The sequence below is a fragment of the Camelus ferus genome, chromosome 9 (genome assembly GCF_009834535.1).
Source record: "Camelus ferus isolate YT-003-E chromosome 9, BCGSAC_Cfer_1.0, whole genome shotgun sequence".
NCBI lineage: Eukaryota > Metazoa > Chordata > Mammalia > Artiodactyla > Camelidae > Camelus > Camelus ferus.
Window position 1 is genome coordinate 51,194,782 of NC_045704.1, and position 288,358 is coordinate 51,483,139.

General features: G+C 42.0%; 2 protein-coding genes and 1 long non-coding RNA gene across 11 annotated transcripts; 2 read left to right on the plus strand and 1 right to left on the minus strand.

Annotated features, from left to right (window-relative positions):
- Positions 1 to 1,434: 1,434 nt before the first annotated feature.
- Positions 1,435 to 190,777, minus strand: ADAMTS18 (ADAM metallopeptidase with thrombospondin type 1 motif 18). Of its 7 annotated transcripts, XM_032486789.1 has the most exons (24): positions 190,650 to 190,777; positions 153,840 to 153,987; positions 137,720 to 137,822; positions 134,502 to 134,621; positions 74,492 to 74,724; positions 72,083 to 72,276; positions 71,750 to 71,833; positions 70,101 to 70,260; positions 67,449 to 67,554; positions 64,181 to 64,318; positions 61,920 to 62,073; positions 54,009 to 54,104; positions 49,834 to 49,982; positions 43,703 to 43,875; positions 40,921 to 41,051; positions 39,986 to 40,109; positions 39,013 to 39,257; positions 24,820 to 24,961; positions 22,414 to 22,540; positions 19,153 to 19,357; positions 17,355 to 17,540; positions 16,063 to 16,275; positions 8,913 to 9,060; positions 1,435 to 3,449 (listed from the first exon to the last, which is right to left on the minus strand). In XM_032486789.1, the coding sequence occupies exons 4-24, from the start codon at positions 134,606 to 134,608 to the stop codon at positions 3,334 to 3,336; spliced, it is 3,231 nt and encodes a 1,076-aa protein (XP_032342680.1). In that variant the 5' UTR covers positions 134,609 to 134,621; positions 137,720 to 137,822; positions 153,840 to 153,987; positions 190,650 to 190,777; the 3' UTR covers positions 1,435 to 3,333. The 7 variants fall into 7 exon arrangements, with proteins under 7 accessions (XP_032342680.1, XP_032342678.1, XP_032342676.1 ...); XM_032486787.1 differs by lacking the exons at positions 153,840 to 153,987; positions 190,650 to 190,777 and adding an exon at positions 137,919 to 138,045 and having other exon boundaries at positions 74,496 to 74,778; positions 134,502 to 134,818; XM_032486785.1 differs by lacking the exons at positions 153,840 to 153,987; positions 190,650 to 190,777 and having other exon boundaries at positions 74,496 to 74,724; positions 134,502 to 134,818; positions 137,720 to 138,026.
- Positions 137,742 to 143,316, plus strand: LOC116665819 (translation initiation factor IF-2-like). 3 transcript variants are annotated; one of them, XR_004322528.1, is made up of 2 exons: positions 137,742 to 137,836; positions 143,204 to 143,316. XR_004322528.1 is itself a non-coding variant. In XM_032486815.1 (2 exons), exons 1-2 carry the CDS (start codon positions 138,007 to 138,009, stop codon positions 143,231 to 143,233), a joined length of 351 nt encoding a protein of 116 aa, XP_032342706.1. In that variant the 5' UTR covers positions 138,005 to 138,006; the 3' UTR covers positions 143,234 to 143,314. The 3 variants fall into 3 exon arrangements, 1 of the variants encoding a protein (XP_032342706.1); XM_032486815.1 differs by lacking the exon at positions 137,742 to 137,836 and adding an exon at positions 138,005 to 138,327 and having other exon boundaries at positions 143,204 to 143,314; XR_004322527.1 differs by lacking the exon at positions 137,742 to 137,836 and adding an exon at positions 139,826 to 139,962 and having other exon boundaries at positions 143,204 to 143,295.
- On the plus strand, positions 161,537 to 172,694 carry LOC116665821. Its single transcript, XR_004322530.1, has 3 exons — positions 161,537 to 161,687; positions 169,501 to 169,506; positions 172,684 to 172,694. It is a non-coding gene; the product is annotated as an uncharacterized LOC116665821 (long non-coding RNA).
- Positions 190,778 to 288,358: the final 97,581 nt, after the last annotated feature.

Genomic DNA, 288,358 nt, shown 5'->3' on the forward strand with positions numbered 1-288,358 from the left:
TGCTGCTGTGAGTTCATCCTTCCCTACAGTTAGCATGTGAAACCGATGCCAAGAGCAGTGCTCATCATCCTAATGGACCTGGCGTTGCAGGCTCCCCACGCTGAGGTCCTATTGCTCAGGAAACACCACCATCCCAGAGAGAAGCAGTTATTAGGGAATAAAGACACTTGGTTATGCAGCAAGTCTTTAAGTATCCTTTATTGAAAAGATAGGCTAAATGGGACTGTATGACCTCCCATCCCCGATTCCCCATCTTAAGTCATCCCAGCTCCGCCCATAATTCTTCACTGTTAAGTCATTTATTGCCAAACCCTGCAGGGCCACAGAGAGGTCTAAGGCCTCGATGGCACGTGCTCGCGCGCTCTCTCTCTCTTTCTCTCAAATCTTTCCCAGAGTGATGCAACACAGTGACAAGCCAATACCCCTTTAAGTCCGACAGACCTGGCTTTGAGTCCTGACCCATCACTCCATGACCATGTGCCTTTGGGCCAGATATGTGATCTCTCTGAATCCCAGAGCCCTCATCTGCAAAGGGAAGATGATAGTGAACTGGGCTGTGAACTGGGCCAGGGGCTGTTCCTGCTGGAGGAAGAGAGTGTCTTCCTAACTAGGATTAAATGAGATAATACATAAAAGAGGCTTAGTACAGTACCTGGCACCCACCAAACACTAGTATAGGTTGCTCTTACTAATATTTTACTACCAAAAGGTAGAAAGGTACCTTTTATTCCCCCCATCTATTCCATTTTTCATTATTAACCATAATTTCTTTTTTTGTTATGGTTGCCAAATAGCAATGATTCACTTAAAAATCCTCTTAAATATATTTTAAAGATATCTATGCATAAATTATATTTATACACATATAAGAGTGTGTATATAAATATATACACTTGTGTGTGTGTGTGTGTGTGTGTATCTCACATATGCAGGGGAAAATCCTTATATTCATGTCATTTGGATTGACTTTGCCCAATAGTTCTTCTTTTCCTCTGACGATTGAAAATTTGGAAAACCTGAGAGCAATTTGCTTTTTAATTTATTACTTAGGGTTTTTTTTTCCTTCCTCCCTCCTCTCCTTCTTTCTGCAAAAGGATCTTCAAGGAGAAAAAAAAGAGAAGACCAACTATGTATATGGTAGGTTTATCTAACTAACTTGGATGATTTCCATAAATAAATGATTACGTGACCATTAGAGTAGAAAAAAAATAACTCATTGTCTCCATCAGATGGGAAATGTCATCTATTTCATCTCAGCATTTGATGGTTTCTAATTTTCTCATACACAAAGAAGAAAAAGTATTAATACTGCCCCCCCAACCTTTTCACAACTTTCTGAGAAATCACTCTCTCAGATTCTTAATCAACATTTATACAGTTAAATCATCTTGGAAATAACTGGCTTCTTGCTAATTTATCCAAGAACTTAACAAGTTTCAAAGACAAAGAAACAGAACACTTTATTATAAAACTTATAAAATAATTAAATATTACACATATATTTTTGACTTTTCTCTATAACCCAGGGTTTTATCCAACATTTTTCCTCAGAATTAATATCACTTACTCAGAGAAGCAAGTGAGAACACATAGGAATAGGCTATTAATTAATAAATTAATTTGTCCATAAAATAATAAAATGATAATTATATAAAGAAACAAAGAACTTGCAGTTTTTCAGAGGGCACGGGGTGGAACTATTTTTTTAATGATAAAATGGCCACTACTCTAGGCCACACCATGTAGATTGAGAGACTATTCTCACCATTATTTCTCTGAGATTCCAGAATGCATGATATTAATTAGAATGGAACAAAGGATGCTCTAAATTTAACAAACCACTGTCTAGTTGGTTGTGCTGAGCTGGCAAATCCCTGTTTGAATTGAGACTTCTTAAAGCAACAAAATTGGGTTACATTCATCAAAGAAATTGAGGAACAGAGCAGGATTATGTAAGTATGCCCTTTATAACCACAGCTCAAAAAATTACAGAAGGACACAGTCTTGTAAGTTACTTTGGTTTTGGCAAAACAGTGTGGTATTTTTCCAATTGAGAACAATTTTAAGCTCATTAAGTACCTACCAACAGCAGGCTTCTGAAGACTGAAAATATCATCTGAAAGATTATAAAATACTCTTATTTGTTGAAGGCTCTTGGCATATTATGATTTATTAATATTCACATAGCGAGAAGACAGATGGATTTTCCTCTTGCCACTGTGACTTTTTCCTTGTTAACTAAATCCAAGGGCAAATTTAAACATGTCAGTTGGTAGGAAAAAACCACAAGAGGCCTTTAATTTTCCAAGCATCTCTGATATTATGTAGGGCGCATTGCACAAATAGTGGTCTCCTCTCCTTCAAAGCAGGGCTATTTTGTTATTTAGCTCCTTTTATGTTTTTAGCAGAAATGAACACCTCACCGATTCTGATTCCCGAGGAGCAGACGTGAGGCTCCTGGTTACCAGTTCGGCTAGCACCAAGAATGACGAGGTTGATAGTGTGTAGGGCAACAAAATTTGCCTTTTATATGAGTTTTGTGGGCTTTTTTTTTTTTTTTCAGAGTGTGTATGTCAATTAAATGGAGATCTTAACTGGTCCATGTTGCCCTGTTTTGAAAATATTCCTTGGAACACTTTTCAAGTTGTGAATTTTAGTCTTGGAGACTCTATAAGCAGAACATATTTTAAACAAAATAACAAAACAACAACACACACACACCAAATAAACAGAACACAGAGCTTGCCAGACCAGCAGCAAGCGCAATCACGAGCACCATGTGGCGTCTGTGTAACTCCTGGTTTGGGGTGTCCACGGCTGCAGTCAAACTGAGCTCCAAGGAACAGTTAGGTAGCGTGTTCCGTCCAAACTTGATTGCTCCAAGTCTCAGTCTTTGACTTGAAGTCTTCAAGAACCTTTTCAAAACAGATGTCTTTGTCATTGAACCCTCTGAAGTTCATGGTGGGTGGGGTGGGGGTCTGTCCCCAGGTTGATGAGAGTCTCACTTTGTCAAAATTAAAATTTGTTCTATCTCATTGGGGGGTCATACTTCTTCTGTGTAACAGTGCAAATCAAAGCTGTTCTGTTTTTGTTTCTTTCTGTGTCTTTTGTAAGTCAGATTGGTCATCACTTGCCATCTTCAAGTGCTTCCGAGTACCATGTGCTTTAGGGAACTGAATAAGGAGCATGTCTGTTCTTGAGAGCGGGTTCCCCCAACGCTGCGGTCAGCTCACAAGTGGTTTGCGGTGTTCAGCTTGTGATGGAAAGCTGCCTGGTCTCTCCCAAGGATGAGAGGTAAGACCCCGGCCCTTTGGGGCTACAAGGGCACCAACATCAGCTCTTCCTCGTGCATGACTTGCAGCACTGTTTACCGTAAAATTTGTGGTTGCAGACACCGTGCTGAGGAACGAGATGACACCAGCCAAAGAAATCTACACAGGATGGGTCCTCTAAGATGAGAAAACACAGTTAGCATGTTAGGATAGGTTCTGGGCCTTTTGCTTAAGGCGAGGGTCTACAGAACAAAGACGTTGGGTTGACTTGCCTTGTGCCTCTGAGTGGCTTTTACCATTTTACATTATGACTCTGGTAGGGGAGTGGGGGGAGCAGGATTGAGACACCTCCAGGGACTGTAACCACTAACCAAATGTGAACGGGTGCGGGGAAAATGGATGTTTAGAAAATTAATCCTGATCCTCCCAAGTCACCCAGGAGCTACCACTTTGCCTCCCAGGAAGTATCCTAGAGCAGAGCATAGGGGTCCCCTGAGGGTCTCGTCAAACCACGGGTTCTGCTTCAGAAGCTCTAGGGTGAGGACTGAGATTTATTCTTCCAGCAAGCACCCCAGGGCTCCTGCTGCTGGTCCAGGCGTGTTACTCTGGGGAGCAATGAACCTAATTTATTGGGAGTCAGGACCTGGATTTAAGGCCCAGCTGCAACATTCTGTGTGGTTTCAGTAAATCTCATGGTCAATTTGCAAATAAGTGAATTTAAGTCAGCACCAGTCCTTTCTAACTTCTTTAGCTGTTTAAAGGTAACAGATGTGAGTATCTATTGGAAGCAGAACACTGAGCATCAGGATTTCTTACCCAGAAGGGCCTCAGGAGATACAGCAATGCATGAAGGTGTATGTCGGGTTTTCTCTATAAAAACATACATGCATGTTTTCTGAGTAAGGGCCCCGTCACTGTACTGGATTCTCAAGGATTTTGGACTTCACAAATATTTAGGATCTATGCTATATGTAAGTAAGTATTCTCATTCATAGCTAGGATTTTTTCCCTTTTTCTATGCAAGCCTTAGGTCGCTTTTACCCTCAACTAGTCCACAAACACAGTGCCCACGGGCACCCAATGACATCCCTTCTGAATTCACCCTTCAGTGGCTCCCCCTGTGCCCATGGCTGTGGCCTGCAAGGCTCTCAGCTCTACCCCACAGTTCCTTCCTGAAGCCTGGGTTCTTCTGCCTAAAGCCTCCTTTCACACACACAAATTTCACCCCACCCCAGCTCACAAAAGCCCCAGTGATGCTTTTAAAACAGAGGCCCATTCATGTCATGTCTCTGCCCCTACGTCTCCCACCAGGTCCCATCCACCTAGGGTGAAAGTCCTTACAATGGCTGATGAGGCCCAGGAGCTGGGTCACTTCCCCTTCATGTTCCTTAACTCTCTGCTCAAAGGTCACTTAGCAGTAAGGCCTTCTCTGACTCCTCTATATAAATGCTTGACCTCCCAGGAAGGACTCCCTCTCTTGCTTAATTTGTCTACACTGGACTTACTGGCACTCATCGTATTAGATGTTGACTTACTGTCTGGCTTCTCTCTAATCTACAAAATCTTTGAGCAGAGATTTTATCTACTTTTTTTTCATTGCTTTGTTCCTCAATACCTAGCGCCTGCCACAAAGTAGCTACTCAAGAAGTATTTGTTGAAAAGATAAATTCCCTGTACCCATCATGGCTGAAACAACCCATTCAAACCATACTACATCTCAACTTGGGTGTAAGGATGAAATGGAGTTGCTCTTTTCTTTCCAGTAAATCCTGGGTATTATTTTGGGGGTAAAGTCTAGAGAACTGACTGCCAGGTTGGTAAAGGGTATGAAAGGAAAAAGAATCTAGAATAACTATATGATTTTGACCCAAGCCTGCAGAAGAATGGAATCACGTTTACTGGACTGGGGACCTCTCTAGGCATAGAGGTGAGGTACCAGGAGACTGGCTTAGGATATGCTGTTAGAGATAGAAGCTAGACATGAGATGAAAACCCTGTTTGCCTGTATGCCTATACGTCTTCCAGTTCTATTACTTTAATATACACTTGTACAATGTCTTGTACCGCAAGCAATTAGCGTGTAACTGAGTCAACCTGAATGTACGTCTGCATCAGTATCTAGATTGTAGAGGTTATCCTACTGATGCAGCAGAAACACTGGAGGATAAAAACAGACCACTGAAACCATGGTCCTCACTGCACTGTTTATCAGCAATTACCCCTCTTGAGATAAGAATCTGATTTCAGCAGCTGTCTGCAGCTTGTGCTGTAAGCTGAACGTAAGTCAGGATGCAGACGTGAGATGTTTCACCAGGCTGTCAGTCTAGGTGCTGTGTTTGGTTATAGTTACAATGATGATTACTAGTACCTGGTTATTTGAGGTTCTGTTATGAGTCAGGTATTTTATTTATACTATTGGGGATGCCCTTGGAGTGAGCTTCACATCTTACATGCAAACAACTGAAAAACATTATTGGCTCAGTCTTTGAAAGGCATCCAGCATCCAGCTGTCTCCACTACTGCCACTGCCTCAGCGGAATCTCGTGCCCTCGCTGGACTGCTGGAGCTGCCTCCTGGCAGAGTAGACAAGTCCTCATTCTGTCCCAGGTCCCCTGCCCTCTTCTCAGCATCACTGCCAGTGATCCTCCCATGAGTCAGATCATACTGTGCCTCTGGCTCCAGGTTCTCTGTTACCTTCCATCTCACCCAGAGCTACATCCCAGTGACTGACAAGACCTCCAGGACCACTTTTAGCTCATCACCTAACTCCTCTTCACTGTATCCAACCTACTGAGCTGTCTTGCTCTCTTGCCTTGATCAGATTCACATATTCCTGCCCCAGGGCCTTTGCATTTGCTGTTCCTTCTGCCACGAACACTCTCCTCTTAGATACATACATAGCTCACCTCCCTCTATGTCATCTTTAAGTCTCTGTATAAATATCACATCATCAAAGTGGCCTTGCCTGACTATTCTATCTAACCTGGTATTCCCACCTCTTCCTCACCCCCAGTTATTTTCTTTCCATGTACTCTTCTTCAGTTTTACTTTCTGCTACTTTGTCATCTGACATTGTGTATTTATTGGTTGGTTTGTTGTCTGTTTCCAGACATAAGGGTGAAACTTTGGAGACAGAACCATGAAAAAAATGGACAATCAGACACCAGAACAGTCTCTGGTTCTCAGTAAGCACTAAACTGGTAAGTGTTGAGGTAATTCGGTTCTTATTTAACTCTGAATAATCTTTTAAGGTAAGCATGATTTCTCTATTTTATACTTAGCTTAGAAAGTTTAAAAGCTTGCCTGTGTTCACACATTAAGTGGCAGAATGTGGACTTAAATCCATTTTTATGACTTTAGAGTCCTTCCTCCTTCCAATGTACAAGGCTGCCCCCCCATCCCCTTCCCGACCAGCAGGGGTGAGGTTCCTCAAGGAGCAGCTTGTTAGGACTGTGTGTATAGTCACCTCCAACTTCATCCCGCTAGTCTGCAGTCCAGGCATCTTCCAGACTCTGTTATCAGTTATGGGGTTGTGACTGACAAGGGCTGCCCTCTTTTCTGAATAAGGTTTACACACAAAATGCATGTAATACCCAGTCCTAGGGATGGTCCCCAAAGTGGAGATCCAGTGAAGCCATCTCGGTAAAGCATCCCACAGTGATGGTGGTATAGAGTGAATGCCCTAGGCAGGCACACTGATGGGAGTGTCGGGGACAGCACACCCGCTTGGCTGTGCTGGAAGACAGGATGTTGCCCATCTGGGCAGAACCATCTTCTCTACGGTCCAGTCTGAGTTACTGCAATGCCCTCACAGTGTCTAGCAGAGTGCCTGGCCCATCGCGGGGGTCTCAGAGATTTGAAGAATTGAAATTTACTCCTTGCATCACCACGGGTGTGCTTATTGCCTATTTGTATTTCCTGAGAACCCTCAGCCAGAAAATACAGTCAGCTCACTTCCACCAGGGGGCATCCTGCCGGTGACATAGGAGGGAAGACTGCCACGCAGCAGTGTGCGCGGGCCAGCCTCCCTAGCTTTGGGATGGGAAAGGGAGAACTGAGAGGAAATCTCAGACTTCATGAAACTCTAGGCCAAATGTTTGACCAGAAGGTAATACCTGGGCTTTATTCCTCTTTGTAAAAGGAGACGTGACTCAGTTAAGAGGCAGGGAGAGAAGTCCCTCTTCTAAAAAGCCTTTCCCCACGTCCTGCTCTCTCCCGCCACCCCTGCAAATCAGAAGTGACCGCCGTTCCAACACTGGTGACACTTCACCTCTTCTATTTGCTGCTGTGTCTTCCTCCTCCTTTGAGACACTGAGCTCCCTGAAGCTTAAGAACAGGGCTCTGCCTTATTCTTTTGTCCCTAGGAGAATGCTAAAAAGAGCAGTACTTAACCCACAGTGTTTCACTGATTCATACACTCCTGCATTTGTTCACTTAACATGTTGAGCAGCTGCTGTGCACCAGGTGTGGTGCAGCTGCTGGGTGCACAAAATAATAAACAGCAGCCATGGCCGCCCTCACGTGCCTCCTGGCACCACCTCACACTCGTGCCCAGGAAATGGGCACTGCTGAGCGGTCCTCGTGATTGGCCACTGGCCTTTATCTGTGGCCTTCCACACTAAGTCTTTTTGTGCGTTCATCTGTGGCCATCTGACTAAAGGGTGGAAATTTTAAAAATCACCGATGGTGAGGAGAGGAGGCGGCGGTCTGGGAGTACGTGCCCACTTGCTTCCTCCCCTGTAAGATTTTGCTGAGAAAGGCTGCCAGCATTGCCGCAGAGGTGACCTGGCTGACCAGCTGCTAGATTACTAGTTGTCTTAACCTGTGCAAACCTCAAAAAAGAAAGAAGGAAAAGCAGAGGAGAGAAAACGGATGCCTGGAGCTAAGGCTATAACGAGATACACAACATCAGTTTAGAGATGGGAAGTGACTTGGACCGTGGGCAGCACGTGAGTCACAGGCCTAGGCCTGATTCACCATAAATTGGAAGTTTTTGAAAAGCTGGGATTGGATAAAAAGAAAACTCAGCAGGTACATGATGGAAAATGATTCTCTGGCACAAGAAATATTTCCTGGTGTTCATCAGATCACTTTAAAATAAATCAGATTAGGTTCACTCCGATAATTGAGTTTCCCACCAGCACTCACTGCACTTCATTTGAACTAACCTGAACTAGGAGCGCACTTAAGGTGCGGTCCCAGGGCAACGCGCACTCACTGTGACTGTAATTTATCTGTCACCTCAATTAAAATGTGAGCTCTTTGAGGGCAATTCTTGTTTACTCTTACATTCCCACAGACTAGCTTAATCTCTGGCACATGGGGGTAACTTTGTTTGACTTAAATTTAATTTAAAACAAGGGTCTTGCAAGATTACCATCTCCCCCTTTCAAAGTAAGAATTAATGGCTAAACAGCCTTATTGTAGAATTAAATGTTGATGAATATCCATGCAAACAAGATCATTTTGAGCAGGAACTGCCCTGGATTTGTGCCTATACTGCTCCAAGGAGCACTGTTCACATAGACTGATGTGAATGGCGCCCCCTAGAGTTGTGCAATGCATAAGCTGCACAATCCAATCGGGAGGTTAATGAAAAACAGAAGAGCAGTAAAACTGCTGGCGCGTGGGGCCCTTTACCTCTCTTTTCAGGAGCTGGACAAAAGTTTGTGTTACAGGCCCGGAGCACTGGAGGTTTCTGACGGAGCAAACAACTTGAGGAAGGTCGGCCCTGCTGAACACAGTGGACTGATCGGGTCTGGACACCTCCTCCACAGGTCACCGTGCACTGCAGAAGAGGGAAACGAGGAAGGAGTGAGCAACACTCAGCTGGATGGTGTCCTTTCTGCTGTCAGTGACATCAGATGAAAGGAATCCCATGCTTCGTGACTTTTCCAAGATAACTGTCGATAAAACAGGGCTTGTCCAGAGCCAGGCACACATGCTTGCAGGCCACTGAGTCTCTCCTAACATGTGGGAGCCATCTGATCTGATTAGAAGGGTCTTAAGCAAATGCAATCTATCTCCCCAAAAGTTTGTGTCTCCCAGTTAAGTGACTGATAAAGAAGAGAGCTTCCAGAAATTCAGAAGCTGCCATAAGAATGCAGAAACACATACAGACACATCTAGGCAATTCATCACAGTATTTAAAGAACTCCAGGCAATCTCTGCAGATGCAGGAGTGAAGGGGATAGTTCAAAACTTGGACAGCAAAAGAAATGATACTCCAAGGCAGCTTTGGAATCATGCCCTCGGTGCCCAGCCAAATTCTGGTTTAGCATGGTGGACATGGTGCTTCCTAGAAGTCAATTATTTCACTGTCCAGCTAAATTTTAAAAAAGATGACTAACAAAGACTGTCAACTGATTTCTTCCAGACACACATATCAAGATATTTCCTAATGAAAGGATAAACAAGAAAATATCATAGAAAAGATAGCCCTTTAAATTGATTTTTGTATGTGTTTCACTTTAAAAAGTTCACTGCCTTATCCTTATTTTTCTTGTTTTATTGTGGACAGGGGAGGACACCACCACCTGGACTGGAATTTGGGAGGAAAAATACACTGCGCTGAAAAAGAGTGTGAGTTTTGCAGTTAGCCCAAATACAAATATAGCTGCATGATTGTTATCCAATCATCTAAACCAAAGGTTGGCAAACTGTTTCTGTAAATAGCAAGATAGTAAGTATTTTTATTGGGGTATAGTTGATTTATAATATTATATAAGTCTCAGGTGTACAACATAGTGATTCAAAATTTTTACAGATTATATTCCATTTATAGTATTATAAAATATTAGTTATATCGCCTGTGCTGTATGATATATCCTTGTAGTTTATTTATTTTATATATAGTTGTATGTACCTCTTAATGCCCCCTCTCCTTTTCCTACTGGTAACTACTAGTTTGTTCTCTATAATTTTTGTATTCCACATATAAGTGGTAACATACAACATTTATCTTTCTCTGTCTGACTTATTTTACTATGCATAATATCCTCCAGGTCCATTGATGTTGTTGCACATGGCAAAATTCCACTTTTTATGGCTGAGTAGTGTTCCACTGTATATATGTATCACATCTTCTTTATTCAGGCACCTGTTGAAGGACACTTAGGTTGCTTCCATATCTTGGCTATTGTAAATAATGCCCCTATAAACACTGGGTTGCATTTATCTTTTCAAATTAGTGTTTTTATGTTTTTTGGATATATACCCAGGAGTGGCCTTGCTGGGTCATAAAGTAATTCTAGTTTTAGTTTTTTGAGGGGCTTCCATACTGTTCCCCACAGGGTCTGCACCAATTTACATTCCCACCAACAGTGTACAGGGGTACCCTTTTCTCCATTTCCTCACCAATACTTGCTATCTGTGGTATTTTCAGTGATAGCCATACTGAGAGGTAGGAGCTGATACTGTGGTTTTGATTTCTCTGATGATTAGTGATGCTGAGCATCTTTTCATGGTCTTTTTGCTCATGTGTATGTCTTTGGAAAAATGTCTATTCAGTTCTACTGCCCATTTTTTGACTGGGTTGTTTGTCTTTTGATATTGAGTTATATGAGCTGTTTATGTATTTTGGATATTATCCCCTTATCAGTCGTATTATTTGCAAATATTTTCTCCCATTCAGTAGGCTGTCTTTTCATTTTGTCAGTGGTTTCATTTGCTGTGAAAAATCTTTTAAGTTTAATGAGATCCAATTCATTTAGTTTTGCTTTAGTTTCCTTTGCCTTAGAAGGCAGATCCAGAAAAAGTATTGCTACAATTTATGTTAAAGTATGTGCTACATAAGTTTTCTTCTAGGAGTTTTGTGGGTTTTGGTCTTACATTTAGGTCGTGACTCCATTTTGAATTTATTTTTGTATGTGGTGTGAGAAAATGTTCTAATTTCATTTTTTTTACATAGAGCTATTTTGTTTTCCCAGTACCACTTATTTAAGAGACTATTTTCTCCACTGTATATTCTTGCCTCTGTCATAGACTAATTGACCATAAGTGCATGGGATTAATTCTGGACTCTATTCTGTTCCATTGATCTATGTGTCTGTTTCTGTGCCAGTACCACACTGTTGTTAGCTTTGTAGAATAGTCTCAAGTCAGGGAGCATGACCTTCAACTCTTTTCTTCTTTCTTAAGATTGTTTTAGCTATTTGGGGTCTTTTGTGTTTCCATACAAATTTTAAGACTATTTGTTCTAGTTCTGCGAAAAATGGTATTGGTATTTTGATAGGGATTGCAGTGAATCTGTAAATTGTTTTGGGTAGTATGGCCATTTTACCAATATCAGTTCTTCCAATCCATGAACACAGTGTATCTTTTCACCGGTGTTGTCTTCAATTTCTTTCCTCGGTGTCTTACAGTTTTCCAAGTATAGGTCTTCTACCTCCATTCTATGTCTTTTGTTTTTAATTTAATTTTTGGGAGGAGGAAGTAATTAGATTTATTTTTATTATTACTTTTAATGGAGGTACAGGGGATTGAACCCAGGACCTCATGCATGCTAAGCATGCACTTTACCACTGAGCTATACCCTCCGCCCCCATGTCTTTTGATTGGCGCATTTAGTCTATCTACATTTAAATTAATTATGAATAGGTATGTACTTACTGCCATTTTAAAAATTGTTTTTGTAGTTTTTTGTTTCTTTTCATTCTCTTCCCTGTGATTTGATGATTACCTACAGTGTTATGTTTAAATTCCTTTCTCTTTTTTGCATGGATCTATTATAGATTTTTAGCATATATAGGATTTTTTAAGTTGCTACTCTCAATTTTAATGGCATTTTATAATCCTGCATTTTTACTTCCCCCCAAGTTTTTGAAATCGTATTTTATATCTGTTTTGTGTATCCCTTAATTGCTTATTGTGGCTATAGCTGATTTTACTGCTTGAGTCTTTTAACTTTGTTAGCTTTGTATATGATTGATTTATTACTTTTACTGAATATTTGCCTTTACCTGTATAATTTTTTCCTTTCATATTTTTCAGTTTTTCTATTTGTGGCCTTTTCTTTTTCACTTAGAGAAGTCCCTTTAATATTTCTCATAAATCTGGCTTGATGGTACTGAACTCTTAGTTTCTGCTTGTCTTTAAAACTTTTTCTTTCTCTGTCAAATCTGAATGAGAGCCTTGCTGGGTAGAGTATTCTTGGGTGTAGGTTTTTCCCTTTCATCACCATGACACTTCCTTCTGACCAGCAGAGTTTCTGCTGAGAGGCCAGCTGAGAGTGCCTTTGTATGAAACCTGGTGCTCTTCCCTTGTTGCTTTTAATATTCTCTTATCTTTAATTTTTGTCATTTAATTACAGTGTGTCTTGGTGTGGTCCTCTCTGGGTTGATCCTGTTTGGGACTCTCTGTGCTTCCTGGACTTGGATGTCTTCTCCTGGGACCCCTATAATGTGAATGTTAGTATGCTGATGTTAATCCAAGGGTCTCTTAAACTGTCTTCATCTCTTCTTCTTCTTTTTTCCTTTTCCAGTTTCAGTGTTTTCCACTACTGTTGTCTTCCGGCCCATTGATCCATTCCTCTGTATCAGTCTACTGTTGACCCCTTCTAGCAAGCTTATTTTTCAATTGAAGTACAGCTGATGTACAATATTATATAAGGTGTACAACATAGTGATTCACCATTCCTTCTAGCGTATTCTTCAGTTCAGTGATTGTATTCATCATCTGTTTGGTGGTTCTTCATAAAAACCTTCTAACTTCTTGCTCTGTGTGTCCATTCTTCTCCCAAGTTTTCTGATCATCTTTACAGTCATTACCTCATGCCTGTCTCCACTTCAATTACTTCTTCTGGAGTTTTATCTTGTACCTTTGTTTGGAACATGTTCCTCTGTTACCTCATTTTGCTTAATTTGCTGTATGTATTTCCAGGTATCTCAAGGGCTGGTTACATTTCCTGGCCTTGCAAAAGTGGCCTTTTGTAGGTGACATCTTATGTGTCCCAGCAGCGCACTGCCCTCTGCTCCTCAGAGCTATATGCTCTAGGACTTCCTCCTGTGAGGGCTGCTGGGGGGGGGGGGTCCTTCTGTTGTGATAGCTGGCTACTGTGGGTGCTCTGACAGGTGCAGCTGGCCTCTGGTTCAGTTGGCTGCCAGGCCCTCCCTCGTGCAGAGGCTGCTGGCCACTTGTTGATGGGTCTGGGTCAGGGTCAGAAGGTGGCTAGCTGGGGGACCCTAGGACTAGCGCTGGCTTGCTGGTGGGTAGGATCAGAGTCCAAGAGATCCCAGGGCTGATGCCCACCTACCAGTGCACGCAGCCAGGTCCTGGCCCAGGGGCAGGCAGAGTCGGGTCTGGCTGTAGGTCCCAGAAGTCCCAGAGGTGTCAGACCACTGGTAGGTGGGCTGGATCCTGACCTGGAAGGCTGCAGGGCTGCGGTTGTCCTGAGGCTGGTATCCACATTCTGGTGCCCGAGGGTAAAGCAGGATCACTTACAGAGGATTCTGAGGCCGGTGCCTGCCGGTCCTGGGATCTGCGGGTTCAGAGCTCTACTGCCCGTGCACTGGTGCAGGGGGCATTGTCCCCACCCAGTTAGTTACTTGGCCTGCCATTCCTAGTACTGGTGCCTTCAGGCTGCTGGGCAGGGCTGGGTTGCTAGGCTAATGAGCTAGAGGAAGTACTCCAAAGTGGCACTTGCCAGTACCAGTGTCCCTGTGGTAGAATGAGCTCCCCAAAGTGGCTGCCACCAGTGGCTATGTCCCCAGGGTGAGCTCTGTTGCCTCCTTTAACTCTAGGAGACTGTCTAGGTCTCACCCAGGCTCCTTTCAAATTACTGCTTCTTCCCTGGGTCTCAGAGCTTGTGAGATTTTGTGCACAGCCTTTGAAAGTGGTGTCTGTTTTCCCACAGCCCTTTGAAACTCCTGAAAGTAAGCTCCACGGGCCTTCAAAGCCAAATATTCTGAAGGCTCGTCTTCATGGCACAGGACCCTGATGGGGGGGCTCGGACCCCTTGCTCCTTGGGGAGAAGCTATGCAGCTGTAATTACTCTCCCATTTCTGAATGGCCCACCCAGGGGTGTTCCATAACTCCGCCACTCCTACGTGGCACGTTGTGGTTCCTTCTTTTTATCTTTAGTTGTAGATGATCTTTTCTGGTAGGTTACGGTCTTTGTTAGTCATCAACAGTGGTCGTGTACATGGTGTAACTGTGGTGTGCGCATGAGAGGAGGTGAGCTCGCACCCCGCCATCTGGGGAACTCGCCTCTCACCATAGTAAATATGCTAGGCTTGATGGGCCTTGGGATCTGGTCGCAGTTCCTCACCTCTGCCTTTGCAGCACTCAAGCAGTCATGGACAGCACAGAAACAAATGAGCATGGCTGTGTCCTAATAAAAGTTTGTTCACAAAAAAACAGGCAGCAGTTGGAGGAGATTTGGCCCACTAGAAATTACTTGCTGGTCCCTGATCCAAAGAATCTTACATAAATCAATTTTCAGATCTGTTAAGTGAGTAAAATAATAATAATTAAAAAAAACCTCCATAGCAATGGGCATAGCACCTACTATAGTGCTGAGCCAACTAGAGATATGCAGTCATTCCAGTTCCTCCATGTTTTAGTTCCCAGAGCCTCCCCAAGACACACACACATACTTATTATACATTTGTGTTCACACCCCAGCCCGCCCAGCCGTGTTTCACGGTGAGGTGGGCAGCACCTCTCAAGCCAGGAGAGTTCTTTGAAGAGCTCTGCAACACCTCGTGGTTGGAGCACTAAGAGGACCGAAACAGCTTCTGATTTCTGAGGATGTACTGTTATCTGAGACTTAGCATCACACACCAATCTTAGCCTGTTAAGAACCAAACCAATGTGTCTACAGGGTCCTCTCCATCTTTTGAAACAGTGTCCCTAACATCTGAGTTTAAAAGCTCGGTATCCGTGGCTGAATTGCTTACCTCTCTGAGCTTTAACCTGCCTCATCCCCAAAATAGCGACAGTAATACTCACTAATAAGAGCGTTTCCAGGGTGAAATGAGGGGATAGAGGATGAACGTGGAGTACGTAGCATAGTACATAGTAATGGTTTGACAAATGTTAGCTATTATATTCTTCAGAAACGGGACGTAAAAACCAAACACACAGAAAACAAACTATGGTTACCAAAGGGGAAAGGGTGGGGAAGGGATAAATTAGGAGTTTGGGATTAACAGATGCTCACTACTGTATATAAAATAGGTAAACAACAAGGACCTACTGTATAGCACAGGGACCTACATATTCAATATAATAACATTTAATGGAAAAGAACCTGAAAAAAATATATGTACAACTGCATGGCGTTGCTGTACACCTGAAACTAACGTAAATCAACTACACTTCAATAGAAGTAAAATTTTTAAAAATTTAAAAAATAAAATGGAAACAGTAAAAAAGAAAAGACAATGAGTAAAGACTCTGAGCAGCATTTCTAACATACAGAAGATGCCAGTGGTGGGTTTAATAGCAACGACTGTGAACGTTAGTACTACCTGACAGCCTGTGACTGAGTGTGTTCCATTGTCTTATTTACTTATGGAAAAGAAAACAAAAAAACAACAACAAAAACCCCACTAGCTCTGCAAGGTATTATCATCTCAGGTTTTTGGATGTGAAAATGGAGGCTCCCAGATGATGTAACCTGCCCAGGGCCACGCAGGTGGTGGAGCTGGCCGAGGGCAGGCCCTTTGCTTGCTACGTTTGGACAGCTAACAGCAGCAGTTGTGAACGGCCTCTCCTTTGTTTTGTTTTTTTTTTTTTTTTTTGGCTCTCACTTAAGTATAACCTCCAACCCCCGTCTGTGTGCGCTCACCTGTTGCCATGGCAACGAATACCACCCGGCCGCCATATTGTACGCGGGTCGGGCTGGACACGCCCCTCGGTTGCAGGTCTCTTCCAAGTCCAGGTTTGGTTTCTTAATGTTGCGGCACCTTCGCTCAGGAAAAGTTATCAGCTTGCCCTGGAAGGCCTTCTCGCTGCATTTCATTTCCCTCTTCCTCACGCCCAAACCACAGGTCGAGGAGCACTAGGGGCCAAGAAAGAAGGCATCAGCAAGCACTTTGCACCGTTCTGACGGAAGGATGTACCACCCAGTGAATTTAGAGGGAGGGGACAACGGCAGGTCAACCACAGGCACAGAAGGATCCTGAAAATACAGCACCGTCCCTTGTGCTACAGGTAAGGAAACCAAAGGCCAGAGAATTGGAGTCACTTTCCCAAAGTCACAAAGCTCACCGGCACCATAAAACAAAAGGAGGCCCCGCCTAGCAGGACCACCAGATGCCACGTGGATGTGAGTGAGACACAGTCGGAGAGAAAGTCAAGACCAACAGACGATGTGATCTGCATCTCTGTGTAGTGTTTGTTTGAATGTCCACATTTGGGTTCAACAGCTGTGGGTCCAGTCTACCTGAAGCCTCGGGAGCTGGGAGTCTGTGCCAAGGAGGCAGGGCCACTGAGTGGGAGGAAACACTGCATAACCTACAGTTGTCCTTCATTTTTACCCTGCCTCTCTCTGGGGCTGAGATAAAACGTGTTGCTGTGATACGGCAGGAAAAACAAAAAGAGAAAGAGGACAGAGGCTGATGAAATAAGTATATGAAAACCTGTTCTGGTTTTAAGTATTTTGAAGAGTATTATGGGATACTACGTGGGGCCTGGATGAACAGAAGCAATCAGTAGGCACTGGCGTCAGTGTAACTTGTCATGATGAAGGATGACACTGAGCTTCGTCGTTGCAGCAGCTCTCTGAGGGAGATGCAAGGTCAGTTCCATTGTACCAATGCGGAAAGCGAGGCTTAGCCTAAGGTCACACACATAACGCTGAAGGCTGCGTTCAAAGTGGCTAAGTCTGATTCCAGCCCAAGCCTTTAGCCATTGGGTTATAATGTCTCTTAAGGAAAGTGAGGCGAGAGAGGTGGACGTATTGCCCTGTCAGTGCGATGAGTACTTATCAGTATCTGATGAAGAAGTCAGGAGGGGAAGCGTGCATAAAGAGTAGGCAGCTAGGATGAGTGTGGAACAAGAAAGGAGCGTTGAGCGCCGCGATGCTGGTGGGTGATTTGAGCATTTCCAAAAAACCCAGTGGTAAATCTAAACTCGTACCTCACTCCACGAGGAGACGACCCACTGGAGCCGGCTGTTCTTGGGGCATCGCCCCAGGACGCAGCCCTCCTGCGATTCTGGTCTCGGGGTGCTGGCGCACAGGCTCTCCGGGACGCCCTCTGCTGCGGCAGTGCTTTTACACAGGACGTCACGTTTCCTCACCCCTCGCCCACAGGTTTTAGAGCACTTGAGATTAAAAAAAAAAGTCATTTACACGCTAGTCTCAAAGGGCTGTCTTCAAGGTGAATGACGTGTTTGCAAAGCTATTTTTAAGCACTAGAACCAAATGCTCAATGAAAGCCCTCGCAGCCAGCAGGAGAAAGTGTTCCTCCATCCAGAGACCCTAAGTGCGGACGGCCGTTCTCTTCCTACATTCTCAATGCTTGGGGGCCGCTGCGTTGCCCCAGGTCTGAAGATGGGTTTTTTTTTTCTAACAGAAATTTACTAAACTAGCTACTCTGTCTTGCACCAGAACTGTGAATAATGGCAAATAATGTCCTTGCTTTCAGATTTTTGGTTCAAAACCTGCCCAAGATCACTTTGAAGACTTTGGCTCTAGGCTGGGATTGGCCCACCACACACATTTGACTTAAACGGCCCTTTGAAGTCTCCTCTTATAAATTTTAACTCCTGATTGCAAAGAAAGAGGCCAGCCTGAACACCGTACACTACTTAGACTTACCCTCCATTATAAATGAATATATCCCTTCATTTTAAGGTACACCTAAGCATACTCAAAGCTATTCTTGTCCACTTTTAGAACCTTATTCCTCTATCAGGTACAGTTGTAACATTTTCTTTAAATCCCATAATATCCTATAATTGAAAAACAAACAAAAGCCTTATTCTGAGCACTGTTGGCGACGGAGCAGTGAGTGCAGTGCTGAACTTTATCAGAAATCAGTGCTTTCCAGGAGACGAGGTGCCCTATGGGGAAACTTGGTAGAAATGTGGTCAGGGGCTGCTACCTGGCTTCATATTTCAGGTGATGAAACCTCTGTGTTCTTTTGTTTGCTTTTTTTCTTTTTAATTAACCCCTAAAATGGGCTTGCCATCCATAGCTTAGCAGAGGCTGGGCTCTCACCCACAAGGATGCCGTGTACCAGGGTTCTCACACATTTTGGACCAGATAATTTTTTGGAGCTGGACTTTTTAAAAATAGTATCTTGTGCATTGTAGGATGTTTATTTCTACCAACGGGTTCCAGAAGCACCATCCTCCTAACTTGTGATCATCAAAAATGGCTTCCTTGCCAAACCGCCCCCAGTGGAGAGCCTCTGAGCTGTGAGCGGCAGGCGGTTCTAGGACGCTTCCTGCTTCTTGAGTTTGTACCTTTCATTGGGAGTTTGTGGCCAGAGCCAACTTTACGGCCAACTCCTCCTGGAATTCCTCTAACTGCACCTCTTCACTGAAGCAAGAGTTCAGTATCCTTTCTATGCCTCATTCTTGGTATTTGCCATTTGCTTTGGTGAATTCAGTAGCCAGTTTCACCTGCCAATCCTCCAACACTCAACTCCTGTCTCTCTGTCCTCCCTAGTCCAGCCTCAATGGCCTCCACACTCTAATTTCTTGACTTCAAAGGATTCTAAGCTGTTGTACAGGGGTTCACATTTCAGGCTGCGCAAGCATCACTAAAAATGCTAATTAAAACGCCCCATCACATTAACCCAGAGTGATTCCCAAGAAGGGGTGAACAGCTGAGGGCCTCTTGGGGGAGCAAAGGACACCACCTATATTTTTGTCACCTTCCTTTTCCATGGGGAATGAGACCAATGACTCACAAGTCTTTCCCACTTACCTGAGACCAGGGCCCAAGGCTCCATTCTGGAGGGCAGGCGTGGTTGTTGCAGACTTGAACCTGAGTGGGTGTGCTCACCGGGCAGAGAGAATGTAACACGGCTTCCTCCTTTTGGAAGGGCTTCTTCTGGACACACTGGATCTTCCGGCTCTGCTGGCCCCCTGCACAGGACCTGCTGCACACCGTCCACTCGCCTGGCTTCCAGCTTCCAGTGAAAGACAAAAATCACTTTCAATGAACCTGGGACTTTGAAGCATCACTTCCAAAGCGGTTACTGTGAAAGGTGAACCACCTGATGAAAGCCTTCAATCCACTGTAGAACCAATCAGGGTGACTCATACTGATTGTCCTTTTGTAGATTCTGAAGCCTACACCTAGGTGGTCCATCTGTAGGGAATCACATTTAATCGTCACATAGTTCTGGGGAAAAATACATTCCCACCCTCTCTGTAGGGGAATAAACACGTGCCATTTGGAAATCTGAGCAATTCATTCATTCAGCCAGATTTACTAGGATCTTTACCCTGTGCCAGCGACTCTCCTGAGCATTAGGGTTGGAAAAAGTGAATGAAGCAATGTTCTTCCTAATAAGGAGCCTATGGAAGAGGTGGATATGCAAAGAAAGACGGTATTTTATAACTGCAAAGTACAATAACAAGATTAATGAAACATCACTGAGGGAGGGAGGGAGAAAGAGGGGCACATTCAGAGAGGGTCTTACAAAGAATACTTCTAAGTGGGCAGTTCCCCTCAATGCTTTTTCTGGTTAGCCTTAAAATTTACTGATATTAGAGCTAGAACCCTGAGTTCTTTAAAGATTTCAAGGTCACTTTTTTCACAGCTCTCCGAGAGCTGGTGTTTAGTGAAGAGTGATCAAGTGTAACTATAAATCGTTTCCAACAACTGCTTTTACTTAATTAAAATTCTATGATTTGAAAGCTGCATATAACAAAGATCCACCAGACATGATCACAATACATTTCAGTCCAAGCAGCCATGTCAAAAACTGATCTTGGTTTATAAATATTCTAAGGATCATTTTAAGATGTAAAATATCACTAAGACCAAATGTGTTTCTGTTGCACTTTTGCATTTTTGCACTTTCCTAGTCCTTTTTTTCACTGGTTTCCCCGTAAGCCTGATGCATGAGGTTAAAGACCTTTCCTTTAGCCCAGAGAACTGAGTAATGAATTGTAGGATTACATGTGTTCTAAAACCTTGCATGTCCGTGTTATCTTATTTAAAGAAAAGATGACATCAAATAAAATAATTTCTCATATTTGTACAAGATGAAAACATGTATGTTATTATGAAATTACGAGTTTCAACATTAGCCTATAAAGATGGCATTTTTATCTACTAAATTCAAGTTTCTTTTCTTTATGTGGCAAATATGATGAATCTGTATAAGTGCTAGGGAAAGCATAACACAGGTAGACTTTCTGTGTGACATGCATGGTTCTCCACACTCAGGCCCCAGGGTCGCCGTCCATCCAGCCTCCTTCCCCATCCACCCCCACCTCAGATGCCTCCATGGTCCATTTGCTCCCTCATTGCTTTTTACACACAGCATTTTTATAGCACGTATCTCACTGCATCTCAGTTATTTCTTGACACGTCCACCTCTTCCATTCGATGGTGGGTTCACTCATGGCAGGAACTATAAGTTATTCATCTCCACCTCCCAGGTCTGAGCTCAGGACGTGGCGTCCGGTGAGGGCACATAACACGGTCATTACATGGGAAAATAACGGAGTTAGGTCAGATGCATACCTTTGCCCTTAGAACTCTAATCGGCTAACTCCCTATTTCTGGTATATCCCTGGAGAAGAACAGTCCCTGCATTATTCAGCAGGAAATACTGAGATAAATAAGAGGGTGGCAAAAAGGGGAAAGAAGCAAAAGATCCTGCCATCAGCACTCCAACCCTGCAGAGCCAAGGAGCTGTTGCGTTTTTAAATTGCCGGCAAACTTGTTACTGCACAGATCATTTCTATGTAGTCATCAGGGAAGATCCAGGAGTGAAGCAGGGCCAATGCCCTCTCCCTCTTCATGGATGTACATATGAATGGGGTCCCTGTCTTTGCTTGGCCGAGCTAACCAACGATGGAAAAGAGGCTTAACGTAAGACGGTATCAGCTTGCCATTCACATGTACTGACAATCCCCACACGTACACACACACACACACACACCATCTAAAGGAGAAATTACTCCACGAGGGTCAATAACACTGTCTGGTGATCAGGTCTTAGAGCCATGGGATATTTTTAGAACCAGACATTTCTTAGCAAAAGGCAGAAATCCCTGGAAGCCCCCCAAGTTTCTTTCTCCTTTTTGTGTTCAGGATCCAGCTGGTTCCAAATTCTAAGAGGAAAAACTGGGTTGACAGTTGGGCACAGGGGATCGGTGGGTAGCTGCTGCCCCAGACAATTACGATAAACATACTATTTACAAGGAAAAAAATGCGTAGCTCTATAAAAGATGGTGCAATATTATCACATCACCACAAAGCAAACACTACTTATTAAGATGATCTGAAACATTAGTGAACACAACATTTCTTTAGAAGAAACTCTGTCAGCTCTATAAATACATTTGGCAGAAGACAAGTCCCACAAGAAGAGACTTCATTTGGCTGGGAAGATTACTTAAAATTAGTGTTCAAACAATAGCGTGGCTAAAAAGCAATCCAAAAGCAAACCCACTGAACTCCTCCTAGGGTCTCCTCATCAAAAATGGGGTTACCACTTGGCCTCTACTCCGTTCTTTTTCCTTGGGTCTTGCTACTGTGTAATCTGCACTTGGGGTTTCATGGGTTGCATGGTATTATGACTTTTAAATTCTTGGATGACTACATAAAAGCATACAACCACATAGAAATTTAATGACTATAGGATTCTGTGTTATTCAAATATGTTTGATTCAGTTCAGAGAAAAGGAGTCTCTAGGCAAAGGTTAAAAAAAAAAAGACGACTTCATGCCTTTTTTTTTTTTTTAACCCCAAGGTTAGGTTGGCAAGCCAGAGTTGGAGTGTGTGAAGCAAATTTGCATTAAAATATGTAACTTGAAAAAATTATATATTTTAACCACAACTATCGTCTTCTTTCTTCTCTTGCCTTTTTTGTGGGGTGGGAGTCATTCTATCTACCAGAATCATTTTTGATCAGAAGCATTGACAGTAGCTTTAATGATCTCATACCAACAATAAAGGCACATATGAGTACAAATGCAACCAGAAAGACATTTCCAGGTGACTTACTAGGCAGGGCAGGAGAAAGCATTGCATATTTTGGGTTCAGCTGCTGGCTTGGCTCTTGCATTGCAGAATGAGGAATTGACTTGAGTGTTCTGATCTCGTAAACAAATGGCCTTGACACTTATGTAACCTAATTAAGACATCAAAAGTTATAAAGTGAACATTACAAGTAACCAGTTCAGTTTAGCTTCCCAGTTTAACTTTGGATTTACCAGGGTCGTGGTATTTTACTGAAGATACGGAATCCAAATATTGTGTTAAAAAACGCCTCCTTTTGATAAAAATCGACAACTCACATGAATCCCCCACCCACCTACCCCGAGATAATAGTGTTCGTATTTTGGTACTTTTTAACATGTAACTTTTTAGTTTTCAAGACTGCTATGAATTCTAGAACCAAACAGTGATAAAGGCAACTTTTTGAAAACAGGGCAGCCGTCCAGGGAAACCCCCCACAAGAACTAACTCACATCACCCATATCTAATGGAATATGTTCTTCAGAGAAATCACTGGGGAATCATTTGTGAAAACTATAAGATTCTGCTTTTTCATGAAGCATCTTCTACTTCTGTCAGAGTATGGTGCATATATAAACGAGAATTGAACTCACTGAATGTGTATTCATACCTGTCTGCTAGGACTGTGTTTTTTCTGTTTAGTGGCACCCCACTGCCTTGCTTTCAGTGTTTATGTCAGGACTTCACATCAGAGCCATGCATGTGTATGTGTGTATGTGTGTGTGTGTGTGTGTGTGTGTGTGTGTGTGTGTGTGTGTGAGAGAGACAGAGAGAGACAGAGAGAGGGAGAGGTAAACTATTGCTCAGTTCCCCACATAGGAACACTATCTCCTCTTTCAACTGTGCTTTTATTTCCATGGACTTTTCCTTAAAACAGAAACTGAGCAACAATGAAAAGTCACTCCTGCTAGAATGATTAAATTGAAGTGGGTTTACTTTCAGGAGGATTTGATCAAAAACACTGGGATTCCCTAGAGTTAAGAGTTCGCTTCTGGAGAAATTATTCATTTGGACTCTTCTTCTCCTATGCCTCGGACACACCGTGGTCTGGGAGTCACATGAAGGGACTGCAAACTCAAGGCAAGGGAGAATCCCAGAATGCACTTGTCCAACATCTTCCCCCTGGCTGCATTTATTCCCTGTAAATGGAAAATGAATTGAATCTCTCTCCTTCCCAAGGAACTGTGCTCTCCTTGAAATAACAGGAAGTTATTGCAAACTATCTCCAAGAGCATTTGATATATGAACAACTGCTCATATTCAAAGACTACGTGAAAAGAGCACAAAGATGTGTCTATAGCAATGGTTTCTGTTAGCCGAAAAAAAATACAAAAGCAGTATGTGTGGCACGTGTCTGAGTCTGTCAAACACATATTTTTATGTCTGCATAAGAAAAAGACTAGAATGATAAAGACCAAAGTATTAACATTGGCTATTGCTGATTAAAGGACTCTGGGAGATTATTTTTCTTCTTTATAGCATATTGCCTTTAAAATGCTTATGAATAAAAATATATTCCCTTTTAATTACTTAATATACACATATTTTAAAAAAAGAAGCATTTCCTCCTATTTTGTTACCTAGCATGGGCAGCTGAAGAACAGGTCTTACAGACTGAAGAATTTCTTCATTTTCTATATTTCTGCTCTGTTTCTGGTTCCAAGATGCCCCATTTTGCTCAGTGGGATAGATACAGTATGAGGACCGATTGTGACCAGGTGCTCTGGGCATAAGGAAATGAGTGGCCAACCTTCATGCTTTGGTTTCATGGACTTATTTATGGACTTTCATTCTTCCCAAAGGGGCAAGTGTGACTTACGCACATATGTGTGATATTTTTGGATCTAAATAAAAGACCTTCCTTCCAAAGGTTATTTCTCAGATTTAAACCACTTCCCTGCAGATAAAGACTTTGCTGACCTCACTGCAAGGAGATGGAATGACACCGTCTCCATGTGTCAGATCGCTGTCTTAAGTCTGCCTTGCACGTGTCCTTACTGCCTTGCCCCTCCCTCCTCTAAATCCCCTGGGTAGTTTACAACAACAAAAAGTCAGAACAGAAAGAATCTAAACTGTAAGCAGAAAAATAAATACATAAATATCTTTATATTAAAAAATAAATATATATATATGTTGCTTTTTCCCCTGTAAGTTTCAGCTGCATAACTTTTGAATCCTGGTTGTAGCTGACTTGAGTTTTTTGAGAGTTGGTTCCTTTCTATATAGGAAAATCCCCGAAGAGTACAAATAATATTTGCTTTTTTTACAGTGATGGTTCCCATAAAGATAGTTCTTTTGTTGCTTATTTAAACCATACAATTTAAAGAGACCTGGAGTGGAGGAACCTGTTTTAGGAAGAGACTTGGAAGACGGAATTAGGAAATAGACTACCTCCACCACAGGAGACGGAGCAATCTGACTGCACTGTGCTCCAGGCGTGGATGTGTCTTTTTGAGGCTGGCTGAGTTCCGTTTGTGACCTTGGGAAGTGCATACTTCCAAGCTATCCCCGGATTTTTGCCTTGCATCAGAATCTGGACAGTGGAAGATACAAATCAGAGATCAAGATAACAGGTCAGACCCTGGAATTCCAGAAATCTCACTGAACATCTTCAAGATATTTATATGACATTTTGACCTTAAAGTTGGTCCACAACATTGTTCCTAAGTATGTTTTATATTGATTTTAAGTTTTCCCATGATACTTTAAAATGTGGATGGCCGTATCATCAAAACTGTGATTTAGACTGATCATAGGGAAAACATATTTACTCTAAGCCCCCAATACCCTCAATTCTAGGTATACCCAATTAATAAAGCAAAAATATTTATTTTTACATTCTGTTGAAGGAAAGGTTATATCATGTGGTCTCAACCTTCACATTAAACTTGGAAGCCTAGCATGGAACTAACACACAGTGGTGCCCCACAGATGACGACTGAAACTAAATCTACGTATATACATTTTTACGATATATCCTGGGCTACAACTTAAAAATCCCTCCCCTGATGCTAGCAGGTGGTGGGCACGAGGGATGCACTCATAAAACCTTAGAATACCTTATTTAGAGCCGCCTACCATCAACTTTAGAATCAGGCAGATTTCCAATAGAATTTCCAATGAGAATTTGCCGAAGAGTCTGTGTTAATTGTGCACCAGAATGAGCAGTTAAGACAAAAAGAATGATGATCAGAAATAGGGGTTGGTAATATATAGACTAGAATGGATTTGACCTCAAAAGGGCAAGGACTTGGGATAAATCTGATCCTATCAGGTCTGACTGACTACTAAATTAAGAGCAATCATTTACTGGCACCTCCCAAGTGCCAGACACTCTGCTGGGCTTTTTCTATACATTATCTGAAAACAGTCTTCTAACAACTCTATAATGTAGCTATTATTTCATTGGGAAAAAAAAAAAAAAACCTGAGAAGAAAACCTTGAGTAAGATCACACAGGTGACTGAATTTAGGACCTCCAACAAAAGGTGTCTCGGGACAGTAGCACCCTTTCCCTTGTTTTTGGTGGGGGTAAACACGCATTATTTGCCCCCTTCCTGATCCTCTCTTTTCTTAAGTACTCCTTTTTTTTTTACTTTCAAGCTCAAAGCATGAATATAAATAGCTGGGTTTCTCCAACCCCATGAGTCTTGTGGAAAATTTGTTACCACCAGAACTGGGCACTCATGCCCAAGAAGCAAGCAGATTTCCAGTTAAAAATAGGAACCCCTGGCTCTATCTCTGTCTGGTGGGATCCCACCTCAATTAAAGTTGGGTGGGTGGCAGCAGTTCAAGGACCTCCATTATTCCAGACCACTCCTTAGGGTGCTACTGAATGGTTTCCACTTTGCTATTAGTTTAAATGTCTCCAGAAATATCATGGCTTACTCTGAAGATTCCATGGTGTAGGCACCATTTGTCATACGACAAAACAAATCATGGTGCTTCCCAGAAACAACCAAAATGTTAATAGATGGGCCTTCGTTCCCCTCTCACCCTGATCCAAAACAAAAACAAAACACAATAGGTGGTACCATTAAAATTGACAAATGCCAAATCTTCATCAGTCACCAATGAAATCCTTCTCAAAATCAAGGTCCTAGGAGTCTTCGAGTCCTGAAGATCTTTCTATTCGTTTTCTTTTTTTTTTGCAGCTAAGTCACACAACTGTTCTTGGAATAACATATTCAATTATAACATCTCATATATTTTGAATAAAAAGTATGCTTGCCTTATTTGAGGTTTTTGCAGCATTTCTGTTAATGTCTTCATGTGAAATTATGTAAACACAGACCCTTGGGAGTTTTATTCACAATCAAGCTAGAATTTTGAGAGATTTACATTCAGAAGATCATACTGATGGCTCAGAGACATTTCAACTCAACTTCTTCAGTTAAAGCAGCATCTCAAGTGTAACACTTCCGGTTGCTGTTTCCTTTGTGCAATAGTAACAAGGAGATCTTGCAGGGGAGACAATAATGCAGTATATCACACACGTATGCGTGGCAGCACTATAGGTGAAATGCGTTAAGAGTTATAGGGCGCTGAGGCTGAAGAGCGGGATGATATCACAGTACAGCGGAGTTTATCACATGCGCACGTAAGACAGACAGATTCAAGTGCAGGTGCCATAGAGAAAGAGATCCACTCACTTAACTCCACTTCCTAGGACCACCCCATTCAAACTAGATCCTGACTTGTACTGCCACAGGGTAAAAGGATCCCCAATGGAAATGCAAAGAAAGTAAAAACTAACATTAGTTCTTGCCTTTTGAGTGTCTGGTGATTTAAGAGTGGTTTAACACACTTTCAATGAGCATGTAAAATACATTCTACTTTCACCTTTTAGACAGATTCTAGAACCTAAGCCATACGTGACATATGGTTTCACTGTAAAACATTTTAAAATTTTGCTGTGAACAGCAGGATGCATTTAAGAGGGGAAAAAAAAAGACTGAAGATCAACGTGTCATCACTGTGAAACAAAGACAAGCAAGATGTCAAACATACCGCTCCATCTCACGTCCCATTTCACCATTACCCTTTACAGCAAAAATCCCTCTAAGAGTTGCCTTTTCTCTGGGTCTCCACACGCTTCCTCGTTCGCACCTTGTCCTTTTCTCTCAGGCATCTCTGCCCAACACATCACTGGAACTACTCTTTCAAGGGCACCTTGTCCTTGCCAGCAGTCTATGGCCTTGTCTTAACCAGTCAGCAGCAGTGGACAGACTTGACTGCTTCCTCCTTTCCGGCCTCACCGATCTTCATGCTGGTTTCTTTTGCTGAATCCTCCTTATTTCCTAATGATTCAATGTCAATGTGACCGCCAACCTCTTAACCTCTTCTCCTGTTTATCTGTTCTCACTCCTCTCCATGATCTCCTCCAGCCCTGTGGTTTTGAGTGCAACCTCCATGCTGACCACTCCCCAGCTCATAGCTCTACACCAATGCTTTCCAACACTTTCTGCGATGATGAAGATCCCTATAAACCTATGTTGTCCCCGGGGCAGCCACAACCACACGCGGCTGTTGAGCCCCAGTATACTAGTGTGACTGAGGAAGAAAACTTTGTATTTAATTTAAATCTCTCTAAATCCAAACTTAAATAATCACACATGAACAGTGGCTACCATATTGGGCAGCACACCTATAGATGAAACCCATCCCCTGACTTCCATATTCACATATTTAACTGCCTACTGAGCACCCCTACTTTAACGTCTAAAAGGTACTATCGATGTCCAACATTGAACTCATGATTTCCCTCCCTGTCCCTTGAAAGGCTGTTCTTCCCAGTCTCTTAAAATGGCAACCGAACCCTTCTAACTGTTCAGGTCAAAATAAAAGGCTGGAGGCAACCTGGTCTCCTCTCTTCTCCCCACACCCCACAGCTAATCAACCAGGAAATGGTATGATCTTTACTTTCAATATTACTCAAATCTGACCCTGTCTTACTCTGTCTATTGCTACTGCTGCTTCCTAGTCCAAGCCAGCACCATCTCTTCTGATGCTCACGGCTCTCTAGGGATGAGGAAAAGCCGTATCTCTAGCAGAGGAGATGCGCCAAGTCCACACACAAAAACACTACAGTGACAGCTACTTAAGAGGTTAGAAGCAAAGTGCCATATAACCTGCAAAGGGGCATCAAATGCTGCTATGAACTTGGGGGCGGACAATCACTTGACTACCTAAGGAAGCTCTGTAGCTGTTACTTCATAAAGTATTTTGGTGGTGATTTCCACAAAGAAGCCACAAAAGAACAAAAGAGAATTTGCTTTCTTTTGAGGATCTCTATTCCCCCGCAAAGGCACAAGCTGTTATATCCAGTTTTCCACCTTCCTTTCCTCAAAGTTGAAATAAACATATGTAAAGATCGTCTGAAAAATAAAACATTTGAAATAAAAAATAATTTAAAAAAGAAGCTTACTTATGCAGCCAAATTAAGGAGAGAAATAACTCCCAAAATTTACTACAAATGTTCACAAAATTATGCAACTTTAAATTACTAACTCATACATAGTAGCTGGTTATTACTGTTTTAATGAATGGCTGATAGAACATATTGTTTATATTTTGTTTGTTGGGCATATTAATAAATTCACTGAATGCATAAGTGAATAAGACTCAACTTCCTTCTTTAACACTTTTATTGTGGTAGGGTCCCTGTACAGTAAACTACACATATTTCAGATATGCAATTTGATGAATTTTGATAGACGTATACACCCATGAAACCACCACCACAATCAAGGTGGCCAACATTTCCATCACTCCCCAAGAGGTAAAAAATCTTGAACTCTTGGTTTATCCCTTCCCACCCTCTTTACCCGCTGGTAACCATAAGTTTGTTCTCTATGTTTGTGAAGACTCTCAACTTAAAAAAATAATCAAAAGGACTTGACTTGGCCACAATGTCTGTCTATCTGCAAGTTCACAGGAGAGTGGCCTGTGTCATCGTGTAAGCTAAAAGACAGTATTTGTATAAACCAGCAGAAAGCTGACATTATAATTTATTCTAACATCAGCTCATAAAGGCCTCTAAAAGATAGTAATTATTTAAACAAGTAGACACCAAGATCAAGTGTCTAAAAGATGAGTATTTGCCAATTATATTATTTGCTTCTCAATGATAATTAAGGCATCTCTACCCTTTACTTTACCCTTTATGAGGAACAGACTAGACTGACCAAGAATGGAATACACAACAGTCATCTTATCTTTTACTGTTTGATGCCTGCAACAGCCAATCCTTCTGAAACAGATTGTCTAACAGAATCTCTGGGAGCCCCTCCTTCACCCTATTCTAAAAAAAAAAAAAAAAAAAAAAAAAAAAAAAAAGACCGGACTTTGTTAAAACAAAACAAAACAAAACAAAAACCAATCTTCCTCCCAGGAATGGCTACATAATTTGATGGGCCACATGCAAAATGAAAAGGCAAGGCCCCTTGTTTCAAAAAATGATTAAGAATTTCAAATTGGCGACAACAGGGCATTAAACCAAACACATGGCCCTTCTGAGCATAAGGTCCCCTGTGACAGTGCAGGTTCCACACCCATGAAGCCAGCTCTGCCCCACCTTCAGGCTGAGGTTTCCTCACCTGCATTGGTTTTAAGGCACAATTAAACATGTTCTCAATTCTAAATGGCCCTGTGGTCTAACAATGACTTGGCCCACCCTTCTTAGCTGGAGACCATCAGCACTAATTTGGCAGCCTTGTCTATTCCTCAGTACCTCAGTAGGACAGGACCATCAACTTGAACACAGTCTGTCCCACCCCAGGCTCAGAAGCAGGAGGACCTTGGGATGAGGTGTGATAACCACACAGCTAAGACTGTAACTGCTTCTGCGGATGCCGAGGAACGAACACGTCCGAGACAACACGTCATTTGAAAAGGATCATTCCAATCACTCACATCTATTTTAAAACATTTTCAATGACCCTGTCAAGAGCAGTCGGTAACTCTTCTCAGCACCAGTGGAGAACACAAAGGCCCTCCCCCGACCCCCCAGCAGGGCACAACATCGTAACAACGCCCCACGCCGCCCGTCGGACTGTATAGCCAAGTTGTGAAACGCACAAATTTGGAAAGACCGCCAGCAATTCAGTCTACTTAACTGGACTTAGTCCAGAGAATTTTCCAGCCAACTGGCATTGGGTCTCTAATTTACAGCTGGCAAGCAACCTACTTTAAATGCTCCCAGGTCCTCAGTAGAACTGTTTAATGTCTACCTTTAACACACAAACCACCTGACTTCAGACACAACACTCAGCAGCTCTGACCGCAGGGTGCAGAGTTATAAAATTTACAGCTCCTTAAGTTGGAAAATCATTGACAGGGCTGGACTCTACCAACTGCCCTCTGAAGGAAGGGAGACACACGTTCTGCTCGGGACCACACCAAGTTAAAACAAAAGACACACTGAGTAATCTTCAGTAAACAGTTTTCTTTCTTTTGCTCCCCTGTTTAATTTTTAATGTGAAAACTATAAATGCCTTCAACCAGCTTTGTCTTTGTTTCCTTATTTAAGGTCTTTTGTTTTTCTTTTAAAGCCATCCTCATTCTCCCATGGAAACTAAAGCATTATGGATAGATTTTAAAGATCAGTATTTTACTTAATACATGCTTGGAAGCTTGTTTCTTGTCTTCAATAATGCATTTGATTGCTTTAAAAAATAGCAATACTTATTGTGCTTATTGTATGCCAGGCAAAGCACTGTACTAGCACGATCTCATTTACAGTTGATAACAATATTATGAGGAAGGCACAGTGCCATTACTGTACCAGTACTGTAGATGAATGCACCGATGCGCAAGGTCACGTAGCTAGTGAGCAGCAACACTGGGAGCTCAACTCTGATACTGTCCAGCTCCAGAACCTGACATCTTAACTCTCTCGAAACTGTACCACCAGCTGTGAAATGCCATTCTGATTTAAAATTCTAAAAACTGGATGAACTGTTGAAAACATGCTGTTGCTGGGATTCAATAGCATGTTGTAATAGTCACATCGTGCTACTGGGTTCCAACTTGAAAATGTTTCTTGAACATCTGACTTAAGGGTATGTGATTTTTAATCTCCTCAATCTATTTTCCCCTCTGTGTATTTAAATGTTTGATTTAATCATTGTTTCAACAATCAAAACACAACCTGCTCTACAGACTGGCCTTCTCTGATACAGGTGAATTTTGCCACACATTACATGTTGACTAAGTCAGGGAAGGGACAGTTTTGTGGTGCAAATTCACGTTTTTGTATGTTCCTGGGATTTTTGGAAGCCCTGTGATGTGAAAACTCAGCCGATTGTTTTTGTTTCAAGCTTCAAAGCCTGAAGACCATGACCAGGTATCACCACTGCTATTAGGTGTGAGTGAGGTGGATTTGACAAGACGCAGCGCCACAAAGACCCTGATCGGGGCCTTGGAACTGCATCTGTTAGGCAGCTTCAAAGGTGTGGGCCGACACGGTGAACCCTGACTACAGTTCTAATTCAACTCGTCAACATTCCGCAGAGTTTAGTGAAGAGAAATAGTGTTCTCCGACCTGTCACAGAAGTATTTGCCATGAATTAACTGGAGGCCCGCACTTCAAATAGCAAACAGCCATCTCCAGACAAATGATGTGGCTTCGCAGAAGCACATCTGAATCGTCCTCTGGAGTCTGGAGTTCGCTCTCATCTGTTCTGAATTAATTCTCCATTACTTCTTTGCCTCTTTTGTGTTTCGTGTCTTCACTCAGCCCATGCTCCTTGGCCCATCTCCTTTCCCTGATGCTGATCTTATCTCAAGGCACATCTTGACTCATTTCAGCCCCTTCCCCCCGGGGAGTACTCAGACAGCAGGGTCTCGCGGAAGGAGCGAAATGAGACGGTAACTCTCTGTCAGGGATGCTCATACACTGTCAGCTCTCTGATCAATGTGCCGGTCCACCTGGTCCCCTGCCGCCCCATCATGTCCTTTTGCCAAAGCGTGGAGGAAGCTGTTTATTACAGTCATTTTCTTGAGATGTCTTTTTCTGTGTTGAAACTGGCCTGCGGTTAACCTATTTCTCACTTACTGTCATTACCAAGGCTGCTGTAGCTTTCAGCTGCACGATTCTTCCATGGCACACTAGTCCCTGGAAATGAGCATGCAAAGGGTTAAATACTCCTTTTTGCCTCTTAATAGAAAGAGAGAAAAAAAAAACCTTAACATAAAGGAGAGCTTTTATTTTTAAGACCTTAAAAAGAAGGAAGGCTATAAAAACACAGGTGATCCTATTTCAGTCTTAGACTAGCAGCCTGTGTTATCATGTCATCCTGAATCACTGTTTATCAGAGGGAGGTGAAGTTACTTTATAATGAAACACTCATGATGAATTTCCTCACCTACTCTCCAAATGCATGACAGCTTGATGGAAAATATGACTCATTCATCGTTGTGTGAGTGAGAGAGACAGAGATAGAGACAGAGACAGAGAATGAAGGAGAGGAAGAAGAAAAGGGAGGGGTGGAGGGAGTTTACGGGGATTTTATACGGGGCAGAGCTTTTCTGTATGATCTCACCTCTTTCTTTTTTCTCTTCCGTTTCCTTACTTGTTGTGCTGACACTTTCGATGTCGAGCTCTGCCCTTGTGCCTTGCACCGCTCGGTTCCTCTGTCCTTGTTTCTGGCTTCTCTCTTCTTGCTGGGCTGCTCTGTCTTTGTCTGCTGGTCTACCTCCATCTCCCCCCTCTCCTCTTCACTCACTTCTCAAGGATGTATCATCTCTAAGTGGTGTCAACACCTTTGCTAATCATGAAAAAAAAAAGAATTTTTTGTGTTTTTAATTCTTATTGCCAAGACTCTCTAGAATTATGTATTACACATGCCTTTTGCATTGTACTTACACAAAGAACAAAACCAGTAACCTTCTGTTACCTATATCTCAATCTCAAAATGGAAAGACATTTCTTCTGCCATGCTCAAAAAGCCCCACCTATCTATGTCTACTTCAGATTAAATGATTCTTTTTCAACAAAGTCATGTGGAAACTTCAACCCTGATCTTCCGTTTTCACACTGCTAACACTTCAAAATTTAACTCAAGACACACACACAATTTAACTATATGAGGTGCAGAAGCAACACAGATTTAGTTTTTCTTGTGCTCCTAAACCCAGTGAAATAAATATACATAACATCCTGAAGACTATTGAAATAGAAGCTGACTTTTCAATCTTTCCAATGACTAATAAGCACGCTACTTCAGTGAGAAATTCCTTAGACTGGATGCCAGGCTCATGTCGTGGGAGATAAGCTGAAATCAAGAAATACGTGGAAAATTATCTAGTTTATAATAACTGTGTCTGTAGTGATCTCAGAAAGTGTACGGCTGCCAGATCAATATTGATTTCTTTTTGTGCTGGGGTGTGCATGTGCATGAGTGGGTTTTCCCTGGGTGATGTAGAAATCCAATCCAGAGTCATGAACACCAGCTCTGTGTTTCCAAGTCCTTTACATGTGTATGTATGTACGTTACTTCAAAATAACAAGATGATTGATGGGCTTAAATAATGCCTAAAAAATTTAAGACCTCAGACAATCATATAAATCCTTGATTACCCTTAGGAATTTCCCTTGGCCACCGAGGAAATCACCAGGGCCAGCTCGGTTTAAACTGACATCCACCTGTTGCTAATGTTGGACCACGTCGAGTTCAGGTTCCAAGGAGAAGGCGGGTTTGTACCAGAGGCTGCATTTGAAAATTGGGTGGGCATGTGACTCAGTGATAAAAATGAAAGTCTGTTTTCCATTTAGTTTAAACTAAGCTTCCCTATGAAGACATTCTATAAAGTCTTAACATATACAAATAACCAGAAACAGAAGACACTTTTATTTGGTGTCAGGCCACGCACTGATTTCTTGGGGTTAACTGACAGCAGCCCATTTTTTCCCAGGACTGCACTACCCCCACCTTGCACTAGAAAACACCCAGAAAGAAGTGAAAAGATCTGGTAAATCCACCACCCTGGGAGGGCAAGTTGCTGTTCTCCCAGATTAAAGCAAGTCAACTGTGAGCTAACTGGTCAGCAAGTTCTTCTGTGTAAATTATTCACTCTGGGAAAGGCAAGCCTTGTAGAAAGTACACTGATTCCTCAAATGCAATTTAGGAGATCAAATTTCACTACTTTAAATGCCTTTCACTGTACTTAAACTTTTGACTGTGCAGCTCTAAGATTAGTCCTAAAAGATGGTGAAATCCAGTGGTTTTTCAGATGGGTACCACAGAAGTCTCAGCCCTTCAGAAAACTTCAGATTGCGGCTGTGGCTGGGGACAGAAAGGCAGAAATGGTAGGAGAAGCTGGCCTCTGGGCCCATCACTCCTGACTTTGATAAGAGAAAGTCCCTTTCACTCGATTCATTTATTGTCTTGAGGAGTGCTTTTTCAACTTGGAAAGAAGATTCTATTCTTTAGCTCAGTGTTACAGGATATAGTAGAAGATACCAGTTTAGCCTGGGGAAATCACTTCCCGAACGTGAAGACTGGGACCCAGACAGTGTAAGCATCTCACGCTAAGTGACGTGGTGGTATCTAAGCAACTCGCATCACCAACTACTGATACTGGTGCTTTCTGTTCTAAGCCATGTTGCTTCCAAAAAGAATGGGATCCACGTTCCAAAACTCACTCTTTATGCTCCCTGAGGACCTGAGACCATAATGTTTTGGCAACATGATTTATGTCCTAACCAGCCCTGTATCTCCAATGTCCATATAGGGCTGGGCATTGAATGGGTTTTGTTTTCAACAAAAGTTTAATTCTTTTTTATCTGATAAACAGAGGACTATTGCTTTGAAGGTAGCTACCTAAATCAATACATGCCAAGGTAGTTGAAGATAGAATGGGCTAAGATACTGGGAGGATCTGATTAATATAAATGAATGAGCTATAAAGAGGGACATTATCCTGACAAGGCCAGCCTCATAGGTTTTGGCAAACATACCCTTACTGCTGGATTTTACACTCTAATCAGAGCTTAGTGAGCATGCAGTAATTTTAAGTGCGCCACGAGAGAAAAGTGCCTTCTTCCACAGACTTACACTTTCTGGGGACAGAACAGCATTTTCCATTTTAGTAGATTCCCACACTTAAAAGATTTCAGCATCCCGCAGGGTCGTAAAATACATGCAACACTGCATATTGGAGTGAACATATTTTTGGCTCCAAAAGCATTCATTCTGGTTCAATTCATAGTTGTATGGAAAGGCGAATGAACTTTATTTAACTTCCTTTAAAGGATATAGCCATGGATTACTTGGAGACTGATATATAGCCTAGTTTTAGAAAATGTAATTTATTGCTTATTGTGATTTTAAATTTTTAAAATTACCTGTGTTCTTTTGATTTCAGAGAGGCATGAGCATGTGATAAAAACTGACCTGAAATTTGACGATGTTCTCCTGAGGGCAGTAAAGTATAATTTAAATATTAAAGTCATTAATCCAAATTCTTTTAAAAGATAAAACAGACATAATACTAGGTTACTGGATTTGATTTTTTAAAAATTTCCTAACGTCATGGCAAGTTTTGAATGAAACCATAACTCCTTTAAAAAATACAAGCAAGGCATGTCCACTTAACCATACAAATTTCCCTCTAGATTATTTTCAGACAAGTCACATTCCTAGGATATTAATTTAAGCTTTCGTTGAATCTATAAGGAGAATGTGTACATAAGGTAAGACTTTGTAGAAACAACAGCTAAGCAAGTACGACCTTACTCCTCTCTGGTGAAACTACAATTTAGTATTAATAAAGATATTATTATAGTTCTTATCCCATCTATATAGTAAAAATTGTTTAAAAACTACATAACCAATTGAACCTGAGGAAGACTTTAAGTTTTTATAATTTTATTTAGAGCTATCCACATTTCTCCTTACATTCTGACTGTGTTTTTTCAAGGAGCTGCCTGTATTTGCAAGGAGATAGATGATGAACCTGACCAATTTTGGAAAACTCCAGCACCAATTGAAGCCATCCTTCCATTTCTCAAAAGTAGCCCCGAATTATCAGGAAAATGTTTGGACCGGGTGAACACTCCAAAGATACAGTTTTAGTCAGCACTCAGTAATACAGATGAGTGAGGTAAAGAGTTATGCTTAAACTAAGCAAAGCACAAATAAAAATTTTCAGCTTGAGGCTGGCATCACGTTCAGTGACAACATGCCACTATCTGGTTAATTTCATCAACACAGACGATCACTGGGGATATTTCAGGTTCTAAAGATGAAAGTCAGAAGGGACTCTGTTACTTGGCTTTGCACTTTCCATCCCTTCTTGTCTTATTCTTTGCTGTAGTTTTCCTGCAGATAATGTCTGTTTCACAGCAAACCTTAAATGACAAACAGAACTGTAAAAACCTACCAGGCTCTGTGTTTATGAACAAAACTGGAGCAAGAAATAACAACAGAATGGTTGCTTGGGAAACCCATCCTTCTCCTCAGGAATGATCTGGACTTGGTCCTGGCTGCCCACGGCAGAAGCCGTGAGAGGCACCCACCTTCCGACTTGGTTATTTTCTAGCCACAGACCTTGGCTTGTGTACATTTGCTCAGCGATGGATCAGAGGTCTCTTGGCAAAACTAATGAAGCCGTGTTGCTCTAAAACCGACACTTTGCAAGCTAAATATACATCTCTAAAGAAAATATATCTTTTTGAAAGAAAGGAAAAAGCCGTTTGCTGCTCAGATGTTTCATAGAAAAGAAACAGAATAAACATACACATCTAAAAAATTAGGACTGAATAAAAAATCCAGAGATCTGGACAAAAACTAACCAGAGAGTTCAATTCCCACACCTTAGATTTAATTAGAGTGCAATTTCAGGGGCTGTATTCATTGTGGAGCTCTGAACTACCTGAACTTTGGGGTCCCTACTCTCATCTTCTGAAATCAAAGACCAGAGAGGGCTGGAAGTATGTTTGCTAATGACGGCTTCTCTCAGAGTAAATGTTGAGAAATCTTTGCAGGATCTTCAATCAGACAGAGAGAGGTGATAGGACCTAGTATCTCAAGTTCACAAGATCATGAGATGATAACTCACAGTCAAGACCCAAGGCCAGCGTTGCCAACCCAAATATCTACTAAGGCTAAAAAGTTCCTTTTCATAAAAGATGCCAAAATCTCTATTTTTATAAGAAATCACCTGATATTAAACCATTGATTCTTTTTTTTTTTAATTAAGAATATCTGGAAGCAGGATTTGGCCTGTGATCACGTTTACTAACTATGGTCTGAGGTTTAAATTTTTAAAAATACATCTGTGATATGCTCAGAGGCAAAAGGATGATAATGGTTACAAACATGTTGTGCCAAGTACTCTGTAAGCACTGAACTTATCTTACAGGCTTCTTACAAGAGCCCTAAGAGGTAGCTAGTATTGTTTGCTCATTTTCACAAATGTGGACACTAAGTGACACACAGGTTGAGATACTTGCCCAAGTTATACAACTAGTTCCGAGTCTGTACTCTTCACCGAACTGTGGTACAACATCTGACTTAGAATCTCAAGTTACATGCAGTCATATTTTCAAATTACCCTCTTCTATTCATCTTCCTTAGTAAGTGTTTAAGGAGAGTACCTGAAATAACACTACCACTAATCCTGCTACTACTGCTAACAGCGGAATTAAGCTCCTGTGTCCTCGATTCCCAGTAAGACGGGACTGGATGCCGAGATCACAGTCCTAGATAGAAAAGATCTGGATTCGAGTTCTACTCTGCTTTTTTCCTAGCTTCGTGAGTTATGCAAGTCTTTTAACACTTCTTCCCACTTCATTGCCTGTTTTTCTGGCAAGTCAGTGAGGTTAGGCTTTCTCCTCCGATCATGCAGGTAAGAAACTGAAGCTCAATGCAACTGACATCAGTGCCTGGTTGCACCAGTCCTCAGTACGTGGGGGCCAGTGGCTCCTCCGTGACCTCATGCAGATCACGTGCCTCTGAAAGCAAATGATCAACCCCATTTTACACGCTGGAAAGAGCAAACTCAGAGACCTCATGAGGACCAAAGAAAATGTCCCATGATAACTGTCTTAGAGTCATTTGCAGATACACTGACTGTTCGACTGTTTTCATTATCCTTATTATTAGCCTTTTTTTTTTCTTTTCTCACCTCGAAGGAAAGAACCATCCACCAAAGGAAGGGGGTTTGCTATGATGAAACTTTCCTGACACTCAAGCAAGTGTTTTCTCCTACATCCCTCTGCCTCCTAGGCCAGTGGGTCTACGTGATGAATATCTTCAGTGGACAATCCAAACGGCAGACAGAGACAAACTGGAAAAATGTAAAATGTATTCCTCCTACATTCCTATGCATTCAGGACAGCCATGTACCAGTGAGAGGTCAGCATTGAACGTGAAAATAAACACATTCTCTTGGACACCCATTGGGTTTCTGCCCTCTTCCCCCAAAGGGAGGTGCTGTCTTTTTCCCTTTGTACTTTGAAATTTAACCTATCAGGAAACAAATATGAACTAGAAGGACTGGAGTTAAGTAGCTCAAATTGGGGTCATCACTCTAAATTCAGCAAGAGGCACCAAGAACTGAAGAAACAGAAGGGACTTACTTCAAAGACCAGCGTCTCATTGGTGGGTCCCGGCGCGGACAGGCGTTCGGGGCGGTTGAAGGCGCGCTGGTACTCAAACACGGTCCCTGCGAAGGCGAACTCCCCTGGCCAGTCAATGCTCCAGCCCCCCGTGAGGTAATACTTTTGCCCGAGGCTTCGGACGGCGAGGTAACTGGAGGACAGCTGCAGTTCCTGGACTTCGATGCTGTGAGCACCCGCTGGGATGGTGACAACCGGATAATATTCTAAATGGAAACAATAGGACATTTCTGTTGTCCACACCACGCCTTGGAGACAGGCTCAGAGACAGGTAGTGTCTATTTTTAAAGAGTGGAGTTTTGAATCATGAACTCATATTTATTTCTATTCTTATGAAGTAAAAACAATCAATGATTTCATTTTTCAAGAGTTAGGAACACCACAGAGAGAAAATGTCTGTACTTTTCTCAAGCACATGTGTGTGGACAGGAAACACTCTCTCCTTTCTGGAACAACAAAAGCTACGACACTCAAGAATGCTTTTTATTTTTAATCTATTTGGAAGAAACCTGGAGTTATCTATCCTCAACAGCGATATGCAGAAGGCTGGGCTTAAAGTTCAATTCTACTCAAGATGGTTAGATAATCACTTCAAATACTCATCCAATGTTGAGCGGGGACCACCAAAGTTCCATAATACGTTCTTTGTTTAACAACTGCATGTGAGGCACATGGCAGACCGGTCAGTGTACTCACACTGTTCAGTGCAAAGGCGTTCACGGAACACATCTCTGGGATGCATGTATTGGTGCAACTGTTCACACTAAAAACCCATCTATCCTCCCATGCTCTCACATAAGCATCAAAAGCCATCACCTTCTGTGCGTCAGGGGAGCTAGTAAAGGGCACAGCTGTGCTTAGCACGACTCAAACTTGTTCAGCAGCAAAGGGTGTGTCCCGCTAGTGCCAGCAATGAACTTGCAGTATCTCTTACCGTTTGCTTTATGCTGGTTGAGGTACAGGCCTTTATAAAACTTGCAAGTTGAATTATCACCTTTGCAAACACCACATGCATCCGCAACTGCTTTAGAGCCAAGTTCATGATCACATCCCACTGGCTATGACAAAAAAAAAAAAAGGTGAGAAAATCAAAGATCAGAGAAGTGGGCAGCTTAGAATAACCAAGAGGTACACGGTTTCCCGTATTTATAGAACATTAGGAAGGTAGGGCAACTTTATGGTTAAAAGCAGAGTCTCGAGTCTGACTGACAAGGGGTTCAAATCGTTCCTCTGCCATGACTAGACGTATGATTAGGTAACTCACATAACTTATCCAAGGCTTAGAGCTTTCATCTGTAAAACTGGAATGAAAAGTGACTGTTGCTACTAATGGCAGGTGGACTTATTCAGGCGAGCTCTACCACTGAAACATAAAAATGTTGGACCACATACACACACACACACAACCTTAAAAGATCAGAGCTCACAACCAAATTAAAACAAAAGAGAAAGGGGATACCCAAAGAGAAAGAAAAACTAATCTGAAATAAACAGAAGTGCTATTTCCAAACACACTGCTGAGATTCTAGTCATGTAGTGAATGTACTTAATGAGCACGCAAGAAAAGCTTACTGCTACTATTATTTACATTTCTTATTTAATGTTTACAACCACTATGTAAAGTAGGATACATTGTCATTGCCGTATGTAGAAGCAGAGTGAAAGAGAAACTGAAACACTGGATGGGGGTCATGCAGAAACTAAGAGGGAGTTTGCAGACAGGGCTCACATCCAACTTGAAAATGGCACCCTTCTCCCCTACACCACCTGCATTCCTCCAGACCCAGGAATCTCTTGTAACATTTCTCACACTTGATATGAAGCAACACAAGCATGACTGTACATCCTGAAGCAGAAATGTTCTCTTACTTCACAAATCCCATCAATACAAACATCATTTTTGCTGGGGGAGCACGGAGTTCCGTCTTTCACCTTGCTGGACATGGCAAAAAAGAACTCAAAGTTCTCAGCCTTGCAGTACAGTTTGCATCGATCTTCCTCTAGAAGCAAAGAGATCAAAAGAGGACACGGTCAGGAGGAAACCATAGGAAAATGACATGACCACCAAAAGGATGAGTTATATTTCTCTAGAAAGCTATTGTGATCAAGATGGACAATGTGATGTACAGTCTTCTGTGTGGGTGGGTGTGCCTGGATGCGGACAAGTGCATATGTGTGTGGTTTTTAAAACTATGAATTCCTTTTAGCAATCCATATAAAATCTGCTTTAACATGAATACCTCAGAATTTTATTTATCTAATCCTTAGCAATAGCCACAATACACATGATTGGTGGATTGTGTGGCTACCTTCCTTGGATAATAAATATTTAAGGCTTCACAGGCCCTAAGATTAGCCATTAACACGATGTAAATGAAGGCATATTCCTGAATCCCAATAAAACTTTATTCTTAAAAAACGGGGCAGATTTGATCCAAAGGTCATAGTTTCCTCTGACTTAGGACATGGATTACTTTAGATATTTATTCAGGTCTGTTAAGAGGGAAAATTTTAGGCACTTTGGAAAAAAGGCATATGGTCAATAATGTTTATAAAACATACAGAAAAGAATCATATCATGAAGAGGGAGTGAATAAAATAAACATTGAGGCTAAAAATGTAACTGCTACTGACCATTAGGTCCCTGAGAAGTTTCTGGTATCACAGGCAAAAATAAAGACGTATCATCTTTACAGAGCTCTTGTTATCAGAAAGGAGTTATTATGCCAATTTCTTAAATAGAAAGAGTTCTGTTTTGGCCAGGAATTCCAGATGACGTTTCCCACATGAGACCTGACATCCCTGACAACAGTCTTATGATAAACATGTAAACAGCTTGCAAATGGTTGTGCTTCATTGAACGTCCCAATAAAAAAAGACAAAGGCCAAAATAGGAGAGAAGTGCAATTATTAGTTCAAACAAGCAGCCATGTGGATGGAGTCCATTTTTCTCTCATCCAGGAATTTCTTCTAACAACACTTTTATTTCACACCTCCTACTCTGTGCATGTGAGATTATGGAGCTGGAAGACAGACCCTCTCTTTCCTCCACCATTCCCAGGAATTAACAAGTTCTAGAAAGTTCTGTTTTTCCAGTATAGGTTCCTGGGAAAGTTTAGGAACTAGTATGTTAGAAATACAGAAGAAGTTGGGGGGCGGGTAGGGATAATTCAGAAGTTTGGGATTAACAGATACACCACTATATACAAAACAGATAAACAACAAGGACCTCCTGTATAGCATGGGGAACTACACTCAGTATCTTACAAGAACCTATAATGAAAAAGAATCTGAAAAAGAATATATATACGTGTGTGTGATTTGCCTCCATGATTATTTCTTTAGTATAATGAACTAAAAGTATCTTCACCGCAGCAACACTTGGCAGAAAATAAACAAATGCCTAAAAGACCAGAGGAACAATTGGATAACTTGCAGTCCATTTATGCACATCATGTAATACTATGTAGCTATTAATTGAGCGTTGGGTCCTATTTTAATTCTGCTCTTGGAAGAAATTTTAAGTAAATCGAAACCTTCTTCTGTTAAATCTCTCTTTGAATTTTTGAAGGTAACTCGTTTCTTTCCTATAGTAAACATCTGTCAGTCCTTCATTGCTTCCTCCTAAGACACAGATTTCAGAATTTTCATGTCTGCTCGATCTATGCTTTTCGACAAACAGCTTTTGGACCCAGAACCAGATCCACGCTCCTGTGGTTGCTGGGCTGGCGCTGAACAAATTTGCACTATCACCTCCTTTGCTTCGGAGATGCTACTTACTATAATGATGTCTCTGAAGACATGAGCTCCTTTATGGTCAATGATAATACAGGTTCATTTTTAGCATTTGCACAGGAACAGCCCTCAGCCGTCTTTCCCATGAATTATCACTGAGTCCCCTCCCATTCTACTCATGCACAGTTGGGATTCACCTGTGTCCCCTTTTCCAAGGGAAGATGGGTGAGTTCTGATAAAGCATGTGAATGGAAATGATGGAAAGAAAACACCCAGAACAGTGACAGCTTCTTCTGCACAGGTAACAGAAAGTACATTAAAGTGTGTACTTGTACTCTGTGCATATTGTAACTAAAATAAATGTTTTGATGCTGAGGCAAAATAAAAACAAACGCATGTAAAAGATAAAATATAAGCCATTAAAGTTATACTAAGTACCAAGAACCTAGTATTGAGACATTTTTTATTCATAGGATGTGTGTGTGTGAACACGGCTTTCCCGTGTTTGTAATTATCTACCATGTCAGTTACCGACTATGGCGTCTCTACGGGGCATACACGGTTTCATGAGTTTTTAGTCTGGACAATTCATACCAATTTCAATTATCATCCCTGGGAGACTTAATTGCTGAAATGTCAAAGGTAAGTTTAGAAACGTAAGTACATTCCAAACACATGAATGCTTCAGCTTAAAGATGTGGGAGGCAAAGGGCGTCTTGTGAAAAAAAAAAAAAGTGTGGAAAAATAAACAAAACCCATGGAACTGAATGAAAAACGGGGCCAGGACAGGTCTTGGGAATGAAAGGTAAACACTGAAACTCTTTTATATAGGCAGCAATTTTTTTTCTGTGTTGTTCACTCACATTACTGTTCACGTAGAGACATATTTGTTTGAGGTTCAGAGAGACCAAATTACCTTCCACTTTTGTATAGGGTTTCCACTGGTAGAACCATCCACGGAAAGGTTTGCTGTTATATTCTGCACACTGCTGGGCTCGAAAATCCAAGCTATTTTCGTTACAAGGGTTAATATTGCACAGCTGATATACACGGCTAGAACCAGGACAGAACTTGCCACCATACTGAGGTCTAAAAATAAAATCAAAGAACACGAATACTAGCAATCAAAGACTCACAAGTAGTCACAGGCAATATTATAAGAAAAGGCAATCAAAATGGTCATTGTCACAGTGTATGCAGCGAATACAGTCTATTATAAGAATGGAAATATGTAGCATATAACATGGTGCAACCCTTCTTGCACCCATGGCAGACATAACTAATCAATCCAGGAGTTTTTCTTTTCTCTCTTCTCTCAACATAACCCTTGAACAGCCACTATCACTGCTCATTAGTTGCCTTGTTAGATCAAACTCATTTGCCGTCTCTGATTCAGTTTTAACATTCCAGTGATTTCCAGAAAGACCAATAAAAGCATATTCTTGACACTCATCATTATCATCTCACGTGTTAGGGAATCTGTAATTACACCTAAATGTTCCTGTTAATGTAGATGTGTGCTTGTGTGCTGCACTTGCAAACACACATGCCCCTTTTGTTGGCATCAGCACTCTTCAAATGCACACCCAACTTCCTCTCCAGCTTGCTTCCCATCCCTGAACACTCTCTTCATCTTCCTACAGTTTGCAATGCACCTGCCATTACATAGAAGGTCAGTCAGGACACTGAAGACACCACTTGTCCTATTTTCTAATCCAGCCATGTCCGTCACTGAGCTGATATTTTGATGATTGTTAAACTCATGTGTGCTTTATCCTAATGGATTCCAAATTCTGAGAAAAAAAAAAAGATATCGCCTTGTTTTCATCTGCATAATCACTTTTTAACGTTGCAGGTGGCCTGCTCCTTTCCTGCCAAGCACAATGGGAAGTGGATTTCCAGAGGAGGGACTCTCATTATAACATAAATAATGATGATCTGATGGCAAGCTCTTTAAGACCGTGCTAGGAAGACTGCAAAAACCAGAAAGCAGAATAAAAGAAAAAAGGAGCATCCACCACACTAAAAGCTACAATCATGTCTGACTCAGCTGACTCCAGGCACAGAGCAATTGCTTCTTTTCGTTCCTACTTTTTTGTAGTTTTCTTCCAAGGCTAAAACCCAACTATAGATCATCTCCTACAAAAGCTCAATGCAAACATGTAACACGAAAGAAGGCTCCAAGTTCATAAATTTATGTGATTAAAATTCCTTGTCTCTGTAGGAAGCACAAGAATGCTATAAAACACCCCTGGATTTGCTTTGACATATTTTATCAAATCCTCCTATAACTGCGTGCTAAAATGGATTCAACAGAAACGGGAAATGTCGCCCCACCAGCATGAGATTTTTATGCTATTTCAAAACATTCTGGAGCAACTACTAAAACATTCAGCAGTCACTGCACTAGATCGAATCCCAGAAGACTTCTTAAATCATTAGCTGAAAGGCATTTAGAAAAAACTTCAAGTGTCATGTGACAGCCTTCCTCTATTGCTGGTCACCTTTACAAGGCTTAATTAAAACTTTCTCAGTGTAAGAATTTCTTGTCTGAGATTTTACAAATAAGCTTCATTTTGAGATTTTACAAATAAGCCACATACATTACTTCTTCAACTCAGAAACTGTAACATGGAGAAGACCTCAAAGGTTATACAGCCAGCCCCTCATTATAGAGATGAAGTAGAAAACGGCTGGTCGGGCTTCTAGAACTTGCTGAGTGAAGGTCACGGCCGGAAAGAGACAGAACAGAATTCAAATTCAACCTCAGACCTTTGGACTCTCCTGGGTGCTGTTTCGCCTCTGCTCTACTTGCATTTATGTAAGTTAAGAAAGAAGGACCAGGCAAGGAGAAGATGAAGAGGGAGCAGTGATGCCCGGAAGTTAGACGCTGGCCTTTGATGGTGGAGCAGCTCTCAATGTAAACATTCTCTGCCTCTCCCAGCTCATCTTTAGGCAATTTTAGTTAACCTCCTAATCTGTAAAATGAGGACAGCTGTGATGATTGCCGGAGAGAATGTTTGTAATGAACTGAGAGCAGAGTCTAGAGCAGAGCTGGCACAAATAAATGGTAACTATTTTAAAACGCTTTCTGCTTTTAGTGACTGGCAAGAATTTTGACTTGGCCATCAAACCCTCAAATACAGATACTTTTTTTTTTCCTGCAGCTTAAGAGAAAACTCTACCATGGTGTCCCTTGCAAATAGTAAGTCTTTTATGATTAAAAACAATAATATAAACAGTCAGAAAACAGTATCTAGGCAAAACATGACTTTGTCTTTATATTAAACTACTACAAAGTATACCCATACTTGCTTCTGCGGAATTTATCAAGTCCTGACTACACGTGGCTATAATGTTGGCTGGCTGATCACTAAATCAGTTGAGAAGCTCTGCTTAACAAATATGTATATATACATACATACACCTATCCACACACATATATTTTTATATATACATATATATTTACATACAGATAATTTATACATATGTGTGTGTGTGTGTGTGTGTATTCATGTGTGTGTGTGTGTGTATGTATTCCTGGACCCCTCCATAGACTTTCTCAGTAAGAGTATCAAGGAATATCAAGAAATCGGTGTTTTTTTTTTAATTTTAAGAAATCCATGTTTTTTTAAAGCACACTTGGTGATTCTAATAAACAGCTGAGCCTGGAAACCACGGGTGGAAAACCAGCCAGAGATTTGGTTCAATGATCATTCTAGAGCTAGAGCTATGACTCTAGTTGGCATATGATTCTTTCTCAGACTCATGCTTTAGGAAAATTCTAGAATGCCTCAGCATGTTTACCTATCACTATTTTAATCGTCACTATTAATTTCCTTAAACAGGGTTTAGAGGGGTTTCAATAGGCTCTCTTACACGGAACCAGAAGAAAATAGCAAAGGACAGTGGGATCTTGGTCTGATGCTCCCATCGCCGGCTCAGTGACCCGTGCAAGGGCTTCTACTCTGAAAGGGACCCTCTGCCTCCCCTGGTTGCCCACTTGCAGAATTACTGGATCAAACAACAGGTTTCAACTCCTGTATCTGTTCTGGCCTGATTGGAGGCACATGCCTGCAGCAGTGATTTGAGAAGGTTCCGATCAATTAGGAAGGTCTTCTGCAGACCTGAGACATCAAGGAAGGGCCAGATGTGTCTGGTATCGGCCATTCCAGAACCAGGTAACCTTTCAATTCTTTTGAAGCTGAAAAGTTTGATACATCCATGCATCAGCCAGAAATAGTTCATTTTCTTTTTTTAATGAAATGAAATAGGTTCTGGGAAAACCATCATTATGTGAACAGAAAAGCTCACGTTGCGTTTCACGTGAAACAATGAAAATGCTCAGGCTGAGTGATCTGAACAGACCAAATGTTTAAACTGAAGAAAGGACAGAAATTAGGAACTTGAAACAGGGAGAAAAAAACAGCCTTACTACAACAATGGGAAATAAGAATGGAGAACAAGGGATTCAATTGTCGTGAGACAGCCGTTGGTTTACTTGCTTTACTTGTGACTTGGTGCATAATTAAAGCCAGCAGAGTCCTGATGAGCCTGAATCTTGTTTCAAATGATAAAACTGCACCAAGTGGAAGCTCTCGAGTGATTAATTCTTTATTAGGCATCTCCAAAATTACAGTATGATATTTCCACGAACAATGCCCTATTATGATGAGAGTTCTCAATCCCACAGATACAAGCGAGGTTTTAATTTAAACCTCAGGGGTGCCATTCATGCACTTGACCAGCAGAGCTATTAAATTAGGTAATCTATTTCTTTCCTGGGAAAATACCGTGATTGTAAAATGTTGCGATATATGAAAACCAGATCTGTGAAACACGCTGCAAAAATGCAAAGTAGTGTGATGATTCTAGCAACTCTATCCAAGACATGGATGACATTCAAAGTCTGGGGAGGGTGGCTTTAATAATCTCGTATAAACTGTACGTGCATGACAAACCTCCCTGCCTAGTTATTGGGTCTGACTGGAGCAGTGCATCTCAACTGGGCATGACTTCGCTCCCCACAGGATATTTGGCCACATCTGGAGATTTTGTCGCTGTCACAGTTTCGAGGTTGGGGGCAGGGAGAGACATCCTACTCGCATCTGGTGGGTAGAGGCCAGAGGTGTTACTACACACCCTGCCGTGTGCAGAACAAACCTTGCCCCCGGTAAAACAATTTCAGCCTAAAATGCCAAAGCTGAGAAATCCCACATCAGCCTGGGATATTCTAAAGAGGACCCAAACAAACCATGGTGAAAGCATCTCAAATCCTTCCTTGTATTTTGGAACAAAGTGGCCTCTGGATCCAGCTCAGATGCTGACTCCGATGAAGTACCATTTGTCTTAAAAATTTCCTTCTTGCTCTAGTTTCATTACTTATTTAAATCCTCAATCCACCAAACCTCTACGCAGTGCTTACAACATGCCAGGCACTTTTTAAAAGCGTTTTACAAATACCAGCTCGGGTGAGGTAGGAACCATCATCACCCCATTTTTACAAACGAGGGACCTAGAGCAGGCAGAATAAGTCATCTATGGCCACCCAGGTAGGAAGGGGCGGGCCAGGAGGCAAACCCAGGTACTGGGCTTCAGAGTCTGTGTTCCGAATCTCCGTGCTATGCCACTACTTATATGCTGAAAAACTAAATTCACTATTTTTTAAACAACAAGGACCTACTGTATAGCCCAGGGAACAATATTCAATTTCTTGTAATAACATATAATTGAAGAGAATCCAAAAAAATATATATGTATATGTATAACCGAATTGCCTTGCTATACACTTGAAACTAACATCGTAAATCAACTCCAGTTCAATAAAAAAAAACTGTAAAAATAAAACTAAATCTACTATTTTCACAAGCTTCCATCACCTTCTCACTCCATGGCTTTCTCTGAAGTCCAGTTTCATCAATAAAGCCTCTCCCTACTCCTTCTAAGGGCTGACCCTCTGTTACCTGCATTCCTGGTGAGTTTAGGATGAAGATAATGAAAACCACATGGACCCCTGAACCTTTCGGTGAATGCCCACTGGATGCTCCCCAGGGGGTGAGGCATTCTACAGACACAACTTCTCATCCCCTCAAACTATCCAAGGTGGGATTATCTCCATTTTATGCATAAACCCAACCTCCAAGTTCAAGTGACCTTCCCAAAGCCACACAGTTAATTAATGGCAGACCCAGGACTTAGAGTCGTAACTTTCTATCTCCCAGGTCTGGGCTCTTTCAACATCACACATGTCTCATGTGGGGATCAGAGGGAGAGAAAAGTGACACAAAACCACCCTCATTTTCACAGAGCGCAGGCAGCAGCTCAGAATCCCAGTATGACTAGACCAGACGGTGCCCACAGATGCCCATAAGTGAGTTTCAACTCAGAGACATTTTGATTAGTCCTCACAGTGTTTCCTTCCTTCCTTCCTTCCTTCCTTCCTTCCTTCCTTCCTTCCTTCCTTCCTTCCTTCCTTCCTTCCTTTCTCCCTCCTTCCCTCCCTCCCTTCCTTTCTTTCTTTTTAAGAAAATTGAATTTGTTGTCACTATTTTAAAAATTGGGATATTTCACACACAGCATTTTTTCGGATTTCTGGTTTCTCTTGAAAAGTCAGGCAGATCTGTCAACACATGTGGATGCACATTCCTGCAAGGCAAAAATCAGCATACTTTCTCCAGTTCATCAGTTTGAAACACACACACACGGTCCACCAGCCATGCATCCCTGCTCTATAATATCCCAGGTGCGTGGCTGGGTGACTGTGTAGCTCTCATTTAGATGCAGAAAGTAGTTGACACCATTACTGGAGTCCTGATCGTCAGAATCACACAGAGAATAACTCATTTGCTGTTCCGAAGTTTGACCCCCTCCCTCGTCCTGTGCATGTAGCATTTACATGCAAACAGTAAAACACTTATTAAGTGTTATTAGCCAGATAGCAGAAAACTACGCTTGAAAACGGGCGTGAGCAAAACAGAGCAAATGTGCAGTACGTCATAGGCTGAAGGGTCACGCCTTACACGTGCTGACCTTTCATCAGAGCCTTACTTGGGGTTATTGCAGTGTCTCTCTTGGTACCTGACACCTCCACCGCACGTTCGAGAACACTCTGACCACTTGGACCAGGCGGACCACTGGCCATGGATGGGCCGCGGCCCATGCTCCCCAAACTTGACACACTGGCCTTGCCGACACCACTGCAAAAAAAAAAAAAAAGTGACATGTTCCCGTCAAGAGTCCATCTGGGAAAGCAGGAGGAGGTTGCGAACACCTGCAGGGTAACAGGAAAAACAAGTCTGGTGGCAGACGGGAGGGCTCAGATGCGGTGAGAGAATTCTCATCTTTGCCGGCTGCGCTGGAACACGGGGTGCCCCATGTGCATTTTGAAAGGCTGACATCTAGAGAAAAGGGGCATCTGTCACTGGCCGGTTGAGTATTACAGGGTTTGTGAGCTGTCCAGGTGACGGTGTTCAGATATGGTTCCACCCAACAGAGAGAGGCAGTGCAAACAGAACGACCACAGAGCCTTCCCTGACCTTTGGAAACAACGCTGCTTAGAGAACACTTGGACTCATTCCTTCCAGAGAAACCAGTTTTTCAGATGCGAACACAGAATGTATCACCCTGGATGATTATCACATCAGAAGAACAGATCTAATTCTGCATACATTTTTATTCCAAACCATCCCCATCGAGCATTTCTTATGACACTGAGTAGCTTTCAGGCTATGCACATTGCTCTTACAGGTCACACCCTTTGCCCTTCTGCCCATGTGAAAGGTCCCTACGGGGGACCCTCTGATGACTTTGAGCTGAGCGTCCTTTCTGAGTTAGCTGTGAGTCTCTCCTGTGCTGGTGCTCTGTTCAAGCCCAGGCCAGAGCTGTTTTCTGTGCCAACCTTTCCACTTGAATTCTCCTCTGCAATCCAGTCCAGCTCTGCTGGTCACCTCTGTCCTTGGGGGTTGCCTTCACTGCTGGGAGTGGGTTTTTTTTTTTTTCCTGCAGGTGCTTTTATGATGAGCAAGTTCTGCATGATTTAGCCTAACTGCACACTTTCCTAAAAGCCTCTGCAATTCAATCCAAAGGGTTGGGGTTTGGACCGAGCCAGGTTCTGCGGAGGAGTTGGGGTTTGGTTACAGAATTGCGGGGAGGCTGTGTCGCTTTCAAATCTCTACTTTTCCCCTGTGACAGACTTGGCTTTGTGGCTGTTTCTCGTGAGGCTTGGTTGCTAGTGCACTTTGTCTAGGTCAAGTTCTTGCTTCCTTTCTTCAAAGTTTTGCCATGTGCTGATTAATTCTTCTGTTTTCCATTTTTCTTTTCCCTGGATTAACTGCCACTTCAGAGTTCACATGCAGTCGTATAACATTGTGGGGAACTTTGAGGTGGGCATGCAATAGGTCATTTGAGGATTTTGTCAGTCATGAGCACGAATCTGCATCTTCCCCATCAGGAACGGCTGGGTCTCTCCTGGACTGAGCTCAGTGGCTGTCACAAAATCAACAACAATATAAGCAGATACAGTTTTAAGTTGCGTCTAGGTGTCAAAAACAAAATGGGCTGGAGGATGGGGGAAGACTTCATACACACTACCTACCTAGAACCCTCACAAAGCACCTAGCAGTTCATAACTATTTTCTGAAGGAGAGAAATTTAGCAAAGAAATGCTACCCAGCTAACTACCCAATGAGCTGAGACTGGATTTAAACTCAGTAGCCTAAGCTCCTGAGCAGGACACGTAGACTTCTTACCGTGGAGGCAAATTACTCACTGTGCATCTTAACTCTAATTTCTTTCTTTAGAAATACAGCTTTTAGGTCTGTTCCAATCCTTCAATTAATTTGCCTTCCTTTTATTACAGTATTGATCCTAGTATTAAGCTGCTGAGAGATTGTTTCCTCTGGCTTTTTCAATCAGCAGAGAAACCAGGAACATACAGAAATACATACACGCACAATCTGCACATCCATGTAAAACTCTACATATAAAATGTCATGTATGTATATATAAACATGTATAGTTATGTGGAGCTATCCATATATATTTCTATCACTGCTTTTAATTTCAAATTACATTTGCCCATGTTTGGGGCAAGTATCTTTTATGATAGACACAGCAAGCACAAAACTTTCTTTCCTTGGATACATCATCTAGATAAAACGATGTGACTTTCACATCCTCGCAATTCACCCAGGATTCATGGCACAAATATCCCTGAAGGACCAGGGAGGATTCAGGTGGGTTTCAGTCATATAGAAAGAAACAAACAAAATATGGCATGACCGCTACTCTGCAAGACAGTCCAGGTAAAGATAAGTAAGATGCGTTGTTGGCCTCATGAAGTTTATGGTCTAATAAGTAGCCAATTCCATCCCCAAGGGAAGGAAGACTCTGAGAACCATACATACGAGTGCAGGGTAATCACACTGGACTGATGATGGGTCAAAGCTATTGGAATGTTTTCTCCTAACGATGACTTGACACTTGAGGGCTTTCCCCCAGCGTATATAACCGTGGTCTGGTATTTTAAAATAGGGAGATGGGGTGAGTGGTATTAGGACCTCTGTCTTCTCATTTCTGGCCTGATTTGCCTCATGCTGTATTAACTGAAGTCTAATCCAGAGGAATTTTAGTCCCTGCAGAGCTAGATCCCTGGTGTATTTATATAATGAACCTTAGACCTGTACCATTTATCACATTTTCCTCATTAGCTACATAAATCTTCTCACACCTCCCTCTTGTGTCTAATGCCGTTGCTTTCCTAATGAAAGAATGCCCACTAATCCTCAAGTTGCGAGTTCTAAATTTTGAGGCTTCAAAAATAAAAATGCTTTGTGCGTGACTTATATGTTCATTTGTCGTTTTGTACCATCACAGCTAAAACAGTCTTCCGCACGTCTTCAATGAGAATCCTTATCGGGATTTCCTAAGACCAGGACATCTGATTTAGAATTGCCCATGATGCTTCAATTTTTCAGATGCTTATTTTCTTTAAAATGAAGAGTTACAAATCACAAATCTTTTAAGAGGTGTTGAACAGGTGCCATAACAGACTTCAGAAAGCATTTTCTGAACATTCACTTATTTTGTGTCTTTGCCTTTATTGCTGATCTTTCCCGAAAGTTTCTCTTTCACTCACCCGAAGAACTTCCAGTTGAAATTCCAACATCCATCTGAGGGTGCCACTTATTCTAAGTGCACAGCTAATTCCCGGGAGTAGTCATTTGTCATTTATTTGGGCCTTCATAGCAACTATGTGCTTGAAGAAGGTATGTTTAAAAAAAAAGTTATTGGCTTCTTCACAGGTTTCCCCATTGGAATGTCAATGTTTGAAGAAGTAAAATGGAACTTTATTTATCCCTGTTGCCCTAGAGTCTCTGGTCACTACTATCTTCCCATCAATCAATTTTGGTGGAATTGAATTCACTTTAAATGGCCAGTTCTTCCTTATAGGCTTGGCTGCCTCAAGAAAGCCAATGGCAGAGACCAAAAAACCTGAAACATCTCCAGTTCTCTTATCGTTCACGGCTTCCCCGTCACGATTTTTCAAAGTTATGCCCCAAATCTGGATCATTGACTAGTACCTCAAGTGCACCTTCCCCTCCAGACTCTATGCGGAAAGGGGAAAAAAAGGAAACTAACATATGAGAGTCCTTCATTCAAAGCACAGAAATCTCCCATCATCTTCTGCAATGGAAATGGCTCTTCGGGTTGAAGATACTTGGGAGCAAAGACTTCCTGGTACGGCCTAGATGGAGATGCAGCTCACTCTTCAAGAGATGTTGCTATAAGGGATGGGATGCTATTTGGCGTAACAGAAGCTCAATGACTGGTCCTGTGAGGTAAGCGGTAGAGGCTCTGTATGGAGGGACAGTCCTTACTTTGCTACTAAAAGAAACATCTGCTCCCTGAATCAAGTTTAAAAGGCAAACAGTAGACAATGAAACCCTCCCACTCACTGAAATAGAAATATTTTGACCCAAGCCCCCATCTAAAAATGGAAAACAAACGCAAAAGGGAAGAACAAACCTTTTTACACAATTGAGCCAACTCAGTTATATTAGCATGGAGTTTTTAAAAAGCTGCTAAATACGCTGGCTAATTTACAGAGAAGCCAGAAAATACACGCAGCTAAAGCATGCCATGTTGAGGTCACAGTACAAATAGTCTGGGTTCTACACTTGATCAAGTTTCTGGAACTAAAAACTAACAAGTATGCAGTTTACCATACTCAAGCCACAAACGGTCCCTTCCGCTGCGGGCATGAACTTGGTCTCACACCTGTGGCCCACTCGGTGGCACCAAAGTGATTTGCAAATGTCCTGGAAGGAAAGAAGGAGCTGGTAAGGGTGATGATACCATAAAAGCAGAAATATCTGAAGCTGCTGTATGCAATACTGTATTTTGAGGTGGCTGCAATGGGACATTATCCAGAAAGTAGAGGTAAGTGAAGTCAGTAGTAGCCAGGTAACCAGTAACATGTTCTAGCAGGTGTTTAAGCAGGAAATTTCTGCACTACCTGTGTATTTATGTGTGTTTAGCAATGACTGGGAGGTAACAATAGTTAATTTAGAGAGTATTTGGCTTTTAACTAAGAGATCTGGTTTCTAATCATCATCATCATCATCAAAGCAGAATAGACTAAGACTGGAATAATCCAACTCAGATTCAAATCCAGGTTGCATGACCTACAGACACGTTACAGAAGCCCTTTAATCTGCAGTTTCCTCATCTGGGAGTAAGTGATAAAATTAGTGCCTCTACAGGGCTGTTCTCAAGGATAAATGGTGTAAATCATCATCATCATCATCTTCATCTTTAATTTTCAAGCATTTAGACAATTTAATTCTCACACTAGATCTAAGAAATCATCGAACTCCTGTGTTAAATTGTCATAGGCAGAAGGATGGTGACCCAAAACAACCATGTCCTAATTCCTAGAACCTTCCTGTGACTATGTGAGGTTACAGAGCAAAGGAGAATGAAAGTTGCAGATAAAATTAAGGTTGCTCATCAGATGACCTGGAGCTGGGGAAACTATCTTAGATTGTCCAGATGGACCCAAGGTAACCACAAGGGTCCTCAAATGGTGAAGAGGAAGACAGGAGAGAACCGGAGAGATGGCAGTGTGCAGAGGATTAAGGGGGATGTTACTGGTTTTGAAGATGGAGGAAGGGGTCATGAGCCAAGGAAGGTCAGCAGCTTTGGGACACTGGCGAAGGCAAGAAAATGGCTTCTCTTCTAACAGAGCCTCCAAAAGGAACCCAACCCTGCCAACACTTGATTCTAGCCCAGTGATGACCCATTTCAGATGTCTACCTCTAGAACGATAAGAAAATTAATTTGACTGTTCTAAGTCACTAAGTTTGTGAAACTTTATTATCACAGCCATAGCAAATGAATACTGTCATTAACACCACTTAGTGGGGAACACTTAACCTCATTTAGCTCGTTTAGATGAGGAAACTGAACAAGGTACTGACACTTCCAAGGTGTCAAGTCACCCAGCTGCTAAGTGGCAGAGCAGGAGTCAAACTGGCCTGATTCCAGAGTCCAGGCCCCTGACCACTGTTCTGGACCTGGATGTGGCAACAGTGGATGTTGGAAAGCTCTCGACTTCTCCAGGCTCAGATGCCTATCTGTAAAGTAAAGGGACTGAACCAGATTCCTTCCAGCTCAAACAGGGGAAGTTGCTCTTCAGAATTATGTTGTTAACTGAAAGTCAAAATCACAAATCGTCAAAGTCACTCCGTTTTGTTTGCCATATTCTATTGACTAAGGTAGAAATATGAACATATACATTTTGGGGAAAATATTAACAATCAGGGAGAGAGGCAAAATGATTTTTGTGGTTACTTGTCATAACCCTGAAGATTCAATTTAACCAGGTATTCAATTCTCCAAGCATTCCAGTTAATATACATTTCACAGTTAGAAGATATGACAAGAACAGGCTTAGAAAATATTTCACAGAAAAAGTGTTCCACGGGTCTGAGAAAAGAAAACACAAGGAAATCAGAGATATTTGCAGTGAGCCTGGTCTTGTGGATCATACAATCCTTCCCCACTCAAAAAAGAATGGGAACATCTCCAGGACACTGCTTGGAAACACTACCACCAGCAGCCGCCCCAGACATACACCACACAGACCATTTCCAGATCTCAAAACAGCTCCTCAGACACAAGATGGAAATGTTTCCCAGAGAAATGGACCTGCAACTGACATGAGCAGAAAGTCCAAGAAATCCTGCCAACAAAGCAGTCAGGTCTATCATCACCGTGGGCTCCCATACTCGGCCACCCTGGATCTCAGGGGGACAAGTTAAGGTGAAAACAGGACAATCTACATCAAAATGGAGGAATGGGAGGTAACCATGGAAGCAGTTAAGGCCACAGTTAGAAAGGCTTTCGGAATTCAATTGTTTTCCCTCTTAGAGCCAACGCCAAGCCACAGGGCTATGGAATGGGGGCCATTGGAGGAGACTGGGAAAATAAAACACAAAAACACAGGGATTCCAGAGAGAAATGCGACAGGCCGTATGAACATGTTATTTCTTTTGCGGTGAAGTACAGAAGTCACATGAAATTACAGCCAACTACTTGCTCTGACGACCCCAGAGCCCTCCGAGAAAGCTCCCTTTCAAAGTAAACAGAAATGAGAGTTTGCACTTTTTTGCACGTTCTTCTCTCTTCTCCCTACCCCAGCACTCTCGTCTAACTTTTCCTTATCTATAATTCCCCAGACCTAAGTCATAATTTAAGGGAAAACGAAAACAACCACAGAGACTACAAGGTCTCACGTTGCCTGGATGTGATTTTGAAGGAAAGAGCCTCAATGCTGTCAGTGTTCTGTCCTGTCCCAGGCTGGCCACATTCTCCAGTTTTGTCTTAAGAACAGAAACCCCTTCAAGTGAAATCTGACAGGCTAAAAACGTTGATGGTCTTAGCAAATCAAATTTTATAAATCATCTCAAACTTAACACATCCAAAACAAAATTTCCCAGCTGTCCTCCATGACCTGTCCCACGTTCAGCCTTTCCAGCTTATGTTATGACACTCCCATATGTCTAGCTGCTCGAGCCCCCAATCCCAGAGTCTTTTTTGACTCCTCTCCTTCTCCCAAAGAAGTCACCCCTGCTTCCTTGAGGAGGGATGAGAAGGGAACGGAGGTAAAATCTTCCACTTTATGAACATGGGAGTGCTAAAATTATGTGAGCTTTGGTGATCATTGTAAATCCAGTAAACCATTACTGAGCATCTGTTAATATGCCAGGGACATGCGAGGCACTGTAGATTCTCTCCATCGACTGAGGCAAGAGATAACAGACAGTAAAAACAAAGCATCACAAGTTAATGAAGGTGACACACAGGGTGGAGATGGAGCTCCCTTAGGGAAAGTTCATAGCAGCACTATTTACAATAGCCAAGACATGGAAGCAACCTAAATGTCCTCTGATAGATGACTGGATAAAGAAGTTGTGGTATATATACCCAATGGAATACTACTCGGTCATAAAAAAAAGAATGCCATTTGCAGCAATGTGGATGGACCTAGAGAGTATCATACCAAGCGAAGTAAGTCAGAGAAAGATAAATTCCATATGATACCACTTAGATGTGGAATCTAAAATATGACACAAATGAACTTATTTACAAAACAGAAACAGACTCACAGACATAGAGTCCCCTTCTCATCCCACCTCAAACTTATGGGTACCAAAGGGGAAGGGAGTAAAGGGATAAGTTAGGAGTTTGGGATTAGCAGATAAATACTACTATATATATAAAAAAAAACAAGGTCCTACTATATTGCACAGGGAACTACATTCTATAATTTGTAATAATCTATAAAGAAAAAGAATACGAAGAAGAATATATGCATATATATACAACTAAATCACTACACTGTACACCAGAAACTAACACAACATTGTAAATCTACTATACTTCCATTTTAAAAAATCTTGGGGAAAAATGGGAGGTAACATTTGAGCTGAATCTTTAACAATAATAAAAAATGATAGATACATGTCACATGGGTGGCCATGCAGTATTCCAGAGTGGGAAAGCATGCAGACAAGAGCTTGTAGACAAGAAAGCAATAAACATAGGAAAAACATACCAGGACATCACTACAGTTGGAACTTAAGTTCCTGGGGGAAAATTAACAGAAGCTGAAACGTGATGTAGTAAATTTAGTAGATTACAAAGAGTTTCTCTTTATTCTCCATTCTTTGATCCCAATGTCCAGTTCTTTTAACAACAATTTTTGCTGGGGTATAAATGACCTAAAACATTGTATTTCAGGTGTACAATATAATGATTTGGTATTTGTACATATTGTGAAACGGTCACCACAATAAGTCTAGTTAACATCGGCCACCATATATAGTTGTTTTTTTTTTTTTTGTCTCGTGATGAGGACTTTTACGATCTACTCTCCCAGCAACTTTCAAATATGCAACAGAGTGTTATTAACTAGAGTCACCATGCTGTATCTCACATTCCCATGACTTATTTATCCTATAACTAACAGTTTGTACCCTCTGATCCCCTTTACTCATTAAATTGACAAATTTTAAAGAATGAATACATGTTGGTATGACTTTTCCTTCGAAGGACACACTCTCTGAGGTGACAGACCTGAAAATAGTCCACTGGAATCAAAATACCTTCCCCAGAATTCTGATTTTGCCCCAGATCCTCCTGGCATGTCTATAAATGAACATTGCCGAGCTCCTGCTCTGTGACAGTGACTGCCAGCTACTGAGGTGTGGAGTAGGGTTGCTCATTTCTCACTTGGTAAAGTAACCAGCATGGGAAGCACTGCTCAGAGTCTCCTGTGCTTAGGGCATTCCAGCCAACAGCATCGATTCCCTCCCTGAGTCAGGAAGCATTTAGTAAACACCTAATAATCAAATGCACGTTCTCCCCAGTTGCTTATGGAGGTTACCATCCCTTAGGTGTGTCCAACTAATGTAGAACCATCAGCCAAACTAACGACTCATTTCCTTGAACACTTTGAAAAGGAACAGAGATCAAGCATGATGTGCCAAGGACAAAGAAAAGTGTGGTGGGGAGAGGAAGGGAGGCGGACAAGGCATGAAAAACAGCCAGCTCCAGGCCCACAGACAAGGAGGCCACTGGGAGAACAGCCAGGGTGATGGTGATGATGCTGATGAAGACACGAGGAGGAGGGTGAGACAAAACCCCTTGTTATTTACGGAGCGGTGCATCCTCATAATTATCTGAGAAGAGCTATGATGGTCCCCACCTTACAGATGTGGACCCAAAGCTGAGAGAGGTTAAGTCATCTGCCCAGAGTTCCAGGAAGTGGTGGAATAAGGCTTTGAACCCAGGTCTATTTAACTCCAAAAGCCAGGAGTAGGGGTGTGTGGATGTGGGTATGTGTGTGTGGGTGCATGTGCTTGAGTGCGCTTAAAATTATAGACTGTCCGGCTCCGTAGCCATCCATCTGGAGCATGCATCAGGGGCACCGAGACCCGCTACATTCAAACACAGATTGCCAGGTCCTACACCCAGTTTCCTGTTCTTTATGCCTGGCTGAGACCTGACCACCTGCATTTCTAACAAGATCCAGGAGATGCAGATATACTGTATCTGCTGTTGGAGAGGACACTTGGAGAATGACTTCCTTTTTTCCTCCCTTTTTGGGTGCTTTTATTATGCAAAACTGCCTTTCAAAGAGGCACAGGGGAAAAAAGTCAGCAGTGAGGAGAAAAGGTAAGAAAGGGAAGATAATGACAGGACAACGAAACCTTGAAAATAAGCTTCATCATCCTTTCCCTGGAGCTGGTCCCAACTCTTCAGACCAACAGGAGAAACAGGAGATTTTGGTGTTTTGGAAACCCCTCCTACTTAGGGCCTAGCAGAGAACTATTTATGAGTCTCAGAGGTAGGGCCGTGGTTCAAGTTACAAGTAGGTTCTTTTCCCCCTAGACCATGGGGAGCAAAATATCTTCCATATTCAGGATCCACCAACCAACTCAACCTTCTTCATCTTCATCTTCATCTTGCTTGTTTGTTTTTTTTTAGTGGAGGTACTGAGGATTGAACCCAGGACCTCGTGCATGCTAAGCACACGTTCTACTACTGAGCTATTGTGCATGCTACGCACACCCTTTACCACTGAGCTATTACCCTCCTCCTCTGTCTTCACCTTCTTAAACAATCATCTTACACAATCTCTCTCTCAAGCAAATCTTCCTACCCCTCCAGACATTCCTTTCTCCGTGCCTTTCTTCATTCTTTTCCATCTTCTCTGGAATTTCCATTTCCCTTTGCACCACTTCCCAGGAAAACCCATCACACTGAGATGCTGTTGTCTTTCAAAAATATGGTATGGTCTCAGAGAAAGATCTATTCATTTCAGGACAGTTGTTTAAACCCTGCACACAGCTGACACAGGCAACCTGATGAATGAATGAATGTTGAATATATGATCCTAAAGTGAAGATAGTAATTAGAAGCTTCCTTTATATTTCTAAAGAAAATCAAAGTCATCACCATTTGTGAGTTTGCTGCAATGGTAAGCACTTAATAAATATTTGATTAGTGAAGGAGTAAGCTAATGAATCCTCGAAGAACAGAGTGACAGGAGACAGAGTTAGCAGGTAAACTCTTTCAACAAAGTGAATGGCTATTGATTTCTGCCGAAAGCATCAACCTCACAGGCAATTAGAAACTACTGTGAATTTGTTAATTTAAAAATATGAGACACCAGCCATTTGCCAAAGGAAGATCCCTGTAGCATGGAAGACACACCCAAAAAATGGGGATGGTGTACGAATATACTTTCCTAATAGTTATACATTAAAATTGCATTCGAAAAATATGTAATCCCATATCAAACCTGTGATTTGGTGGGTAGTATTTCTCAGGACTGGACTTCCATTTTTTCAAGTGAGTCGATTTATAGAAAAGCAACAAGTGAGTACTAATACAGAGATACAGCACCACTAATAATGGTCATTGTTAATGAATGGATGTTAATGTTGAAGTCTAGGAAACACTGGTATTAACAAAAAGAAGGAAGCTTAATATCGTGGTGGCTGATGTGTTTGGTGTAGCTTCCACCATTGAAAAGTTTTGAGGCTTTGGGCAAATGGAATTCATTCTCTGAGCTCCAGTTAAAAAGTGGTGATAATTCACATTTCAAAAACATTTTTGTGAAGATTGAGGAAAACTAAAGTAAGTCTCTAAGTGGAATGCCTTATGCGGAGCAGAGGCTCATTTAGCAACTGCGGGAGGTGCTGGTGGATGGTGGGGACGGTGGAAGTGATGGTGGAGGTGGTGCTTTTGGTGGTGATGGTGGTGGTGCCACTGATGACGGTGGTAATGATGATAGTGGTGGTGAAAAAGGAAGAGGAGTAAGAATAGGAACAGAGATGGGAAGAGGACCTCCATAATTTCCATGTATCTGGATACCTAGAATTTCCATGTTTCCCTTTGGGTACTGGGAATAAACCAGCTTAAATATGACTCTACTTTTTAGCAATGGTGAGACTGTCAGTGATGTAGTTTCTGACCAACTGTTGCTCTCATTTCTACATCCTAGACTTTTGCTTTTTCCTATGTATCTTTTTCACAAAAGGTAAGTCTTCCATGAATGAAAGACTTGACACACAAATCATATTAACATTATTCAAGATACATCCTGAATTCTGACATACCAGAAATAAGCTGGCTGCCAACGATGGTGTTCATATCACTGTAAAAGGCGTACGTATGTATTTTAAGGTGTTGATGATCTAATATGGATTATGTGAAAAGGGCATATGAAACACAATGATAACAAAAACAGGTATGAGCAGTAGGTGAAAACTATTGTACCCAGATTTACTACATGTGATAAAAATCTTCATCTACAGAGGAGGAACTGTCTTCCAAGGATGTGGTCTGATGGTATTTAAGCCAGACAAGGTCTATGGGGGATACGCCTGGATAATTCATTGACAGTAAAACTGCCACTTAATTATCAGGCCAAACAACTGACATTTTAGAGATAACCCAGACTCTAACCCTTGGCCTTCGCAAACCAAATGTTTATATCTCTGTTAGGTACACGGACACATTACAGAATCTTAATGTAACTTTGAAATCACAAGCAAACATACCTTCACAAAACCAAGGCTGCATAACTTGGCTTTTGCTCCAAATTGCCACTTGCACTGTGTGTCAGCATCATAAATCTGGCCCGGTAGTTTGTCCGGATATTTATACTGCCCTGTTTGCTTGGGCTCATCCACCAGACAGCCGGCCTGAGGTGTACTGTGGTGATAACACATCCTTGTTAGTGGTCATGTTTATCTGTGATCTTGCCACATAAACCAATATGCCTCTGAATACATTCATGCCAAGAAAAATATAACATGGCTCAAGAAATACGTATATACTTAAAATAAAAAGGGTGAGTCCTGTCCTGTCTAAGAAGATGGACTTCACCCAACCACATAGGGTTTGACATGGTACTGGAAGTTACAGCCATCCAAGTGACTGGGCTTGGCCTACTGACATGGGAAAAGTCAATACATTTGAAAACTTTCCCCACAGTCTCATTCCATAATATTCAACAAGTTTTTACTAAGTGTCTGCTCTCTGGTGAGTGTTAAAGCTACAAAACTTACTAGTCAGCGACGATCACCTGTCTTCACAGAGTTGAAAGTTATGCTTATTTCTTACTGATAATGGGGCAGTGGCCAAAGATACATTTTACCTCAAATAATCTTCACCAGCAAAAAAAAAAAAAAAAAAAAAAAAAAGTTCTTGAAAGAAATCAGAAAATCAGGAGAAAGGATACATTGGGACTTAAGACAGGACAATTTCCCTGAGATATATCCAACTGGGATATGTTGAGAAAAAAAAAAATCAGTCTTGATAGCATGGATATTCTTAGAAAGTACCTTATCTCCACTTAACTAATTAAACAAGGATATCAATGAGACCTAAAACAGCATGGTTGTTACGTGTGATTTTGGAGTCAGACAGATGGGGGTTCTAGTCAACCAAGCAATCAAGACTGATTCTTACACACCTCATTACTGATAATGACTTTGCTAAGAGTTGTTAATAGATCAAGCAAGACAATGTACAGTGCTCAACACAACACAGTAAGCATTCAAAGTTAGCTTCTGTTGGTATTATTATCATTATCCAAAAGCATTTAACTAAGTCATTATGAACGATGGAAACTCAGTCTATACTGAGGTGACCTTGATTTATAATATTTATTGACTCCATTCTCACATGAGATGGAAAAGATAACTTCAGGCCCCAGATCATCAATTTAAAGCTAACAAAAGAAAACCTTCTATGTGACAAAGTCACACAGCAAAAGGTTTGTCAATTTTTTACTATCCCTTGGGGCATCATTTGGTTAATATCCTTCACTGATTCAGCCTTGCCTGTGTGTATTGCTAATTCTGTAAACACTGGCAAATAATATGCAGTGGTACAGATTTAAAAAAAAAAAAAAGTATCAATAATATTCGTTCCCAAAGAAACCTGGTGAGTTTTCCTAATATCTGGTCAAAGGGAGATGTGATTAGAACCTGAGTAATCTTGTGAGAAACATAGATTAACAAGATATATCTGCATACATATAAAATGATATACATATATACATACCTATATATTTAACAACCACTATAGTGCTGTATAATGGTCAAATGGTCAAATATATATTATAGCTGAAGAAAAACCAAAGGAAATGTCAAAGAGTTTCAATTTGGGGTTTATTGTTTAATATGAATCAAACGGCTCTACCTTCCAAACTCCTATTTTACTAATGAAATCTAGGATCTTGAGTATTAAAGACATTTCACATAGCTATCATCATCCCTTCTGGATGTCTTTTGGGCGAAGAGCTAGCATGTCGCCTTTTCAAACAAAATAGCCAGTCAGGACAGTGCCCCATTCGTGGTAAAACTGGCACACCATTTTGGCATTTCCAATACTCTTATGACCAAGTTGACTAATTAAGCTAATTAGTCACAGTAAAAAGACAATATATCCAGCAATCTCTGGAGGTCTTAGAGGTGAGAGGGTTCTAAGCACAGATCTGGAGTCAAAACAGAAATAAGTGTGAGTCATATTGACAACGTACCAGCTGTAGAACCTTCAGATACAAAATTAATCTCCCTAAGACTCAATCTCCTAAACTCTAGAACAAGGACAATGATAGGACTGATGTGAGGATGGAATGAGGCAATATGTGCAGAGCACATAGCACAGTATTAGACCTTCAATGTATTGTTTCCAACCACAAACATGACATTATCACCATCAATACGCTGATTACTTGTTTTCACATCTGTTAAGTACTGTTCACTGTAACTACTCCAAAACTGGGAACACCCCTGGCTTTGGCTTGTTTTACCTCAGGAATTTCTTGAGATACTGCCGGCTGCACGAAGACCAGGAAAACACCCCATTGTTTCCCGTCAGTGTAGGAGACATGATATTGCCTTCAGCCTTCCTGCAGGCATTGCCTTCTCCATCATGAATCATGCCGAAACTAAAACAAAAAGAGGACAACAAAAAGTCTGCTGTAAACCCATTTTCCGAACTGTAACTACAGGAAGAAGAAGATGGATTGAGAATCAGAGAACCCAAGTAAGGGACACAGTTGGTTGAAACTGCAAGAGAAGAGAGTGACAAAGATGAGTTACTCTACAGTCTTGTCAGATTCATGTAGAACATTCTAAAGAACGCTGAGGGCTTTGTTATATTATACCTTGGCCACAAAAAAGGGCAAAGAATAGTATACCTGCTACAGTTTTTAAGGGTGAGAACATTTTAATCAAGATTTCTAAGCTAAACTAAAATGACAAGAAAGTCAAATCTTTCTTTTTCAAAGAGCAAATTCTCTTTCTTGCCACCAGTCATGGAACTGCAGTAAGAAAGTTCAGAATGAGTAGGAGTTAGGTACAGAGAGAAGCTGGTGATAGTTGTTTAGCAACCATTCATGTGTAAAGACTGTGTGACATAAAACTTCCAATGATGATCAACTTATTAGCTGAAATCACAAACTCTTTTTATAACTAAACTCCCCTAAAATCATAAACATTCTTTTTAAATTAATGGTTGAATCCATCCATTGATGGCACATGATGGGCTAGTTTTGAATGTATTTTTTTGGAAAAGGCTTTAAGTTGGCCCATTTTACCAAAGAAGATTCTAGCAGTTACAGAGTAAAAATAATTTTAGGCGGTTTACTCCCTAGAAATCATGTACATTATACCTAAACATTTCCCAAATCTCCCAACTGGTAGAATAAATGTGACATTAAAGTTTATACCCACATATAATACACCCCCCCACAAAGACAGAACATACTTCAGGCCATATTAAAATGGTAGGAGATGGGGAAATAAGCTTTTTGGGTCATATCTAAAAAATTCAGTGCACAAAAAAGCTTTCTGTCACTTTTCTATGGAGGTAGAGGATGGAAGGATATCAATTTATCAATGATCTAGATTGTTCTTAACCTAATTATTTAAAGGAGTAAAATATGCCTCTTAAGAACTTATTTGCATGAGGCAGACATGATTCCTATGGAAATGAACATGCTATTCTGATACAATCTTATCAATATAGCTGTCCTTTGAAGGTAGCCTACTCCGAATAAATAACTGTGCTATAACTGTAGGTATGATTCTGTTGTGACTCGTCCGTCTACAGACTAGCCAGCGACCCAGCATTCCTTCCAATTTATCAGGCAAGTAATGGCAGGATGGCTGTATACGGTAATCCTATCAGTGAGCGCCCCAGGGATTTAGAGGTGACGGATTCACAAGCACAGACTCAGGGGAAGCATTTTCTCACCTCTGCTTTGCCCAATTCAGCTCTTCTTTGTACCTAACCAGGAAGCTAGGGGGAGTTGTTTGGGAGACCACCTTCTCAAATATATTTGTCAAAGTCAAAAAACAGAAGGAAATTCATGTATAAAGCACCACAGGAAAGAGCAAGAATCACAGAAATGGGGATGAAGTTGGGAGAGATTGAAGGCATTACTCTAAGAGAAAAGGTAATTACATGAACACTTCACTGGAGTTTTATGGACATAAGCAAACCAAGTTTGAATTGAATTTTGAACTAAAATTTTTTAAAATGTTCTAATTTACTTTAACAGCATTTTAGAAGATAATACGCATTTTCTTTAGCACATGTCGAAAGTCTTAGCAAAAATCTCATGAATTGTCTGTTTCAAAATTTCTCTCTGTAAGGCTATGTCATTTAGAATTTGAGTATGTACTTTCCATTATATGTGTTCTTCCTTTTACCTCTGACTCTTCTCACACCACCTCGAGAACATCTTTGTTTCTCCTTACAAATATGCTGAGTTTTGACTTGGGTAACTTTAACTCAAAACCAAGGATGATTATATTTTTTAATGGCCAGTATTTTTGAAGAGTGAGAGACACCAGTTAATTTGGACCTAATAGAATTAGACATACGCTTGACATTCATAGATCTTTTATTTCCTGCTCTAAACAAGAAGACCTTGTGTCTAATGGGCATTTTTGTACCAGTGTGCAAATAAAATTGGGTCATTCACACCTTGCGAAGAAAACGGCTCTGTATAGATATAAAATGCTGGGCAACTGATGGATAACAGTAACAGTCAAGATTCAAATCTCCTGAAGATAATATATTTAGCTCACAAGACACACTAACAACAAAATACCAAAATATAAATTAAAGTTGTGAAACAGATGATGCTTGCTTTTATTTTTTTAAGTCAGAAGTTAATTAGATACCCTGAAATTGATTATTCAGTATAAATACTGAATACAAGACACACGTCAACACTCCTAAACTCATACATCCAAAGAGCTTGCCCTTGAAATAGCCAGTTTGTAAAGCAGTAAGCTTATTCCAATATAGATGCAATTGCTCAAGGGTAATGTTTGAAAACTCTCTGTAGAATTGTATCCATACCAGGTTCTATGCTTCATAAAATAAATTCATCTCATTACTCTTAGGTTTCTCATACCTCATTTCTAACTCTATTCTTGCAAAACAAAGGTTTACTGACAACAACTGAAAGAATACTCAGTCCAGGCAATGACACAGATGAAAACAATATCCAATAGACACACCAAAAGTTTTTAGACAATGGCAGGGGTGGGTGCATAGTGGTACAGCGTGTGCTTAGCATGCATGAGGTCCTGGGTTCAATCCCCAGTACCTTCATTTAAAAATAAATAAATAAACAAATCTCATCACCACCCCCCTCAAAAATTAAACCCAAAATAAATAAAAAGTTTTTAGACAATTAACACGCCATTATATTCTGGGAATTTATATGTCCCCATGATTATTTCCTTAGTGTAAAAAAGACTTATCTTCATTGTAGCAAATAAACAAAGAAGAAATAAACAAACGCCTAAAAGACCAGAGGACCCATTAATAACCTGCAGCCTAGTTTGCATACAATGTAATACCAGGCAGCTATTCATTGTTTAAAAAGAGCATCAACAGTAACTGGCCTTTATCTGAGCCCTTCTTTCAGGTGCTGGTTTATGCTTGACTCAAGATTTATCCTATTTATTCTGCCTAGATCAATAATAATCATTAGACAGATATCAGTGAATCGCCCAACCAGTTTTCATATAAAGTGGTGAAATCAAGGGGCCACTTACTTGTGCCCTGACTCATGAGCAATGGTGAAGGCCAGACCGAGCCCCGTGTCCTCGTTGATGGTACAGCTTCGGTACTTACTGCACATTCCACTGATGGGGGCAAACCCTGGTGAAAGATCAATTTCAAATGTTAATCCAAAGGGGACACACACAGATACCTGATCATTTCTCAGGTCCTCATAATGTTCTGCACAGTTTTAGTTTAAAGGATTCAGGTATTAAATTTTTTTTGGCAGGAAAACACTAAAAGTATATGGCTCTCAGTCCTGTCTAAAATAGGTAAGAGTAGTATTTAATACTTTCTTATTTATTAAACATATTGTCATCAACTGACCCTAACAATGCTATAAAGTTAGCATGAGTATATTAGGTCCCGTTTGTTTATGTTTGCTTTTATTTCTATTGCCTTGTTAGATCGTTTCAGGAGAACATTGCTAAGATTTATGTCAGAGAATGTTTTGCCTATGTTTTCTTTTAGGAGGTTTATAGTGCCTTGTCTTATGTTTAAGTCTTTAAGCCATTTTGAGCTTATTTTTGTGTATGATGTGAGGGAGAGTTCTAACTTCGCTGATTTACATGCGGCTCTCCAGCTTTCCCAGCACCACTTGCTGAAGAAGCTGTCTTTTCTCCATTGTATATTCTTGCCTCCTTTCTGAAGATTAACTGACAGTGTGAATATTTTAATTCCCCTTTTATTTATAGGATAGTAAGTCACAGGACATTTATATGCCTGATCTAAGTTCATTATTTGGATCAGAGCAATTGTTAAAATGATAGCTAAACCAATGTAAAATATTCACTTAACAGTAGTAGTACCAAAGCTCAAGGTATATTTTCTAAGAGAGAACACACATCTTCACCTTTTTCTAAAGCAGATAACATGGAAAGACCTAAACACTGTGAGCAGATTGAATTAATTTTTCCCCTAATGTGATAAATGCTCCTTCTCCCCAAAACTACTTCCTTCCAGGAGCAGTTATCAAATCATTCCAGAACATCCTCGATTTTGTCTTGAATTCCATTACAGCTTCTTCCCAATGTGGGTCCTCATAACCAGTAGAACAAGGCTAAGTACCCAGTAGTATTAAATATATACTTGTGAACTGATTGCACCTACCTTACTGCCACAATATAAGTGAGGTCATCTGGTAAACCTAACGTATAGGCACACATCATGAGCGGCACCATCATTAGCAACACTGAGTAAGTGGCAGTTAAATACAACACACTGCCCTATATGCCTTGTGTACATCTACACTTGTAGACATATGTATGTATAATTATAGATTAGGAAACTGAGGCTCAGAAAGGTGAATTGCTCAATATCTCAGAGTCAAAAATTCTAGACTTAGGACTTAAGTACAGACACATCTAAAGTCAAAGCCCATACTCTTTGCATAGAACATGCTGCTCAAAGTAAGTGACTTACAGACCAGTTGTTAGGGTTCTCGGTGTTGTATTTGTTTCTCCAAGCCTTTCCTTTTATTCTGGTCTTATTTTGGTTGATGGATATAACTACCTCCTTCTCAGAATCTTTCTTCAAAAAAGGCAATAACGCATTGGGCTAGCCCACATCAATTTGCAAATTCCAAACTCAGAAAATGAATGAGTGTATAGCCTCCCCCACTATAAAAACACAGCCTATGGAACAATCCCCCAAATGGTTAATTCTCAGTTATGCATTGTTCTTTGAAGACTGTGATTAATGGCAAATTATTAAAATTAACTCATTTTATACAACAGAAGAGAAGCATTATAGAGAACTTGAAAAACATAAAAAACAAAATTTTTTTAAAGTGCAATCTACCTTTATCTTCAGCACATTATGAAGGATTATAAAGCACTTTGAGGAAAAAAATGGGAGTAAACCATGAAAACTTTTCTCAGTTGCCCCAAATTTTACCATCATTTGAGATTATCAGTTGTGTCTGAAAAATATGGCTCCCACTGTCTGTTTCAGTAAAAAAAGTTTTATTGGAACACAGCCATGTTCATTTACATATCATCTTTTGCTCCCATATAGCTGAATCAAGTAGTTTCAACAGAGGTTGTATGACATGCAAAGCCTAAAATATTTACTGTCTAGCCCTTTTCAGAAAATGTTTCCCCACCCCTGATCTAGATGATCAATTCATTTAAAAAACTGTTGAATTCCTACTGTGTGCAATAGAATATACTAGAAAGTATAGTAGAGATGTGAAAGCTATAGTTCTTATTCACTGTCTTGAACAAATGTGGAAGAACTGAGTCCTTCAACTAACTTTCTAAAAGCAGCATGCTACCTAGGGGCACAGTTGAATGCCATGGAGACCGGCCAAATTCTATTCCGCTATCCAGCTCTGCAGTCATGATGCCTACGGAATAACCTACAACGTGTCTAGTTAAACAACAATTTATCTCATGCCTCAAGGATCATCAATAGGTTTAATAAAGAAAAACACAACAGAGATAAAGTAAATGGGTCCCCCTTTCACAATGAGTTCAGTTAAAGGGAATAATATTCACCAGAGGGTATTCAATGAGGATACTCCACAATTTAAATATTAAATCTCTTTATGAAGAATCCTAAGGGCCACCCACCACCCAACAGTAAGTTTCCAGACTGTGTTTTCTGCTAATGTGGTGTGCACGGAGCGTCTGTTCATACCATACCTAGAGTATCACATGGTTCATTCTTCCAGGAACAAATATCAAATCCCGTGAGTAAGATGGCGTGGTCATGCCTCTTGCCATTCTTTCCAATGAGGGCAGACTGCCACTGACAAAAGCTATTCAGAGACTGGTCGGCGTGATGGTTGATCAGTAATCCTCTCTATGGGAAACCCACATAAATCAAAGTGAGAATGTGTCACAGAGATAAGAACGTTGAATCATTCTATCGGCACAGATAAACACAGAAACATAATGTTTCTGGGGGAAATGTCAACAAAGGAAAACACTGGAGCTAAGGTTGGGGACAATTGGTGTTAAAAAAGAACTATTTTGGGGTAAGTGCTCACAATATTTGAAGTCACTACAGAGTCTCTCTAGTGTGGTTTATGACCAGTTGTATTTCTACATCAAATAACTTGACATCAGTTAGAAACGCCTTTGTTCTTCTCATGCTGGTACCATCTTTAAAGCACTGTTATAACTTTTAGAACCTAATTATTAATTAATGGGGATAAAGTTCAATGGCTTCTTCAATAAAGCAGGAGGATGGTGGTGACCATAGCTTATTTACCCCAAGTCAAAATTCCCAGCAAAGGGCTTGCCATGTCACAGATCATAACCGATCAATCAATAAAATGAAAGCTTACTGAATGAAGAAAGGGTAATAAAAGACCTACTCTTAAAATAATTATTTATCAAAACGTCTGCTTAACACTATTGACTTAGGTCAAGCGGAGGGTTGTTAGACAAGATCTTTCATTATCTGTGAATTAGGATGTTGATGGCTTTGATGTCCTTGGGCAAAGTGTAAGTGGTAGGTTAGACAGATGTGTCTCCCAAACAACACACCCTCTTTCCGTCTTTCTAAAATTCTAAGAATTATTTGATAAGTTGTTAACCTCTGTAGTGCCACACACCTGGGCAATTAGATTTTAATTGTTGTCTTGTCTCTGACTCTCTGCTTTGCATATTCATTACTGGGGATACAGGTGAAGAGGAAAAACTGCAGGGACTTAAAAAAATCATCTGATTGGTAATTCCCACCTCAAAAATACAGTTTCAACAGCATAACCCTACAAAGCAGTAGGTGTCATGTCATGCAATCGAACACATTATGTTCTGTTTTACATCTCACCATAATCAATTCGAGGGCAGTTAAACATTCCTTTTCTATTTTCTGTAGTACGTAAGGTAGTGCTGGAAGATAGTAGCTTTGCCACCAGAATTTTCTGATGACTTACTTTCAGTATATTTTCAAAATATCCATTTGCAATTACCCAGAATATCCAATTTACAAAATCCAACTAAACTTTAAATCTATTATCAAACGGACTTTCCTTGTGAAGCCTGCATATTTGTATAATGTAATACCTGTATTTTACTTTCGTATTTGTATTACATATACCTATTTTATGTCCTGTATTTATGCATATACATTTTATATATTTATGTATAAATAATTATTTTGTGATATTTTAGTTACTTTAAATACACAACCCTATTAGACGGTACTTTCCTTGTGGGTAGGGTCAGGATACTTTCAAATGAATTTCCAAAGGCCAGTCCGTGGGGTGGCACACAGTAGGTGTTGAATAAGTGTATCCTGAGTGGCACAAAGAATGAAGAAATAAGCAAAGTTTGCCACTTACAGGTTCTTGTTCCAGAAGAATGAGGCTCACCACAACAATGTTTATATCACTTCCAATGGTCCCGTCTTTATATAGGCTGGAAACCTGTTGGAACAATTGAAATCAAACAAAAATAAAACCAAATTGGAAAATTTTGAAGATTGCCAGGGGAGATCAATCAGACATATTTGTAAGTATATACACTTCCAACTAATTTGACCAAATATAGGCACCTATGAAGCCGATTTCCTTAATTTTTTCCAGTAAAATCATGTGGCTACATCTCCAACCCACACGAGGGAATTCGGTGACTTTAGCTGACTTGGAGAGCCAGAGGGCTGACAAGTCCCTTACCATGTTCATGACTGTGAGAATGTACGTGGTGACGTTGGCCTTGCCGTGTTTTTCCACCATTTTCTTGTCTGCTACCACAAGGGTTTCCACGTTTAGGCCTTTTTGTGATTTTCCAGCTGATCTTCTGGGCCGCCCTGCGCTCCCGTATTCATCAAACCTGAGATAGGTGTCCTCTGTGGGAGGCTTAGGGGCATCTACAAGGAACAGAAGAGCATATGGAAGGGCTATCAGCAGAGAGCACCTGGGTGAGAGAGACAGAAATCTAAACAAGGGGAAGAGAGAGACCACCTAACCAACAATTCGCTCATCTACTGATAAACGATGCCACTAGTGCCTGTCTGGGGGCTTTGTACCTAACTTGTGGTCAAGAGAGAGTCTTTCAATACAAGGTTGGATGAATGGATGGATGGATGAACAGGTGCAGTAACCCAAAGATGCTCTTCTAAAGAGTGAAAGAAAGCAAGCCACAATTCTAGTTGGTAGAGCAGATCAGGAAAATCCAGTACTGTGGGAATCATCTTTAAAAACAGGGAAAGCTTATTTTATTGCTCAAAAAGCCCCTGCAGAACCAGACATTATCCTTTGCTCCTGAATTTATTATAAGACTTTGTACATTATTTTCTAAATAAAATTTAGAACTATATATCCTGTCAAACATGGCCAGTGCCTTATCCTCTCGTCTCATCAACACAAACTTGAAGGTAGCACAAAATAAGCAGTTGACAAGGACCCTCTGACCTGAGACTGACTTAGTTACAGGGGCAACAGCACAGTTAGGAGTGATATTTTAAATTATATTAGATACTTTGTAATAGATAAGGCGCAAGCACCACCTGAACAGAGTGGATACCAGCCAGAGTCTTTGAGCAGAGACCTGGAAGTACCTGTTGGGTTAGGTATGATCCTGTTAGTTAATGGACAGTGACAAATCCAAGGGTTGCTGGGAAGGAAAAGGACATTTGGGAAGCTCAGGACAATAACTATGTACTAGTAATACAGATAGATTTCAATATTTTAACAACTGGTACAGTTGTAATGGTGAAGTCAGTTCTCCACAGAGTGAAAGTAAAAGACCAAATTACTTAGAGTTACATTTAAAACTTCAAGTTGGCCATCGTGGTAAGTGATTGGGTTCCAGTTTCCTTATTAACGAAGAGTATGATATCCAATCATAAGGTTGCTCTCAAAGATTAGCTTTTATATCTCATATCAAATACGTATTGTTGCCACGATAAATATCATTACTATGATTAACACAACTATTATTATAAATCTCTGCCAAATAGATGTTCCTTAAAAGGGACGTTTCCGTAACACCCAAGTCCCCAAAACCAATTAAAGTGGTCCAAACTGTCTTGCACTATTGCTGCTGGTCAGCATCTCAGAGATATCAGTTCCTCTTCTCTGTGGGTAGAACTACCATCTGGCTGCTCTGCACAGCTCCATAGTCACCTGCCGCTCATGGCTACTGAGACTCTGACACGTGGCTGGTGCCACTGAAGGAACAGAATGTTTATTTAATTTTTATTAATTGTATTTAAAAATTTAAAAGCAATACTTGAGCTTTTTTAGCTACTGAAAAACTTAAGTATATTTGAACACAATCTGAGTACGTAAGTCTACTTTTAAACTTGAAATTTTATAAAATCTAGACACAGATTAAGTATTTCTCATGAGAATTTATTGTCTGCTTTGAAATTGTTCTCTAAGTGTAAAATAAATAGATTTCCAAAATTTAATATGAAAAAAGAATTAAAAAACCACTTAATTTTCATTTATGTTAATTTGTTATTCTGATGACATGTTGAGATGATATTCTATATATATTGGGTAAAATATATATATTTTTAATATTAATTGACCTATTTAAAAGTGTTTTAAAGTGGCTATTAGAAAAATTTAAATAAAATTTGGGGCTGCTGTTCTATTGCTAATGGACACTGCTGGTCTGGAAAAATGCATGTTGTGCCTGGCTCACAAACTTGTGTCCAAGTGTCCCTGTGTTTTCTTTGCCACCTCCACTCAGGGGCCAAGATTCTTGTTAATTGGGAAGTCTTTCCTTCAAGTCTTCAAAAGGAACACCCAACTACACCTGGAAATTCACCTCTGATTTCTTTCATTATTTGGAAAACTGAGTCCTTTTCTCATGGGTATGGAAACCAAAATAGTATTGAGATGTTGACTAAAAAAGTAGATGATGCTAAAAGAGCAAAAAAAAAAAAAAAAAAAGTACATCAAAATCTTTCCAGTTTAACTTAGAAAAACTGATCAGTTTTTGCCTGACGGGGATGATGACTGGTCCACCTCCAAAGTAAATTTCAGCGGGAGCTTAGTGTAGCCCAGCATAACCTGCAAGTCAGCACACCCAAGGGCACTTGAGAGGAACAGAACAAGAAAAAGTTTCCTTACATACATTTCTTGCGTCGTCCACAAAAATGCTGCTTTTGCAACCTTCGGTGGTGATGCTCTCTTTCTGGATTCCAAGATGTGTGGGGAGTGTGAGTTGGAGGGCGGACAGCATGGTTCTGGCTGGAGCCCGGGAAGTCATGGCAATGCTGGACCTTCTCCTCCGCTGTCCTCTTGTACAGCACGTGAGGATGGTGGCCTGCAGGTGAGCTGTAGTTGTGTTCCTGGGCCAGGAGCTGAGGTAATGGCGAGATGAGGAATTCATTTTTTCGTGTCCTTATTAGACCTGACTAAAAAGTCAAACAAAGAAAATATGAATGAGTCCATGCAGCCCTTTTGTTTAACCTGTTGATTTTTCAGCAATTTTGTATCAGCTACTTCCTATGTGTAGGCACTGCACTAAATGCTTGGCATGTAGCAGTCATTTTATCTGTACCATTAGCAGGTGCAACCATTATTATCCCCATTTTACAGATGGGAAAACTGAGGCTATGATCCCAAGTAGAAAAGCTAGCACTGGCACCCAGAATTCTCCACCTTCAGAGGCACTGCTTTTAACTACTATTCTTAGATGATGTTGGGGACTGAAGCCTGAGCCACATGACATCCTGGGAGTCTCCGCATCTGGGACATGGCATACACCAGGGGAAACACCAGACAGGGTGATGCATTTAAAAACAGGCTGATGCTCAAAGAGCTGATAGTGTAGGTCGTAAAAAGAAAGACATTCCATCTTGATTTCCTAAATAAAAGGATTAGTAAGGACGGCAGAGAAAGGAGTGAGCAGCTATCAGTGAGCAGGTAGAGGTCTGGGGAATCTGATGGGCTGCACCGTCATGAAGAGACATACCTGCTCAGTCAGAAGCAAAGAGGGCACTGGGGCAAGCCCATCCAATCACAATGACACTTTCCAAGTTCATGGCTCTACCTTTGCACTGATGTGTCAGTCACAATACACCCAGTCATATTTTCAGCATACCTGGTCCTCTCTGCCACATTTGGCCTGGAATTTTCCCAATATCCAGACCCTGCTATGGAAAGTGTGATCTGTGGACCAGAGGCTTCAGCCTTAACTGGAAGCTGGTTAGAGATGCAGACTCTGAGGTCTCTCCCCAGACCTGCTAAATCAGAATCTGTACTTTATTTAGATCCCTGGGTGGTCTGTCTGCCCATTAATGTTTGAGAAACATGGATGTAGACTAACAATCCTTAAACTGTGCTGAACATGAGCAACACCCGCAGATCTCAAATATGTACGTACACACACACACACACACACACACACACACGGAGTCATTCACTCCAAGGCAGAATCCTGTTCCACCAGAAACCAAATCTCTGTCCTGCGACTAACGCATCAGAATCGTTTGTAATCATCAGGTAATTATCACAGCGTATGAAATTGTGAGGCAGGGCTTTAGACTCCATCTTCTTCATGTACAAAGTGGGGACAACTCTTCCTGCCCCGGCAACCTTACAAGGGGAGATAAAAACAACCATGGTGGAAGCCCTTTATGCGCTGGATTCCAGTGGTTTAGATGATTGATGATGACGAGTGATTGAATCAATCCATGGTCACTGAGCACCAGCGAGATGCCAGGCTCAGGTTAAGTGCGAGCACACACCTGTGCAGGAAATATACACATACAGCACGTGGTTCACTGGGAGCCAGACACAGAAATATTCGTGTATGTAAAGGGGTGTGGGGTGACGGCAGGGTACCAGGGGAACACAGATCATCCCCCAGGGAGGATGGGTGGCATCAGAGGGGCTGTCCCCAGACCTTATTAACTCTATGTTACAATTCAGTTTCTCACTTCTAAAAGATGTCCTGGAATGTGTGACTTTTGTCCTGATTCTCATTCTACTTCAGAAGTCTGCTGCCTTCTTTAAGACTGTCTTATTGTCTGTAGCACCAGCATGATACCGAGAACTTGGACTCAAAGAGAGATGCTTTCCCTCATTCAGCACACACACACTGAGCCCCAGATTCACAGCTTTGTTCTAGGCTCTGGTGGAAAGAGGCACAAGGCAACTAAATAGTTCGCATCTGTGCTCTCGGCGAGGTGACGGGAGAAACCACTGGCAACAAGAATTTAAATGAGTAAAATCTCACCAGCCCAGGAATCCTGGCCATTGCATCTTTGGGCTGTATCTCAGAGCAGCCTGCCCGCTCTGGCTAGCCCAGTGCCCAGCTGGTAGACACTTTCATCCATCATTTGGACACTTTCTATCAAATCTTCCAAATCCCCTCGTCCTCCCCAATGTGGTCTCCTGACATCAGCCAGTGTCCTTGTCCAAACTAAACTGACTCACTTCACACTCTCTGGTATTCAACTCAGATCCAAATCCCTTTTCCTGGGCCACAGATTCCTCCATCATCTGCTGCCTGTCGAGCCGGGCAGCTATATCTGTCCCCTCTCCTTCAGCCCATTCTGAACAGGACACTGCTTTCCCTTCCTGAATCCAGTAAATTCTTCCACTTGAAAGGGAGCAGAATTCGCACCCCTCCAAACCTCCTGGGTGGAAGGATTACCATGAGATGATTATTTTTAAGAAGAAACAGCAGACCCAAGAGCAGCTCTGAAAACCTAGCAGAAGCGACCCCTTTCGGAAGAGTATTTCTGTTTAGAAGGGAAATCTCCATTGTCAGGAAATCACCCTACCTGAATGGAGGGGCTGACTAAAACTCTAGAAATTCTTATCAACAGAGAAGGTTCCACCTTAAATCTGTGTCACAACCATACCCTTGTTTACTGGGCTTTGCCTGACAGGCTCCCATAACTGCACCCCTCATGCCTTCTTGTGCCTTTAGCTGGAGACGGTACTTAGTGTGTGTTGTGGGGGGTGGCTTGGGCCTGGCGGGAAGAAGCTCAGTTCTCCTGGGTCGCTTCCGTCTGCAGGGAGTTACAGGATGTTAAACACCTACATGTTTTCTCCTGTTGATCTGTCCTGTATTAGAGGGAGGTCTCAGCCAAGAACCCAGAAGGGTGAAGGCCAAGTTCTTCCTCCTCGCCTATGCACTCTCAACAGAGTGTGCACACACTTTGCCTTCCATCCACAGTCTTCTTCCCTCCCCTGCAGACTCACTTGCTCAGTTTGTAATCTTTGCTATTGTCTCAGTGCAGCACCATCTCCAAGGGGAGACAGGACTCAGGACTCTGTTGAAAACTACCCTCCCCCACTTCTCGGTATTCCAGGTCCCCATTAATTCACTGTGTGCCCGTCTTCAAGGAAGGAAACAAAGAAAATGCAACCTCCCCATCCCCTCCGACATTTTAACGGACACGCCATGCACGGGCATTCCTGGTGTACGCCACATGCCAGTACATATGTATTTATTTCTCTATGAACATCTGTGGAATAAGTGAATTCAAGACTCTCAGAGTGGACAGGATGCCGAGAGCAGGCCGGCATCCTCCTCTCTTTCCAGCAGGGTTAACCAGAGCTGGGAAGCGGCATGTTTAGATGCATAAAAACCATGAACTCTTTCTACATGACAGATGTGAAGCCAGGAGCCCTCCAGAGGGTACCTTATTTCAACCTCACGGCCACCCTGGGAAGGAATCTCAGCAGGAAGTACAGGTAGAATTCAGTGCCCCCACACTTCCCAGAGCAGGGCCCCCTGATCTAAGCCTCCCTCAGTGCCCTCCCCTCTCCACGCTGCATGAAGACAAAAGACCCCATTTACAGTCCCCAAGAGACAGAGTGAACAGTTATAGGGGAAAAAAAACTGAGTGAATGATCCATGAAAAGTCCTCCAGCCTCACTAACTTCCTAACTTGGTTAAGCTAATATCAAAGGCTTCAGCCATGAAGGTGCCTTAAGTGGACTAACCGGTTTGGAAGCCTTCTCTTTTCTCCCTGTTTCTTGAGAACTGGAGGCAACTCAAATGCAGAGTGACAACTTCTGCACCAAGAAAGCAAAAAAAAAAAAAAAAAAAAAAAAAAGGCATCCTACATCGGGACAAGCACGTTGGGCCCAAACAGCCTTCCACTTTTCTGTTTATGGAGACAAGGACAAAAATCCAGAATAATTCTTTATGACAAAACAAGGATTTTTCTGGGCTGGATACTAAGGAAGAAAAATATTCTTTTGGGGGGGAGTGGGTGGTTAGATTGATGGAAAACAGTGTAGTCTAACCAAATAAATACATTTTAGAGTTTAAAAATTTAACCCCAGTACCTCTCAAGGGAGCCATCTGTTTAATTACAGAATGTGTGAAGCATTTTGAGTTCCTGAACACAGGCGACGTTCTGACAAAATGTGGCAAGAACACAAGACAGATCTGTGGTTCCACGGCTGCCAATTAAATGGAAGAAGCAGGGATTAAACGAGAGAAGATTACAAATGGGTATGAAATAGGCCTTTGTGTCAAGTACGAAGGAGAAAAGCAGGTTCTACAAGAGAAGACAGCAGAAAGAGTGAGGGGAATGGGGAGACTAATTCTGGAAGGTTTTTTGAGGATATTTTCACAGAGACTAGAAGCCCTTTCCTGGTTCACACAGGGGGAGCCCAGAGGGAACTAAGAGATGGACAGCTCAGAACTAAGTGGGGAGAAGCTGGCCAGGCAGGGGAGGGTGGTGGGGACCCAGAGACCCACCCAGAGGGGCTCGGCATATATCTGGAGAAAATTCTAATTTGAAAAGACACATGCACCTCGATGCTCATAGCAGCACTATTTACAATAGCTAAGACATGGAAGCAACCTCAATGTCCATTGACAGATGAAAGGATAAAAAGTTGTGGTATATACACACAATGGAATACTACTCAGCCATAAAAAGGGATGAAATCAAGTCATTGGCAGCAACATGAACGGACCTAGAGATGATTGTACTAAGTGAAGTAAGTCAGTCAGAAAAAGACAAATATCATATGATATCACTTATGTGGAGTCTAAAAATAATGACACAAACAAACTTAATCACAAAACAGAAGGAGACTTGCACAGACATAGAAAACAAACTTATGGTTACCAGGGGAGGAAGTGGGGTGCAGTAAACTAGGAGTTTGGGATTAACAGATGAACAACAAGGTCCTACTATATAGCACCAGGAACTATATTCAATGACTTGTAGTAATCTGTAATGAAAAAGAATATTTATATATATAACTGAATCACTATGCTGTACACCAGAAACTAACACAATATTGTAAATAAACTATACTTCAGTTTTTTTTTAAATGGGGGAAAAAAGAAGGGGCTGGAGCATGAAGACACCCTTAGGCATCCCCTAGAAGGACAGGAAAGGCCCCAGGTCTGTGGAGACGTGGGTGCAATAACTTTACAGCTGAATATGGTTCCCATGTGTTCAATCTTTTCAACCAATATTGTTCAATATCTTCCAGTTTTAAAGACCCAGAAATTCAGTTCCGTAGTTCTGCCAAGTTTAAAATTAAATGGGTACTGACCAAGAGTTAATACTCTATTTAGATCAGATTTTACTATCTGATACTTTTTAAAAGGAGATAATGTATTTTACGTGTTAGCAGTTGTTTCCTATTTTAGATTACAATGGCCACAATGATTCTCAAAGGACTCAGGTCAGGTGTAAATCACACTTCAAGAAATTTCCCTCAATTTCTATTTAAAACACCCTCCCTGTAGTTCACATCTGAACTCTATCAAAGCTTTAGATGTAACATACACCACAAGACTGCAGATTCCAGAAAGAGTTGATGAATTAAGTGGTGGAATGAAGACCTAATTCTTTTTAAAAAGTTTGGTGTGAACAACCTTAAAGATCAATGAAAATCAGGAAGAGACGAGTTCCCCGAAGGCAGGGTCCACGTCTCAAATGACTGGGATCCTGACACGTGTACCTATTACACACTCAAAAATCAAAGACTTAAGGGATGAATGAGGTTTGTTAACAGTGAAACCAAGCTTCAGGTGAGATAATACATCTTAAAGAAACAGCTTGAAATAATAATTTAAAAAGAACCCCATGGGCAGTATCATTATTCTATTTCTATTTTCAGTAAAGATGAACAGTCAGAATAACAAAGTAGCCCCCATGAGGCTGGCTGGAGAAGTACTGACAACATCCTCTTGTGGTTACCAATGATCAAATGATTTTTCACTTTTTAATTTTTAACCTATCTCCAACCACAGCAACATAAAAATATTGTGACTTCAACGGAGGCATCACTTTCTTTTACGACAACAGGGATGGACCTAGAGAGTGTTATGCTCAGTAAAATAAGTCAGACAGAGAAAGGCAAACACCAGTATAATCTCACTTGTATGTGGAATCTACAAAACAAATGAACAAACATAATAAAACAGAAACAGAATCACAGATACAGAGGACAGACAGGTGGCTGCCAGAGGGGAGGGAGTGGAGGGCATAAGAGAACTAGGTGAGGGTAATTAAGAGGCACAAACTTCCAGTTACAAAATAAATGAGTCATGGGTATGAAGTGTACAGTGTGGGGAATATAGCCAATAATTAGGTAATATCTTTGGATGGTGACAGCTGGTAACTAGACTTATCATGGTGAACAGTTTGAAATGTATAGAAATACTGAATCACTGTGCACCAGGAACCAACAGAGTGTCGTAGGTCAGTTAGGCTTCAAACGCAAACAAATTCACTCATAGAAAAACAGATCAAATTTGTGGTCACCAAATTTGTGGAGGGAGAGGAAACTGGATGAAGGCAGTCAAAAGGTACAAACTTCCAGTTAGATAAGCAAGCACTAGGGATGTAATGAACAACATGAAAAACACAGTCAACACTGCTGTATGTTATATATGAAAGTTCTTAAGAGTAAATCTTAAGAGTTCTAATCACAAGGAAAAAAATTTTTTCTTTCTACTATTTAATTTTATATCCTAATGAATTGATGGGTATTCACTAAACTGATTGTGGTCATCATTTCAGGATGTACGTAAGTCACATCATTATGCTGCACACCTTGAACTTACACAGTGCTGTATGTCAGTTACATCTCAATAAAACTGGAAGAAAAAAAGAATAACTACTTTAACTTCGAGGGGAGCAGGGGAGGTGAAGACATCACACTAAAAAAAGAAAAAGATTTGTCCAAACAATAGAACTAAATAATAAATAACCAATTTGTTGCCCAACATGTATGAAGACATGCCAGAGGAGAAATCTCAGTTCAGAAAAAGCAAAAGCTTCAGAAAGTGTCATCAGCATGAAACAGAAATCCACGCTCCAGGGGTTGGGGAAGGAAAGAAAGTAGCAGAGAAATGAAAGACGAAGAAGTAAGGAAAAGGCTGAGAGAGTCTTTAAGGAAAATCACTGGCATGAGGATGTTTTAGGATTTTATAAAGAAGTAACAAATGGTATTGAGATAAAATGGAACGGTACAAAGACAATGAAGGAAGGGAAAGGCTCAATCTAGACAATCAAAGAGTTTAGAGGTAAAATTTAAGCCCTGCTGCTTTGCTAGCTGGGCTTAAGCATTCTGAACTTCCGTTTACTTTTTTTCCCACCTGTGAAATAGAAATAAAAGTTATCCCTAATGTGAGGCTTCTCTTTGATTAAATAGGTGAATATTTATCAGGCCCTGTTCCTAGTTGTGAATTGTTTGGTAAATGTTAACATAAAAAAGAGCCATAATGATTTTTAAAAAGAAAATTAGGGACTTGAGAGTACATTTAAAAAAAAAAAAAAAACTAGGTTCAGGCGAAAACACGTGGAACCATTTCTGGTCTAACGATCAGAGAAGAGACAAAACCTGATGTTATTATGCTGAGAGCATACAGACACTGGTAACATCCTTACTTCTCTGTAATGTACATAATTCTAAGAAACTGAAATAGAACTCTTTGCCACGGGCATCTACAGGCAGAGATGCTTTTACAGACAACCGGGACAGGCCCTCACACGTGGACATACACTTTGCAAAAAGAACGTATGTTCAGGATTCCCTATTATTGTCAAAGGGGGAATAATGTCATACTTTTGGATAAAAAACACAAAACTACGTATGTCAACAAAAACATAGCATTTCTCATCATATCAATATGATCATCAACTGGACTCACAATAAAATGTGATTTAGAAGGGAATTTATGTTTTATCAATTCATATAGTATATGGGAATTTTCCTTCAAAAAAACCATAAAGCCCAGGCAATCAAAATTCATGGGAGTTTGGGACTGACAGATACACACTGCTGTACATAGAACAGATAAACAACAAGGATCTGCTGTAGAGCACAGGAAATTGTATTCAATTTCTTGTAATAAGCTATAACAGAAAAGCATCCGAATATATATGTATGTATATATGTGTATATGTATAACTGAATCACTTTGCTGTACAACTGAAACTAACAATGTAAATCACCTACACTGCATTAAAAAATAAAATGAAAAAAAAACTTACTCAAATACTGTCAATATCCCCCAATTGCTCACAGCCTGGTGAGAGAGGGGGCCATGGAGCTAGTAAGGGTCACAACACATTTTCAGTTCTGTGATGATTAAGTGTGCCTTTCAGCTTTTCTATTATCTCTTGAGGAAGGTTACAAACCTCTCAGGTACAATAATAATAGTGCTTCCCTTAGAGGAATTTTAGAGGATTAAATGAGTTAATATCTTTAAAGTGCTAAGAACAGTGTTTGGCACGGAAAACACTCAAAACCTGTTTACTGTTGTTATAATTACTGTATTTGATTATTTGAGGAGACAGAGCAGAGAAATGGTGCCTTTTTCTAACCGTGTGTTTGTATTATAATTTTCTCCCTCACCTGGATCTGAAATTCTGGGAAGTGGCATCAGTGCTCTGTTACTGGAAAACAATGAAAGGACTAAACAAGGCTTTAAGACCCGCAAAGAGGCATATTAATGAAATTCTTTGAAAGGTAACTGAAGATATTTAAAGATAGAGAAGAAATCATGTATTTTTCTACCTTGGAGAGTTGTGGGAATTCTAGGTTTTAGTTTTGGTTTGTTTTGATGGGGACAGGAAAGAGAAATGGCAGGCAGAAATGAATCACTGGACCACTCCTCTGATGTGAGCCTTTTTGAAAAGACTCATCAACTTATCACCCATAATGTTCATTAGTTAAATTATTTAAATCTATCCTAAGTCCCCTCCAAAAACCCAACCCTCTATCTATCTGCCCTCGTCTGAAAATAGACATCAACATGGGGAAAAGGATGTTTTCGATCCACCTTAAATGATAGATGGATGGTTACTGCTGGAAGAAAAAAAAAAGTGAAGTAGATTTTTCAGGGAATATGGTGGAATGTACCATAATCGTGGACTAGAGCTCTCAAGTTATATGCTAGTCATTTGTTTGGATGGGACAGGTAAAGGGCTACCTCCTCCCAGTGAACACCTGTGCAGATTACTCCAAGGCTGTTCAACAGATGCTCACGGAGCAAGCACTCTGCCTGTGATACCCACAGCTGCGTCCCTGGGCAAACATGATTTACCCTGGTGACCCCTGACCTCAGCTAGGTAGGTAGAGCCTCCACGGACTCTCAGTCCCTACGGCTTTCTGAGTCACACTGATAATGACGGATTAGAACAAAGGTTCAAAAATCTTGCTATAAGTAAGTCTTAGAAATGCCTGTGTTGTTGTTGTTGTTGTTGTTGTTTCCTTTGTTAACCAGAGACCAGCTACTTCTTCAAATACTCCAGTAAGGCTCAAAATGAATTTTCCTTTTCTTTCACTTACACTAACCAAATTTGGCTCCCAAACAATATTAACTAACATGGCTTTGACCATATGCAATGCTTTATGCTACTGACACAAAGAACAGATCCAGTCTCTTCCTTCAAAGCACTTCAACCATAACCGTCTGTCCTGGTCAAGATGAGGCCATTCATGCAGCTCTACAGAGATATGAAGAACATGCTGATGCAACTTATTTATTTGACTAATTAACAATATTTCTACTGAAATAAACACTTAATGACTTTGACAGCTCCAGTCTCATGAGCCCAGATATGGTGGTTCACAACTCAACATTGGGTTGGGGTATATGCCAATCCTGTCCATTCTCAGAGGGGCAAATACCTCTAAAAAACTTTTTTTCAACAGTGGATTAATATCAAAATGGTTAACATGTTTACCCTGGCCTACTGTACACATTTTAGCATTAATTTAGAAAAAAATTAAATACACACATGTTCATACAAACACAGTTTTCATAAGCAGCCACAATTTATGCTTCAACACGGATAAATTAATCCAAGTGGTTTAATCGTGATCAACAGGTACTGGGGAGTATCTCTCCTCTCTTGGCACCTTCCTTTACTGCCCCATCTGGAAGAACAGATCACTATTTCCTCTGTATCAGACACTGTGCAAAGTAATCTATCTGCAAAACCTCATCTGCCTCTCGCCACAGTTCTATTTGATGGGTCCATTTACCTCTCTGTATTCCAGGGTGGTCTGAGCACCCAGCCCTCCCTTACTCTTAAATGTACATCCTACCAGGATTCAGGAAAAGTTCAAGAAACACTGTAATTGAAATTTGCTAAGAAAGTAGAACTTCAATGCTGTCTCTCTCATTCACACACACACAAAGGTAAATATGCACAGTGATAGATATGTTAATTAACCCAATGGGGAGAATATTTTCACGATGTATTTGTACAGCAAATTGTCACAGTTTGTGCTTTAAATATCTTACAACTTTAGTTGTTAACTGTACCTCAATAAAGCTGGAAAAAAGGAAAACAAAGGTTTCAGAGAGGATATGATGTTTTGTGGGGAGCAGGGGAGCAGCCCAAGCAGGGTAGCATACCAAATTAAGGTATGACTCTTACCAAAAAACTTCTGGGCTGGCTTAATGTAGGTCCTAACCTCCTGTCAACTGCCTTCTACTGCCACTACAGATGTCTCTGAAGGACACAGAGAGGTGCCCATCAACTCAGATCTTCCAGGAATGAAGGCTGGGTGTGAGTGGCACTAAAACAGAGAGTCATCCTTTTGGCTTCCCCCTCCATTGCCACCCCAAAGAGAGGGCCCTGAACAGTGTTACTGAGAAGCTTCTCCATGGATCTGGAGATAACCAGTTCAACTTCCAAATGTGGCCTTACTGGATGTGACTGATCTAGTTTCAATGACAGCCTGCGGTGCTCTGGTTTTCTCCCTGCTACTGCATTGCATGCACTTTCAGAGCAGCGCTGGGCCACTCTGCTTTGCAACAGCCATGGCACATCTGGGATGTCTGAGACACTCTGCACATCTCCGGGAGAGATGCATACATAATAATAAGGAAGAGAAATCACATCTTTCCAGCCTCTCAGACAGCTAACTATGCCTTGGCAATCAACAAGAAGGACAGATGTCAAAGCTGCATGACCCTTACAAGGAGCACGGTCATGAAAACTTCCGCATCGAGGGGAGACTAAGGAAGGAGCCTTTTGACAGCCCTGGGTCGCATAATCCTCTGCTCCAGCCTTTTCTTGAGAATCAGATCATTTCAAAGGAAGCCTAAGAAAAGATGTCATTTGGAAAACACATGACTGCCATAAAGGCTGTTGGTTAATTGTGAGGGACCAGGTGGAGATGGCTAGCATGTCTGGATTTAATAGAAACCAGACTTTCCACCGACTTCACGTGGGACCACGCTGGCCAGCCTTTCCCCTAGACCACAAGGCTTTGGTGCTGTGTCTGCTAATAACAGTCCTTCTCCTTGACACATCATATCAGCAGCCTCTGGGTGGCAGTGGGGGGAGGGGGGCATGCCAAATGTCTGGGAGAAGAGGGTCAGAACTAATGTCCATCTAAGTTGTGTTTTTTAATGTCAATATCAGAATCCCAAATTTGTGCTCCCAACCACAAATTCTGATTTTCTCCAAATGGCAGTCCTACTGAATGTGGTAGTATGGGGTTCACAATGCTGAGAAAACTGATGTATGACTGACCCCTGAGCTCCTAGCTCTGTCCTTCTGTGTTCTCACTCCAGCTTAGACCTGTATCACCCCAGATGGAGAACAGAGCAGTGGCCTCCTGTCTCATCTCCCTGTTGACAATGCCCACCTCTTTTGCTCCAACATTACTTTTCTAAAGCATCACTTTGAACAGCTCACATTCACACTGTTTTATTACAGGACAAGTGCCAGAACAAGAAATACGGATTTCAAACCACTTTGCAGTCCAGTCCAATCTAAATTCAGCCCCCCGCCCCCAGCCTTTCTACCCATCTTCTACCCTATTTTACTGAACCCCAGGTATGCTGGCTCCATTGCTGTTCCATCAACAGGACAGCCAAGCTCCTGCCCCAGGAGTTGTGTGTCTAGAACGTTCTTTTCCCAAATACTTCATTTAATTTAGATTTTTGCCAAAAGGCCACATCTTCAAATCATCCGGTAAAAACAAAGCAGACCTCGTCATTCTCCATCTCAGTTATTTTCATTTTTCTGTTTAGCCCTTATCATTACTTGATGGTCCATCATGCAGCTGTTGGCTTATGTATTTATTGGCCATTGCTTCCTAACTCCCCAAACCCTAGGAGAAAAACAACCAATTAATGAGATACATCATACCTGTTTCCTGATTTACTTTCTGATTTACCTGCCCCTCAAGCAGACTTCTCCACCATCCTGCCGTGAATGAGAGAACACACAACTCTCTGCGGGCGTACAAAGTCAGGGCACACTGCCTCCAAGGATGATGCTCAGACTCTTATGTGGTGAGGCATGGCTGAAGGTTTTGAAGGAAAAAGACCTAAGAACCCATCTATATAATAGAAAACTGATTGGACCCAAATTATAGGGATTCTCTGTCTCCTAGAACAGTGAAGGATAAACCAATTTAACACTTTGTTTTCTGCTTAGCATTGTTGTGAAATACGCCAAAAATTCAGACTAAAATATTACATACAGAGCGTACATTGCTGACATCCAGTTTGTCAACTCTTACTATGCACCATTTTGCTTTAGATTTTTTTTAAAAAGAGCCTAAATATTACAGAAGTAAGGAATTAAAGTATTGAAATCTAAACTCTCAGGGTCAGTTAAGAGGAATATTTTCATATAAAGTTAGTATCCCTTGCTATCAAAACTAACTCCTTGCTATCTGAAAATAATGAATCTATTATTATTGGTTATTCTTGCTATTTAAATTCCCACCATCCACATTTATTTGGTTTCTGAATTTGGAGAGTAAGGTATGTGTATAGTTGGTGCTTAATGCGTGTTTTCTGACAATAGTGATTTTCCCACAAGGAATGGTCGACACGGGTCCTGTGACTCAGCTGGAGCTGCATAAGTGGTGTCTGTTGTATTTGCCAGAGAGCAGAGCAACCATTTTTGGAAGAACTGATGCTCCTCCACTCCCAAGGCTGCTGCCTTGCTGATGCACAGCATCAGGAAGACACATGTTTTCACTTGTTTCTGTAGTGGTGATGGGTTATGTCAAGCTCTCCACCCCACCTTGCTCTGCCTCCCTTGGAACTGACAGCATTCATTTGTTGCAAAGGCAGCTGGAGCAGGAAGCGCTGCCAGCAACCAGCTGTCAGCGATGGGATGAACTATGCTGCATAGCATCATCCCATTGGACGGCGGCACAGCAGGGCCAGATGATTGACTGGACTTCCCAAGTTCCCCCAGGGGTGGTGTGCAAGAACCAGAGATGAACACCATGTTGGAAATGCCTGGTCCCAATTTTCCTCAGTTATTTATCTTCTTTGGCCCCTCACTATCCTCCTGCTGAAGGTAAAACCAAGGAAAATAATCATAGGATTATGGGATGTTAGCAATTGTGTACTTCACCCTCATGATTTTCCAGAGAAAGAAAATGGGATTCAGAGAGAATAAAGAAATTGCCCAAAGTCTCACAATTGATTTGCAGCATATTGTTCTGCTTAGCATTCAGCCTTCTGGTCTACCAAACGAAGACACTGCCCTTGATGATTTAAGGGCAAGTTCCACATTGGAAATTCTCATCTTTGTATCAGCTGGTATGACATGCAGGTAACAGACTGTGATGCAAAATACAATTTCTGCACAGGATAGCAAACTCCCTAGAGAGTCCGGAACACACATAGCAATGAATGTGTTTGTTGACAGAGCTTCATAGGATCAGAGCCCATGTAGCACCCTGAGATCCTGTCTTCAACCTGGCTGAACATCACACTTAAAGATGCACACACCTGTTCCCAACTCAGCCCCTCAGAGCCTGAATTTCTGGGCTTTGGAAACCAAACTTCTACAACAGAGATGACAAAGCAATGCCCATGGGGCCAACCTGATTCTCAGTAGGTTTTTCTCCCCAGCTTAACTGAGGTATAATTGACAAAAACTGTACATATTTAAGCTGTACAACATGACATTTCGATCTACATAATACACTGTGAAATGATTACCAAAATCAAGCTAATTAACATATCCCATCACTTCACACAGTTCCCATGTATTTTGTGTATGCGCTGAGGATACTTAAGATTTACTCTATTAGCAAATTTTAAGTTTATGATACAGTATCATTAACTATAGTCACCATGCTGTACATTAGATCCCCAGAACTTATGCATCATGCAACTGCACCTCTTGACCAAGATCTTTCCATTTCCCCCACCCTCCGGTCCCTGGCAACCATCGTTCTGGTCTCTGGTTCTATGAGTGTGACTTTTTTAGATTCCACATATAAATGACATCATTTAGTATTTGTCCTTCTGTGTCTGGCTTACTTCACTTAGCATAATGCCCTCCAGGTTTACCCACGCTGTCGCAAATGATAGCATTTCCTTCCTTTTGATAGCTGAATAATATCCCATTGTGTATATATATTTCTCTTCCACTCATCCATTGATGGGCACTGTGGTTGATCCCACAGCTTGGCCTTTGTGAATAATGCTGCAATAAACACGGCAGTGCAGATGTCTCTTTGAGATCCTCATTTCATTTCCTTCAGATGTATACCCAGAAGTGGAACTGCTGGATCAGACGGTAGCTCTATTTTATTTTCTGAAAAACTTCCATATTGTTTTCCTCAGTGACTGAACACTCCCACTGATGGAGTTGCTTTTCTCCACATCCTTCCCAACGCTTGTTCTCTCTTGTCCCTTCAATAATATCCATTCTAATAGGTATGAGGTGATACCACGTTGCTGTTTGGCTTTGCATTTCTTTGATTAGTGATGTTGGGAACTTTTTCTTATACCTGTTGGCTCTTTGCATGTCTTCTTTTGAGAAATGTCTATCCAGGTGCTTTGCCCATTTTTAAATCAGGATGTTTGTCTTCTTGCTATTGAGTTGAGTTCCTTATATAGTTTAGCTATTAACCACTTATCAGATACACACTGTACAGGTAGTCGTACTTTCATTCCGTAAGTTGTCTCTTTGGTTTTTTCATTTCCTTTACTATGCAGAAACTTTTTAGTTTGATGTAGTCCCTTTTGTCTACTTTTGCTTCTGTTGCCTCTGCTTTTGGGGTCATATCCAAAAACTTATTGCACAGACCAGTGTCAAGAAACATTTTCCCTGTATTCTCTTCTAGTAGTGTTACCTTTTCCAGTCTTATGTGTAAGTCTTTAATTCATTTAGCTTCAATGTTGTGAAGATACTTCCCTGCATGGATGGCTGTTCAAACTGTTTCCATGGGGACAAGCACCGAAAACTTCTACTCCACCATCTTGCTGATGTAAACCCTGCTCAGTAGGTTTTGTTGTTCAACTCTGTGTTAAACCCAATATTGTCATTTCATCCAATTATTCGGGAGAAGTCAGAAATTCTGTTTTGTATGTACAACAACTGGGCAGCAGTACAGAGTCGCTGCCCCCTAAGGATACATCACATACTCTCCAGTTTATCACAATCCCCAACCCTCCCCATTGTCCCACATCTCTCATGACACTACTCATCTGGTTCCTGCAGACATGCCACCTTGTCTGCTCTGACACTGACGCAGTTCAACCTCATATTTGATGCATGGCTTATGTTAGGAGTCATGTCTTATTTTCCAAGGCATATCTTTTTCCCTTTTTTTCACATCTGCCAGATCACCCAGAACAAAGCTAACTCCACATACCTGCCACACACAAATCTAACTTTTGAGGAAAACATATCTGGATCTTAATGAAGAGTCTATACTGAGCAAAAAGAAAAGGGCTGGGATTTCAAGTCTGGACTCAGATCCAAGTTCTGACTCCACACATAAAACCTCTGCAGCACTACCTACCTTGGTCCTAGTTTCCTCATCTGTGAAAGAGGAAGAACTACTCACAATTCCGTTGTTTAGCACTGTGTGGGATTACATCAGGGAATGCCTGGGGAGCACCCTGCTTGGTGACAGTCATTAACAGATCGATGAGTGGTCCCTGTTGGCATGAGGCAGGTAGATACACACAGCTTTCTTAGAAGGCTGGAAGAGAAGCCTGGCTTATTTACCTTGTGAGGTTTGTGAGTTTGCAAATACTGGGTGCTTTGATGCAGAAACCAACTACAGAAGCCTATAGTTGGGTAAACATTTCTCTTCTGTGAACCAAACCTGCCTTCTGTAGCATCCAAATGACTAGTCTAAACAGATGCTGGGGCTGGAGGAGGGCGCCTGGGGGCAAAAATAGCAAAGGATGGTTTGCCTTATTTTAAACGAATACCCTCCATCCAGATTCAGCTTCAGAAAGACATAAACAGAATGTAAGGCAAAAGCATATGCTGTTAACTCATTAACACAGAACTGAGGGATTAACTGAATGTGCACCGTGACTTCCAGGTTTTTCCTCCCGCTCTCACAGGTTTCCTTGGCTTATCCAACCATCATGCAAGTACTCTTCCTATTACAAGCACGGGGGGCAGGGAGACAGGAAGTGGTTTTCCTGCCAAGCATCAGGTCATTTCCATCTGATGTTGGTAGTTACATATTAGTCTGTCACGGGTCATGGATCAGTTTACAAAGTTATTCAAAATGTCGGATGGCTCAGGCCACCCTTGTCCCAAGACAAATTGTATTTCCATACACCAAGTATGTAGAGGCTTCCAGATTACTGATAAAAACTAGGTTCTTGGAAGCAATCTCAAAATGCACTGTTCAAGAGTGTGCACACAGAGACAGCTCTATCTTAATGCCGCTGCTCATGCTCTGTACTCTGCAATTTACTCCAGAGTGCCTTCTTTTATTTTAACATAAAGCGTTTTAAAGTGACTTGCTCCTGCTGTCACGTCTCCCCTTTAATCAGAGATTACAGACTGTATATCAGTGGTTTACCAAGACCACATTAAAAAAATCAGCAGTGGGATACTAAGTCCTTTAACTTTTGCCAAAGGGAGAGAGAGAGAGTCTTATTTGATTCTCCAACCATAGCTAAGGTAACATGTGAACTGAGATGGCAGCTGATATCTTCCATTTATCCATCAGCAACAGAGGCTGTGAGGAGGACTGGACCTCTGCTCTCCAGCAGCTTGCTTGTTTACCTGATGGCTGCCGCCGCACCTGGGTGCTGTGGGCTCACCAACAGCGTGGGGGTGGGAAGGCAGGGGCCGGCTTTTGTATTCTTTGACTTTCTCTCACACCACGACACTTCCCCAGTCTCCCACTCCAGGATTAAAGCAGGTGGGTCTTTCTCCTGTTCTATCAACTTGCCAAACCTATTTCGGGCATCCTCCAGTAGGCACACTGTAACCCCGAGCTCTGTAACGCTGGACTCACCTTCTCAGAAAGCATTTCCCTGACATCTAGTCAGAAGCACCCCTCCTTACGTCCCGATCACTGGCAGCATTGTGACTGGGCCGCAGACTGGGACCAAATGCCTGGGCTCCAGCTCTGACACCACTGCTCATAAGGCTTGTGACCTTGGCTGAGTTACCTGACCCCTGTGCCTCAGTTTCCTGAGGACAAATGCAGGACACAGACTTGTCCCTGAGCATTAGAGACAGTAATAGAGGGAAACCACTTAGAGTAGTGTCCGTGGATCAGACTGGATGGACTGGTTCTTTATCTTTCCCACCAACATCTGGAGTAGCAGAGAGGAGGGACCTTGTATGTCCTTGTCCAGTTTTCCATCCCTAAGCTTCCCAGCATCAAGAGTGGTGTCTAATGACAGATTCTGAATAAGTATTTGTTGATTGAGTGAATGAGGTCCAAGCAATGCTTTTATGGCATGATGGCGGCCACTAATGACGTTGGCAGCAATGTAGTATCGTGAAGTGGAGAACCAGGGACATGATTCAACAATGAATAAGAACAAGAGTATCCCAAACTTTGCATTAGCAATTTCCACAGAGTGTATAAAAGATTACAGGGAGCTATACTCAAAGACTTGTAATAACCAATAATGAAAAAGAATACAAAAAATAATGTATCTATATATATATGTATATATGTATGACTAAATCACTATGCTGTACACCAGAAACTAACACAACATTGTAAATCACCTATACTTCAAGTAAATAAACAAACGAAAGACTACAACCTCTATGAGGAGTTGGATATTATTTCATTTGTTATTTTTTTCAGGGGGGGTGTGAGAATGGAGCAGAGTCTGGAAAACTCCCCACATGACAGCATGTGAATGTCAGATTAATTCATTCAATAGATATCGAGGATTTACAATGGGCTAGATGCTGATCTAGGCCGTGGGGATAAGGAATACAAAAGTTCTGGCCTCTGCATCAGGGTGCTGGGATCCTGACCAGGGAGACTGACAGCTATACACATATCACAAGACAGCCTCCTTCTGCCCCACCCGCCATCCATAAAGAAGCTTGGGAGATCACTGGAGGGGTAGCTCACAAATGCTTAGAAAGGCTCATTGGAAGAGGGGATATCTAAGCCAGAAGTCTCTAATCTTTGTGAGGCCAGTGAGCAAGTTGGGGGTGAGGATGGGGGGAGGATACCCAGGTGAGGGAGCAAAGGTCAGAGAGAGAGAGGAGCTCAGTCACCTGCCGCTGTGTGATTTGTCAAGCAGAAAATGGTCTTGTGCACAGGCATGGGATGCATATGCTTTTGGAAGTGAAAAAGTGGCAGACTTTTTAAAGCCCCCAATATGAAAAAGGTAATGTATACCCACATGTGATTCCAAATAAAAATAACATTATTAGGAAAATGTACATTCAGCTGACAGAGAAATGGCTGGAATTTTACAACTCACGAAGCAAAAAAAGCCATTCTACTCATGAAAGCTAAAGGCTGTGAGCTTTATCCTGAGAAAAACGGAGAATCATCAGGGATTTGATCCTGGGGAAAGTGAACGGGGCTGCTGTGTGAAGGATGGATCGCAACCAAAATAAGAATCGGGACTATGAAATCCATCAGAGGCTACTGCCTGGGGTTTTGCAAGAGAAAATGGCAAGGGAAATTAAGTGATCATGATAAAGACAGAATAAAGCAGACAAATTTAAAAAAAAGAATGCAGACTTACAAGGGTTTTATTAACTGGGAATAGGCAGTTAAGGAAGATCTCTTTTGCAGGCAACTAGGAAGAGTAAAGGTGAAGAGAGCCTTTGGTCTCATTTTTTAGTCACCTAGCCCCGCTGACTTCCTGGAGACAATCCTTACAATCCGTCATATCTATATTGTTCAATATGGCAGCTTCCAGCCACGTGTAGCTGTTTACTTGACTCATTAAAATGAAATGAAAGTGCAGTGCCTCAGTCACATCAGCCATGTTTTAAGTGCTCACTAATCACACACGGTGGTGGCTACTATCCTGGATGGCATGGAAACTTGTCCGGGATGCTCCACGCCACCAACCTTCCGTCAACATTATCCAATCAATTGTCTGTGATCTCACACACTTATATTTTGTTTTCCTTTTTAATCTAAAAGATGCCAAGCTCTTTCTAAAGACAGGAATCTCTACCTACATGCATCAATTACATGCCACTGCATATGTGCATTTGGAAGAGAAAAATGGCAGGATTAGAAACCAATCATTTATGTTTCCTCTAGAGAAGACTAGAACAGGCTTGCTGCAAACACGTAATGTCAAATAACAAGTAATTCTTTGGGTGTTCTTGCAAAGTACTAAAAGCCAGGGGGGCGGGGGTGGGGAGAAGCCAGCAGTAAGAGTCTATCAGTCTCCCTTTTAATACCTGCAAAGAGCCCTATGAACAACCTATAATCTGCTGGGGTTAGAAATAATGGGAATTAGCATCTGAAAACAATAACAAAAACTACAACAGCTGCATTTGGTTTCAACTTGAACAGAAAGTGAAGGTATTGTTTTCTTCATGCAGGAGGCAGGTAAGGGGACCCAGGAGTTCATTTCAGATCAACTAACATCTCAACACTCTTAGTTTCCAAACAGCCTCACAAAGGGGTCCATCTGTATCACAGGAGAAGGTGGATCGGTAAAGTGGACAAAGATGCCTTGGCTTTGAAAAATGTAATTCATACTAAGCAAATAGTTCCACTGACTATTTATGTCCACAGAAACTTCAGTGCCAGAAAAGCAGTCTCTCCCCCATGGAAGGTACCCAGCCACCATACAGGAAACTGAACAAAAATGATGAGAATCATTTCATCAAGTTGCTGACCACATACAACATGCCAGGCACAACTGGTCATATTACAGGAAAGGGGACAATCAAGGCCATGTGATATCACCTCACTCCTCTGCTCAAAACTCTTGGGCAGGCCTGTCCAGCTCAGAGCAAGAGTCAAAGTGCTCTTGGGGGTGTCATGCTAAGTTCATGATTTTCATGATCTGAACTCACCCATTCTTCTTGGACTTCATTTCCTGAGGCTTATCCTTCACTAATTGAGCACCTGCTACACTGGCCTGATGGCTTATCCTGAAATATGCCAAGTATAATAATATTCCTGTGCAGGGCCTTTGCAAATCCTGTGTATTCTGCCTGGAACACTCTCTCCAAATGGGCTCACACCCTCTCTTCCCTCCTGCTTACCTGTCACTTTGAGCAAGACCTTCCCTGACCCCCTTGTATGAACTTCCCACCCCACCACTCCCCATGCCTACCGCCCCCCTGCTGCTCCACTTTCCTTCCAAACAGTTTACCTTCTGATAGATTATAAATGTGTTTGCTTCTGGTCCGTTTCCTCCCACTGGAGCGTATGCTCCAGGAGCAGGGGCACTTCTGTTTCTTCACTGCTGTATTCCCAGGGCTCAGCCCAGCTTTTGGCATGGAAAATCACTTGTTCACTGAGTGCCTCTGTCTTCATGGGGTTTATATCCTAGATGGCAGATCCTTGTGCATATTATTAAGTACAAAAATCACATCCTTTTTATCTAATAGTAACAGTGTGTTTCATTTATAATTAAGTTTAATTAGGCACTAAATCAGAAAGTAGAATGGCCACCACCAAATCCTTTTCTATGCTGACGTGATGAGTAAGTAGGCTGGCAGAGGGGACTTTCAGACCACAGGGAGAGCTGATGGTATCAAAAGGGCAGGGAAAGGCCGTCATTAAAGAAGGAAAAGGACCCACAATCAGAAATCAGTGGGGACCAGGCAAAGGGCAATGTGCTGATCACAACTTCCCCAAAGAGTCAGCCATATTTTTAAGGAGACATGCCCCAACTTGAACCCAATGTGCAGTCCTTTCAGGTCAGCCACCCAGTTCAGCACAGCCTCCACTGCACCGTGGGCTTAATGCAGGGGTCTCAAAATGAAAGTCTGCTTGGGGGTGTGCCCTCCATCCAAAACGGACAGGTCTGAGCCAGCAGGGGTCAGGAGCTCATGCTGAGATCACGCACAGCCCAGGGGGACAGTCATCCGAACCCTGAGCTGCCATACAAACCAGCCTAAATAAACCCTCCACGAGCTGGGTCTGTTTGGCCCTGCAGCCTCTAATGGGGCTCTCACTCCAGGTCCATTCTTTCTTCAAATATCTCTGGCAAATGTAAGCCACACATGGAGATATATCCATCCAGTCAGGTTCATTTAGGCCAGGTTTGTACCATTTCAGTTGGTCCTGGCTATGAACCCTGCACGTAGCCCAGTGAAATTACTGCTGCCAAGACACATGATGCAAGTTAACAGGGCTTCACATGATTGATGATGATTTTGTTTGTTTTTTCAAGACCATCAGCTTCATTATCAAGATGTTTTCCCTCAGAATCCATCACATTTGATATCACTGTATATTAAAATACAACCTTAGCAGCCATTCGGGTGGAGTGGGGGCGGGGAGGAAATTGATCTCACTTCTAGGAGATTTTTCACTTCACAAATAGGATCTCGTGCACTTAAGCGTTTGTTTATAGACTATTTATTGATTTGTATGTGGAGACAGCCCACAGTCATAGAATAGGCAAGGTGTTACTTAAACGTAGTTTTAAGTCCTGGTTGCTACTAAGGGAACTTTTTCAGAATGTTTAACCTCTCTGAGCTTAAGTGGTCTCATCTAAACAACAAGAAAACAACAGCTTTATTTGGGGGCTCATGTGAGAATCAGGTATCTGTCTAACACGTGGTACATACAAAAATGTTAGTCATCAGCATTATTTCAAGAAGAAAGTTTTGGGAGAAAGCAAATGTAACACAGGCATTAGAAATCTGTATCAAAAAGAACTGATCATATTTTAAAGCACCCTAATAACAAAAAGGAGGAGCAAAAAATGATCTATCAGAGATTAAGATAAACTACCTTCGATTTACTTTATGAATAAGATAACATTTCTCTGTTATCAAGACAAGAAATAACAAATTTTGGTGAGAATGTGGAGAAACTGGAACCTTGGTGCACTGGTGGAAATATAAATTAGCGCAGCCACTATGGAAAACAGTGTGGAGGTTCCTCAAAAAATTAAAAACAGAACTACCAGATGATCCAACAATTCTACGTCTGACTATTTATTCAAAGAAAATGAAGGCAGTAATTTGAAAAGATATATGCTCCCGTGTGTTAATTATAGTATTATTTAAAATGGCCAAGATATGGAAGTAATCTAAGTGTCCACTGATAAATGAAAGGATAAAGAAGATGTGATTCACACACACACACAATGAAATACTACTCAGCCGTCAAAAAAGAATGAAATCCTGCCATTTGCAATATCATGGCTGGACTTGAGGGCATTATGCCAAGTGAAATAAGACAGAAAAAGACAAATATCATTATAATCTCATTTACATATGGAATCTAAAAAAAACCCTAAGCTCATAAATACAGAGACTAGACTGGTGGTTGCTAGGGGTGGTTGCTAGGGGTGGGGGGTGGGGGTGGGCAAAATGGTTGAAGGGGTCAAAAGGTACAAATTCTAGTTATAAAGTAAACAAGTCACTGGGATATAATATACAGAATGGTGACTATAGTTAGTAATACCATATTGTATATTTGAAAGTTGCTCAGAAAATAAATCTTAAAAGCCCTCACTACAAGAAAAAAAATTAACTATGTATGGGAATGGATGCTAACTAGACTTACTGGTGTGATGATTTCACAATACATACAAATAATATCAGATCATTATGCTGTACACCTGAAACTAACGTTATATGTCAACTGCACCTCATAAAAATAAAAACTCTACTGCTAAAAAAAATCATGTTTCCACCCAAAGAGTGATTTATAAGGAAATTTTCAAGAAAATACATAGCCTGAAAAGCAGAGTTCTTCCCTTTTAGAATAGAAACTGTAGTTGATTAATATTTACAAGAGATTTCTGCCTTTATTCCCTGAACTACCACCTCCTATCAATATCATTTCATGAAATAAAAAATAGAAATTTTATCACCAAAGAATAGGTAACACACAGATATATATATATATGGATATATATGTATACATTTTTCTTACTTTCTTTTCATTGAAAACCAATCTTGTCTTCTTGGGAATTAATAATGTAAAAGAGATCTCTGGCTTAAGGGTCCACACACACAAAAGTGCAGTTACTGCCTTTGGAAAGGTGATGATCTAAGAGTGTGGGGTGAATATCACTACACAGGCCACACCATGATAAACTGGGACACAAGTTTGGAATGCTCTTTTAGCATCTGGGCTTTTATAAGCTCCACAGGTGAGCCAATTCAGTCCTCCCCACACCGGCTGTGCAGCCAAGCTGTAGGATAACATGATCATCTGCAAGTAAGTTACAGACCCATGTTCCTTCCCCAGGAACTGGGCTCTCTGTGCGCAGAAAACCACCAGCAGATGAAGCTACGGCTCTGCCTGTGGCCCAGGAGAACACAAATCATCTTTCCCCAGAAGCAGAGCTTCACAACAGTCTTATTTCTGGTCCAAGTAGGTCTCAGGAAATAGAGAAGGAGCTCCCGTTCTGGGGGAGACCTCAGGAAGGCTGGTGAAATGAAGCTTGGGGGGAAACTAGAAACCATACCTACATCTTCTTTCCAGCTCAATCATCAGTTAGTAAATGTGGCTTGAGATGGAGTTTGAAGATGGGAGGGAGAGGGTTCGGCAGGGAGGAGGCCAAGTTCTCTGAAAGGCTGGTAAGGTCCGTGGGGTCTGGCCCCTGCCTACCTGGGCAGTCTCACCAAAGACCCGGCTCCTTCAGCTGCCCATCCAGCATGACTCCTCCATGGTGGCCTCACTGGTTCCTTAGCTGTGCTTCTCCCACTGCAGAACATGGCACAAGCCCACCCCTCCACCTAGCACACTTGTGAGGTCTCCTCTTCACCTAGTTAAGGGGTCTTTCCACCACCTCTTGGCCTCATCACCCGTTCTCCTCTGGGCTGTCTCCTCTTCATCCTTTTCCACCAAGCCTGCCTTTATCACACCAGGCACCTTTCTTTTGAAGCACTTACCAAAGTGCTTCATAATTGCATGTCTCTATCATCCTTTAAGGGACATATCTACTCCGACAAGGTTATCAGCTGTACAGGCCACAAGGCCAGGAATATGCCTTTCCAAAAGGCCATCATTCCGTCCCTAGCAACCACTAAAGGCTGTGACACTGAGTAGGGGTTAAGAACAAATTTAAGGAAAGAATGGAATGGAAAAGGGCCAACAGGGATGCTGGAGAAATCTGCGTTGGAAAAGCCTTTAGGCACGTTTAGACCCACCCTAGAGGCATGTGATGGACAGAATCATTATCCCCACCACTGTTACTACGAGTACCAGTGCTAGTGGCGGTACTTTCTAATGTGTACGAAGCGCTCACTGCTTTGCGCCGGGCTGCGTGCCAAGCCCCTTAATCTTATCTAGTTCCCTGACAGCACTCTAGGGTGGGAAAAATACCATCAATACTTTATAGAAAACCGAGCCTCAGAAAAAGTTAACTGACTCGCCCAGGCCACCCAGCAGGTGAGGGAAACTAGAATTTTCACCAGCCGTTAGACTCCCAAGCACTCAACTACAACAATCTAGAACTCTCCTCTACCCTCCACCCAAGTTTTACGTTGAATCACAGAAGTTTTCATCTCATGGAGTAAATCAAGATATTGCCACCTGACATCAAGGGAAACCAAGAGGTTAATCGACTTACTGTGTTCGCCATAAAGGGAAATTTGAAATATCAGCAGGAAAAAAAAAAAAACACCACAGCATATCAATATGGCTTCAAACTGCTGCAAATTAAAAACAGATCGCAGCCTTTTTACAAAAATATGACTACACTTCAGCATAAAGCCATTTAAAAATAACCATTTCCAGACGCCCTATGGGTTATGTACTAGTTTCACACGATTAGTTATAACTTTTGAAGGAAGTTGTTATCAGAACCACAAGGTTGAAAAATCATTTTAGACCAAAACCACAGGAAATAGTCAAAGGTAAAAACCTTAATGGAAAAACAAATGTTGAAGGTAAGACAACTGTTCCAGAAAAAAACCTACAAAGAGGCACTTCTCAATTCCAGTGAACAGCGGGCACCTGGATTCCCAGAGAGCGTGTCAGAAACCGGGATTGGCTTATTTTGTAAACCAAAAGTCACAGGCCAGGTGAATTCCAAAAACATGATTGTTTTCAGAGAGTTGCACATTAAAGGACACCCCAGCTTTGTCCACTAAACATGTGCCAATCTGCATTGCTTTGCTTTTTAAGATCCATCATTCCAAATCTAATACTCATGTTTCCACCAGCAGCGTAAAGAAAGGGTGTTTTCAAATCTGTTTTAGACGTGGGAAAGAAGAAAAGGCAACCATTTGAAAAGGAGGAACTTGTGCATTTAACTATTTCTATACAAGTTTTATATATATACATACATATACATCATATGGGGCAGGATTCTGTTTCCAATTTTCCTAAATACACATATAAGAGGATGCCAGACTTCTCAAGTGCTGTGGCTAGGATACTAGCACATCATGTGAACGCTTCTTCTCTGCCCTCATTCTCATCAGCACCATCACCCAGCAGATACTACTTTCAGAGAAAAGCACAGCTGACCCCACTCCAAAGAGGGCCCTTGTGCCCGACAAGCTGGGCGGAATCCTCTTGGCTAGACATGTAGACCTTGTAGAATGCAGTCACTAGTTTATTGATGTTAATTTATTCCCAGAATCGGGCTAAGTTTGCCACTAGAAAGAGCAGGAGAGCATTTAGGATGCTCCCGTGTCTTGGCCATGGTGAACAGTGCTGCAACAAACATTGGGGCACTAACAACACTGCAAATCAACTATACCTCAATTAAAAAAAAAAAAAAAAAAAAGAGCAGGAGAAGAAAACAGGGTTTATTTTTTTAAAATCCCTAGTAAATGTTGATATTTAAGGTAGAAGTGGTTACACACTGATTACATGGAATAAAAGTCGCCCACATTAGACATGGGAAGATTTCACATACCATCCAGATGGATGGTTTGTCAAACCCAGGGAAGCTGGCAACACTGGGCCTCATTCTTAAGAAACTGGAGGAGACAAGTAGCTCCCTTCTTTAGATGCGGCCCTGCCCCCTTTCCCACAGGCTCCTCTGTGCCCTGCTATTTGCATCTGTGAATACATTAAGCATCGAGATTGCTTTATTTATTCACAAGTTGTGCCTGCCTCCAGGATTTGAATTTGGGACACCTGATATAAAGAATGATGAGGGTAAGAAACTAGGAAGAAGCGGTCCAAAGAATGGCAGGAAACCCGGGGTGGGAGGGCAGGGGGTGCCATTAGTATCTAGTGGGTAGAGGTCAGGGATGCAGTTAAACATCGTACAGTGTGCAGGACAGTTCCCTGTCCCCACCACCAAGTCTAACCTGGCCCCGAATGTCAATAACCCAGAGGCTGAGAAACCAAGAATGCCTTAAAACTATGTCTAAAGCATGTTCTCCATGTCTAGATAACAAATCTTCATCTGGTCCAAAATATCAATAATGCAGAGGCTGAGAAACCAAGATCTAGATGAGTGCCTTCCAACAACTGTGACCACGACTGTATATGAGAGAGACAACAAGGACCTACTGTAGAGCCCAGGGGACAATATTCAATATCTTATAATAACCTATAATGGAAAAGAATCTGAAAAAATTATACATATAACTGAATCACCTTGCTACACACCCAAAACTAACAAAGCATTGTAAATCAACTATACTCAAAAAAAAAAACAAAACAAACAAAAAAAAAAACTTGGCCCAACCTATAATGTCCTCCTTGTTGCTAATTTGGCGTGTTTCTCTCATCCCTTAGATTGTCTGGCCTTCCCACAGCGTTTGGCGAGATTAATCTTGACCAAGGTCTTCCAGAAACCCTTCATTCCCTTGGAGTGTGTGATTGTCCACTAAACATGTGCCAATCTGCATTGCTTTTTAAGATACTCACATTATTCCAAATCTAATAGTATTATTTCCACTAGAGGAGCAAAGAAGAAATACTTTTCCAATCTGTTTTCAACTTGGGAAACATGTTTGAGACACAGCTTTAAGGCACTGATTAGATCTTGCTTTCTCAGCCCCTGCATTATTGATGTTTGGGGCCAGGTTAGACTTGGTGGTGGGGGTAGGGGGACTGTCCTGCACACTGCAGGATGTTTAGCTGCATCTCTAGCCTCAGCCCACTAGATACTAGTAGCACCCTCTTCTCTAGATGGGACAACCCAAAATGTCTCTAGACACTGCCAGTGTCTCCTAGGGGAGTGGGGAGACAAAGTCACTCATGGTTGAGAACTGCTCCAGGTAGAAAACAGGTGGAAATGGGTGAACAGGTGGAAATTCAAGAACTGCAGAAAGGGAGAATTGAAAATATGGATGTAGAAGTTTGGGTGTGATGAAGAAAGAACCGGCATAGAATAACGGCCACAGGGAGATGTGGGGTGCACCAATGATAGCTTATTAATGTGTGGCTGTAAAAAGAAAGATGACATGAGCCTGCACAGTGGCCATCAGTGTTCTGACCTGCCTGGCATGTCTTATTCTGCGCCAGAAGCCACATTTCTTAAAGAGAAAATGCCTCCCCCCCACTGCCACTCCATGTGGTTCGGGTGTCAGGTGCACCGAGCACTAGCATTGGGGGCTGCTGCTTTACCTGCGTTCAGAGATGAGCCCATCTTGGTCCTGACCAAGGAGAGTCAGCCCCGTGCACGTAGCTGGATCTCGTGGGGAAGAGGCTAGGCTGTCTTTAGTCTGAGATGGGTAAACTGGTAGGAAGGGAGACTAGGACTGTTCCGGCCACACTCACCACCATGTAGGGAGGCCCGAGGAAGAAGCCAACACACACTGGGGGAGGGGATAGCTCAAGTGTAGAGTGCATGCTTAGCATGCAGGAGGTCCTGGGTTCAATCCCCAGTACCTCCTCTAAATAAACAAACAAACAAACAAACAAAACAAACTTAATTACCTCCCCTGCCAAAAAAAAAAAATTAGGGGGAAAAAAAAAAGGAAGCCAACACAGAGGGAAGCGGACCCTGGAGACTGAGAGAGACCACGTCCTGGTGACACTGCTTAGCATGTGAATCCAGCAACCCCCCAAACCAGACACTCCTTTTTCACTCAAATCATTTATTTAAATCAAGCGTCTCACTCTTGAAAGCTTCAGGGAAGCTAGAGGAGTTCCCCAGTTTTATTTTTTTTCCCCTCAAAGAAGATACAACTAAATGCTGTCTGTTGTTTCTTCCAACTCTAAGTAAGGCGGTTAGGACCGTGGAAAGGTGCTGAATTCCTCTGACCTTGAGTTCCTTCCATCCTGAAATGGGGAAGACGACACTGTCCACTTCACAGAGTTATCTCGGGCTATGAGTAAGCTAATGCTGCCAGACACACGATGTGGGGCCTGGGTGACGACGCCAAGCGCCCAGTGCACAATTCATGTCAACGGTTACTGTTCAGTACTCAACCGAGACTTGATTACCACCATCACCACCACCACTAACAATAATAATTACAACCATAATCATCCTAGGTAATTCTGTCACTTACCCAACTGTAGATAACTTAGCTATCTACAATCCAGAAGTTTATATGGATCTCTCTCTAAAAAGAGAGTGGCTTATATGAGCATGTGGCCAGGGTGCAGCTCTCTTTAAAATAAGCAGGAGTTTGTGGCACCAAGAAGTATACAGTGGCACTGGGCAGAGCAAATCAATGCCCACAGCCAGCTCTCCCAAATAAGCTAATAAAACTGAAAATGGCATCTCTGACCCTGCACAGTGGAAAACCCACCTCTGACTTGGGACCTCATAGAAGACCCCTCTGGTGCCTCACATCACATCTCCTAGAGACCTCTTTGATTTCAGCCCCAAGTGCAACGGACAGTTCACAGTGGGCTCAGATGTATACCGAGCTGACACATCCCACCTCAAGCCAGCACTGAGTATCACTCCATGTCTGCCTCAGGACTTTTTTCTATGCCTCCAAGCCCAGCACTGATGGGGGAGTGAGTTAAGACCCCCAGGGCAACCCTCAACTAATGGAGGATGGGACTCAATGAAAGTCACCCTTCAGGGAGAATTCTAGGAGGCATTCATGAGCTTCTCAAGAGATTTTGGCAGAATGGAGCTCAATGTGTCCCCAAAAGAATCTTCTAGAAAGCACCCAAATACCATTATTTTCCCTTCCTTATTGCCTTCTCCCTGCCCTCCCACTTCTGCTTCCTGGGATCATCTCCCAAATAAACTACCTGCATCCTTGTCTTAGGTTCTGCTTTAAGAGAAACCAAATTAAGACAGAATCAAGGCACAATAATGTGAAATAACCAAACATAACCATGACATGTTTGCTGTATCCCAGATGCCACTGCCAGAGCTTTACTTTTAAATCAATTCATCAGTCCTTTGAAGTAGGTGATATTACTGACTCTGCTTTACAGCTGTGGAAACTGAGGCACAGACCATTTAAGCAATTTGCCACCCAATAGTGGAACTGGGATTTGAACCTGGCCTAGGTGCAGACTCTTAATCTCTATGCCATACTGTCCTCGTCAGACACTAGAATTCACAAGCTCTGTCTCCTTCTAGAGCAGTTAAAAGAACAAAGGTAGAGAAGAAAGCTAGCTGTATAATGAGGTATTCAATTCCTAAGTTTCCTGTTATGGCACAAAATGTGACCCACCACTGTTTTCCTGCCCAAAGAGAGGGCCATTCAACTAGGAGGTGCCCAGTCCCTCCACCTCCGATCACTCTTGTCCTCTTCCTGGAGGCAGTCCCAACAGCCAACAGGGTTCATGACCCTAAGAGTCCTGGGAGCACCTTTCTAAAGAAAGATTCTAGCACCAAGGGGGCTCTTCCAGGCTCCCCTGAATCCCTGAGTGCAGCCTGGAGCACTTGAGCATGGAAAGCAGAGGACAGAGCCCACTTCTCAGGGAAGGCTGAGGTTACTAATGGGCTCTAGACTCGGAGCGTCAATTTTAAGTCCCAGATTTAAGGAGAACGTAAACAACTTTAAAAATCAACCTTAAGTAGGAGGAGGTTAATGTGCCTTCTCATCCCCTTGATATACGAACCTGCATTTGATCAACATGGATAATTAATCTAAAGACTAGATAGAAAATACATTTTCACAAAACAAAGAATGGCAGGCTGGATTAGCACTGTTGGCCCCCAACAAAAACAAAGCTTGCACTTTCCAGTTCTTATACTTACAAAATTATCCTAACTCTCTGCAGTTTTAAGAGATGCTTGGCTTAAGACCAAGCACTCCAGCCACGGTTGAACGCCCTGAATTCTTTACCTCTGTTCTGGCTTCCTCGTGGGAAATGCCCTACAATGTCATACAAACACCATCTCTAGCAAATGCATGTGAAGCAATTACTGGGCAACTGTCACATGGTGGTATGTTATTAGTAATTATTTTTACCATAATTAGTATAAATCACAACAAATAAAGCTACCATGTTGATTGCTTATTATGTGCCAAGCACTATTTAAACCTCGTTCCATGCATTAATCCAATTTCATGTTCAATATAACTATGAGGTAGGTCATAATGTCAACTTTATAATTCAGACAACTGATGCACAAAGAGGCTAAGTAACTTGCCCCAAATCACACAGATAATGAGACAAGTAGAGGAATCTGTCATTAAGAAGTGAAATGGTAAATACTTCCAGAAGAACTATCCCTGAGCTAAGACTTGAAATTACTAGCAATAATAATGCAAGCATTTATTGAGTATACTTTCTTTGAGTCACCTCATCTAATCCACACAATGAATGATATCTAGGTGTGGGGAATATTTTAACCATATTTGGAGAGGGGGGATATGAAGAAATGAAGATTTTAGACATTTTTCCAACATCATAATTCTTCTCAGTAGCAGAGACAGGATTTGAACGTAAGATTGTCCAAGTTCAGAGCCTGTGCTTTCAGCTCACTACATCATACTACCATACGATGTACGAGGCTGGGAAATGGGGGTGGAAGGTCTTGGGGACCAATATGGTTAGAAGTCTATTTGCTACCCAATAACCAGATCCCTCCACCTGGACTACACCCTGCTGCCCCATGAGCCAGGTCCTCTGAACAACGCCTCCAAGATCTTCCTGTCTCAGTTTGTTATCTCTTACAGGACACAGAGCCATTTGTTTCATTCAAAATATATACGTGGAGTACCCATGTACGTCAGACATTATGAGTCAAATCACAATCCTGCCACACAGTTCTTGAGGTCTAGTGGAAAAGAGAAACCGTCACCAAAGAATTCCACAATGAAGTGTATAATAATTACAAGTGGAGAGCAGAACTTTGGAAGGAAGAGACATGGCACTGTGAAGGTGTGCAACAAAGGGACTTGAACGAATCTAGTTTGGGAGGAGGGCTTTCCTAAGAGTGTGACTTGGAAGAGAGGTCTGAAGGGGAACCGGAGTTACACGGAGTAAGCTTTCCTCAGCGTACGATCTCTGAAAATTCTTCAGGATGCTGGTTCTTGTGACTCAGAAGCCTTGACGTTTAAGACTGTGTCTCCTTGCAGGAGGAGAAGGAGGAAGTAGAGGAGGAAAAGGCTGTGAATGAATGAGTCAAGAGCCTGATTGAGTTCTGCTTTCTTGCTACAACCATCATAAAACTCCATGAGACAATGGATGCCTGTCACCAAAGAGAAGAAGGTTCTTCTCAGAGGGACAACAATAGATTTGGGGGAATAACTTCTCAGGGCCACAAAAAGTTACGTTTGAGAGAAAACGGATTTTGAGGATGAACCTTAATTCATTCCTACTGTATTAACATATGGACTCAGGGCTTCTCTGTAGGCTAATTACCAAACCAATAATGGCAACACAATTATAAGAAGAGAAGAAATAAAACCACAGAAAACTCACAGTAAACTCCAAGGCTAACCAGTGTTTAAAAATCAACCTGGGAAACAATAGTAGTCATGATTTGACTCTCAAATACATGTAGATGGATAGTGAATAGCAATGTCCTGTTTGTATACATTCTCAAAGCTCAATTCAGGTCATTCTGAGGTCATTCTGCCCTCCTTTTCTGTGTATTTCCTGCACAGTTCACACTGTGATACTTTGCATCTAATGTGACTGACTGATTCTACGTCAGGTTCTAAGACAGCAAAGATTATGGCCTAGTCTCTTTCCTCAATGTGTCACCCATCTAGTCAGGGAGATGGCTAAACAAACAGGTAACTGTAACACGGCACGATGGCAAAGGAACTCCCTGGAAGTACAAAGTGTAAGTCCTTAACTCAGTGTCGGGGCATCAGAGATTCCTTGATGAAAAGGATGTTTGAACAAGATCTTAATCAGAGAATAAAGCCAGAACCTCCAGAAAAATGCTTTTTAGCACGGCTGTTAGTTACCTTAGCTATTGGTGAGGAAAAAATTCCAACTGATTTTGGGCAGATCAGCTTGGACTAAAACAGACACTGAAATCCAGACAAGGGGAATGCAAAAAAGAGGCTCAATTTAAGCCTTTAGCTTGAAGCAGCATTTGGCCACCCCAGTGATGGGACTGGGAGAGAAAATCTGGGCATCCCAGTAGTGTGCTGACAGCTAAATGGACCGAAATCCACGTCCAAGCAGCTCTTGGTCAAATACAACCAAAATTTTTCAATCCTGAATGAAAATCAAACTGAAGCAATGAAATTCCTTTCGGTATCTTGAGCACCTCTCCAACCCACCTGGGAGAACATCTTGCAACGTCCAGTCCACAGTCCAGCGCAGCCCCAATTTCAATCATCAACAGAACAGACGTGAGTGCTCTAAATGAGCAGACAGACTACAGGCAGCTTTCAACACCACTTAACGCTGAGGTGCACTGCTTAGGAAATGAGCTCTTCCCGTGTGTTCTTAACAAGAAACCAGTGTTACGCCTACGAAGGTTACTCCTCTGCCTCAGCTGATGAGAGATCTTCGGTGATTAACCTCTTATCCAAGTTTGCTAGAGCTGCCATAACAAAGTACCACAGACTGGGTGGCTTAAGCAACAGAAATTTATCTTTTCACAGTTATGGAGGCCGCAAGTCTGAGATCAGGATGTCAGTCAATTCAGTTCCTGGTGAGAGCTCCCTTCCTGGCTTGCAGACAACCAACAATTTTTCGCTTTGCTCTCACACGGTAGAGAAAGAGATCTCTGTTGTCTCTTCCTCTTTGTTTAAAGGCAGTGTCCCTATCAGATTAGGGTCCCAGTCTTATGACTTGATTTAACCTTTATTACTTCCTGTCTCCAAACCCAGTCACTTTGGGAGTTAGGGCTTCAACATGTGAATTGGGGGATGCAGGGAGACACAAACGTTCAGTCCACAACACCTAATCCTCTATTTCTCCTTCTGCAAAATGGCAGTAATACTTAATCCCTGTAATGTGGTTATTATTAAATGAGTAACAAAGTAAAGCACTTAGAACATGGTAAGAGATAAGGAAAAACCATTTTTATAAATTGGAAGGTATTATAGTATAGTGCTTAAAATCTTAGACCCTGGACCAAGAAAAATACTTTTTAACTTGCTAGCTATATGTAGAAGGAATTCTGATAAGGAAGTAAAATGTTCCGTTATCTTCTTAAATATAGTTCTTCATAAAGCAGCAGCATTACATGCAAAACAATTACTCCTCTTTATCAATACCTGCATGGCTTCTTTGTTTCTTAGTTTCTCGTAAAGCCAGCCACAGAATTTGTATACAAAAAAGTTCACATTGGCTGTTCCTATCATTCCCAAATTTTACTTTCCTCTCTTTTCTATAGTGTTCTCAATAACTCAATAGTGTAATAAAGACATAAATTGAGATTACCTTGCAGTAGAGCATCCTTTCCACTGAAAACAACTAGATAAGCTTTATAAGATGTATACCTGCCTACAAAAATCTATTTGAAGATATTAAATTACTATAAAGACATCTGGGACCAAAAGGGTAAAGATTCCAGAGGGAAGGAAAACAGCGTTCCATGATCTGAGCATTCTACATTATTTTCCTCTTAAAGCAGTCAATGAAGAGACTGAAAAGACTAGTTTAGAGCAAATGGTATAGAACAGAAACCTCAGCCTAATTTTCTGCTGATTCAAGAAACTAGGAAGAACGAAACCTTCCTTTGGGGCTATCAAAATATCCAGAACTTGAAGGGCCAACATTCCACAGAGAAGAGAAGCACAAAAAAGTGAACACAATTTCCTAAAATGCTTATCTCTTTGAGGAATTTGGTCCTTCAAAAATGGTGATGATTCAGAGAAGCCAAACCAAAAGGGACAACTCAAAGCCTGAGGGGGCTAAACCGAGATCTTGGTAGTTTCATGGACAGATAAAAAGAACATCGAGCTCAGTGGCCCCCCAAGGAACAAGAAAACTGGTAAACACCTCCAGTCTTCAGCTGACAAACCTGAAGGTGGACATGCTACGTGTAGAGGAAAGAGCCTGCAGTTCGGCCTCAAAACAGTCGATTGGATTAAACTGATATACCCTCACCAAACTGTTTCAAGAAGCTAAAGGCTCATCTAGCATCCCTACAAAATTTCATATATAGCATTCACTATTTAATTAAAACCATAAAGCATAACAAGAAGCAGGAACAAAGGAGAGGAAACCCCAGAAACTACAAAGAGACCCACAAGTGATGCAAATATTGATGTTATTAGCCACAGAATTTAAAGTAACTGTGGTTAAGATGTTCAAGAAAATAAGTAGCAAGTGAGAAAATTTCATTAGAAAACCAAAACTTTAAAAATCAAATTTTAGAATAGAAGTTATAATTCAAATTAAGAACTCAGGTTTAACAAAAATTCAGATACAACTGAAGGGCGGATTAATTTTTAGAAAACAAGTAAGTAGAAAATGTATAATATAAATGTTATTGGTATATTTTACAAAAATATACATGTAATACATATGCAATTGGAGTCTCAGAAGAGGAGGTGAGCCAACATAAGGCAGATGAAATATCTGAAAAAGATAAGGGTCGAGAATTTTCCAAAACTGAAAATGACTTCAAGCCACATTTCCAAAAAGCATTATAGGCCCTAAGAAGCTTAAATAACAGAAAAATATATCTAGGCACATCACAATAATACTGCTGCAAACCAAATGGATAAAAAAATCTTTAAAACATCCAGAATAAAAAAAATGAAGATATATTACATTTTTAAAAAAGCAACAGTAAGAATGACAGTAGATGACTTGACAGAAACAATGGAAGCCAGGAGATAATGGATTAACATCTTTAGAGAGCTGAAGGAAAACGGAGGCCAACCTAGAATTCTACACTCAGTGAAGACAAAGAAAAATCAAAGATCTTTCCAGACAAATGAACCCTGAGAGAATTATCTGTCACCATCAAAAGTACTAAAATAGATATTAATGAGATTTCCTCAGGCAGAATATAGATGAATGCATACATACAACACAAATGCGCGCGCACACACACACACACACACACACACACACACACACACATTCACTCCAAGAATGGAAAATAAGAGAATGACAAAGGGAAATGAGTAAATGTGGGTAAATCTAAATGAATAGTCATGTTATAAGCAATAGTGGTATTATCTTGTTGGAATAAAGTATACATAAAATTGAAATACATGGTAGTAATAACAGAGCAGAGGGCAGATGGACTTCAAGTGTTTTAAGTTTAATACAATATAACAGAAGTGGTAAAGATATTCATTTATTTTAGGCTCTAACAAATCAAAGATGTAACACTGAAATCTTTAGGATAGTTATTACAAGAATTAAAAAATAATTCACAACTAATTATCTGAAAAAGGGCAAACAGAACAGTAGTGATAAAAATATTGATTAATCCAAAAGAAGGCAAGAAAAGAGAAGAAACAAGGCAGAGAAAGTGGGACAACTTGAAAACAAATAACTAGTAAATTTAATACCAAATATACAAGTAATTATATTAAGAACGTATGAATAAAATGCTCCATTTAAAATGCAAAGAAGGTCAGAATATATTTTTAAAACTCTACCATGTGCTATCTATAAATGACTCATCTTAGATTAAGAGGTACAAACTTCCAGTTGTAAAATAAATAAGTCATGGGGATGAAATGGATAGCATGGGAAGATAGTCAATAATATTGTGATAACTCTGTGGTGACTGTGGTAACTAGACTGATCACGGTGATCATTTGGTAATGCATAAAAATATCAAATCACTATGTTATATAACAGAAACTAATATTATAAGTCAATTATATTTCAATTAAAATTAATTAATATCTCATCTTAAAACTAAGAACAAAAAAGGTAGAAAGTGAAAGGATGGAACAAAGTTATACCACAAAAACATCAACCAAAATAAAACTGTTGTACTAGTCAAAGTAGCCTTTAAGACAAGATGCATTACTATAGATGAAGACACATTTCATGTTTTAAAAGAGGTTAACTGACCAGGAAGACATCCAAATAAGTCCTTATCAGACATTCAAAACAGATAAAGCAAGTTTTATGAGACAAAAAATAGATAACTTTACAATTTTAATGAATAAGTTTAACACACATCTCTCAAAAGCTGATAGATCAAGCAGCCAGAAAAACCAGTAATGACAAAAAAGATCTGAACAGCACAATTAATATACTTGACAAAACTGACGTATAAAACAGCACACACACATTGTGAATAAGTGGATTCACATTCATTTGAACTGTATATAGAACACTTTATCTTGAACATAAAAATGACCACATCCTATACCATAAAACAAAATTCAATAAATTTCAGAGGGTTGAAAGGTGGATGGATGTTCTAAAACACTATGAAATTAAAAACAAAAAGACAACTGGAATGCCCCTCAAATGTCCACAAATTAATCAGTTCACTTCTAAATAATTCTCCTATTTTAAAAGTTATCCAAAGGAAAATTATGAAATATTTTTAATAAATGACAATAAAGATCTAGCATATTAAAATTTATGATATGTAGGTAAAGTAATGCTTATATGGATTTAGTCTTAAAAGCATATATTAGAAAAGAAAATAGACTGAAAAGCAATGATATAACACTATATTAAAAAAATGAAAGGAACAGCAAATTAGACCCAAGGTAAGCAGTAAGAAAAAAAAATTTTCAGTTCATTTTATGAAGCCATCCTAACTTCAATGCCCAAACCTGACAAGGATATAGTAAGAAAATAAAACTACAAACTAATTTTTCTTACAAACACCCATGAGAAAACCTAAACAAAAATTTTCAGATCATATTCAGCAATGATTAAAAGTGACAGTACATCATGGCCAAGTAAGGTTTATTTCAGGAAGGCAAGATTGGCTTAATGTTTGAAAAAAATCAATATATTTAACAAAAAAAAGTAGAAGAATCATATGAACTCAACAGATGCTGAAAAAAATTTAAATAAAATTAGCAAACTACACATAAGAGGAACATTATCAAGCTGATGAAGTATATCTACAAAGAAATCTACAGCTAACATTATACTAAATGGTCAGAGTAAAATATTGCCCCTCAAGATCAGGACTGAAACAAAGATATTTAATATTATCACTTCTACTCTTCACCATATATAGGGTCCTTGACTTTGCAAGAAGCAAAATGATGATAAAATAATAATAATAATAAATTCATAAAGATTGGGGAAATTGTCAAAGACATGATTTTATAGAGAAATCAAAAAACATGTAAGTAAATTTCTGAAGCTGGTAAGTGAAGAATTTCTAGATAAAATGTTATGTATAAAAATCCATTTCATTTCTACTTATCCGTAGCAAAAGTTGAGAAAAAGAAATAAGTACAACTATTCCATTTTAAGTAGCATTGAAAATACTGGTCAAGAAAAATAATCTAACAACACAAGACCTCTATTATGAGAGCTACAAAACATTACTGAAAGAATTAAGACTCAAGTGAAATATACCATATTTATGTGGTGAAAAATAATGTTGTAAAGATTAACCTATAAATTCAATGCAATCAAACTAAACATCCCAGCAGCATTTTGATAGGAACTGGCAAACTGATCCTAAAATGAGTATGAAAATGCAAACGATCCAATATAGCCAAGCCAATCTTGAAGAACAAAGATGTAGGACTTATACTACCAGTATCAAGACAGGTTCCAAAGCTACAGTAATAAAGTATGGTATTGGAAAAATATTTTTTAAAACATAATAGAGAAATCAGGAAGAGAACAACACATATGCTACCACGTGATTCACAAGAAAAATACCACTGCATTGTAGTGTGCTTAAAAGAATCATCTTTGAAATGAATGGTGCTCTATCAGCTGGATATCCATTTTGGGAAAAGAAGTTATCTAGTCCATTCAATTGGGGGAAAAAAGTATCTTGTCCCACCGCTCACACTATTCACAAAAATAAATTGCAAGTAGATAACAGACTAAGAGTACAGGTAAATACATAAACAAAGTTTCCAGAATTTTATACTGGAAAACATCTTGGGTGTAGGTAAGGGTTTTAATACAGGATGCCAAAGAGGGATAAGTTGGCTGACATTAAAATTAAGTTATTTATCAAAATAAACAGTTAATGGGGTGAAAAGATGAGCCACAAACTGAAAGAAAACACATTTATCCAAAAGAAATCTAATCTCCAGATAAACCAATAGAAAATGGCAAACAACAACAAAATAACTCAAAAAACTGGACATTTGAGGATATCTAAATATCCAAACTCTTTGGGCATCAGGGAAATAAGTGCGAAAATCATAGTATTATATACTCAACACACTCAAAATTTGTTAAAATGAAAAAAGACAAAAAAAAAAAAAAAGAAAACACCCAACTGTTGGGAAAGACGAGGATCAAGTGAAACTCATATACAGCCTGTGGGAATGTCAACTGGTAGAACCACTTCAAAAACGGACAATTTCTACCGATGCTGAATTTGCACATGCTTTATGACACAGAAATTCCATCTGCAGATACCCAACAGAAATGACTGCCTCTCTGAACCCTAAGACTTGCAAAAGGATAGTCACAGCAGCATTACTGGTATAGCCCAAAGCCAGAAACAACCCAAATGTCCATCAACAATAGGACAGATACATAAAGTGTGGCAATTTATGCAACGGCATACTTTGGAGCCATGAAAGTGAATCAACTACAGCTACGTACAACAAGACGATGGTTACCACAACATGCTGTTGAACAAGGAGGCTAGTTAAATAAGATCATTCCTGTGGATTGCATTCAAACAAGTTCAAAAACAGGCAAAACAAATCTTCTGTGACAGAAGTCATGATAGCAGTTGTGTTTGAGAAGTGAGGCACTTAGGAACCAAGAAGACACTCAAGAAGGGCTCCTGGGATGCTGATGATACGTTATATTCCAATCTAGTTGGCAGTTACAGGAGCGGCCATGTTGTAAACTTTAATCGAACCACATATTCATTATTCATGCCTCTGTCTATATTTATGCTGTTTCAATTAATTTTTTTTTTGTAAAGAAGAAATTGAAAGTTTCTCAAAAGGAGGGAAGGTGGTATGCAGGATTTCAGAATCACCTTGTAAGCTGAGTGGCAACATTTTAGCCACCAACTCTAGACTAAATCTACATCGCCTGAAGCCCTGTCCTACCGAAACAGACAGCAGAAGAAAGTAGAGATAAGAAACTACATTAGAATCAAAAGTAGCATTTAACAGGGACTGGCTTATTCCACAGAGAGTAACAAAAAACTGTTCACCTAAGCTGATATGACAGGATAAATAGCCCCACAGACGTTCTGCTCTCAGTAGCTGACTCAACAGCCGAGGCTGACAGATTTACAATGGAGAACTGAATCCTCAGATCAAAAACCGTGTGCTCTGTTTGGGGCTTGGTGACCTACAGGATACACTGAAATCCTTAAATCAACACGTCTATGGCATTTACGGTGAAGCTCTCTGACGGGCCCTACTTTGTCAAACAAGCCTTGTCTTGACTCTAAAAGCTGAGCTATGAAAGGCAAGCATTTGCTAACAGCAGAGGAAGAATGCTCCATTTCTGTTCAAAGACTTAATGGAAATCTTTCTTGTATTTTGGGGGTCAAGGGGAAAAAAAAATGGCATGAATGTATAGAGATGTCCATAATCTTTAAGACCTCTCAGTGCAAGAAAAGACATTTGCTCAATGACTCCACAGCCCCTGTTAATGTTCCAAAGCACAGTTGTCAGTGTTTGTCTGGGTTGGATCTAAGTGGCTCATACTGGAGGGCAATGACACAGACCACATCACAGCCATTAAATATAGATGCTCTGTAACAGTGTCTCAAACCATTTTGACTAAAAGCCATGTCTAAAAAATTAGCATACACACGCCACACATTTTATAACCTGACTCAGTGAATGCACACATATACACCCACAAGGCAAAATGTCATAAACTACCCTTCCCAGATAGTGTATAATCTGGTATGGTCTAGTCTATTTTTATGTCGCGCTGTAATACTTTCTTACTCATGTCTGTCATAGTAACTAAACAGATTCATGACCCACTAACTGATTGCAACCCAACGTTTGAGAAGGATATTTTCTCTGAGGAATTAGAATTTTTTCCCCAGATGTGTGAGCCAAGCAATCTTTTTCTAAATTGAAATATAATTGACATATAACATATATTAGTTTTGGGTATACAACATGATACATGTATATAATTATCTTTTTTTCACTTTGCTGATTCTCCAAATGTGGTGAGCATGAGAATTATTGTAAGTACAGATTCCAAGGATCCCCATCTCAGAGATTCTAATTCAATAGATCTGAAGTGGTGCCTAGGAATCTGAATTTTTTGTTATTATGAAACACGTTATTCTTTTTTTGACAGCACATATACATTATACTGCATGTAAGTATATTTTTTTTTAGTTTACATATGTGTACTATTGATCATTGTTTCTAAAAAACAGATTAGAGGTTTAGGTTTTTAAACTTACATAGTTATCAAAGGAATAAAGCCAACTACAAAATAAGAATCAACAGAATGCAGTAATCCAATCATAAAGGACAGTCAAATGTGCTTACACATATTCAAGAAATCAATCATCTAAGTTGTAAATAATAAGTAGTGCATTTGCGTCATTTTTTTTTAGATTAGGAATCTGAATTTTAATCAAGTATGCCAAACAATGAATTTTTACCAAGTACCCCAAACTATCATCTTCAGTTTACACATAAATACATATACACGCACACACCTACATACACATACAATATTATAAACGACATGTAATGTTCATGTATAAGTATTTATTAATAATATGTAATTCTTAGAAATATACATCAATATTACATGGATATAGAAGGTACATACCTCACACACTTCTGTTTCTCCGGAGAGCCCTGACTAACACCGTCCCACCCATGCGCAGCCTACCCCCAGGACCAGACAGAGGGAGAAGGTTCACCTGACCAGCGCCCGCCGCCATGTCCCTGGACTGAGCATGTCTCCTTTCTTTCTGTAGAACAAAGACCACCTGCTCCGCATCGCCAACGGCCCTAAGGACACCCTCTTCTACTTTTCTGGCTTTCACAGGCAGGACTCAACAAGGACTGGACCCTTAACACTCGGGTCAGGCAGCTCTAATTCCCCAGCTGAGGAAGAAGCTCCTAGCGGGGGGGGGGGGGGGGCAGGGCCTGGAGAAACCCTTCCATCTGTGACTCCCCCTCCAGCCTCTCTGTGGAAGCTGCCAGCCCCAGGTAGCCCTGCCACCAGGCATCCAATTGTGCAGAACTGCAATGGGATAACTAAATTTCCTGATACACTACATAAGATCCTAAAACAGATAAAATGTATTCTTGTATCTTATCTGGATGATCTGTACCAACGGAAACTTCCAGAAGAGGAGGAACTTTGTAATAATGTAACATTAGCTTTTAACGTCCTTATCATGGATCTTTTTTTTAAAAGTACATACTGCTTTGGTTTTTATGTTAATTAGTATAAGTAAGAAAGTCATTATGAAAACAAACCACAAAGATGAGACATAAGAGGTTTCCACTGAAAAACAGCACAAAAGTTAATGAAATTGGTAAGTTTCAACCAAAAATAATTAGAAGGAAATGAGTACATCCTGAAAATTTTCAAAACACATTATCTTTCACTTATCTTCAAGAGGAATATTTAATGCAGCATCTGTATTTTAAATCTGACTTTCACCATCAGAACTGTGCAGTTCTCTATATAACTATGTAGTGGTGAGGTGCTTTGAGCCAAAATATCAACAATGTCCTCACCAAAGAGTATTTAAATAAAAACTGGAGATGCTGTAGAAGTACTGTTTGGAATTTCAGCCAACTAGTCAATAAAAAGGGAATCTTTTCTACCTGTTTGCTTTCACTGTACACTTTAGGAAACTCCAAAGGAGATGAGTGGACCTATTGAGTCCAATACAGCAGCTGTTACCAGGCACTTGGATGTGGCTGTTCTGAACAGAATGTACACTAATGGTTAAATGCACACTCGATTTTGAAGACTTGTGCGTAAAATAAAAGCATCTTATTCATAATTTTTGTATTGATTACATTTTGAAAATAATACTTTTGATATGCTGGATTACATAAAATACAGGATCAACACAAATTTCAACCATTTCTTTTACTTCCTTTTTACGCGACTACTAGAAAATTTTAAATGATGTATGTTGGCTTGTGTTATATTCTACTGAACAGCACTCCGCCAGAGCAAAGAGGTGGCACTCCATCATCATAAAAAGAAATAGAAGATTTCATGGGGGGAAAAATAAACTCTTCTGTTGTCATCCTTTCAAAAGAATATCCACTGTGCACTAAAATTAGATTCATTAAAATAAACATCTTCAAAGACACAAATGAAGTGCATATGAGCACTGAGCAGTCTAATCCATCAATAAGCATTCTTGGTTTACAACATTGCCCCACATGTCATCGTCCAAAGAAGTCAATTAAAAGTGGTTACAGAGTGTGAAGTCATCCTCTAAGCCAACCATGGAGGCTCCGTCTCCCTCCGGCTGCTCACTGACAGGCATATAATGTGCTCACTTGTACTGGCTGCTTCAAAGCCGTGTGCAGCCTTTGTTGGCAGGCATGAAGAGGTGTGTAGTAACCAGACAACTGACAGATAAAGTAGTGAATCCACAAGATAGATAATGCAGCCAAGATGCACCATTAGGAACAAATATTGACAAATCCAGACGCCATCAGACTCTGTGCAGTGAGCACTGCACTTAGTCAACAGTGACCACAGGGAGCGTAGGCAAGCCGCCCGTTGCATTTACCTGTAGGTTACTCCATGCTGAACGCCTGGTACGCTTGCTCCCTCCGGGAGGCCGAGCTCTTCACAGAGAGCATCCACAACTTGTTCATCCCTACCACAGTGAGGATTTTCTTTTCAAAGTGACAAAAACTACAGTGAAACTAGATTAACCAAGAAAGGCAGGTGGAGGTTTATGGCTCATGTGAATGAAAAGGCCAACTTACTTAATTTCAGGCATAATTGGACATCCTGGCTGTCGATGATCCTGTTCTCAGGTGACAAGACGGCTGCAATTCTGGACTTACATTCCATCTTTTTTGCTTCCCCCTGGTGTCCCCCAATTGATTTTACTGGCTCTGATCCTATTACATGTTAATCCCTAAACCAATCACTGTAGTCAAGGATAGCGGATGTTCTGACTGGTCACTATGTAAACCATGTCCCCTCCACTCAAATTCCAAGGCACAGGTGGGGAAGGGAAGTCCCCAAGGAAAACTTCAATGTTTTTACCAAAAAAACTGGGGAAATAGATGCTGAGCAGACAAAAACTTACTAGTGGCCACTGCTATCTCCAAATCCTTGTATCTATCCTGCACATAAAAGACACCGAATTGATGAGGTTTTTCAGTGAATGCATGCATAAGAAATATTCAATTCATGATATGTGCCAAACAGAGAAATTACATGTCTGTTTCTTAACTACCAGGATATTAATGACATCCATTCACATAACAAATGTTTATCGAGGATCTGCTATTTGCCAGGGACTGTTCTAGCCACTGGAGACGCAGCTGTGAACAGCAGAGCAGAGGTGAAGCTCCAGCCCTCAAGGAGAAGATCTTTAAGAGGGGAAGGCAGCATATGCCAGGTAACAAACAAGTCATTTGGGTAATGACTGATAAACAGTAGGAATAAAAATGAAGCAAGATAAGGGGAGAGAGAGTGATGAAGTGTCAGGCAGGAACTTTCTGCAATGATGACATCTGCACAGAAAGCTGAAGTGCCTGGAAGTAACAGAAGGAACCAGGTGAGTACTGGGGGAAGAGCATCCAAAGTCGAGTCACAGGAGTCAGGGCCTCTGGGGATGCTGAAAGGCAGTGGAGGTCAGAAGGGCTGGGAAAGTACGAAGGGAGAAGAGACAGGAAATTAGGCCAAAGGAGCCAGATCACACAGAGCCTTGTTGCCCATGTAAGACATGTGGATAACACACCATGGGTAATGGAAAGCCATCAGCTGGTGGAGAAGAGGAAGGTGAAATCATTTGGCCACTTGAGAATAGTTTATAAGGACATGAGATAAAAAAGAATCATCAGATTGGAAGCTGGTGTAGGAATCCAGGTGAGAGAGGAGAGTGGCTTAGATGACAGTGGTGACAGTGAAGATGATAAGGAGTGGAATCAGGTATTGGATTAATCCGTGAGCAATGAAATGTACATGGGCATGTGTATAAGATCAACTGGTATTTATATATCTTCAAGGGCTAATGGAATCATTTAAATTGCCTGCCTATCATATTAAAAATTAGTCTAATTTCCTTGAAAAGCTAAAAATAGAGTTACCATATGATCTAGCAATCCTACTCCTAGACATGTATCTGGAGAAAACTCCAATTGTTAAAGATACATGCACCGCAATGTTCATAGCAGCACTAATTACAATAGCCAAGACATGGAAGCAACCTAAATGTCTATAGACAGATGAATAAAGAAGTTGTGATATTTATACACAACAGAATATTACTCAGCCATAAAAAAGAATGAAATAATGCCATTTGCAGTAACATGGGTGGACCTAGCGATTATTATGTTAAGCAAAGTAAGTCAGAGAAAATCAAATATTACATGGTATTGCTTATAGGTGGAATCTAAAAAAAAAATGATACAAATGAACTTATTTACAAACCAGAAACAGACTCAAAAGACATAAAAAACAAACTTATGGTTACCAAAGGGGAAGAGGGAAGGGATAAATTAGGAGTTTCAGATTAACAGGTACACACTGTTATACATAAAACAGATAAACAACAAGCACCTACTGTATAGCACAGGGAACTATATTCAATATTTTAATAACCTATAATGAAAAAGAATATATACATATATATGTAACGGAATCACTATGCTGTATACCAGAAACTAACACATCCTAAATCAATTATACATCAAGTAAAAAATTAGTTTCATGACCTTCTTATTTGTGCTTTCATAGTTCTTTAAATTTAAATTTATTAAATATTAATTTTGTTACACTGTCCTTGTGTTTATGTTCTTGTGACAAATACATTCCAGCTTCACTTGGAATATTCTAGAATTTAAGAACCATATTATCATTTTTGCTTTTCCATAGTTTTTGAGAGTACTTAGGCAGATAGTAAGCTGGAATACATGTTTTGGGTTAGAAGGATGGGTAGATGGTAGGGTGGAGGGGGCAGATGGGAAAGGGGAAGAAATAGAGTGAAAATGAAGAAGAAATGTCAGCCATTATTTACCGAGAGCTAAGAATACAAGCCCCAAAGTGACCTTGACTTTGTTTACCTGGTACATTTATAAAGAAGTTGAGTAATTTAAACAATGTTGCAAATTATATAGGACCAGTGTACTACTCACTCTTAGATGATGGGCCTATTCAAGGAAGGAATGACAGAAATAGTCCAATGATCAGGTCAGTCGGTGAGTCTATGCGTATGAATTAGGTTCCTTACCCAGCACTCCAATTAAAACAGCTCTTTTGCCTCCCGGTTACCTCGCCTCTCCAAGTATAAAGACATTAATGTATAATAAACGGCCCAAGTCCATGCAGTAGACAGAAAAATCTAATATGCTTTACAAGGTTCCCAGGCTTGAGCTCACATTTACAAGACACAAAGAACGTTCCCATTTCATTCCCAGAACTGTCCATTGCCCCCATTCCTATAGGTCAAGAGAACACACAGGATATTTAACTTTTATCAAAGCTCAGTAGCAAATCCAGAAATAGAATCCACATTTCTAATCTACATCCATATGGTTAGGCTCCCTCCCACATAAGAATGCAAAAGTGAATTTTCTTACAAATATATCTCTGTGCCTTCAGAGATGCAGTTATTTTCAGCAGGCTGGGTTGGCATGCTGTGAAATTCAAAAGCAAGTACACATCTTTTATTTCCAGATGGGTTTTCTGCTGCCACCCAAACCATCTGCAGTCCCCCTGTACCATTTATCTCTGTCTCCCCAGCTAAGTTCCTCAAAAGTAGGTTAAGTACCTAAAACTATTACTCTTTTTTGGGGAGAGGGTGGGGAGTTAATTAGGTTTGTTTGTTTGTTTGTTTGTTTGAAGTATAGTCAGTTTACAATGTTGTGTCAATTTCTGGTGTACAGCATAATGTTTCAGTTATCTATTTACTCCTTTTCATATTCTTTTTCATTATAGGTTACTACAAGATATTGAATAGAGTTCCCTGTGCTATACAGTAGAAACTTGTTTATCTATTTTATATATAGTAGTTATTATCTGCAAATCTTTTTTTCATGGAGGTACTGGGGATTGACCCAAGACCTCGTGAATGCTAAGCACATGTTCTACCACTGAGCTATACCCTCCCTCCCAAAATCATTACTCTTAATGGCACTGAAATCAATAACAAGTATATTCTGAAAAGAATTAACCTGCGTAAATGCCTTCTATTCAAGAGGCCAGTTCGTGATTCTGTTGTACCAATGGTTCTCAGCTGGGGACAGCTATGCCCTCAGGGAACACTTGGCCATGTGTGGCAACATTATTTGGACACAGCCAGGCGGTGCTACTGGCCTCCAGTGGGGAGAGGTCTGGGAAGCTGCTGAGAATCTTACAATGCACAGGACACCTCCCCATCCACAAGAGTCCATTTGTACTCTCCGTGGTGCCCTGTTGAGAAGCCCTGGGCTACTTACCACAATTTCCTGCACAATGGTGAACTGTGAGTATCTAAGGGAGCTTGCTGCTTCTCCTTGGACCCACTGTCCTACCTGCCCTGTGAGGCAGCATGAGTACCTGATGGATGATTTCAGATGGCCATGATTCTGCAAATGGAAGGGGCTCACTGGGTGTTCATACCAGCTGCAGGGTAAGCACTCTAGAAATTGGCTGCATTTGTTTTTTATCGCTATATAACAAATTACCATATACTTAGCACCTTAAAAATAACCCCCATTGACAAGCTCATGGCTCTGCAAGTCAGAAAAGTCTGGGCACAGTGTGAATGGGTTTTCTGCTCAGGGTTTCTGCCCGAGCCAGGCTACGTTCCTTCCTGGTGTCTCTGGGAAAGAAGCCACTCCCAAGTTCATTCAGGTGGTTGGAAGAGTTCAGGCTCTTCCAGTTGGAGGGTGGAGGCCCCACTTCCTTGCTGGCCATCAGCTAGAGGCCACCTGCATTCCTCACCATGTAGCCTTCTCCATCCCCAAAGCCAGCAGTGGAGAACTTTTCACATGTCAAATCCCTCTAGCTATGAACCGCTGTGACTTTCCTGATTCTGTGTGATCACCAACCAGGTCAAACCTACCTGGATGGTCTCCCTATCTCAAGGTCAAGCCATTGAAGCCTCCATGATATCTGCAAAGCCCTTTCCCAGCAGCACTGCAGTTCGCAAGTGATCGAATCACTAGGGGAGGGTGTGTGTACATCAAGGGCTGGGGAGCTTGGGGACCAACTAAGAGTTCTATCTCCCACAATTTTTATACTTTATCATTATCTCGTTTAATGTTCATAGTAACCCTTTGAAGTTTTTTCCCCCTCTCTGCTTTACAGACAGGGAAACTAGATTCTCAGATAATTTGAAGTCCCAAAGCTGGCTGAAGGGTACATGGGAACTCTCTATATCATCTCTGAAACCTCTTGTGCATCTAAAATTATTTCAAAATAAGACATCTTTCAAAAGAATAATTTCCTGAGATCACGTGACTAGTAAGTGAACAAGATGAACTTCTAAAATCCCATGCATTTTAACATACCATCCTTCTTTCCTAAACTACTGCACAAGGCATTTCTAAGGTGATAGCATCTCGAAAGCCCCCGACATTTTTTCAGAGCAGAAATCCTTAAACTTGCCTGTGCATCAGAATCAACTGGAGAGTCTTTTAAAAACACAGGTACCTGGGCTCCACCCTCAGCCATTCTGCTTTTATCGATCTGGGGTTGGATCTGGGTATCAGCATACAGAGCTTCAAAAAATGCAAACAATCACTGATCTAAATATTATTGAATCTTAAATGACAGTGTAAATACGTAATATTCAACAGAAATTAGTATGTGCTTTACACACAAAAGGGGCTTGAATTCAACTTACTTCAATACATATTATTGGCAGTCACTGGAGAACCTGAGATAAGGCTAAGCCTTAGGAAAATACATTAGCATATTGAAAGGGTGAGAACGCATTTAAGTAGCATTTTCTTTCGGCCACATATCTGTGCTGCCTAAGATAGACCTGAACTTGATAATCGAGGAAAAAACAATAGTGGTCATTATTTATCCGCAGAGAAATTCATCCAGGGGCAACTCTTCATTGGCCTCCTGGAAGTGGCAAAATAAAATATGAAAGAGAGTTGAGGGACTGGGGGAAAGTCACAGAAGGAACCCACAGACACTGAAAAAGCCCTCTGCTGTGGGGGAACTCAGTAAATCATTGGAGAGATAATCTCCTTTGACTAGCTTATCTCAATCCCTTTCAAGTGCCGTTTTTAAAGAAGGGCGTGCACATAGCTGACTGCTAGTAAATTAGTGATGTGCACTTTATAATTTATATTTGAAAGCATGCCCCCTTGACTCACACTGGTAATAAGGGCAGATAAAATATTCCAAAGCTCAGTGGCATGAATAAGCAATCAAAAGAATTCAGCTGAACATGCAATCCTGCGATACATCAAAGGCATCCCTTCAGGAGAGGTGAGCGTCCAGCCCAGACAGAACACTCTCACCAGACTCGTATTATGGTATTTGAGGGTACGCGGTTCTGTAATTGGATAGAAAAGCCGTGGGAACAGGCTTCCATGGGAATAACTTGATACGACTGAGGAGGAACTCCTGGATTTGTGGACAGAGATGTGGAGGAAGCCCAGGCAAATATTTTGGGTCATGAGAGCCTTCAAGTGCACTGCTAACATTAGGCCTGTTTATACTTGGACTTCAGGAATTAATCAGGACCATTTTCTCTTAAATTGTTTATTGCTGATGGTGGGAAACTATGAAATTTTATCAGTACCCACGCTCTGCTGGAGGGAACTGGTTTTCTAAGTGGCTGTCTTAGGCTGGTGGAAACCAAAGAAGTAATGAGTTCTCAGTCACTTTGCATGTTACACCAACGAAGGTGAGGGTGACAGTGATATGGGGTAGCTACTATTAGTACAGTACCAGCAAGTCAATCTCTGGCCGTAGCTAATGTCCAGTATGTGTTCAGAATCTCAGCTTTTCACAAACTAGTTCTTTCTGTCTCTCTCATAAAACACAGAATTGCATGCAATTAAGAAAACTCCTTTGTATGCATGCTCCTTTCAGCAACAGCAAAAAGTAAAAAATAAAAAACAAAAAAACTAGAAACAAACATATTAATCAGAAGGGAATGATTAAAAATGTAGCAGTTAAAATAGTAAGATAGATGCTTACATTGTGATAAGGAAGGAACTCTAAGATATGCACTATTTTTAAGCAATCCTTCTCCACCAAAGAGAAAAAGCTTCAGGAAAAGTAGTGACAAATACAACTTATATATGTTTTAAGTGCGTGCACCTGTGTTCACACACTCACACTCACACTCACACACACATACACATACACGTGCGCAAAAGAATAAACTCTGGTTTCAAAGAGCTTCAAACTGATAGGGAACTGTGGAGCCCTCAGCGTGCAGTGCATGACCCCTGACTTCCTTCTGTGCATTAATTCACATGTCAACACATGAACCAAATATAATTTAGTCTTGTTTGGACGCACAGATGATTTGAGCGTGGCCCTCTGAGGCTTACTGACAGACAAGAGAGCAAGTAAAACCCCGAGCTCCACCCACTTTTTCTCATGCACGATGTGGGTTACAACTGTGGTGTTATTGCTGAGAAAGTTGGAGGAGACATCAGGCACCCAGGGAAAGATCTGACTCATCTCTGGAACTCGGGGGGTCCTGCATGAAGACAGACAACAAGCAAGAGCAAAAAGAGCCGACAGACAGAGAAAGAGGACAGTGATGACGTCACTGGGTACCTTAGGTCCAGCCTTACTGAAACCCAGCCATCCTCGTACAAGGGGGAGGGGGAGGGAAAGAAGGGGTAGGGAGGTGGGAAGAGAGAGAGAGAAGGAGGAATTAGAAAGATTATCCCACAGCCAAAACATACACTTTCTTATGCTCTACCTAGTTCAAGATGGTGTTCTACCTGCCCGTGAAAAGTCCTGTAACATAGAAACAAGAACCATCTGTACACTTTGATTCACGCTAGCCATCCCTGCCTGCCTGCCTTGGCATTCGCCCTGGCTAATGCTACTCAGCGTATCAATAACCACACTTCCAAGGTGTGATGCATCCTATAAGCAAAAACAATTGTCCAAAAGGATGTTCCACTAGTCCTTCTCTGTGGACCCCTTTAGGACACTGATTCACAGTCCTCACCACCCACTGGAACCACGTGTGACACTTTTCTTTCCTTTATTCTGGGGGACACCCACCCAGGCTCTACCCAGGACCTACTGATGAATTTTCAGAGGTGGAGCCTAAACATAGGTAGTTTTTTCTCCCCCTGAAGGGCCCAGGTCTTTTTGAAGTGCATGGGAAAAGAACTGCTGCCTTAGACCTTCAATACCAGTGTGCTGGCTAGTGCTTAAGTATCATAGAGACCTCAGTCTGCGTTTCAGCTGAATCTTCTCCTCAGTACCAGTTCTAATAATTTGATATGTGCTCCATCAGTATAAACTCTTATTATTATTGAGGCTAAGAGTTTCCTCCCTGTGGGTGGTAAATTCCTTTATGGAAGAACGTCTACAATAATAGCAAGTATTACTTGATACATCATTACCGCTACTAATATTATTACCATGTGTGGGGCACTGTTTTAAGCATTGTAGATAGAGTATTTTTCTTTCAATTAAGCATCCATAAACTCCCGGGGGTGGGTGACTACCATTATCCTCCTATTGCCACTGAAGAAATTAAGCTCAGAGAGGGTAAATAATTTGACTTGGGTCACACAGTTAGTAAAGGCCAGGCACAGGGCTTCAGAGTCTGAGCTCAAAGCAACTACACTGCCCTGCTTTACCACACGTGCCTTGATCCCAGTCTTCACCAATTTTTTGCTGCTTCCTCTTTGATTCTTTTTCCCTCACTTTGTTTCTTCCTAATTGATAAAGCAATGCTCACCTTCCCCCACAAAATCCCCAGGATTCTCTCCAGGATAAATGCCGACATTCAAGGGCTCATTTCCTTTTCTGACAGGCTTGGAAAGGTTCCAGGGCTGGAGCTTCAATTACTGGTTTGTTTGTTTTTTTTCTCACAGACCCTCTCCTAGTCCAAAGTCAAGAAATATTGAGGAACTATCATATGATCAAACAATTCCACTCCTGGGTCAATATCTGAAAAAGCCAACAACACTAATCCATAAAGACACATGCACCCCAATGTTCATAAAATCAATATTTAGAATAGCCAAGATACAGATGCAACCTAAATGTCCAACAGATGACTGGATAAAGAAGATGTGGTAGATATATAATGGAATATTACTCAGTCATTAAAAAAGAATGAAATTTTTGCCATTTGCAACAAGGTGGGTGGACTTGGCGGGTATTATGCTAAGTGGAATAAGTCAGCCAGAGAAAGACCAATATTGCATGATATCACTTACATGTGGAATCTAAAACATCAACAAACTAGTGAATATAACAAAAAAGAAGCAGACTCACAGATTCGGAGAACAAACTAATGGTTACCAGTGGGGAGAGTGAAGGGGGAGGGGACGAAGAGGTACAAACTACTATGTGTAAAATAAACAAGCTACAAGGATATAGTATACAGCCAAGGAATATAGCCAAGATTTTATAATAACTATAAATGGACTATAAACTTTAAAAATTATGAATCACTATATTGTACACCTGTAACATTATAATATTACTCACCAATTATAACTCAGTAAAAAAGAAAACAAAAACAAAAAGAAGAATTGAGGATGAAGCTCATCACAGATTGTCACAACCCTCAGAGACAGTCACCACTGCCACTGCACAGATGACAAGACTGAGGTGCATCGGTCCAGAGACCGATGTTCAGCGGCCATTCTCTAAGAGGCAGAGAGGAGGAAGAACGGGCCTTTCACCCTCCCATGGGAGTACCCTTCTAATCAGCTTGGGAGTCCTGCTCTCCACCAGGAACCTTGGGGATATCTTTTAAAAAGAGACTGGCTGTCATTTTGCTAGAAGTGTTGTCATGAGCAAATAATTACCTTCACAAATCATGTCTGAAGAAGGCATACAGGAAAGAGGGGGGAAAAAAAGGCTTTTTATCCTTGATGAATCAGGTCATAACCTAAGAAAGCATCTCCGATGTTGGGTCCGCCTGTACCCCAAAACTGAGAAATACAAAGCAGTCTAATCCGTAGTTTCACGTGATCTTCTCAAATGACCAGAAAGTTCCAAGGGGGTGTGTGTGTCATGCAGCAAGCCTCTGCTCGTTAATGAGGCCCCACAGAGCAGCACAGCCTGCTTGATTTCTGCCTGTCTGGACTAAGGTCATTTACCTTTAGCCCTTTTATGAATGGAAATCAGTTTTGCAAAGACTACTGGGCAGCAGTGACCAGCAACAGACAACGCAACAGCTGAGCTTTTGGAGTCGTAAAATACCTCTGAAAAAGGGAGATCAAAGGGTCCCTACTGCCTACTGAAACCCACCTGCTTCTACAGCTCCTTGCAGGGACCCAGCCTCTCTGCACAATGGGTCCCTGCAATCATAGTCCAAAAAGGCCACTGGTAAGAAAGAGACAATGGGGACATTAGGGCAGCCAGCCATGGAGGAGAAACCTCACTCACAGTTTAATTGTTGGGGACAAAGTAAAAAGAAAGAAAGGAAAACCAAGTGGCAGAACTGGACGGTCTGCATTAGGAATGAAGGCTGGAGGGACGGTGTGGTACTTGTTTGACTCTGAGTCCCGGATGCGGTGCCGAAGCTGGATCCTAATCGGAGACTAGACAGAAGATGCCAAAGGAACAGCACTGCGATCTGTCTCGCCAGCTGGGCCGTCACCGAGGTTACTAACCAGAAGTAAAGAACCAACACATCCCAGATCCAGGCGGAAATGCAAAACCGGTGACAGTGTTGGCATGCCTCTTCACTTGATTTTCACTTCGAGAATGGAGCTGGGTGTCAGAAGCCTTTTCAGCAAGAGGTGTATTTCCCCAACTGGAAGATGTGGTAATTAGATTTATTAGGTACCAATAAGGTGCAAATAACCGGAGACCTAAAAATTGCTCTTTAGTGGTGAACCGTGGAGCCCTGGGCAAATTTGATGGAAGCATGGCTTAAAAGCGGGGATGGGACAGCAGTCAAACTAGTATCAAAATTCCACATCCTGGAGCGCCACAATGCATGTCAGCACATTAAAAGGTGTGAAATGTATTACAGAAAAGACATTTGCTTAATCAAATTTGAACCTAAAGTTTCCTGAATCTTTGGGACTATATGGCCACTTAGAGTCATAAAACCCTTTTATTCCTGGAACACCTCCTAATTGGAGGTGTTAGAAATCAGCACCTAATACTGCAGCATCTCTTTGGGGAATCCTTGCTTTGGTGCTTTTCTTGTCACTCCCAGACTAAGAGAAACTCCTCAAAAAAAGTTTCCACAACCAAAGAAGTTAGGGAAACTTGTTAAAAGAGAGTTAAACAAACATCTTTAATGTAGGACGTTTCTGAGTTCTTAATATGCTGATCTAACACTGTACCTCAGGAAGTCTTTGTTCCAGGGCTCTGCTGAATCACAGCTTAGTTCAAAATAGAATAGCAATTTCTAGGTCTAAAATCACCACTCCATTTCCTCCTGGGAACAAAGTCCCATGAACCTGCATACAGAATCCATCTTGCTCACAGCTTTCTACACTGTGTTACGAACAGTACCTGCTGTAACAGAGGCTCATCGATAGCTGTGGAATGACAGAATCATTCAGTGTGTCTTTCCAGTCAGTTCTCCAAATACCACATTTCCACTACCTTTCAGAAAAGGGAGCAATCTGTCAAACCAACAGCAATTATGAAAACAATCTGCCTGTGTGTTCAGTGTCTTAATCTGATGGTCCGCTAATGTTCTTATGCATTAGAATCACTTGGAGAATTAAAAATACACACTCCTGGGCCCAGCCTCCCTGATCTTCTGTTATGGGTAAAGAAATTTAAATTTTCAACATTTAAAGTGATTCTAATGCAGCTGATCACACTCTGAAAATCACTGTCCTCATAAAAAAAAAAAAGGAGCACGGAGGTGGAACATTTTTGGGTAGAAGGAAATGTATGTAAGAAGAAAGACACAGATTTGTTCTAGCATCCCAGAAAACAAAATTAAGAAGTACAAGTCAAAGTCTTAAGAAGGTAGGTTGCAGTTCAACATCAAAATGAATTGTCTCCTGACAATGGCGTGGGCTTCCTAGATGTAGTGACTGTCTCATCAATGTGGTCGTCAAGAAGCTGGGTACAGTAGAAAGAACGTACATGGCAGATAGTGATGTGATGAGATTAGTTTAATCTGCAACCCTGAGATTCTGGGGGCAAAGTTCTGCAAACCCAGATAACTGTCACAGAGTGTAAGGCAGTCAGGAGTAGGGGGCAGTAGTAGGCTGGAGAGAGCTTGCTTCTGCTTAAAGGCACTCAACATTTTAAAAACCATCACCCCCAAACACAATGGTAGGCAGGATTTACTCATGGAAGTTTGCAGCTCCTGTCTGTTCAATTATTCCAAGTAAATAACTGCCTACCTAACTCCTGAGTAAAATGAGACCCATCATTATGGGGGGGGGGGCAGGGAGTGGAGGGTTACATTTTAAGAGAGAATTTTGAACATAGTTTGTGAGTTATAAATTCCCTGCCAAAGAAATCCTAGCTACTGATTTCTAGCAGATGGACTGACTGATTGATTGATTTCACTATTATAACCCTTCCACCCTTTCTCACTCTCTCCTGGGGTTTCCCAAGCAGTCAAGATAATGGTTTTCCTACTGGTACTTTTTTATCTAAAGGTGACTTACTACTTTTTTAATATATACAGATGCACACTAGAAGATTGCTCTCACCTCTAAGTCATTCTGATCCCAGTTGCTCAGCACCCCCCTTCTTGGTGAATTCAGGTGGAAGAAGATTCATCTCTCGGGCTGATTCACCTCCTGTCAGTTTCTGTGTTCATGGAAGAAGAGTCCTTTTCTCGTATAGCCTGTGAAATTTGATGAGTCTCTCCACCAAGCATGTTACAGACTTGTCCCTCTCCTGAATCCCTGATCACCTGCTATTCTGAATTACAGTAGTTGCTAATTCACTTTAGAGAAGATGTGAGCTCCTTGTTTGACCAAAGAAGGTGAGCAGTGTCAATGGGTTCTGGGTAACCAGAAGGATAAGAAATTCTTGCTGTTGACATGATTATTTCCATCCATCCCCAACCCTCAATGTGCCTAGTAATGAGATCCCTCCATGTGGAGCCTCCAGCAATCTCACACTGCTCACTACTGCTGTTCGATAGTGTTTCAAAAGCAGGTCAATGCATTGTTAGTGTTTCATAGCCATAGTACCAAAGATGCTAAGATGGCAAAATCAAATGTTTACCTTGCCTCATCTATTTTTCCTATTCACAGGGAAAGGAAAAAACACCCCAATTTGGGCTGAAAACATTGATAGGAATCCCCCACTTTGGAAAGTTTGCTTTATGCCACTTTGCTTTTACATTAAGTATCTGTTTTCATGAGCCAAAAGAAATCCCAAGAGAAGTTTTGCTTTTATGAATAAAGACCCAAAACAAAAATAGCCTTCAGCACTGGTTTGTTGGTTTTGCAGAGCCATTACAGAAGCAGTGCTCACCATAAGCAGGGAGAGGGGCAACACCAAGCTCCTTCCCCAGGATCTGCACTCAGCATCTCCGCATCAAGTCCATAGCTTTGAACTGTGTCTGTGAGCATTTGCACTTGATGTCAATTTACCTTTTTTGTACATTTATTACTAAAATGTGTCCTAAGGTAATTATTTCTTTCCTTTGGATATCTTGGCTTACAAAACGTTGCATAGACTTTCGGGTAACAGGGTAAACCTGTATCCTATATATGTCCATATATGATATATCTCACAAAAGAGGGTATACAAATGGCCAATAAGCATAAGAAAGGATACTCAACTTCATTAACCATCAGAACATGCACACTAGACCCATAATGAGGCATCACATCATAGTCATCAATCTAAGAGGCTTCAATGGAAAAGACAAACAATAGCAAGTGCTGGTGAGGATATGGAGCAACTGGAACTCTCATACAGTGGGGTGTAAATTGTTTCAAAGTGCAACCATTTTGCAAAGCTGCTTGGCAGAATCTAGTAAAACAGAATATATAAATACCCTATGACCCAGCCACTCCAGTCTTTGGTATGTTTCCCTAAGCCAACCAAAAGGCATAGACAAGAATGTTCAGTAGTATTGCTCAGAACAGCCTCAAACTGAAAACAATTCGAATGTCCACCAACCATTAGATAGAAACAACACAGAATATTCATACAGAGGAGTCTTGTGCGACCCTCTCCTACTTATGTAAAATTTCACAATAGGTGAAATTAAAGTATGTCAGAAATTAGGACAGCAGTTACTTCTGGTGGACAGTGATTTAGAAGGGGGTCAGGGGGGTCTTCTGGAGCCCTGGTTATGTCTCGTTTTATGTGGTTGTTGATCTTTGATCTTACAGGAGTATGAACTTTAAAAAAATTCATTAGGCTGTACTTGACAATTTTTGCATTTTTCTGTACATTTTTGCACTAGTCTGTATATACATTACACTTCAATGCGAGATTACCAACATAAAAACAAAGTGATGTCTCAGCTTCTCAGTTGTGGTTCTATTCTCTTGTTTCACTCTTCTTACAGTTTAATGGAAGATAGATGCATGCATTTGTATTTTGCAGTTGTTTGGCAGGGATGGGTGGAGGTGTGTCATGCAAAGCTTGATATTCTCCTGACCTCATACTAAGTGGTCCCTAATGGGGTCAATCAATTAGATAATTAAGAGTCAGATGCCAAGAGATGGTAGTGGTCTTAGAAATCATTTTCCATGGTTCAGGAGAGGAAACTGAGGCCTAGAGAAGTCAAGTCAATTAGGGATATGCAGCTGGCTTGTTGAAAAGTAGGAACAGAATCTGAGTTTCATGAATTCAATTTATATCAGCCTGATACACAGGCAGATGTGGTTGCCAATTCCTTCTTTCACCTGTCACAGAGAGGGAAATGTTTACCTTGCCTCATTCTGTGTGTTAAGTGGTCATTTGTTCCTTCTTCAAAAGTGCATCTTCTCCTTAGAAGAAATAACCCAACATCTATTAATATGAGACAGTTGATCAGATTTCTTATACTCACAGAGAGCAGAATCCTGAGAGCTAAACATGGGTAGACGAAGTTCTGCTGAAACTAGAACAGCCATAGAGCAAGTGTTTCCTTCCAGGAATTCCTGCCACATTTCCCATGTAAGAAGTCACTTAATCCCCAGAGCCCTGTGATGTAAACCCTCTTGTTATTATTACCTTTTTTAGAGAGAAAGAGACTAAGGCACAGAGAGGTTAATAACTTGCCCAAGGTCCTACTAGTAAAGCGCTAGTGTGAAAATGACCTTGGGCAGACTGCTCGTAACCACTGTCTTCTGTGGAATGGGGGAGTTTAAACTGCTATGGCAGAGTGTCTAAGTTCCTTCTGAAGATGTTAGGATATCAGAATGGACAGAAGAGAGGGAAATACTGGAGGGTGTATTTCCCTCCAACCAAACCAACCAAACAACAACAAAAACAAGATATATTCATGTGTGGGGGCCACCTATGTGTGTATAACCATGTTATTATAACCTATGTATTATATGTTATTATAGTAACATGCATGTTATTATGACCTATATAGTATATATAGGTCATTAATAATCCATATGATTCATTTAAACAGATGAAACAGGAAATGTTTGAATCTTTTTTGTCTTATTTTTCTTATCCTCTATACTTTATAGACTATACCAAAAAATATCCTAATTCTGGTGGTGATAAAAATATTTAAGCTAAATTTCAAGCCGCAATAGGAAATGAAAGTTAAATAATAAAGCTTCAGTGAGCCAAGAACATGGGCGTCCTTAATCACCAGCACCTAAGCCACTCCTTCTTGCTCTGACATAATCCATCATGTACACTACTAATTACATCCTCAACTGGGCTTTCTCATGTTTTCCTTCTCCCGGTCATGCCAGAGCACGACCAGTGTGTGTCTCAACACACATCAACTCTTCTGTCAGTTGCAGACACTTGCTAATTGCAACACCAGAGGAAATCCACCAAACACCATTTATTGCCTCATATATGATTCAATTCTGAGACAAGTATCATTTACACCAATATTCTTGTCCTGGAGCTCAATAGTTGAGGATCACACTGAGGAAATGACACTTGTCCTAAATGCTTTTTAAGTGTTCTGCCTTCCTGGATACCACGCTCACTCCCGCCAGCCCTTGAACATGCCACACTGCACTCGGTAAGGCGTCTTACGTGAGCAAGACAACATGAACAGATTAGTTAAGAGAGAACGAAAAGCCTCCCTTGCACAGGGAAGGGTGGGCTTCACAGGCTGTGAAATCTATCTTGTATCACATACAGTCTGCGTGTTTCAAAGCACCGTGGACACCCGCAGCTTGTTTTATATAAAGCCTGGCCTCTCAAGACTTCCCAAAGCGAATGGCATCCATCAACTTAATTTCCTTGGGGATTGTCTCAAACATGGAGAAAGAAGAGGCCCAGACTATTAAACATCAAAAGAACATTCTAAATGATAATTAAAGTTCTATTATATTTTCCTTTTCTGGGAGCAGATTAGATTAACTCAATTGAGAATATTATACATATCAAAGCTGACAGTGTCAACGTGTGGAGTTGACAGGAAGGACACAATATTGCAGGCATCTGTTCACTCAAGTTACACAAAACACAGGAAAGAGGGAGCTGACTCCGAGTCGGGGGTGCTTACCAAGCCGGCACACGTAGACACAGCGACGGAGGACGAGCTGTCGTTTCGGATAAATCCCTGATAGAAACATCGCGGCACTGAGGGTTCCCGAGGCTCTGAAGCACCATCCTTTCCAAGTACCTGGACGATAAAGTGACTGCTCAAAATCGCCGAGGGTGTAAGTTCTAAGTGTAGTTCCTGTCCAAATGCTGAAAATCGGTAATGCAGGGAGCTGCTGGCAGTCTGCGCGGACCGCTTTTTCCTGCCGTTGTGCAAAATGTCGTGTGAAATATATGACCCGCCCGAGTCCACTTCTACCGGCGTGACAAAGACGTAATCTGCAATGGGAAAGGTTTGGCTGTCAGCACCCAGAGCCCACAACGCCAAAGGGTCCCTTTCCAGCAGGCTGACAAAGCAATGCACCGCTTAGAGGGATCTTTGTTTCCGTTGCCGTGCCCTCAGACTACATTTAATTCAGAGCAGCTCATGACAAGGAGAATCTTGCTGGCTTGACAATTAGCTCTGCCCCAGCAATTCCTGCAGAAACTCAAAGTCAAGCACAATCTTGATGAATGTCAAGAATGTCTGTGGACAATACAACTCTCACGCTCTGCAGAGAGAGACGGACTTTTTATATACTAGTCATAGAGCCATCCACACATAAAGTTGACTTGGGGGAGACAATATTAATAAATACAAAACCACAAAGCAAAGAAAGGAATGCTTTTTTTGCCAAAGAGATGATATCTTTGTGTTTCAACTACATTGGGAGCATTTTGGCAATGGGGGCAGAGTTTAAATTTCAAACGATAACTCACAGTGCTGAGTAATTTGAGATGCAGTTTCAGATAATTAACAAGTAACTGCAGTTCTATATTTCCAGAATTAATTATATGTGATAATAAAACTCCGGCACTTGTATCACTCAACATTTTACAATGAGCTTCACTGGGACAATTCCATTTAATTGTCAGCATAAAATAGAGTGGATACATAAAAATGCCTCGAAATTGTCAGAAATCTCCTATACAGCCTGACGTTTAAAATTGCTCAGACATGTTGGCGGGGGCGTGTCAGATCAGGGGACACCTGGAAAGACATGTTTAAAAATACCTTCACCACTGCTCCCTAGAGCAGCACTACCTGCTGCCTGTCCCAGAAAGGAGGCGCTAAACAACAGATCCGCTGCTTGAAAAAAAACCGAGGCCAGGCCACTGTTTTCTATCACACAACATTGAAACTGAAAAGTATCATCCCACCAAATGACTTGGAAAATGCCCTCTGTGCATTAAAAAACGCTCTGCCTTTCCACTTTCTAGGGACAGAATGGGAAACTAATCTGGAATGTGTTTTGAAAGATTCCAAATAACTAAGAGGCACATTTGAGTCACTTGGGTCCTTGGTTACTGGAGGAGGAAAAGAAAAGAGGAATTTCCTTTCTCCCAAAAAGGTCAACAACCAACAACCAAAAACAAACAAACATAAAACCTGTAAGGAATGAACAGAAGCCGTGTAGCTAGCAGAGATCCATGAGTGATAGTCTAATTGGATCTATGTTTGAAAAAAAAAAATCCCACTATGACAATAGTTTTCAGCTGTGTTCTACTGGGTATGAACTATCTGTGACTTACTGTTTGAGAAATTCTCATTCTTAAAATAGTCTTTAGATTCTCCCCATTTTCTCCTTCACTTCTTTAACTAGAAACACTATCTAATGGTTCATGCATATAAATAATTGAAAAAAAAAGTTTTCTCTTTTCTTCACCTTAACAAATTGGGCAGGTTATACACGATTTCTCTTCTCTTAAAAATCTCTATTATGTTGCTTCCCTGGTAGGTGGCTCTTGAAGAGACACCTTTTCTTAGCAACAGACCATCTCCACCCCGCTAAAACCGAACTGTGAAAACCATCCCTCACCTACACTCCAGACAGACTCTCTACAACAAGTGAACTCTTACCTCCTTGTCCATAACCATCGGCAACTCTGCCTGCTCTTAGTCGGGAGAACTTGCAGGAGCCTTATCCAGCCAGCCTTCCGCAGAAGTAGCCTGCAAAGCCCCCCACCCACACACCTGCTGCTAGTTTGTTTCCAAGGGGAGAATGAGCAGGCTGAGGGGAACATTCAGTCCTTGATGGAAAAATGGGGGCAGTCAGAGCGTCTGTAATGAGTGAGCTGATTAATCAGCTCAGGGGCTGCCTAAAGATGAGGTCCTTACAGGTGACAGCTGAAACGGAGGGGACCTCCAACCTGATGAAACGATGAAGAGTTGTTCTAGAAAATGCAGCCAGCCTCTCTGGTTGGAAAAAAGCGAATTCTTGGCTTTCCCCTGTCCCCCCATTCACCCACTCCCTGACACAGCCTTTCTCCAGGACTCTGCCATTCCCCACTCTCCCAAGAAGGATCCCTGGTCCCCAAACAGGAGGACCAGACAGGAGAAGGCGATAACCCTGCAAGGCTAAAAACTACAAAGCCCCAGCTGGACATCAGGCTCCTGTTATAGATACCTTGGCTCCGGGATCAGCTGTTCTCCGCTAGCTGGGGAACAATGGAAACAAGGATTTCCCTTCCAGGCGCCAGGGTGAAGTTAATAAATGACAGAAGTTAAAGGTGTTTTGGAGATTTGCAGCTCGGGAACCTCAAAAGACATGTCCCCCGTCCCCCTCCCCCCTCCCAACCTCAGAGACCTCAAGCTACCTGCTCTCCTCTTTAAAAGCCATCTCTGGGAATCACGACACTAGGGTAAAGAGAAGGATAGAAGAGAGGAAAGGGAGAAAAGGGACAGGAGTGGTGAGGGGGGAGGGAAGATTGGGGGAAGGGAAGATGGGGGAGCAAGGGGCATGTTCTTTCTTCCCCCACCAAGAATTCGTTCCTGCCGGCTTTTCCGGAAGAGGAAAGAAATGAGGAAGGTGTCTTTTAGTATCAGCCACCTGGTCAGTGTCCACTCACTTTCTAATTTCTCTCCACAGCAAGAATTTTTTTTTAACCCGCCGTCTGTGAACGAGGGAAAGTATTGTTTTCTCATTTATGTGACTTGAAGCTTGAGATACAGATTCTTTTGATAAATTCAGAGTCCTTGCCTCATCTCCCCTTTCCAAACAGGAACCATTTCCAGGACGCGCACACACCTGCCATGTGGCGGAGGGTGGGGGGTGAGCTTTTCTACTTGTCTCTCTTCGGGGGAAAGGAAGGGACAAAGTGCCCGGAAAGGCGCTTCTGGGATAGGGGGCGAATACGAACCGTGGTTTAATCCGCTGCTGCCGCCGCCGCCGCCGCCGCCGCCGCTGTCACTGGCTAAGGCTGCGGCGACCGACGCACAGCAGAGACAGCACAGCTGGAGCGCCTGCAAGAGAAAAGGTGACCCCGCAAGTGAGGGGGCGCGGTGAGGCCGGCGTCCCCGGCCACCCCGCCGTTGGCGCGCCCCTCGACGGGCACCTGCCTTGGCTACGCGCCCCCGTCCCGCCGGCCCCCACGGCGGGCCCGAGCGGGCAGCGGGGAGGGCGCACGCGAGCAGGAGGGCGCACTCCATGGTCAGGTGCGGGCGCGGTGGCTGCGGGCGGCGCGCATTCTCCCCGCCGCCCCCGGAGCGCAGCGCTCCAGGTGCGGCGCCAGGTAGGAGCCGCCGCCTCTCACCTCGCGGGCCAGACGCGCCGGGCCTCCCCGGCTCCGGCCGGCCCCGCGCCCTCCCCTCCCGCCGGCGCCGGTCCGCGCAACGCCGCCTGCAGCTCCCGGGGGCGGGACCCGGGAGCCCCGGGTCGGGGCTGGCGCGCGCCTCCGAGCGCAGACGGCCAGGGGACTGTCCGCACCCGCCCGCCTCCGCGTCCGTCCGTGCGTCTGTCTGGGTCGGGGTGAGCGTCTGAGGTTCCCGGGGCGAGCCGCGCCAGCTGGCTCCCCCAGCGCGCCCGAGCCGAGCGCCCGCCTCTCCACCGCACGGTGATTGGCGACCGGCGGCTCCCGGGCCCGTCTGAGCCCCCGGGCTGGTGCAAGGGCGTGGGATTCCCCGCTCCCGCTCCGAGGGAGGGGGCGTAGGGGGAGGGGAGGCTGGGTGAGAGTCAGGGGGAGGGAGGGACCGACCGCCGAGGGAGGGAGGGGAGCGCCCTGGGCCAGGCTAGGAAAACGTAACTGAAGCGCACGGAGGGAAGGGCAGAGCGAGGAGAGGGTTGGGGACCGCGCAGGGAGTGGGGGCGCTCAGGTGAGCGGTGCGACTTCTTTCGCTGCCTGTGCAGACTTCTCTTTTACAAGGCTGCTGGCGAGACAGCTCAGGTATTTAGCGTTCTCATCACCTCCAAAGTGCCAGGTACCAGCCTCCCCCCTTCCCGCCCCGCTTGCTATCGCTCACCTCGGGCCCTATCCTGTCCCAGGTGGGAATGATTAACCCCTTGCTAGGCTATGGAAACAGGGCTCAGCGGGACGCAATGTAGCCTCGCCACCCAAAGAATAATGCCGGCAGCTTGCAAACGTCAGGCTGCCTGGAGGGCTGGAAGTATGAGCCCCGTCACTGCCTGCAGCGTGTGAAAACCCGGGCTGCCTGGCGGTGGCCTCGCCTCTTCGAGCGACCATGTTTCCAACTCCTTAAGATTGAATCCTAGCCCCAGGCCCCACCCCCCTAACCTAACAGAAACCAGCCGTAAGAAACAGTCACCACCATCACCGTGAGGGCGCATCCCATTTGCTGTGTGTCTTCATTTACTCAACGCGTTTACTTGATCTTTTGATCCCTGCGGTTTGCAGTGAGGAACAAAATCTACTCCCTTTACAGGCTAATGGAAAAGACCCTCAAGGGATAACTCAATAATAATAGAACCAAAAAAGATCACTAATTCGGTATAGGAAAACAGTGGGCTTCTGAATTGCAAAGAATAACAGAATCTAATTTAGTTGGGCAGCCGTGGGGGTGGGGGAATGAGTGTAACTGTAAGATGTCTCTTAGGAGCTGATATTCCAAATAAGATCAAAGAGGGTGGGTCCGTTTTATAAAGAAAGGAGTGAGATCTTGCACGTCAGGGGAGAGAGCTCAGCGTAACTGAAGGTCTTGAAGTAGGAAACGTGCTTACAAGGATGAAGACTTCCAGGCCAGAAGGAGAAACAGAAACAGCAGATGGCCAGGTCAACAGGACCTGCTAGGCTGGGGTAAAGCACGTAGGAAACTTGGATTTAAGGTATGAGTGAGTGAGTGAGTGAGTGAGTGAGTGAGTGTGTGTGTGTGTGTGTGTGTGTGTGTGTGTTAAAAAAAATAGAATCAAGGTGAGAAATGACAGTGCTTTGGACCAGAGTGGAGACAGCAAAGGTGGATGTATACCCGGCTTCTAAGGGCACTGAGGTGGTGAAGATGAGGTGCCCGTCACAGTTTAGAACAAGTGACAGTTCAACGTGCATAGTCTGTTTCATCAGACGCAGCAGTGAAGATGTCAGCCTGGGGCTGGGGAAGCAGAGAAGGTGGCACAGCTTCTGCCTATGGGACAACTCTCCAGAAAGGCTTCATGGTGAGAAAATCAAGGTTAAACAAATCTCTTGGGTTTCACGATATAAACTGTTTAAGCTCTTGTGGCCTCCATTTTATAATCTGTAAAAGAGGAATAAACACAGTGTAGCAAAAGGATATCCCAAGGATTAAGTGAATGTTTCTCTGAGCCCTTTACAAGTGGGTTTTAAAAGTAAGAACAGATGATGCCCTGGAGTTCAGTTACTCCATCCATCCTATGTCAGACTTCAATGTAAGTCAAATCACCCACGAAGCTGGCTGAAAATGCAGATTCCTGGGCCACAAGCCATGGAAATTCTGATTCACTAGATTTGGTATTGGGCCCAAGTATGCATTTGTAGCAAGCAGCTACAGGTGATTCTAACACAGGTGACTTGAGTGCTTTATGTGATTTCATGCAAGAACTGGATACTAAAGAAAACTGGACATCAAGGAAATGTGGTAAAAACTGTGTTCAAACAATGAGGTCCTACTGTGTAGCACAGAGAACTATATTCAATATCTTGTAATAGCCTATAATGAAAAAGAATATATATATGTATATCTGAATAACTATGATGTAAACCAGAAACTACCACAACATTATAAATCTACTATAAACAAAACCAAACAAAACAAAACAATGGTGCTGGAAGTCATGGCACCAAGCAAAAGACTGGATAAAAAAAGGACAGTGGGATTGGACAGCATTTTGAGTCATATCATCTAGTGAACTCTACAGGAAGCTGGAGGGGTGCACAGTTTGTCCACACTTGCCTGAAAATAACCATGTCTCTCCAGAGAGACACCTTTGCATAAAGCCATCCACACCCCTTTGGTCTCCCTCTCTTGAGGTCAGTAACAGACATTACTCACCATGGTCAGGGCCTGAGTCTCCGAGAGCACTTCTGCACTTGTGCTCTGTGCCAGACTGGTATTTCTCACCCTCAGCACTATTGTCACTGGGGCTGGATAATCCTCTGGGGTGGGGGCTGTCCTGTGCATTGTAGCGTGGAGAGAGGCATCTCTGGCCTCTACCCTCTACATGCTAGTAGCACTCCCACAATTGTGACAAAATGTGACATTACCAGGTGTTCCCCTGAAGGAAAATCGCCCCTAGTGAGAACCTGGATGCATAGTGTGGATCCCAATCCTATGCTTTGGCATTTGCATCAACCTCGAGCCTCATGGCCTCTCATTCAACTGGACAATTGTTTGTTGAGTGCCCACTGCTGGGGGACTGGCAGCCTCCTCTTGAACCTAATCTAAGTGTCCCGTCGCCCAGTGATTTTTGCAGCTCTTCCCCCCACTCTTGGAAACCTTTGCACCCAGTCGATCCCAGACCTCCATGGTTTGGTATGGAAACGAAGACCCATTTCTCACATACACCTGTGTGAGCAAAACTTCCCATTCCATTCATCTGCAGATGACTGGGTCTAATTTCTTCTAGAAGGTCGATACACAAACACTGCAAAACTATAACTTCTGGGATGATTTTCTACACTCAATTTTCCAGGAACTAGCCCTGCAATATGTATAAATTGCCTCTAGATGGTGACAGAGAGTCAGGAGCACATGGTCCTTTTAGCTGTAAATTGCAAAGGAGCACCTGCTTCTCAATGTCTTGTTGGAAATCTAAATCTTAGCCGATTTTAAAACTACATCTAAGACACTATAAAGAATATATCAAGTTCACAGTAATCTTTCTCAGTTCATTTGAGCTTCTGTAATAGAATTCCACAGCCTAGGTGGCTTAAAAACAACAGAAACTTCTTAGTTCTGGAGGCTGGGAAGTTCAAGGTCAGGGTGACCACAGATTCAGTGTCTGGTGAGATCTGCTCTCTGGTCCATAGACAGCTTTCTTTTGGCTGTGTCCTCACACAGTGGCAGGGGCAAGGGGTCTCTCTGGGGTCTCTTTTATAAGGGTACTAACTCTTTTCCTGAGGTCTTGACCCTTATGACCCAATCACCTCCCAGAGGCTCCACTCCCAAATGCCATCATACTGGGGGTTAGGGTTCAATATCTGAGTTGGGGGAGGCACAAACATTCAGTTCACTGCATGAACCAACAGGAAAAAAGAGAAAAATCTCTGTCATGTTGTATTTGGTCACACTTAGCCCAGAGCCTGGAACACAGCAGGCATTCAGTAAGTAGTTCTAAGAAGGAAGAGAGGGAGGAAGGAAGGAAAGAAAGGAGGAAGGAAATGGTGACAAAATGGAGAGATTGCACAGTTTCACTTTTAACTATCGGAGAGCATTCCCCCTGTCTCTTTTACAATCAGTGTCACAGTTCTAGGCATTGGTTTCTCATCTTTTCCTTTTTTCTTTTTTTAACGTTTTTTATTGAGTTATAGTCATTTTACAATGTGTCAAATTCCAGTGTAGAGCACAATTTTTCAGTTATACATGAACATATATATACTCATTGTCACTTTTTTTTTTTCACTTTGAGCTATGGTTTCTCATCTTTTTAAACAGACATAACTTTAACCTTTATTTCAAGATAATATGTTTTAAGCCATGTACCTCCTCCTGGCCAGAGCAAGAAATACACAGCAATCCCTGTTATTTATTCACTTTTCCCTCGATCTCTGCTCCGTGAAGATGCAGGGCTTTCTTCCACAGAAAGAAACACTCAGCCCCTCTCCCACCATGCGTGACCTTCACAGAGCGATGCTGTCCCTCCCCTGGCATTTTAAAGCTGCATTAAATGGTCTGTCAGGTTTTATTGAATAGATTCCTGCAGAAAGTATTTCCATGTTCAAAGAGAAAGATGTCCAAAGCCATGTATCCAAACTTAGAACAGGGTCAAACAGAAAGAGAAAACAAGACTTACCTTATTTCAACACAGTAGCCAAAAAGAAAAACAAAGAGATGGAAATAGCTTTACGTCCTTGAAGCTCCGAGAGGCAAGGGCTGCCTTCTGGCTGATGTCTCAGAAACAAGGTGCTGTTAACAACACCGTCCTTAAAAACAGCGGGCAAGCGGGGAGATGGAGCAGGAGGAAGATGACAGAGCAGCAACTTCTTTAGAGATAATATCCAAAAAGATAAGGTGTTTACCACCCAAAATAGTGAAATTCAACAAATGACATGCATAGAATGATTTTTGTTGGGGACAATAGATTCTCCTCAAACACAATTTAGGAATTACCAACTGTCCCCACCTCCTCAAATTATACTTAGTCTCTCATTATACCTTCTTGAGACATTGGCATTGATTTCTTGTCTTTGTTACCTAATGTTTCTTTGCTCTATTTTCAGTCTTATCCCAAGCCCTACGATGAAAAGTAGTTTGTCTGCTCAAGGCTGAAGAGGCAGTGTTAGAACTAGACTCCCTATTCCTATTAAGAAACTCAACGCCAAGTTCTGCATTCTGCATAATGATGAATGAAATGGATAGTTTACAAAAGCTCTGGAAAAATACCAGGCTGCCTGAGAAAGGGAAATGACTTTAGTCTACATGAAGCGTTCTCTCATTCTCCACCACCAGATCTCATCATGCACAGGCTTAGACATCTGCCCCAAGGATTCCCCAACTCACAGCTCTAATGCCAGCCCGTCTTCCCAAAGCCCAGGACCGCCAAGACTGGGAACGACTACTGCTAATCAGAATCACCTGGGCAATTCTTAGATCTGCCATTCTTGGGCATCCCTGTGAATATCCCAATGAAGTGGGTCTGGGATGAGGCCCAGACATCTGTCTTTGCACCAACACCTGGGTGTTTCTGATGTAACTAAATCTATTACACACTCGTAATTGTGGCCCACTGTGCATGCACCTCCACTTGAATGCCAGCACTATTTCCCAGTCAACAGATTGAAAGCTTCTGGGACGCCTTTGACTCATTTCTGATTGTCAGCCGAGGGAGGCTGGAGAGGGATTCGAGGAGGTGAGCTGCCCCAGCCGGAAGAAGGCACGAGGAGCCGACATGCCCTGAATGAGGCTGAGCCAGGAGCCAAGGAGCCAACGTGGAGCGAAACAGCATTTCATTCTAGCACAACAAGATGGCGCGTCCCCAGTGTGGCGCACTTGTCCTTTTTTATATTGCTAGTGGCGCATGCGTAGTGTTCATAATGTGGACTCACGCTACTAGCGCATGCGTATATTTACCCCTTACCAGGTGCAAGCTATCGTGAACTTTGGTCTGGGCCCCACGGCCTACTTACTCACTTAAGGCTGCCGACACTGACTCACGGAGGAAGCAAAGTGTGGTAGAAAGAATAAAGGATGGGCTCAGGATTGAATCCTTGATACAGTGATGAGCGGGAGGTATTTGGTTTGATTTGATTTTCGAATTTTGGAGAAGGTGATATGCCTTCTGCATCTTTTCTTCTCCCTTCTTCTGGTTTAATCTACAATTTAGACCTGCCCAAACATAAGAACACTTTTTTTTTTGTGTGTGTGGCAAAAAATTACTGGCCAAAGAGGTGGAGTCTGGACTCAGGTGTGACCTATTAGAATCACTGACTGCTGTTGATCTACACAATTTGGGAGAATGAACCCGTCTTTCGGCTAAGGTTGTCACAATATGTGATTGAAGCCTGGATTTGTCCTCCTGAGCTGCAAAAAATGAAGCCCATCGAGTAGGAAGGAAAACATACAGGCTCCAGTTTGAGACCATAATTCTTGTACCTTCTCCTCAAATCCTTGAAATCACTGTCATTTAAGCCAAGAAACCTCTTTTCCAACTCCTTTCCTCTTTAAGTTGGTCTGTACTGGGTTCCTATCACTTTTAATCAAAGCTGTCCTCGTACTTTTGCTATGTGACCTTGAATGCAAAGCTTTTAACTTGTGCGGCTCTCACATGGGGTGAATCATCCCTACTTCACATCTTTTTATTTTCATGAGGGTTGAATAAAACATATGAAGTGTCTGGTGCAGAACCTAAAACCACTGGTGCTCAGTAAATGGTAGCCCTTCTCCCCCCCCCCCCCCCTTTTTTTTTTAACTTCTTTGAACCTTATTCCTACTTTCTGAGGCTGTGAACTCTTGCTCAGAGACAGATGCCATTGGAATGTTCTTTCATCCCAACTCCAGGCTGGACCCTGACATCACCCATCCGATTTCAGGGCTGCAGCTCCCAACACGGCACCTGGGTGTGCATTTGAAAATGGTGCTCCAGTGTTTACAGCAGCCAAGACGTTCTTGTTGTTGGTCAAGTAAGTCTAAGCACCTTGAGGCTCACCTTGATCATTTCAGCTGTAGGATGCCCCGCCTCTGCAGATATTCTCAACCTGGGTGGTGTGAGCCAAGTCCCAACCCCAGAGGTTACAAGTTAGTGGGTCTGAATGCTCATCGGGAGTGTTTCTGAAGCCCCCTGGCTCTCGGTGAATCTCATATGCAGTCGGTCAAGACCCAACCATTGTCCGGAGTCTCCTTACTCAGAGCGCAATCCCCAAATTCGCAGCATCTCCACCACCTGCAGCATCTCAGGCTTTGCCTCAGACCTGAATCAGTCCTGCACTAACCAAGAACCTGCTTGAGACCAAGGTTCCCAGGCGACTGTATGCACCTGAACATTTCAGAAGTGCTGCTGCAGAGTCAAACAGATAGGACGTTGATGCCTGCTAGATGCACTTAGACAGTCTCCTGCCCTCTAAAAGCCTCGGTTTCCCCATCTACAAGATGGCGATAAAAATAGTACCATCTCCCAGGGATGGAGGGAGGAGTAAAAGGGATCATCGTAAGTCAGGTGAGGTGACAGATGAAGCACCTGATGCTGATACATGATCGCCTCATTATCATTCATCCTCTCTGTCTCTCTCTCCATCTCTCTACCTGCTGTGGTTGGGGGCGGGCAAAGCAGGATGCTGGCTGTATTATCCTGGGTAGCAGAGCCCACAGGAGGCTGGCAGATGTCATATTCACGTCCAGATTAAACACTTCCAATTTTCACCACCCAAAGAGGTTGCAGCTCTCTTGATTTATCTGCATTCCCCAAACCACCACCACGATCTGGGCTTCTAGACACCCTCTCTACCCAGTTACACAATCACCAGCCCATGGAGACTGCTACATGGAGCCTACACCCCGTTACACAGGCGATTGGTTTCCAGAAGCCCAGCCCCATCACACGCCTGAGGCTGGTGTTTCCACAAGGCTGCCAGGCACAGTTTCAAGAGGCAGATCATTTAAAACCCATTATTGGAACTCAACTGGCTTTTGCAAGGAATTAATTTAAGGAATCCAAGGTGCCAGTGGGATCATTGTAAAAGGGAGGGGAGGGGGGAGGTTTCTCATTTTTAAAGGCATCTGGGATCTATTTAGAGAGGTTCCAAACATCAGGGGCTGTGTCCAGACGGCAACCCAATACTTGATATTGCTCTCTCGCTCAGAGTTCTAGCATCCGCCGTGATTGGATGCAGTCTCTCTGAAAAGCTAATGTTGAACTGGGACATAATAACAGCCTCAGGACATCAGAGCCCGCGGTGCCTGCCCTGCAGTACTGGACGTTTTTATGTGCATTAAATTAAGAGCTTCCATCTCTCCGGACAAAGAGGGGTAGCACTTCCATGGTGGGTGGCCCCAATTAAACCCTGTGCCCAGTGAGTTTCCGCTGAGGCTGACTGGAAGGCAGCCAGCGCTGATTAGAAAGCAGGTACCTCAAATGGTGCAGGGCTGGCATAATGAAAAGCCCTGGAAAACTGCTAAATGACACAGAGGAAAATCATTACAATCGAAACTTCCCCCCATGCTCCCTCATGCCTCCAAAAAAAAAAAAAAACAAAACACCACTTCTTCAGAATTGCTTAAAGATCGCTTTGCCCAGTGAGTTAACTGTACAGTAAATGAAAGATCTCTCACAAACATGTAGCTTTGAACACATTCCTCTAATGAGGAAACACTTATTTGGTTTAAAAGCACAGAAAGAGGAGGCAGACAAAAAACAAAACAAAAACAACCCCCTCTCCCCCCGCAAAAAAAACCCAAAAAGTAGATAAATTGCCACAAACACCATAGAGCTGGCAGGTAGTTTCGTGTGGGAGGTTGGCAGATATGACTTAATTTAAAATCAGTAATATGTGTCTGTTTTTTCACGATGACAAAACCAATACAAGCTCTTTTTGAAAACCTCGAATAACAAACTGTAAGGAGAGAATAAGAGTAATTCATTATCCAGCCCTCAAAGATGACCACAGATAACATGGTATCTTCCTTCTGTAAGCACTGTTCATAGGATGCAGTCTCAACCACATCCTATATACTTTTGTGTACTGCTTCGTTCATTATATCTGCAATATGTTGCAGGTATTTAAATTCCCGGTACCATCACTGTTAATGGCTGGGGCGTGGTCTGTCACATAAGACACCTAACACAACTTTGGACACTCTCTTGTTGTGGGACAGCTGAGCAGCAAGAACATCCAGACCATCGCTCCAGTAATGGGGGAGGGAGGTGGGGACGAAAATTCCTTGAGTGACCCTGGACCAAACATTCTACCAGGGAATGTTCTGTAGGGTTCCTCATTTAACCCTCCACCAGCCCTCTGAGGGGGTTATTCTAATCCCTCCTTATCAGATAAGGAAACTGGGGTTCATGGATGGGTGAGGTCACTGGCCAAGGTTACCAGCTAGTGAGACTAGAGCCAGGAGGAAGACCGAAGTGTGTCAGATCCTGCCTTCATTCTTCCTCCTCATCCATTTGCAGACACAAAACCGTGTACTCAAAAGACCATGAGTATGGAGTCCGAGGGTTGTTTGTTGCATACCATGCAAAAGGTAAGTGCTCCCTGAATACATGTTTCATAAAAACCCTTCATTCTACTTTGAATTTCACAAGTGCTATCCCTCACAAACCTAGCAATTGCCCCCACAAAGTGTTACATTCACAAGGTCATATCTTTTCCCAAGACCTACAGTTAAAATTTTTAATTTTGCATATGAAAGATATCGTAGGTTGAGTTAATAATGTAGAACAAAAGGCAGACACGGGTCTCAGAAAGCTCCACTGTGGTATATGCGGGCTTGAGATTGGTTGAGAAAGAAATAGGAACAACGATAACAACAATAATAAAAGTGACTACCACTAATCGATAGCTTACTTGGTCATGGGCTGAGCCCTGGGAACATTTAGAGACAAGAGGGCATCAGAGTACTCTGCAGCACGGTTGCCTAATCTGGAAAATGAAAGTAAGAATGTCTAATGCACAGAGAAGTTAAGTAATTCCCAGCTGACATGATCTGGGTGAGGGGCAGTGGGAGAATCTGAAAGCAGGTCTACTACTTTCCAAAAAAGCACATTCCAAAAACGCACGTTTCTCCATGTCACCATCCTTTATTGGGTAGCATGGAGCACTCGGCCAGGGGGTACAACACCCCTACTCCCCATCCTGCCATCAGGAGTTTCAGGTTTCCAGGGAGTATCACTGAAGGAAGAAATTCTACCCCTGGGGTCTATACTGAATGCAATATAATATAAAGACCAGTAAACAACTTAACAGGTGCAAAGAAATAACCTATCATGAAAAAGAGTCTGAAAAAGAATAAATATAAATGTATACCTGAATCACTGTGCTGTACACCAGAAACTAACACAACATTTTACTGATTTACTAATCAACTATACTCAAATTTTTTAAAAAAAAGGTGGAAAGAGAGGAAATAGGGTGTGAAAAGGTATCATCAAATATTAAAATTGGTACATATTACATTTTTATAGATTTTTAACTTTGACCCTTACAATAACCCTGTGAGATTGGTAATATAAATAGCAATTGATCAACTCTAAGCTAGAACACAGATGACAGTCTTTTTGAATCTTCTTTACTCCATCTTTATGTTAAGACAGATGATGACTGGATATACCCCCTCCCTTAAAATCGGACCACACGTGGTGTGACCCCTAAATCTCTTGTACTATTGGAAGTCTGGTGGCCTTGGCAGAATTGGAGTGACTTCCCAGACATCTGCCTTGCAGGTTTCTCCCGACACTCCCACTGAACTCTCCATGTCCCCAACGCTCACCTCGTCCACTGTTCTGTCTTCTGCCCTGCATCAACCCAGACACGGAATGCAGTGCTCTTGGTTTGTCCAAAACCACTCATGAAAGGCATCTGTGTGTGTAGCAGTTGTTACTAAATAAAAAATGCTTTTTAATTTTTATCGTGGTAAAATACTGTCTTCTTCAGGAGGAACACAAGACATAGGACATATGTAGATATATAGAATAAGGGTTATTATGAGGGATTGGCTCACCCAACTACGAGGCTGGGAAGTCCCACCGCCTGCTCTCTGCAGGCTGGGGGCCCAGGAAAGCCAGGGCTGTGGTTCCAGCCCAAGCCTGAAGGCCTGAGAACTAGTGGGCCCAGGGGTCTAAGTCCTGGTCCAAAGGCCCAAGAACCAGAAGTGCTGAAGTCCGAGTGCAAGGGAAGGTGAATATCCCAGCTGAGGCACAGAGAACGAGTTTACCCTTCTTCCCACTTTGGGAACTTTTTCTTCTCAATAGATTGGATGATGCCTACAGGCTTTGGTGAGGGTTGATCTCTTAACTCAGGCTACCCACTTAAATGCTAATCTTTTCCAGAATCACCCTCACAGACACACCCAGAAATAATGTTTTATGGGTTATCTGGGCATCCTTTGCCCAGTCAAGCTGACACATAAAACTAATCATCAGAAGTCCACAAAACATACAATTTTCTGTTGTAACCACTTGAAAGTGTACGATTCGGTGGCATTAAGTGTGTCCACAATGTCGTACAACAGTCACTACCATCCAACGGATTTACATCATGGAGGTCTAAGCTGATGTATAGTGATACCAGATATCCCTGTCTTACAAGGCATCTGGCCACCCACCAGGTCATGTAAGATCTCCATAAACCCAAAGACTTCTCTCCCTGCCTTTCTTTTTCCCCTGCCTTTTCTGCCAAACAGTTTCGCCTTCAATCTGTCCAGTTCCAACTCTATCTGACTGTATCAAATAACTCATGAATGTGCTCTACCGAAATAGAAGGTCATTCATTCCTTGCTTCCCCCCTTAGGAGAACAGAATCACAAAAGCACCGATGCTTCAGACCCCTTTTCTGCTTACCAGGTCTCAGTAAGTGCAAAGAGGCTGGGATGAGATTGATTTCCTTGTGGCTATGAAGCGTGCCCTTTCCCTCAGAAGGAAGAAATAGGAATCATCAGTTCAGGCTTAAGATCAAAAATTGTTGCTGACAACTTTTACAATGTAAAAGCTGGAATGCCTTCTGTGAACCGTGGAGCATGGAGTGAAACCAAGCCGGGTCTTCATCACCAGTTCAGACTGATCTAATGGATCCATTGATAAAGGTTGATCCAAGGCCATCCTTGGCATAAGCCTGAGCTCAGAGTTCTTAATGTGAAGACTTTCAAACTATCCCAACCCCTCCAAGATAGGTTGGTAACCCTTCTCTCTGATCTTTGAACACTCAGTATTTTGCTCTGTCACAGGGCAGAGAAAATTAAACTAGAAACTAAAATAAAGTGGGGTGGCTTCCCTATTGGAATTTGAGCTTCTGAGATCGAGGGACTATGCTAATTCCATCTTAAATGGTGGTTCTCAACTGGGGACAGTCCCTGTACCCAGGGGACATTTGGCAATGTCTGGAGATGTTTGGGGGTTGTCATAACTGGGTTAGGAATTGCTAAATAATTGCATTTATTGTGCAGAGGCCAAGATGTTGCTAAACAGCCCACACTGCGCAGAATGGAACACCCCAAACAGAATTATCCCATCCAAATGTCAATAGTGCCAAAGTTGAGAAATCTTGATCTTAAAAGTTGTTCATTTAGCAAATATTTATTAAGCACTATCTATGTGTCACACTTTGTGCTAAGAGTTGGAAAACTTGTGCCTGTTTCCTTACCATGACTATTTTTGTGATAATAATAGTAAACACCCAGTGCGCATTAAAAGGTGTAGGGTCCTATGTTAACTCTTCACATATCTAACATTTCCTCCTGTTATCTTACCAATAGCTCTGTAATGGCATCATCTCAAATGATAGAGTGGAAGCCCAGAGAGGTTAAGTAACTTTCCTAAGGCAACATAGCCTCTGGCTTAGGTATCCTGATTTGTAACAATCAAAATAATTGCCCACCACCTAAAAAGCAATTAGGAATCAGAGTATATACCTCGAAAAACTGTTACAAAGGTTATTTACGTTACCTCATTTTTTTATATGTAATGATTCGACAGATATAGCAGGCTTTCAGGACAGAATCTTGAGAATGACTTTTGCTATGGTGAGTGGTTTGAAAGATGCTAGACTGTCACTTGAGGTAAGAGAGAGGACAGGAAGTCTAAAAAGGGACTATGATTGCAGGGGACCTTGAATGCCAAATTATTCCCCAGGAATGATGGATTTTTTAAAAGCTTAAAATTAGAATTTTTATTTTATCTTGAAGCCTACATTGAGGAAATTAGATAACCCTCTGCATTGTTTTCTGCATTGAAAGTAATAATACAATGATCATTTTGGTTTTCTACAAGCCCATGCACATTTTGGCTACTTAGCATAATTTTTTTTTTAAAATGTGAATATTCAAGTAAATAATTTCTCAGATTACTCTAACACATGCAGTTCTATCACCCATATTTTAATTATTTTTATATTTTTAAAATTCTAGAATATATAGAATTATAGAAAACAATGATGTATCCATATGTTTAGTATTATAACCACCTGGATGATAAATTTTTGATGAAGACCCTCTACAGGAGAACGTGCATGTGTGTGTGTGTGTGTGTGTGTTTGTGTGTGTGTGTGTGTGTGTGTGTGTGTGTTGGGGAGGGGAGATCAATGTATGTCAGAAAACAGAGAGAGAATCCTGCTAAATGATACTGATGATGAGAGCCTGGACCAACTGACAAAAGAAACAGCTCCATTTCTCAGTATCTCAATCTGTCCCCCTTTCAGTAAATATTTCTACTTCTTCACACAGGAAGAATATACTGTGTCCTCTGGTTTTACCACGATCCTCCGAGAAGGAATAAATGGGGAAATGTTTGAAAGAAGAAATGGGGAAGAGCCAGGAAGTCTGGGAAACCCACTGGTCCACGATGTGGGTCTGACCCCAAGGGCGGGAGAAAGGGAAGGATGGTTGAGGGGAAGCGCCCGAGACTTCTGCGCAATCTAAGGAAGGTTCCAGACGGCCATGGAAGAGGCCTTAAGCCAAAGCCAGCCATCAGAGGCGTCTTGAGTTTCCCAGGAACTGGCTTGCTCCAGTGTCACTGCTGCGCTTGCTCACTGGCTGAACGCAGCCCACCGGCAGTGTGGCCTTGGCACGGATGCGGCAGGGGAACTCAGGGCAAGCAGCTGGGCCCTTGGTCAGCTCCCCTCCCCGCAGCTACATGTTTGTGAGAGGCGATCTCGTGCCCACCGCACTAGGAACTTTTCAGTGTCTAGTAAAACACGCCCAGACTGCCTTGGATTCAACGAGACGCGCAGGCACTCAAACACATGCCCTTTGGGCAAACAGTGTGTCCCCTGCCTGTCCCCTGAACTGTCCTCGGGCCACCCATCTGCGGGGCCGGCTTAGAACCAGTGAGCTCACCTGCTTGCAGGCCACGTTACCCACGCCGCGCATCTCCGAGGACCGTTCTCTCACTCCGCCCCGCCCCGCCCCAGAACGTCCTATTATTCCGTTGTGTTCCACACTAAACCCTGTACCTCAGCGTCGATTGTCTGGCCCTCCTGTTTCTTTCTGAAGCCACCAGGCCCAGGATAATAAGCTATACACACTGTAATCCTGTGTACACAAGACGTCTCTGAGGTGAGCTCCAAGCGAAGGAGGCGGTCTAAACGTCATTCCTCTCCCGCGGGTCCCGCCCATCCTCCCCAGCGCATTGCGCTGGTTTGTGAAGGGGGAGTCTGGGCCGCTGGACCCTGGCCAGCCAGCTGGGAGTCCTTTCGTGGGACCTGAAATAGTAATCAAGTAGGGCAGCTGGAGGTGAGGGGCTTTTGGGTCCTACCTGCGTGCTCCGTAGGTGGCCGCAGGGCACTTGAGTCAGATCCAAGAGAGGCACCTGGCTCTGAGCTGGCAGGGAGCCAGTATCAGAGGGTAAGCTTGCTGTGAATGGCGGCGTCTGGCCTCAGTCATGCTTTATTGCGGTGTGTCTCTTTAAAACTAATTCCTCAGTGAAAGATGTCTGAAACCCAAGCCTCCCCAACCTCCCTCTCCATTTTATTTTCATTTGCAGGCAACCTGTCCTGTTGAGAGTCACGAAAGTCCTGCTTGGAAGCAAATCCGTGCTGGACGTCGAGTCCCTGAGCGATGCCAGGCACAGCTGTTAAAGTGGGGAAGCCTCTCCCGGGCCTAGAAATGACCAGAAGACAGAGTAAAGCTGTCCACCTCCCAGAGCATCCGAGGCTGTGCCAAGCGCAGTAAATGTAGAAGGGAGGGTTTCTCAGAAAGGTTTGGAACATACTGATGTAAAAACTGTTTTCCCAAAATATACATGGGGCAGTACAATGGCTCTCAAAGCGCGGTCCCCAGACCAGGGGCATCAGCATCAGCAGGGAACTCATTAGCAATGCAAATTTGGAACCACTCACACCTGCCGAATCAGAAACTCTGGGGGTGCGACCCAGCTCTCTGTTCTATCAAGATCTGCAGGTGTTCTGATGATCTTCTGGTCATCACTAACGTTTGAGAATCCCTGCTCCAGAGACAGAGATTGCTTTTCACCAATAACTAGAACACAAGACAATTTTAATTCTGCAACAATCATATCATGACAGTGTACTTGTTCAAATATTTGCTGAACTACTACTGAGTTCTGGGCTCTGGGCTTGGCATGGAAAAGTCTAACGGGAAATGAAGAGATACGTCTCTTGTTTTCACAAGCTTATCTTCTAGCCAAGAGAGCTGATATTAATCAAACACACAAATAAATTATTTAAGGTGTTTTGAATAAAATTGACAAACCTGATCCAGTACGGAAGATGAAGAAAAGCTTCAGCAAGGAGGTGTTGCTTGTTGAGATATAAAAGAAATATATCCATTATGCTGGTAAGCTTTGGAACGGACGTAGCCTTTCAGGTGAAGGGAACAGCGCCACATCCAGGCCCTGCATCTGGATGAAGGAATTGACAAAAGATATGGGTGGCCGAAATGCAGAGAACAAAGGGCAGAGAATGATGAGGCAGGATGCATAAAAGAGGTTTGGAACCATGTGAAAATGTGGGTCTTTGTTACAAGATCCATGGCATGCCTTGGAAAGTTTGAAGACGGGGGTGGGGCACCATGTGCAGATCAGCTTTGGGAGAGGTCATATTCTGGTTGAGGTGTGCAGAATGGACTGGGGAGGGACCAGGGTGGAGGGTACAGTGAGGAAGGCAGTGTAGTTGTCGAGGCCAGAGATGAGGTTGGGAGGCCAGGGTGGTGACAGAGGAGATTTAGAGATGTGGAAGGGATTGAGAGGCATAGGGAGGGTTGACCTTTGGAGGAGAGAGACAAAGGTGTTTAGAATGGGCGCTGTTTCTGGCTTGCACAGCTAGAAGAGTGGGGATACCATTCAATGAGGTGACATCTCTGAAAAGCATTGCATTTGAGACAAGGGGAGGTGAGAGGCGAGACACAAAGAATTAAGCTTTTAAAATGTTGAGTTTGGACTGTCCTTGAGACCTCTGGGTATAGGGCCTGGAGCAGGATCTCAGAAAAGATTTGGGTTGCGGATGTCAAAATGGAAAGTGACTCACACATCTGTCTCAGGGTGGAAACACAGAGAGTCTAGAATGAGAAGACAGTAGGTCCCAGGATCCACGCAAGAGGGACTCCAGTATGTGTAACTCATGTGTAGCAAGGACTCATAAAGGTTTGTATAACATGAAAAAGGAAGAGGAGGAGGAGGAAAAAGAGGTAAAAATGAAGAGAAGAGCAGACGGCATTGGGCTAAAATTTGGGTTCTGCCATCTGAACGAGTTCCTTATTCCTTGCAAGCCTCAGTTCCTCCCTCTGTAAAATGGGGACACAGGAGTCCAAATCTCACAGGTGTATTGTGAACATTATGTGATGTTAACATTTCGTACGTGGCCAATGTGCAAAAAACCTTAGCGATCATTGCCCTGAGCAAGGCGCTGAAAAGGCTCTTCATATTATTTACGGAATTATTGCAGGAGTAAATCAATCCCTTTGCTCATAGGATTATTTTGCTGAGATCCACTTTGTAGTAATAGAGTGGGGCCAGGGTCGGGGAGGGCAGAGACTGTGTTTGAGTTTTGCATTCCATCCAGTAACCTTGGGCATTCATTCTGAGCCTCTCTCCTCTTTGAAGAAATCAAAAGGAAAAAAAAAAAACAAAAAAAAAAAAACTGAGGCTTGATTTCAACCTAGTTTTTTTTTGTTTGTTTTGTTTTTTTTAAAGACAGAGTGGAATATCTTTGTTTCAGTGCTCTTCTCTAAGGCAGTATTACTCTGTCGTATGTATATTGTCCTCCTTGCTGGAAAAAAAGTCAAGGATGCTCATAAACTTATACAGATCGACAGAGACAGACTTGATACTTTTGTGAATTTGAAGGAAGATAAAGTGTTAGGGATCATAGTTGTTGTTAATAGGAAACATGACATATATAGAAAAACGAGAATGATAGAAATTTTGGGAACTGAGTCCAACTGTTCTGTGCCAACCTCATAATTTTTCTTTCTTCTTTTCCCCACATATCTGTGTATCACCTGAACTCTTTACTATTTTTAGTTAACTTGATTCACTTTACAATGATTTTATGTACCTTGATTCACTTTATAATGATTCACTTTAAAATGATTTCCTCTAATGTAAATATATTAATAGTTTAAAGCATAAAACTATAAAAAATCTTTTTTTAATTCTCTGTGTCCCCAAGAACCTTCTGGAGTGCCAGCGACAGAATGCATTCCCCACGTTGGAGACTCCGGTAGAATGATGGGGAATGCGGGGCAGAAGACAAAAGAAAGCAAACAATGGCTTCCAGACATGGTGGCTCCAGACCTCTCATCTCCAACATCTTTTTTCAACTTCCCAAGGAATCCCCATAGGGCATGCCTTGGTTGCCTGGGAAACTCTGGTCTACATAACCTGACCACATGTCATCCTCTGACATATGGAAGAGCCCGCCAGCCACACCAAGGATCTGTCACAGACATGTCATCCTAAGTCTGAACACTTCACGTACCACAGGCTCTGAGTTTAAAAGTCAAAGTTACCCAGCAGGAAGAGAAGGTGTCACAAAAAGAAATGTGAAATGTTCTAAATTCGACAGTGGATTTAGGAACATATAACATTGTGGTCTCATATATACAGGCAAAAAAATGTAGCAAAGCCCAAATGTTTAGTTTCAAAAAAAGGAAACTTCTAGTCAGTTCTGCTCCAGTGTCTTCTCTGTGGTCCAATTAATCAAATCAGAATGAGTCCAAAACTGGTAGCCACTTGCCAAGCTTGCAAAAAAAAAAAAAAAATGCAAAAAAACAAAAACAAAAACAAAACAAAAGAAAACCCAGTCTGATTCTGATTATTAAATAAACAACTCCCAAAAAAGGAAGTGTTATGGAAAAAGACAAACATTTTTTTCCCCAGAAATTGCAGTGCTTTGAACCCCTCCCATGAGTTAGTGGTAAGAAAAGTCTAAACTAGCTAGAAATTGAGGATATATCAAATCATATTTTCTTCCAAACAGAAGATATAAGAACGTCTAAATCACCTCTCAAAAAATTTTAAGTGTTACTCTTTGTCTTACATTTTAAAGAAAATAACTATGACACATTCTTGGATGATAAAGGTTTGGGTTATATATTTCTTTACAGAGTTCTGTAAATGAGTTGTCTCTTGAACGTAAAAGCTTCAAAGCAAATACTAATGAATTCAATTTTGATCACATAATCTTTTTCATGATTCTTTTTGCTGGAAGCCAGAAGGCTGGTTTACACAACCTTAAGGCAGCCTTTGCTAGGATACAAATCAGCAGATTTAGAGCAGAGTTCCAACGCTAATGGCTACTTACTATCTCTGGGAGAAGAGCCCACTCTACTTCTCTGATCTTTAGAGACATATGTAAAGGGGCAAACTTCATATGACTGTTGAGGATGTAAATGAAATAGGAAAGTGGGAACTCTGTGGTTGAACAGGAAAAAAAAAATCTGGAAGGATAACACGCCAGGTTCTCCAACAAGCTCTCTTTTGGGAATCTGCGCATGTGTGGACATGCGTATTGGGGGTGGGGGTCATTATGTGGTAGGATGGAAGACTCCCATTTTGTGTTTTACATACTTCCAGACTAATCAGATGTGTTAAAATGAACATGCCTCATGTATAAATGTCAATGACTAAAAAGACATTAAAGAACAAAAATAGCAAGAAGATAAAAGGTGCCCATGGAAGGAGTACTGGGTCCTTGAGTCATATTCTGAAACTCAGTAGCATTCAATGTCTGTGTCCTTCACCAGAACAGCCAGCACTCCTCCAGGTGCTGACTTGATTCTAAGATAAACTGCAGTGGAGCAATAGGAGAGGTAGGACCTCAGATACTCTGGTGCATCTGAGCTTCAAACTGCTTCGCTGAGCAGTTTGATATCCTTGCTTGAAGAATTAAAAAAGAGAAAAGAAAAAGATAATGTAAGTCACTGTTTATCAAAACTGCAGTCACAATGCTGTCACTTATTAATCATTGACATTTACTGGGAATTAGCTATGATCTGAGAATGGTGCTTAGCATTTTTTTTTAACATTTTTTTGCATTTTTTTTTTAATGAATGTCTCCTTCGCTGTTTGCACAACCGTTTGAAGATGGCAGTATTATCATCCCCACCAGTTTATGGGGCAAATGATACTGAAAAGTTTAGGTAACCTGATCTATGGTCACAGGGCTAGCAAGTTGTAGAGCTGGAAAGGAAATTCCAGCAATCTGGAACATTAGATGGGATTAAACAGCAGGAGTTCAAAAGTACTAAAGCAGAGAAATTGGCAAATGGGTCCTTTCTGAACATAGCTGAATTTCTTGTGGGCTTGGCTGATTGACTCAAATAATTTTTAGTGTCGGAAAAGATAGGGCAGGTCTTTGAGCTCAACCTCTTCCTCAGAAAGAGTAAGGAATCTTTCCCACATACCCATGATAGATGACCTTTAATTCTTTGCTTAAATAGCTCCAGTAAAAGGAAATTCAAGATTTATGAGAACAGATCTTTGCCTTGTTGGATAATTCTTGACAACACTTCTTCCTTAAATTAAGCAGAAATTAGTTCCTCCGCAAAATGGCACCAAACACCTTAGTTCTTGTACCTGGAAACCCACATAATTAAGTCTGTTTTGTCTTCCATACATTCATGCTTAAAATATATACAGACAATGCTTGTGTCCTCAGTAAATTTGGATGAGTTCTCTGGAGGAAAGAGTAGGTTTAGGAGTAGGCAACTTACAGTCCTGGACTCAAATCTCAGATTGGTTCTTTGCTACTCATTAATTTTTGGACAGCTTCCTTAAATTCTGAATCTCAGTCTCCTTATGTATAAGCTGATGAACACAATGCCCATGTCACAAAGCTTTTGGGAAATAAAATGTAAAGTATCAAGCACAGCAGAGCACTGGGAACAGAATAACAACCTAGCGTTACTGGCTTTCTTTCCTCTATCATTGTTTTGTTGACCTTTCTCTGATTTCTGCCTATTTTTTATTTTTAAGAACCTTTTGAAATGTGAAGCTCCCATCTACATCCAGTACTCCAGGTGTACCCTGATGCAAAACAAGGTAGAGCCAAAGAGGTAGACCTCATGACATAAACACCCTGATTTTTAAAAATTTAAATATCCTCATGATTCCAAAGAACCTTATTTGCCTTGGAAATGGATGAAAAAAAAATCAGACCTCTTTTCCCTGGTTTCTAACCAAGTCTCATGTCTCCCATGGTAAACTTATTGATTTTACTTCTAGCCCAAAAAGCAAGATTTCCTTTTCTCCCTATTTGTACTCCATTTTCAAAAACTGTCCCCGCCTGTTGATTTCATTATGTCTTGGTTCTGTTGTCTGTGCTATTAGCAATCCCTCCCCACTTTGTGGCAGCTGAAAATGTGATAAGTACAATTTCAATCCAAATAACTGATAAAAAATGGCGAACAGGACAGAGCCAGAGAGTTAGCCCCATGTCACTCCGCCACAGACCTCCCACCAAGTTGACAAGAAGTCGTTAATCAGCCTCCTCGGTCTTCTGTGATTGTGTTCAGCAGTCCTGCCATCTCGTTCCCATGTCAGAATTCTGCACACACAACCATCAGGGAAACTTTATCACATACTTCTCTGACACCAGGAAGCGTCTGTCCCCTGGTCTGCCAGCCTAGTAGGAAAACCATCGATATACAAATGTAGAGTTATTTTGGCACAAAAACACAAACTGCCTTTGTATCAATACACATTTGTATGCTTATCAATGTAATAAAAGACACTAGGCTCTTTAAAGATGACTACTTCTCTTTAAAAAGATAAAGTCCCTTCTTTGGTTTCTAGAAGTGACTTAAGTAGTCTCCCTTTTAGAACATTTGGTTGTTTCTAATCTAATGGCATCTTTCCTAGCCTCCAACAAAATCCAAAAGTTAGAGAAAATTACGCTAATGGATATTCACAAGCCTGAAGGACGATGCCTGCTTTTATGCATGTGATCACCATCTTCTTTCCTATCTAGGAAATTTTCCACTTTTCAAAAATGTATTTGATCTTCTCTTTGCTGTTACAAGACAGCTTCCTGGAATTTCATTTCAGACCAACTTATTTTACCTATTTGTAATCACTGATATACTTTTTTACATTTGAATTTTTAAACTAGAATCAAAACAGACCCTAGCTTGTGCTGTTATACCCTCCAATGGTAGCGTTTAAGCAGAGTTTGCTATAACCACTGCCTAGACTGTCATGCAGATCTTAAAACACTGTAAGTCTAACAACTGTGTAATCTTTAAATTTTTATACAAATATGAAAAATTCTTGTCTATACTAGTAAAGAATTGCCTTTTATCTATTTGAATTATTCCCTTAATATTAATCCCCCTGAGACAGAGAATTGGGTCTAAAGAAATGAGTACTTTCATTCCTCTTAATGTATATTACTACTCATGTTTAAAATAATTTAGAAGGCTATCACTCAAGCACAAATATATGTTGTTGAAAACTACACTTGTGTTATAGGTACTGTTCATTTTCCAAGTACTCTGTTCTAACAGAGACCCTACCTTTCTACATGTCTCATCAAGCCTTACATTTGTGGCTTGTAGATGGTTAGACTGTACAACACATCGTGACATTTGTTGTATCAATTTCCCCAGTGGTAAATTCAAAAGAAACCTGTTTTACTTAGCTGAGTTCCTCTCCTTTTGAAATAGGGCAATTAGATTTTCTGATGTGGCAACCTTACATCATTTCTTCTATAGTATCCACCTAGTACATTTACCAGGGAGTTGGCTTATTACAGCTACACCTAAACCCACAATGGCAGTTCCAAATTTTGTAAAAGCAGACTCTGAAACAGCTTGCAAAATTCACTGAATTTGTCTGCCATAAAAAAAAATTACTTGAGAATGCATTTATTCCAAACATGGTAGATGCTGTGGTAAACACCAAGATGAGTAAGGCATGGCCCTTATATTCAGAGACGTGTAACTGAGAAAGAGGAATAAAGAGGGGGGGAGAAACCCACAGAAAAAGGAGACAGAATATGGAAAATACCCTGAGTGTATAAAATGTATGTGCAAAGGTTGGAGAAATGGATTCGGTATTTAAAACACCCTGTTTGGTGCAAGAAGAGGGTGGTGGAGTTCATGGCGATTAAGACTTAGCAAAGCCCACAGAGACATTTTCTCTGCTGCTCCAGTTAGAAAAGAGTGACAAATAAAGCTGATTCCTAGGAAATCAGAAATAGACTCTCTCCCTAGAGAAGGATCTTCTCCTACTCTGTTTTTAATAGCTGAGATGGTGCTGGGAAATGAACCGATTTGGGAGTGGTGCTGTGGGAGAAGGTGACGCGTTGGGTCAGATTTGTTTTGGGTGGTGATTTCCCAAAGAGGAGAGTTTGGTCTGAGGTCCAGAAAGATGCTGAGAACTGGGCTGGGTTTCTCGCCATCCTGCAAGAGTGGAATGTGACTTGGACACTGAGCCCCCACTGTGTTCTGCCCCATCCAGCTCCAGGGACAATAAGAGTCAATTTGTCATTTCGATATTCATCAGGCGAGTTCACCAAAGACCATGCGTTTATATCGTCTTATTCCTCCTTGGCCACCCAGAAATCCCATTTGGCCAGTCCTCAGTCTGGAGCCTGGAATATATGCATGGCTTTCCTTTTCAGGATAGCTGATCAGGGTCCCCATCACCTTCCCCAGCAAGGAATGTTGTTTATTGATTTTAAGGAATTCTGGGAACCTACATTCCAGGGCAGCTTATCAAAATACTGGTCAAGTTAATATGTCATTTGATTACCCCCTCATGGCTGCCAGAGATTCCATAAATTTGATATATAAATAAATCACATCCTTTTTTACCCTTTACCTTTTCTCCCACTAGTGACAAACTACTGAGTTGTTCAAACTTGACTGACTAATCTTGAAATGCATAATACCATGTGTTTCAAAAGGAAGTTGGGAGACGTGGGTGAAAATCTTGGCTCTCCTACTGTGAGCAAGTGGTCTGGATTCAACAGTGTGGTCTCCTGTGAAATGAGATTGAATTTTCTCTTATATCTTTCCAAAACAGGTCCTCGCTAATCATTCAGGTGTGAGTCGAAATAGCAACTCCTCAGAGAGGACTTCCCTGATCACTCAATTTAAGTAGCCCCTCTCTCCCCCAGTCACTCTCTATCCTACTAGAGCCTGGCATTTATTTTTTAAAGTTTCATATTTGCCTTAATTTTTTTAAATCATAGAGCTTGCTATTGTCAAATGTTATCCAAATTATTTATTTATTTTCTAACTCCTTTAACAAGAAAGTAAACTGCAGGGGGGCAGGAGACTTTTCCGCCTTATTTTTAATCTAGTCTGGCACGTTATCTGCCGTAGGCTAAGCAGTCAATAAATATTTCTGGAAAGCAAAATCCAGCTAATTGGATTTGGCAAAGGATTCTTAGAAATGACCCTGCTATGGGATGAACTGCGTTGCCCCCACCCAAGAATTCACAGGTTGATGCTCTAACCTCTGGTACCTCCAAATGTGACTATACTTAGAAGTAGGATCTGTTGAAGAGGTAATGAAGCCTATATGAGCTTGTATAGATGGGCCCTCATTCAATATGACAAGAAGAGGAAATTTAGACACACGAAGAGACACCAGGGATGTGTGTATGCAGAAGAAAACACATGTGAAGAGGCAGCAAGAGGAACGCCATCTGCAAGCCAAAGAGAGAGACCTCAGAGGCAACCAAAGGTGTTTTTTGTTATGGCAAAATCGAAAGCAGCCCTAGCAAACCAATCAGGCTCTGAAAGCGCATGCGGCACCGCCCACAGATAGACGAATGGGACTCCATCAAAATTAGAACCCTCTGTGCACCCAAGGACATGCTTAAGAAAGTGAGAAGACAGTCTACAAAATGGGGGAGGGGGGAAATTAACAAATCATATCTCTAATAAAGGTTTAATATCCAAAATACACAATATATTAAATATATCATATATTATAGTATGTATTAGACATCTAAATATATAAAGAGCTCCTGAAAATCAACAACAAGAAGACTAACAACCCAATTAAAAAATGGGCAAAATACTCGAACAGACATTTCTCAAAAGGAGATATACCAATGGCCAATAAGCACACGGAAAGATGCGCTCCATAGTCGTTAGGGAAATGCACATCAAAAACAAAGGTGTTACTTCCTGTCTACTCGAATGGCTATAATCAAAAAATGGAAACTCACAAGTGTTGCCGAGGGTGTAGAGAAACCAGAACCTGTGTACATCACTGATGGGAATGTAAAGTACTGAGGCAGCTGTGGGAGACAGTCATAGCTCCTCAAAAAGCTAAACACAGAATTAAGATCCAGTGATTTCAGAACGAATTGAAAAGACAACTCAAAAGAATTGAAAACGGACTTGAACAGGTTCTTGTACGCCAGTGTTCATGGCAACATTATTCCCAATAATCAGAAAGTGAAGACAACCCGTGTCCCTCAACAGACTGACGGAAAAACAAGTGTTAGATCCATACACTGGAATACTGTGCAGCCATAAAAAGGAATGAGGTTCTGACATAGGCTACAACATGGATAAACCTTGAAAACATTATGCTAAGTGAAATAAACCAGACACAAAAGGACAGCTATAATATGATTCCACTTATATGAAATATCTGGAATAGACAAATTCATAGAGACAGAAAATAGGTTCTGAGGGTTCCAGGGGATAGGGAAAATAAAAATGAGGTGTTATTGCTTAATGGTTACAGACTTTCTATTTGGGGTGACGAAAATGTTTCAGAAATAATGGTCATGGTAGCACAACATTGTGAATGTACTCAATGCCACTGAACTGTACGCTTAAGAAGACTTAAAAGGGCAATATTTGTTACAATATTTCATCACAAAAAGGAAAACTATTAAGTGAATAAATGATTTACAGCACCAGTCTTATCTTCTCCCAGGTTAGACTTCTATTATCAGATGGTTAAGATAACTGATACTAGATTTAAGAAGCTTGTCTTCCATTTGAATTTTATTTCTATGATGAGTTTGGCCGGATACTAATATGGTTTTTGTTAAGTTGGGAACTTTTGACTCTGCGTATACTTTTCCTTGGAAGCAAGCTTAAAAAAGCATGTCTTCTCTATAGCTGCAGACAAGGTTAAGCTCCCTGTGAATACAGCTTGTATTTTTTTTTTTTCTCTGATGCTCATCCACACCTGTATCCCTAATATGGTGTGTGGCACATAGTAGGTGCTCAAGAAAAACTTATTAAATGGCAGAAATAGTAAATGTAGCCAGAATAGCCTAACTCTTCTAGGGCATTATGACAAATTATAGCAACTTAACTTCATATGTAACATCAAACTCCCACATTAAACTATCAAATTAAAGTAAGTTTTCTTTTTCCATCTTAAGTAGGAATTCCCCAGCAAAGATAGTTTTTTTTTTTTTTTTAAGGTCCAAATCTTTTCAAAATGGCATTTCTCTGAGTTACTACAGGTAGAAAAATGCCCCATATAATTTATTTAAAGTTTCATCAAGGACCCCTAGTAAACTCTTTTCTTCCAAATAGATTGTGTGTGTAAGGAGGATATAAATATCTTTGAAACATAACATTTCTGTACTGAAAATGCCCCATTTGGAGCTTCCACAGAACCAAAGCACACGTAACAGAGGATGGAAGGGCTATTGGAGGGAAGGCGGACTCAACCTGGAGGCAAATAGGGTTTCCAATAGATTTCAGGAAACACAACCTGACGCTGCAGACGGAGCCCCTTCCTCATGACTTACTCTGATTCACTGTAGGCACTGTGACCTCCTTGAGCTTCAGTCGTTACTGCAAAATTGGAATCACTAGATCTATGTAATTTGATCATGGTAACAGTTAAATGAGACGATGAGTTGACGAGCTCCCGAATTCAGGTGGTGTACTGAGCAATCCTTCCCACCACCAGTCACCACCATGTCCTCCCTCATAAAGTAAATGGAAAACCTGTGTGACACACAGAGGACCACAGACCCCTGTAACTAGGACCCTCACGCCTCAGCATGGAACCTCGGCTCTTTGATCTACTGGGCAGCCCCTGGTCTGGAAGCGGCCGCAGTCCTGAAGACCCAGGTCCCTGCGGCCCTGTTCACATGCATCTCATCAACCGTCAGTAGCATTTCCTGCTGTATCAACACAGTTAACAGGATCGTCCTTCTCAAGTGCCTGTCAACATGCTCCGATATGAAAACGTGCTGTTGAAAACAAAAAACAGAGATTTTTCTATCAAACCTCTTGGCCTTTAAGTTTTACTGCTGTGTATAGTATTTTGACTTATGTGGACTTTCTCATGGATGTTTTGTGTGACTAGGAAGAGCCTGACCTCAGTAGGTATGTATGAATAGAAACTTCACCAGTTGTCAAGAAGCTTGACTTTCCAAACAGTTTAAAGGGATGGCTTGTCCAAAGCTTAACCCTAGTTCTGAGGCTTCTTTTCTGTCACTCTCCAGGAAGGATTGGACAGGACCAGTATGCTTTGAGAATAATTAACTTTTATGGAAGACCCGTAGAAAGCTTGCAGCAAAGCAAATGGTGATAAAAACACAGCGTCCTGCCCTTTGCAAGGAAATCGCTCTCATGGCCAGGACTGATTTCAGCCTACCAAGGATTAAACTGTTTAATTGGACTTCTGGTTAGGCATGGGAGAGTCTGCATTCCCCATTCCCAAAGGCAAAACTGCTAACCAGGCACCCCTGACAGCGCACCACTGATAGTTTTGAAGGTGGTTTTTGGAAGTGCAGGAACAAAGTAACAACGAGATCTCAGGGACTGAGCAGAACTGAAAGGGGACTCGCTTTCTCACTTGCTGATTATATCAAGGGGAAGTGTTTTGGCTCAGAACTAGTAGGTCTTTAATACCTCTCTGTTAAAAAAGAGAGATTAGAGAGCATTAAAGAGAGAACAAGCCTGGGGTAGAACCTTTAGCAGGCAACTGTGTCTCATTAGAAGGTAATTGGAAAAAAAAAAAAACAGTGAAAATAATACAATTTTTAAAAATTCTTTTTATGGCAAATGATATAAGGATTACTTTTTAAGTATTTCTATTTGGGGGGAGAAAGTGAATTGTCTTAGAGACAAATATTATGGAAGTATTAGTACACAGGGTCCTCCGAATATGTCCTGAGGGATTCTGATGTTTCCCTCTAATCTACTTTTTGCCCCTTTACTTCCAACCCAAGAGCAGAGAACGAACACAGGGTATTTTGAATCCCAGGGAAATTCTACACACAATAGAACAAGGGTCATTTTTAGAATCACAGCTGTTTCCATCAGATAATCTCAAAAGTTTCTTTAGCCTGTACCTGCTCACTGTTCAGATGAGACTCCTGGGGCCCAGAGAGGTACTCAGATTTGCCCAAATTTAGTGGCAGAGCCAATGCAAGGACTCACGGCTCCCTGCTCGCCATCTGCCAAGTGAAGCCGCCCAAGCAGGTTTGGGGCAATATGCCACCCTTCTCAGTTCCAAATCTTTCTTCCTGCAAACACTAGGCTGTAGATATTGGCCAACTGGGACAAGAGGAGCCTCAGCCTGCCAGCTCCGAGGCAGAGACCATCTGGTGTGTGAGAAAGACGTGTGGCGATGACCTCAGGGAGGAGATGACACCAGCCCCAAAGCCACTGGAGACCCTGCAGTTCCGTTCTTCCAAAGAGCTTGGTGATGGTCTGTTCTTTCCTATGACATGGGAGTCTGTCCTGTGTTTATTATTCCCACAGCCCAGTCCCAGGGTGGGCCCTCTGCGATTACTTCCCAGCCCCACCCTGTCTAAACATCCAGCCCCTACTCGGTTCTCCTGGTCACTCCAGCAGAACGTCTCTAAACTCTACTGCTGATAAAAGCCACTGTACCAAATGTCAGAGGGGTCTGTGTCATTTTGTTTACTAGATTCGGTCCCATTGATCATTAGAAACCCACTTATGTTTTAACAAGAACAAAAACAAATTCAAATGAAAAAATCGCCATAAGGAAAATTACTTTCTGGTCTCACTTGTCCAAACAGGCATTGGTCCACACAGATACTATTGATTCATGGATAGTGTGTATATATATTCAGTGTATGTATGTGAGTGTATATATATATACACACACACACACATATATATATACACACACACTGAACACGGCCAAGATTGTACTGGCCACAATTTTTTTCTCTTCGGATTTTTCTTTTCTCGTTTGGTAATCAGAGCAATTGGGAATTCTATAAAATTGAGTGCGTTGGTGTCCTCGAAGGAAAAGCACATTGATTTGTTTCAGATTCACGAGATCAGCAGGAATGGAATCTAAATTCTGCTAGAATGACACCCGAGCTGGGATAACGCATCTTTTTGAAACTTAGGTTAAGGATATTCCCTTGTGTGCCAGAATTCACTCTCAGCCATCTTGACCGGCATTCTATTACGCGTAGCAAACATCAAATGAGGACTCCATTTGGATAAAGAACTGTGAGGAGACAGTTTTACAAGAGAGGGAGCAACTCTGTGCCTCTCTCTCCTTCTGTTCTGACATGCAGTTTCCACCTGCTCTTTCTTCAGTGAGAGATCTGGATGAAAGTGCCTGATGCAGAATGAAAATTCATACTATGCTGTCAGAGACTGGTCCAGGATCATTTCCTGATGTCACCTGGTCCTCAAGCAGAAGACTGTTGATACACAAGCACAGAGACAAATCAGCACAGCCGTCAAGAACCTGGCTGGGAAGTCAGACTGCCTTCCTTTGAGAATCCTGGCCCCAACACGAAGCAGTTCTGGACTTGAGGCACCTAACTGCTTCAAGCCTCCATTTCCCCATCTTCAAAAGGGAGAATACAACAAGATCTTCCTCCCAGGTTGTGGAAGGGTCATACAATACCCTTAGAATGTGCCTGGCACTAAGCTTTTGTGGTTCTGACATGCACGTGCCAACAATAATAAAAACTGTTGGTAGTTTTTATGCATGGGTCAGCCTTTGCTCACCCCCAAGTAAAGAAACTGGGTCCTAAATTCTCCCTCTTGTCTGGTGTATTTGAAATAGAATGAGTAGAACTCTCATCCCAGCCCCAGTACTAATTCAGAATCTTGACAATGGGTAAATTACTTCCTCTCTGTATTCACCAGGACTCTCTTGGTTTTAAGTAACAGAAACCCAACTCAAACCAGTTTAAATGTAAGATAAGATTTATCAGATTATGCAACTGGGAATCCAAGTACTGGCTACAGACACTATGAGATCTAGAGATTATGAATGACTAAACTATGATGACTTCCTTTTTCTGACGTCTTGCTCCCATCCCCGCTGGATTCTAATTCTTGGCTGTGTTTCTGTTGTGTCTCATCTAACCCCCTCCTACTGCATGCAAGCTTTCCTTGCGTGGTTTAGTAGATAACTCTGATTCACGCCTTCTAATTCTATATCCCAAAAGACAGAATCCCTTTTCTTTCAGCTCTAGATGAACAGAGTCCTGGAGAAGAACTTGGAATGACTCAGCTTGGGGCATGGAACTAAAAGGTGGGCCAATTGTCGTGGTTGGAGAAAGGTGGTTCTAATGATTGGCTGGGTCTGCATTATATGCCCAACCAGGTCTCAGCTGACCCACATTGAATGGGTGAGAGAACATCCAGGGAAAAGAGGGGGTTGCAAGTAAAAATTAATTGTACCCTTTCACTCACAGTACGAAATTCTCTGTGCTGAAGAATTTATATCTAGATGTTGATGGTTCTCATTGGGGGTACATGCCAGAATCTCAGGAAAAGAATTAAGTGTTAATTAATTTTAGTCTTTTCTTTATTTTCTCAATTTTATCATTCTTAGTAACTCAGGGCTTTCCATGTCCTCCCCAGGCAAGAGTTCATTGGTTTGTTTGTTTTCAACTTTGTGACCCACTGAGCTAGAAGATGGCTCATGATGAGGAAGGGAGAAATGATTGTCATTGGTGTGGTCCCTGGGTCTGGACCATATGTTCCAATTTCCAGCCTGACTTAATTTTCACACCCTAAAGGAGAAGGGGACTGGCCTACAGGGTTCCAAAGAGGACTCTGTGGTCCTGTTGTCCAATCTAATTCCTCTCCTCCCACTCCCCACGCCCACCCCAGAGCATTTTAAGTGAAGGGGACGCGGAGCGCAGGAAACAGTATAAACAACTCCTTCCAAGAGAAAACCTTGGGGGTGAAGTCTGGACCCTACTGCTCACAAGCTGTGTGACCTTAAACCGGTTATGTTACCTGTCTGAACCTTACCTTCCTCCTGTAAATGGGGTAGGGTTAGCTGTTTCAAAGGCTTGTTGATAAGATTAAATTAGATACTTCGGAGGGGGGATAATTAGATACTGCAAAGCATATCTTCTGCTTCCAGACAAGATGAATTAACAAGAGTTACCCTCCCATTTGAAACCAACCAACAAACAGAAAGAGACAAATACATGAAAAAAATATTTTCAAGACATTGTACATCAAGCAACCAAAGAGAATGAGAGATGGAAGGTGGAAGAGAAACAAAGCTAGTGCTACAATTGCCCCAACTTGCTTCCAACAGGGGTAACCCAGGTGGAACTTTTGACTCTTTGAGTTGGATTTCTGAGCTGAATGTCCAGCAAGACCAAGGCAACTAGAGTAAACAGACCCCCGTGACTAGCATAAGCAGGGCAGAATTTCGGAGACGAGAGAACTGCACTTTGAGAGAACCCCAAAGATCAGCAGAGAGTCCACCTTGCATATACAGCAGAGCAGTGATCAGCATGTTCCTGTAAGGAAGCTATTCAAAGTAAGGCAAAGAACAACCAAAAGGATTAAAGGAAATGTTGCTAGGTACCTACCCAGCACCAGGAATAATGCCTTTTCCCCCAGTGAAAACACATATTTCATGGGGCGTCGAGAGAGTACTCAGGAAGGTCTTGCTATAGTAGCAGGGGATAATTAGCTCTGAAAGCACCACTCTAGACCTGCCCAGGAAATCGTAAGTTCGAAGACCCAAAATGATCAAGTTGTTCCCAAGTAATGGTATAAGAAGACAGTGAGACTGTCTAGAGCAGTAAGTAGGTCTTGCTTCTGCCTGGATGCTCCACCATGCTAAAGTTCACAAGGTTGCAGCTGGACTCTCCCTCCATGGGAGAGTAGGAAAGGAGACAGACAGTGCTCCGAGGGATGGGACTTGAAAAGTGTACACGTCACCTCTGTTCTCAGCCCACTGGCCAGAACTGAGCCTCAGGTCAAACCTGACTACGATGAGGCTTCTAAGGATAGTCTCTAGCCCCAGGGAGGATCCCAGCTCAAAGGAAAAAGAAGAACATGTACACTGCAGGTGATTACCAGTAGATACACAACCCTATTCCCTTTTATTCTTTATCCAGTCCCCCTCTTTATCTGGCCAATTAGCAAATGTGTGGCGGCCCCTCAGGACCTTAATCTCCATGAAGACAAGAACCAGGTCAGTTTGGTGTATTCCTGCTCAATACCTGTTTTTGTTTGTTTGTTTTGTTCTTGCTTCTTTTCTTTTCTTTTTTAGTTTTATACTATTTCCCTACATTGTTTTTCTTTCGACAGCCTTATTGAGATATACTTCACATACCATCCAATTCACCCGTTGAAAGTGCACAATTCAATTGTATTTAACTTTATTTGGAAGATTATGCAACCATGACCATGATCTAATTTTAGAATTTTTTATGACCCCCCAAAGAAATCCCCCGCCCATTAGCAGTCACTCTCCATTTTTCCCTCGACTGCTTCACACTAGGCAAGAAGTAATCTACTTCCTTTGTTTTAAACACATGCAACTGCAACAAATCTCAGCCACACATAGAGTGGGAATTCAATAAATATGTCCTGGGCTTAGTTAAAATCTTACTGCTGTCATCACACATTCTCAAACTAAAGATCCCCTCCAAAGATTTTTTTGGAAACACATACTGTTACTTAATGGACTTTATTACTGTATCTAGCGGCCCAGAGTAAACAAATAAAATCCCACTACCTGGCAGCTGGCAATTGTCTCATTTTACCTCCACCTTTATCACAGACTTCTGCGAAGGGAACAACTGTGGCTCCCATTTTACAGATGAGAACACTTGAGTCTGGCTTCTCCATCTAGGGCTGGCTGATTTTGAGAATTGTTAACACCCTTGCTCAACACAGGGCTGTCTGAATCTTCAGCTTTGGCCAAGCAAAAAACACAAAAACCGTTAGGTCATTAAGTCTTAGAAAACGTTGTCTTAACAGGGCTATTTTCGCCTGGGTGTGCGACCTGTTACATAAACAATATTTGTTTTTTAATGGAACCATCACAACCTGCTGACTGATCTGCTTGCCAACCACCCTCCTATCAGGTACTCCTCCTGTGCCATCGTTTTCCCCAAAGTGACATAAATATCCTCACCAACACTCAGAAAAACTGGGCATCCTCACAGACAAGAATTATTTGCTCCTTAAACTGTTTCCCAGCTTGCTCTCTGAGTTGGCAAGATGTCTCTGTTCAATCACTTGATATTCTGACTTTTTTTTTTTTTTTTTTTACAGTAAACTCTGCAAACAACCAGAAGCATTGACACCTGCCCTTTCTAATTGGGTGGGTCTGGGGACATGGAAACAGGAGGCTATTTGGGGCTCTGCTTTCTCAAAGAAGGCCCTCCCAGTTTGGATCTACTTGCTTTATTGCAATATAGCCACTTAAAGTACCAAAATGAAAATAAAAATTGTTTAAAGTATTTATTTCATAGCTCCTGGTCCTTGCCCTGAGCCACAAAGTTGCCAAATGTTGCTGTCTGCGCTGTCTCTCCTTCCAGCTGGTCCCCTTTTCAAGGGAACAACGTTCTTTCTTTCCAGACACATTGCGGAAAGGATGGATGAAGTGAAGAGTGGCTGGTGAGGGTAGAAGCTGCCTCAGAAGCAAGGGATGAGTGACAGGATAGTGGGAATGTCTAGGAGGAGCGCCCTGCAGATCCGCTCCTGGAGACTTTGAATTTTTGAAGGCACGTGGAAGGCAGCCAGGGAAATTCAGATACACTCACCCGGTAATAGATTATTCAGATGCATCTCAGAAAGACAGCTTGGTGGGGGCTGACAGCTATTGTTTCCTTTTGCCACCTTTCACAGGGAGGGGAGCCAAGGAAATGTGGGGTAAAGATGCAGCCTTTCGGGGACGGGAGGCAAGAGGTCATCCAGCCAGTGAAACTTATTGTTCAAGTATTTGCAAGCCTCCTTCCTTTCTCCAGTCTGAGATGGGCAGCGGTGTGAAGTAGAACCCAGTAAGAAGGAAAAGATGGAGAAGAAGGAAAAATGAATGCAGACACTATGGACAAATGGAATTTTTGTGAGCTTAATGATTTCTCAGTTCTTTGTGGGGTGGATAATATGAACGCACCATAGTTCAGTGCATGCACAAGTTTTGTAAGATAATGAATATTAATCCCGATTCACCATGCTTTTATTGCACTGCATGTTGACTTTCGGTTATTTTTAAGTAGACTACTGCAAGAGCTTAGGAAATGTTATACCACTCTCCCCCTCAGTGTGATTTTCTTGCAACTTTTTTTTGACAGATGAACAAATGTCTACGATAATTTCTGAATACTACTTTCTACTGGTTGTTTTTCATGAACATCATGGGTGAGCATTTCTAGGCTGGAAAAGAAAGAGCTTCTAGCACAGTGATTTTAACTTGGGGTGCATAAGTATTGTGGGGAGGGTGGAAAATGGGAAGGTGTAGATTTAGATTTTCCCAGGGGAAAAGGCATGAAAACACTTGGAAAGATCTTTAAGTTATCTCACAGCTTAGATTTAATGTTGTACAAACAATGCATTCTATTTGGAAAGTTCAAGGGATTGAGCTAAGATTTTTTTTTTTTTAAACAAGGAGGGGGTTGACACAACATTGTAAAATGACTATAACTCAATAAAAAAATGTTAAAAAAAAAAAGGAGGGGGGTAATGTTGACCTAGTAACAACTTCCCATTTATAAGTACATTGATATTCAGAGTAACTTACAAAAGGCAAACCCAGCCAGTGGAAGAGGCAGAGCTGAGACTTGGAACCAATTACTCTGATTCCACACTCAAACCCCTTTACAAGATATTCATGTGGCTGGGACATGTTCTGGTGTCTGTCCTCATCATCTCTCTGCTGAAGAGAGGACAGTGAAGAGCGTCAGGATGGCAGCTGATGTGCTTCTACATGCAGTATGTGTTCAGTAAATGTGATTAGTTTATGCTAATCATTGTACTAAGCTTTTGTATTTATCATCTCATTTCAGCCTGATACTACAAGTTGGGTACCCTCATCACTCCCATTTCACTGGTGAGCCAGCTGAGCTTGAGGACAGCTTCTGTATTTTGCACACAGTCACACAGTTGGCACCTGGCTAATTCAGTATTAGTGCTCATGGCAACTGGATGCAAAACCTCTACTCCTAATTGCTGGAACATATATACATCTAAGACCACAGCTGCTTCTGTTCTCAAACAATGTGGGCTCCCGCTTTGGTAGAGTTTGAGTAGAATTTGACCATCACTCCTTCTCAGTGTTCCAACAGTTGCATGGCCTGCCTCAGCATGCAGTGCACTGAACATCACAGAGGAGAATCAAGTAGATGTAGAATGCCCACTGGGAAAAGATGTCTCTGATCCAGGGTGAAACATTGTACCTGAGGTCTTTTCCAACACTGGGTGTCTATGACTCTCAAGACTTGCTTTCCATGCCCTGTCACTTGGCTTTTGATCCACTGATTTTGGCTTTCCCACTTGTATCTCTCAGATTGTGGTGTCCGCTGGTGTCACCAAGGTGTATACAGTCCTGACCATGCTGCTAAGCTGCCTTCAGAAGACATACGTGGATTCCAGAGGCAAGGATTTCTGAGAGTTTAATGTTTCTTTTTATTTTCCCAGTGAATCAGGCAATAAACAGCAGTGAAAGGGCTAGACTTTTGCTGGAGTCCCAGCTGGTATAATAACATGGGCTTGTTGAAGTTTGCTGAGACCACACAAAAGTGATGGATCTTTGCTTGGAAGCTGCCTGCCACATAGAAACCTAGCAGCATGCTGGAAGTGCAGATTATGTGAACAGGAAAGGACTTGGTTATCAACTAAAAGTCACCTTGGCTTTGACATATGAGAAAAAATCAGAGAAAGCAAGCAAATTGCTCTATGTCATATAGCAAGTTGGTGTTAAAGCTGGAACTAAAACTTAGACAGGGACACCCCTGAGACTGTCTTCATGGCTTCTCCCATCAACTAACCATCCATTCAACTAACTCCTCTTAAGGGTCTTCTTGCTGTTGTCTGTGATAGATGGTAGAGATTCAAAGATGAAGACTCCCCACAGCTTGTTTGGGTAGTTGATGGTGTAGCAGGAAGAGAAACACAAACCTATTCATTATACGAATTTAAAAGAACTCTAGTAGAGACATTCAGATTCTATGGAAAGACAGAGAAGACAGTCGCTGAATTTCCAGGGAAGTCATCCTGGCAGTTTTGTTTGAACTAAACTTTGTGGGATGAGTAAGAGGCTGTTAGGTAGCTTTGTAGGAAAGAGAGAGGCAATTTAAGAACATGGCACAGACATGAGGCTGTGTGCAGACCTGACTGAAAGCCTTCTCTTCACACGTATGCTAAAAACAGAGATGGAAAAAGTTGGAAAAGTAGAAACACTGTCTACCCTAGACAACCTTTTGGGATGTGGGCTGTCTAGGAAGCCTCCCCCACAGAGGAATCCATGGAAATGTGGTCAATCTGGAATAACTGTCTTAAAATAACCTAAAATATCTAAGGACCTATCTAACTTGCCCTGTCTCATTCTGTATCAGTTTGATTCTCCAAGACAGTTGTTGGCATCAAGAAGAGAGGGAAAAGTCTTAAGTAAGGGGAGGACCAAGGAAGCACAACAGTTTCTCAGACATATTCCTTTACGGAGGCAGCTTAAGGGTGTGGTCAAAGACATGTAATTTAATAACACCAAGAGACCCCATAATGCAAGACAGACAAGCGAGGAAGCCAAGAGGCAAGGTGTGGAAAATAAGACTCAGGATCCACCGTTGCCTGCACCAGAAGTTTGCAATGTTTGTAACTCTGTCTTAAGGTGCAAGAGTCCTTATGACTGAGCACATCCTTACAATATATATAAGGCTCATTGCAACAGGGTCCAAAGACCGCCATGATTGGAAAATATGCTCCATATGGTTAGGGTGGTAATAGGATGGACAGTTCACACTACCCACTCCAAGAAGGCCCACAGACCTCAAGGAACTGACAAAGCTACATAGTCTCTCCATCAAAGCTGTGGCATAATGCCAATGAAGCCAAAATGAGGAGTTTACAGTTCCAGAACGATCACATGTCTCTTTGAGGAAAGAGTGGCCGGATTTACTTTCTCTTCAGTATCTATCTCTGCCTTAACATGTTTTATTTTTCTGTTTTTTTTTTTTTTTTCTTTTTCCTCTAAAGAGATTTGCTTCAGGTCAGCCAGAGAGAGGAGTTTTGCTTAACTCAAGATTTGGCATGGACAGCCAGAGTGGAATAAATTTTGAAAGATCTAAAATGTGGGGTCTGGAATGATTGGCCAAAGTTTCTGAAATTCTTTTCCACATAAAGTCAGCAACTACTCAAAGGGTATTAGGAAGTCTGTACCTGCCTATAATTATCTGATGAATATCATTATTTGATGCATGTAAGGAGCCACACAAATCCCAATTTTAAATACATATACACTATAATCGTTAACTTTCTGTGTCAAATTGGCTGGGCTATGGTGCCCAGATATTTGGTCAAACATTATTCTGGATGTTTCTGTGAAGGTGTTTATTGGGTGAGATTAACAACTTTAAATGATGGGCTTTGGGTAAAGCAGATGGCTCTCCACAGTGTGGGTGGGCCTGATACAATCAGTTGAAGGCCCTCATAGAAACAAGGCTGACTTTCCCCAAGTAAGAAGGAATTCTGCCAGCAGTCTGCCTTTGGATTAGAAGTGCAAGTCTTCCTGGGTCTTCAGCCTGCCAGCTTACTCTGCAGATTTTGACTTACCAAGCCTGTACAATTGTATGAGTCAATTCCATACAATAAATCTCTTGAAAGACATGGATAGATAGATAGATTAGATAAACAGATGATGAGAGAGAGAGAGAGAGAGAGAGAGAGAGAGAGAGAGGGAGAAAGAAAGAAAGAAAGAAAGAAAGAAAGAAAGAAAGAAAGGGAAGTGAAGATGCACATATCCTGTTGGTTCTGTTTCTCTGAAGGACCTTGACTAATACACACACACATACACACACATGCATAGTCATACTACTTGTCTACTCGATGTTAGGCAATATGTCAGATTATTTATATCTGTTTAATTCTCACAAGTATGTGACAATCTAGCTATCTTTATCTCCAGCCTACGGGTGAGAGAATTGGGACTCAGAAAGATTAGATAATTTGATCACAGCTTTCAAGAGACAGAGCTAAGACTTCAGCTCAAGTCCATCTGACCAAGACATTGTGCTCAATTCCCCAAGTGATGACAAGTAACTAGGAAAAATGAAACAAATTAAGTGGCAGAACATATGAAGGGAGAAGACCCACAAGTGTGGAATCATCTCCCAATAACCATCACCAGCAAAATCATTTGCAGTTGGAAAAGACAGTCTGCTGGAAGAGACAGGGCTGCCCTGGCAAAGGCAGGCAACAGTCCAGATCCCCATCTCCCTCCATCTCGGCCCATTCTCCACATCACTTTGATGGGTTTTAGCTGATTCCGGATGTGCCCCGGAGGGAGAAAATTCATGGCAGCCCAAGAGGAGGACAATTAGGTTTCACATTAGCTCCACTCATGACTTCATCATTGACTGTTTTTCTTTGTTGCAGTATTTTAGAAAATTATCCCAGACAGATTTCTGGAATACAAGGGACTTGGAGATATTTTTCAGTCAAGGACATTCCACCGAGAGCAAGCCTCAAGATTGACTCATCAGAGGAAGTGTGTTTTCGGGCAGTGCCAATGGATACAGGAAGCTGAATCCCAGCTCTGCAATTTTAATCTAGGTGGACGTGGATATGGGGGCAGATCCCCAAGTTTATCCCCAGATCTCCAATGCCTCCCTTAGATACGAATGGAAGAGGACTATAGTCAGCCCCACTTCTTCTAGCCTTCCTCCTTTCTCTGGCCATGCTCTTAGCTTCCCCCCAAGACTGGGAAACCTTCACCCAGTTTTGATTGTGAGTTAATCTTAACCATTCCTTTGCTTAAAAATAACCAACTCAGAGTGCCTAGGGGTGAAGTCAGGGGGGCATCTTTGTACCTAGAGACAAGCATTTGATTATTTCAGCATTTGTATGCCCCCCATACCATTCTCCACTAGCTTAGATAATCCAGTGTTGACCAAATGATTGTTCCCCCTTGATCTCCATAGTGTGAACATTTATTTCCAGCTTCCCCCAGATTTTCCACGGATGCCTTTGCATCCCAAATGTGTCTCAGTGCTCTCCAAATTTGATTTTGTTTTGTTTTTATTTTTCCCTCTGTATAGTCTTTAAGTAGTCCCCGATGGTGTACACATGTGATTTCATATCATGAGAATGGTGTGGCCGTAGCAATGAAGCATTAGAGTGTATCATAAATCAACCACAGTTTGGGGAAACGATGACAAGTGTGATTTATAGGCTATTTCAGCTCTGACTTCCATATAGCTATTCTCTGATTCACAATTATCCCTTGGAGGAATAGAAAGTAAAAGAAAGTACAGTGTGGGTGGTAGATTCCCGCCACAGAAATACATGATAGTCATCATCTCCATATAGGAAAGCAGATATTTATGCTTTCCAAAGGATGACTGTTGCCCATGGCAACTGGGAAACTGTCAAAACTAGAAGAAGTGAGTCAACTAAATATCATTTTCCTTTGACCTGGGTAAAACAAGACTGATTTTACATGTTGGTGAAGAGAATTAGAAAATTGCCCGTAATTTATGGCATAGTCAACCCCTAGAATTTAATCTAAGCTACCCATATGTAAATTGAATATATAAATATTGAGATCAACTTTCGTTTAGGTTAAGTGGCAGCAGAAAGTGTGACTGATTTTACCAAAAGGCACTTCTTTTTATACACAGACGACTTGTGGTCTATCAGCCTTAGCTAGGGTGGACCATATAATTTATCTTCCAATTTGGGATATTTTTAAGAATGAAAGGGGGTGCTTTTAAGTATTCCAGTCAACAGGGGTAGCCCCTGGCAAACTGGAGCCTGCTGTGAGCCTTATCATATGTCGCAGTCACCTCCACATCTTCTGCCTCTTCTCTAGATCCTTAAGGAGTAGGGATCAAGATGTTTTGGTTTCTTTTAGTGAGAGGTTGTTTTCTTCTATGTTAGGGTCTAAAATATGTTTGCATTAAATAAATGACACATTGATGTTTGAAATAAATTCACCCAGGTGCCTGGTATAAGGTTAGCACTCAATACATTACATTAATAAGTATACCTTAAATATTAAACTGAGTATAATCCATCGTGGTTTAGAGGGCCAGCATCTTAGGCAGATGCTCAAAATCAGCGGTTTGGGGAACACTTTAAAATGTTCTGACTATTATTTTCTCACTGGTAGTCTTTTTGTGTTTTTCAAATGTAATCTTACCTAGAACCCTGATACACAAAAGCAATGAAATACATTACATATGTGCCGTCTGGAGGAAATTTCCTCAGCACTTGCAGTACTCCCAAAACACAGCTTCAGAGCCAAATGCTTCAACTGCAGCAAAATTTAGACTCTACAACTCTGCATAAACCCTGATTAAAATGGTAAGATATCAGCACGACATGATTTGGAGCGAGAATCCCAAGATTTCAGGCAAGTTCAGAAGTGCGTTAAGGGAGCATCAAGAAGAAACAGCTGGCATTCACTAGGTTTTTGGTTTTCTTTCAAGTTCAATGCATATGCTATAGCAAGTTGAGTCCTGGGTGATCCCTTCAGCTGAACTTCGGAGACAGAACAGAACAGAGAGGGGGGAAAGACCAGTATTTGCAGTATTTATCTTCAGACTCTTTCAGACCCAAGAACACAGTCAATGGAAAACAGATTTTCTGAATGGCCCTATGATATTTTCCTTAAACTTCTCCTTCGGTCCAGCCTGCCAAGTCCTTGTTTCAACTCTCTAGGCTGGGTTGAGAGCAGTTGTTCTTTGCAGTGTTGGCTGAAATGTAAGTAGGTGCTCCCATTTCATGTGATCCTAGAAGATCCCACAGGATGTTCCTGTTAGAGACTGTGAGAGTTGGAGCAAAGACTTGGATTCGTTGACTCATTCTAGGAGAAGCTTATTTCCTGAGTTCCATGAAGCCAGAGCTGTCTGCAGTGGGTCTACACTAACATCACAACAGGGCCACACCCAGAAACTGGCCAGGCCTGATGCTCCTGGAAGTAATTGGCCAATGGCTAGGCCACCCTGGGGCTTTTCCTTCCCATCTCACACACTCCTTTCTGTCTCAATGGGTCTTGGAACATGACTGTGTTAGTTATCTAGTTATATTGCTCCATAACAGATTGCCACAAACTTAGTGACTTAAAACAACATGCATTTGTTATTTTACAGTTTGTATAGGAACCCAGGCACAGCGTGGCTGGGCCCTCTGCTTCAGACTGTCTTGTTAAGGGTACAATCAAGGCACCAGCCAGGGCTGGGATCTCATATGAAAGTTCAAGTGGAGAAGGACTGGCTTTCAAGCTCAAGAGGTTGTTGACAAAATTTAGTTCTGGAGGATTGTGGATTGATGGCCTTAGTTCCTATCTGATTATTGGCAAGAGGTCAATTTCAGGATCTTGCCATGTGGCCTCACCACTGAGGCCACTCACCACATGGCAGCTTGCTTCATGAAAGCAAGAAAGCATGTCAGAGAAAGAGAACATGAGACAGAAATCACAATCTTTTATAATCTGATCTTGAAAGTGACATATGACTACCTTTGCCATATTCCGTTTGTTGGAAGCAAGTCACAAGCCCCATCCACTCAATGTATCACCAAAGTATGTGAGTACCAGGAGGTTGGGCTCATTGGGGCCATCTACAAAGTCACCTGCCACATTCACTGGATGCCCTTAGGGACTCATTTGAAGCAGAGGAAGAATTTGAGGTCAATGCATTCCCAAACAAGGCATTCGAGTCCTGTATCTCTAAACCACTTTCCAGCCTCCCCATGTACCGCTCCCTTCTTATAAGTCTGTTCTGTATTCTTCAAACACACCCCCATCTACACGCTTTATAGCCTTCATGCCTGCTTTTCTCACTGCAAGAAAGCTCTTCTCTCAGCTTCACCCAGGCCCCTCCCCTTGTCTCTGAATACCTACTGCATACTTATTTTTTGAGCTCCAACTATGTGTTAGGCATTGTCTGGTTCCCCCACCTCCACCAAAAACAACAGAAAAAAACCCCAGGATCTGTGACTTCAAGGGATTCTCTATTTAGTGGAAGAGACAAATAAATAACCAGCCCTCAGCACACCCTAGGGGTGTGACATGGTTGGATGAAACCCACTAATTTGCCCATAAATGGAAGCCAAACTCCACAGTGTGGCACAAAAACCCTTCACAACTGGTGCCTTTACATCCCCCTCTTTTCTGAGTATATATTCCAGTCATAAAGAGGAAAAAAACGTAGATGTGGTATCCATGCAGTGCTTGCCCATACTCTCTTCCATATGTTGTCCTCTCTGCTAAAAGCATTCCTTCTTACTTGTTGAACTTGCATGCATCCTTAAAAAAGTGAAATCAAATGCTCCCCGTGTCTGGGTCTGCTCGAATTGCTACTGTAAAATACCACAGACTGGGTGGCCTAACCAGTACATATTTATCTTTCACAGTTCTTGAGAGCAGAAGTCCAAGCTCAAGGTGCCAGCAGACTCAGTTCTCAGTGAGGGTCCCTTTCCTGGCTTGCAGTTGGCCCTCTTCTTGCTGCATCTCATACAGTAGGGAGAGGATGCTCTGATGTCTCTTCCTCTTTTCAGAAGGGCGCTAATCTCCTCATGAGGGCCCCACCCTCATGACCTCATCTAAATCTAATTACCTCCCAAAGTCCTCATCTGCAAACACTATCTCACTGGGGGTAAGGGCAGGGCTTCAACATATGTGTTTGGGGGAGGCACAAACATTCAGACCATCACAACTCCCCTTTTTAGGAACCTTCCCCAAATCCCTAGAAACTTAAGTAGCTACACACACTGTGCTCCTGTAACGCTTTGCACTTAACTTGAAGAGCATGTGCAGCATGGCTTATCATTGTGAACATGAGCCTTTTATTAGACTGTCAGTGCCTTGGTGGCAGACTATAGGTCTTCATTGCTGTCTCTGTGGGTACAGAGCAAGGTGACCACCCAGCACTGGTTAGCAAACACTTGTGAAGAGCACATAAAAGAGCAGAGAAGCCTTTCCCTAGCACTCAGGTTATTCCCCATTCACCTTGACCTTTCCTTTCAGCTCATGTAAATGCCAACTGAACTTCTGGCTGCCTGAATCTCAGCAGGAATGTTTGCAGTACCTGGCTGTCCTGTAGATGGTGAGATGTTCCAACATGTCCACCCAGAAATTAAAAACCTGAACACCCCTGACTCTTCAGAGTGTTCCGTATGTTATGGCCTTTGAACCTAGCCTGAATTGGATACATCTGTCTTCAAAGGAACTTAAATTCCAACATGAAAGTCAAGGGGGAAATTAGCATCCTTGCATTCAGAAGGCGGGTTCCCAGGATGTGAACCTCTCTGTCTGGTTAGGATTGCTTCCCTATCGTTTGAACACCCAGGCTGATGCTGTTTCACTCTGTTACCAGTCTTCTTAAAGAAATTGCTTTATTGCCAGGGTTCTCTGTGATCTTTAAAGCAAAAACTTACATTATGATGAATCATATTTTACATGTAGTCTCCCATGTATTTCTGTGTAATGAAGACTTGTCTTTTACTAAGCTTTAAAATAAAATTTAGTATGTTTTAGGCAGTCTCACTATATGATTATTTCTTCCCTTATAACCTAGCCCCTAATATTGATTGTGATAATAAAAGTAGTGGTTACAATAACTACCATTTTGAGCATTTATCAGGCGCCAAGAACTATATCAGGTATTCTCTACAGATATGTTTGTTTTTTTGCCATTTTATTCCCTAAAACGATCTGAAGTTGATTAACGAACGTATTTTGTAAGTGAGAAAATTTAGACTCAAAGAAGTGTCTGAGGGCTGATGGAGAAGACATAAATTTGAGGGGGGCCAGGAAGAGGACTCAATTCCTAGCTGACTGTTGGTCAAGGACATCCTCAGTCTCCTATTCTGTCTCCTGACATCCAGTCCTTGGGAATAAAGTCTTTTGTTCCCATTTAGAAATGAGTCAAGGCTGAGGCTGCAATGTGATTGACAATCACACTAAGATACAGCCTAATAATTGTATCTTTCTTGAGGACAGATTTCAATAAAAAAAAGGGGTGGGAGGAAGGACAGACAATGGGAGGGATTTTCAAACCAAGGACCCTGGATTGGATAACTAAAGAGTAAGAAAGGGATCACCTCTTCCCCTATTAGAAAATGACCCGACACCAGAAACTCACACAACATTGTAAATCAACTATATTTCCGTTAAAAAAAAAAAAATGACCCAGACAACTAAGCTTTGTGAGACCAAAGATAAGAGCAGGTCAGTCATCGTGACATTCTCCTACGGTGTAGTCCTGTTACTCATTCCTTCAGCAAGTGCTCTTGTGCCTGTGCGTTGTACAGGATCAGACAAAACGCCTAACTTAAACAAACACCCCTCAACATCTCATGTGGAAGTTTTAAAGAAATGAGGTGTTTCCAAAAGTCACCAACAACCCACTCCGTTTCTACTCTTGTGCCTTAAAATCTGTCTTTATGTTATTCAATAAAGAAAAATGAACACATGTAAATGTCTTCCTCAATTTTGCAGGGCCTCAGGGTAAATCCCTATAGACACCTCTAACCCTCACACCCCTTCTCTTTGTTTAACTGAGACTGCTCGAGCCCACCCCAGGGCTCAAGACCACTTCTCAGACCACTTCAGAGTCACTGGAAAGGGGATTTCAGGAGCCTTTAGCTCAGTACTTGAGATCTGACTCTGCTCTGGAAAAGGAGCCTTCTGCCCCGCCCTAGCCCGTGACCCAGCTTCCACTGCCTGGTCTTGATAAAGGCCTCACCCCCTCAGGACTGCTGTCACGCACTTTGTTCCCCCTGTTCCCCTTTTTGCAGCGCCTCGCTTGGTGTGATGTACCTGCTTTCATTTCCTGCTGTTGCCTCTTCTCGAGAGGACACGTGGTGATGTGGGATCCGTCATCCCATCCCGTGCTTTCATTGACAAAAGAGTGGAGAAATAGCCTGACCTCAGAGCTGCTTTGCATTTTTTCCTTAAACAAAAACTAAACTTTCTTCTTGAGGTGGAAAAGAAAAGCTCCTAGTTAATAAAAGGTTGTGAATGAGACTCTTCATATTCTAATACCAATGACCTGAATGGCTAATGAGTATTTGTCCGTGATATCTGAAACCTACAGGACAGATACTCTACATGTGGCAAAATGGCAAATGTCACGAACGTCAGCATTTTCTAGAGGCTGGAAACTAATTAATGTCTATAAAACTTTGAACCATACAGATTTTCCTCATCAGAGGGAAAAAAAGAAGAGAACATACAGACATTCATCTTCAATGCCACAGTTTCAGTCAGTAATATTTAGGTCATCTGAAATAGAATGCCCAATACCTGGATAGATGGATAGATGGATGAGTGGATAGATAGATAGATAGATAGATAGACAGACAGACAGACATGATGGATGGATGGTTGGATAGATGAATAGGTAGATAAATAGGTAAAGAGATGTATAAACTGGTAGATAAAGAATGAATGGATGGATGGATGGATGGATGGTTGGATGGATGGATGGATAGGTATTTAAATAAGTAGATAGATATACAAATTGATGATAGATAGACAGACAGATAGATAAGGAGATACAGATGATTCATTTTGTTTGAAATGAGCTGACATTTTCCTTCTCCATCGCTACCCGTACTCAGAAGTCATCACTAAAAGGGATCTGACACTACAGACCCACTAAGTGTCAGAAAGGAGATTTCGAGATGAGAAGCTGTGTCACTCCTTCCATGTGCAATCACCAACCAGAGTGATGATAAGGAATCTGAGGAAACAGACCCTATATTCATGGGGCAGGTCCACTCCTCACCAAGATGTGGGTAAAATCAGAGCCCTGGTCACTGGGAGCCCTTTAACTCTTCTTGACTCTGGACCCCTCAGGGAGCAGAGGGCTTAGCCTGAGTCTTAGCCCTGCCTGAGGGCAAGAGAGATTAACAAAGCAGAAAGGAGGCCCGTGGAGGAATCCAGCTACCTGTGTGCGGAGAACCAGCATGGAGGAGTATGTCTGATTTCTTCCCTCCCACCCCGTCCAGGCCTCCAAAGGCTGGCCAAGGCCCACTTAGGGTGAAGAAAGAGAGAGTCTCTGCGGCGGGAGGTGGGGAGGTGCTGGGAGTGAGTTACGGCTTCCCTACACAGCAAAGGTGGCAGCTAAGGGGGACAGTCTGAGGCGCAGGCCCTGGGGAGGTGACGATGACGAGAATGTAGGGCAGGGAGGAGCCAGGTGGGAGTGTGAAGGGTGTCTGCATTAGATTCTTAGAGGCAAAGTGGGAAACATAAACGAATACACACAGGTCAGAGGTTAGGAGTGCCACATCAAAATCAAAGAAACTGCTTCAGTTCAGGATGAGGAGAGGATGGCCTGCTCATGGGTCTCCCACCAAGATGACACATGAGCTTTCTTCCGGAAGAAGCCCAGAGGGAAGCTGGGGGAAAGCCAGCTTCTGTTTGTGCTACTGCACTCAAAATAAGTCACTCATCCTCAGACCAGCCTCTGCCCTAGTGCCCTCTTTGCAGAGATGGGGCACTCAGGAAAATGTATGCTCCTCTCTCGACTGACCCATAGTAAGAATGCAATCCCAGGGCAATGCAGATGGTAAGCAGAGGCAGTATTCCTTAAGCATCTCTTAGGTGCCAGACATTTACATCTGGTGAGGGAGGCATCTTTATCCCCATTTCACAGATGAAAAGACTGAGGCTCAGGGATAAGAAGGCTCCTGTCCAAGGTTCCATAATGAGTCAGAAGCAGATCAAAGTGGGAACACCAGCAACCCCAGCTGCACCAAATTCCAAGGACTTCCATTCCGTTATACTCCTGTCTCTGAATTAAAAGCGGGGGGTAGGGGGCACTGAGAAAAAGGAAGAAGAGTAGAGTGGCGTGGGGGCAGTTTCTAAACTATTATTAGTGCTTTTTAAAAAAATTGAAGTATAGCTGATTTACAATGTTGTGTCAGTTTCTGATGTACAGCACAGTGATTCAGTTATACATATACATACATGTATATATACATACTCGTTTACATATTCTTTTCCATTATAGGTTATTACAAGCTATTGAATGGAGTTCCCCATGCTATACAGTAGGACCTTATTGTTTATCTATTTTATATATAGTTGTTTGTATCTGCTAATCCCAAACTCCCAATTTATCCTTCTACCCCCTTTCCCCTTTAGTAACCATTAGTTTGTTTTCTATGCCTGTGAATGAATGACACAAATGAACTGTGCTTTTTAAATTTTAACACAGAATAGGAATAAGAACTATTAGAAGACAATTTTCCATGAGTCTTACATATTCCTGCACATCTTGTGAGCAGGGGCACTGACTGCCTTTGTTACGTACCATCTTCTAAAGGATGTCCAGCAAACAGATTTGGAAGGTAGAGTTAGTATCTCCCTCGGGAGCAATGGGCAGCAGGCTTATCATCCAGCAGAAAAGATCAGGTTCCTCTTCTGTGACACACCCTACAACTTGTGTGTGTCGCCTGGCCCTCTCTGCATTACCCTGTGGGTGCCCAGGGCAAGGGAAGTTGACACAAACATGAAGCTCATGCTGGTGGCCATGCCAGGAGTTATAAAGTCCTCTGTTGCTGACCCAGGAATGTCACGTCTTCTGCAGACATCCATGAAACCTTGGCTGACTAACTTTCTTAGCTTGCAAGTAGGGTGACATCTCAGACCCCACTACACTGGAGGTTTCCTGGAGAAGCAGGGAATGGACAGAGAAATCCAGGCAAATATAAACCTCCTTGCCGTCTGGTATCAAAATAAAGTCCACATGGCACACCAGAAAGCATTCTGGTACCTCGAGCATCCTCAAGCAATGGAATCTAGGACATATCTTGAATGCTAATAAGCCATTCCCGCCAGGTCCCAATGCCTGAGTGAACACCACCACTCCCTGGGCTGCCATCTTCCTATAGGACAATGGGGTCCTTGACCAAGTGCTTAAGAAAGCACTTCTGTGATTATCTCTCTGAATTTTGAAAATTACTCTGTGAATTCAGAATGACTGCTCTCGGAGAGGTAACTAACTCACCAAGATTACACAGCTGGTGCCCAAGTGTGTCTGAATCCATGCCTGCCATTAGCATCCTGGAAGACTCTCTCTTTTCCTGCCAATAGTGAATTCATCCCTCTTTTTGAAACAGGTCCCCTTTCAATTCTTTAAAACAATTCTTTAGACAAGGAACTTTGCACTAGTAAGAAGAGGCCATTGCCATTCAGGGTGAAGAAAAAAACTTATTTAGTTAATGAGGAACACTTGTTCAAGCAAAGAAGTACTCTGGGGCAAACAAAACTATTTTTTTTCCCTTAATTATCTGAAATCCATGTCAGGGTAATCCAAACCTCCCCACAGAGAGGATGCAGTCTGTGTAACCCCATACCCCCTCTTTTTTGACCCTTTTGGAGGGAAAGAAGATGTGAGGCCAATAAGCTTGGGCAGTGAGAACACTTTTTGCTGGGCCAGGAGATACAGCCAACCCCTCAGTTCATGCTGCAGTCAGGACTGAGGCCAGGCTGCAAAGGCGGGCCTGCCCCCTGCTTATGTGGCCACTAGGACAGTGTGACGGCCAACCTTCAAGGTGTCTGACAAAGCCAGTTTTGGGGAAGAAGCACTCTGGAGCCCTTCTGGAAGAGTGGAAGGTGTCTCAGCACTGTGGTAAGGAAGACAGGATCCCACCTGCTGAGGTGCCTGGAAGAAGCCCCTGAACGTCTCAGACTTGGCCAATTCACAAGCAGGGCTTCTCAGCCTGAATAGATGTGACCAGTTGTGAGAGTCCTTGCGATGAATGAGCTACTGTATGTAATTTCCCAGGGTTGCCTCACACCTAGCAAACTACAACAAACTCGGTGGCTTAAAACAACAGAACTGTCTTCTCTCACAGTTCTGGAGGCCAGAAGTCCAAAGTTAAGGCATCGGCAGAACTATGCTCTCTCTTTGAGCTTTGGGTGGTGGCTGGCGGTCCTTGGCAGTCCTTGGCTTGTAGCTCCGTAACTCCAGTCTCTGCTCCATCATGCATGGGTCTCTCTCTCTCTCTGTATTCTCCTCTGTGTGTGTCTGGCCCCTTGTTCTTCAGAGTTTCTGAAGCCCATTCACCTCTTTGGTCAGCATTTCTATATTATAATTTGTTTCTCTCTTCAGGGACCATCACCTGCTACCTCACTGGTGTGGAAACTATAGGTGGGCAGGAGTTTCAGTCTGTTTTTCTTACAGCATCTGGGAAGTAGTATAAACTCAATAAATACCTATTGAATAAGTCAGTGTATGAAGGAGATGTTTTCATGAGTCAGAGAAAGCGGGACGTACTTATAGCCAGCACGTGGAATGACTCCTATCGGCAGTGGGCTCTGATTAGTGTGTGCCATCTAATGTTACACATTACACGTCAGTTCTTTGTCCTATTTAAGAATGTGGGCTCTGGAGACAGACAATTGGAGTCCTGGTGCTGGTCCTTCCCCACAGCTCCTCTGTGAGCCTCACCATGCTTCTTAGCCTCTCTGAGATGCTGTAAAATATGGATGTGTAGTTCTGACCTTATAAAATTATTGCATAAATTATCCATTTAGCAAACATTTATTGAATGTCAGTGGGGAGGGTGTAGCTCAGTGGTAGAGTGTGTGCTTAGTATACATGAGGTCCTGGGTTCAATCCCCAGTACCTCCATTTAAAAAATAAACATTTATTGAATATCTTGTTGGGCACCATGATAAAACAGGAAGAGTTCGAGATTTGCAGATACTAACTAGTATATATAAAATAAATAAACAACAAGATTATGCTGTATAGCACAGGGAACTATATTCAGTATCTTGTAGTAACCTATAATGAAAAATACGAAAGTGAAAATATATATGACTATTATGCTGTACACCAGAAATTGACACAACACTGCAAACTGACTTTGCATCAATAAAAAGTAGGATGAGGCATATACAGTGCTTAGCCAAGTTTTTGGCATGTTGGAGATCTTGATTAAGTGGCATTGTGCTCAACTGAATACCTAACATGTAAAGACAGAGAAAATCAGGAGATCCGCCAGGTATAGGATGAAGATGATCAGAGAGACCTATGCCCTCAGCATCCTTTCTCACTGAAGGTGCCCCCCTCTGCCCAACCACTGTGACCAGAAAGGTTTCTGTTCAGCAGCTGGAGAAAAAAGGGTAAGAAATGTAAGGGGGAAAAAGAATGTGAGAGATTATTACCCTAGTGAAGTATCATTTGTCACTATTTTGTTGGGGGGTTGTTGGGGTCAGAAGGTTGTTGTCATCGCCTCCAGAGGTACCAGTCCCATCAAAGGTGAGTGCTGGGAAGGTGGCAAGGAGAGATAGGAAAGCACAGGCTTTCACCGGGTGTGAATTTAATTTCTGCCATTTACATGCAGAGGATGAGGCAAAGACCACATTCAAAGAGGATGCTCTTTGGGGATAACACAGAACACCTACTATGTTCCTGCCATCGCCTTTACTAAACACTTTACGACATTATGTCACATAATCCCTACATCAGCTCTTTGAGTCAGGCATTAATATCCCCATTTTGCAGATGAAGAGGACAAATCCTGGGAGATCAGTTAAATGTCCCAATGACAATCAGCCGCTAAGTAGAGCAGAGGGTGGAACTAACCTCTGTCTGCATTCCTTCTGTTTCTAACACCCGTATCCCTCCCATATCCAAGATTCCTGGGTGTGGAGTTTTTGAACTATAAACCAATTAGGCTAAAGTTCTAACTGAGTTGTTCACTGTGTGAATGTCTACATGGCCATTTTTATTCCACCCCTTTTTATAGGGCACAAAGTTATTTGAGTTTATTGGCACAGACAACTTTCTGAAATGGCACTGCCCTCTTACATGACTCCATACAATCAAAACCATACGAATGAAACATCATTTTATCTCTAGGATGAATGAAGGAAAACCTTAATGCGGTGAAGCAAGACCAGGGTTTCTTGACCTCAGCACTATTGATACTTAGGGCTGGAGACGTCTTCGTGGTGGGGCTGTCGTACGCACTGCAGGATGTTTAGCAGGATTGCTGGCTTCTGCCCACATACCAGCAGCGCCTCCTCCCCCAGTTTGTGATAATGAAAAATGTCTGCAGATATTGCCAGAGATCCCTGGAGAGGGGGCTGGTAAAAATCACCCGATTGTGAAACTAGTAAACTAGACAGACATGGGTCCAAATTCTTAGTCTGCAACTCTCATGGCTTTGGGAAAGTTGCACACTCTCCTTGAAACTCTTTTTCATGTATAGAATGGAGATGTTAATTCCTATCTTGCATGGTAATTATGCCAAGATAATGCATGCAAAGCACATTGTATGTGGGCCCTTAGAAGATGTTCAGTACTTATACTTACAAGAATAAGTACTTATTTTTTTAAAACTTCTGATTAGTTTTCATGGTGCCCACATTTGGGAATCTTGTTTCCTTTGTCCCTGTGGAAGGTGAGGTAGATTCTTTAAAATTATTACTGCCCATTCCATACAAACTGGCCTTGCGTGTTGATGAATAACATCTGTGAGGTATGTCATGCCCATTAGCTCCTTTTAATCTTCTAAAAACCATTTCATTGAGGTATGAGTGACATACAAAAAGATGTACCTATTTAACACATACAACTTGATGACTTTGGAGGTACATCTGCGCCTGTGAAAGCATCACCACAATCTATGTCATGAACATACCCAATACCTCCTAAAGTCTCCTTTTCATCTTTGCATCAGTCCTACAAGGATGGTGGTACCATCACCATTTAAAAACAAGGAAGCAATTTTAGAGACATTAAGGAAATTACCCAAGATCATGCAATAGAAAGTCAGGTTCAAATTCTGACTCTACATCCCAAGATACTTTGTAGTGTCTTATCTTACTTCTGTGAGTGTCCAAGAGGCACTTCCTGGGTTCTGTGCTGAGAACACAGTCTCTCATTGTGTTAATAAGGAAAAATAAGCAATTGCCTTAAGTGGGATGAGGGAATTTTACATAAGGGATGAACAAAGGGTTATGAGAGCACAGAGGAAGCACAGTTACCTCATATGGAAGGTTCTAGAAGGTCTGGTAACAAAGATACAAAGGGAATCATGGAGAACAATTTGGAGTTAGCCAAACTAGAAGAGGGAAACAGTCCAGATAAAGCCAACACACATACAAAGTCCTAGCCCTGAGCAGGAACAGAAGGAACATGATGGACAGACAGTTGGCTCCCCAAATCTGCGGTTCCCGCATCTGTGGATTCAACCAACTGTGGATCAAAAATCTTGAAAAAAAATTTCTAGAATGTTCCAAGAAGCAAAACTTGAATTTGCCATGTGCCAGCAACTACTTACATTGTGTTTACTATAGCCATTTACACAGCATTTACACTTACTGGGTATTATACGTAACCTAGAGATGATTTATTCTATACAAGAACATATGTGTAGGTTATATGAAAATACTACACCATTTTATTTAAGGGGCTTGAGCATCTGTGGATTTTGAACCAATCCCCCATGGATACCAAGGAACAACTACAGTTCAAAATGGATGAAGTTTGGAGGGCAAGGAGGGGAGAAGTAAGGGATGAGATGGGAGGTGGGCAGGTGCCACACAACCAAGGGACATGCCTGGTTGTGGTGTTCAGAGTTCTTCTTGGGTCAGGGAACTTCTAGGATGTTTCAACTCTTTCCCATGTCCTATTTCTCACACGGACCCCCTAAAATCTCTCTCCAGTGGCTTACCAGGCTATAAACAACTCCATCTCCTTGTGAAGGCTGCAGCTGTGATGTTGACCTTCCACACTTTGGCAACTGGAAAAGCTCTCATGGTAAAGTTGATCCATCGTTCCCAGGTCCTTGGGCCAAAAGACCTAATGGAGAAAAATGAACAGACTGCTGTACTTTGTACAGGACCTGTGACAAGCCACACACCACCAGGTTCTTCCCAGAAGCCTGCATGAAAACAGACACCGAGCTCAGCAAACAGAGGTCAGCACTCCCAGCAGGCTGATGGTGGGGAAGGAGAACAGGCATGCCAATTTGGGGGGCTGGGGTGACACCCCGAGGAAGACTCTCAGCACAGATTTATGAGACCCGATCTCTGCGGATCTTGGCAGACACTCAGAGGCCAAGGCTTCCTGACGAGGAAGGTTCCTCAGCAGTAACTCCAGCTTGGGAGGGTTTTTCAACACGACCAGCAGGCAGGCTGCCCTTCTCCTCACACTTTAAAACTTTCAAAAAAGAAATGTTACACTCCAGTCTTGAGAAGGCTAAACTATCCAAAGTGGCTGTTCTGCAACGTATACAGAGAACAGGGTCGCTGGGTTGAAGGCAAGGCTTATGGAGTTTTCTTTTTTCTCATATTCCCAGTACCTTCAACATAGTGGGTGCCTGATGAATGGGGGTGGGGGCAGGCAATGAAATTATAATCTCTATGGGAGCATAAAAAATGTCTGGCCCATCTTTATTTTTCACAGCTCTAATCACCACTGATAAAAATATATGGTATCCAAAGATCTATGGAGTAATTATCCTCAAAGTAGGTCATGCTGTATTTGTGCTCATTTGGAAAAGAGCAGGGCAAACTGGAAAAGACTGTCCTAGGGAAGGAGACAGTAACAAGTCTGAGCCTCAGAGAGGTCTATAAGATAAACACACACACAACACACACACAGACACACACACACACACTGAAGTCACGCATTATTCAAGTGTAAGGTTTTGAAGTCACCACAGAAATAACAAATCCTTTCTGATATAACATTACCCTTGAAAGACTTCCTCAAGAAGAAAGAAAAGAGGAAAGCGTGACTAAGAGGGGAAATAATGTTGTCATGCAGCCCAGGATGATATCCAGGCTTGGAATTGATATGTTGCTGACTATTAGGGAGCAGGGTCCTGGGATGACAGTGGGGGGGGGGGGTCGGAAGGTTCTACTAGATTCTTCCATGCTGCCCAACCAAACTTCAGGAGAGGAGATGGGTTTCAGGAGTTGCCACTGCATGTTTCCCAGTTTCCACTGATGACCACACACACAACAAAGTGGATGTAGCCTGTTTAATAAAAAAAAAATCTAGAAGTTTCTCTAATTAAAAACCAAAGATAGTCGAGAAATTATTCCTTTTGTTACCCTATAGAACAGCCTTTGAAGGGAGGTTATGTTTGGCTGACTCTGGGGGTTCTAGAATCTACCTGACCCTCTCATCAGGAAACATACAGAAAGTTCTGCATTTAATTTCAGGGGTTCATAGTCCCCTGGAAGTGTGACCATGGATGACTGTCCTCTAGAAGGAAAAGGTTTGCTAAGTAAATTAACTGGGCATAGCAATCACTTTTTGAAGGACGTAAAGCTCTTGCCTCTAAACTTCTCCTAAATAGTTTTGTTTCTAATGGCTAAGTTCCCATTTTGATAAAGTTACTAAAAAACTTATTGAATGATGTCAAAGAGTCACCTCTGGATTGCCATTCTTCACCAATGTTTCATAATGAGTAAGTCTACAGGAGAAGTTTCAGAGAACTGAAAGGTTACACTGGTTTCTCCCAGGGTGAACTTGGACAAGCCATTTCCCTTCTCAAAGTACAGTTTCTTCATCAGTAAAATGAAAGGATTGTGCCATATAATCTCTAACGCTCCTTCCTGCTCATCAGAGAATGAACGCTTACAATCCAGACCCTCCAGAAATTCTGATAAGTCTTCCCTGGAGAGACATCAATAGTTAAAATTTGATGTTTCTGTGAGCAGAAGAGCAAAATCTTTCTGCAGACAAAGCAAGAATGAACAGCGGCTCTGTTTCGAAGGAGAACAGAAAATAAACGAGTCGTCTCATTTTTCCCCTCAGCCTCTCCTTTGAGAATTGAAAGCTATTCTGGAGTTTAAAAACTCCTCAAAAATGATCAATGCTGGCAGAAAATTAACTATAATAAACTGCAAAGATCTCTCAAAGCCCCTGAGGAGAAGGCAGAAGCAGGTTCCTTTTGGTTCTTTGTTCACTTCATCCCTCCTCCTCTTGATGATTACTTTTCTTGGAGGATGAAGCGTGGCCAGGATGGTGTAGGAAGCAAGGAAGAAAAGGTGAGTCATCATTTGTTGGTGATTACTCCAGGCGAGGAATTGTGCACATGTTATTTCATTCCTCAATGGAATTCATTTGAATGATGAGGAAACAGAGACTCACTGGTGAACAGGAAACTTGCATCAAATGATCCAAATAAAGAACATCAGGACAGAGAGGTCAGCCCATGTCTGTCTATCCCTGAATCCCATGTACGTTTCAATATACCAGGCTACCTCCGTAAAGAGCTGATGCGTGACCTCCACAAAGAAGTTTCTACATCTGAAAGCAAAGATGACCTAATGTGTAACACATGACTCAGATCTGGAACATCCGGCACTACCCAGGGGGCCACAGGTGATAACTGCAAAGACAAAAACAAGGGATGATGCTGAAAACCACATCGCTGGAGGAACAGACAGCATCCCTCAATGACAAAGTAGATAGGGAAGGTGAGGACACTGGGCCAGCCTTTTTCAGGAACGAGCTATGAATCTTGAATGACCACTTAACACATCTCAACCAGGCTCCTGTATCATTAGACCACTTCCTCACAGGGCTTTGTGATAATCAGAATAATATATGCAGAGACACATTCGAAAGAACAAAGTCATGCTTTATGTCAGGTTTGAGAATTTTTAACATATATTCTGGATCATTAGTACCAGCCCAAAGCAACTAACCAGATGGTTAACTAGCCTAGCGATAATTCACTTTTGGTTATGTCTGCATTACCATACTTACTAAAGAATGTAACAGGAAATTAAAATACAAGCAGCTTCCAGGTACTGTTCCATTTGAACAGCCATGTCTCCTGACTAATTAGAGCCCCAATCATGAGTTTCTAGTTTCACCCAGGAGACTGAAACTTCTCTTTATTTCAGTGTGAACTTCTTTTAGCCTCCCTCATATCTCTCTTCAATGCCTGGTTTCCAAACATCGAACTGCAGTAAGAATTTAGAGTTAAGAGCTCCCTATCACTTAGCTAATAAGCAGTGTTATTATTCAAACGGAGGTCTGCTTGACTTAAAAGGTGATGCTTTTTCCACAAATGCTACCCAGCCTCCTAGAGCAACAAAGACCAAACATGAGAAATAAAGCTTGAAATTCCACTTGTCTGATTAATACAGAGTGCCTATCTGGAGATTTATGTTTGTTTTTCTACTAAATAAATGGTTACATTTCCCCAGCCAAGAATACATCGGACTAATTAATAACAGCTCTCTTTCAAAGTCTACTATGTAGAAAAAGTTCTATCCCCAGGGACCAATCCCTCACCAAGGCCCTGGATAGACCATCTCAAGAGTTCCTCATTAAGAGACCCCTGGAAGCAACCTCACATCGACATACTATTGGCCATTCACACCTTAGCAAAGATTTGCACTGGTGAATTATCAAGCAGAAAACAGTATGAAATGAATGGAGGAGGAAAGGGAAGGAGGAAGGCAAGAAGGAGGAAGGAGAAAGGAAAGGAGAGGGGGTAGGAGGCCAGTAGGAAAAGGAAGGGAAGGAAAGAAATGTTGAGAGTCCCCTATTTTCAAGGTACTTGCTAGGTAATGTAGACATGGCTTCACTTAACATCTTCACTTCACTTAACACCCCAACATCTTCCTTCCTTCCTGTTTGCAGTTAACTCTCTTAACCCCAGATTCCGGCAATTCCTCATCTGACTTCTCACTATACAAATTCACCTTTTCTGGACACCTCCCATAAATGAAATTGTATGATATGTAGCCATTTGCATCAGACTTTTTTCACGTAGTGTACTGTTTTTGAGTTTCACTCACGTTGTAGCCTAAGTAATCATTCTTTTTCTCTGTTTGAACAAAATTCCATTACCTAGATATTCCACATTTTGTTTATCCATTCATCTGTTGATGAATTGTTTCCATGTTTTTGGCGATTACTAATAAAGCTTCTGTGAACATTTATGTACAAGTCTTTGCCTTTCTCTTGGGTAAACGTCTCGGGGTAGAATTGCTGGGTTGTATGGTCTGTGAATGTGTAACTTTTCAAGAAACTGCCAAACAGTTCCCAAAAGGAGTTGCACCATTTGACCTTCCCATTGGCGATGCATGATGATTCCAGTGGCTTCACATTTTGGTCAACACTTGTTCTTGCCAGTGCTCTTAATCTCAGACATTCAGTGGGTGGGCAGTCATGTCTCTTTTTGGCTTTACTTTGCATTTTCCTGATTACTAGTGTGTTGACCTCTTTTCATACACGTATTGACCATTCACATATCTTGTTTTGTGAAGTGTCAGTTCAGATCTTTAGTCCATTTTTAAAACTTAGGTTATCCAGCTTCTTATCATTGAGTTCTAAGAGTTCCTAAATTTTCTGGTCACCAGTTCTTCGTCAGATATGTGTATTACAATATTTTCTTCAAGTCTGTGGCTTACTAATTTTTCTTATCAAAGAGCATGCTTTTTTTATTTTAATAACATTCAGATCATCTTTTCTAAAAATATGTGGTTTATTATTTTTATCCCTTATTTAATAAAACTTTATTTACCCACAGGTCACAAAGATGTTCTCTTACCTATTGTCCTCTAGCTTTTGGGTTTACATTTGATTTTGTGATTCTAATTAATTTTTGTATATGGTGTGAGGTAAGGGTCAAGGGTTTTATTTAGTTTTTTCCTTATTAGGATACCCAACAAATGGTGTACCCTCATTGTTTTTTTGAAAAGGATATCTTTTCTCCATTGAATTACCCTAGTAATTTCAATTGTGTGGATCTCTTTCTGGATTCAGCATTATATCTGATCAGTGTTATGTCTATCTTTATGCTAATCCTACACAGTCTTGATCATCATAGCTTTTTAGTAGTTCTTTAAATAATGTCATATAAGTCATGAAGCTTTGTTCTTCTTTTTCAAAATTACTTTGGCTATTATGGGTACTTTGTATTTTCATACCATAAAATTATAAAGTCAACTTGTCAATTTCCCTCCACCCCCCTAAAATTAAAAAGCCTTCTGGGATTTTGATTTGAATTGCATTGAATCTGTCAATCAATTTGAAGAGATGTAAACTGGAGAGAGCCTCAAAATACTGAATTTTTCAATTCATGACTATATATAATATCTCTTTATTTTATTCAATTATCTTTTTAAGAACCTGGATTACATTCTGATTTAGACTTCAGTCTAAAGGATATGTAAAGGATCACTGAGCCCGAAGACTTCACTTTGTATGTAATAAACAATGTGTTTTTTGGGTTGAGTGCCCAGTCTTCCTTTTTCAACCTACTGGCCAAAGAAAATAATTTGATTATCAGCCCAGTATCCTCTTCCCTTCTTTCTCATCAGAGGTTAATTTGAGCTAAATGATAAAGTGCTGAAAGGAAAGAGTTAGGAAGAAAGAAATGCTGAGTATATCTGGGGTAGAAGAGGCTTCTTCCCCTACAGTGCTTGCTTTCCTTCATGTACACACATAGACCCCAACCAGGGGAGTTAAGAGAAAGATGCTAATGTGTACAAGGAAAGTGAGTGAAAGAGGAAACAGGATTAAGAAATATAATTGTGGGCTGTGTATGTGGGTCCTCTTCAGTGTTCTTCAACTGATGCCAGTAATGCCAGTTCACATGATGAACTGTGATTCCTGAAGGTGGTGCTGCCATGAGACTGAACCATATGGGCTTCTGTATTGGAAAGGGCCCCATACAGATGAGGGAATTAGAGCTCAGCAGAAGTCTGACTTGACTTGACAGTCAAGCAAAATATAGCAGAGTCAGATCTAAGTCCCAGGCTGCCCTCATTATAAGCAGAAGTTGGAAGCCTGGTCCTCACCCTTCACAAGTTGCCCTCTCACCAGCCCTGCGCAGAGTTATGCTTACACAGTGCAACATAGCACGCATCACAGGATCCTTACAGTACCTGGGTAGCACTATTTTCATGATAAGTGTCTACAGACCAGGCTGACAGGCAGCAGGCACTGATCTGTCTGTTCTGGTTGTTTAGGTATTGACACATTTCTACATGTGATGGAAACCAAGTGGTTTAATAAACAACCATTTCCTCCAAGGCTTTTCCCCACACTACAGAGCCTCTAGCTGCTCCAGTTGCCCCAGACAGCATCTCCATGTGACCCAGAAACCAAGGGGTTAAAGCTTGGCACAGATGGCCCCATTTCCGCCCCCAGGGATGTGACCTTCATCCATTCTGATTGATGCCCGTGTCATACCAGTTGTCAAATATTTTAAACATCACCACTTTTACGGAAATGTTTTGGAAGACATTTGATTTCACAGTACCCATTTCCTGGATATCTCTGGCCCATGTTTTCTTTTCTATCTTACAGACACCACTTCTTACCTAGAATATAAATGAGCTGCTCATGGTTATGGAAAACATATCAGCCACTATCATTTATTAAGTACCTACTGTATTCCGACTCTTGATGGGCATATCATTTAGTCCCCTAAGAAACCTACCGAGTGGGCATTTTTGCCCTCATTTTTATAAGAGCCTCAGGCTCTTATAAAATATAAATACAAATAACGTCCTCAAAAGCCAACATCTGGGGCCCTTTCAGTTGGAGTCTTTCCATGTCTCACTGTCTCTTCTGATCTGAGTAATGGAAGCTCTTTAAAAATAAATGCTCAATGAAAAATGCGAGAACCATTCTCAACTATTCCAATTCACTAAGAAAAAAATGCTAACCACTTCTCATTGTAAGATGTCATCTTTAATGGGTTTACCAATTCATGATAAAAAACATGAAAACATCCAGACTTCTGGCAAAAGCCAGGCTTCTCACTACGGTGGGGACGGGAGTCACACGTGCTGGGAATGTGGAGTCACCCCCTTCCAGCACTGCACGAATAAAATCATTCACTTTTACACTCCCACTCTTACCTTCGTGCCTTTTATTTATATTCTCAGCCATCATTTTTTCATGCTTTTACACTCTCTTGTTATAAAATAATACAGAGATTTAATAGAGACAGGCTTTGTCACAGTAAGAGGGCTGGATTTAGTGGTTTCTGGGGGGGAATTATTTGGGATAACTAATTGAAACCAAAGTGCATTACCATTCCTTGCCTGCAACAATAAACACTAGGTCTTCAAAGGCTGACCAAGTTTCCAGTGATTCCCAACAATAGCAGTTGTCATTTTCAAATGATGGTCCTTTTGAAACGCCAAGTGGAGTGAAGAAAAAGTGTGTGCTATTGCTGATTAGACAGGAATATGACTTGCAGAGGCCTATGTTACTCTCTTGTCTGCAAATTTTCTGCCCTGATTAATTACAAAGAGTGCCAGAGTGTGTTGACGTTAGTTAAAAGCATTTTCTCTTTCCAGTCTGTCGTTATACCCGAATTAAGGATTTCTGTGTCGAGGTGAGGTCAGGAGGGTTCAGATCTGTTTTCCACTGATAAATCTTTCTGTCCCATAAGGATTAAAGGAACCCAAGGCTTTCATATGTAAAACTAATACATGATCGCCTGTGTGTATATGTCCTCATGATCAAAGAGCTCTTGGCCAACTGGGAATGCCTCAAAGAGATAATAAGTAATTTGTTCACTGCAAACATTACAATTATCTATCCCTCTACAAAGTACTGAGAATAAATTCTCTAATCAGGGTTAATTAGCATCCTTGTTGCTTTGGGTTGAGCTGACTAGTTCTCTTAAAGGCACATGAACGTAAAAAATTACATGCCTTTTCTGAGCCAACTTCTTAAACTCTTTCAAAGTTGGTTGGAGTAACTGCCCACTAACTAGCTTCAACCCATTTACTTCCATTTGATGAAATCAGCTGAACCAAATTCACTGAGATCTTCCTCCATATTCACTTACTCTTCTGTGCTTTCATTGGCTGCTCCCCACTCTGGGCCAGTCGCCTTTTTGAGGGCTTAATGCCCTTAAATTCACAATCCAGCACGGAGCACCATAAAGAGGAATGAGCATACGTGCTCTGGGAGCCGAAAGAGAAAAGGAGGGGATGGAAATGGCATCCAAGAGGTGACATCCAAGGTTGGTTTGGAAGAATGAGTAGGAATTTGGCAGGTCACTAAGAGGAAGAAGGGCGTTTCAGGAACACAAACAACATAGCCATGTGAAATAATAATAACCACCACAAACATTTATAAAGGGCAATGTACCAATGCTCTGCATACTCTCATTCATTTACTCTTCATCCAAAATGCTATAATATAGGTTCTAGTATTATTCCTTGGTAAAGATGAGGAAACAGAGGGTGGAGAAGATGAAGTAACTAAACAGGACACAGAGCTGGTAAGACGTAAAGTCAAGTCTGAACGCAGACCACCTGACTCTAGGGTCTGTATGCTATACCAACTAGACATGCGCACACACACACACACACTCTCTCTCTCTCTCTCTCTCTCTCTCTCTCTCTCTCTCTCTCAAGAAATATTCCTCTTCAAAGGTGTCATGGTCTGTTGGGGTAGATGAGGCCTAGACACATTTAACTTTTCCTGCACTTAATATGTTTTCTGCATCAAAGAGCTCTACAAAGAAAATGCAACAACCACTGGGAAGACGAAGAGATCTGTTCCATAGGAAAGGTCAGGGAGACGCTTCACTGGGGCAAGAGCTTGATGCTGAAGAATGCAGCTGGCCACCCAATGCCTCACTTTGTTTAAAAACAAGAAACAACATATGGACATACTTCCCACAGCACCTGATGCATGGTAAGGGTCTGACTTAGGGGCCATGTCTCCCCTCATCCCTCCAAGCCAGCCTCCTCCATCAGACTTTCCAAAGCCCTCCCATTTGAGATGCTCCATCTAGTCTTTCGTGCTACGTGGGACGTGAAGGGTAAAAGGGGATTGTGATTATTTTTTCATATAATTGCACTAATAGTAATGAATAACTCGAGTAGACTGTTCTCTGCTCTCTCACTCATATGAATAAAGCCTGGATTAAAGAAAAGTTTATTCAGATTTGCCTTCACAATTATGTCTAGTTCAGAATCACGTTCTCACAGCAACAGTCCTGCCCCTGAGGAGGAGCTATTATCATATTAGTCATCTGTTTTTTCAATGCTATTTTCTCCTTTCATCCTTCCGACAACCCTCCAAAACATGCACTTTTATCTCCACTTAACAAATGAGAAAACTGATGGCTAGAGTGACTTGTTCATATTCACATACTCCCAGTACTTGTTACAAGAGAGACAAGATTTGAACTCAGACCTTCTTTTTTTTTTTTTAACTCTGGATTCACAATGTTAACCATTCCTTCTTAAGAAGTTCTCCACCTGTTTTAAATGAATGGAGAGTGGCAAAACCCAGGCCATTTTCCCTTTAGTTATTCTAGGACAACAGGGGTCCAGACAAACTGTGGATTAAGAAGTCTTGATATCAAGTCCCAAAAGTACATGATAAACGCAAACTGTCACAGCATGTGCCTTCTCCAAGGATTAGTTTCCCAGCGTATAAACTGGAAGTAATACCATCCTTGTCACAAATACAGGTAACAATGAAGGGAGATGGTGTCTATGAACAGGCTTTTAAAATCACCCAAGTAGTTTTACCATCCTTATAAAAAAAAAAAAAAAAAGATAAATGACTAGAATTTTGGAGCCGGCTTCTGGCCAAGTACTCATCTTTGTTCCCTGTTTTCTTCAAGTGGAAAGTGGTGGTTTGAGCTAGGCGGTTGTTAAACTTCTTGTCCAACAGGGGAAGTCTTTATGCAAGGAAAAGCTTATATAAAAGCCTAACACGTGACATAGGTCAATCCTCTGTGCTTGCCTATGAAGCTTCTCTAAAACCCTGGACATGTCGGTCAGACTTAGACAACCCTTCGTCTCAACAGTCTTTGACATTCTAGGACCCAGTGATCCCATGCTGGAGGCCACCTGCGCAGAACAGCAGCAGTGGATCCAAAAGAAACGCCATCTGAACACTGCTTGACACCTCAGCTCTCCCATAGCTCTGCAAGACCTGCTCGCTGTGACGACGAATTATCCAAGTTGAGTGCCGGCCACCGTGGGCTCCCTAAGGGATTCTCAGGTCCCACTCTTTCCAAGTGTAGAGGCCCGATGGCATTTTTACATTGCTGACCCACCAGCCTTCCTACATGGTCATCGTGGATTCTTCTGTTTCCTTTGCCCTCTAGTTTAATCAAGCCATCATATATCTTGTATCTATCTTTTCACCTCCAACATATATCCTGAATCCTGCTACTTCTCTCCACCTCTACTGTCATTTTCCAAAGCCAGGACAGTTCGCTTTCTCCAGACAATAGATAATAATAACTTGCTCCCTCCTTGCTACTCTCCATACAGCATCAAAGGAATAAGCTCTTAGATAAAATTGAAATTCCTAACTATGGGCTTCAAGATCCACTTGACCACTGGGCTACAGCCATATTGGCTGCCCCTGGCTCACAGGCCACGCTCTTTCCTCTCTCCAGCCTTTGCATATATCCTTCCTTTTGTTTGGATTATTTTTCTCTCATCTTTTTGCTGGTTCACTCCTCTGCTTCAGTCCAAATCAAATAAATGTTCTTCCTCACAGGAATCTTCCCTGAAGATCCTTTCAAGTTCTTCTCACCTATTGTGTAACCTGCATACTCCATCCATAACTCTAATCACACTCTGTCTCTATTGGTTTGCTTGTTTGGCATCTGATCTACTCATCCAAGGATAAGTCCCATGAAAGTAAAAGAGCCTTATTTTTTTCATTAACCGTTATAACTTCAGTGCTTGAAGCAGTATCTGGGGCCTAATAGGTGCTTACTAACTATATGATAAAAAAATGAATGAATGAATGTTCTAAGCATTTGAGTTGATGAGATTCTAAATATACCTACAAAGAATCTCTATCTCAGAGAAAGACATACCATATTATACCACGTATATGTGAAACCAAAAAAAAAAAAAAAAAAGATACAAATGAACTTGTTTACAAAATAGAAAACAAACTATGGTTACCAAAGGGGAAATGGATGAGGGGAGAATAAATTAGGAATTTGGGATTAACAGATACATATGACTGTATACGACAGAGATAAACAAGGATCTCCTGTATAGATAGCCCAGGCAACCATATTCAATATCTCATAACAACTCATAATGAAAAAGAATCTGAAAAAATAATATATATGTATATGTATAACTGAATCACTCTGCTGTACACTTGAAACTAACACAACGTTGTAAATCAACTGTACTCCGACTAAAAAAAGAAAAGAATCTCTGCCTTCATATAGCCCTTTCAGCCTATTCTGTGCCCCTGGTTTGGGGCAGCAGTCTCGGGACCTTCCTTGATCTAACAGGGATGCACAAAGCTCTTACCCAGAACCCCTGTGTTACACTGCAGGTGCACTTGCCTATTCTGGGGGCTCATTCCAACGCAGACCCTCCCAACCTGATTCTCCACTTCGGGACACAGAAAAGCCCTGTGTGGGCTTTCGGAAGTATTGCTAGACATGCTCAAATCCAGGCTTTACCAATTTTTTTCCAATTTTCTGAAGAGTCATCTAAGTTATATATTCATCAAAGTTATCTGAAATTATATGTACACATTTGTTTTGGAGCTACTGTAAAACTGGAGTGTAATTTGAGCATGTGAATAATTTCTACATGGCTTTACCAGAATAGAAGAGATGAATGTATTGTCACTCTCTCTTTTGGGTTAACAACCTAACATTATGTTGCCAGACAAGGGACCCATTGATGCAACCCCTTAGGATTTGCAAAAGCCTTTCAAATGCATTGTTTTATTTCCTATTTACAGTGGATTATGAGTCAGGCATACGGATGCAGTGATTATTACCTCCAAGTTACAGAAAAGGAAGTTTAGTTTCTGAGAGATCAGGAAAACTGCTAGAGATTTTGCAGTTAAAAGATGGGGGCACCCATTCCAAAGGTAGTATTGTTTCCACTGTACCACACTGCCTTACCCAATCAACCACTGCCCAGGAGAAATAATCTGACACGCAGACCCTAACCATGGAAGTCCAGCTTACCAGCAACCCTGAGGGTTCTTAGTGCTGCTCCTACTAACTCAAAATGGTAGAGGACACAGGAGCTTAGACCAGTGGTTCTTGACCAAGGATGATTTTGCACCCCTGGGAACATTTAGCAATGTCTGGGGACATTCTGTTGTCACAACTGGAGAGGGCATTGCTACTGGCATTTAGTGGGCAGGGGTCAGGAATGCTGCTAAAAATCCTATAATACATAAGATAGCCCCCTTACAATAAAGAATTATTTGGCCCAAAATGTCAACAGTATTAAAGCTGAGAAATTCTGGCTTGGAATAATTACCCTTAAGATGACAAGAAAAAGGAAGAAATAAGGCTGAATTTTCCAACTGTCACACAAAAAATTAGCACTATGTGAGCTATTTCCAACCCTATGAGCTGCTGTACCAACGACTGGGTGGTGGGTGGTGAAGAGGGGTCTCCTGGTATTTTACTAGGAGAAGAGTCCTTGCTCTATGCAGAGACTAAATAGGAAAATGAACCTCAAAATAAAGAAATTCACTTTGCAGCTAACTTCTTGTTCAGGATGCACTTACTCTTAGTATTGTTTGAATGTTGAATGATAAAGTATCCACTATGTGTTGGTTTCATGATGTACTGGTGAACATGTGGGCTGTTCTCCTGATCTCATGAAGAATACAGAGAAATAAACATAAGTCAATTAATGACAGAAAACATCAAAGGGGGAAAAATCATTTAAAATGTTGTCTATACTCAGTTTTTAAATCTTAAGATCAAAGCATGTTCTCAGAAAGTTTTTTTTACCACCATGTCTTATGAGAAAGGAATCTTCAATACACTCTTCCTGTGTGAACAGTTTCTCTTTACCATAAGGAGTTATCAAAATATTTAAAATATTAACAGTTTGTTAAATCCAATATTATAATTGTAACATAAACAATTTACAATTCCTGAAACTCAAAGCTAGGTTAAATGTAAGCTTAAAATATTTTAAAATAACCTGTCTTTTTCCAAAAGTACAACGGCCAAACAATTGGTAGCTGGGACGAGTGCTTCATTTTCACCACGAAACTGTAAATCCATCATCTGTGAGAGGACTGTAAATTATGCATTCAGGGGAAATTCCTCTCGCCTGGCCTACTGAGGGAATCCAAGAAAAGCAGTAGGAAAAATGACTTACTACCTCTGCACACTGACCTGAAACTTGTACAGATACTTCATTGCTAGAGAGAGGAACTGGCAGCATGTGAATAATTCAGCTTCAAAGTTCAAAACGAACTTCGAGGAGGGAAAAGGAGGAGTCAGAGGTAAACAGACTCTGATGTCTCATTTTTCCCCTTACTTGAAAACACCTCCAGCCACCTAAGGTGCACACCTCGAAATGCAAGGTGACACATCAGTGTCTCAAGAATCCTAGCAGAGTGAGGCAACAGGTGTTCCTTGTATCTTCCACATCCAGTTCTTGGCAAAGGCGTATCTTTGAATATTAAGTGCCAAATGAATAATACACAAAGTGCATGAAAAAATTAATCAACTCTGAGATGATTAGCCAAGGTTTTATCATATGTTGCACAGACAAAAAAATAAAATAAAATATTTAACACATGAGGATATGGGAATGGATGTTTTCTTATGTGCCAAGGGTGGTCCTTCCCTTAGATTAATTGAAGCTGGAGTCAAAGGGTTGTTGGTCATCTCTGAACAAACTGGGACTACAGAAAGTATTGTAAGTCATTTTACTGAAAGATGAGAATATTGGCACCTATTTCATAGGAGAGCCATGTTGGTTACACTAGATAGTGTATGGAAAGGGGCCAGAGCACACATGTGTTCTATAAATGTTTTCAGAATAAAGACAAGTAAGAAAAGAGGTAGATGTGCTTGCTCCATGCAGCCCCAGGGCAGAGACACAGAACTGATGGGAGAGGATGTCAAAGAGGAGAGGTCGGCTTGGCTTGGAAGAACGAGGAGGAATTTGGGTCGTGTGTGTTTAGAGACCAGGTTCAGAAATTTGACTTTGTGTGACTTGGGGTAAATAACATGACATCTGTGAGCTTCAGTTTCCTTGTCTGTAAACTGGAAATAACATGAGTGCCTTTCTCAGTGTATACATAACTTAACACAAACAAAATACTTAGGATAGGTCTGACACATAAAAATGCTCTCAATAAATGTTAGTTATTCTTCTGTTATTACTATCATTATTATTATTAGCAAGGACTAGCCAGTGCTCTACTCATTCAGGATGTTTGGGGAAATGGTGAGCTCTCATCACTGGTTATACTTAACCAGAACCTGGAAAACCACCATTTAAGAAAGTCATGCCTTGGCTAGAAGTTTGCGAAGACCCCAAATACCTCTTGATTCTCGTAATTAGAAGCCAAATTCTTACCTGCTGAAATAGCAGGAGTTTCAGCATGGCCTCCCACTTTAAATTCTGAGCAGAGCCAAGTCATAAAAGTGCACTTATCTGTCTGGCCCCCTTCTTGGCAGCCAGACCTGATAGCCTCCTGTAACTGTTCCCCAAACTGCTCCCCAGCATCGTAGAGGATTTCCCATCATGATAGCTTGTAATAAAGCACAAGACAAACTGCTAGCCCGAGGAGAGAAGTGTCTCGTGTTTCTGTAACTAGTTCATCTGTAATTTATAGCCCAACAGAGGGGTAGGGTTCTAATTCAGGGGTGAGGGAGCTGGGGGAGTAAATGCTGAGAATGAAATCAGAGGCACCATGTGGGAGCCACACGCACCAAAGACACTTGGCTGGTTTTTTTGCCAAAGCAGAAGCTAGGAAAACAAAGGAGATGCAACAGAGGAGATCATCTGAATACATGACTAAACATACATAAATAGCCTGGGAAAAATGACAATAGTGCGCAACCAGTGTTGCCTGTCTGCCCTGAAGTCATGCTGGAGATGGTCTGGACCACATACAAAAGTTTGTCTGTGAAACTTCATCTGTGAAACTAATTCTTACGGCAAAAAAAAAAACAAAAAAAAAAAACCTCAATGGATATTTTTTTAGGTCTTATATGCTTCCTCTCTGTTGTCAAGTTTATATACCTCTTTTCAAAACTGGGATCTCCCAGATCTCAAAATTTGGCAATAAGGTAGCAATTTTGATGCTTTCAATAAACATCTCCCCCTGCCCCCCCTCCTTTTTTGAAGTATAGTTGGTTTATAATGTGTTAATTTCTGGTGTACAGCATAGTGGTTCAGTTATATATATATTATATTCAGTTATATATATAATATGTATATTCCTTTTCATAATCTTTTTCATTATAGGCTACTACAAGGTATTGACTATAGTTCCCTGTGCTGTACACTAAATCTTTGTTGTTTATCTATTTTATATCTAGTAGTTAGTATCTGCAAACCCCAAACTCCCAACTTATCCCTCCACCTCCCGTTTCCCCTGGTAATCATAAGTTTGTTTTCTATGTCTGTGAGTCTGTCTCTGTTTTGTAAGTAAGTTCATTTGTGTCTCTTTTTTTTTTTAGATTCCACATATGAGTGACATTATATGGTATTTTTCTTTCTCTTTCTGGCTTACTTCACACAGTATGACAATCTCCAGTTCCATCCATGTTGCTGCAAATGGCACTATTTTATTCTTTTTCATGGCTGAGTAGTATTCTATTGTATATATACACCACAACTTCTTTATCCAATCATCTGTTGATGGACATTTAGGTTGCTTCCTGTCTTGGCTATTATAAATAGTGCTGCTATGAACATTAGAGTTCATATGTCTTTTGGAATTAGAGTTTCCTCCAGAAATATGCCCAGGAGTGGATTGCTGGATCATATGGTAAGTCTATTTTTAATTTTTTAAGGATTCTCCATACTGTTTCCACAATGGTTGCACCAAACTACATGCCCACCAACAGTGAAGGAGGGTTTCTTTTTCTCCATACTGTATCCAGCATTTATCTTTTGTGGACTTTTTAATGATGGCCATTCTGAATGGTGTGAGGTGAAAGAAACATTGTGTTAAATATTGTTCATTAATCATTATTCTAAAGGTGCTCACATGTCTTCTTAGCTCCTTCTATGAAAAAAAAATTTAACTTTTTTAAACTAGAAGATCCAAGGACATAATTATGTTTTAGCTGAGAAGATGATTCCTTTTTCAAATTAAGCCATAATTTGTTTGTCTAAATGGTGGAAAAGACCTGCTTTCCTTAATATCTGATTTTTCCTGATTAATGGAGATAGGTTGCATTTCAGGTTAAAATTAAATAGCTAGAAGCCCCTCAAATTGAGTTTTAAATTTTAGTTCTGTGGTTATAGACCTGATTGGTTGAACATATATGAAACAAAAGTTAATAGTGAAAAATCTGGGCCTATCTCCTATAACAAAGGAAAAGCACATGCAGGGATCTTAGGGCTAGGTAGAACAGACACTTTGGTCCATCTTGTCTGTTCACTCTAGGATGTACAGGTTCTGCCTCTGAACTCTATAAATACCATTTTGATGGTGGCCAAACTCCACCTAGTGACAGGTCACTTTCTCTGGATTAGAATCAGGAAACTGAATTTAAAACTTTAAATATGCTCCATCACCACACACTATCCAAGTCTACCAGAAATCACATCTGTCCAGAGAAAAAATAGGAAATCACTCAAATGTGACTGAAACAACAGGCTGATAAAGAAAGACCCTTCCCGGGGATGGAAACACAGGATAGAAACCCCCCTTGAGAGGAGGAATTTCTGGATGTCCTAAACCTTTACTATGAAAGCTTCATCTACAATGTTATTTCTTCATTCGGCAAATAATTTTCCAATACTTACTATGCCTTAGGTCCTAAACTCCTTCAAGCTTCCCTATGCATCTTTCCTTAGACAAAACCTAGGTTCGAGGAGTGGCAGAGGGGAAGGGAATGCAAATAACTAAGACAGAAGCAAATAAATGATTTCTCTAGCCCCGAAAGGAAAAATAGGATTGTTCAGTGGAGGTCACATGGCATTTTGATTGGATCTTGCATATGATGAAGATCATAGGCCTCACTTCCCATCCCAACTCTGTCCTCTCCAAAGTGGAACAGAATGATGCACAATCCAACTAGGAGCGAGACTATGAGGAGAGAAACAAAGGGGCTAAATGATCAAGTGGCCATGGAGGGAAAAGGGAGAGAAAACTTGGAACATTCCAGAAGAAGGGTTCCGCCTCCTGACCATGCGGAAATGGTGGTCGGATAAGGAGACCCTGAGAGTCCGTGTCATATGCCCCATGTCCATTAAAGGGTGGGGTTGGGACAAGTTGAAGACAGTACAGGAAACATTTTCATCATAGATTCTGTATAGATTAGAAAATCTGAACTTGAAATATGTGACTACATTATATGCTTTTTAGATGCCAGCTATGTACATCATCAGCTAATATACGGTGGTTTAATTATGGAAGGGAGAGGTAATTAAGTCCCATCTTAAACTAAAAACTCAAGAGCCATTTATGCATTCATTCAACAGATAATACTCAATTTGTGAAAAGTGCCAGAAACACCAGGATTCCTCTGACTCTTATCCTTCTTTTGTCTTTCTTAAGCTGTAATTCTTTAACACTGGAGGAGTGGGAAAGGAAAGAATCAGAGTCCATCCCAGGGTAGGAAGAAGCCAGTGGGGCAGAATTGGATGTGACCACCACATCCCTTAGACACTGAAGTCGGTGAGATGAGGGATGAGAGAAGCAGGAGTTGGAAGCGAAGATGCAGCACTTTTTTTTTCCGCGCACTGAGTCATCCTCACACTGCACGTGACCACCAGAAACATCAAATGACAGTTTCCCTGCCTATTTTTCATGTGGCAATTGACCATAGAACAATAAACAAAGTAGAAAAAAATAATTTGTTTAAAATGACTACTACCTTCCTTGACTGATGAACTTTTTGTAACACTTTTCGGTCTGATCATCACACAGACTCATTTTTTATTAGAGTAATACTAGCTTATGACTGAATAGGCTGATAATTTCCAAAAGACTTCCACAAAGAGATCATCCTTTTTATTCTCAGCTCTGCTCTGGAAGTTCGGTGTTGTTAGTTCAGTATGCTAGCTCTGGAAACCTGGGCTTCAGAGAGGTTAAGAGCTCTGTTCAAGAGAGTGCGGAGTGTTGCGCATTCACCATACTTTCAGGTTGTGTGGTTTTCCCACTGGCCCGTTCCTTCATTAAATGAGTATTAAACTACATAGCATCACACAGCCAGCATCCATGTTAGCATACTGAGTTCTCCTGACTTGCACTCCTGCAGCCCGATCTTCCTTAGAGAAAATAGGAAAGGGGGTGTTTGAAAACAGAAGTCAAGAGTGAAGGGTGAAGTATGGGTGTGAACCGGATCTAAAATCAGATTCTCATTCTGGCACTTCCCAGCTTTTGATCTTGACTAACTTGCTAGACAAGTCAGTTAACTTCGCTCAGTTTTAAAATCCTCACCTGTAAAATGGAGTAAGAACAGTGCCTGGTTCATGACGTTGTTGTGAGGATGAACGCTTTAAGTGTGCCAACAGTGTGCATGTATCAGCGCCAGCATCTCTGCCGGATGTTGTGACAACAGCGTTCAAGGACAACAGCAGCGAGCAGCAGTGTAGGAACAGCAGCAGGGGTATGACTCGTCTCGTAGCAGCACTAGCAGCAGCAGCACTACCAGCAGTACCACCAGTGGTAACAGCCGCGGCGGCAGCAGGAACAGCAGTAGGCGTAGTAAAGGAGCAATAGCGTAAGAGTAGCAGTAGCCGTTTTGTAGCAGTAGTAACAGTCATTGTCATCACAGTCACAGTCACAGTCATAACAGTAGAAACGGAAGTTGTCTGTGGCTAGCTAAGACTTGACAAGCTCTCAACCACGGGACATGGAAACAAAGGGGGAGGGGTGACTTGTCCATCAAGAAACATGAGCAAAGACCAACCGAAGGTGAAAGTTTCCCTGGGTTTAATGTGTTCAAAGTGCAACTGAGACCACCTGGTCAGAACAGATTTCAATGGAAGAAAAAAATTACACCGTATTTCAATCATCAGGAACCACCAGTGAACAAAGAAAGGACCACACTGTCATTGGATTCCACCCATGGCAGCTGGAAGCAGGGGTGGAAAGGGACAGCAGTCTGGGGCACATCAACTCTGGTGACCTAGACGTCTTCTCTGTACCGCCTGGGGAAGCAGCGAGCCGCTGTAGGATCACAACCAACACAGGGGAAATCAGCAGTCTACAACTCCATTTTCTCCTTTAGTTTTCAAACAATTTCTGAAAGCACATGCAGCCAGACAAACTTCTTTTTTTCCCTTTTATTTATTAAACTATAGTTGATTTACAATATTGTGTTAATTTCAGATGTACAGCTTCAGATTCTTTTCCATTATTGGTGATTATGAGATATTGAATATAGTTCCATGTACCATATAGTAAATCCTTGTTGTTTATCTATTTTATATATAGTTATGTGTATCTATTAATTCCATACTTCTAATTTATCCCTCCATCTCCCTTTTACCCTTTGGTAACATGAGTTTGTCTTCTATGTCTATGAGTCTGTTTCTGTTTTGGAAATAGGCTGATTTATATATATATTTTTAGATTCCATATATAAGTGATATCATATAATATTTGTCTTTCTCTGTCTGACTTGCTTCACTTAATATGACAATCTCTAGATCCACTCATGTTGCTGCAAATAGCATTATTTCATTCTTTTTTTATGACTGAGTAATATTCCATTGTATACATATAGCCACATCTTTATCCATTCATCTGTCAATGGCCACGTAGGTTGCTTTCATGTCTTGGCTACTGTAAATAGTGCTGTTATGAACACTGGGGTGCATGAATCTTTTCAAATTAGAGTTTTCATCTTTTCCAGATATATGCCCAGGAATGAGACTGATGGATCATACGGTAACTCTACTTTTAGTTTTTTAAGGAACCTCCATACTGTTCTTTATAGTAACCTGCACCACTTTACATCCCACCAGCATTGTACGAGGGCTCCCTTTTCTCCACACTCTCTCCAGCATTTATTATTTGTAGACTCTTTGATGATGGCCGTTGTGGTGTGAGGTGACACCTCATTGTCATTTTGATTTGCATTTCTCTAATAATTAGGGATGTGAAGCATCTGTTCATGTGCTTGTTCACAAAAATACTTTCTTTACTGAGAAGAAAATAAAAAATAAATTACAATTTCTTGCCTACTAGGAAGTATCTCACCCCACACTAAGTATGTTCCCCGCACCTGACATTGGCTATGACCTCAGAAGGTAGAAGGAACTGCAGCCCAAATAAGTCAAGCAACACAGCCACCATGAGAAAGCTGGAAGGAAGCCCACCTGGCTTCAGACCCTGGTCTTTCTCCCTAATCATGGCTGCTCCCAGAAAACCTGCCTTCAACAGCTATTAGCCTTTGAAAATAAGGCATTTCTGTTAGGTCACTTCGGACTCAAATTTAAATTTGCGTTCAGCATTGTACTGATTGGTTTACCTTTACTACTTTAGTCCTGGCTTCTCCCTGAGTGCTTTCTCTGGTGGCTGGAGCCCACTTTACCTGCCCACCTGCACACGCCCACCTGTCACTGCTGCAAACAAAGTCCCTCGGGAACATCCATTAGCGAATGACTGGAGGAAGTTAGTGGATAAATGTTCCAGCTGTCTCCCTCAGGAGAGCCACCTGGATTCACCTGTTCTACTCTGGCTTCTAGTGAGATTGAGATCTGGAGATCATGGGAGTTATTGGCTTGAGAATACTATTAGCTGTCTTCCCTACCTCAACTATCCCCTCCTCTACTGGTGTTTGTTTGCTCTCCCGGGTAAAATGCTTAGCCTCAAATCCTTGCTCAGCACCTCCTTCTAGGATGGCCCAAAAGCATCAGAGCAAATTTGGTGTATGTGCAAGCTCTGTTAATAAATTCCATCACATAATTGTAGGATCACACCCGTTTTTCTAAACCCTTCTGTATTTTTTTAATTAGCTAAAAATTATGCCCAAGAAGTTGATGCTCAAAGTTAAATATAACACATTATTGTCACAAGTACATTATTTTGAGAGAATATTTTAGATTGTGTTTGGGTTCTTGCAGCTTCTCAAATGTCTATCAAATTTTCCATTGTTGCAAGTACAGTAGGATTAATTATAACCAGGCTTCTAAAGAAAAAGGGAAAAAAAGGATCCAAAACATTTCTTATGTAATACAAATCTGAGTTAGGGGAAAAAAAGATCTCAGCTTTCCATCCATGTGTCAGAGTGAAAACCAACCACACAAGCAAGACTAAGAGGAAGATGAGGAAATGTAGTGGTGATGGGGGAGATGTGTGAACAGGTGGGCATATTTACTTGAGTCTTGGGGAAGGGATGCGTTCATAGCTATTCAGGTACAGGTAGGTGCGTGTAAAATGGCTTTTGAGGAGAATGTTCTTATCAAAACTAGGAAAAGAAAAGGTGGGAAGAGAATGGACGTTGTGTATGTGTGCCTTGCAGGAATCAAACAGTCTTCCAGGTAATTTACATATTCTATTCTATCAATTACCACCTTATACAAGGTTTGTATGAGGATCACTATCACCTTTCACATCGGATGGAACAGCCTGATGGCTTAATGGAGTTAAGAAGACACATTTAGCTCGTGGCAAAACTGGAGTTCAAAACTCAAGTGTAGAAGACTCTAAAGCCTGCTACTAGCTGTAATACACTATTGCTCCAGCAAATTTGCATGGAAATCACACCACATCACCATCTGCAAAGAACTTCCCTTAAGGGAGAAGGAGAAAGGCAGCTCCTGATAGCTGGGGATGGGGCTGGCTCTATCAGCCGTGCCTTCGTGTTGCTAACAGCCTCCTGGCACAGGCAGCAGGTTGTGATACTTTCTTGTTGAACGCAAGCAATTTCACGGGACACCAACACAGGGGACATGACCGTGATGGAGCAAGACAAATACTAGGTTACTCCATAATCGGCGCTGAGGAAAGACAAAAACAACTACAATCTCCAAACAAGACTTGATGATAGTAATAATATTCATTCATTCATTAAAATGACCAAATATCATCCTTTCCTGGCAGATATGAGTGACTGTGACTTCTTTACAATTACAGCTTGAGCGTGGCTTTGTTCCACTTGTCTTCTAGATAGAAGTTATTAAAATATCTAAGTTATCTTACATCCTGTTATCTTTCCATCCTGACAGCATCCAATCTAGGGCAAAGCCCTAGTTGTGAAGAGGGTTCTAGTCTCCTACAACTCTCTCCACAATCAAGTAACACAAGCCTTCTAATGCCTTCTTAGTGAGAAAATCCACAGTTTCTAATGGTGTGCATTCTACCTCATCATAGCAAGTTCATAAATCCTATATTGTTCAACCACAGGTGTATTTCTGGTGGTCTTTTGCTGAAGGACATTGAGAGTACGTTCATTTTATTGACCAAACATTTTCTGAATCAGGTGGAGTGAATGATATATCCTTGCTTTCCCTGCAGAAACTGACAGAAGTCCTATTCTCAAAAGGTGTATAGCAATGCATACTCTAAACTCAAAAGCAATTTCTAAAATGCAGGTAGAAATAGTAATGGCTTAATAATATATTCAAAACTTTCCTTACTGAGTTCACACCAAAATGATAGTAAACATTGTCTTTAAATATAGTTCCACAATACTGAAGAGAATGGAAGAGGGGTCCTCAGAAAGGAGAGAAAAACAAAGAAAGAAGATGGAAAGGTAATTATTGGGGAATCTTGGTTACCCCTGAAAGTGAAGCCTGAAATAAGAACTTGGGTAGGTTGAAATCCAGGGAGCAGCAGTGAGGGACCAGAGAGAGAGAGAGAGAGAGAAAGGAAAAGCCAATATAAGGATGTGTACTGGGGTCTCTGATCACCCATTCACAAACCCCGCCTTGATACACAGAGCCCTAGTTCAGTATTAAATATCAATCATTAGACAGTTGACAAAAGTCTCCAACATAAAAATTAGAGAAGGCAAGATAAACAGAAAGAGAAATGACCCTGGAGGAAACAGAGATAATTCAGGGAACAGAAGATAATTTAAAAAGCAAATATTTATTAAGGTTTCAAAGAAATTTTAAAACTTGTAATATCCATAAAACATGCACAGAACAGACTAACCCAGAAAAGTCTGCAGAGAGATTTAAGGGAATCTTCAAGAAAACAAACTGAAAGGCAGAGAGACAGACACTATGAGATATATTGATTTCCTAAGACATATGGGAGTAATGATATAGAAGCTAAAATATCTAACTTAAGAGTATTTTCAAGCAGATGAGAAAGAAATTAGCTGTTTCTAAATTTCACCAAGAAGTGCCTAGGCATAAACATTTTCAATTCACTATGGAAGACCACTAATAGAACTTTCTATTCCAAAACATGTGTTAAGAATTTATAAATAAAATTAAAAGGTAAGTAAACTAGGCAATATGCTCATAAAAATTTATAAGAAATGCCCCAAAATCCCAAAGGAAAAATTTGATTAAAAATGTGGACATTTCACATAAGACATACAAGTTGCCAGTAAGAAATAAAACTTTAAACAGCACCTGAAATATACAAAGTGACTAATGACATGAATGAATGTCCAGCTTTACCAAGAACTTTTAGAAAATGCAAATTGAAATGAGTTTTTATTTTTTTTTTGCTTATCAAATAAGCGAAACTTGAAAGTCCAAAATTTTTGACAAGAAAGCTGGTACAGAGACTCCTGTTCTCTTCTCATTGAAGTGCCAACTGGTACAAATTACCCGGGAAATAATTTTATAATATGCATAAAATCCTTCAAAAAATTGTCCTGTGCTTTTCCCCAGTGATTTTCCCAAATCTGTCCTAAGAAAATGAAACTTATATCTCTCCTGTACTTTGTAATAAAAATATTCACACAGACAAAACACACAGAAAAAACTCAGACAGAGACATACATAGGAAGATGTTTATTATTTTGGCATAAAACTTGGAAATAAGCCAGACATGGAACAATAGAACAACAGTGTGAAAACTGTGGCTCATGCATTCAGGGAACCATCTAAGAGGGTGTCTTCAGAGACTATTTAATGAGATGAGAAGGTGTTATTGATAAAAAGTTGAATGAAATAAAGCAGGTTTCAAACTATTTTATACACTGGGATACCAATCAAATTATATAAATACATGATACACAGATTGGGGCACGGCAGAGGGAGACATAGGTAGACAGATGGCTAGACAAATGGATAAATATCCTTGGGGGACAAAACTTCCAAATGTTAACAGTGAAAATTGCTGATTGGCAGGATTATGGGTAAATTTTTATTACTTTTTTTTGTGTGTGGGGAGAAGGTAATTAGATTTGTTTGTTTGTTTTTAATGGAATTATTTCTATGATCTTGGTGTTTTTTTAATTTTTTATTTATTTATGTTTGGTTTTTTGGGGGGGAGGTAATTAGATTTTAATTAATTAGTTTATTTTTAATGGAGGTGCTGGGGATTGAACCCAGGACCTCATGCATGCTAGGCACACACTCTACCACTGAGCTATACCCTCTCCCCAGATTATGAGTAGTTTTTATTCTCTTCTTTAGACTCTTTGATTTTTTCCCCCAACAACTTACAATGAGCATATATCACTTTTAAAATAAAAAATAAATTAATGTTTTAGGATTTCTTTTTTTGTATTTAACTGTTTAATTCTTATGAAAGTTATCTGGGAGTTGGTTTTCTTTTTTTTTTTTTTTTTTTTTGAGATTTTGTTAATGAGCAACCAATAAAATCAACAGACAAAACCCATGGCTTTGTTTTGCCAGGTCTGTGGAGGAGGAAGAGTAAGGGGGGTAAAGGAAGTGGTGGGAGGGGGGTTATTTCTGAATGTGTGTGTTCGGGAGATGTGCGGGGATGAGACTGGGAGTCCTCTGCTTCCATCCAAGCCTGATGAAGAGAAAGTCATCAAGAGGGGAACAACTTAGTGAGGCCATCAATTTGAGCCACCTCAGTTTCCTCCCTCAGACATGTGGTACTAAAGGGAACTTCAATGGTGGTCTGCAAATTCTAATTGCTTTCCTGGTGGAAGCTCTCAGAGCTGGTGCAAACACATTAAGAGTACACTTTTTTTAGAAATAGAATAATGCGGTCAGGTCTCAATTGCATGCAATTTTATCCTTTTTAATAAGCAGTTAAATCACATTTTACATCTGGTAATAAATTAATGGATTTTCTACCGTCGTTAAGACTTTTCAGAGAACTATGTTCACAAGGACTGACTGTGCACAGTGGTTAAGATCACAGACTTGCGAGTCAGTGCCACCACTTCCCAGCTGTGTGGCCTCGGCCAAGTTATTTCACTTTTTCAAGCCTAATGAAAGAACCTAGCTCTTCGGCTTTCTTAGGAAGAGTATATGACTTATAATGTGTCAGGTGCTTAGAACAGTGACTGGAAAAAAAAAAAGAACATGCCCTGGGGAAATGTTTTCTACATTAAACCAAAAGTTGGAAACATTTCTTGGTCAGATCATGCTTATTCATGTTTGTAAGAAGAGACAACTGTCTGCAGTTATCATCGTAAAACAAAACAAAACAAAAAAGATGTTTGCTCACTCAAATATGAATAAATAAAAGGAAATAAAACCCACTGGTCAGCATCTCTTTTGCCCACCCCAAGTCCCCAGAAAGACAAAACAATATGGTGACACCAGGGTGATTTTTGGAACGCACTGAGCAGAGTAGATGAGGCTATTCCCAACAGGAAGCCGAGGGGAGGAGAGAGCTTGGAGCAGCAGTGGGGACAAAGTTTGGGGCAAAGAAGGGGAAGGGGGCAAAGTTTGAGAGGGCCAGTGAATCATGGGAGCAGAGCCCTGCTTCTTGCAAGCATCCCTAGGAACTGGCAGGACCCCAGCTGGTACCAAGGTGGTAAGGGAGTGATACAGCGTTATTGGCCTTCAGGGTGAGGTCCAGGCCACAAGTATGGGGAGGTGGATGGAGAAACCTATATTGATGCCTGGTAACAAAAAGAAGGTGGAACAGAAAGAGACAAGGAACCATTTACGGAGCCCCTCCTTTGTCCTAGATACTCTCTCAGCCCATGAATTGCAATCATCATTTCCATTTCAAAGCAAAGAAAGCCAAGAGATAACTTTCCAGGGTCATATATATCTGGATTTGAATCTCCGTCCGTTGACTTTCTATCCGCCTCTGCATTTCCCACAGCTGCCCGTTGTCAGTAAACCCTGGAGCTGGAGTATATGGATTGTTTAACAAAATAAGGCAAGGCTTGACCTGTCTGCTTGGCCACCAGGCTTTTTGCAATTTAGCCAAACTCACTGCCTGGTCCTCCTGGCCAGACTTTGCCAGGGAGTCTATTCACAGATTCCAGGTTTTACTGGTATTAATATTCAAGGAAAGGAAGGATACAAGCTGGCAAGACCCTAACACATCAGCCCCATCTATGCGGAGGTCATGCTGATTGCTGCCGTAGATACAGGCTGTAGCAAGAGAGAGCCTGGGCTTGGATCCCAGCCAGGATTACAAACTGTATGATCCAGGGTCAGTGATATAGTTCACGTATCTGGAAGCCTCATTCATTTTGTCCACAGTGTAATTTACTATCATTCCCATTTCACATAATACATTTGTGAGGGTTGAGTAAGACAATGGAGTAAGATTCCTACCTTGCTGCTTAATGAACACCCCCAGCTCCTTCTCAAATGTGTATCCAAGCTTTCTTCCTCCCACCAAGAATAATCTCCAGGAACCTAGACCCTAAAAAGGACACACCCCACTCCCCCAGAAGCTGGACTGTATGCAACGTCCATACAGACACGTCTAAACTAGGTGACCTCTTTAAGACCCCCTCACCTCTCACTGAAATTCCCAGTGATTATTTAAAATGACACCAAGAGAAGAACGACAGGGCGCGAAGACAAAGAATGTTAGTTTTCATAACAGCTGGAAAAGAAAACAGAATGAAGAAAAATATTCCCCATGAAATTCTTAGAGTGAAAAATATAAGCCATGTTGTCTTTAACTGGGGTCATAGAGTAAGTTCAAACTGTACCCGGGACATATCTACCTTGCATTTGTTCAATAGCTTCTGCAACAGACAGACAGTGTTAATCATTTTCTGATGGTTGCTCTGAGCTGTGGCTTTGGCGAGTGAGAAAAGACAAATTCTCAGAGCTGAAAACTGAAAAGAAACACTGTACAATCATGGGAATTAAGAGGGAAGAAAAGATAGTTTGGGCTGTTATGCTATATCCCTAGTGAAGTCGTTTAAGGACTTTCCAGCTGTGAGCTGCTACGAGAGTCAGTACCGAGATTCTCACCGGGGAGCCTCGAGGACCACTGCAGGAGAAGAGCCCAGGCAACGGCTAGACCGATAGTTCTCAACCCAGGTCAGTTTTGTTCCCTGGAGGGCGTTTAGCAAAGTTTGGACACGTTTTCACCTGTCAAGGTTGGAGGGAAGTTCTACTGGCATGGGTAGAGATCAATGATGCAGCTAAATTTCCTATAATGCACAGGACATTCCCCACCCCTGTACCCTCTTCCCCACAGAAAAAAAAATATTTATCCAGCCCCGAATATCACTAGTGTTGAGACTGAGAAACCCTGAGCAAAACAAGAAGAGATACAAGTCCATCACTGTGGGCAACAGACCAGACTGAACACCTTACAGCTGATCCTGAATCCTCTATTTTTCATAATGGCCCTTCCCTCCTCGAAGCCACATGTATTCTCAGCCTTCATCCTAGGTTTCTTTCCTCTCTTTCCTCAGATACTGAAAACACATCCTTTGTCAAGTCATGAACACACCAGACACTTTCCAAAGCGCTTCACAACACTGTCTAGAACTCTACTTTCATTCTCATGATAACTCCATGTGGGATGGGTGGTAATGATCCCCACTTTACACACCAGGAAACTGAGGCTCAGAGGAGTTACATAAGTTGCCCAACTGTGAGGTGGCAAAGCCAGTATTCAAACCCAGACTGGTGTGATTTCAAAGCATGAGCTTAACTGCTCAAATCTACTTGTAAAGCTTAACCTTACTGCCTGGGCAGACCCCTCTGGCCACTGCATACCCCTCAGCTTTGTCCTCCTAGGAAATGGAGGTAATCATGGTTTTATAAAGTTGCATGAGTTGGAGATAATATAAGGCAAGAGTCCTTGAGAACTAAGCAGGTAATCTGTGGGGCGATTACACCCAGAATTTCCTACAGCTGAGTCGAAGTTGGACTGGAAGTTCCCAGACTTTTTTCTAGTTCCAAGATTCTAGATTCCAGCCAAATGTTAGCAGTTCTTCAGGGCTTGACCCCAATTCTCCTCTCTCCCGTGGTTCCCTATACTTTCCTTGTCCTCTAAACCACAGTGAGCTCCTTCTATCCTAGCATCTTTTTTTGGTTCTAAGCTCCAGGTAATCTCTCTTTTTTGTCAGATTCAGCCTGACAGCATTTCACCAAAACTTTCCTGAAACAGGAGTTCCACTGTCAGTTTTTAGGGTCACTCAGAACAGAAGTAGTCAACAGTCAGAAATGCTTAATAAATACATACTGGATGAGCTGACTCAACAGGTAAGTGACAGAGGTAATAAAGCTTGATGAGGTCCTAAATGATTTCATACATTTGCCCTCATTTGATCCTCATGATAACCAGTGAGGAGACATGACGATGTTATCTGACCCTCCTGAGTATCTCATTCCACCCCTTTGCATTATTTTGAGGTTGCTTCCAAATAATGTATTTTGTACCCGCCTCTTCATACTGTATGGATGGGGATTAACTTTCTAGGACTCATTCTCTGCCTCTGATAAGTATGGAGGATGAACTCAATCAATGGTTCTGAAACTTTGATTTTTATTAAAAGGATCCCTTCTTCAGACAAAATCTTATAGAGCACTTTAAAATAATAAACAGAAGCAGAGCTGACATGGGGGAAAGGTAAGTAGAGCGTGTGTGGTTTTAAGAGGATGGATGTGGTCCGTCATTGTGGTTTCCATTATTGCAATTGCTCCTTTGTCTAGGTCACTCAGGGTGCCTTTGGGTACCGGACTTCTGTAGGCAGCCCAACATGCCAGTAAAAGACATTCTTCTCAGCAGACCTCTCCATTGACCGACTGCCTGTTTGACTTCAGGGAACCCTCACTTCTCTCAAAGTTAAGGTCCAACCTCCAGAGGCATCACTCAGTCATCATGTACCCTCCAAGTTTTATCTTCCTCCAGAAGGTACCCTTGAAGGAAAGAACAGGCCAATCTTACTTGTCCATCTTATCTCTCCTCTGCTTCACTCCACAACTTCCTTTCTCCACCACCATCCCTATCCCCATCTTGAGGAATCCTCACATTCTGTCTTGAATATAGCCATTCCCTTGTCCCCCAACCCTTGGATAACCTCCCTCCCTTGGAAAATCCAACTCTGTAACATTTCTAAGCACAGGCTTTCAAGAGAGAAATCCTTTAAGTCTCCCCATCAACTTTTCCAGCTATGATGGTACAGCTCATGAGTAAGAACAGAAACATTATTCCCTTCTCACCTTCCCTGTGTGTAGGAAGAAGAATCCTCACTCATCTCTTCATTCCATTACTACTTTAGTGATTAATCAGAAAAAGTCCAATTTTCTTGAAGCTCATTTTTTATCTCACTGGTTTCTCCACCCATACTCCCCCACCCCAGCTCTGCATTTCCACGCTATCTACCAGGAAAACAAGAAAAACCACAGCATACACAAAAAGAAAGCAAGGGCACCCTACCCATCCTCCCTAAAGTGCATGATCAGGTCACGTGGGGAGAGATTAATGCAATTCTGAACTTGGAAATGTGTTTCTTTATGATTATTAATGAGGATGGCTTAGAAGTGAAAGGACTTTGCTAACACAGCAGTTGGGGGGAAAAAAGTATTTTCTACCTTGTTTATGAGGCGCACATCTATATATAATTCAGTTCCATGGTTGAGATTTTCTGTTAGTACATGCCAGGGATTATTTATCACAATTGCGAATCATTTCCCAGTACAAATTATCCTCATCTTATCATCCAAATGGACTTCCCTTCCCCATCGCTCATGTCATGTTGAAATCTAAGGCCGTAAAGTTTAAACCATGAAATAAGTCTTCCTTTGGATGGCGGCATATGGTGTGTGTTGGTTGGGTTTTTTTTAAAACACAATCAAATTTACTACAGTCAAAGACTAACCTCCCAACTTTTTCTCAGCTGGTGACTCTGGTGTCTGAAGCTGATAGGAAATTATGCAGCCGATAAAATATGAGATTGCAAGAGAGAGACCAAGCCAAAATAAGCAGTAGTCAACCGGAGTAGAACCCACTTTCAACAGCCAGTGAGTCAAGTCTATCAAGCTGATTGAAGCCATCCAGAGGTAAAAACATAAGCTTTGAGATATGTGGAACTTAAGGACGACAGCTAAGGCGTCCTACTCAAAATAAAGGATGAATGTTCACGAATGAGTCCTGGACTGCCCTAAATATGCTGAAAATCTGGCAGGTTGGGATATTTTTGTGAAAGGAATATGAACTCTGATTAGTGAACTTTTTTGAGGGGCATAAGTACATTTTTCTTTACTACATACTATGGGATCTTTTCATTAATATCCATGAAGAGGCAAAGAAGAGATCAAAAAAAAAAAAAAAAGAAAATCAAAATAGGGATTTGGGGGCTTTTATTGGGAAAATAAAACCAGATTTCAGGAAATCTCAATTTTCAAAATATATATGTATATATATTGCTCTTCCACAAAACCAACACAAAAAAATGAGTCCAAGTGGAGTCCCATGACATGATGCAACTTTAGAAAATAGTAAGAAAATTGTACAACGCAAAAGCAAATAAAACCCATCTCAGTTCCTAAAAAGAGGGAGTCTAAAGAATGCTATATATTTACTTTTAATAAGAATCCTATTTAGATGTGATCTGTCAAATATTTTGAGGTATGTGTCCATTGTTTTTGCAAAGGAAAGTGTGAAATATTCACTTTTCTTTCAATAGAACATATTTTTTATGATCCCTCAAACTTGTTTTTCTGCTCCTCATCCACAAACAGGCTGTGGTTGCTAGGATGCATTGTCAAACTCCAACAAAGGTGCCATCAAAACTTTAGCATCAAGTACCATATTCCCACTCAGAGAGGTGACTTGACTTGCTTCAGGTCACACAGCAGATGTCTGAAACGGAAGGCATTGGTCTAGAAGCTAAAAGCCTTGGGTTCTAGTCTTGGAGCAGAGAGCTGATAAGTTCTATGCCTTATTTAAATAAAATCTTACGAGATTTGTACATTTTCTATCTTCAGAAACAAACGTTTAGTATTTCTTCTTGTCCCTTTGTGGATGCTCTGCGCCCATGGAGTCCTGTAGCCAGTTTTCCCAGGAACTTGGAATGCTCCCTTAGCAGACTTACATCTGAAACCATTGTTTCCTCTCCTCAACCACCAAGCCCCTTGTGTCTTTAAAGAGCCCTGGACAATCTCTTCTCCATCACACGCCCTCTGTGGTGAGGTGTGAGCCAGGACCTTGCCTTCCCATTTCAAGGATTAGCACACACGGGGTGCTAAATAGAAGAACACAAACACAGACTCTTCTTCTGGGACCTGACTGGATGTGCTCGAGAGAGTTCCAGCTGCTGAACATCTGCTCAACTGTGTCACATTCTGCATATGTCCTCAATGTCATTGCCTCCATCTTTGGGACTCATTAGGACCTCCCTAGACAGCCATCAGCAGCTGGCGTGGGAGAGGTCTCCATAATCAAGTATCCCTCAGCTCTATTTTAAATAGAAATGGGGGATGGCCGAGCAGGTGGCCAACATGGTGGGCTCTGGGTGTATCAGAAAGCCTCCCCCATCCAAAACAGACCCTCAGCAACTAGCTATGCTTTCTACCACCACACACACTGCTCCTTATGAGCCTCTGGGAGTCACACACATTTAAACAGTATTTTGTTACCTCCTGAGGATAATATGATCAGATGGAAAGCTCGAGACTGAGAACACTTGGGTTTGCATCTTAGCTGTCACACGTGTGACCGATGTGAGTTTCTTGCAAGCATTTACTCTCCAAGTGTCATTTCTTTCCTTCTCTAAAATGGAGTTAAAATTACTTCTCTGAAATGGAATTTCAAACACTTGTCTAACATGGAATAAAAAATACCTATTGAGCTCTCAGAGTTGAGGTCTGTCAGTTGAGAAATTAAATTAAATAACGGCCGGAAAAGCAAATCATTAACTTTTTATCGAGGTAAAACATACAGAGAGAGGAGTGTCTTTAATCCACTAATGTTGATGGAAATATATGCCCTTCAGAAGCGTACGCCTTGGTGGCTGCCCCACACTGAGTGCACCTATGTAATCAGCACCCAGATTGAGAAACAGAGCATGATCCAGGAGTCCCCTCTGCCCACTTGCAGTCCCTCTCCCAGCAGGGGAACCACTACCTTGATTCCAATTCCAAAAATTAATTGTGCATTTTATATTTTATATGAAGAGGATCGTGCAATGTGTACTCCTTCCTGCCCCTCTCTTTCACTCAATATTGCGTTTGTTATATTCAACCACATGGTCCTGAGTAGTTAAACATTTGTTGTCACTGGTGTGTGATATTCCATTACAGTGGTTCCCCAGTTTGCACACGGGATCGATTCAGGATGCCCCTCCCATTGCTGATACCCAAATCCCCAGATGCTCAGATCCCTTCTATAAAATGGCATAATGTTCGCCTATAACATATCCACATCCTCCTGTGTACTTTAAATCATCTCTAGATCACTTACAATACTCCATACAATGTAAATCTATGTAGATAGTTGCTGGCATGCAGGAAATTCAAATTTTGCTTTTTGGAACTTTCTGGAATTTTTAAAAAAATACTTCCGTTCTGCAGTTGGTTGAATCTGCAGATGCAGAATATGGATATGGAGGATATGGAGGGCCACTGTATGTGAATATACTGGGGTTTTGTTTTTTAATCCACTACTGTTGATGGAAATGTATGAACAGTGCTGCTAAGCACTTCTTAAACTTATAATAAACATACAAATGTAATGTATTATTATCATCACTGTAAAGCTATGCCTAGTGAACAAGGAAGCCCTGGGAGAAAAAATATCAAGCAGTGAAATCGTAGTGGGAGAAGGAAAAGGAAGATCCAGGATGAGATGTTTTCTGGGTAAAGAGAAAACATAAAACATAAGATACATCACAAATGTGAGATGTTGCAAAAATGTTTTAAATGTACCATTTATTTCAGCAAACATTTGAGTTCCGACAATATGCCAGATGTTGTGCAGTATTGCATATGATTCTAATAAAAAAAACCCCTGTAAGGTAGGAAGTATAGATATTCTTATCCCTGTGCCAGAGAATAAAACTGATGCCCAGAGAGGTGCGCATCAACCAGCTGATGCCATGACTAATGCAAATTCATCCATTCACTCATTCACTCAATCATTCATTTAACGAAGACTGCTTGAACTCCCAAGATATGCCACATGTTAGAAAGAAAATATGCAAAAAGACAGAAACCCTTGTGTCAATTACAGCGTAGCTGATGTGATGGCCAGTGATCAGTAATCACCCAGGTAAACGGAAAATTAGAACATCACTAAGTGCTTCAGAAGGAGATGTGCATGGCGTTTCTAGAGGACAGTGTGTGGATGCGAACAGGAATAGCAGAAGGATGCTCTCTTGCAGAATTGTCAGTTGAGCTGATATTTGAAGAATAGAGCTGGAGCTGACCAGGTGACAGGGGGAAGCAGCCTATTCCAGGAATACGAAGTTAGAGCATGTGCAGAAAGCCCTCTCTGCAGAAGGAGCAGGGCAGGTGTGAGAGGTTAAAAGATGCTCTGAAGACACCTCGACTCAGAAGCTGTATTAAAGAGTTTTGTTTTTCTACTGGGAGTAGTGAAAAGTTGTTCTCCGGGAAACGCCATGAAATTCAACCAGGAAATGTGATCCAACATATACTTACTGCACACCAGCTATGGAAAGGGTGCTGAAATCTGCACAATGGAATTTTTAAGATAAAATAAAATATACTTTGAATATACTTAATGGGCAGGTCTCACTTAGAAGGACAAACTGGTAGGGCCATTGCTCACTTGGCAGAACCATTCATTGCTTGCAAAAAGGGGTAGGGAGGTGGGTTCTCTGTCTGCTAGGCATTTGCCCAGGTCTCTTGAGGAGAGGGCACTGGTTTGGCTGTCCCCAGGCACACTGGCTGAGGCAGCAAACAGGGATGAAAGGGGCACCAGACAAGGGAGAGGAAGAGGGGATTCTTTACCCAAGCCCTACACTGGCCCTCGTGACGGCTCTTCTGTGGTCACCTGAATCACTTCAGCGTCACCTTGGGGATTGTGACATGAGGTTTCAGTTTTTCAACAAGATTTGAGGTTTCCCCGGCTGCCAGAGGACACTAAATTCAAGAGGCAATACTAAAGCCTTGCACAGAGCTCCCTGGAGGAAAGGGCAGTGCCTGGATTATACCCAGTGCCTTGCCACAACGTGAAGGGTCTTCTCATTTGCTAATCATGATATTTTTCAAGTCATCGCTAAGCATTGCCCGGGCCTTTCTCCAAGAGTGTGAGGCGGCCCTTATGTTTCCGATCAAAAGGAGAACAAAAATAAGGCTCTACAATTTCTCACATTAGAGCTGGTGTCATGTACTTCTCTTTAGCAGTGTTTGGCAACCTTGGTGTATTGGCCTTTTTATTAGTTACATTCTCAAGCCCAGCAAATGTTTAGCTTCACAGTATGTTTTGAATTAGATTCATGAAAGCTATTAAAAAATAAATAATTGGCCAGAATTAACCTAATGAAGTCCTAAAAGACTAAAGAACTGCTGTTGTTATGAGAGTCCAGTACTTTTTTTTTTCTATCTGAGAATTCTGGTACCGAGATTGAATATGTATTTTTGTAGAGAAGGGAGAGAAGATGAGAAAACTTGGTCCAAATATCTTATTGGATGTTCTCTTTCCTTCTACAATGCTCCAGTTTTATGTTCTCTTTATCAAACACCTACAGTTACTTGTGACCCATCAAGCTCATTTTGGATACCAACTCTGTCACTCCATATACTATAATCCAGCCATGTTTCTTTCTGATTTTTCTCAGTGATTATTATATGCTTTGCTGAAAACCAGAGATATTGTAGCCTTAGGTTTCTCTAGTCACCCTATTCAGAAATAAGGAAGGCAGAATTCATTGAACATGACTGATTCTGTTGACTCTTAGTTACTATAACTTCATTTTCCAAGCTACTTTAAAATAATTTATCTACCAGTCTCTAAACATGAAGACAGTCAGCTGAATCAAAACTGCTACATAAACAGAGAGTCAAGATCTTCATGTTAAAGTCTTTTAACCTCAATCATTCAATCAACAAACATTTCCCAAGCCCTGCCATGTGTGAGGAACCGTGTTGGGCCTATGGAATGCAGGAATTTAACCCTTCAAGAACTCACAGCTCAATATATAACATGAATGAGTGTTGATAATGACAGTGTAGAGATTAGCTCAGGGAGTACAGATTGGGTGTTAGGGACTGAGTGAGGGCACAGAACTCAGGCTGGCTGGTGGAGAGGAGGGAGCGGCAGAAAGGCCTTCAGAAGAATCTTGGATAATAAGAGGGACTTGCTTAGAGAAGGTACGAGGATTAGAGAAGGGAATTCCCTCTCAGGGTAACAGTTTCAACAAGGCACAATGGCTCAAAAAGCATGGTCTGTTACCATATGATCCAGCAATTCCACTTCTGGGTATATATCTGGAGGGGATTCTAATTCGAAAAGACACATGCACTCCAGTGTTCACAGAAGCACTATTTACAATAGCCAAGACATGGAAGCAACCTAAATGTCCATCAGCAGATGACTGGATAAAGAAGTTGTGGTACACTTATACAATGAAACACTACTCAGCCATAAAAAAGAATAAAATAATGCCACTTGCAGCAACATAGATGGAACATCATTCTAAGTGAAGGACATGAGAAAGAGACAGAAAAAATACCATATGATATCACTCATACGTGGAATTTTAAAAAAAAGAAAAAAGAAAGAAAAAAGGACACTATGAACTCATCTACAAAACAGAAACAGACTCACAGACATAGCAAACAGTCTCATAGTTACTAGGGAAAGGGGGTGGGAATGGATAAATTTGGGAGTTTGAGATTGCAAATGTTAGCCATTATATATAAAAATGGATTTTAAAAAAGTTTTTTCTGTATAGCACAGGGAAATATATTCAACATCTTGTAATAACCTTTAATAAAAAAGAATATGAAAACAAATATGTGTATATATGCATGACTGGGACATTGTGCTGTATACCAGAAATTGACACATTGTAACTGACTGTACTTCAATTAAAAAAAAATTTTTAAAAAGAAAGAAGCATGGACTGGCTAAGAAATTGCAGGTAAACCCCTGGCCTTTCTAGGTCTTTTTTTTCCCCAAGTTTTTTTTTTTAATAGACTTTATTTTTAGAGCTTTTTTTTAGAGCAAAATTAAGCATAAAAGTACAGAGTTCCCACATGCTCCCTGTCCCCCACAAGCAGCCTCCCTCATATTAACATCCTGCACCAGAGGGGTGCAGAGTTTCAATCAATGAAACTACATGACACATCATCAGCACCCAGAGCCCATAGTTTACATAATAGTTCATCCTTGGTGTTGTACATTCTTTGGGTTTGGACAAATATATAATGATGCATATCCACCATTAGAGCATCATACAGAGTAGTTTGTTTCACTGTCATAAAAATTCTCTGTGCTCTGCCCGTTCATCCTTCCCTCCCCTGAAACCTCTGGCAACCACTAATCCTCTCACTGTCTCTTTAATTTTGCCTTTTCCGGGAGGTCATATAGTTGGAATTGTACAGGATGTGGCCTTTTCAGATTAGTTTCTTTCACTTAGTAATATACATTGAAGGTTCCGTCACATCTTTTCATGGCTTGATAGCTCTTTTTTTCAGCACTAAGTAATATTCCACTGTCTGCATGCACCACAATTTATTCATCCATTCACCTTCTGAAGGATATCTTGGTTGCTTCCAAGTTTTGGCAATGATGAATAAAGCTGCTATAAACATCTGTGTTTGGGTGTTTATGTGAAGGTAAGTTTTTAACTCCTTTCGGTAAATACGAAGGGAACATGACTGTTGAATCTTATGCTAAGGCTAAATTTAGTTTTGTGAGAAACTGACCAATTGTCTTCCAAAGTGGCTACAGTATTTTGCATTCCCACCAGGGCCAGCAGTCTTTTATTCATTTATTTGATCATTTATTCCAAAAATAGTCACTGAACATTGACAACAGGTTCAGCATAGGGAATACAGTGGTGCATAAAACAGAAGTGGTCCTGCCCTCCTGGAGTTTTCAGTCTTCCAGGGAACTTGCTAGAGGTTATCAGAGAAGGCATCCTGAAAGAGGAGTTGCTTCCTGGAGCTGTTTCAGGAAATGGCTGGGAGTGGACAGGAAAAGAGCTCTCAATTTTATCCTTTCAGGGAGTGCATCCTGGAAGAACAAAAGGTGCTCTCCATGCTCTGAAGGGCTGGCTGATTGAAGGGAGGGGAAGAGCTGTCCCAGAGGCAGAGCTGGCTTGATGATGGAGAGGGATGTGACAGAATGGGATGGACCACTGAAGAATGGTGTGTTTGTCCCCATGTGGACTTCAAGCATTCACATTTCGTCCCCAGAGTTGTCCTTTGATCCTAAGGAGTCAATCATAGTTGCTGCAAACTGAAACAAATCTCAGGAATCAACTGTCCTCGTGGCTTTTAAATATTTTTAACCACTGAAATCCTTCCTCAGATAAAGTCTTAGATGAAATCCCAATGGGTACGTCAAATAAAAGTGGGTGTATTCATTCCCTATTGCTGCTGTCACAAGTTGCCACCAACTCGGTGGCTGAAAACAACATATGTGCAGGATCTGGAGGTCAGAAGTCCTGAAATGAAGGTGTCAGCAGGGTGCCTTCTTCTCAGAAGACTCTAGGATACAATCTGTTTCTTTGCCTTTTTCCGGAGTCTGGAGTCTACCTCAATTCCACATCTCATGGTGCCTTCCTCCATCTTCAAAGCCATCAGTGCTCCATCTTCAAATCTCTCTCACACCCTTCATCTTTCATCACACCTCCTTCTCTCACTGTGGTTCTCCAGCCTCCTTCTTATAAGGAGCTCTATGAGTCCAGAATGCACCTGGATGATCCATGATCATTCCCTATCTCAAGACCCTTGCCTTAATCACATCTGCAAAGTCCCTTTTGCCATATAAGGAAACCTATTTCTAGGGCCCAGCGGTGGGAGGTGGACACCTCTGAGGGGCCATTATTCATCCTACCACCAGTGAGACTGCCCTGGTCAGAGTACCTGTGGAAGCTGGAGAGCCCTAATATCTAGAAATATTGCAATTGCAATGCTGCACAGACCACAATTTTAAACCAAGTGATCTGAACCCTCCCACAAATCATAGACAAACAAAAGTCCAGAGGTTGGAAAGGACTTATTTTAGGGCCCACACAATTTTCTGGGAGATCTATGTCTTCCAGATAAAAAAGCAGTATCGTTTTGGTCTAGTACAAGCCATGATCAAAATGGCCATGGAATTTTGCAAAATGAAGACAAATATGAGGTTTCCTTGGGTCCTGGAAAGCTGACATTCTTTATGATTTGGAAGGCCTTCCACTCTGGAAACATCTTAGTCATGAAAATCCTGGTTTCTCAACAGCTAACCACTCATCACAACAGAGAAGAAGTCGGCACTGTCCTAATAGGACCTGAAGACCCCTGACAGGGTCCACGGAGACCAGAAGGCCTGGCTGCAGTCCAGCTGCACAGCAGAGAGAGGCCCAAACCACTTGTCCTCACATTCTTGGCCTGGAGAGTAACCCATCTGCTCCCACCACACCCCCCCTCTCTTGAATTCACGTCATTTACCGCTTTTTCCCTTAGTTTCAAATAGGAGCCACAAGCTAAAGACTTTGCAAAAGACTCTCTGACATTTGGGGGATCTGGTGTTTATTAAATTGGGAGACTTTAACTGACTGTGATTTGTTCTTAATTTAGGGCAGCGACAGACAAATGCCTGAAATGTGTGTGTGTATATGTGTGTGTGTGTTGTGTCTGTACAGCAGCCAGGATCCAGGCACATTTGGGGGAATAAATAGTTTAAAAACCCAGGCAGCCACAAGTAAGAGGGAAAGGAAAATGCACATTTGAAGTCAACTATACTATGAGTTAGGTGGGGCAGCTGGCCAAAGCAGAGGGGTCCCCACCGTTCTGATGCTGCCATGTCTGTGGGTTCACTTCTAGAGACACCTGGTTGGCTACAATAGTTTTCAAGAATAAATGAACTGGTCATCTCAACCTGTTCATCTCTGGAAAGACAAAGTCTGGCTTAGGGGAGACAGATGGAGGGGCCACACACTTACCCTTGGGCCCTGGGTCTCTCCCAACCACGCTGGTGGTCATCATCTGGCCTTCTCAATATGACTCAAATCATTTACCAAACACCCACTATGTGCCAGGCACTGCTAAATACTTTATAAAAATCTTTTAATCTTCATAATAACATTTGAGTTGAGTAATATCCTATCGTAAAACTAATTTCACAGATTGAACCAATCACAGCTCAGAAATGTTCACTGCTTAAAACCCTTGAGAGTGGTATAAGGTGGGATTTTAACATTAGGTTTATCTGACTCCCAAATCTGTATTTCCCACCCTTAATATCATGTTTACTCGGCCCTTACCCACAGGCTGTGCTGGAGGGAAAATGTGAATACAGAGATAAACTTTGCTCACCAGAGACCTGTCTCAAGCAGTGAACTATTTCATTAACTTATTCATCTTTTGATTCAGCTGGTATTCCAGGAGAATATCAGAGGATCCAAATATACACTAGACCAAGAATTTCCCTGTCCCTGCAGTGCTTACATCCATTGGTGGGGAGCGGGGGGAGGGGATGAGCCCCACATAGTCAACGGATGTACAAGTAAATAAAGTAAATAGTTGCAGATGCTTTCAAGAATTAGGAAGGACATAATCATGCCTTCCCAGTGGAGAGCAGCAGCTGACACTGGTCCACAAGGCAACACATCATTTTGTAAGGTACTGAGCTCCACGTCTCTGGAAATGTTTAATCAAAGCGTGGGTGACCCACACATGATCCTGCCACCACGGGAAGCTACTCAAGGTTGAGGGAAGTAGATACCCATCAACCTGATGCCTTAGGAAGCTCACTCTGACTGCAGGCAGGATGGGCCAGTCCCTGAAATTAGAGGAGGGATTCTGGAAGAAAGGATTGGGGTTACCGATCAGCATTCATGAACACTGGGCCCGTGCCAGGAAAGCATCCAGCCAAATATCATGGTTACTGTGGAGGGAGAAACAATGGCAGAGAAAGTATTCAAGTGACTGGAGGTGGGGAGGTAGGGGACACACCAAAGTCATCGCAGAAATGGCAGGAAAGGCGGGGAGCTCTGGGTTCAGGCCGAGTTCAGGCTGAGCGGAGATCGCTATCGGGTCCTGATCACTCAGCTCTGCCGAGCCAGGCCCACGGGAGAGCGGCGGCTGATTACCTGCTCACAAGCTGGGTTCCAAGGCCCTGCAGACCAGACCAATGTCCAGTGTGGGCTGGAAACAGTATAGGCACTTAAGGAGTACTTCATCTTAAAAAGGAACTGTTCTGCTTTTGTCAAACTGGTTAATTTGCCCCAAATGTTCAAATCCTCTCATTCTCTTGAAAGAGCAGCTGTCTACAGATTTGGTGTTCAAACAGCCAGGCTAGAGAGACTCAAACCAAACGCCTCCTGGGTCTCACCTCCACCTCTGGGTCCCACCAGCATGTTCCCATCGAGGAGAGATGACTGATTTTCACTCGCAGCCCGAAGAAAGGTTTAGGCATGAGCGGGGTCCAAACGGCAGTGTTCTAGAGAACATCAGGTGTTGACGGCTATCTGAGTCCAGGCTAAAATTACATCTCTGATGCAGCTCAGACACTTCAGTGCCCCCGTCCCAGTAATAATGTCCCCAGTTCATGGTTTTGGACCTGAAGTTAAGACTTCTCAGAGTTTTGAAAATCCCTTTCTACAGAAAGGAGGAAAAGGAGGAGTGGGTATTTCAAATTTTAAAGTCTGGCAAAATTCCATGACTTATTAAAACACACACACATAGAGCAGAGAGCCAAGAATGTTGCTACACTCTTGATCTGCGTTTTCTCATGTAATCTTTACAACAACCTGGTGGGGTAGGGACTTAAGAGTATTACACCCCCACACACACTTCCTTTTATAGCTAAGAGAACCGAGGCTTCAGGAGATTAAACGCATTGCCCTAAGTTCGCACAGATGGTAAGCGGTAGGGCCAGGATTTGAACTGAATCCCTCTAGGGGAGCAGTTCTCAGCCAGGGCCAATTCCGTCCCACCTTCCAAGGGACATTTGGCAACATCTGGAGATGTTTTGGGGAACGACTGCTGCTGGCATCTAGGGGGTTATGACCGGGGATGCTGCAAAACACCCTACCAGGCTCGATACATTCCCCTACCCTGACAGCCAAGAATCATCCAGCCCTAAATATCAACAGTGCTGGGGCCCAGAAAGCCTGGGCTGGGCTGTGCTGCTAAATATCACCTTCCACCTGCTTTTCTGTTTTCCTATCAATCCTTTCCTTTCAACACAGACCCCTGGAGGGTTTATTTCAACCCCATTGTACTACATGTGGTTGTACCAAGCCCCCTCAGAGCCTTCCTGCTGTCAGATGAGAAAAATACAGCATCACGGCATCACCGCATCCTGGCATGGACTTCTCTCTCGTGTACTCAGAACTGTGAGCTGCCTTCTGTCTAGAGGACAGCAGCCTCAGAGCCACATGTTCTCTCATGATCCCAGCAGCAACCGTGCAAAGTGAGGAATGACCTCTTTAACAGCCAAGGCTCCAACCTGTCCACGGTCAAGCAACTAGAAAGTCCCAGAACGGAAACCACACAAGCCCCCTGATTCCCCGGCCTGCACAGGTCCCTACGGTGGAGGCTCTCAAGCTTCAGTGGGACTTTGCATCAACTGCTGGGCTTGCTTTCAAAGCTCCAGCCACAGCCCCCCACCCACAGCGTTCTGATTCAGGAAGTGTGGATTGGGGTCCAGAAATGGGCATTTCTGACAAGCTCCCCACAGTGTTTTAATGCAACTGTCACATGCACCAAATCTTGAGGAATGCTGCGCTCTGTAACGCTAGATACGAAGTACATTTAATTGCAAAAATAATAGGAAAGATATTTTGTTTATCTGAAAGTAAAAATAAATAATTGAGATACAGGTGAACACATGTGTGCATATACACCTGGGGAGGAGGCAGGCAGCTTCTGCGGTTTCTGAATGACAGAAATGTTGGCTTGAGCATCCCAAGGACCCGAATTCTACTCCAGCTTTGCCACTTACAGCTTCCTGATCTTGGGCATTCTTCTTGGCCTCCTAAGCCTTTATTCTGCCATCATTTACTGTTCGCTAATAAAGCAGAGCTAAAATTGATGGTGTGCTTTTTTTACAATGGCATCAGCATTGACATTTATGTACGGGATGCACTTAATACAGTAAGAAGATTCACTAAGTTTATTCATTCGATAAATGCTTTTGATTGTTGCTGTTTTCAGTGAGGGTTTGAACTGAGTCTGTTTAGCTCAGAGCATGAAGGGCCAAGCACACAGCGTTTCCCCTTCGGCAGAACGAAGATCTGCTGCGACCCAGCAGCAGCTCGACTAGATGAAGGGCCGTCCCCCCGAAGCATTCCCCCTGACCACTGAACCAGAATAAGCAGCGTCGCAGAAGCATCTGAAATATTTTTAAATTTATAAACATGCCAGGAGCAAGTGCCCGTCTTCCCAGCTCTAATGAGAGCGCGCCAGTCGCCCTTTTTCTCTTTCTTTTTATCTGATTGGGCTGCCAGCGACACATTCATGAATGAACTGAGAGAGAGCTGTCAAAACGTGGTCAGGTGATGGCAGTTAGAGTTTTCCCTTGTCATTACGTGATCACGGCTGTCTGAAAACCCTTCCCGAGTCAAAGGTGCTCAGCTCCATTGGAGGGTGGGAGCGTCTCTGAGTCCTGTCACAAAACGTGCGGTGGTCAGGCAGGCTGCAGGGATGCAGGGATGTGAGAGGTGGGGTTCCTGACGCAGGGCAGCACGGCGCAGGGCGGCGACACAGCCAGCCAGGTTCACTCCATCAACACGCATTCACTGAGCTCTTACCCTGAACACACGGAACACAGGACGAGCAGTCCGTACTAGCGACAGGGCAGACGTGAGCCCTGCCCTCAAGATGCTTAGAGCCTGGTTCAGTGTCAAAATCTAGGTGGGACAGGGGACACTTGACAAGATACCCAGACAGTGCTACTCATCACTGCCAAGGTCATGAACATTAAAGAAGGGCTCAGAAATGGTCAGAGGCCAAAGGAGACTAGGGAGACGCGAAAACTTAATGCAATATGGTGCCTTGGAATAAATCCTGGAACAGAGCAAGGACATGCATGGAAAAACCGGTGAAATCAAAGTCTGGAATTTAGTGAGTAATGTCAATGTCCTTTTCTTAGTTTTGAAAAATGTAACACAGTGGGAGCTTTAAGCTGCATTTCGTTGAACTGATGGAGAAGTGAAATGTTAACTGTGGGGGGGAAGCAGTATGGAGTAGAAGAAACTCTCACTATCTTTGCAGCTTTTCTGAAAATTTAAATCTCTTCCAAAATAAAAAGTATAAACATGTATATATTTAAAAATAGGGAAAGTTCTGATAAAAGTGCATACCTCTTGGTTTTCAGCCTGAAAACGCTGATTCAATAGTTTTTATCTTTTATTTCTTGGGTTGGAAGCAATAAAACCTGACCCTGGTAGCTGTCCTTCCTGAGGCCCTGATGTTTCAGCTGCCCATCCATTAAACGAGACAACACCGGTTCTCCTGATATGAGATATTCCAAGTTCTTACAATATTTTCCTTTTAAAATTTTATTTAGCCAGAAAAGCAATGCGTGTTTTAGGTTGGAGGAACTAATGGATGAATCTTCAGGAAATTTTTTTTCTGTCGCTTTGTTGCCCCAAACTCAGAATGCCTGCAAGAGCGGAACTTGTCACTTACCCATCTCTCAGTGAGAGAGGGCAAATATCTTCCATGATTACCCTGCCAAGACTGAATGCAAACTGGGGAGGAGAAGAGCCTGACGGGGAAATGAGGATGCTGTTTCTGGAAAGACTAGGAATGAAAGTTGGGTGGCACAAGGAACAGGGACCACACCTTCAGTGAGGCTGAGGAATATGCATTTTAACAGGAACCCTGCCCTGACCCCAAGTGATTCTGTGGCAGGAGATAGAAGGCTCTCCCTCAAGAGCTGCTGGTCTCGTGGGGCAGACAACCCCCAGTCATGATACAAAGCAGATGCTGTTTGTCTTCTAAGGAAAGCAGAGGATGGAATAGGAGCCCAAAAGAGAGCAATCTTGACCACAGAGATGAGGGCAGGCGCTATGGAAAAACTGGCAGTAAGTTGGGTCTTGAAATATGGGTAAGATTTCAGAGGGTGGAGAATAGCAGTGTGAGGAGTTCCTTATTTATATTTTTCCTTTGAAATAAAAAAAAAAATCAGAGCAAGGGAGAAGAGGGGCTGTTGTGGTCCAGGGTGGCTGGACCATAGAGTGCATGGGGGATGCCGTCAAAGATAGAAGTGAAGAATAGCCCATTCCAGCAGGTGCAGGGTCCCCAAATGTCCTAACGTGCTGCTGGAAGGAGCTTCCACCCATAGACCAATTCACATGAGCCTCTACGCCCCTAGATTCTTTCTGTTTCTTCTTGTGCCTGGATAGATTACAAACTCCCTGGGAATCTGAGAGGGTCAAACTGGATGCAGGGAGACAAGGAAGTAGGGAGGATGGTGGGATATGACTGACGACAGGGAACAGGACCTGAGCTATAGTTAGTTGCCCTGGGAACTAAAAGATGGCAGGAGATTTGGCGGGGAAAGGTGGCAGGAATCAGAACCTGGGTGGACGTGAGAAATGAGAGGGAGAACATTTCTGACTCCCACTTGGGGGGATCAGAGGGGAAGGGCTGTGCTTTGCTATGGAGCTGTGCACAGGCTTGGGGTCCAGAAGCCTGCCTGAATAAGGAGGTGCACTTGCCTTCACACTTTGGGCAATGTCACCTGGGTGGGAAGAGCTGTTCAGACCAAACGAAAGAGCCAAGGTCCTTGCTGGGACCATGGTGTTGAGTTTCAAGTCTGAAGAGCGAAGGAAATGCAGAGTTCAGGGCTTATCAGTGAGGTCTGTTGTCAGGATGACCCCACTCTGCTATGAGAGGAAGATTAAGGAAAGAGGGCAAGAAATGAGACACAAGTAGTAAGCAGGCCTGTAGCATCAAGTTAGGTGACTGAAGTGCCCGGATGTGTGTGTTGCAGGCATGCTCATAAGGCTTAAGCGGCTGGACTGGGATTCACAGCAAAAACTGATTCGCTGGGAGAGTGGAGGAGAAATTACTTGAAATGGGGAAATAGGAGGGAGAGAGGAGTAGGGAAAAGACTGAATTAGTTACTGGACAAGGAGAGGAGGTAAATTCATTACCTGGTCCTTTTCTACCAGCTGCATTTATTCCTTCAAGGAATATCTATCAAGTGCCTCTGTTAGGAACTGAAGATACAAAACCCCTGATCTCAAAGGGCAGAGATTGAGTGGGGCATCAGACACTAAATAAGTGAATATATAATATAATGCCAGGCTGTTTCTAGAGAAAAAAATGGAATACTGGGCAGCAGCAGACTAAGGAGATTGATAGGCATTGAGAGATATTTGCTGTCACACTGAATTTCTTCTTTTCAATCCAGGATGTCAAACTTTGTAAAATACAAGAGAAATATAATCAGATTACCTAGAACACAAATTGTGAATTAACCAAGTAGAGTCTGGACCATGAGGGGGTCATTTTCCAATGAGTAAGAACCATGGAGAGCAGCCTGGGACGGCTGACTGGAATCAGAAAGGCCTGGGTTTGAATCTCAGCAATTCTACTGTGTGACCCTGTGCAAGTTACTTAACCTCTCTGAACCTCACAGGCTTTACCTGTAGAGTAGATATAGGGATATCTTTGAAAATTCACTCTATGAATTAGGAATAATGTATATGAAGTGTTAGTCCAGACCCTCCTGTAAGTGGCCACACAAGCTGTAAAAAAAAAAAGCAGGAACTTTGGTTCCTCTCCTGGACAATGAGTCTGAAAATGCAGCCAGCATCATCTACCCTCTTTCTCCTGACAATTAACCTTGAATTGAATGGATGGGGATGATTCATATGAACAGTGTCACTCAGTAGCTGTTTATTACTTCCTGCTATCTCATTTCATAAAAAGCCCTGGTTTCTGTACTTGCTAAGGTCTGATGGTCCAATTCTGCCTTCACCCCAACAAGCTATTCCACGTGCTGCTAGTAAATTCTCTTCTTGCTGATTACCCAGAAAAGATGCTTCTAAAAAAACCTTAACTGATTCAGTTAATATTACTAACATCATTAGCAGTGTTTGTACCCCTAATATGGATTATAATTGTTACATATCGCTGTGACACTGAATATTTGTCTTAATATCTTTCTCAGAAGTAGAAATCTTAACTGGGCCCTAGGTCTAGGGATGATGGGAAAAGATTAGGATTCTACATATATTAATAGATATTAGATTTCTCCTTTTCCACCCACCCACCCTCATCTTTGATAGTGGAAGAAACACCATATGCTTTGTCTACAATGCAGAGGACACTTTATCAAGCCCTGGCCTCAGAAGGAAAAATGAAGCTTAAATTGCTATCCTGCATGCCACAATGGAGGCCGAACAAAACCCTGGATTTGAATGCCCATCGCAGAAGCACAGAGCTCAGAAGGGCAGAAGTGGGAATTCAAACCCCAGAGCTGAAAGGGTGCTGAGATGGGAAAAGTCCATGTGGATCAATCAAATATCCTGTGTTTCTTAGACAGGAATAGACACATGTGTCCATCCCATGCCAAAATCTGATTACACTGCATCCTACTGCTGTGCAGACTTGACTTGGAGGTTGTTATGTTAGATGAGAGCAAACACAAATATACACGGATGTTTGCGGTCTCTTGTTTATCCATCAGAAATTTTGCTCTTCAGCTCAGCTGGCTTGAGCACATCTCCAGCTGTGCAGAGTGGACGCCAACACATTTTATAGACGGGGAACCCGAGGTCCCAACAGAGACCCTGGACCGGGGTCACACAGTGAGCAAGTATCAGGGCTGATCTTGGAACCAGGTCTCCTACTTTTCTAGCCCGATGAGGAGGATAAGGGTTAAGGGGAGAACAAAACACTGCTGTGGATTTTGTTTTAAATCAAGTGTGATTGCTTTTTTCCAGACATACTCTTGGGTTGTTGATCTGCAATTCAGAGACGGTGGACACATCCTGTGGGCCGTGCTTTTCTCTGGTTCTCTCTACTCCAGTCCCTGCCCGGGGCTGAGGAAGGGTCTAACTCATTCAGGCTAAAACTATATTTACCAAGGCCTGCTGGGTTGCTAGGCAAAGTTGAAGCTTCCTTCACTTTTCCCATCAAAATCTTGAAACAGGCTCTGGTAGAAGAAGTCCAACTCAACAAAAAAAAAATTTTTTTTACATTGAAGTATAGTCAGTTACAAGTGTTAACTTCTGGTGACTGAAACAAAAATAATTCTAAATAAGGTAGATGTTTACTGGGAGGTCTGAGGTGATAGCTCCTGGAATCTCCTACCAAGGTGCCTTCCACACAGTCTCCTCCCACCTGAATCACCCGCCAATTAAAATCCTAGCCATTCTTTTTCTTTTCATTATTAGTATTGAGGATAATCCCTGGAGGCACATGAGTGTGTTTCCTTGCTGCTCTATTATGTTCCCTTTAAATAATTTTCATTATATGTACATATAAATATTTTATCCTAATTTTTCTGTTTCCTATTTCCTCAGAACTTTGTTAGGTTCTTATGAACTCTTCAGAGATGTCATTTAGGAGAGCTACATGATTTTTAGCCATTAACAGATACATAATCTTCCCTCCTTGGTTGGGGGTAATTTCGATCATTTGCACTTTTTTTTTTTTTTGCTAGTTAGTAATTTAATTACTAAATATGAGCATCGTTTTTTCCTAGCCCTTCAGATTTCTGAAAATGGAATAGCTAATATATCAGACTCCCTGTCATGTATGAATGCGGCCATTTAATCTTATTCTCGCCAGCTCTGAGGAATTTCACTGAAGAAAAGAAACGACGTGCCAAGCGATAAATAAGGCGTAACCATTTACTCATCTTCCGTTTACTCTGGAAGGTGAATTTTTGTCCATGTTCTCTGTCAGTGCTATTTCTTCTCTGATGAATACCGTTGTATATTTCTGTGTCCTTCTGTTTTCCAAGGCTGCTCTTCCACGAAGGAGTCCTCCTCCCTTCCTACAGTTCTGAACTCCAAGATCGCAATCAAATTGCAATAATCACATGTGGATGTAATGAAAGCACTTGGGTAGAAGTATTATCTTTCCAAAGAGATCGTGAGCACTCAGCTTCGCTGCTCAGACACAGGACATATTCAGCCGATGTCGAAGGGAGGGAGGAGGAGAGACAGGAGGTAAGGCGGGCCCCATTCCTTCGGTCATCATCTTGCCTTCAGGTGGGTGGGGATCACCGTGGAGGAGACACAACAGGAGATCCTGGTCTGTAATCCCAATAAGTACCCCCATTCCATCTTCACCAAACTCACCGGCCAGCATGGCAACGACTCTGCCTCTCTGCAAACTATGGATGGGACCTGGCCGACCTCTGCCTAATATGTGGAAGGCTTTGCAGAACTAAGTCACTGAAAAAATCTACAAGGTGCTCTCTAGATGAGCCAATTTTCAAATAATGCCAGACTTCCAACATAAAGTCCAATCCCATGAAGAACCACGGTTAAGAAAATATCACACATGAAACAAAACTGAAAGCCCATAAACAAATTCTTCCAGCTGATCATTATTTCCACCCACCCTTGTCACTTACTCCCACTGACACTTGCCAGGTACGTAAGAAGTTTTCCTCCATTCTTCATGGTATCTCACCTATAAGGACAGGGTAATCATGCTTCCAAATTCTCTTAATGAGCACAAGCCAAAGATGGATATGCTGAGCTGTTCCCAGGAACTAGATGTGGGAAGAGGAATCACCCCAGCCTGTTGTTTTTAATTAACCTCTTGTGCTCGAGGCTTATCTAGTCCCAGAAAATGAAAGCTATAGATTTTAGAACACGTGTGCCAAATTGTATGTGTAATTCAGTGGAAAATCCCTGACTATAAAGGGGGAAGCTCTAAAATTACCAGCAGTTTCCTGGAAAGCTTAGATAACCTTTTGCAAACTTAAGAACTTTTTCTTTAAATCCCACTTGAATCTCAAACTTCAGAGTGTATCTTATTGATGCCAGAAATGGCCTCATAGATTCAGTGTGGTTGATTAACAAAGGACTAGGGATGAAGGCCATGATGAACCTCTGTTTGCTTTCAGAACAGTTACATATATTGAGGAATCTGAAATGTATGTATTTAGTTACTAAGGAACCTGAAACTTGTGTATATTAAGGAGTCTGAACCATCACTCCAAAGATGAATGGATTGAGAAGTCTGATAAAGAATGCATGTGTGTGTGTGCGCGTGTGTTGGAGGTGATGGAAATTAAGGACAGCAGCTTTGACTTAGTTGGTCTAATGCCAAACACAGCAGGAGAAACAATTATGAGTCCACCATCTATTTTAATGCTATGATATAACTGGCAATTATTTGCTCAGTCCTCTGCTAGGCATTCTGTTTTGTTTTTTAAGATGCAGATAGGTGTTTTCTCCTTAGATAAGGAAAGTAAGTTGGAGCATATATGTGGAATATGTGTGTAGAGGTTAACATGCATTAAATACTATTTGCTGTCCAAAAATCACATACTATAAACATTTCTTCTTCAGAACCTTATGCATTAGATGTGACCCTCCTCTGTGACATGGACATAATGATATCCGCTTCTAAAAGTTAAGCCACTCTCCCAAGTAGTGGGAATGCTAGGGTGTGAACTCAGTTTTTTCAGTGCATCAGAATCCATGAGGCATATCCTCCAACCAGGATTAATAATAACTCCTCTCATGTGTAGACTGCTTTGAGGATTTATGATATACTTTGTTTCATGTTGTCTTCTATAGTCTTCTCAGCAAAGTTGTGAACTTATACCTTTATTTTAGAGAGGAAGAGATGGAGACTAAGAGACATGGTGCTTTATTTAGGAAGATAACTATGGGTAACACAGAAACAAACTGAGCAAAACAGGAATCCCTAAGTATGGAAATCTAGTCAAATCATTCTTCTGCTTAATACCTGTGGTTCTCAGGACAACATCTCAGCTTAAGGTACAGTCAAAGCTCTGATGACCCAGCTTCAGTGTATCCTTCTCCATCTTCTCAGCCTCAAGCCTCTACATCCTAGCCACCATGAACTCTCTTCAGCTCCCCTATATCGCCATACTATCTCTAAGCACAGGGCCTCCCCTACACGGTCTTTTCTCTCTCTGGAGCTTTCCAATTCCCATAACACCTCTTCCCATTTCCATTTGGATTACCTCTACACCCTTCTGCTCTCTCAATTTATATGTCACTTCCTCAGGGTCGCCCTCCCTGAAACCCACAAGTGTGGATGAGATGCACCTCACCTTGGGCTTCCCCAGCCCTGTTCTTACCCAACACAGCACTCTGTGTGCTATGTAGTGATGGACTCTTTATTTAGCCATAGTCCAACCACGAGACCATAATCTTCAGGAAGGCAGGAGCTGCAATGCCCCAATGGCCATACAGGGCTGACTCACAATGAACCTGTCCCAATGATTTGACACCCTTTAGAGTTTCTATCCTTTTCTCAGGTAGGGAGATGTAAAAAAGACCTGAGAAAGTTAAGGAGGAATTTGGGGAGAGCTAAGGCTATACTTTCATCTTAAATGGTGGGATGACTCTGCAGAGGGAAGGGGAAAGGAAAAAACAACCTCAATTTGGGAAACAGGATCCAGTCCTGTTGAGTGTGACATTTTCATGGAACAGGGAAGAACATGGGCAGGCTCAAGAGGGAGGGAAGTCCTCCTTGTGTTGGAGCCCCTGCTGTTTCCAAAGAGAGTCCTATGTAGTATGGACACTGGGTCCATCAAGTATAGAGAGTGGCAAATTGTATGTGTAAAAATCCCACTTGTGAGAAATCAAGGGCACACCATCACCACAGCAGAGATGCAATGGAAGGATATAAGCAGGAATCTCTGGGTAGGATGAGATCAGTGCTTCTGGAATACTCCTCCGATTCCATGGTGCAGGAAAAAAAATGGAGAGGAAGAGGGTGGCCACCTGGGGTAAAAATAATAAAGTGCAGGAAAAAAATGGAGAGGAAGAGGTTGGCCACCTGGGAAAAAATAATAAGCTATCTTGCAGTGGTCCAAGAGAGAGAATGAAAGGGAAGAGATGGTTAAAGAGGCATTTAGAAGGTGTTGGTGGGGAGGGGTGGAAATAGCAAAGCTGACCAGTAACTCAGGTTGTTTTTTTCCGAAGAAACATCCCTGGGAAGAGATGTGTTGGGAAATCTGTAATAACCAGCTCATGATGGGAGGAGCTCTGGTTTGCAGGGCCATGGTGTAAATACTCCTACTGTGTCCACTTGCCATGGTGTAAATGCTCTCAGCATGGCTGATTTCACACTATCAGCCTAACATCGCTGAACTAAGAGTTGGGGTGAGCCGTGTACAATCAACTCTTGGAAGCCACCAGGAGCCAGTGCCAGGACATCATTGGCCCTGAGGCACCAAGGGCCCAACATGACAGCAAAGTAAAAATGCCCTTCTCTACTCGGACGCACAGGTGTCATTACAGGTCCGCAGGAAGGAACTGAGGATGCTAGTCTGGAGGATGGATGATAAACATAGCAGTTTCCACTTACTGAGTGATGTCCATGACCAGGCACTGTGCTGGACAGAACTGACAAACAGAATCTCATTTTAATCTTCAAAACCACTCTGGGAAATAAATATTACTTTTTCACAGATAACAGAGGCTTAGAGAGGTTAATTTATTTGTTTAAAATCACACAGCAAGTAGGTAAAAGGAGCAGAAGAGATGCAAACATAGGTGTGCCTAACACCAAAACCTGCATCCTACTTTTCCTCAGTGTTTCCTCCTACCAGATCAGAGTTGAGGGAGCTGTAAGAGACTGACCTTAATGAGGGAAATGGGGAGAGGAAATTAAAGATTGATCCCCACGGGTAAAAACCAAACCCACATACACAGAACACACTGAAAACCCATAATTCATGCCAAAAAGCAATGCTAGAGACCCTACCTCCTCCCCCACACCAGATTTCTAATATGATCTTCTTGCAACCTTCTCCCTAGATTCCTGAAAGAGAAGAAAATGATAAAGCAATAGGAAAATGAGTTATATCTATTTCACAATAAATTAACAGCACTCCTCAGTATCTGTATATTGGACACGTATCTAAAACAGAAATACAGCTCTTGGCCGAAGTTTCTCATTTCCCAGTGCTGCCTGACTTATCCGCCTGTCACTTAATATCACCCAAACCGAATGTTCCTGAATTTCGCAGCCTGAAGGGAGAATAAAGTTTCACGTTGCATATGGGTCACACCATGTTTCTCAACAAGCACACACACCATGATAAGACGACGTTTAGAATGATGATGTATTTGCAGAGCCATCAAAACACAATGCCTTGTTCATGCTGTTGCCTCTTTTAGTAAAGATGAGGGAATTGGTTAAGCTCACTGGTTGAGACCAACAGAGTCACCCAGACTGGGATTTGAGATGTCCATTTTAGAGGGAAAAGCTTGCTGTTGGAAAATATATAGGAAGCCAGAAGGAGAGGCAAAAGTTCAAGACCAACAGAGATTTAGCGTCACAATTCAGAGTCAACCTTGGATGGGGTGGTAGCCAGACTCCAGCCACGGCTCCCAGGAGCCTCACTTCCTGGCTGGTATTCCTGCCTTTGCGTAGCTCCCTCTGATCATGAATTGGGCAGACCTGTATAATCAATAGGATATTGAGGAAATGACAGAAATGCCTTTCAAAGTGTAGTTACAAAAAGCAGACAGCTTCTCTTCTTCCTTGCCCTCTCTTAGGTCACTCCTTCTGGAGGAAGCAATTGCCACTCGATGAGGACACACAGCAGCCCAGTGAGGGGGGTCCACGCAAGGCAAGGAACTGAAACCTCAGGTCAACAGCCAGCACCAACTTGCCAGGGATGAGCGAACAGTCTTGGAAACAGACCTCTAGCCCCAGTCGCACATTCAGACGATGGCAGCCCCAGTCAATGTATGAATGCAACCACACGAGAGGTTCTAAGCTGCTCCCAAATTCCTGACTCACAAAAACCGTGTGAGATAATTCATGTCTGTTGTTGTTTTAATTAGCTAAGTTTGAGAGTGACTTGTTACACAGAAATATAACCAGTACAGATGGTGATGGAGGTTGGGTTCCCTGGAAGCGGACCCAGAGGCGGGGATTCGAATGCGCGTAATAAGGGTTTTCACTTTAGGAGAAACCTACAAGGAGGAGGTAAGGCAGGAAAGGAAGGGGAAAGCGCTTAACAAAGACATGGTCTCAGGGATGTTTCAACCGTGGCCTGATCCAGGGAGGCTCTGGAGCATAAATTGCACCACTGGGCTGTTTTCCTTGAAGCAAGGGGGTCAGGCTGCAGTCCTGACGCCTCCACCAGCCAATGGCTGTGGGCTGTTCCCCTTGGAGCGTAACTTCCTGGGTAAGGCAGCGCTTATCAGTGGAAGGAAATTCTCCATCCACTGAAAGGGGATCGTTGAGAGCTATGAACAGCTAACTCTCCCCAAGCTGGGGGAAGGGTCTACCAGTGTGATAAAAGGGCTCTGGGTGGGGCTCCATAGCCCTGCTCCCAGTGGGAAACCTCCAGTGACTTCTCTCTCCTATGGGGCTGTCCCTTCTACTTCCCAACAGGCTAGCCCTGCCTGGTTTCCCCTCCCAGGCAACTGCCCTCAGTGCTTGTTCCATTTGAGCAGGTCCTTTCATCCATTTGGACCCAGAAATGGGTTAAGATTCCTGTGGGTTCAGGAAGGGTGACTATATGTCTATGTCCCAGGAAAAAAGTAAAAGAGTGGAAAGAAAGGGCAATGTTAATCTGTGTGGAGGGAGCACGCAGCTTAACAATTTTAAGTCCAAGCAGCCCTGAGACCCTATAAGTTGAGAAACTTCCACCTTCCAAATGGCTCCAAGGCTTTATGGCCTCCTTGTGGTGAGACCACCATGCCTAAAATTGTGACAACACTTCCCAACTCCCTTCTCCACTCTGGTGTTTTTCCTTAGCACTTAAAAACATCAAATACAGGGAATAACTTAACTATTCATTTTGGATACCATTTGTCTCTCCCAGGAAGTCCCACAAAGGTGGAATTTTTGTCTTTTTTATTCACTGTTATATTCCTAGCACTTGAAATAGGTTTGTGCACAGTATATGAATATTTATTGAATTAACACATGAGCAAATGGTTGCTTCAAATTTGTTCGCAAATACAGATTCTGCTGCTTATGGTAGTCTGAGTCCCAAATCTGAGTGCTTTCTGCTTGGAACCTGGTGTGTCTTCTGAACTTCATGGGCCTGAGGGTACTCAACGGTTAACAGGCTACCTTTCTCTTTCTTTTTCCTACTTGTCACTTTTCAGAGGCAACATATCAGCTCTTCCTGAGAAAGGAAGAGTATTTCTGTTCAAAAGATGATTTCCAATCAGGGAGCCTGAAAAAACAGCCGTGCTGAGTCTTTCTGTGGGAACCTAGTGGAATTTGAAATGCCCCCGTTGCCTGAGCTGTCCCAAGTACGTCGGCTCGAGCACTAATGAATTATTTCCATCTTTACCATAAACTGGGGTCACAAGTGAAAGTATTGTTCTTGGATGAGAACACGCGTCCTCAAGAAACTCGCACTTGGGGTGACCTCACCCGTAGGGCAGACTGTCTGTGTCTCTCTGGGACAGACAGAATTGAGAGTTTGAATTACAGCCTCAGGAAGTTCCCTCCTCTGCGAGCCTGGATTTAGACTTCCCCTAAGTCCACAAAGGAAAAGTGGGCAAAGTAAGGTGTCAGTGAAAGAACTCAGGTACAGAAAACATTACAGGAGTCAACATCCACCAGGGTTTAAATTAAAAAGCGCACATGTATGAGAGAGAGAGAGAGAGAGAGAGAGAGAGAGAGAGAGAGAGAGAGAGAGAGAGAGAGAGAGAGTGTGTGTGTGCTGGGAGGAGAGAGAGCATGAAACATGAGGAAGAGACAGTAAAATTCCTTAAATAAGACTTGAATCTCTCATTTAAAAGGTCTTTTGAGCTTGCCTATAGAGTAAGAGACTGAACTTCATCATTACCTAAGTGCTTGTGACACACTGCAGCTCCCAGTCCCCCCACAAAACACTGCAACAAATCCTTATTTTCTAGATTTTTTAAAATATGCAATGAATTTTCAACGCATGATAATTCTATAATTTTGTATACAGCTACCATAACAGGTTCTTTTACATTTCTAACAGTTTCTTATCTATGTTCTGGGTTTCCCTACAAAATAATCTTGTGCATGTGCATAAATAATAATGATTTTATACCCACTTTTTAAAAACAAAGCAATTAAAATAGTTTCTATTTACCGAGGACCCATTTTGTGTTAGGAACTGAGCTCTTTCCACCTTTCTCATCTTGACAACAATGCTACGATACAGTATTTTTACTTCTCTATGAATAAAAGAAAGCCATCGAAGCTCAGGTTGCTCAAGGACTCTACAGAAAAGACAAGGTCAAGGTTCAGGCTGAAGTCTGCCCAACTCCAGTGACAGTAGTGTTTGCCTCTATTCAGTTGAGGGATGACCGGAAGGCTTAGCTGTTCCTGCCTACTTGCTTATTTGCCTCTTTAATATCCATTCCCCACTGTCCCCTGCTCACGTCTGAACTTTAGGAAACTACATTTCCCATATTCCATTGCCTTCTGACTACTGTATGGGTTTGACTAATTGGAGGCACTGGCAGAAACTCTTAGGTATACTAAATGTCCATCAACAGATGACTGGATAAAGAAGATGTGGTGTGTGTGTGTATGTGTGTGTGTGTATATACATATATACACACACACACATACACACACAATGGAATACTACTCAGCCCTAAAAAATAAAATAATGCCATTTGCAGCAACATGGACAGACATGGAGATTGTCATACTAAGTGAAGTAAGGCAGAAAGAAAGAAAAATACCATATGATATCACTTACACATGGAATCTTAAAAAAAAAGGACACAAATGAACTTATTTACAAAACAGAGACAGACTCAGAGACACAGAAAACAAACTTGTGATTATCGGAGGAGATAGGAGGGAGGCAGGGATAAACTGGGAGTTGGGGATATGCAGATCCTAACTACTATATATAAAATAGATAAACAACAAGGTCCTACTGTATAGCACAGGAAACTATTCAATACCTTGTAATCACCTATAATGAAAACAAATATGAAAAGGAATATATATATAAATGAATTACTGTGCTGTACACCAAAAAAAACCACTATTTGGTATACAACACTGTAAGTCAACTATACTTCAATTTAAAAAAATTAAAATTAAAAAATTTTAAAGAAATTTTCTTAGATATAAAATAAACTACAAGGATATTTTGTACAACACGGGGAATATAGACAATATTTTACAATAAATGTAAATGGAGTATAACTTTAAAAAACTGTGAATCACTATACTATACACCTGTAAATTACATAATATTGCACAGCAGCAATACTTTTTGAAAAACGCACAAGCAGTAAAGAGACAAACCTGGGTATGTCTCCTCTCTCTCTCTCTCTCTCTCTGTTTCCAGTAGACTCTCTCTGCAGCTCCAGCTCCTAGTGGACACACACTGGTTTCTGAACTCTAAGGACCACCTATTCCTGTTATCCCTCCGGCCATAGGGGTGGTAGAGCTGTTGCTAATCCTTGGGTAATCTCATCTCCTGTTTCATTTCTTAGCTCTTCCATCACCTGGTAACCAGTTCCCTGTATTATATCACCTCTGTTTGAAAAACCAAGATGGGTTTCTATTTTCCTATTTGAACCCTGGCTGACACATTTATCTTCTTTCAGTAAACAACCAAAGAAACATTATTCAGAGCATGTACAACCAACGTTAAAACCATCACTGGAATCAAAGCACAGAGCAAAGGGGAGACTTGGTGGTCGTCAGCATGATTTCCATCATCTGAATGTGGTATATTACACTGAGGACCAGTGTGGGACAGTCATAGGCTTTGTCGTCAGAGTTAAAGCCCATCCCTTACATTTACTGACTGTGTGACTCCAGGCAAGTTATTTTAGCTTCTCTGAGTCTTGTTTCCATCAGGTCAAAAAAACTTGGGTTGCAGTGTTACTGCACAAATCAGGAATTATGCGTGGAAAGCAGCAAAGTGCCACTCCCGACACGTAGAAGGGAACAATAAAGGTTACTTATTTTTCTTTCATGCTCAGGAATCTGAAAGATTTCAAAAGGACTGAAAAGAAGCATTTTTCAGGAGTGGCGAGAGAAATGCATGGCTTTCAGTTCAGGAGAAAATGGGAAGAATGACGTTTAAAATAATGGGCTCTGAACTAAATAACATTACCTGAAAGAATGCTAAAACTTGCAGGATTTAGGGTGGGGCTGGGCCCAAAAGAAGACAAATATGACAAAAATGTTTTTGTTTAAGGCTTTTTTTTTTTTTCCCGGTATCACTCATCCAAGAAATGATTAGCTTTTCTTCAACCTATGGCTTGGGGAGAGATGTGGGAAGAGAACGGCCTCACATGGGGTATTGGGACCTGGAGTGGCAGTCAGGAAACCCGGACGCTGGCCCCAGCTCACTTCCTGCCTCTCTGGACCTCAGTTTCCCACTCTGTATACAGATTACTAAATCAGTGGCATGTACCTCAGGATCACCTGTGCAGCTCTTAAAACACGCACTTTCCCAGGGCTTACTGTTAAGAGTCTGATCCAGGACATCGCAGCAGAGGCCTGAGGACCACCATTCCTAAAAGCTCCAGATTCTGACATGCACTCTGGCAGAATCTCCTGGCCTTTGGCTTCAACATTCCCCTCTGGCGTTTAAGACTTCCTCAAACCATGAATACAGACCAACTGGAGAGGAACAGAGGAAAAAGGGACCAGCGAAGGTCCTAAGAGACAAGGAAGGCTCCTAGAGGAGAAATGGCTTCAACTCTGAAGGGCAGTTAAGAGTGGGATGGAAATGGAGAAGAGTCTTCCCAGGGAAGAAGAAAGGTGGGAAACGTCAATTTCTTGGTAGAACCAAAAAAGCTGTGGGGTGGGCGGCAGTGTAGAGCAGAGGGAGGGCAAACTGGCAAGGACTATGTGAGAAATCAGGCTGGGAAATTTGACTAAACCTATATCTAAAACCCAGCTCCACAACTCCATGATCTGGAGTAAAAATTTATCTTCTCTGAATTCTGTTTTTCTCCCCTGTAAACAGGGGCAATCATAATACCACTGTCAGAGATTTGTTTTGAGGGTTCCCTAGACGAGTATATTACATGCTTACTAATGCTCCCTATAAAAGAGAAACCATCACCATCACCATCATCATTATTTCTATGGTTTTCTATGTATCCCCTGGGATGGGTTACCATCTTTTTAAACTCAGTGCTAGGAGCCATCATGCTAAGCTGCCATAATCCAGCAGGAATAAAATGTGATCCCAGTTCTGAAAGAAAAGCTTAGGAGGGATAGAGACAGAAACGGACAAAATTGGGAAGGGTGATGCCAAAATTATCAAGGGCACGGCTTCTCAATCTCAGTGCTAATGACATTTGGGGTCGGAACATTCTTTGTGGTGGGGGCTCTGTCCTGTGCACTGCAGGAAGTTTAGCAGTGTCTTTGACCTTGACCTGCCAGATGCCAACAGTACCTCCCAGTTGTAACAATCACAAATGAATCCAGATGTGGCCAAATGTTTCTTGGAGGAGCCAACTCACCCCAGGAGTAAAGAACTACCAATTTAGAGTCTTGAAGATGGAGATTTCTCAAGACAAAGAGGCAGAAATAGAGAACTTGAAGATATAAAGGAAAAGCCGATTTTAGTAAGTGGGAGAAGGAAATAGGGCAGGTTTTGTGTTTTGTGTTTGCCTACTTCAGAATCTTAGATGCAGCTGCACAAAGCCTCGCCCTTCCTAGATGTTCCATCAGCACAAGGTGAGGAGAGGAGCCAGTGGTGTCTTTACATCATAATACATTTTCCCCCAGATGGAGAGTGTCTAAGCGCCAATTGCTAGCCAAAAGCACAGATCTTGGCTCACCACCAGAGGGCTTTTTTCCTTCCTTCAGTTACCACAGTTGCCTCAGAGATTCCAGAGATTCCCACCCTGCCCACGTCTGACCTCTCATCTCCCCACGCCGCTCAGATGGCCCAGGGAAATCCTGGGGGAGGACCTGCCAAGAGCGGTGGCCAAGGTAACAGGTCTGCCTTCTTATCTCCAAGCCGTGCAACTTCCCCCAATTCTTTCCAAGAGGAAAACTAACCAGGCGGCAGGGCTCATCAGGGTGGCGGGACGGAGGCCAACTGGTGAAGAGGCAGTAAGCAGACCAGGCCGGCTGCCTCCCCCCTAACTCAGCGCATACCCCTAGAGGCAGGGAAGGGCTCTGCCTGCTCCTGGTCCCTCCTGTCCCCTCCACCCCTTCAAGCCCTGAAGTGCCCTTGGCCATTTCCTCCAATTCCACACGGTGTCCTTCAAAGTCAGAGGGTTTCCTTACGCTCAACATGACTTCAAATACTCCAGGTGAGCACTTTAAACAGCTGACACAGTGAAGCACTGCACTGAACTTTGAGCATGGTCCTCATCGCCCAACTTCATCACTGACTACTTTGTTCTTAATCTGAGGCTTTTTACCCACGTTGTTTCCGGTGTGGAAAACGTCACCTATTTAACATTTTAAATAACCACTTGAAGACAGAAAAAAGACTATATGCTTAACTTTCTCCTAATCCCCAACGATACACAACTCAGGTGCTTGGGGAGGGCTTGGCATGAATGTTAAATTAGTCAAAGGATCTGACAACCAACACCCTGCTTTCTCAGCTGGGACTTGAGCTGAACACTCAATGGCTCACTCGCTCTCTCCGTCCATTGTCCTGCCCCTCATTTAATCTTTCTGCATTATTCCCAGAAGACTTGGTGTGTGCCAGGCATGAGGGTTGGTTTTTTTTTTACTTCTTTTTTTAATATATTTTATTGAAGTACAGTCAGTTTACAATGTGGTGTCAATTTCTGGTGTACAGCACAATACTTCAGTCACACAGAAACCTACGTACATTCGTTCTCATATTCTTCTTCACCATAGGTTACTACAAGATATTGAATATGGTTCCCTGCAGACACAAGGGCTATAATGGTGGAAGAAACAGACATGGTTCTCAAATCCATGAATTGAGGCCTAGCATTAGGGCACACATTTACAAATGTCTCTCTCTGGTACTCCAAAATACAGTTTTTACTAATTCAAACTGCCCCACCAAGAAATGCAAATAGTTGGGATTTATAGTGTATAAAAGTCCTGGAACTCAACCATCTGCCCCTGAGACAGGAAACTTAAAGGTCTATGTTACATCACACTCCTCAAGGTAGCCCACTCTCCCTCTTGGTCCATGCAGAACCTCTGTCCTTTTTTATTTTTTCTTCCTTTTATGCCTGATTTCCACTCCCATTCTCTCTCCCATAAACCTTACTGCTTTTAATATACATCACTTAACACGTTCATGACCTTGTAAATTATGTGTTTTGTGTATGTGTACATATATGTGCACGTGTGTTTAATTCACACCGATGGTCCCGTGTTCAAAATCACATCCAGTTTCATACTTTTCTCAATTAGAATTGTTACAAGGTCTGCACATGTTGCTATAACTTCCATGTCCAATGAGTTCATTTAGAATGAGACACAGTATTTACATTCATTTTTTAGGGGTGCTACAACAAATTGTCCCAAACTTAAACAATATAAACGTATTATCTCACAGCTCTGGAGGTCAGAAGTCGGCAGTGGGTCTCAGCAGGCTCATGTCAAGATACCGGTAGAGCTGCTTTCCTTTCCAGGAAGGAGTCTGTCTTCCAGGCCCTGTGGCCCTAGGGGAGAATCCCCTTCCTTGCCGTCTCCCGCTTCTCAAGGCTGCCACATTCCTTCGTCTGTGGCCCCCTCCTCCATCTTCAGAGCAGTCATGGCAGGTCAAGTCTTTCCGCCACTACGTCCCTCTGACCCTGACTAATCTATCCCCTCCTCCCACTCTTAAGACTTCTCAGATTACAGTGGACCCACCTGGATGATCCAAAATCATCCATTTTAATTTTTTTTTTTCAAAATCATCCATTTTAAGATCAGCTGATGAGAAAGCTTACTTCCATCTGCAACCTCAGTTCCCCTCTGCCGTGTCAGGTAACATATTCACAGCTTCCAGGGATTAGGACATGGGCTTTTTGGGGAGGGGGAGGGGCAGGGGAGACGGAGGGAGCATTGTTCTGCCTCCTACAGTACTCCACAATGTATATCCACCATATTTTAATTAAACCAGGTTTCCATCTCCAAAGAAATGAAAGACTCCAATCAATTTTTCACTAAAACAAATAATGCCTCGATGTTCACCCTTACAAATCTATGAGAGCACTTCTCTAGGATATCAATCTATCTATCTATCTATCTATCTATATCTATCTTATCTTATCTATCTATCTATCTATCTATCTATCTTATCTTATCTATCTATCTATCTATCTATCTATCTATCTATCTATCTATCTATCTATCTATACCTCGGGATGGTATTACTGAATCTTAACTAAAATTCATACTTATGATACTGTACAATTTCAGAAGAAAACAACAAACTTCACTTTCTGACTTTCAAGCAGGCTGTATTTCTACAGAAACTTTCTGAAGATGACATCAGAGGACTTCCCAAATCCCTTATCTCTCTCCACTTTTCAGGCATGTGGCGGATTGCCCTCCCCTGACTCCTCTGAAGTTACGCACGGTCATGTGACTCTCTTGGGTCAATGATGTGGGAGTGGAAGTGAGACTGTGCCCTGCAGACCCAAATTTTAAGAGTACAGCTTCACCTCCTGCCATGGTGATCAAAGACCTCCATGTTGACTTGGCATCTTCATTGAGCTGGGTCTCTGAGTGGCTCCCATGGACAGAGACCAGCTCCACCTTTAGCAACCAACTGGATGTGGACGGGCCAAAAAATAAATCCAGTTTTTATCATGTAAAGCCACTGGATTGTGTGGTTTTTGTTAACGCACCATGAAGTAGTCTATCCGTCCTGACCAATACTTTAAAACCAGAAAACCAGAAAGAGACCAAGTTTCAACTATTTAGATGTTGAGAATTTTTATAAAGCACTTTTTTTTTTATCACTTTCTTCTCCTTTTTCCCTAAGACTTACGAGCCCCCTTTCCCCTCCCTCCCACGTACACTGTTAAGATACTTGGAAACCTGGGGGCAGTGGGTGGGTATATAGCTCAGTGGTAGAGCACATGCTTAGCTGCACGAGGTCCCAGGTTCAATCCCCAGTACCTCCGTTGAAAAAAGAAGAAGAAGATATATGGAAACCATCTTATCTACTTGACATTTTTGCTCATGTCTAGTGATATCCAGTGGTCCCTCTATTTGACAATGTGGTCCTTGAGTGCAAGGACCACATCCTTTCATCATGCGGTACAAAGGCAGGGAGGATCTGGCACATTGATAGTGGTCAAATAATGCTGACCCAAGAGACTACTGTCCCCATCTTTACATACACTAACTGAGGCTCAGAAAGGGTAGGAGACTGGCAGAGATCACACAGCCATGGAGAAGAGGAGTTAGAATGAGAATCCAGGTCCCAGTGTGGTCTAATTCCTCCTTGGCCAGCTCAGGGGGAGGCATCCCATGATACTACCCAGGATCTACCCCTCAGTGCCTTGCCCACCCCACACAGATACAGACACTGAAGTTTAAGTCCAAGAAGGACTGCATGGATTCCTTACGGACTGCATGGATTCCCTTCCTTGTTTTCAAAGAATGTGGGAATGATGGCTCTGACATCAATTTCCAATGAAATTAGCATCTGGGCTAATTGCTTCTCAGCATCACTGTTACACATTTGCTAATACTTCCTCTTTGTTCAATTACAAAAGGTGCCTCATGAGTCTCCTTCATCAGATGGGCTATCATAGACCATAATGTAAGCCCAGCATCTCAGGAGACGTGAACAACTCAAACCAGCAAGTGTTCCTAGAAGGGACAAGGACATACAGGGAGGCTCCAGGCAGAAAAGGGGACCCATGTTTGGTTTAAAATATAAGTTAGAGCTTGAATGAGGGAGAAACCAAAATGATCCATTTCCTCTCATATTATCATAACTGTGGTTAACAGTGATCCCAAATGGATTCACAGGCTTGGCTGTTGGCAGATGGTGTGGCTTCCCTTATCAGTCCATCAGCTGACCTAACATGACCCTGTGGAGATTTGTTTTCCTCCGCTGCATCTGTGCAAATAAACACTGGCAATTTCTAATAGCATGCTGCTTGCCTGTAAAGTGATCTGAGTGATGTAAACTAATTCACAAATGATGGCTCACCTCCAGTTGGACCTAAAACACCAGTTTGCTAATCCCCCTGGTTTTCCCTTTTCTTCTTGCTCTTGACCCTGACAGATTATCACCCTGTGAGTAAATGCTTCCAAGCCAAAGGGTCCCATTAGTTTCTAGGACTTGAACTTCTCCTCCTTTGAAAAGGTAAGATGGTCGTGGCCCCAGATGGCTAGAGGTGATTGTTAACGTGCTCTCCCTGTGGTGCTCGGGACCCAGAGATCTGGAATACGGAGGCCAAAAGATTTGACTGGTGTGGAGGTAGGAACGGTCCTGGGGGATGATAAATGTTTCTGCATGAGGTAAGAAAGCTTGAGCCTTGGCATCGATCTCAAGATGAGACGATCCAGCAGAGTGGTCAAGAGCTTAGGATCTGGACATGGGTTTGAATTCTGCTCTGCCATGTAGTAGCCCCTTGCCCTGGAGGGTTTACTCCAACTTTCCCAGACTGTTTCACAGCTCATCTGGAAAAGGAGGATAATAGTAGACTTGGAGAGGGTCACTGTGAGAATGAAACCAAGTAACCTGCACAGATGCTTAGCACAGTCCTTGCGTGAACTACTACTATTATCATAAGAAGAACAGTAGTCATAGATATCCCTGCTGGGAGGGTACCCAGTCTGGGACAAGACTCCAAGAACTAAGAAGGTAGCCCAGGACACACAAACCTCTGGAGTCAGGGGGAGAAGGCAATCCTGGAGGAGAGGAAAGGGTCATCCAGATGGACAAGTGGTACCATCTTGGGATGTGGTGGCCATGGGGAGGCTCTGATTATCACGGGCAATGGAGGTACTCAAGGAGGTGATGGTGACAAGGAAAGTTCCCTCCATGGAGCAGTTAATAGTCAAGTGAGAGGTCAGCTTTGAAGAGCCCATCAGCTGCTGCCAATGAGAAGGCACCAGCTCTCAAAGCAGACTCCAAAGGAGGGGTCAGAGCAGGGGCATCCTGCAGCAGAGTAAGATGATACCTATCACCCAAGATTAGGGAAGTGGGGTTATTCTCTTGCTTAAAACTCTTCAGTGGCTTTCCATGGTCATAGAAGAAAAATAAAACTCCTTTCCAAGGGCAATAGGGATGCCCCTTTCTAACTCTCCAGTATCAACACCCCCAGGTTCCCTTTAAGCCTCTCCCTCCAGCCACACTGGACTCCTCTCTGTTCACCAAACACCTGAAGGTCTTTCCAAGCTCACAGCTGTGGCAGTTTCTGTCTCCCTGGATACTCACCCATCTCCTCTGCATCCAGTTAACTCCCATTGATCCACACATTTCAGCTCTGGCAACACTTCTTCAGAGAAGCCTTTCCCTTACAACCCCATCTCTCAACTGTCCTGCGGGTCTAGGGGCTAATGGCTTTCCAACTGTGACTGGTCCCTGAGGGTGTCAAATCCCTGGTTAATTTCCTTAACCTCTGTTAGTGCTTCTTCTTTAAAGACTCTTCAAAATCCCAAATTGTGTTAGAATCTTGACTGTCATCACCTTCTCAAATCGGAGGAAAAAATGTCAGAGACCCCAGGTTCACCCACCACACCTGACTCTCTCATCCCTCCATGAAGTGGATGCCTCTGCCTCTTCATTACTGCAGCATCAGCTTATAAACTGGAGGCAATCATCACGTTTGAACACAGCTGAGTGGAAACTGCTGTATGGCTGGTCAAGGAAAACAGGCTCAGAAAGGCAGCCCAGGACCCTCCAGCACAGAGTGCTCCCGGACTGCCCACATCTGGACCGGGCTGTCAGCATGCGGAGGGGCCTACGACAGCTTAAAGCAATTTACGCTGACCGTAAGCCTTCCGTTGATGGAAATGCGGAAACGAGAAGAGGAGGTGTAATTACCCTCCCTGAAGTGATTATCCCGAGGACATCAGCACCTTTGGGAGAGCCGAGGATCTGTGTTTCCCACGGGGGTGATCGTGAGAATGCAGTGCTACCAGGATATTGGAAGCACCACTTTGGCTTGGTGTGTGAAAATGCTAAGGTCTGCTCTTCTTCCTGGATGCTTAGAAATCCCAACATGACCCGCAGCAAGTGTGCCTTAGAAGTTTCACTCTGAAAGTTCCTCAAAAATCACTTACAGCTTTCCCCCCACCCCCATGGTGTTACCTGTGGTTTTCTGAAGGGTGTGGTTTTTAACATTATGATTCTGATCTGGCACCCCAGACATATGCTGCCCAGCCTTAACCATAACCCCAAACTGAAAGTATCTTAAGGGATTCCTGAGAGGTGGAGACCTGAAGCTTAAATCCTAGAGGCCACTAATGACCTGGAAAGTTAACATCCACCTGCAGCATCTCAGACCCAACTGCCCACCTCAGGCATCACCCCTCAGTGGGCTCTGGCCATGGCTCAAAGTGGACCAAAGATGCTCTTGTGCTTCTACCCACTAACTCTAGTGGGTGTTTCTCATCAGCTGCTCCTCAACCATCCCCCTGCCTTTTGGGCATCTCACACTGTAATGGCCCTCACACTGCGCCAACGTGGTCTCAGCAAATTAGATCACTCCAGTCACCAGAACTCCTCTCCCCATCCGGAGACACCCAGACACGGAGAAAGTGTGATAACTCCAGCAAATCAAAGAGCATCACCCAAGATTTTGAATCTTTGGCAAATTGACTGCAGGTCAGAAAAGGGTTAGAATCTATTCTGGTGAGCTGGTGCCTTGCTAAATTACTCCAGAGCTAGAATCTAGCTGCAAAATACCACAAATCACAGACCTTTCTGACAACTGAAATGACTGACATAAAAACCTAAGTGCCAAGAGCCTGCTAAGTACAGCAGACAGTGCTGATGCCCCACCTAGACTCCACTGATGTCTCTGGGCTCCACGTATGCAGCCTGGCTTCTGTGTACTTGCAACAGCCAGGCACAGGGCTCCTAGCGGGGCTGCCCTTGGCCTATGGAGCTGGCTTTGCTCAGAGGCCTGGAAAGCCATAGTTCCTTGGAATTCAAGTCCACCCCCTACCCTCCTCCCCGGGTGGCTCTTAACGAATGACTGACAGGTGCAGTCACAGGGATCCCCATCTTCCTCGCCCCAGATTCTAAGGCATAGCTTGCCTCTCAAAGTTCCCCTGACGGAATCAGGCTGAAGCTCTTCACTCTGAGACGTGGCCTGAACCTGCCATCTTCCTCTGCCCTGTCCTGCTCCCTCCCCCCATGTCCTCCCTTGGAAGTCCTGCCTTGAACCTGAGTCCCTCCTTCAGGTGGGAGTCATTTCAGCTTCATCTGCTCTGATAAACCGGCAGCAGCACCTTTAGGTGTGAAGGCAAGAAACATACTCTGGAGATGAAGCCCTGATGGGACACGTGCTTTGCAAGTCTTTTCTCCCCTTCTACAGGTTGCCTTCTCACTCTGTTTGCTTCCTTTGCTGTGCAGGAGCTTTCTAGTTTGCTGTCGTCCCTCTTGTCTGTTTTTATTCCTGTCTCCTGTGCTTTTGATGTCACAGCCATGAAATCATTGCCAAGACCAATGTAAAGAATCCTTTCCCCTGCGTTTTCCTGTCGGAGTTTTACCTACAGTACGTATGTACACTTAAAATTTGGTAAGAGGGGCTAACTCATGCTGTGTTCTTGCCACAATAAAATCAAAAAGGGAGATATATTTACGTAAGGAACAGTGAAAAGAACTACCTTTGACATATACAGACCCAAAGTAGACTGTGTGGTATATTAAACACATTCAAGACCCTTCCCTCAGTTACAGATTACAGTCCAGTGGAAATGACATCTATATCCATATTTATATCATACAGTCCATCTACCTACATATGACAGTATTATACATACATACATACATGCATATGTATATATACATGTATATACTATGTTATATATACTACATGTATTATCCTATATATTATATATAATGTACTGCATATACTATATATTATTACTATAATAATGCAGTATATAGATAGATAAAATTAACCAGGAAGAATTAAATGCCTAAATGTTAAACTCGCAGCCAATCTATTGCTGAGACATAAATGAATATCTTACAACTCCTCTCAAAGGAAAGTTTGTAGAAAAACATTCTGGCTCCTTCGGCCTCACCCTTAAAAGGCGAGGCATGACTCAAAAAGATCGGTCTTCCTTCAAAATCACCTTCTAGGGATGTGACATCTATGAAAATATCTAGAGGCTTTTGTGGCTATTTCTATTTTGGGAATACTTCTTGGGAGTCATGTGTCCCAGAAGCCTCCCACAGCGAGACGTGGCGAGGGGTGGAAAGACTGTAGCAACAGACAAATATGGGTTTGGATCCTCCCTCTGCTGCTTACGAGTCCTGTGGTACTGGAACTCCCGATATTAACATGCTTGTCAGTTTCCCCTTTCTGTAAAATGGGACCGCCACCACTCCCCTCACTGAGGATTCTCTATGTAAAGCACCTGGCTCTGTACCTGGTAGACAACAGGACTTGGTGAAGTTCATTTTCTGTCTGTCCTACACTGCACTCTTTTCTTTCAAGGACTCAGACCTAAGGAATATAGAGACGGCTGAGAAATGGTCCAATTCAAGGGACTTTTGAAGACAGGACTTGGTAAGCTCCTTGAAGGCAGAGGCTAAACCTTTTAAGTAGTCAGTACAGGGCCAAGCATGCTGCAGTTGCCCAATAAACATTTAAATAATAATAGTTGCTTAAGAACTGGATTTTGGTCTCAGTTTCCTTGGAGAGGTTGCCACCTTGTGGACAAAGATCAAAACAGCACACCTCTGGAACCGGTATGTTCCTAGGGCCATTTAAACCCTGACAATTTTATCTGCTACCGTGTATAGCTCCTGGGAGCCTACACGAGCAACACTGAGTTTCCAAAGCAGCAGAAAGGGAAATCTAGAAGGAAAATAGAAACTTCTTAGGGTTCTATAAAGATCAATGCATTTTCTTGCTTCTAATCCTTCGCTTAGAGACTCCATCTTATCCCATTTGTCGGCCCAAAGAATTACGAGTGAAAACAAGCACCTGAAATCCTCCAACTTCAAAGCACGTTAACCACCTACAAAAGTAACGCTAAGCTAAGCCAAGAGGCAAGGAGAAGACAAGGGCCATGATGAGTTGCTCTCAGTCCATCGGTAGTTGGTTTGGTCAGACCCATAGAAATATCTGATCTCCGCTGCTCTGAACACTCTGAGATCTAAAATATAAAGTCACCTTTCATGGAAACACACTTCCATACACAACTGGTTTTCCAAATGGTGAATATATTGATAAAACAGAGCAGAAGGGAAATTCTAAATAGGGGTGAAAATCCTATGCTCCTCTTCAATGAATCTGTGATAAACTGGAAAGAGCATGCCTTGGAAGGCCAGATGATTCTGGGTGCAAATCCTGACTGTGTAATACTGGCCAAAGCAGTCGGCTGTTCTAAGGCTTAATTTCCTCATCTGTAAAAAGGGTTGATGATCTTTCCTCTCTGTACCACCACAGCCACCTCTGCTTATGGTTCCCAAGTCAGCACCGCCGTGGTGATATGGAAGAGTCACCAGCAGCTCCGATATTTAGAGGTCAACCACACCATGCATTTGTGCAAAGATTAGGGTTTCCTTTATGACTACATGTCACGTGGCCCTGCCTTACTCAGATAATCACATCATTTCACCAGTCAGGTGTTTTCACAATGAGCCCATGGAAGTCTGGGGTCAAAGAAGCACTTACGAAATAATGCCCACAAGTTTCCTGAACAGAGTTTTCAAGCAAAGCCAAAAATGTAAGGAAAGCGTTGCCCACTTCCATCAATTCATTTCTGCCGCTGCTTCCTGAAAAATCCCAGTTAGCGATTGTGATCAACCCCACTTGGGGAAACCTGAGGACCCTTTCAGCTAATTGGCCCAAGGAAGACAAGAGGTGCCTGAGTGGAGTTCATGTGACACGAGCTGACCTTTGTCTTTTTTCTCCCTTGCAGTTATTTCCTGCATCGAAAGGCGAAACTGAAAGGATATTTATGACGGTGGCAAAAGCCTTTCCTCTGGTATTAGGTAAAAGGAAGTCGGGCTGAGGGGTAAGGGATATCAGGACAGTTACTATAATGGAACTGTACCCCCATCCCCAGAACAGAACACATACCAAGATCCCTTCCCTGACTGACCATTCTGCGTCTTTCCTTGTTTCTAGGGATGGTGAAAGATTCCAGCAGACTCATTTCCTGCCTGCCGTGTTGGAAAGTTGGCACCGGTCTCCAACCGGCTGAGAGATCCTCATGTTGAAATCTGATTAGGTTCTTCTCTGTGTTATCCTTGAACAGAATCCTGGACATTTCTACAGACACGGGGCTTGGAGTGGGAATTAAGCATAGCAATCCACGGGGGAAGAAGATCAATGGTGAAAATCCTCCATACACAGACAAAAAAAAAAAAAGACCTAACTTGGGCCCCAGAACAGGCAGCTCTGGGTCTAGGTCATCCTTGAACAAGTGATTAATAAGCCTCAGTTTCTCAGTCTATAAAATGGGCACAAGTATCCTCTCAGCAGAACCTCATGATGAAAAGTGAAATTACTCCCTTCCTTTGGAAGTTCATACAAATGCACATTGAAATCAGCTGTGAGAAGTGCACACCATAGTACCTGACACTTCCTGAGTGCTCTAAAAATGGCATTTTGTCCTTATGATTTTCCAGGGAGGCAAATACTGTTGAAACTCTTTTATGGAGGCATCTCAGTGTAACTTCCGAGAGATCACACACCCAGTAAGGGATGGGGTTGAATGCACCTGAAACTGAAAACCCAAATCTTACGTCCTCCCCTCTGGGATCCTAACACTTTGGTGGGCACTGGACTCCCTTCGGAGGCTGGTTAAATGTGAATTTACCAAGGCCTCATCCCAGATCCTCACCCAGTGGGCCCCCAATCTAAGGTAGAAATTCCCGTAACTCCTCTTGATGTAAAGCATTATTCACATTTAGGTATTATTATTATTATTATTATTATTATTATTATTATTATTATTATTATTATTATTATTATTATTACAAGTAGTAATAGTGTCCATACTACTAAGAGTTTTTACTTTTATAACTAAGGTGAAAGTTCAGCATAGCTTCTGGTTCAGAGATTAAGAGAAAAAACAAAATCACGTACATGTTTGTAAACACACAGACATCTGTAAAGAGAATATATCTGATTCTATTCACTCCAAATGGTGATAGAGAGCAAATCTACTAAAACTTCACGGACCAAGAAAATGTACTCTTTAATAAATTGGTTAAGACAGGTGAGTCTATCATTTTGACCACATAAAATTGTTAAATCTCTCAAAGAGTCTCTGGGTTATAGGGAGATGATTTTGATAACGCTGTGAAAGATGCGGGGAAATAAAATTCATTCACTCATCCAGCAAATATGTGTTGCTTGTCTATTTTGTCTTGGGCACCGGGATAAGTGGGAGGGATTCAGAAACCAACCAGACTAGAAGCTTCATAAAGTCCAAGAACTTGTCTGTCTCACTGGGGAAACAGATAAACTGAAGTAATTCTGGCATATGAAAAGTGCTATAAAAGAGAAAAATCAGGGCACTGTGGCAGAACTATTGGGAGCCAGGGAGTGTGAAATAGAATGCTCTTTCTGAAGAACAGACATTCAAGCTGAAAAGTGAATGTAGAAAGGGCTCCTGTGCATGAAAATCCAGCAGGAACAGCAAGTGCAAAGGCCCTGGGGCAGGAAGGAGTTTGGTGGCTGGGAGCTGGCTACGTAGAACCAGGGCAGAGTAATGTGAGGTGAGGTTGGAGAGGGGTCTGGGATCATACTAGGCTCCCTGGGCCCTGGCCAGGAGTTCAAATTTCATTCTACGTAGAGCAGGGCAGCCATGAGAAGCTTCTGAATCCTCCTAAAACAATCACTCTGCCCACTGGTGGCGGAGGATGGACTGGAGGAGGCCAGAGTAGAAGTAGGAGACCAGTGAGGCATCTCACGATGGGGAGGCCACCAGCGGGGCAGTGGTGCAGGCTCTTCTCTACCCCTGCACTCCTGGTTATACATGGGGTGATGCCCCCAAGGGGACCTGAAACAAAGTCCCTGTTGACTTTGATGGGCCTCCAGCCTGAGGGATTTTGTTTCTCTCTGCCTTCCCAGGCCAACTGCCTGCGGGAGAGCCTCTGTCCCCTTCAGCACTGAGATGCTTTGAGAAGGAGGAAAGAGGTCACTTTCAGAGGCCATTCCAGTCGCAGGCTCCTTTGTGGGACTAGGGACACTTGGTTAATTACCCTACTAGTTCTCAAGAGGGACGGCTATAACCCCAGGGGACCTCTGACTATATCCAAAGACGTTTTTGGTCATCACAAGAGGGGAGTAGATGCCAATGCCATCCACTGGGTGCAGCCAGGGATGCTGTGGGTACATCCTACAACACAGAGGACGGTCCCATAATAAAGAATTGTCCAGACCTGAATATGGACAGTGCCGAGGTTGAAAAACCCTGGCTTAGAGGTTCCTTCAACTTTTATTTCTTCTCCTGTAAAGCCAGGGTCTCCCACTGTAGTTCCCCAAAGGATATGGAAGAATTCAAATCCTCATAAACAAGGCAGAGGAAAGAAAAATGGCACAAACTTATTGATCTTCTACTGGATGTAAGCCACTGCACTTGACATGTGTTAACTCATTTCCTGGTGGGTTTTTTTGGTTTTTTGATTGTTTGTTTACAACAGACCTATGTAAGACGGATGCTTTCATTACTACGCAGAGGGAAACTGAGATCTCTCTGGATAAATAAAACTTTCAAAATCACAGAGCTGGGATTCAAACCCAAGGCTCACTGACTCCCAGCTTGGTCCCCTTTCCTGAATTCCATAAAACCTCTCAGGTCAGCTGGAGGCGAAACGGAGCAGTCAAGTCTGATTGTAGGGGTCTGGTGTCTTGCCTGGGAAATGTAAATAATTTAGAGTACAGGGGCTGGAGGGTAATCATCCTGTCTGGTTTCAAGGGCCACCCAGACGGAGCTCTGAACCTCCTCCCCGCCATCCACATCCTACAGGCAACCGGCTCCCCATAACCCGTCTCCTCACGGATTCTGGCTGTTCCAGGGATTAGAACCTCCTTCTCAACCAGAAGGAAAAAGATGAAAGGTGGAAATACCATTTGGCAACCAAGTTCCTCAAGCAGAGAAACATGATTACAGGCTGAGTAAATGATACGGAGGCAAAACTCAATCAATGTGTGTTGACTGGATGTCTCCCACATGCAAGGCTCTGTGCTAAGAACAGTGAGGGCTGGAGTAAGAAACAGTATTCGGACTCCTTTCATTCATTAGAAAACACTTTATCAGGCATACGTTTTATGCCAAACCAAATGCAAGGCTCTGAGGTACCAGGACAGATAAGACAGGAACCCTGACCTCAAAATGCCTATGGTCTAAATGTGCTAATTTACTAACAAAAGTGCTAATTAAGATATAGATGGAAAGCAGCATCGAGCTAGGTGGAGAATGGATGGTCAAGGTCCCAAGTGATGAAAGAATTAATTGGAATAAAAAAGGAAAAAGTACCGTTCAAAAGCGCAGCTAAGTTCTGGGAAACAGAAGGTCCAAAAGTGAGTGAAATCTGACCTGCTGGAGAGAAATCAGGAAAAATTTAATGACAGATTGGCCTTTCATCTTAACAAGATGCAAACATGTGGACATGAGATGACTCGCATCCTGGAAAGGGAGAATCTGTCAAAGTTCTGCAAAACGCCTTCTCAAACTGGAAGAAGGCATGTATTCAGAGGCCAGAGCCATATTGAAAGAGAGACGGGGTGGAGAGAGGGCTGTTTAGGTGTTAATCACAAGGGAGATGGTATTTGGAGCCTTTCTTAGATTGTCCCACTGAGACTCACTATGAAGGAGGTGCTTTTATTAACCCCATTTAACAGATGGGAATGCTGAGACACCACCTACAATCCCAGCAGGTAAGGAGTGAAGCCCAGGCCCTTTGGCTCAGAGCAGGTGACTGCAAACTACAGTGCATGGACCAAATCTGGCGTGTCAGCTGTCTTTATAAATAAAGCTTTATTGGAACACAGACATCCCCATTCTCCTGCGCATTGTCTGTGGCTGCTTCCATGCTAAGACAGCAGAGTTGAGTAGTAGGACACAGACCACATGGTCTGTAAAGCCTAACATAGTTACTATGTGGCCACTTCCGGAGAAAGTCTGCCCACTGCTCTCCAAAGCTCACTTACTCCCTTGGCTTGGGTGACCCAGCATGTCCTGGGCTGGCAGCACTGGATGGAGCCTTCTGACTGGGGACATTCTCAGCCCTTGGCCACTGCCAGCCCCTCCCTCCTCAGATGGGGCAGAGCTGGTGGAAAGGCCAAACGAACTCCAGGGTCTTCTCAGGACGAAGAAAGCCCTGTAGAAAAGCCCCTCCCTTGAGTGCTTGAATTCCTGTGGCATCTCCACTATTTATATTGAAAACACCACAAGAACTCATTTTTCATGCTATTTCAGCTGAAAACAGCCATGGCAGGCCCCCAATCTGGAGATCAGGACGGCGGGGGGAGAGCGTGTTTGTGCAGCCGGGCTCAGCCCACCGTGCCCCAGGTTGCCTGTCCCAGGTGCACTGGGCCTGGGCCAGGCTTTCTTCTGGGACAATGGGCTTGAGGAATGAGGGGAGGTCGAGAGGGGAAAAGGTACCTCGCTGGAAACGTTGCCTCCTCTCATCTAGAGAAGCACGAAGACATGAGCTGGCGTTCACACGTCTACCTTGTTCGACAACCTCACATGGGTCATTAATTGGAATAAAATGAAACACAATGGAATCCAGATGTTGGTATACATGCACTCACATGAAATTCAGAGATGAATCACCAAATGGAAAGGCATCAAAATGGGAGCAGGAATTGACAGAGGGGCCTCAATCACTTGGTTTTGTTTCGTTTTGCTTTCATGGCACTTGGGCAAAGAGAAGAATTAAAGAAGACAGATAAAATCCTAACTTTAAGTTATCTTGTGTTTCTCCCCATGAGAATGGAAATTCCACAAGACACTGTGTTGGCTGTCCACTGTTTTATCCCTGGTACCCAGCACACAGCCTGGAACATAGTATGTGTTCAATTAATCATTGTTGATTGAGTACATGGTTCTATTTTCATATGTGCCTAATGACTCACCAAGAAATACACTACTCTGATAATTTTTTGACACTACACTATTCAAAAATATATCAGTCAAATCAAAGAATGGAAACTAATGTCTTACTCAGCAAATAGCTATGATGTGTCTGCATCAAAAACGGTGGTTTTCCCTTCACCTCCAGGAAGCCATGCACAAGCCAATATTCATAGCAAATCTTCAATGAATACCTCATGAATATCCCTGATCACACAAATTGCACACCCAACTACCCCCGCAGTTACCACCTACTTTGAGAATGATGTATAAAAACAGTAGAAACAATATTCATCTTTAAGAGATTAAATGTTCCAAGGAGCCCATCACCACAATTCCCAACAGTCTGGAATGCATTTTTCTGGGAGATAATAAAACCGAATTGCAACCATAGTGTGCAACTCAAAGTCATTTTGGAGAAGTTATCAGCGAGCCATTGCGAGGCCAACAATTTCTGGGAATAAACAAGTCAGCGTTTATGGAAGTTTGCAACACAAAGCCTGGCACCGGGTATGCTTGGTTCCACCACCCTCCATCCAGCCACAGACTCTGAAGATGAAAGTCAAGGCACAAAATGAACTTGAGGTGCTGGAAAGGTAACTACAAAGCACCTGAGAGTTACGTGAGTTAAAGCCTGCTTAGTCTTAAGCAGGAGATGTTGAGGCAGACTGGGACTCATTTCTTCCCCCTTTCACAAACATGGTAATGAAACCTTTATTTTAAAGGCCACTCATTAATGTCAAGTAAGAAAAGATGCCCAGAGAATAGCCAAGATTGCAAAATAAAGGTTGGCCTGACCATGCTACTTAAGTTTGGCTCTCCAGTCAAACAAGACTACGCTTGGATGGAATAATAAACCTCAAGACTCTGTGGGTCAAGCTGCCCAGTCTGAGTCTTCATTATTAAAGATGCCCAGGACAGCCTCACGATTATCTAGACCACATCTGCCAGCTGGTAAGTAGTTCCAGTGGAGTAGGGGGAGCAAAGGGTGGCTGGGAAAATGAAAGAAAAACCTTGAAAAAGTGAAATAAACATTCTTAAGAAGACACCACCCTCCACTAACCATGTCCCACAATTATAAAAAAGGAAAAAAAATGAGATCTACGCCACATTGAACGGGGAGCAATCCTTTCATCCCCCTCACAAAGCTAAACCAAAATGGCAGCCTAATGTCACCGATGCTACACTCTTTCAGAAAGATTGTTGAATGATGGATTATTAGCCACTATCTCTTCATCCCACAAATGAGTATTAATCACCTGCTGGGTGGCAGGCCTAGGTGCTAGGAAGAAAAAGACCAGTCTCACCCACAAAAAAAGAGAGGGTACAGCTCTCAGTGGTAGAGCATGTGCTCAGCATGCATGAGGTCCTGGGTTCAATCTCCAGTACCTCAACCAACAACAACAACAGCAAAACCTAACCACAGTCTCTGCCCTTAACAACAAGTAGGATTAACTCCTTAGAAACTCACTGACATTTGCTAATGGACTCCCATGCCCCAAGTTTGGTGCTAAGTGTGTCATAAATGGCATTCATCCATTCAGTAAGTGTTAAGTGTGCACCCTAAATACACTTTCTAGGCACTAGGGTTACACTGAACAGACAAAGATCACATCTTCATGCATCTCACTGCAAGTCCACAGAGTACCATCCTGCAGATATTCCAGTTGTATGGAGATGAAGTGAGATTAGGCATGACCTACTCAAGGTCACACACTAGTAAGCTGGCCAGAGCCAGGACTAGGGCTCGACCCACCTTCAGACCCTTCCTCCTTCCCAACAAATGCCTGAGAGGACCACCTGGCAAAGGGTAAGGTGGGTCAGGTTCATTCATCACACCAACTTGTGTTTGTTCTGATCTTTGTTTATACATAGGCACACTTTGACTATTAAACCCACAGCTGTATTTTTCACTTCTGTCAGAATAACAATATCAGTAGTAAAAACAACAACAATAACAGTAATAATAATGCTCCTTTCTCGTTTTTCTCCAAACACAGCCCTTTCAGACTAATTGTTTTTGTCCGTTAGACAGAGCCAGAGTTAACAAGAAATACTTCCTTTCTGTTCAACGTTGTTGTAAGGAATCATCAGGTTGACCATGATGATGACTGGCAAACTGACCCTTGTCAACCTCCATGTTGAGGAGGTGACGGGTGTGGTGGGAGCCGTGGGGAAATGAGGTGCATGAGGCCTGTGTCTACTGGGCAGTTGTTTCTCAACATCAGCTGATGGTCCTCTTGTGAAAACGAAGCCAAGTGTTGGCATAACTTCTGATTTTTCTAGGGAAGCCAGAAATCTGGATTGTTATGTCAAATCTCCCCAAATTTCAATATTGGCAATACATTTTTAAAAACATTTTAAGTATGTATACCAAAATTTTGCTGGCTAAACAATACATATTTTGGTGTTAAATCGGGCACGGGTCTCCACATTATTCCAAGTGTTATTTCCAGCAAATATCACGCATGTTGAACAGCATTTTAACATATTTATTTAGAATAGCTATCAACGGTCTTTTCCCTTCCATATTGGAAGATATGACATGAAACTACCTACACAAAGAAGGAAAAAAAATGTGTTTATATGAAATAGAATTATACTCCAAGTACCAAATACAAGATGTTGACAACAAGTACAATAAAGTTTAGAGGAGGGAGAGGTCACCCTGTCCTGGAGGAGAGGAAACTTTATTTTGGATTTTACCTTGGATTTTACCTTGGATTTGAAAGAGCCTAATTTGGAATTATAGAAAAATGGCAGAAATTAGAGCAGGAAGAGATGGAGCCCGAACCAAAGCTTGGAGAGGAAAGTGAGCAAGCATTGTATCAGGGAGTATAAATATGAGAACACTGAGAGAGGAGAAAAGATGAGGAGGAGGTTGTGCACGGTGAGGACAGAAGGTTGCACTGAGGCAAATAATCGTGTACAAAATGGCGCCCGCATCTGGTCCACTTCAGAAGATGAGGTCAGGGGAGAGACTGAACTCTGAGGAAGGTGTTGTGCTGTAAGTCTTTCAATATCCCCCATACTTAACACAGTGCTTAACATGTAGAAAGCTTCCAACAAAAATTTAAGGATGAAATGAGCTCATGGATGTGAAGGCATTCTGACCAACATCAAGTGTGTACAACATCAAGGGATTATTAATATTGATGAGGAGACAGTTTTCAAAGGAAACTTATATAGGACTCCTGAGAGAAGAATAATAAATCGAGGGTCTCTGGCAATCGTTAATGGTGTCGTCAAAGTTCAGCAGGCATTTCCTTCTCAAAAACAATGAAGGGAAACTCATTCCATTGATTTCTGATCCAACTGGGGATATTAAGCCAAAACTGGAAGGGAAAGAGAGGTTAATATGGGGCCCCCTTTGGATGTCAGAGTCAAAAGACACACCCTACCCTTCCCCCACAGCCTCCCCTAATTAAAAAAGCAATAGCTCTTAATATAAGAAAGTAAAAACATTTATTTTCATCAAAGGCTATGGTTTACTTTCCACTGCATGGCAATACAAGATCAGACAGGGTTTGGGGTCAGACAGATCTGGTTCAAGTCCCAGCCCAACCACTTACCCGCTCTGCCTCCCTGGACAAGTTACTGAGTTTCTCTGAGCCTCTCCATAAAAGGATGAGGCAGCAGAAGCATGGCCCATCTCACATGACTTAGGAGGATGACAGCACTAACGTACAGGGAAACCCGATTACCCTCAGGCAAACATAAAATTGGACACAAAGCGATCTCATTTCAAGGAGACATCCAAAGCCAAGGAGCCGATTCTGTTGAGTTGAAAATCCCACAGAGATTTCATGCAGGATGTAAACTGGTTCTTGAGAGTCATCTCTTTCCCGACTCCTAAGCACAGGGCGCTGCCTTCACACGTAGAGCTTTCTCTCAGCAGGGTAATCCATACGCACAGATTGCCCACAGCTGTCCCAACCACATGAAAGACCCACGCGCTCCCTGGTGCCCTGTCGGTGCAAGGTAGTCATTCATCAAATGCTGGAGGCTCAGCTCCAGACACAATGAAACGTTAGCCCTCGGTTTTTACGGCGTTGGTGTTAGCTTTCCCTGTCTGCAGCCATTTGCTCAGTACAAAGCTCTACACTGTTTACAAATGTTGGAGGGTCCTGGCCTTTTCTTCTTATTGACTTTTAGACACTGGCATCATTAATCTTTCGTTTTCACTGGAAACTTCAGCTGGCCATGAAAACGTAACACTGCCTTCTGCTGTGTGCCTCGAGTCCTGCTGGACTGTGCACCTCTAGCGGAGGTCTGGGTGGGACGGGGCGTGTTGGGGGAAGAACTGCCATTACCCATCCTGTGCAAAAATGGAAACTGTCATTTTTGTGACCCTGTGCACGCACCTGAGACCAGCCACACCTGCCAAAGGAATTTAGTGCAGTGTTGCATTCACTAAAGTGCAGTGGTGGCTGTTATTTTTTATTATTGGTTTTATTCAGTTATAGTTATTTCCATAACTTGTATGCTCTAGAAATAAGAATGGATGCCCACAATAGGGAGTAACTTCTGAAGCAAATAACACTTCCATTGATAATAACTTTTACAGAAATAGCAGAGCAATAACAGAAATAGCCAGTGTCACTATATGGTCCAAGCTTCAGAATGCCGAATGTTGGCATAGTGCGGATTTGTTATTTTCCTTACTGGTACTGCATATGAATGGGGAAAGAGAAGTGGTAGACTTTTTGTGAAAAAAAAGAATTGTTTTCTTCCAGATTTCTTTTAAATAATTTCCCAGGTCAGCATCATCAAATACACTGTTCTGTGATGATGAAGAAGCTGCATTACCTAGCAAAAAGCTGACCGGTACATCCACATGATTAAAAACTCAATGTGATTGAACAATTTCAATTAGGATCTAATAAGACCATACTTCATGTTGTGTATATACCATACTTTACATATCTACTCCTTTACTTTTTCTTTCTGTATTTGCTTTTCATTTAGTATTGACAATGCTAAGGATAATTTTGAGATACTTCCCAATAAAATGCACAGAAATTGGGAAAGCTAGCTCTTCTCTTACTAATCCTAATCTCTTAAGAGCCTGGTACATCACCTAAGACTAATCAATTTGTGGGAAAGAGTCAACATTGTGCTAATCCATTCATAAGTATGCCCCTTGGATAGAATTATTCTATCCTTCCACATCTCTGATTTCTAGCCTGTGAGCTTTTAACCACCAACAAAGCTTCTCATACTGCCCAGAAACCTGAGCAAGAATAAGAGTTCAAGAAGGATGGGTGGCAACCTGAGAATGATGCTACAGGGAGTACACGGGTGGATGAGAGAGTCCTAGGAGGGCAGCCCAACAGCACAGACAGGCTGCCTGGTCCTATATCCCTGCAGGGGTGCTAGCTGCTGCCCAGCCCAAGAGTACTTCTCTCAACACTTCCCACAGGTCACAGGAGGAGAATTCATTCTCTCTGACTACCACTTTGTGCAAACTATTATCACATCCATTATCTTATTTGATCATCACACTGACATTGAGTGTGAGGGGAAGGGTAAGTTGGGCAGGTAATATTACAATACTCACACTTTACACAAGGATTTAGATATTAACTTGTCTGGGATGACATGACCACCCCACACTAGCACTAGGATTAGAACTCAGGTCTCATAGCTCCCAAGTTGAGAGGTCTTTTTAGTATATCCCATTTCCTCTTGTTCCTTAAGAGCACAATAGGGCAGTTGTTTGGATTGGTGAATAAATGTAAAACCAGAAGGCTATATATCCTGCCTAAATTAATAATGAAGGATTTCTGCTTCCAGGAAACATGAAGGAAACACACTCCGCCTTGCCTCTCCCACTGAATATAGCTATAAAAGTGGACATATGCATGAAGCAGTTATTTGAGGACTCGGAAAAGCAAACAGTGGCATATAGATTGGAGAATAAGGTCAGAATTTAAAGCACCACGAACCAGCGGTGGGTTTTCCACCTCTCCTTGACCAGTATACTTTGGCTTGAATGCAATGCTCTAGACCTGGTAGTGGACACCAGGACAGAGCAAGAAAGCTTCCAGAGAAGCCACCTCCTGCGGGCCTGACGTCCTAAAGAGGGAACTTCTGACTCCAAAAGAGAGTATAGAAATTTCCCATTTTGTTTTCCTTCTTCTCTCTGTTTTTCATGTGACCCCAGTCAATTTGGTAAAGGTGGTAGAAGTGACTAGCAGCAGAAGCTCACGAAAGCTAGAACTCTCATGGAGAAGGATGTTTCTGCCAATCTGGTGGGGTCGCAGTCCCCAGGGAGTGGGGGGACAACCTTCATTCTTCTCCCTCTGTCCTCTCACCACAGGGCCCTGACACAGCCAATGGAAGCGACTACTCCTTAGTTTTCTAGTCAGAGGACCGAAAGGAGGAGCCCCACGGAATTAGAAAATACTGAGGAGATCACAAGATGGAAGGGACTCAAGAAAACAGATCCATAAACGTGCTCATGAGCACGTGGGTTCACTCCCATTCAGTGCTCAGCACACCAAACGCACTGATCAATGTTAAAATCACCTCCCAGGACCCAGACTGGCCATGAGGTGGAGCCCGTGCAGGACAGGTCTGAAGAGCTCTCAAAATGTTCTGAAAGCCAAAGAATGATAGAATCATAGCCCACAGAAGGTGGGATGAAAGTTGGGGCCTGACCACAGACAGGTCAACTGACTGCTGAAAGGTATGCGTCAAGATTCTCCAGGATTTTAGAAAGACCCAGGGCCTTTTAATGTAACGCCACAAATATTGAAGATATAATCCAAAATTACTCAGCATATAAAAAAATCAGGAAAACCTGAATTCATGTGGGAAAAGATGATTGACAGATACCAACACTGAGATAATACAAATGTTGAAATTACCTGACAAAGACTTTTTTAAAACTAGGATAAAAATGCTTGAGCAAGCAGCTACAAACACTTTGAAGAAGAATCCAATCATTTTAGAAATGAAAAACACAACTGAAATAGAAATTTACTAGATGAACTTAATAGCAGAATGAAGACGACAGAAGAGTCACCAAACTTATACACAGATCAACTGGAATTATCCAATCTGATTATAGAGAAAAAGATTTAAAAAAAAAAAGAACATAGCCTCAACATAGCCTCAGGGACCTATGTGATAATGACAAGAATTTTAACATTCATGTGACCAAAATCCCAGAAAGAAGAGAGTCTAGTACTGAAAAACATTTAAAGAATAATGGTTGAAAACCTTCCAAATTTGATAAAAGACACAAACTTATAGATCCAAGAAACAGAGGAAACTCCTAAAAAGATAAATCAAAATAAATCCACACCAAGATGCAGCATCATCAAACAGGTAACAATGAAGGACAAAGAATAAACTCACTATCTAAAGAGGAACAACAATTGAAATTAATGTGGATTTCTCATTAGAAATGGCCATGGGGCCATAACAAAGTGGCACAATATTTTTAAAGTTTTGAAATAAAAGAATTCTCAATGCAAATTTTAGGTCAAGCAAAAATATCTTTCAAAAATAAAGGTGAAATAGACATTCTTAGATGAAGAAAAATCACCAAAAAAGTCAGCTAGAACAGATCTGCTCTTACCAAATTGCTAAAAGAAGTTCTTCAGGAAGAAGGGAAATTATGCTAGATAAAAATTTGGAATGTCAGTAATGAAGAAAAAGCAGAGGAAAGAATAAATAAAACAGATTTCTCTTGAGGCCCTTAAAATATACTTGAAGGCTGAAAGAAAAATTAAAATATTGCCTAATGGGGTTTCCAATATAGATGTACCAAATGAGACAATTGTAACATAAAGGGGGCATCAAGAGATGCATATGATGGAAAGTGTTTACATTCCCCTGGAAATGGTTAAATGTTGATTTTTGGTAAATAGTGGAAAACAAATATATATATGCACACATGTACCCACACATACACTCATTTGTGTATATATAAATATAATAAACCCTGAAACAACTACTTAAACGATTTAACAAAAATAAAATAAATATTTTAAACAGTAAAAAAAAAAAAGTAGGTAATTTTTTTAAATGTTTAAATAACCCAAAAGGAAGTAGGAAAGGGGAAAGAGAGGATGGAAACAAGACAGATGTGATCCTTACTTTCATGACAACAATTAAAGGAGCAGAAAAATATTTGCATTTTATGATGAAACTCCTGAAGGAAGATATAAAGCAGAGCACTCTGATCTAGGCTAACAATGATGGTCGGAAAGATACCTGTGAGGAGGTAAGTTTTCAATTAAGCACAAGAGCAGATCTGGGGGAGGGGCATCTCAAGAAGTTGGAAGAGCATGAGCAAAGACCCCAAACAGGAGATGGACTGGGTGCCAGAGGAACTGGAGTAGTAAACAAGGAGAACGTGAGAGAAAGATGGAAGGGAGAGAAAGACGGAAGGGAGAGAAAGACGGAAGGGAGAGAAAGACTGTGTGAGATCTTCTAGGCCGTGGTTTCCAGCCTGAACTTCACTGCAAGCTCAGTGCCGAAGTGTCACATTTGAAAAGCAAAGTGTTCTATGTTTAATGTTTTGAGGAACCACCATACCATTTCCACACCAGCTGCACCATTTTGCATTCCCATAAACAGTGAGCGTAAAAGGTTTCAACTTCTACACATCCTCACCAACACGTGTGTTTTGTTGTTGTTGTTTCTGAGAATAGCATGAGACCACTTACACGAGGAATCTGACATAAACTCACAGAAGCTAAGAGCAGAAAGGTGTTTAAAGCTTTGGTAATGGAAGATGAATAAATTCTAGACATCAATGATGGAAGGGTTTAAAGCTTCAGTAATGTAAGATGAAAAAGTTCTAGAGATCTACGGTACAACATTGTGTCTGTAGTTAACAATACTACACTGTAAACAAAAATCTGTCAAGAGCGTAAATCTCACATGTTAAGTATTCTTACTACAAGTATATTTTTTTAATTAAAATAAATAAAAATGAAGATCATAATTCATCTGAAAAAAAGGAAAAGGAAAGGAAACAGTTAGTCCGGAGAGCCCTACCTACTCCCATGCAAGGTGGGAGATTCCTGGGTAAGAGCATATGTGTGCTCCCCTGGCGTTTGGCTCAGGATAACAGAGCAAAATAAACAAGGAGGTCCCAGGCAAGAGTCGGCTTTCTCATTCCTTTGACAGCTGAATGGTTAGCTTCCCTGGGCAGAAATGTGTGCAAATCTGGATTACATCGAACAGTCAGATGCCTTATCTAAAAGACGACAGCCAAAGCTTGATCTTTGGCCTAAGGGGAGAATTAAAATATGTTTATGTTTCAGAAATAATCAGAGTCAGACATCTCAAAATTAAAATTCTTTGTCAGCCTATCAATATTTATGAATGTGTAAAATACCCGACAGCCCCATTCCCCAATTTCCATGCATTGCAGGTTGAGAGATGTTTGACCTCAGAGATGGCATCTTTTCGCCAGCACACTTCTCGCTTACTGCACAGAGCAAAGCTTACATAAAACTATGACCCATCTTCCAGTTAAGTTACCTCTACTCACCTTTCTTGTTGAAATCAACCAGAGTGAGATATCTTTACTTACAACAGACCTTGCAGGATTGGAAAAAAGTAAACCACAGTTTCCCCCATATTTAATCAACTCCAAAAACCCCATGAATTAATGAACTATGACTATTATATACTATAGCCAATCTAGTTTGGAGTAAAGGCAAGATCTGCATTCAGAATAAAAGGCTCCCAGTCATAGGTCTGACATTAACTCAACATGTGAACTTGATCAACTCTTTTTTTTTTTTTTTTTTACCTTCCATGGCTTTAAATTTATTATCTGCAAAAGAAAGAGTCATTATACATTTTATGTGTGTATACGTATGTGTGTGTATGTATGTAGAGACCAATTTTTCTAGAAGCAGAGCCCAAGACAGGGATTCAGAGGCATGTGATTAATCGAGGGAGTGCTTTTTGAGACAAACCTGTAAGGGAGGTAAAACAAGCAAGACAGGGGAAAGTGCTGAACACGGCTATGGCTTCAGGTAAAGTCTAGCCTTAGCCTGACTCATCAGAGAAGAAGACAGACCAGGAGGATAACACATCAATTTGTATAGTTCCCAACTTGAGACAAGGAGGCCCAGCCTTTTTTAAAACCCATTATCAGACACTGGGATGCTCCCAGCATGGAGAGAATAACTTCTCCTGGATGAAGAGACTATTCTTAGGTGACTACGATTTTTTTGGAGAAGGAGGCCAGCAGTGAGCACTTACGAGCGAGCATTTACAGCAGCTGGAGGATGAACACACTGACCCCATAAAAGAGATCTGGACAAGGCCCCAACTTCAACGTTGTATGTATATGAATAAGAGTGTACTGCATATATGTCACGGAAGGTAATGAAGGCAAGTGCACACATACACTAGGGGAGCTCAGAAATGAGGAGAAAGAGTGAGAGAGAGACTGACATCTATTTTCCCTACTGGCTTGCAAGGGTAAAAGAAGATAATACTTGAGGACATACTAGAAACTCACGCATCATATGTCCTCAAACCCATCCCAAGCTTTCCTGACTCCATTTTGCTATTCCCTCTGCCTTTGACTGCCCTCTCCCACAAACAAGTTTACCATGACTCCCAAGTGGCTATTAGGTTCCTCCCCTCTGGAAGATGGTTCCCAGGTCTACCTGCTCTTCTGATCACCCCTCCTACTGTGCTTAATCATAATGTATGACATCATTAACAAGGACCCAAGAAGGATACCCTGTGTGTGGTACCCATCTTCAGAATCAGTAATTAAGTAATTAGAGGGTTCAAATCCCACCTCCCTATCTAATACTTAAGGGGGCCCTGGCAAAGTCAGAACCTCTCTATACCTGCCTTCCTCTTCTGTAAAGGTGAGTGATGCCACCAACCTCAAAATTTGTATTTTATACGTGGCAGCTTTTTAAAGCTACAGGGATACATTACTTGATGGTTATTTTCTCTGCCTCAAGGAGCACATTTCTAGCATCTCCCAGTTGAACAGGCCCCATAATACCCTTGAAACCTCAGGACTCCATCAAAGAAGGAATGATTCTATTTGGATTTAAAGGAAATGAAAAGAACACATAGTTCTTGCACTGAGGAATCCATTGAAAAGTGGAAAAGCATGAAAATGGGGTGGGGGGAGTCCTGGGCCATGAGCCAAAAGACCTGGTAGCAGCTGGGCTCAGCAAAGAATGCTCAACTATTTTTAGCCTCTGTTTGGGTATACTGATTTCCAGGAAAATACCCTCTAATTATGGTGTCTAGGAATGTATCCTGCCCTCCTACCCTTATCCCACCAGAAGCAGAAATTCTGCACTGTAAGGCAGCTCTTCCCAGGTGCTCCTCAAATGAGACAGGAGTTCTCAGACTTCTAGATATTCCATCCTGGAACTGGCTTTAATTTCAATAGCCATCCAAATGCTTTGCTCACAGCAAAGGGAGGTCTTTGAATCCTTCCCTCACCAGGCTGCTCGATGGCCTTCTGGTGCCAGTTGGCATCCAGTACAAAGCACTGGCATAATTTTTGTTGTTGTTTTCAGAACAATACTGAAAAAAAAAAAAAACCTCCACAATTCCATCTCAGCAGCTAACACAGTGGGAAAATGAAATGTACAGCCTATTCTGGTTACCTATTGCTGCATGATAAGTCGCTCTTAACGTTTAGGGGCTTAAAACAGGCATTTTATTTTCTAGTTGTTCTACAGGTTGACTTGGCTAGCTGGATGGCTCTGCTGGTCCTTCCTGGGATCTGTCATGCCATGGCAGATGGCAGTTAGGGCTGGTGTCATTTGGATGCTTAACTGGGGTGTTGGCTGAAGTCTTAAGAGCATCTTCTGAGTAACAATGGGGAGGAAGACACCACAGGATGAGGAGAGGAAAGACATGAATACCTGCATCTCATTACTTTAAATTACGAAGAAAAATAAGAGCCCAGGAGAGCATCAGGTATCTGCCCTTGCCTCATTCTTTTCCATCACTTCTCTTTCCATGACCTCATCAGGCACAGTTATTGGGTAAAAAACGAGCAATGAAACAATGAGGATCATTGAGCCAACATCCAGGCACGACCACCTTTAACACACACTTAGCACCTAAATGCTCACACACACACCAAACCACAATGGAGGCTGAAGGAACAATTTATGGAGACATTTTCATGGGAATCATAATTTTCTACCTGAAAATCAGAGTACTCTCTGAGATTCATAACATTTCTGATAAGAATCTCTGTTTCTCTGCAGAATGTCTCTTGTCATAGGTTTCCAGCCCTGAGAAAAGTCCTGGAATTCTCAGAGTTCAATTATTTTTCCCAAAGGGAGTACTAAAAAAGATAAAGTAATGAAAAAACAATCATATATTTCTGAATCTTTGTTGCTAAGGAGGTCCAAGGTGATAAGATGGCCATAGATTTTCTTTTTGAAGATGGAAAATCTGGATATGATGCCTTTGCTGTCTGCCCCATCTAAAAATAGCAGGTTAATTACCTTTCTCTCCCATTTAGTTTTCTCTGAGCATTTCTAACTGCCTGACTTTGTCTATTAGTTTCCTGTCTAACTCTACAAAATATAAACTCCATGAAGGTAAGGATTTCATCTACCTTGTTCACTGTATATGCCCTTAAATAGTACCTGGTATGTAGTAGGTACTCATTAGGTATCTGTTGAATGAATTAATCAATATTAGCTTAATTAAGTATAAGACACTGTAGTATTTGCTTTATGAGGCTGTGTTATGCAAGCTGAGAAGTTACCCTCCATAGCTTTGCAACAAACATTAGCAACCAGAATGCTCAGGAAAACTACAAGCACATTTTTACACAATTTTTAAAAGATAACACTTCCTTTATGGTTATTACAAAATATCTGCTATATTCCCCGTGCTGTACAGTACATCCTTGAGCCTGTCTTACACCCAGTAGTTTGTACCTCCCCATCTCCCACCTCTACAATGCCCCCGCTCCCACTGGTGACACTAGTTTGTTCTATCTCTGAGTCTGCTTATTTTCACAAGGGCATTTAGAGGTAGAAACACAGGACTACTAAGAGAGCACAGAAGAAAAGTCATGTACAATTTTATTAACTTGAGCATTACCTATTAAGGTTGACAGAGATGTGATTCAGACAAAACTCTAGCACACGGGGGCTTGCTGTGACTGGGTACTGTTTGAAATGCCCACCATCTGAGAATCAGACTTCCTGACTCCATGACCTTGAATTATTAACTTGTATCTGGTGGAACTCGGCTTCTTCCTCTGTAAAACAAACAGCTCTCCCTAGATAATCACTAAGGTTCTTTCCATGACAATATGGGTGGGATCTCTGAAAGAGGGAACAGGATTTTGACTTACTTCCTCAGTAAGTCTGAGGCATGCATAGGGAAATGACATTCGACAAGTAAAGGTTAAAAGACCCATAACCAAACTGTCTGCTTTCAAGATCTAGCCACAAGGATGTTCTTCACAGTTAATTATAACAAAGAGAAAACTGGAAACCAAAACAGAAACCTTTTAGAATTTATTTTGAACTAATTTTAGACTTGAAGAAAAACTGCATAAGTTGTTGAATGTCCATATATCTCACCCAGTTTCTCCTAACATTTTAACAGTCTCATTCTCCTTAATGGTCTAAAATCTAACTGGGTTGTACATAGTTTGGGGTCTTCTTGCTTTGTGTGTGGTGTCTTTCCTCAACATTGGCAGACTGTCTTCTATTATTTCTTCGACTATTTCTTCATTTCTATTGTCTCTACTCTCTCTTTGGGGAACTCACTGGAGATTGGACCCTTGTATACTGATCATCTATGTCAACTGTTCTCCCATGTTTACATTCTGAAAGATTATTTAAAATGTTTCTTCCAGGTGTTAAAGAGCATTTCTTTCTTAATTAAGATTATTATGGCAATAATAGTTTTAATTTAGAGCAAGGTTTTTCAATCTCAGCACTATTGACACTTTAGGGTAGATAACTCTTTGTGTTGGGGAGCTATCTTGTGCATTAGTAGCATCCCTGGCCTCTACCTGCTAGATGCCACTAGCATGTATCCCCAGTCATCACAACCACAATGTCTCTAGACGTTGCTCATCACCCCAGGTTAGACCATTGATTTAGAAGAACTCTAGTTTCCTTTATTTCTTCTCTTTTATCATAGCCTGATCTTTCATATGGCCACAATCACTGATACAATTAGGCCTTGTTAGGTTTCTCTTCTATTTCTTGAATTATTTTTGTCTTCCAGAGTCCAGTGTTCTGTTTGTTCATTTGGTCCTCCTCTGTTGTTCAGATTTCCCTCAAACATCTGGTGGTTTTGACTATCTGTACATACTCATCAGTGAAGGGTCTCATCTGTTAATATGTCACTAGAGTGGGTCTCTGGGTTTTTTGAGTAGGTTATTCCCCACCAGCAGGCCTCTTCCATTAATCAGAGGGCACTCAAGGTGAAGTATATGAATGATCAGACTTCACTATAGGAGGGACTGGTCCAAAGCAGGCAAGCAGAGCATCTGATTCCTTCACCTAATGTCAGATCATAGTATGCTTTACTCTGGGGCACTAACACCCCCATCAATGCTCTAGAGAGGTCTTCCAATAATCACCCTCATGCCTGCCTCTGCAGCCCTCACCCTTTGTAACCTACTGAACCCAAGCCAGGAGCCAGGAATGCCTCTGAGGCTCCAGGAAAGAATAATTCTCAAATTTAAGCCAACTATTACTACTTAGCCTTAGATGTGCTCTGGGCCCCTTTGTCCAAATGTCCTTCAACAGGTAAGTGATTAAACACATTGTGTTACATCCATACCATGGAATACTACACATCAATAAAAATGAATAAGCTACTGTTGCCTGCATCAGTCTGACTGGATCTCAAGGAAACTATGTTGAGCGAAAAAGCCAGTCTCACAAGGTTATAGACTGGATGATTCCATGACAACACTACAGAGGTGGAGAACAGATTAGCAGTGGCCAGGAGTTAGGGGAGGAGGGGACTGACACAGCACGGGTGTGATGAGAGAGAGTAGCACAGGGGAGATCTCTGTGACAATGGAATTCTTCTGTGACTCAACTGTGGTGGTGGCTACGTGAATACACACGTGTGATAAAACTGTAAACATCTAGACACATACATACTCAGAGCACATGTTAAGTTGACGGAGTCTGAATAATCTCTGTGGATTGTACCAATGTCGATTTCCTGGCTTTGTTATTGTGTTAGCTATGCAAGATGTTACCATTGCAGAACCCTGGATGAAGGTAACTCCCTTCACTGAACCTGTATGGAATCTCCCCGTACATTTTTTTTTTTTTGGCAGCTCCCCATGAATCAACAGTTATTTCAAAACAAGAATATTTTTAAGTTGGATAACTGTGACCCTATCTTCATTCCCATCTCCTACTCACGACCTCCTCTGACCCAGTGAAAGCGCCCCTCTCCGATTCTTAAGCAAACAGGGTTTCATTCCTTCTATAATCTTTCCAGTGGGATCTCTGGAGGTAGAGGAAACAAAACTCTTTGTGTTCACGGGTGTGCAGACAGCAGTTCTGAATTGGAAAGCGTGCATGTATTTCTTTCAAATTAAGAGAAACATGAAGGCTCAAAAAGTTGAGTTAATCAAAACTCCAGCTTAAAAGGAACAAAGATTTAAAGAGAGTAAGCTGCATTTAGAAATATGTTATTCATTCATTCCCTTAGGAACTCTAAACTCTATCCATGAAATGCAGTAGCACATCAGAAACACTGAACATTTTCAGACCATGTCAACTGAGCATGTTGTAAAATTCCCCTTCACAGAGTTGTACCTCTGACTTTTGTTGAAGATCTTTCTAAGGACCAACCATGTCAAAATGGCTGTTGCATGCCCTGCGGAACTTTTTAAAAGATGTTTTCCCATAGGTTACTCAGTGTCTCCTCCAAGGTATTGCTTTATAAATCTCTTAGTGCAGCAGTTTGGCAAGTGTGGTCCTCAAACCAGGAGCACCAGTATCACCTGGACACTTGTTTGTAATGCAAATTCCCAGGACACACTGACTCAGAAACTCTGGGGATGGGATCCAGAAATCTGTTTTAACAGACTCTCTAGGAATTTCCAACGCATGCTGGAGTTTGAGAACTATTAACTTAGAAATTAGTGGTGGGTTCTCTCTGGTTGGATTTGGTGGCAATGAAAAAGCATTTTTTAGGACTCAAGGTAACAGGAAAAATAGGTAGTGATGGTGGAAATCCCTTATAAAATTATTTTTATTCTAACTCCCTGCTACTGGGAAACTTGTATATTTTAAAATCCTTTTTGTGTGTGTATGCATGTGTTTGGGTTTGTTTGTTTGTTTGTTTGTGTTGCTCTTGCTGCTAGGAAACTCAGAGCCAAACTGGAAGGTCAATCATGGTAAATAGATTAACCCACAGGTTATCATATGGATTCCTTCCTCAATTTCCTTGTCTTGCCTTGCACCAATTTCTTATTTTTATCTTATTGGATTTTGTTCCTTTGGGGAAAATATAAGTTATAAATGCAGCCAATAAATAAAAGAATCCTTAACAATGGTGGCAATGCACTCTTATATACTGCCACATGTTCTGTTTGGAATATGAAATACAGATTGTGCAGACCAAGCAGATGTTAGCAGATATTAAATTGTTCCAAAAAGAGATGACAGAACAGGAAAATCCAAATACTGCCCAGGAAAAAAATATATTTCCATGTATAACTCCCATGGATAGTCTTACAAAATAGAATTATTATTGCTCTTTTGTTTAAATGTAAGAGAAAGCATTGAGGCTTAGATTTATTATATTAGTATATTAACCACTATTGTTCTTTTTGGCTTCTTGCCTTTGGGTGATGTTTTCTTGTTGAGAATTATTTTCTGTTTCCATCATCTTGACCCAATCAATGTGTATTTCAGTTGTCTTTGAATTATTTTCTGTTTCCATCATCTTGACCCAATCAATGTGTATTTCAGTTGTCTTTTGATATTTCCCGAGCCAACAGACCAACACAATTCCCGTTTGCACAAGTTTCTCTAAAAGTTTACACGTAACTAACCAAACATCAGGACTACCGGTACGTTTTAACAATTCCCACGCATGTGTTATATGTTCGGATTTATCTGTGCCACATTCTAACAATATCCTTAAAAAAGATACGGTTAAATAAATGATCAGTTAAAAAAATGAAATGAACAACCATGAGAATAATCAAAAAGTGTTTCCTGAGCGACACTTGCTTCTTTTTCCTGAAAGTCTGAACTTTGGAAGATAGAGGAAAAAGTATACAATATATCCTCTGAAGACTGAAAACAAACTCACATAGGCTACTCATGTTCCCACAGGACAGGGCTGCTCTCAACCCCACCGGTCAGACCCCAGTAGTCTATATCCCTTCAGAGCTGCTGGACTTATACTGGGAGACCCTGCCCAACCATCTTCTAGGGGCTGGTCCCAACCAGGACCCTGACAACTGGCTAAGTCCTGTTCTAAATCAAGTGACTGAGGCTGCCACTCACCTGCTCCAGACACTGCTGGAATCCCGCGCTGCTCCATCCCCTAGCAACACCAGAGGGTTGAGTCTCTCTCATGTGACTCTTCTCCTGCTTCTATTTTTAAAGACCCTGGTGATTATTCTGGACTGACCTGGTACTCAGATAATCGCCTATATTAACAATTGCTGATTAGGAAACACTGCCATCCACAACCTTAATTTCCCTTTGCCACATTACATACTTACAGCTTCTGAGAATTAAGACATGGGCATCTTGGGAGAAGGGACATTATTCTGTCTTCTGCAACCAGCGAGCCAACAAGTGAGAAACTGAGTGACCAACAGACTAGACCAATGGACTGACCCAGCGAGCGTCCCACTCTGGGTGGTGACCACTCTGGGTGGACGTAGCCTATCTCCCGCAGAGTCACTGGAGGGCAATGTGGAAGCTCAGATACACCACCCACCTTGCTCCTTTGCCCTCTGAGCTTCACCTGCCTTGTCTGTTACATGAGGGTGATAGGAACTTCACAGCATGATTGTAAACATGACAATAGAAAATATGTCAGTGTCTGGAATAGAGCAACAGCACGATAGAAAGGCATTGAAACAATGAAAATGTAATAATAAGAAGAAGAACCTGTTCCCTGGTACTAAGGTATTAAGTCTAGTCATAGCATCCTAGAGCTGAAAGTGTCTTGGCAATCACCAAATGGGAAATAAAGGTAGAGAAGGGGAACAATGTCATTCAACTATGGCAGAAGTAAGATTAGAAACCAGCACCAGGTTAGAAGCCATGATGCCCGTCTCTTCAATACCCCTTAACCATTTATCAGGAATCCAATGCCGAGCAAGGACGTTGTGCATCTAGCAGACGATGGGAGTAGGCCCGACCCACGGAACACACTTCCCTCCAGCCCTGTCTGTGTAGGGAACCTGGCCTTTTTGATGTGTGGGAGTCCTGTTCTCCTTAAGCTTTAAGATAACACTTCAGCAAAGTTTCAATAAAATGGGGAAGTTTTTCACCGTGGACACAAAGCAGGATACATAATTGTATATTCATGATAGCAGCAGTTATGTAGCAATAAATGCTTTTATTTGACTTTAAATGATTGCAAAAAAAAAGTGTTAACAGTGTTTATCTCAATGTTGTATATACAACAAGAGTGGCTTTTTTCCTTTCTTTTTCTTTGTTTTCCAGATATTCTAATCGAGCATGACTTTTATACTGAAGTAGAGGTGCTTATTTTGAAAAAAAAAAAAAAAACACTAATGAGAGAGATTACTTTTGGAGGGCAATAATTCCGTTCCCTCATGACCCCAGAGTTCTAGAACCTGGATGTTCAAAAGAAATATTTCCTTTATATTTTTAAAAATATTTCTCCTAACTATTCCTTTCTCTATTTCTAGGGGACCTCTGATTTATCCCACATTGTTACACACACACACACACACACACACTAACAAAAAACATTCTAGCATTAACTACCTCAGTAAGCAAGTCTATAGACCATATAAAACTGAAATGCCCCTGTCAGTGAAAACAATAAATCAAAGCATGCTGCTATGTCCACATCTCATAGTCACCATCATCAGCCTCACTTAACCAAAGTTTTCTGGCTTCATGATGTTTTCCCTTTCCATTATCACTACATTCATTATTCAGGCGAACTCCTTTCTAATAGAATTTCATATCAAATAAAGAAACGCATTCAGAGACTGTAACCCTACGCAGGAACACAAGTCTAGTCTCTCTAGCCCACATTCCCCTGGATGCAATTAGTTTAATCTCTTTCTGAACGTGTTCTTAATATAGGCTTTGACCATAGACCATTTTTCATGTGTCTTGGTTTTTCATCACTCAATTCTTGAGTAAGACCACAGACATTAAAATGATAACATATCATGTTGAAATCATGGTTAAGTTCAAGGGGGAAATAACATGCTCTGTCTACAGTTAGAATGAAGGAAAGTGATTGCAGATCACGACTGCATCATTTTCATAATATTTGGACTTGTTTCTTACTGTCATATTTGGGTTAATGGAGTTACATTTCGAAAGTTGGTCTAAAGCATTCAGAGGTCATTGTGTACATGGCAGGAATGGAGGAGGGGTGGGTGAGAGGCAAGTTTTCTCAGAACGTTAGCCATTTGTTAAGATGGCAAATCAGATCACTATTACAGAAAGATCTCAAAACTCCCAAATAAAAGTGGGAAGAAAGTCTTACTCAAAAGTGACCATGAATTTTTTTAAAAAATGTAACTATGAATTAAAAACCTATCTGAGAAAAAAAAAAAAGCCCTAATTGATGTCCACAGGGATGATCCCAACAAGTCAAACTTATGCGACGTTCAGGGTTTATTGTATTAATTATTAATAATATAGGGCTTCTAGGAGTCCTGTGACTGACCAGCCTGAGTGTCTCCACCATGTCTCTGAGATGCAGAAATTTCCCAACGTGGCCCTGTCAGCTCAGCTGGTTCCTTTGATTCCTACATCCCCTGACTCTGCCCTCATTTTAGCCCACTGACTACCACCTCTTCCCGCAGCTTCCTTCCCTGAAACATCAACATAAAGGCATGTCATCAGCTCTCAGGGCTTAGCATTTACCTGATCTCACCAGCCCATGCACATTTTCTAAACTCTCCCTGTCTCCACTTGGATCATAATTACTATCATAATCATGTTAACAGCAAACACTCACAGAATGCTTTCTATGTGACAGACATTTTTTTACTTCTCTTGTTTAACATCTATAACCACCATATGAGGTAGGTATCCATTTTTAAACTGAGTGTTCTCACTGTTTTCATCTGTAAAATAGGAGTATGCAAAACAGTGACATGCACACAGTAGGTAAACCTTCAGTCTGGGAACCACACCCAGGAATTCTTAATCCCAGAATCCATGCTTTTTAATGCTGCCCTGTGCTCACCCGACTAGGTAAGCTATCAAAATTTCCAAGGACAGCCTCACCCATTCAGTCCATAGAACTTGTCTTCTAGAGTTTATCTCATTCCAAAGGATCTATCTATCTATCTATCTATCTATCCATACATCCATACATCCATCCATCTCCTTTGATATACACAACTTTAGAATTACAGAAGAGTTGCAGAAATGGTGCAGTTTCCATGCATCCTTCATCCAACTTCCCTAAAGGCTGTGTTTTTTTTCAGTCTTGAGGTCATCATCGTCAAATTCAAATCAATAGAATTGCAGCATGATAGGGATACAGCCACAAAAACCACCTGATGTTTTAATAGTACCTCACATGGATGGCATGACCTCCTTGCTTGGCAGAGGCTCTTGGCTGGCCATCTCACACTTCATCTGTTATTATTAACGATTGCCTCTGTACACAGCACAGGCACTGACCTTACAGATCTGCCTTGCTGACATAACAGAAAGAGCAAGGACTCTTAATTTTATTGGGTCTTCGATGAATTTTAAGAATTGTCCCTTTCCCTAGAAAATGCACAGACAAACAATCCTACATAATTCAGGTAGTCTGTAGACCCAGGGAACCGTTCTTTGCGTCCAGTCTTATCTGTTTTATTGTTTGAAAGCTAACAGTCGCGGTCTGACCTGCTAACCTCACTCACTATCTTTTCTTCAATCTTCATAGACCTTCTCCACACCGCTAACCCTGGGGAGGCTGCCAAGGAATTGGAGCCACTCCTCCCAAGACGTGGCTTTCAACCAGTGAATTGTTGGTTTGGGGCTGCGGAAATGGCCGTTTGCCAAAGAACACATGTTACTGCCACCAGGACAATCTCCTCAGGCAGTGAGGACAGTGGATCCACTGCTCCCACTGTGTCAAATCCATTACTTCAGGGATTTCCTGACAATGGGGCAGCCCAGTCGGCTCCTCAGCTACGTACTTGCCGGAGGTCAATCCACTTATCCATACAGACCCCAGTGACTTCTCACAAATTAGTATTTATGAGTCTGATATCCTATCCAAGCTAAACATTCTAAGTGGAGTGTAGCTGGCTTCTTTCTTGATCAACCGAAAGCCTGAACCTCTCAGGCTAATATTCTTCTAGAGGATTAGGTGGTTGTTAATGAAATTACAACACCTAAGAAAGGTCTTAAAAGGGAATCAGAGGACAGTTGATCTTTGAGTTACTCAGAGCAAGAAAGTGAGCCTTTTTCAGGCAATATAAGACTAAAATGGTGATTGCCTTTTCAAATATTAATGGGATAAGAAAAAACAGGCTATTTCCAACAATGCCCACATTTTAAAAATAAAAAATCAGTGCATCCTCAGCATACATGATGAAAAAAATTAGGCTTTGGAATTAGACAAATAAACCTAACTTTGGATGTGCCCCTTGACTGAGCTGGGTGACTCTGCTTATCCTCTTCTCTAAAATGAGGAAATAATGCACACAAAAAGATGAAATGTGACAAAGAGCATAAGGGACTTAGCAGCAAGGACTAACTCAATAAATCTTGGTTCTCTTTCCCTTAGAATTCTTTCCAGAACTCCCAGGTATCTAGAGCAGCAAAATGTAGAAGATTCCACAACTTGAGGTACACCAAATTTTGAAATACATTTAAAAATTAGTGAATTTAAGTAATTAAGGATGCAAAATTTCTGAATGTGTCAAGTAGTCAGGAGTCAACAAAGAACATTTAAAACATACCTAACAGAAGGGCTATCATCAAAAAGTCTACAAATAACAAACACTGGTGAGAATGTGGAGAAAAGAGAACCCTAGTACAGTGTTCGTGGTAATGTAAATTGTTGCAGCCATTGTGGAAAGCAGTATGGAGTTTCCTCAAAAAACTAAAAATAGAACTACCATATGATCCAGCAATTTCACTGCTGGGTATATATCTGAAGAAAAGAAAAACACTAACTTGAAAAGATACATGCACTTTAATGCTCAGAGCAGCACTATTACAATAGCCAAAATATGGAAGCAAACTAAGTGTCCATCAACAGATATATGGATAAAGAAAATGTGGTACATGTACACACACACACACACACACACACACACACACACACACACACACACACAAAACACAGAATGGAATATTACCCAGCCATAAAAAGGAACGGAATTTTACCATTTGCAACAACATGAATGGACCTGGAGGGTATCAGGCTTAGTGAAATAAGTGAGACAGAGAAAAACAAATACTATATGTTCTCACTTTATGTGGAATGTAAAAAATGAAACAAATGAAAATAACAAAACAGAAGCAGACTCGGATATAGGAAATAAACTAATGGTTACCAGTGAGGAGAGGGAAGAGGGGAGGGA

Bases quoted from the DNA above. Each gene is read 5' to 3' on its own strand.
- LOC116665819 (XM_032486815.1), top strand. From the start codon at position 138,007: ATGGTCAGGTGCGGGCGCGGTGGCTGCGGGCGGCGCGCATTCTCCCCG. The intron at 138,328-143,203 runs GTGAGCGTCTGA...CTCTATTTTCAG, and splicing joins GTGCGTCTGTCTGGGTCGGG to TCTTATCCCAAGCCCTACGA.
- ADAMTS18 (XM_032486784.1), bottom strand. From the start codon at position 138,008: ATGGAGTGCGCCCTCCTGCTCGCGTGCGCCCTCCCCGCTGCCCGCTCG. The intron at 74,779-134,501 runs GTAAGCACCCCC...TTGACTTTTTAG, and splicing joins TGTCTACGTGTGCCGGCTTG to TCAGGTCTAATAAGGACACG. The intron at 70,261-71,749 runs GTAAGTGGCAAA...GGTTTCCCATAG, and splicing joins TTCTTCTGGAACAAGAACCT to AGAGGATTACTGATCAACCA.